The sequence below is a fragment of the Amphiprion ocellaris genome, chromosome 4 (genome assembly GCF_022539595.1).
Source record: "Amphiprion ocellaris isolate individual 3 ecotype Okinawa chromosome 4, ASM2253959v1, whole genome shotgun sequence".
Lineage (NCBI taxonomy): Eukaryota > Metazoa > Chordata > Actinopteri > Pomacentridae > Amphiprion > Amphiprion ocellaris.
The window spans coordinates 32779922-33068279 of record NC_072769.1 but is presented as its reverse complement, the minus strand read 5'-3'; the positions used below and the strand labels follow the sequence as shown (position 1 = coordinate 33068279).

At 39.5% G+C, this 288358-nt stretch overlaps 6 protein-coding genes and 3 long non-coding RNA genes across 17 annotated transcripts; 8 read left to right on the top strand and 1 right to left on the bottom strand.

Annotated features, from left to right (window-relative positions):
• The first annotated feature begins 8527 nt into the window (after positions 1-8527).
• Positions 8528-104438, top strand: LOC111577326 (axin-2-like). 4 transcript variants are annotated; one of them, XM_035954331.2, is made up of 15 exons: positions 8528-8645; positions 38099-38275; positions 38465-38519; positions 44868-44986; positions 66097-66149; positions 89121-90067; positions 92359-92499; positions 95257-95359; positions 97296-97436; positions 98005-98426; positions 98522-98671; positions 98770-98997; positions 99120-99224; positions 99816-99941; positions 102531-104438. In XM_035954331.2, exons 6-15 carry the CDS (start codon positions 89232-89234, stop codon positions 102655-102657), a joined length of 2379 nt encoding a protein of 792 aa, XP_035810224.1. In that variant the 5' UTR covers positions 8528-8645; positions 38099-38275; positions 38465-38519; positions 44868-44986; positions 66097-66149; positions 89121-89231; the 3' UTR covers positions 102658-104438. The 4 variants fall into 4 exon arrangements, with proteins under 4 accessions (XP_035810224.1, XP_023139320.1, XP_023139319.1 ...); XM_023283552.3 differs by lacking the exons at positions 8528-8645; positions 38099-38275; positions 38465-38519; positions 44868-44986; positions 66097-66149 and adding an exon at positions 87561-87779; XM_023283551.3 differs by lacking the exons at positions 8528-8645; positions 38099-38275; positions 38465-38519; positions 44868-44986; positions 66097-66149 and adding an exon at positions 88113-88339.
• Positions 104439-164984: 60546 nt separating this feature from the next.
• LOC129348712 (uncharacterized) lies at positions 164985-173803 on the top strand. Its single transcript, XR_008601367.1, has 3 exons — positions 164985-165321; positions 172891-173154; positions 173542-173803. It is a non-coding gene; the product is annotated as an uncharacterized LOC129348712 (long non-coding RNA).
• On the bottom strand, positions 172897-175399 carry LOC111577338 (perforin-1-like). The gene is made up of 2 exons (XM_055009675.1): positions 174742-175399; positions 172897-174073 (listed from the first exon to the last, which is right to left on the bottom strand). Exons 1-2 carry the CDS (start codon positions 175275-175277, stop codon positions 172897-172899), a joined length of 1713 nt encoding a protein of 570 aa, XP_054865650.1. The 5' UTR covers positions 175278-175399.
• Positions 175400-180953: 5554 nt separating this feature from the next.
• On the top strand, positions 180954-183159 carry LOC111577331 (myeloid-associated differentiation marker homolog). The gene has a single exon (XM_023283559.3). The coding sequence runs from the start codon at positions 181913-181915 to the stop codon at positions 182804-182806; it is 894 nt and encodes a 297-aa protein (XP_023139327.2). The 5' UTR covers positions 180954-181912; the 3' UTR covers positions 182807-183159.
• A 1019-nt stretch (positions 183160-184178) lies between these two features.
• On the top strand, positions 184179-226838 carry LOC111577321 (testis-expressed protein 2-like). 3 transcript variants are annotated; one of them, XM_023283541.3, is made up of 13 exons: positions 184179-184340; positions 184965-185056; positions 204980-206564; positions 208321-208521; positions 208750-209077; positions 209587-209825; positions 210117-210281; positions 212154-212253; positions 220409-220535; positions 221419-221526; positions 222634-222843; positions 223321-223441; positions 224812-226838. In XM_023283541.3, exons 3-13 carry the CDS (start codon positions 205005-205007, stop codon positions 224959-224961), a joined length of 3309 nt encoding a protein of 1102 aa, XP_023139309.2. In that variant the 5' UTR covers positions 184179-184340; positions 184965-185056; positions 204980-205004; the 3' UTR covers positions 224962-226838. The 3 variants fall into 3 exon arrangements, with proteins under 3 accessions (XP_023139309.2, XP_023139307.2, XP_023139308.2); XM_023283539.3 differs by having other exon boundaries at positions 221413-221526; XM_023283540.3 differs by having other exon boundaries at positions 184182-184340; positions 184968-185056; positions 221413-221526.
• Positions 226839-226949: 111 nt separating this feature from the next.
• On the top strand, positions 226950-240433 carry ccdc40 (coiled-coil domain containing 40). Of its 3 annotated transcripts, XM_023283544.3 has the most exons (19): positions 226950-227440; positions 227696-227840; positions 229105-229210; positions 230104-230216; positions 230553-230636; positions 231298-231517; positions 232124-232281; positions 232392-232514; positions 233642-233763; positions 234138-234381; positions 234528-234710; positions 235958-236203; positions 236329-236542; positions 236787-236956; positions 237042-237133; positions 237372-237492; positions 238210-238398; positions 238483-238641; positions 239615-240433. In XM_023283544.3, the coding sequence occupies exons 2-19, from the start codon at positions 227706-227708 to the stop codon at positions 239861-239863; spliced, it is 2928 nt and encodes a 975-aa protein (XP_023139312.2). In that variant the 5' UTR covers positions 226950-227440; positions 227696-227705; the 3' UTR covers positions 239864-240433. The 3 variants fall into 3 exon arrangements, with proteins under 3 accessions (XP_023139312.2, XP_023139315.2, XP_023139313.2); XM_023283547.2 differs by lacking the exons at positions 226950-227440; positions 227696-227840; positions 229105-229210; positions 230104-230216; positions 230553-230636 and adding an exon at positions 230843-230954; XM_023283545.2 differs by lacking the exons at positions 226950-227440; positions 227696-227840; positions 229105-229210; positions 230104-230216; positions 230553-230636 and adding an exon at positions 230948-231088.
• A 2797-nt stretch (positions 240434-243230) lies between these two features.
• On the top strand, positions 243231-247782 carry LOC129348716 (uncharacterized). Its single transcript, XR_008601371.1, has 3 exons — positions 243231-243695; positions 244327-244485; positions 245407-247782. It is a non-coding gene; the product is annotated as an uncharacterized LOC129348716 (long non-coding RNA).
• A 7941-nt stretch (positions 247783-255723) lies between these two features.
• On the top strand, positions 255724-271953 carry card14 (caspase recruitment domain family, member 14). Of its 2 annotated transcripts, none has more exons than XM_035954329.2 (20): positions 255724-256112; positions 256408-256545; positions 256632-256957; positions 258572-258733; positions 258857-258976; positions 259357-259482; positions 262592-262741; positions 262830-262952; positions 263321-263421; positions 264063-264118; positions 264323-264383; positions 265163-265379; positions 265456-265582; positions 266804-267044; positions 267807-267870; positions 267963-268083; positions 268199-268363; positions 268902-269017; positions 270028-270143; positions 271443-271953. In XM_035954329.2, the coding sequence occupies exons 1-20, from the start codon at positions 255899-255901 to the stop codon at positions 271648-271650; spliced, it is 2952 nt and encodes a 983-aa protein (XP_035810222.2). In that variant the 5' UTR covers positions 255724-255898; the 3' UTR covers positions 271651-271953. The 2 variants fall into 2 exon arrangements, with proteins under 2 accessions (XP_035810222.2, XP_023139328.2); XM_023283560.3 differs by having other exon boundaries at positions 255729-256112; positions 258575-258733.
• A 1326-nt stretch (positions 271954-273279) lies between these two features.
• On the top strand, positions 273280-277326 carry LOC129348701 (uncharacterized). Its single transcript, XR_008601348.1, has 3 exons — positions 273280-273484; positions 277107-277164; positions 277280-277326. It is a non-coding gene; the product is annotated as an uncharacterized LOC129348701 (long non-coding RNA).
• The last annotated feature ends 11032 nt before the right edge of the window (positions 277327-288358 follow it).

Here is a 288358-nt window from a genome sequence, read left to right as displayed (position 1 = left end):
GCCATGAATCTAAACCAGCCTTTTCCTCCACACTTGGCTTAATGAGGACTCCATGTAGGAATGCTGCTTCTCACCCCACACCTTTTCCCCTGTGGGCTTTTTCACACTGATAAGAAAGAACAGTGAGTTCTTTTGAATAATCTTGCATGGCCAAACAACTAAAAATCCATCGACAAATTAATCTCAATCATGAGCAAATTCAGAAAAAAATTCATTTCTGGAAACCCAGAGGCGGATCTTTTCTACAAATTAGTTCCTGATCATGTATCCTCCATGTTATTATTGCGGCGATAATACCAAAAGAAAATAAAGAAAAAGTGGGACAGTGAATTATTTTCCGTCGTTCAGCTTTTCTGAAATGATACGTTCCATCTGGTTGCAAAGACAGATTGTTTTGGTATGGCGAGATGAAATTGCAAACATCCCTGCATAATTATTTCAAAAAAGCATCCTGTTTTGAATAACATTGTGCTACGGAGGAAACTGAGCCGCTGGTAAACAACAACACGCTCTTCACATGGCCCTGCTTTTCCGTTAGAGGCCCCCTTTTATATCAAGTCCAGACCGATCTGTCTCTTTATGAGATCACGGAGGAGGCATCGCTCAGCTCTTAAAACAGAGATATCGTCGAGCGTTTTTGTGTATCGAATGTCCCTGGACCTCATTAGCTGGTGTCCTTATTAAGAGTCTCCTTGCTATACCCTGGAGAAGCTTCAGCAGAGTCTTCCCATGTCCTCCGCCTCCCCAGCGCTCTGTTTCTCTGACATGGCCTTTGAACTTCCCTCAGTCTCCACTCCCACATCAAAGCTTTGATAGAGGCTTCCTCTTTCCTCTTCTCAAGGTGAAGTGCTGGCTACATGTGCCAGCGTGTGACTTTTAAGACGGAGATGGTCAAAACATGCATTCGCGCTCATTATTAATCATTGGTCCTTGTTCACATGGACATCCTTTAAGTTGCCATTACATACATGCAGCAATGCCAGTCGTCATCTTCTGTTTGGAGCCTGCAGCCTCTATTACAGGGTTTTCACCTTGATACTTCAGAGCTTCTCCTCATTTTAATACAACTGCTCATAATCATGACTTTAAATGGATATTTAACAAGTCAGTGCTTACCTGTTTGGATTGCCTTGCAGGTTTTGGCTGTTTTTACTGAGCTTGAAAAATCTAGTTTTGATCACTGAGCAACTGAACAAGCAACAAATGAACACATTTCTGTTTTTACTTTTGTCTTTTTAACTCCCTGTTGCTCGTATTTCAGCTGATTGACTTTTCTTTTCAAGTCCAGTGTTTTGACCCTACTTTAGGGAAGCAAGAACTCTAACATAGCAAAGTGTTTTGCACTTTTGGTTCCTTTACTTGACTATTTAGTGGGAACATGAATCCATTTTGAAATCTTTGTGCCAATTCACAGTTCATCTTTTCATTAAGAATCTGCAGAGTTTTTGTCCTGTGTTCTTCTCAGACACCTCTTGTTTTTGTTTGTGTAAGTTCCTTTATTTTCCTTCTTTTTCAATTTTTTGAGATATTTCTCTTTCTGTGACTTGTGAAGTCTAAAAATTGCAGCGATCCCGTCTGATAACACATGGCAATTTCAGAAAACACAGACAAATGGTCTTATTTATCTTTGTTTGTATGCGGTTGTGTGTTCTGTATTTGCAGCCGATTTCAGCACGATTGGATTTTTCCCATTATGTTGCATTTTTCCCTAAATGCTGCATTCGTGTCGACACATTGGTGAAAATGTTTTATCATTTTGCTTGTATTTTTTCTATTTGCATATGTTTTGTTCAGAGAAAACAGCACATAAAATATGAAAAGGCAAAGTGTAAAAGGCAAATAATGCACTAATGTGTGACAGAAAGAAGCCATGCAAACTTAGAGGAAACGTTCTGACTAATGCTGCTGTTCTGCACATATTTTATGTTTTTGTATGAGCTGTATTACAGCATCTGTCTGCATTTATACTTGTGAGGCAGAAATGCCAACCTCATGTCAGTGCAGCAGAAATAGGTCAAGCACACACACACACACACACACACACACACACAGAGATAGATAGATGAATTACTCATTCTCTTTCATGGCCTTTGTAGATGGAGGAAGCGGATGCCAATGCAAAAAGATCAAAAAAGCCCTCTGTGTGAGAAACAAGTGTCCTCCTCCCAGCAGCCGAGCAGGAGGGAGGAAGAGTCGCTCAACAGGTCCGTGTCACTCCTTCGTGTCCTTGGTTGCTCCGTCCTGCCAGGTATCTGTTTTTGGATCCTTTTTCTCTCTTTTGTGGAAACGCCGGTGCTATCCGTGCATCAGTTTGAAGCTGCTTTTTCTTCTTTCTTGCGTCTGTGGAAAACACAATCAAAGAGAAAAATCAATGTATCCTCAAGCAATAGAAAAGTCAATAGCTTTCATACAATCTATATTTAGTGTGGAGTGATGTGGTGATTCTCTGTTCTGCCCGGTTGCAATTCGCTTTTCCACACTCATTTATTTATCATTCATTATTTCTCTAACCTTCTGCTTTATGTGTCATAACTCTGTAAATGCTTTACTCAATTTTTTCCCCCCATTTTTATGTATAGATCTGTTTAGATGTGGGTGGTGCTGCAGCTGATGCTAATGTGACAATATCAATTTCTTTCTCAATTATTCTCCTATAAATTTGCCCAGGTTCGTTCCTACCTTCATTATATGAGCTATATTACATCCTGGATTTATCTAGTATTAATATCAGCTAATCTTGGTTAATAATCTTTCCTCATTTCGCTCTGTGATTGAAATATATCATGCAGATGATTCGGTGTAATTTATGCAGAAAGCAGCACTATTGTTTGGGGGTAAATTGTGTCTTTTGAAGGTGGAACTCCTTATTAAAACCCAGTCCGAGGCTTTATCTCAGCGCCTGTGTGGTCAGATGTGTGTATACATTGCAGCAGCCCCCCACCCTCACTGGATAAAATGCATTAACCAATCACCACTGGATTGCTGCAGCGGGAGTGAGACCATAGCAACAACAATCGGATACCTGTTGGCCGAACAGTGCTGTTGGCTGCACATTCATTCCCCACCATCAAGTTCTGCATGTCTGATAGAATAATATGAATCCTCCTACAGCTGCAGGAGAGGAAAAAAGGAGGAAAATCATTTAGAAACTTTAAAATGAAGAAGTTTCTTTGATGGGAAGAGGTCCAGGGAGGGTAGACTCTCTCCAAATTATACCTCAGATCTGAAGCCAGTTTATAATTTCTTAGTAATAAGTGTGTCAAATTCTTGAATTTCAGCCAAGGAGAGTTCAAGACTGTGTAAATCTGTGCAGCTTTTTGGGTTATGTCCACACACACAGACACACATCATCGTACAATCTGGTTTTTAGCCTTTTAATCATATTTTTTGTTATTTTAAATGAATTAACAGACTGAAATGAGTAACAACCATGAAATTATGAAGGTGTATAATGTCTCTAACCTATTATGACCTGGTTTAACACATATTCTTCCATGTGTTTAGAGGGCGCCTCAGGTCTTAATGGCTTAACGGTTCAATATAGGATTTAGCTCATTTTAAACATATTTTATGCACCGTATGTTATAAAAAAAATCGACACTATTGCCAGACAACAGTGCAAGTTTAGAGAATTCTGCAAGATCTTGTCTTTCCTGGAATGTCTGTGAATATCAGCAATGATGGCATGATTTTGATTACAGAAGGATCTTGCTTAAAGGCATGTTATTTATTTATTTATGTATTTTTACTGGCCAAAATTATACCATTTTTCAGACCCAGAAACTGTGAAAAGATAACAAATCATTGGATTTTCAGCTTCCCTTCCCTGTATTAACCATCTGTAATGAGCTGTTCTGTTGAATTAACCAAATCTAAGCCTAAAATCATGATATTTCATTAAAATCACATTTTTTTTGTATTGGTAGCACTTGTGGGGACTTCGAACATTTTTGACATGTTGATTGCAGTTTTTTATAAGTTTTCTAAAACAAGTACTTGAGAAAATTCAACTTTTTGAGTTTTTTCCACTTTTAGCCATGGTTGTACATGGACTACACAGAGGTGCAGGACTTAACGTTGCAATGAAAAATGAGACCACAGTGTAACAGGAACAGAAAAATGCTCAAACAGTTCAGTGTTTGTTGTCAGCTCATGGTGAGCTGACTAGAAGGTGGAGAAGGTCCCTACTGGCCTATATGTATTTGAATAATGCATGAGTGATGATAACGTTTATTGAATGGTATAATACATCTAAAACTGATGGTTTCCTGTAACCTGAAAAATATAGATTTAATAATCAAACCACATTTTAGCTCAGATTACCAATTCCTGATCATAACAATGATAATAATCAAAGAAATTCAACAGTTGTGTTTTCATTTAAAATCATTCATGGCATTATAACTTTGTTTTAGTGCATAGAATACATGTGTTAAATTCACTCTCCTTCTTCGGGGTTGTGTTTGCACTGCATATTGCAAAGAAAAATGAAGTAAAAATGTGACAGAAGCAAAAATCACCCAGAAACTACTTGAGGTTCAAAGGGTTAAGCAACAGACAAAGGTGAAGTTTAGAAAAAAAATCACGTGTGTTTGTGATTAGATGTAAACTCTGATCTGTTGCATGAACCACCGTATAACTTCTACACAACCTTTACATTCTGCTTCTCTGCACTAAAGTCACTCTGCAGCATGCACAGTACCTGCACAGCTGGATACCACTGGATGTGAGGGGAAAAAAAATCTGTTTTTGTGAACTGACCCTTTAACCCGTGTTTTCAGTACAAACACGACTCCCCTGAACTTGGCAAGTTTTGTGGTCAAAACGTCAAGAATAACAGTTTTAACAGCTGAGTGTGCAGGCTGTCCCGCTCCTTGCTGCTTCGTCTTAATATAGTTCCAAGCTGCAGTCATTTGTGGTCCTTTGCTGCTAATAGCATCCCCCTTAAATGAGCTCCCATTTCCTCATCTCATCTGAGCCCAGCATGACCCACAGATAGGCCCTTGTAAATTCTCCCCCCATCTGGCTCCTTTTAAGTCGATGTCAGACTGTCCATAATCGCTCTGTCAAAATGGCATCCCGTCACCGCCGCTTGTTATGAGGCAGCGCAGAGCAGGAGGCTGAGACATACCAGAGTCAGAACAGTCTAGCGAGCCTGCCAGCCCCCTTCATGTAACATGAGGAAATGAGTTTGTGTCAGGACTATTTTGGAGTTGCTTTGAAGTCTTATTTTACCCCCTTTGCCTCCAGGGGGACAGCACAGAAAGCAAAAGGGTAGGGGGGGCTGGGTGGTACAATGTTGGGGGGAAATCTGCTGAAAATGCCCCGATAACCCAAAAGGCACTGCACCTCCTGATCTCGTGCCTGGGTGGTCAAAGAACGTAGACATGCATCAGCAGTCAAATCTGCTACGTATGCTATGTATGTCACCGTGTGTTGCAGAGGCATGTTTGCGCAGCAGGATTGCAGCTTTGTGGGCCAGCTGTGGTACTCGTGTTCATTTCTGCATGCATAAGCATGTCCTTAGGAGGGAGTTTCATTATCCTCAGGCCTTTATTACTCTGTTTAATTTATGCATTGTATACATTTAGTTATGTCTCATTCTTGTGCGGTTTGAATAGTGCAAGAAAAACTACACTTTAAACTCAATTTTCAGACCTAAGTTGCATCCTCTGTTGAATTTACCACATAAGGCATGGACAGAAATTAAACAGACACATCACAGCCTCAACACTAGAAAAGACATACTGTTATTATCATATTGTACAAATTCATAGATCAATAGGCAGCAGTGGGTCTGTCGATACGAAGCCGAGGGCGGTGGGCTCTTCAGTGGAGAGATGGGGGAAGGGAACGCTCCTCAGGCGGCCCGAACAACGATTTTTATTCACTCTCTGGCAAACACAAATATGTACACACGCTTGGGACCATCTTAAAATTGGTTTGCACGCTGAGGCATGTACATTAAAAAGTAATAAAGCCCAGAAGTGGCCATTCAGCAGCACCTTGACCTTCAACACAAGTTTTTAGGTCATTGGGGAGGCGGGAGGTTGGGGGGAACGGGTCATCTCAAAACTCCCATTTAAGCATCAGCAGAAGAAGAGCTGCAGAACAATAATACCAACTTCAACATACACATTTGCGCATGCACACACACACACACACACACTGCCACGCATGCACACACAGACCCCTCTAGTGAAGATGGTGGATGCTTCCCACCCCCTGTTGCGTCCGAAGCGATGTTCCTGCAGCGGGGACAGCGAGAAGGGCATCCCGCCGTGCTGTTTTGAGCGTCCTTGCCAGCACCAGACAACTTCACTATCGCTGCCCTAGCAGGGGGCGATAATCACATCAGCCTCCCCTGACAAGAGGCATTGAATTCAGCTCCGGTCCCCTTAAGAGTCTGGCATCCAGCAGTCTCTCCTGAAACATTCTGCTGACGTTACAATGAGAAAGGTTTGTGGTTTCTTTTTTTTCGCTCCGTGGCATTGCACTACTTTTTTTTTTTTTTTTCTTCTTGACACCGCCTCCGAAATGCACTTGGGAACGATTTTGGAATTCCATGTCACTGGGGCGAATATCTGAATTGGCAGAATCGAATGTTGCCGCCACTGCCCTGCATGAGAAGTGTTATTGTATTGGTGCCTTATGTTTTTCATGGTGAATTCCGTACAAAACCTTAGCCTGTGTCTCGAGGAATATTATTGAAAAGTTTTCGTGGGATAATTTTTTGTTATGTCACTAAGAATTTCTGTAAATTATGTCCTGCGTCATTCTCCGTAATGGTTGAAACGCACTGTCAGCAACTTAACACAGAATGAAAGCCCAAGAAGTGACACATTATCTCTACGTTGACACGGATTTGCATTGAAGCTCTAACCCATGCTGGGCGGTGGTCAGAATAAGAAGGATACTATCACTTTAAGAGGTCCATTGCGAACCATGCTTGATCAATGTATGCCGGCTCCTCTGGTTAGCAGCAGTGTTATGATTTTTTTTTTGTTGTCAGCTTTCATGTTTCCCCTCATGTGATTGTATTGTGAAAGTGACGTGTGTGAGATGTTTGTGAATGCTTGCTTTATTTGGCTATTTTTGGAGAATTCTGTCCGCTCATCAAGACTTTAAGGACTAAGCGGGGGCATCCTTTTTTTTCCTTCTTCCTCTTCTGAAATCTACAAAAACAGATGAGAACCACACTGCACTGTTTTTAAGCAGCTTTGTTGGGCCTGCACAGCTCCCCTGCTACCCAGGGAGCCTGGCTTCCTGCAGCTATGCTCCATTCATCACCTGCTTTCAATGGCCACCACCAAGCCGCCTCCGGCTGGAAGGCCAGGTAGGGTGCCGGGTGGTGTACAATGTTTGGGGGATTAGCAATCAAAGGAGTGCGGAGGCTAGGGCCCTCTGTCCTGGTCCGCCTTTCAGTCATAGCAGGGGAGGAGAGCTCCAACAGCGGCCAAGGTCATCATCTCCCGCTCGGCAGGAGGTATCTGGGAGAGAACCCTGGGAACCAGCCGCCTGCTCTGGGCTAATCGCGGGCTAGCAGGCTAGCAGCACAGCGGGTGTCTCACCCGCCAAACATTCATCTGTTTGTGCTGTGGATAGCATAGCTGACAACAAGATAATGCCGTGCTTTTGCTTTCCTCTCACTTTCCCCCTCTTTTCTCTCTTCTTTCTGTCTTTTGTTGATGTCTTTTGCTCTGTTCCAGCCCGATTCTGTGGGATTTGGTTTTCTTTCTTTGAAACTGAACTGTATGCTGAGTTAGCAGAACGATAAACTGCTACAATAGTCTTTTTAGTCCAGCATAAGTTGTCCTCAAATTTTCATGGGAAGGATGTGGCTGAGAAGTGTTGGGGTGCGATGACAAAGGCCATTTGAGAATAGAAAGTAAAATATCTTTCTCAAAAGTTCCTCTCAAGTTACCATGGTTTCAGACAAACCTGGCCCAAACTGCAGATCCTTTTGTAATTTTCTTTTTCATGAGTGTGTGTGTGGATGGAATATGATAATATGCAGCACTGGCTTAAGACTGAAAAGAAGAGCAAACTTTTTTTAATGGCTATTAGAGCCGCTTTGGATGTGCTATCGACATTCTGAATGTCATGTGACGGAGTAGTGATTATGGTCATCGTTTTTAAGCTGATTTGGCGTCCTGCGGTGCGACACATTGTACTGAGAAACCCTGACGGGACAGCTGGTTGTAAGACTCTCAGATTGTGTCAGAGTGGCCCATACATCCGCCGAGATCGCCGGCTGGACAGATTAGCTTAGCACCGCTAGCGGTGAGGTAATGATGATGTAAAGTGAATCATTGTCGTGTTCCAGTCGGAGGCAAGAAAGCAACCGTGCCCCGCCGCCCCACCCTTCCACAAACACACCCCTGTTGGGATATTGGCACGTTGTCATGACGACAGGGATGTTCTGCTGATGAAGTCTCGCTCAGCGCTGTCCAATCAGATCGTGGAGCTACAACCGCAGCGTGAACAGGGGAGGACGCACCTATTCCAGTTGCACAATGCTGAGAAAGGACAGGCGAAACCCAGGACCACCAACGGGAAATTTGCAATCCGGGCGAGGCTGTCAATGGGCCGCCATGGTTCTACAATACACAAACAGCGGGGGTCGTGGATACGGGGGCTGCCAGGTAGGGGGTCTCCATCATGTCTGATGCTGTAAGAGCTGTGATTCTTTGCTGCTATCAATACAAAGTATTAATGCATTATTTATTTTCGTTGTTGACACGCAGTTATTGAACACAGCTGTTAGCAAGGCTCGTTTAATGTTTCAGGATGTTAGCTATCGAAATGTTCCAGGTGCACTTTACCAAATTGGCAAATCACTCCTGCAGGTGGTTTTTTTTACAAATGTGTAACGGCCGCAAGGAGCAACAGCGAAAAGCAGTGAAAATTCTGTGAAAAGGGGGGAAATGTCATGTAGCATTAACTTTAATGCAATTTTGTATTCATTTCACTGCGGGACGTGGACTAAGAACAGGAGAGGCTAATATGCAGAAACTGCAGGTAGCAAAGTGAACGAAAAACTCTCCTGGTGTTAGTTTGATTCAGGCCTTTTTATTTCAAACCGCGGGGAGGATTTTTCTATTCATTTTGCTGCTTGCTGACCAAAGGAGAAGCAGGGGCTGTTTGTGGCTCTACGAAAGATGGAGGGCTCGGTGGGGGCGCACTCTGGGTTTTTTCCAAGCACTGCAGGTAGCCATTACGGTCATCATCCTCTTAAGCTTATTATTTCAACCTATCAGACTGCGGACATCCACAGCAGATACTCATTTTCTATTTAAATCCTGATCTGACCTGATCCTGAGATGGTTATGATTATTTCTTTTAGCAGTTCTTTTGAGTACCTCTGCCCTCTCTTTAGCCCTCCCTCGTTCAGCTCCAGCCCCTCCATCATGGGATCTCTGTGGGACGCCATTTGACAGACTGACCCCAGCAGTGGTTCTGTTTGACTCTTCAAACTTAAGAATCAAATGAAGGTTGTCAGCATGGTTAAAACCAGCTTTATTAGCTCCTGGTTGGACATCGGCGTGTTTGAAATGTTCACTTTTGTTGGACGTTTTTACAAATGACGACTCCACAGTGAAGTAATCTGCCCAGCATAATGGTTTTGGAGTTATTGTTTTGGCTAGAAAACTGGCAAACTACTACTTTTTTTAATTTTAAAGAACTGTTACATTTAGGGATGTAAAACGTAAAACTAATTTACTACTGAAGGACTGTGGTTCACTTACACTTGATTAGCTCATATGAGTATTTTAAAGGACAAGCTGTTGGTTTAGCTCAATGCAGTGAAATAGGAAATTGGAGCTCACTGGCAAAATATTTGATATAATGTCAGTTTTATTGCAATATATGGATATTTTAACCAGCTAAATTGGATAATGCATGCATGTTCATGGAATACTTGCAGAGTATGTTGCATAGTAAAAGTAAGCCTGCCTTGTTTTTGCCATATGCATTTCTGAACCCATGTTGAAGATAAAGCAGTACATTTTGTGTGAAAAGTAGGCTCTACTTGCCACGACACCACGATTGAAGTGACTTTTCCCTCCATGTTTACATTTTTAAACCAACCCAACCATGTACACATGCTCTTTAGATGAGGCCAAATCCATCTGATTGTTGACATGTTGAAGCAGAGACACTGCATCTTTCAGCTTTATATTAAGAAACTGGATTCAGGCAAAGATACAAGCTGTTTGCAGAACTATTATGTCATTTGTGATGACACTTGTCACTGTTCAAAGAGAATATGATTTACTAGTTTAACCTTCATGTGACCCCAAGTCAACTAGAATCCAAACACACTGCAGCTAAGATAGAAATATTGGACTTATCTGTTGTCTGTAACCTTGAGAATTAGTTTTTTATGAAGTTCTGTATACCAAATTTCAACAATGGTGTTTTTATTACTTTTATTACTTTTTATTTATTACTTACATTCATCCATGAATAACATCTCCCATTATGAGCCTTGCTTTCCGCACTGAAACATCTTAATGGCCGTGGATATTGTTTTTTTTCTCAAGAAAGGGTCATTTACATGTGAAACCAGCTAAACCCAGTGAAAACTTGCTTATTCACGGTCACTTCCGAGCTGGAAGGGAAGGGATTTTCCCATTGCCCTAAAATTACACACCACAAAAGTTGTGAGGAGTTTGCGGACAATGATGTCAGATTGTCGCAGGGTGAGAAGGTTTGTAGCTGGAAAACCACCGAAGTGAGATGATTGCTGTTCTTGTAATGCAGATTAGTAACATTTTGGTGACTGGGGTCAGATGTGGTGAGCTCAGCACCGTCCTGTTTACTTCTGACCTTGAGGTTTTGAGGGAATGTTAACAGGATTGTGTCAACTGTGAATGGCGAACACAATCCAAAGAATCAAAGGCATGTTGACATGTAGAATGGGTGCTTTATTGCAAATGCCATTAGTGTTTATTAGATTCTTGTCTTTACAAGCCTATTTTTCCAAAGATCTAAAGAGCCATAAAAGCTGGCTTGATTAAGATGTCAAAGAAGCCACAGAGGCCCTCAGGGAAACCCAAAGCAACCTGCTTGCAATTCGTTCATGGCATCTTATAATCAACTGCTGTCTTCCAGATAAATCACAAATTTGAAACATTGCCTGAAAAAGGGATAAGAAACTGATGTTTCAAGGAGTTGAAATCAATTGGCAGAGACACGTGTCAGTAAATGTCATCTCGAGGCTGATTGGACCACCCAGAGGTTGCCCGTTTAAAGCCATGCGGTTTCCATTGAAGAAGTTCCAGAGCTGCACCCCAAAGGTCGCTCCTCACCCTGCCCACCAGCCCCACACATCCAGAGCCTGTGATCTATGGCTGGGGTCCCCTTCCGCAAATTACTGTGTTTGAAAAGAACCCAAGCATGGACGAAAGAGAAACAAGGCCCCCAGACCGCTCTGGAGGAAAATGTCATTCCTAGCAGTTAGCCTTGCATTCCTCCCGAGAGAAGCAGAACAAACCATCTGATGACAGTCATGCAGCAGACACTTCACCGTTCACTCAGACCTCCGGCTGGAAACGTCTATTATGACCATGTGAAGATGCAGAGGAGGGAAGGGGGAGCAGCGATTTGCGCAAATTAATTGCCCATCACTTGTCAGTGCAGTGCAGAGAAACTAGAACTGTGCAACTGTCTCTGTGAGAAGCTGTCAGCCAAGGACAATAAATGCATCCCATCTCTTCCCCACCTTCCTACATGTGATTTAATAGTTGGAGACGTGGACCACAGACGGAGCTGTGAGGGAGCGAACAGCAGCGATGTGGTCAGGTTGTAAACACACAGACATGAAGAGGAAGAGAGGGATTACAAACAGGTTTGATCTCCTCGGGGCTGTCCAGACCGGCTGACAGGGGAGGAGGAGGAGGGAAAAAATGTTGATTTGGGCTCTTTTTATTCGCTCCTCGTCCGTCAACTTCTCTCTCTCGCCAGCAGCGTTGTCATTTGGGCTGTCCAGATACAACTGAAAGTCCAGCATTGAAAGAAGCACTACAATGAAGCAGGAGACAGGCAAACAAGCAGACAAATGTACCTGCGGGCTGAAGTCTTGGAAAACAGCTGAGACCCACCAATTTGTTAACAGCGCAATTTTCAATAGAGTCATAACATTACCCTCCTCCTCCCTCCCTCACTATCTCAATCTCCCCCTGCTTCTCTTTCTCCATTGTTCATTATTTTGAAGCATGGAAAGCAAAACTGCATTAACTTCTTCATGCAGAGAAGACCTCAAACTACCTTTAATGCCAAACAAATCAAATTGAATTCCTCATTATCAGTTCCTCTTTTTTTCAAATAAATCAAACACTAATTTTAATTCCAGTGAAATTGAGTTCCATTTATCTTTATCCAGTTGTAATATTACCCTCTTTGTTCACATCCTATTGGTGTAGGAAGGAGCAGGAATAGGCAGATCATGAGATAATGACGGTGAGCCTTTATTCCAGTGATGAGGCCCAATGTGAGGACGACACGGTCTGAAGATGAAGAAACCGTCCTCCGCAGCCAATTTAGACAGGAGAATTAAAGGTCTTGCATAGCTAGAAAGTGAATCACGTCCTTCAAGTTTAATGTGTGACATCGAATATCATTTGTGGCTAAAAGGCAGATGTCTCTTCTTAAAAAAAGAGTAATTGTACATCTGCAGCAGAAATGTGACCCATCGGTTAAATCTCCTTTAAAGAATTCGCAGAAAAGAAGGATTTAGCTGGTGTAGTGTGATTTCAATCCATTTTGATTATTGCCTGGTGAAACTGTGAATCAATTTTAGTGATTTACTTCTGTTCCCAGTTCTCTGCATGATATTAATCAGTGTAGAACAATCTTTTAACATTCTAAGTGTTTGAATATTTAATGATTACAGTTCAGAGTCCCAAAACACATGTTTGAATCATAAAAGATGGCATATATGTGCTTAGTATGTATAATAATTAGATCCCCAGACGCTGCACACTACTGTATAACGCTGCTTTAGGTGTACATAGAATATCTTCTTCTGATGCTGCATTATAGAGTTTTTCACTGTATGAGTGCATGTGTTGCACATGCAGCCACTGCAGCGAAGGCAAATGTGGTTCTTATAAAAATTTGAGCACTCTGATAGGTTTATGCTGGTAAGCGCCGCCGTGATGGATCTCTAAAGGCCAGAGCGGGAGGAAATGACAAACGATAATGTCCTGCCAGTCAGTGTAGACACACAAATGTGTAGAAAAAGCGCACACAAACACATGGGCACATCAAATGGAGCTGGAACATCTGTCAGACACCGGACCAGTGGTTTAGTTAAAAGATGAGGAGGGGGTCTGGTGAACGCTCTGCTGTTCATTTATCTCGCATTGCTGCCCATTGGTTTTAATTATGGTTGGCTCTTTCAAGTTAGAAATAGGCGTGCTTCAAAAACAGAGATGTCCTTTATTGTGTTTTTACCATTGTTTCTGTGGGGACTTTGTGCACAGGGGCAAAGAGGTGCATGTGTGTGTCTGCCTTCCTGTTTATCCATCTGGCCATTTGCATGTGCACACTTTTTTGTAATTGATGAGCATTTCTTTGTGTGTTAGCTTGCGCTCTGTCATGTATGTGCAGAATCGGGCTGCTGCCTTTTTTTTTTTTCCTTCGGCACAGCTGCAACAGGACCGGATTGATGTGTAACCCAAGCCGGCACTTTAAAGGGCGAGAGGCCTGGACAGACGTGGTCTTGCTAGTATACCAGATGGGGCTTTATGATGAAAAGAGCATAATCCCCATCCAGGCATCACTTCCATCACTTGTGCACTACAAAGCCATTTGCAGCATTTTATTGCAAGAAATAATCCTTATTTTCCTTTCTAACAGAGCAGTTTTTAAAAAACGTTTCTCTCCTCCTCCTCTTGGTTTCTCGCTGTTTCTATCTTTATCTTCCCCTTCTCTTACATCCCTCTGTTTCTCCATCCCCTCGTATCTCCCTCATCTCCCTCTTACTGCCCTCCCCCACCACCCCCACCCCGCTCTCTCCCTTTGCTCTTGAAGACTTGCAAATGTGGCATTAACTAATATTCAGAGAGCCAGGCAAGCGATCCCTTTTTATCCGCCAGGGTCCTACTGATTGAGCTACAGTGTGTGCATTGGAAATTAGAGCAGCGCTGGGCCTGGCGAGCCCCGATGCCTTCTGATTGGTATTCAATATACATGTCACTGCAGGACATGCTAGTTTGGGGTTTACTCTCTCTGTGTCTCTAAGTCTCTCCTCTCTCATCCTCTCCTAATACCAGCTATTGAAAATGCCTTTCTTTGCCACTGTCACTTACAACAGAAGACAGCAAATTGGGCACAGGGGCAATTAAAAGACCGAGCCTGGCTTGTACAGTAAATACAGTTGGCATACTTTTCCCTTTTCTCTTGTAATAAGTACCATTGCTTTCATACAGTCCACTAAATTTGGATGCATCCCCTCCTCCCCTCACTGCTCTGTAAAAGGGCTACAGTTTGTTTTATAGATGACTAAAGAAAACAGGCTTTCTCTCGCCTTCTTTCTGCACTGGAAGCTTTATTGTAACAGCCCAACACCAAATGTAGGCCTCTATCCTCCAGTGTATTAAATGCATATATCCCTCTCATTATTTCAGCAGCAAATATAATCATCAAATGTAAGAATTATTATTCACATGGCACACTTTTTACAGATTATCTCTCCATCATATAGTTCTTATTTAAATATATTTCTGTATTTCTTGCTTTTACACATTTTTTTAAATCACAAAGCACATAAAGCAGGCCCTCCCTCAGTCATCCAGCTGCACGTTTTTCCTCACTCTAATGGCTTCACTGTGAGCACCAGGGAACGGAGGATTCCTCGCTATCGTAGACTTACATCATGCTTGCAGAATATGTCAGAGATTTCACTTGCATTTACATGAGTGTGCATGAAAGACTGACATGGCAGAGGCAGCGTGGCTGAAGGACAAGTTAGCCGTGATATCCTCTCTGGGAGTCGGAAGGTGACATATGAGGGAGCACCTGTACGTCAGTGGTGGATTCATGGCTGTGATTTCAAGGAGCTACATTCAAAGAAGGAAGAGAAATAACCATCGTGCTTATACATACTGTTTGGAAACATGTAAAACTAGCAAGATTAAGTCACTGAACATGAGAAAATGATGAACAAACTTAACGAGAGGAGATATTTCTGTGATGAGAGCACTGCTCTCTCAGTTTTGTAGGCCAGCAGACTGTTGAATGCATGGATCTGTTTCGAGATCGAGTTTCCTCTGGTGCTCTCCCTTTAGAAGCGAGAAAAAGAAAAGAAGGGTGGTGTTGATGGTGCTGCTGGTGAGTCAATACTCCACTCCAGCCGAAGACACAATTGCTGTTCTCCTGCTGAAAGTCTGAGGGCCTATCTGTCGGTTCCTTCTCGTGGGCCTCGTTCCAGGTTTGCCTTGGCCCCATTCCAGGTGTGGGAAGTGAAGTGTAAACAGTTTACAGATCTGCTGTGGCTGGGGAAGGCCGAGGGCTTTAGCTGGGAGGAATGTAACCTGAACACCACTTCACAGGGAGGCAGCACTGCGAGATGGAGCATTCATGCATATTGTGTCGGGACCTAACAGGAAACTGACCCAGCGGTTCAAGGGGAGAGCCAGCTGGTGAGAACGGCCGCTGACGTCAGTGGTCATGTGGGGGGTTTCTGGCAGAGGCGAGGAGGCCGCTTGGCTTTTACTCTGTAAACTACTCCTACTGACACATTAAATGTTGATGATTGTAGCGGGTCCAATCATGTATGACTTCCTCAATGAAAACTTTTAATGGAAGCAGCTAATGATGCTACTGATTACACTGAAATGTCATCCCATTTTTTTTGATTCTGTGGCACATTTTTTGCCATGCTTGATGTATTTTGCTCAATAACGGGGGGCATTACATAATACCAGACATTCAAAAGACTCACACACATCAATAACTCGACCTTTCATCTTCATTGAAACTTTTATCCTAATAACTTTTACCTGCTAGCAAGGCTATTGGATGCCATAGAATGCAGCATACTTAGGCTCAGTGGTCAGTTTAGTTGAACTTTGCAAAGTGTTACATAAATCAAAGTGTAGTTTTGCAGTTAGTATTAGTGTTGCACTTGTATAAAGTTGGGCAATTCAGAAGAGACAAAGACAAAACAAACAATAATGACCAACACTAAAACAGCAGTAGTCGGTATATCTTGAATATGAGTCTCATTTGTGTTTTTTATTAAAATTTCACTGGTTACTTTTTTTTTTTACTTTTATGAATTCCTTATGGAGGCTCATACATTATGCAAGTGTTTTTCTAAGCTGATTATTAAGCTATGTGATTAATAAACTTGTCGAGCTTGTCTTGAATAGCCACATCCATTTCCACAGCAATGTAGAATGGTCTGACTACAACTAGCATCATTCTGTAATTGGGTAAAAGAAAAGTTTTAGCTCATTTGTGTTTTGATTTGTTTTGGGTGGTGCAGAATCTAGGATGCAGTTATGACGGAACATTCACACATGTAAAGGCGAGCGCTGCCATGAAAATTAATCATTTCCCTGAAAGAACTAAGTAGACCCGCCTGCATCATCAAAACTTGCCGTTTTCAGCATCTTGGTTGCTGCAAGGACGTTTTTGTTGTTGTTTCCTGTAGTGAAGATGATTTTTTTTTAATGGTTACATGAGAATAGCGGAAGGAGAAGAGATTTGCATGTGAATATGTAGTCAGTGGCAGACTTTACATCCAGTAAGTCAGACTATGAGTACAGTGAAGTGCATTGAATTGTTGAGGTGTTCCTTTACAAACAATGGTCTTGCTCCATGTAGGGTATTGTAGCACATGTTGTTTTGGGTGTGAAAGCAGGATTAGCCTGATAGTCACGCTGAATTCTGTCTGTCTTCATTTTTTTCAGTCTGACATTATGCTCATTTTGGACAACTTCTTGTTTGAAAGAGGATAGTTTTGTTCATGTTGTTCTAACCGGTAGTGAATGATCTGACCTTATTTCCAGTTGTTGAATGTTAAAGTCTGCAAGTCGATTTAAAAACAACTTTCACGGATGTGAGATTTATGTCTGCCACTTTTGATGGATGTTGCTAAAAAATATGCTAGCTGTTAAGAAAGATAATGTCACCATTCTTAATCCATCACAAGAAAAACTTGTGATGCTGCATACCACATTACAGAATGTCAACCTTTGATTGTGTCTAGGGAAGCGTTGTTGCATGTCAACCTCTCTGCTCTTGTTTCCTGTCGCTCTTCTTTCAGCTGTTAAATAAAGTCAAAATGCAAAAACAAAAACTTTCTGTATCAATCAAAAAATATGGATCGTGATTCAGAAAGTCAGCAATGTTAGTGGTGTTATCCATCCATCCATTTTCCTCCGTTTATATCTGGGTTTGGGTCGTGGATGCAACAGACCAAGGAAGTCATTCTAAAGTGTTCCCAGGTTAGATGAGATATGTAATCTCTCTAGCCAGCGCTTGGTCTATGTCAGGGTCTCCACTCAGTCTGGAAAACCTCAGGTGTCCAGGTAACATCATCCTTTCGATACAAAGCAGCAGCAACTCTCCGAATGTCCAAGCTCCTCACCATATTTCTAAAAGGCTGAGCCCAGCGACCCCATGGAGGAAACGTATTTCAGCCACTTGTTTCTGTGATCTAATTTTTTTCACTCACTACCCAGAGTTCGTGACCATAAGTGAACATTGGAGTGTAGAGCCACAGGTAAAGTGACACCCACATTATTGCCCCAACTCATCTATCCTACTCCATTTCCCCATATTTCAGGAATAAGATCCGGAGATACTTAAATTCCTCTCCAAGCAAAAGGGTTATTATTATTAGCAATTAGTGCTTACCTCAAAATAATAAAACTGCACTTTTATTTTTATTGTGGCTGCTTTATTATCAATCTGAATCTGTGTCACATCCAAAAATAAATACAGATAGCTGCTGGATGTCCAGTCCTTGGCTGGTCATACAGTATCGCTTGTATTCATGAGCTGCATACTCTTGCAGTGTGATCAGCACCATGCATGCTTAAAAATCACCTGGTGTCACATGGTGTGGATGTGCTGTGTCTGTTGTCTGAGAATGAATGCAGCAGAGCCTGCTGTTGCTGTAGCACTAAAACCTCAGCACAGGAAAATGAGGTGCTGGCAACAAAGAGCTTTGAGGAAGTAGACACATATCTCCAAGGACACATACCACCCAGCAGATCAAAGGACCTAGAGGACGCGTTTGATGGGGAAACCACACTGGTTTTCAAAGCATTGTAGTCCTGCATCTCACCAGCCCACCAAGGCCCATGATAGAAATTCTAATACGTCCGCCTGTCAGTTAATTGAAGCCCTATTCTGTCCCTTGGGGGACCGCAGGCTGGTCTTCAGAGAGCATCTTTGTCCTGCTGCATGGCCGTCATTAATTATTATTCCTCACTTCCTCAATGACACAATTTATTGTTTGAGTGTGTGCGTCTGTGCCTTGTCACCAATCTCTTGTCTTGTGAGAAGACACTGATGTCTGACAGAGAAAAAGATCACAGCTATCCACATATTCACTCATATCATATCAGCCTACCTTTGGGGAAGTTGTATGTTTGCAGAGGAGATGTTTGGTTGTCAGTGCTGTTGCATTTGATCATGGGAGGAAGGGATTCACAGTCTGTATTGTTAGTCCACATAACAGAATATATGGTTAGGGACATCCAGATCGATGTTTTAACATTGATTAAATGTGGCAAAGCAGGATCGTTGTCTATTTTCCTGTAGATGCAGGAATGCACACATGCGTCCTGTCAATCCTGAGATGTGTCCCTCCTCCCCAGAGACAGACAATCTTCCAGACAGACAGAAAGTCAACCCTGTCACTGTGTGAAGTTCTTACAGAGGAGGAAATGATGAGCAGCCGATCTAAGCTCAGTCATGTTTCCACACATGGCAGATGTGGCGCACGGTGTAAAGTATACACTTGATCTTTGCAAAAATACATGCAGCTCAGCATATCACAAGTGCATTAGACTTATCTTTTTGGGGAATCGCATTTGACACGCACAAACCTGTGTGTGTTTTTTAGCTTTAACGTGTCTGTTTAGCCAATCAGCAGGGATGACGGTGTATTCTGCTGACAGTCCTGACAAATTATTTCTTAAAACCCTGACAAATGGTATTAAGGTGCAGTGATATCATTGCATATCTGCAGCTGTGTCAGCCTGCAGCGCTCACTGAATGTATATGACACTCTGGTAATAGACACTTGCTCTTGTTTGGGGTCCAAAGAGTCTTTTTTGAAGCAGATCACTGTGGTTCATTGCAACGCTGCACAGCAAAGTTCTATAGTTTCCCTCTTTGTCTCTGTGACCTCCTATCTCCAGACCAAATGACCGGTTAGGGCATTGAAAGGGGAAATTGCGTGCATTCCTCCATAATCGTAAGAGGTATTTACATATGCTCTCTAAATAATTATGCGGTCCAGCCGGGGAGCATCCAATGATTTTTTTTCACAAGAGCACTTTCTGCTATTTACATTCCTAAAATGTAATGTGGTTTACTTATGCAGCTGGATGGCTCAAATCAAAGCATTCATTCGCAGGGACCAAGTGCAGGCAGAAGGAGAGGGAAAAAGAGGGAGAGACAGGAGGGGGGCTGAGGAGAAAAAGTTCAAAGCATTGGAGGTCAAGCTTGAGGGTCACTCTCGGTGCCTTTTCACAGCCTGCGTGAATTTATAACCTGCAATTGACTTTCTAATCGGGAGGGGCCTCATAAAATATGCAGTTTAATAATAACAGTTAGCATGGGTCCTTTTTTGTTTCCACCATGTATTTTAGCCTAGTAGCATCTAAAGTGAGCTATGTTTTAAACAGTGATGGGGCATCTATTGCTGCTGCTGTTTGCTTCCTTTTGGCTCAATGTTCAGCCCCCGAAATGCAAAATGACAGCCAATCATTTCCCTCTACCCCTCACTCATAAAAGCCCCTTCCTGCTGGATTTTGCTCTGATTGGATCAAAGCTTTGACCTGTGTTGCTAGGTGACCTTTCTTGATCCCGCCGGTGCCTCCAGAGTAGGGGCCTGAGCCGGGGCACCTGGGAATTACCTCGACGGTGGCGGTTGTTGGCGGCTGTCACTGAGCCCTTTGTCTGTTTGATGTCACCTCTGACACTGGCCTCTGTAGCAATCGCTGGGGAGATCTGACGCCCTTGCTGGGCCGTGAATAATAGAATATATCTACCTGTCTTCAACCGCCGTTGTCACCTGTGCTCCCCTATGATGAAATGGTCCCATGCTTACCTTTGGGGGTGATGTGTTCTTCCTGTCCGTTGCAGGGTACAAAGCGACCCTGCCATGGGAAAGAGCTGTCAACAAGGTGGCTCAGCTGGCAGGGCCGCTTGAAGAGGAGAGTCAAGGGTGCTGAAGGATGACAAGGAAGCACTGGAGAAAGCAGGAGGACTCTTCTGAGCAGACTTGAAGGACCATAAGTCAACAGTGAGAGACACCAAGTGATGCTCAATGTGCTTCCCTTTTCCCATTTGTTCAATCACCAAACCCCTATGGGACTCATTACAAGATTGTTTGCCTTTTTTCTTGTGTACCGTATATGAAGTGTATACTGTGTCTCCTTTGATCATGTGGCTTTTCATTTGTTCAGTGTTTTCTGTTCATTCAGACTCTTTCACATCATGCTGATTTGTAATATTGATTCCAATTCATTCCTGTTTGATTTCAATTACCACAACCAGTGTTATCAATGGCAGCTCTTCTGTCTTTTCCTCTTGCTGGTGGTTGATGACAGACCACTGGTCCATCAGTCTTACCTCAACAATTCACAGAAAAGGGTTCAATCGACAACTCACAGCTGTGAAAGAGGTCAACACTTTAGCGGTTGAGGTTTTGAGGGTTGGCAAGTGCTAATGCGTGGCGGATGGATGGATGGATGGATGATGTGGCGTTGGTAGAGGGTCTGTTGTCAGACAGCTGTGAGAAGGATAAATCTGTGGTTTTGGCCTGACGTGTTGCTGTTTCTGCTGTCGCTCTTCACATTAACCGACCAGAAGGAGCATCGCTGCCAGTTGGCCGACGATGTGACATCTTATTTTTCTGAATTCAAATCCAAACACCCTCTAGGTGCATTCACGCCACGAATGCACATTCTGAGGAAGGTTTCGCTCACAGTCCGTGATATCAGCGATTACAAACACATCACAGATGCATGTACGGTGAATCAGCGTGCACGAAATAATGATCGTGGCTGTGTGGCCCGCAATGGTTTTCATCAAAGCCACTGTCTTCATGGAACACACGTGTGTGTCAGGCATCATCTGCTGTGGATTACTGTGGTCTGGGAATGTCTGTGGCTTGATCCAGCCCCCACCATTTTGTCACCATATGTCACCCCTTATACCATTTTTGAATCGTGGTGATTTACTGTATGTTGTTTGATACCCACCAAGTATGCAAAAACTCTTTCTTTCTGTAGAGAATTTCTGTCAAAACAAAGGACTCTGCATCCTTATAGGAGATGCAGGGAATGCTTGGATTTGTTGGGTTTTCATGTATATTTATGTAGGGCCAATGCCTTAAACTATTAGTTTTAATGACATTTTTGTAGGATTTTAATCCCTAATATGCAAATTGTTTGGGTAAAATCATTATTATTAACAACATTTATAGGGTCTGAAACTCACAATCAAAACTTGTCAGTTAGGTTCTAGTGCCAAGTCTTGTCTTTTTCCACTAGAACGCACTTTGGCCCTTGCACAAACTCTTTCTGTAGAGAATTTGTGATGAAAAACTCTGCATCCTCATAATGGTTTGAGAGAATTCTTGGATTTGTTGGGTTTTCTTGCATATTTTTGTAGGATCAAAACTTATTTGCTTTAATTTTTGTCGAGTTTTAATCCCTAATGTGTACATTTCTGAGCTAAAATACCTATAAATAACACTATAGGGTCTTAACCTTTATATTTATAGTACATTGTACTTTGTGCTCGGGTCTTGGCCTTAATATCTAGTACAGGCAGATTAAATAGTATTTTATATAAATATTGTTGGGTTTCATTTCCTAATATGTGAATTTCCTAGGTGAAATACCTATAAGTAACACTATAGGGTCTTAACTAAATAAGCATAGATATTGGGGTTAAGTCATAACACCAGTTCTAATCTTTCTTTCTGCAAAGAATTCATGACAAAAAACAGGACACTCCATCCTCAAAGGGGATCCAGGGAAACCTTGAATTTGTTGGGTTTTCATGTAAATATTAGTAGAGCCAAGACTTTGAATTAGTGACATTAATCTACATTATTAATAAAGCTGTAGGGCCTTAGCCTCTGTATTTATTTTAGTTAGGTTAATGTATGAAATTGTAGAGTCTTAGCTGCATTTAAATAGGTTATTCTCCATAGTGGGTCTCCAACAAGTTATGTATTCTAGTCACATGAAGTAGTATCGACAGTATTTCATATACATTTTGTAGGGTTTTAATCCCTAACATGTAAATAATTTAGGTAAAATCCCCATAAATAACACTTTAGAGTCTTAGCCTCAATATTAAAGCTTGTTAGGTTAATTTATACGACTAACTCTAATCTCTTGTCGACAGGAAAGCAAGCTGGCACAGCAGGTGTTACAAAAAACAGTGACTTGACTTGACATTTGCCTCTGAAATCAACTTAAGTTGAACTAATGAACCACGTTTATGCTTTGCTAAACATTAGTGTCCAGAAACAGGAATCAGTATTTGCTGTTAGTATTTGCTATTAGGGCAGAGCTGCAGTGCATCAGTCATTAGAACTCCTACACCTCTTGTCTTTCGTTTCAACATTTTACCACCAACTATCCCCTTTAGTTTCTGTCTTTCTCTCAGTCATTCTAGCTACTTTATCTCTCCACTCCCTGCTTCTACCAGTCCTCTTTCTTTGCCTCTCTAAGCTGGTTGGATGCATTCCTCATTCCTTGAATGCACACAGAAATGCTCGGTAGTCTGGTGTCAGCACTTCTTAAAATGGGCTGCTGCCACCACTGCTCCAGCTGGAGCTTCACTCCCCTCCTCCTCCTCCTCCTAGAGAAAGAAGGCGAGATGAGAGTTGGAGGAAAATCTGCTAAATCCGCCAAACTCCGGAATGTATTTTCATTAAAACAAGTTTGTTTGAAGAGATTGGAAAGTGGAGGAGAGAGATGGAGTATCAGGGGTGATCAGACCCAATAGCTCGATGGCTGCAGAGCGCTGCAAGTATTAGAGAAGCAGAGTGAGGACAGATTTCATGAGGTGCAAGCTGGAGACTTTATTTGGCTGCAGGACTTGCTAACATAGGTTTATCTGAGGAGCTGAGGAGAAAGCTCCTGTCTCAAATCCTTATTTCTCTGCTTGTCACCAGGTACGCAGAGGAAATGTGTTTCTATCTCTCACCTCCATGGCTACCTAAAGCCATTATCCCCATAGATCTCCCATTATCCAGTCCACACACGTCTAGAGTTATTCCTCGCCCTGGTCAGTCTCCAGCAGAGGTAATTACTAACCAGGGAAACACAGGACTTCCTCGAAGAAGCTTATCGGGCTCCACACACGATCCACTGTCTTAAATGTGACTAGAAAGCTGGGACTGACAGCACAGAGCTACATTATCCCTCCCTACCCCTCCACAGTTTGGGACTCATTTTTGTGTCTTTACATGTGTCATGACCACAGTTTCTTCTTCTCACAATGTCTGGCCTTTCTCTTAAAGCTGCACTAATCATTAATTTCATATAAATTTTGTATTATGAGAAGCAGAGCAGAAACAAATCCCAACTTTTCAGTTTCCTTGAATTCTTGGAAGCATTTCAAATCAGTTTGTCACATTGTTGGACATAGTACAATACATAGTTAAATGTTTTGTGAACCTGATCTGGCTTGTACATACAGTAACAGCACACACAGGAAGGAATGGTCAAAAAAAGACAAGGGTACACAAAACAAAGAGCCTGCGTCGTTATAGAAACATATACAGAAAATATACAGAAAATGTGTAACACTATTTACAACCTGTCGTATAATCTAGCAGCATCTTTAAGTTGTTGTTTTGGATTTATGGTGCAGAAAAGGACTATTTGGGTTTTAACATGTTTGTGTGGTGTTGAGCAAAATGAGCATTTCCACCTTGAAACTGCCACATACCAGTGACAGTCTCAAAAACACAGAATCTTATGACTTCAATGCCTTTATATGTAATAAATATGTCAGGTTGCAGAATGGAGCTTTCTGTATCAGTATTCTTCTTCAGAGTAAGTGTTTGAACAGTTGTAGGTAAGCTGGTATGTTCAACAAAGCCATGGCCGTGTTACATCTAAGCATTTTAAGAGGGAAATGGAGTATTTTCGTGGTAAAAACTTCCAAATGTGCAAGTTTGATGCACAGAGATTAGAGAGGAAATCAACGACCAGGGAGGAAATTTATTATTGTTTCCAGAATAGACCCACTATTTGCTACCAAATGAAGAGCAAACGGCAAAATTAGCAACTATCTGATGAACATAGAGGTGCATATAGCAGCCAAAGGAATAGTCATGGTTTAATTGTTTTGTTTTTTTTTTTTACCATGTTTACCATCAGTCTCAAAGATTATGGTCACCCAATTAATCACTGAGCTCTGTCACATTATTTAAAAAAATGTAACAATGAAAGCAATACAAACTTAGATTTTTTTTAAAACTCCTATCTTTGCCAAACTTAATTTGAGGCAAACATGAAAACAAATGTGGGAATTGTCACTCATTTTGTCAAAGTGTTAATTAAAATGTTACATGTATCACCAGTTAACCTCCAAATACCTGTTCATGTTTTAATTGTTGGCTTGTTGAATCTGTTCATCTCACCACAGTTTTTCTTTGCTACGTTGTACGGCAGCAGTGTGTCCATGTTACTAGATCTTGGCAACTGCTTTGGTGAGCACATTGAATATGACAGCATATTAAGATCAAAAATATTGTTGGTCAAAAAAAAAGAAAGAAAATCAGTATTCAGAGGAAAATTCTCTAGTTAAAGTGACAAATTTGTGAGAAAAAACTAGGAAAGCTAGTGTGTAAGTTTTATTATATATTTATTCATTTATGTTTTGTTAAAACCACATGCTTCACTTTGCAAGGTTAGCTCAGTCTCATCACACCACAGATGCAGCCGCTAAACAAAGGAGGTGCGATTGTACGGCACATGACAGCATCAATTAATTTGTTGTTTTGTGCTTTCCTGTAACACAGACTCAAAACCTGAATTGAACCTGTGTATTTTGTTGTGGTTCCTGATGCACAAAAGCGACCACACCATTTAATCAATGTGTTGGTTTCATCTGAAAACTCCAAGTTCATGGCAATGTCTTTTTCAGGTCCAGAAACTCATTAGAATTTGATGATTGTGGACTAAAATCCAGAGTATTTCTTTACTGCTAAACCCCATTGCAAAGTATAATTTCACTAACTAATTCACAGCAGGAATGATACATGACAAGTGGCAGCATTTGTGGGGAGAGTTGATCTAAACTTCATAAAGTGAAGTGACCAAAAAATTGTCACCATAATCTCAGAGAAAATGGATTTTTTTTCCATGTAAAGTTATCAGTTCAATCTCAGAGAATATCAGAGTTGTTTTTCTTTACTACTTTAATCTTAGGAATTCTGAGGTTCTTCTTGGAATATTACCCTCCTACCCTGGCTCTATGATTTTTATAGTTTTTCTTTACCTGACATGATGTTATACAAGCAACCTTGTCACTGGAAGCTATAGCTAAAATGACAAAACAAGGCCCACTTCATAACAAACCAGACGTATCCTCTAGTACCAAAGCCAGGAGTCGATGTCGGCATTCCACCAGAGGCCACAAACATCCCATTCTGTATTTTGGCGCATGCTTCTCTTTCTGCGTCTGTTTCACCACTTTGCTATCTGTCTCAAATAACCCCCTGAGGCTACATATTATCACCTAACAGACTGAAACTAGGAAGAAATTTATCAATCAATATCATTCTGTGGTTTCAGTAATCCCTGCCTGTGTGTAATAGGTTGCTGAGATCCACTTCTTCTATGAGCTGACTCAGTCAGTTGAACAGACCCACCAGGGCTGTTTTTTCTGCTGCTCCTCCTTTGCTGCTCTGCCCTTGATCAGCCCAGGGTGGTGGATGCACATGGGGTGGGACCACCCCTGGATTAAAAGAGCCTATTTTACTCCCTTGATCAGTGGGAATAAACTCTTGCATGGCTTTAAACATACACAAACACATACAGGCAGAGCGACATATGTGCATGATTACATGTACACAAAACATGAGCCTAATTTGATGACACACGAGAATACACACAGATTGAAATCCACCCTCAAATGTGTGTAAAGAAAAATGCACATTTTCTGAGGAGAGATGTCTTGAATGCATAAATAAAAAAAACTATAAAAGACAGATGCAAACATGGAGGGGTATCCCTCATTAAAGTGTGGTGGATGCTGCAGATTTCTGGGTTGAAGCTGATTACTTGATGTTGTGACGACGCTGCCCTCAGAACACTGCAATGTTTTGGCCAGATGAGGTCCGCTACTCACTCTACATCACCAGTCCCACTCCCACGAAACTGTCTGAGAAGTCTCCAGTAGTATATCTGCAAGGAGGCAGCATTTTGAGGATCGCACTTCTAGGACCCGAGGTTTCCGCGTCACCTATTGAGCTGAATGAGTAACAAAGACCTGATTTCTGTGTGAAAATCGAATGTAAACCAAGTTTTGTTTATTAAAAGCAGTTCTGATGTCTTTAGTTGCACAGCACAGTTAGCGTTAACCTGCTAAAGAGCGGCTATGCTTTAATTCATCATTAGGCAACTATAATATTTTATTTTAAGTATTTATTCAATACAAAATATTACTTTATACCCAAATGCTTTTAATTTTAAAGGTTTATTTCACCCAACTTTCTGTAATTAAACTTGGTTGCTAAGAGTTGCATTTGAAAAAATTGTGTAATTGGCAAATTAAGTAATGAGCTGGTAAAATAACAATGGAATCATTGTTCATCAAACAAAACAATAATCAACAGAATGCCATTAAAGTAAATGAATCCTCTGACACCCACTACTGAAGATCACAACAACTCGACACATTAATATGCATTAAAAGAAACAGCATTGATATATCTGACACTATGGCTCCGGTAAATAAACTAAGAGTTGGTTTTGCAGCAGGCAGTCATAAGCTAAAACGAAGCAGTTTTGCGACGCCCTAATGCCAAGTTAAAACAGTTTCTTTTTCACACTTTGGCAGGTTATCATACAGTTAACTGTAAGTTTGACAACAAATACATCTTGAATTATATACGTCCATCTTGGTCAGAACTCAGGTCTTTGTCACTGATCCGACCCAGTAGGTAACACAAAAACCACAGGTCAGAGAAATGCAGCCCTGAAAAGGCAAGCGATGTTAAGCTTAAACATAGAATTGCAAATGGGCCAGAGGAAGAAGATAATGATGAAGAATGAGAAGCCACAGAAAAATAAGATGCAGAACAAGAAGGGTAAAAGGGGAGTAAAGGAGAACCAAAGAGAGGGGATAAAGTGGGTGTTTCTCCTTTTTTTTTTTACTGCTGTTTCTTTAGAAAACAGCTTTGGACTCTGCGCTTGGCTGATAGCGCTGCTACTGGCACACGAACACACATTATACATGTGTGCACAAACACACACGCCCCTCTCGCTTGTTTCTACATGGCAATCACCATGGTAACAAAATGTACAGAACACAATCGGGGTGGGATATTTTTAAGTTTCAAAGGAGTGGAAACAACAAGGGATGACAAAGGGAGGAAGAGACGAGGACGGGGAACGGAGAGAGAGAGAGAATGAGAGTTACGCCAATCTAAGTGCAAGCAGATGGACGTGAGAGCGTGTGTTTCGGTGTGTTTTGCATCTGAGTGTGTGTGTGTGTGTGTGTGCGTCCAAGGTCACAGCCCAGAAATTTGTGTATGAGGAAAAGAGCAATAGAGTATAAAAGGAAAAGGAGGAGGACGGGACCTAAAAGACATTAAATGGTCAGTGCGGTCACATTGCAAAAAAACCTCTCGTGGTGCTTAATGGAGCCGTGCTTCTACCTCCATCACGATACAACCAATGAATAGAACCTCAACACTGAAAGAAGTGAACAGAAACGTTCCTGTCCAACAATGACTCTGGATAATGCACAGATCCCACTGTTTTGTAGGGACATTATCTTGTGGAGAAAGTGGTTTCACTGAACGCCCTGATTACGTCTGTGGATTAACAGTAGTAACCAGGAAATGTGTTCCTGCATTACAAATTTCATTCATTTTGATTGTTTTCGGATAGAAGCAAAAACATGTCCGAAAACCTGCAAAAATGAAACCAAAACTACAATCGTGTTGCCATATAATCTAATTGTCAAGTAAATTGAAAAGTTACACAAAATGTAAAAGAAAATGTGAATCAGGCTTATTTCCATTAATTGCCTTATTGCCATATAGGCCGCCTCTTACCTTAACCCTAACCATCTCATGTGTTCTGTAAACACCACAGAAACTACACACGGAAAGCACAAAATGTGTAAAAAAAAATACACAAAATGTGCCAGAAGTGCTGTGCTATCTATTCATAATTCCATATGATCACAATACATTAATGCCACTGTATGAGTGAAATGACACAGGAGACATGGGGCCACTTTTCACATATTAATTGCTATTGAATAGGAGAAAATGTTCACAATATGACTAAAGCAGCATGTGCAGTGAAATAAAAATATCGTCAGTCAGCAAGTTTGATGAAAAGTTAACAAGTTTGACTGAAGCGAGGATAAAGTTCCGCTTTTAAAGCAGCAGAAACACCAGGAGGACCAGTTTAAACTGGGTTATATTTGCAGTGAAGTCATCGACATTTACCTTTTAAATTTCTCTAGGATTTTTTTTAGCGTACGCGGAAGCTACACATTGTTTATTTCCACCTTTCCAATACTAGAAAATGACTAAACCTGCTATAGTATGCTACAAAAATAAGACAATTTAACAATTTCATGTTGCATAGACTACTATTATATTAACATAATATAAAATTCATACTGTACACTGCATTTCTCATTAGTTTGTCATTGTCATTTTGAATACAGCATAGTTGTGTTGTGTCAAACACTGAAAACCTGAAAGAAGAAAAAACAAGTGTCTCCATCAAGAAAAAATGGAGAAAAATCCTTAGGAAATTATTTTAAATTTTCAGTTGGCATTTCTGCCTTTTACGTATGTATGCAGAAAAATTTAATATATCTCATATGAAAGCGTAAATTGACTGTCAAACAGCAACATTAGTCATAAGATTTCCTCTAAGTTAGCTTGCCACTATAGGAAGGCCTCTTTTTTATCACACATTAGTGCGTAAGTTGTGTTTTAAAGTTGTATTTATATCACATTTTAATATTTTAAATTCAGTTTTCTCTGAACAAAACATATGTAAATAGGCAAAATACAAGCAAAATGATAGAACATGTTCACCAATGTGTCAATACAGATGCAACATTTAGAAAAAAATGCTACAAAGTGAGAAAAACAGAACCAAATACTGAAAAACCTGCCTCCATCACCTGCTTGGGAGTAAATAAACTAGGCTGCATACTGTCATCAGAAGGTGGCGCTGTAGGTTACATGGCTGTAATAAACCGAGTAGAAGAAGCAGGAAACTAAACCAGCTAAGAAGGAGAAACAAATTTTTTGACCATGCTGTCCAGAGACAAAGACAAAGAAATAAATTTTTGCTACATTAGAACTGATTCAAGAAAGTTTCTTCCTTCTCCCATAAAGCAGGTAAGTCAGGTTTTTTTTTTTGTAAAAGTTAAAAACTACCTCAAGCAAACAAGGAAACTTCATGGCAAAATTGAGAAAGTTTTTTTTTCCCCCAAAACTTTGCTGTTTACTTGAACTTTTTCTAATGTGATGCTCCAAAAAACACATAAAACGACATTATGGAAACATGACCTCCATGAGCAGTTATACAGAGACTATTTCACAGAGTGAAAATAGTGGCTCCAGTGCAAACTACTGTGGATTACAAGTTTCCAGAAAGATAAGTTGCTGTTGATTTATTTTTAACAAACTAAACTCTGTTCACCTTCATTGTTTTGAGATGGAGAATAGAGACTGATGTCAAAACCGGCACAAATAAAACCAAAACGATTTGTGTAGAGAGAATAGAATTCCTTTACCGTCATTGCACAGAGTACAGTGAAACTAAGCTAAATTGTTGAGCAGACATAAGAAGGAAAACACATAAAAACACTGAAAAGGAAGAGCATGTGTGTGTGTCACTGTCTTGAAGGTGGCTTTTAAAACTTGCAGCAATTTCCTAAAACTCCTTTATTTCTACTTTCTTTTACATAATCTGAAGTCATGTGTTGCTTTCACTGGTGCAGCTTGTATATACACACACCTGTATGTGCGTCTGCAGTGCCCTAAATGCGAGCGCGTGTGTCTTTCGTGAGTGTTTGTTGGTTTGTTTGTGCGTCTTGTCCCCCAACAACGGCTCATCCCTCCTGTCTGGGTGTAGATTTAGCAAGGACAGCTGAGCTCATTTCAGAAGTTGCTGCGGGTCGGAGGTCAGACGCTGGTGTAGGTGGCCTCTTGTACTCAGACCACCATCCGGCAGTTGCCAAATAAATCAGAGTCTTGCTGAGTGGTTTGGCGAGCGCGACATACCTCCCTCCCTCATACTCTCTCTTTCTGTCTGCCTGCCTCTCCTTCATGCTCTCTCTCTCTCTCTCATGTATATCTGAAGCCAACAGCAACCCATAAAGCCACATCTGGCCCGGCTCTCCCCGCTCGACACGAACAACACTGCCACCTTGAAAATCCCTTCCTCTCATTTGAAGTCACATTTATTTCTGGGCATGAATCCAGCTCCAGATGTTTCTTCACTATTTTTTTTCTACGGTTGGATGAAATCTGGTTTATCATCAGTTTATTCATTTGTGTGTCTTAATACATGTCAGAATTAAATCCAGATGTTGCGACTTGTACAGGAGGCATTTGTGCAACAGACATATTTTGTATGCATGCATGCAAATATGTGCACACAAGCTCGTACACTCGCAGATTTAATGACTAACCAGACCATGAAGTGCAGATTTATTTCCTCGTCCTCATCTTACAGGTAAATCTGGAAGCTTGGTGATGCAATCCTTCTTCTCTTGACGCTTCTTAATTTTCCACTAAAGTTGGAACACTTTTGATTATTTCTCATAAGTGATTTCATTTCGGTATTTGTGATTTTTCTCATTTTGAAGTTGGCTCAGTTCAACTGGAAAAAGATGATGTCAGATGAGCATCAATCACGACTGAGAGAAATTGAAATCAAAATGTGACGACAGTTGTGGGCCGTTTGCTTCTGTTGCCAACACTGTCAATCACATGTAATCAGATCACACCCATACAGGCCTGATGAATCAGATGAGGGGAGTTTCTGGGTGGAGAATTCTCACAACTCAAGTAATAATGAAGGAATCTTTAACACTGGAGATTCAAGGCAGAGAATACGTCAGGTCAGAGGTTGAACTCTTGCTGGGGGTCCAGGGTAGCTCAGTTTATAAACCTGCACAACAGGAAATATGAAATTACCTAAAGCAGCACTGGATCTTGGAAATGTCAGGGACCAGTTTGGTTAAAAGTCCTCAGAACTCTGTGAAGATGGTTAGCAATTAGTTCACCTAACAAACTGCATTTAGTTTCCTCTGCATGAGTGGATCCACTGACTTCAGTGATTCTGTTATTGCAATAGTTTGCAGAATGTGACTGATGCATCTAAAATGCATAAAGTGATTTTGATGCTTAACAGAAGAAAACAGCTGTTTTGGGGGCAATCTTTGCAGATAAACATGGCTGAACATTTGGACTAAGACACATTTTATTTTTTTAAATACATATTTTCAGTAACTATTCATAAAAAAATGACAAGTTTTTAGATTGTTACTCATTATATATATTGCTATAGGGATACATAAGCTGTCAACCTGTTAAACAAAAATACAGAAATTCTGGTCCTGAGGCCAAATGTTGCAATATTACAATATTTCTCTACAAATGTACAAAGATTTATGTACACTATTATTTCTACATCTATCTATCTGTCTGTCTGTCTGTCTGTCTGTCTGTCTGTCTATCCATCTATCCATCTATCCATCTATCTTCTTTCAGACATGCACTCCTTTCTGTTAAACTGACAACGTCTGAACTTGTTGACGTCACATTAACAATCTTGGATGGGCCGATTAACATTAATGTATCACTTTCAACATGGACAAGTCTGAACCGCATGCTGTCACATTGAATCAGCTAATAAAGCAACCTTCTTTGAGTTATGGTAAGTGATTTGGAGAGGGTTTTGTCCACATTTTAACATCAATATTGGTCTGAAAACATCACAGAGAGTAAAATGTACGGTTTGCTGTCAAAATGAAAAAACACATTTCTCATTCATTTTGCTCTACAGTTTTGAAGCTAAGACGAACTGAAAATGAAGCTTAAACATCAATCTTAGTACGGCAAAGGCAGAATAGATCAGATTAATGAAACTCACCACTAATGAATTCAATCCTCTTTTTGACTAACAGGAGCTAAAGTTTAGTTTGTTGCTTCCAGTTATTTGTAAGACTTTCCTATGATTTTTTTTTAAATACCTGAAACATCAGACAGCAGCAGAATCCACATCAGCATTTCCAAAGCGAAAGAGTTGCACACATTTGTGCACATAGAACATAAGCTTTATTATTTACAAATTATCTCTATTGACAGCATGCTGTCACTGAAACAGATCACTGAATGTTATGCATCACACGTCTGAACTGGACAACTTCAGTGAACTGATGTCAGTCTGAACTGTTTTAGCAGTAAATTCTGATAGGACATAGACAGGCCCTGGCAGAGGACGTCAGCATGCTTCAAGTAAAGTGTTTGTTTGACTAGCTGGGGTGCATGAGCAGTGAGAGGCTGGTTCCATTACCAGCTTGTTAGACCTTTACTATATGTCATTTCTCTGCTCTTATTTCCCACATTTCCTGTCTCTCATCACTGTTTTTATAGGAATAAAGGCAAAAATACCAAAAAACAAAGTGCTAGTTGAATAGTCAAACAGCTTGGGAAAGAATCTCCACCAACACATTTCCCAGAATTGGAACACTAAGCATCCAACAATTTGCATCAGTCTTTGTAACTTTGCAACAAGCATTCCAGCTTTACTCAGCAGCTGATTAGCTTACAGAAGACTTTGAGCTCCTCAGTCTGTTTTCATTCTTCGCCACCTCTGTCAGTTTTCCTGTATATAGACTTGTGCAAACCCGCGGATGTCCTCATGTTGTACCAGCTAAAAAAGATGCCGGTGTGAAAGTGTCTCTAAATATCTTTGCATACATGCAGGTTCCATTTTAAGAGCTTATAACCAGCACACAGTGTCCAAACACAAATTCTCATTCGGTCATGCTGAGCTCTTCTTTCAGAATCAAGGTCCTCGCAGGTCTCCGGCTTGTTCGCAACATTACGATGATCCAAACTGGAGCCGACAGACCAGCGCAGTGTGCAGCTGCAGATATAGCAGGTTGAGCAACCGCACATGTGTGACTTTTACCATGACAATATGCCTTCAAAAGATAATTTGATCATCTGTGTGTTTGGCTGCCAGGTTATCCCTCCACCTCCACCTTCTCCTCCCAACCCCTCCTCCTCCGATTCCTTTTTACCGTCGCGGTAACTTATTAATTTCTGTCAGCTGGGTTTCCCTGCCATTTAGAGATACTACCAAATCACATTACGCCTGTCATGGATTATGTGTACAGGCAATACATCTCCTTGAAGAAGAAAGGAGGAAAAAAAAGATCAAAGATGTTCTTACAATCACCTCTAAGTGGATATGGGAGGTGGAAGGGTTTGTGTGTGTTTGCATCCCACATATGTTTTATGGGTGATGCAGATAGTCAACAAAAATGCCTTTTTACTTTGCTGACATCATAATCAGTTTCCTCCCCTTATTATACACTTATCTGCAATATTAATCGTTTTTTTGGATTCTGCTGCAGTCTGGAACATTTAAAGGTCTCACACAGTTGACAGAATGAAACAAGATGTAGATTTTACCTAAAGGAGACAAATAATAACACCAGAGAGCCATATTGCCATATTTGCTCATTTGTTTGTGTGTGTGTTTATGTGTGTGTGTGAGTGTGTGAGGATTTGAAGCTGTCACTTTGTAATTACCTCAGCAAATACAGGCTTGGAGAGAGTTGACTGAAGTCTTCCAGTTGGACAGCCCTGGGAGAAAATGAGAAGTGACAGGCCACATAACATAGCGTGGGACGTAAATAACTTTTACCCCCCTTTCTCTTCTCTCCTCTCTCTCTTCGTCATAGAAACATGGGTGATACCTCAAGGATTTTGAAAGAGAGAGGAGGGAGAGAGATGAGCTGAAACGAGAGAATATCCCTCGCTTTCATCTTTAGAAGAAATCTCTGACATCCTCTCTCACTTGCTTTGATGAAAGTCTTTGGTTTTTTGGTGTTTTATCCTCTTACACGAGGTGTATGTATTATAGCCTTACGTCGCACACGCGTGTTGTGATGAACGCTGCCATGCACTGATACCGTTTTCTCAGCAGAATGTGTGTAGGTGGCATGAGGAATCTTTGCTTTGTTTGTGTGTGTGAGGGACTTTTCTTCAGCGTTGGAGGGCCTGAATTTTTTTTTAAATTCTGCATAAAGTACAAAAAAAAAAAAAAGTCCAGTAGGTTTTTGTTGTAGCCTGCCAGCAGCCGCTTGCCCTCATTTTGTTGTCCGGGACTTCCTTCACTCTCCTTTGTTGCTTTGAGCTGCAGGCAGGTTGTTATAGAGACACTGTTGTTGCAGCTTGTTGGTCTGTCAGGCATTGATCACTGAAGAAACACTTCCACATCATGAGGACTAATGATGTCTTTAGCCAACCCATACATGCACACATATGCACATAAATATATATAATCTATACACTGCTTAATCCTCATTAGGGTTGCAGGGGGGCTGGAGTCTGTCCCAGGTGACTTAGAGCGAAGGCAGGCGACACCCTGGACAAATCACTAGTCTATCACAGGACTACACAACAAGTTCACATTCACAACTACAGACAATTTAGAGTTACCAATTAACTCAGCACCTGTTTTTGGATTGTAGGAGGAAGCTGGAGAAGCCGGAGAAAAGTCACGCTGCACAGATGGAACATGCAAAGATACATATATATATATATATATATATATATATATATATATATATATATATATATATATATATATATATATATATATATATATATATATATATATATATATATATATATATATATATATATATATATACACACACACACATGACATCCTTTAATGTTCCTGCCTCTGGCTCTATACCACCAGTGTCTTTCCTTTCTTCCGTCCTTCTTGCACCTCCACCACTGAGTCTGGCTTGAGTCCAGCTATAGATTGTTAATTACAGTTTGTACGTGATGCACGGTCTCGCCTCCAAATACTACAGCAGTGTTCTTTGGCAGACATCAAAGTGTCGGTGTTTCATTCCACGGGGATTAGTGATGGTAGTGTGAGATAATGCCCCTGCCTGCTTGCCGAATTAAACGCCCATGGCTGGGCGAAGGTACTGAGAATGTAATGAACACACAATGACATAGGAAGTCTCAAACAATGGAAAGAGACTGACCAATGCTACAAACACAGCGAGACTCACAGAAAAATATGTGAATCATGATTAAACATTCGAGCAAACTCTCATCCCTTTCATCTAAATCCTCCCAGAAAGAAAAAAAAAAACTATACATTGGTCAGTATGTCCACAGAGATCCACACTGTCCTTCACTCATCTCTCATCTTTCACCCCCGTGGCAAATTGGATTTTTAAACGGCTCGTTTTTTGATCATTCCCCCGGACTCATAATTGACTGTGGTTTTTTGCTCTCGCTGTCTGTTTTCCCTCTTTTTTTGTCTGTCTCACCAGCAAACTTAATGAAAAAAAGAATTGGTAAAAAACATTCAAAAAAAGAAAAAATAGATAAAAAGAGCAGTCTCTATAGCAACTCTCGCCATGATTTGTACAAAGGACAAATGACAAGTGTTTAAAGGGCTGCGGGGCGTTTTAATGTTCGGTTTGTGTTTTCTCTCGTCAACGGAGAAGGTCTCTGGAGACAGCAGGAAAAACAGCCATGAAAGGAAAATTACAGAGACAGACAGAGGGAGAGGCCGAGGGAGGGAGAGCGATAGAAGCTCGTCCTTGGTGATCAATGCTTGTGCTATTGTCTGTTCTGTTTCTTTGTCCACAAGGACGAAGGCAGAGGAGAGGAGGCAAGTGATGCATATAAACAGGGTTTAGGGCCCTTAAATCAAATGTCTGACCACAAGCTGGGTGCAGAAGTATCTGCACTGCTGCTGGTGTGTAGGTGTTTTCTGTGTGTCATGCATGTACAGGGCACACTGTATATGTACTTTAAGGCATCTCATAGCTTTAGTGGCTGTTTCCAGGCTATTAAAACCACAGACTGTATATAAAAGAGAGATGTAGCCACAGTAGCGTTACCCACTGGTTTGTGGACAACCATTTTGAAGCCTCAAATTTGGAGTTTTGTCATCGTGATCTTTTGAAACCAGATGTAAAGGGCAAGATCTGACTGACAGCGCAAGAACACTAAGCTCAGATAGTCTCCTCTTAAAACAAACCCTCTTTAATAACCAGTTTTACTCTAAATTGACACCTTTCTGTAGTGAAGGGGACCTGAAGCTACTGATTGAGACCATAAACAAACTAGCAAAAGGTTTACTGAGGTAATAAATCAAAAGAGTATTTCGGTCATTTACACATAGACTTCTATACAATCAGATTTCCTTTTGCAACCTGAACAGTTGCCCCCTGCTGGACATTAGAAAAAACTAATTAAAATGGAAACAACAGAAATGATTTAAGAAAATCTACAGTATGTGGAGCCACATTTTTTTCCAGTATTGGTGACTTGATAAAGTGTTGTACATGTTGAGTCCTGTTTTGTGTGCGTGTGTGTGTTCAATTCTTGTTCTGTCCTGTAAAAACTTTATATTGCTGTAAAAATACACACACAGTGAACCAAAATGCAATAGGAGCAAAAACAAAAAACACCAAGAAATTGCATGGAGTTATGAAGTTTAAAGGGTGCAACTAACATATGATGACCACAGAAAGAAAAGTCGAGTCAAACACTGTATAAGATTTTAATAAAATGAATAAAAAAAGGAGCCCTGTTAGGCCATGTTATAGTTGCTGAGAAAGTGTAACCTGCATCATTTATGTGATTATTTCTGCTTTTCACGGGCTTTAAAATGTGTCTTGCTTACTGACAACACTATAATCCTCTGCTGTGTTTGTTGTCATGACATCCTCATCATTTGTCTGACATGCTTCTTCAGTCTGCAGGCTGTCATTCACTACTGCTTCCTGCTTTTCTTTCTCCATAAATACGCCGTGTATATGCTGTATGTATGTGTATGTGTGTTTGTGGTTGGGGTTGAGGACAAGGGAAAAAGAGGCAGATGGACATATGGACAGAGACAGAGACGTGACCTTTATGTGTCCTTGTGAACTGGTTTAACAGCGTACATGGTGGTAACGGAAAGAAAGGTGCAGATAAGGATAGTGAGGGGAAGAGGGGGAGTCAGAGGGAGATAGTGAAAGAGGCAAAGATTTTTTTAAAAAGGGCATACGGGAGAAAAAGGAAAACACACCAAAAAAACTGAAAGAGAGCCACAGCAGCCAGACAAACGCCTCTCTCCACCTGTAATCACCTCCTGCAGGTCAGCCTCTGCCTCGCCTCACCACAATCCTCCAACTAACACCGAGCCAAGCCATCAAACGGCTATCTCCTCTTCTCCTACCCCCCCTCTCTCTTTTCTCTTCTTTCTCTTTACACAGACAGAAAAAGACCTTGATGTTTTTCCAATAATTGGCAGCAGAGGTTGACTTTTTTCTCCACTCCCCCCCCTCTCTTTTTCTGTTTATCTTTTTCTCCTCTTTTTTTTTTGCTCTTCCTCTTCCTTTTTAGAGATGAATAGTTGGCCCAGGATCAAAGGCAGACCCCAACCGGCCACTCTGACCACCACAAAGGGGCGTTGGGCGCTGGCCTGGGTCCAGGTGCTACACATGGCCACATAGCCGTGGACAAGCCATGCAGATGGGGCCTCCTCCGTTGCCTCCAACCCCCAACTGCTGCATCAGAGAGGTCAGTGGCTAAAGTATCAGAGCGTGTGCTTCCTGTAAGATGATCCAGTCTTGTGCAATTGATTCCCTTTTGTTCCCATCTGTCTTTTTTCTTCTGTTTCTCCCCAGTCACATTGTTTACTTCCTGTGTCTTTGTTTCTTTCCACACTTACCTTCTCCTGTGACCCGCTCTGTCTTTGCTGCTCCACAGAGCCGATCTCAGAGAGGTTTGGCGGCCTGTTGCGGCGAGAACAGAACCAGCCGAGGTAAACTTTTTGCCCCCACAGACAGAACCATGTGTAAATGTTGGAGAAGACCAGACTAGTCGAACACCCGCACACCCCCGCCCTCCTACCCCTTGTTTAAATATATAAGTGCTGCAGCCAAGTCCGATGTGGCGGAGGCCAGAACAAATAAATTTTTGCAGAGGATACCAAAAAGTGGGATAGATAAAACAAATGAACAAGCCCTCGTAGTCCAAATATATATGCAACACCCAGCTTGCTTTTCAACTCCTTCAGCTGACACGTTTGCAGAATTTCTCTGAGGATGACAATGTGACTGAGTCAGAGCAGGACAGTTGCACTTTTGATTTACAGGCCAACTGTGAGTCACTTTAGTATTTTAACAAGTGATGTGTCGGTGTGCACATCAAAAACATTATTCCTCATGGTCAGAACCTTGCTTAACAAATGAAAATACACTTTCCATCTGTATTACAGTTGGCAAAGTTGTAATATATTGATATATTATATGCCTCTACATCATTTGCAAGTTCTTGGATCCATATTTTCTTGATCAAATCTTGAAAAAAATCTAAACGGGAATCTACCAATTAACCTTTAGTTTGCAAAGTTTTCACTGTTTTGATACATGAAAGTCATAGTTTTTGCATTTTGCAGATACTCTCACTTTCCTGAGAAACTCACACATACTGTTAAGTTCAACAGCAAAATATATGAGCAAAAGTGAGATAAGTTGTAATTTTACTAAACATAACATGGCGCAATCTTTCATTTGGATAAGGATTTTGGGAATATACAATTGTCTGCAACCAGCATCCAAGATGTAAAAGGACAGACATAAATTTTTGGAGAGTGGGAAAAAAAAAAAAAAGACACTGGCAGTATTTTTCCATACTCTGCATGCTGTCATGCAGGAATCCCTGGCTTCAGCCATATGTTTAAGATTAGATGTACTCTTTTGTTAGACGAGAACACAGTCAACAAGGTCCTGCTGCTTTCCCGCTGGTCATGATTCAACCTGGCCCTGTCCACACCCTCTCCTTATGGTCTTAATTCTATTAAACACTATGATATCACAACATTTAGAGCATGAATGGAGGCATGAATCATATTCTTGCTAAGGTTAGCTGACATATGCATGTTCAGTTATGGACATGTATGTGTTTCGACTGTGGTTGAGGGAAGTAAAAGGTCAGGATGAGGTAAAAAGTTGCGTTTTATTCAAAGGCAAGGGTTTGTTTTAACTTTGTACCAATGAATGCACAACTACTTCCCAGCTGTTTTCATTTATTATGAAAGAGTAGTCCAACAAATAAAATCAAAAGTGACTGATTGAGCAATTAAAGTTTCATTATTTGAATTTTTGGCCACTTGGGGACAGCAGAACATGCTCAAAACAAAACAAAAAATGATATCATCAGCTTGTAAAGTTTATGACTAATGGGTTAAAAACAACAAACAAACAAACAAAAAACACTTGCTATTTACACATCCAGCTGCAAAGGTGCAACATTTCTGTTTTTCTATCCATCTAAAATATGCAAATGCTTCTGTTAACTTTTGTTTGGTCTGTAAAAGATACATTTTCGTTATTGAATTATATATTTGTTTATAATTGAGGAAATAAATAGAAAGTTTTTTATTTGTATAAATTATTAATATAAATTAATATACAGCAAACAGTAAAGTCCAAATATTGCACAAGCTTGTGGCAGGCTTCATAATTCTGCTTTTAATTGCATTTCTAGTAAAATATTATCTTTATTTTTCATTTAATTAGCTGCTAGTCTTGCATTGCCAGACCTGGCTCCATATGACTGTGTCAATAATGAAGAATGGTCTGACTGCACCTGATCAGATTGTTCCTATTTATTTAAACTAATCACAATGATGTTGGTGCATATATGAATGGAGGTGAGCACTGTCATCAGAATGACTAATTCACCAAAAGAACCACACAGGGCTACCTTATTGCATGATCTAAATCTTCATCAAAACGTGACATTTTCAGCATGCAGGCTGCTGTTCAGAAGTTGTTATTTTGAAGAAAGTAACATGCGTGAAAGAGGAGGAAAAGGCCATGGGAAATGTGCTGTGGAAAAGGCAGGTTTATACCCAAAGTCTACATTTAGACTAATTTGCTGACTACAGAAAAAAAACACAGCTGGTTGGTGTTACCTGTCGACAAGCTGCTAGCTGGTGTTTGCAGACTTCACTAAGTATTATTATGTCATGTCATACGAAGTACTTCTGTTGACTACACATATATGATTATTAGTTTTATTTCAGATTGAAAGTTGCAGTTAGCTTGTGTGAAACCTGTTGTGCTAGGTTACCTTTGCAACTGAGATGCTATTTGATTCACAAAACAACACTGTTCAGTTATCAGTTATCATTTTATTGTAATTTATGTTGCTTGCCCTGTAAAGCACTTTGACTTGAAAGTGCCATATAAATAAAAGTTATTATTATATTAGTTATCTACTGTAACTGAGGAATATAACCAATATTAGCATGCTAAAATGCTCACAGTGGCATTGCTGACATGCTAATTTTTACCAAGTTTACTATTTACCATCTTAGTTTCACATACTAACATTTGACAGTAAACACAGTGGAGCTAAAGCTGATGAGAATATGTAATTGACTACCAGGGCCATTGCGAGCTATATTGCTAACACTACTAACACTTTTTGAGGCAGATACTTACTGAAGACAAAAAAGCTGTCTTATAGAAGGTGAAATTGGCTGTGTAATATACTTAAAGGAAAATCACCCAAATTAAACAGGAATATTGGAGCTTTAATGCCCAAACAAGACCCACTCACAGGGTCATGCCAGAAGACTGAGGCTGTAGTATTAAGCCATATTCTGCTAATAAAATGACTAAATGTGAAATAATGACAAAACCTGCACACCATTCTCTACTGGACTCCACTGTAACTGACATAAATCATAGCAGACCACTGCCTCTATTCTCTCTGATGGACAGATAAAGACTTTTTATACGTCAAATCTTCAGAGACTGGGTGTTTGATACTGAAAAGACAGCATTACTTTAAAGCAGCACTAATAAATATTGATGCATTAAAAGATCAAGTGCATTTATAAAGAGGTCGGTCATCGTGACAAACCCACAGATAACTTCCACCATCTCTGCCATCCTCAGCTCTATAGGCTGAATCCTTTAGCTTTGGCTGTGCAGCCTGTTTTCTGCAGCCAGCTGTATTCAACAAAAAGGACTAGATAAGAATCTAGTGGAGCATTAAGCAGCTAAAGATCCAAATATATGTCCCTTTTTGTAAATAATGAGTCACTTTAATAAAATTAAGTGTTTTGCCATGTTGAAGTAGCTTAGCTTGCTCTATTCAAATCAATCAAAATCCAGAAGCAAATTAGGATGCTACCATCTGTCGAGTACAATACCTTTTCAGCCACGAACAGGGACATCTATTAACAATGTATTGACTCAACAACCAAAAAGAAGTGATTAAAGCAGATTTCTATCATATGAATTGGGAAGTGAGAGAACAGAGAATCTGTAAACACTATAAAATAGCGCAATCCGATACTGAGGTCCACTTTCTCTTCTTCTGTCTACTGTCAGGAAAAAAGCTTCTTAGGCCAGGTTACAGTAGCAGACCCAACATATGATAAAATTCCACCATATTAGTGTATTTTATTGATAGCAAACTTAGAGTTTCATCATGTACTTACGTCACCATATTTCATATGTTTATCAAACCTTTTAGATGTGGGTTAATTGCATGTGATAGTATTTGATTAAATAATGAGATTTCCTGTTTATTCAATGTTATTGCTTGTGTTTTGCTTTGGCAACATACAAATGAAACACATTGAATTGAAACTGAATATTAAATAGATTTGGAGCAAATGCAAACTTAGCCAACTTTTTCTCATTCCCAGAGTGGCCATTGCTGCCGTTTTGTCAAAGCGTCTGAGAGATACGCACGATTTAGCGTCAATGCTACCCACATCAATACTTGATGCCGACAGAGGAGTTTTTCCAGTTTACCCGCGTATTGAGGTGTGAAGGGTGGAGAGGACATAAGGCACAGGGATCAGACTCAGGAAACTAAGATTTGTGTCCTGTAATTATTTTTCACTAGGTTTGATTAACTTTTTGACTTTAGTGTCTTTTCACTCACTGTTTGGTAAAGTTTAGGCTCCAAAAGCACATAGCAGAATTTAGAGACCAAAACTGCTTGATAAAGGTTAATGGCCAGTTCTTGTGTTCCACATGTATGTTCGCAAACCGATAAGCAGACAGCCATGCATAAAAGAACAAACGGGGAAACTGCGGCTACCTACAGACTGGACTCTTGTGTGTAGAGCAAAGTATGTGAGCATAGCACAGGATATCTGGAGAAATTAGGACTTCTTACTTTGTTTGGGTTTCTTCAAGGGAAAACATGCACAAATGAAAGCTCATCCAAAGTCCGGCAGCAACTACTTAAATCAAAACTCTTTAATTAATGAAATATAAAGGTGTGGATAATGGTGAATCTCCGACCACAGTCTCTTCGCATACCAAACATTGTATAAAGCACCACTTGTTTTGCTGGCTTGTAGTCGATGAACTTGTAGTGTGTACAATGTGTGCAGATTTGGGTGGATGGCAAAATTTACATCACATGTACCCTTAAGAAAATATCGCGGTTTGGGTTAAAATACACTCTTTTACAATTATAATCACATGTTTCAAGGCAACATCTCACTTCCAATAAAGGAGCGAAAGTGACAACGTCAGCGAAGACAATTTGGCTATGGACCCATGGCAACTATTTCTGATGGTCAGGCATCATTGATGGGTCTACTGGACGACCCTACACATTGAAAAATGTCACTAAATGGTTACTAGTGCATTCAAATATGACACCATATCAGCTGTATATGACAAATGGTGCTTAGCTCACTACAATATCCAAGTGGTAGACCAACACTTTGTACATCTCAAGTCAAAGTAGGGTATAAACATTTTTCTAGGCTGTGCAGCCCCATAGACTGCACCCAATATTATGAAGTAAATGTGAAAAACCGTGGGAAAAAATAGCTAAAACTGATAATAGTATCAGGAGATCACACAGATTTGGAAAAATATCATGTTTCCCAATCTTTACATCTGACTGAAAGTAAGAACAAAAATTTCAATCATTGCTAGTTGCTTTGAATGGACTTGAAAGTATGAGGATATGTGAGCCGTCCACTGTATAGTGAAGGTAATGCTAACCCCTGCAGCGTGGAGGTAAATAAAGCCGACTAAATGAAACAACATGACAGACTTAATATGACCGCTGTGGAAAAAGCAGTTAGCTCCAACACAGATAATGGCCCACTTAACACAGAGAGCTTACTAATTAAAAGAGCAGAAAAAATGATAATGCACTAACCTAAATAGGGTCAACTGGTTGGTTGTTTAGCTTCAGTGGTAACTTCTTAGCTGTTAGAAAATTATGAGCAAAGAAGGCTGATGTTGTTTTTCTGTAATAATGGGCATTATTTTCACTTTTATGTGTTCCTCCTACAGAGAAAATAGGCCTGATCTCTCCCTTTGTGGTTGCTCCAACTGCTCACTTCCACCACCCACACAACACATTTTCCCAGGCAACAATGTTCCTCCAAAGTTTACACACAATAAATAACGATATGCCCAAAGCAGTTAGCAGTGGCCCCGCTCTCCGTTTCCTGGCTGGAGTTGAAATGAAATGGTAATTTTGACTTGAGGAGGATTTCAAAGGGATGGCCTCTACTTTTCATCTTGGTGCATACCACGAGCTCGCCGACACATTCACGCTGGGATTTGAGAAGAAAAAAAAAGGAGAAGAGAGAGAGAGGGAGAGAGAGAGAGAGAGAGAGAAAAGCTGAATTTTAAGTTTTTCTATGAACTTCCTTCTTTCTTTTTTCTGCCATCTCCCCACAGAAAAAGAGATGTAACGTTTGCTGAGATCTCTCCCCCAGATGGACAGCATTTATATAAACAACCACCCCCGGTTCAGGGAACGTTTGATTGATGTGTCATTGTCCAAAGATTGTTTCCAGGCATTTGAATAGATAATTCAGAGCATTTGATGTAGACATTTTTCTTCAGAGGGCCAAAGGTCAGTTGTGGGGGTAGAGCAAGGGTGTCCTCTATCTCCTGTTCTATTTTTGCATCCAAGGCTCCAACCAGCCTGTCTGCTTTTCACAGGGGAGATTGACTGACACTTGAATCACTCTTCTGCTCAAGATTACAACGTGGTTTTCCAAAACTCCATCTGAGATCTGCCTGAAAAACTCTGTTATGCAAAATACCTTTGTCTGGAAACAAAAGACCACAACACTGTATGAATGTGTCTATTTGTTTTCTAGGTCGGCCCTGCAGTCCGAGATTGGAGCGAGACCAAAGGTAGCAGCCGAAGCATTGGCCGGGAACTCCATTATCTCGGCGACAAGTGAATAAGAAATGGAATTAAAACACCCGAAACAAGGTCTGGCACACCTCGGCAGCACTGGCTCCCATGTACATAACACAAAACCCACTCTGAGAGTCAAAACAGCCTCCCACTCTGTTCACTGCCTTACTCACCCAGCAGCCACTTTCCCGGCCGATTCATTGGCCTGATCGCGTTCCATTGTCAGTCAGCCATGAGGGAAGATGGCGAAAGCAGGGTGTGAAAAAAACAAAACAACAAAAACTACAGTGGTGTCTTCATTATCTCGTAGCTCCACGGCCCGTGAAGAAGGCCAGGGTTAATTGCTGTTGATTAGACGTCAGTACGCATGGCTGAGCGAGCATACAGATCTCAGTGAGGAGGCCACAGAGGGAGAAGGAGGGAAGGATGAGGTCGCTCGCACACAATGATGTGAAATCAGTGTCAAGTGTTCCTCCTCGGTGGGTTTAGCTGCTCGGGAAGCAGATAAGGAATGCAGATGAGGCAACACATATTTTATCTGCCTTTGTTTGTGGTTACTGTAGCCCTGTCAAGTTGTTTTTTTGGTGCTCAGTTTGAACATTTTCATGCCATGAAGGAAAGAACTGCCTCTGAAGACTATTTTTATACCTGTTTGTCTTTTTGGGAGATTATTGGATTAATCTAAAGTTGACCACTTTGTTTGAGTTAATTTTTGAGTTTTGAGCTTCATAAGTATATTTAGCAGCTATAAGACATTAAAACATTTCACCAGTAAGGAACATACAGCACTTAAAGTGTTTTTTACAATTTCTGGTGGTGAATCTGTGTGTTTTCTCTTGCATCTCACTCAGTGTACAAACCACCTTTTTATTTTGTGATCATTTGAAGTACTCCCACACTTCTGAAGCCTTGGATCTTTGGAAACTTTTACACTGAACAAAGTCTAACTCCACTGCAGCTGCTGTTTTCTCAAACTGTAGCACCAAGTTTGCCTCACCAATGACCAAAAACAAAAAACAGGGCACAACAATTATGATGTGATGTTGAAGATAAACTTTTGTTACAATAAATTGCTGCCATGTTAGCAACAAATGTAAAAACAATATTGATGTTGATACATTTTCAGCATCTTCCATCATGCCAACTAATGGCGGCAGCTGATAGAGCTTATTTATTATTGTTTCTGCTGTATGTAATATCTTAGTTCATCATTAGTATAAAAACTGTAGTGATATCAGTGCTGGGCTAATCTGTCAGTCAGTTGACCACTTTGGTATGGACTGAAGTATCTCAGTAAGTTTAGGTTGGATCAGGGCTGCAGAACACATCATTTCAGCATTGCGTGCAATGTGAAGTCTAATTGACTGAAACGCATCATGTACAAATGTTTTTACTGCTTAATATAGAACTCATACAGCTCTCATTTTCACTGACTAATCTACAAGAGAAGTTTGTCATTTACTCTGACTTTATTGACAAGACACAGGGTGTCTTGACACACAGACTCCACATGTTCACAGCAAAATGAGCAAAGAACACTGAAAAGGGTTTGCAAAAAGAAACACTAAGATGAAGACAGTACAAAATTTATGCAGAGAAACTCAACAAAAACAAAGATTCAACCACATAGTCTTGCAGTTGTTGCCACTAAACAAGGCAACGCGATTAATGTGTTTGTTTGACCATTTAAATCTGCACCACAAAGCTCAAGTGCAAAGCCAGATCTGAATGAAATACAAAGAAAAACTAAGTATTTTGGATGTTTTGTCACTTTATGAGAAAAGTTTAAAAGTTATTTTTCAGATTATTTAAAATCATTTTGTATTTTCAATACAGATGTGCCCCACTGCAAAACCCCTGCTATCATTCTACACGGATTAATTCTTTCCAAAACAGAGTTGTTCGTCATCTCGTAAAAAATTGCTGTATTTTCTCAAAACAAAATATCACATTGTCAGTTTTTCCATAATTTCATGTGAACCTATGGATTGATTGCTATTTATATTTGTGGGGATTTCTGTGATGCTCAGAAGATTAATGTTGATGAGTTTGTTCATCTCTTGATTCTTCTTCTAGTGCCACCATCAGGTCATTTACACACTTAACACAACACGATTGGATCGATTCCTAGGGAATGAATCCTACTGACCAACAACATCTCTTGCCTTTCCTCTTAACATCATTGTGATCACATTTATGGTTTTAGTCACTTTTTACAAAAAAAAAATAGTGGCTGCATTGTGCTCTTCTATGACTTTTTGTGCCATTATCTGCCCATAATCCTGTAACACCAGTGAGATTCCTGTCAGTCTCAACTATATTTTGTGTTTAGTGCTAATTAGGAAATGTTAACCTGCTGAGATGGTAAACATGGTAAATCTTGAATGAGCTAAACATTAGCATGTTAGCATGAAGTCAGAATGTAGCCTAAAGCACTGCTGTGTCTAAAAACAGCCTCACAGAGCTGCCAGCATGGCTGTGCATACGTCTTGGTAAGTGGTTGGACTGCACACAAGTCCAATTATACCCACCCAGCAAACAACATGCAAGTTTTTAAGTCAGCTGAGATAAATGTTCCGGCTCCGGTGAAATGTTCTGTAAACCAGCATCATCAAGACATCAACGCTGCTGCTGGTATGTCGCCAAAACGACGTCTGTCTCCATTTGTGTGTACCAGATAAACAAGCCCTTAGGTCAACCAGGGGTTATATTTGTCTTCTATGTGTGATTTTTATTGCTCGGTTGCTTTTGTAGCCAAAATAATTGCGACAATAGAGGTGGTTTAGACAGAAGCAGGACTGACAGGCAGACAGAGGAGGGCAGGACATTGTAACCTTCACGCCATTCGCCGAGTGAGAGCTCGCTTTGTTTAAATTTCCCCAGATCAAAGGGTTGCAATGCAAATTCCTGCAGCTTCCACGCCGCCATTTGATGTTTCGCAGAGCCAAATTATTGTGGTGATTACAGTAGCTGTACACAAACTGGCGGAGCAGGCCGAACAAGGGTCCTTGTTGTGACTCTCAATTAGCGGTGTGACATCTCAGCACCCAACGTCTGAGAGGCATCCTACAATAAGAGAGGCTGTTTGGGCTGATAAAGTGATTTGGCTTGGTGGGGCCCTTTCATCTGCACCGACAGTGGGGTATTTGAGGCTTCTGGGTATTCTCTCTGCACATCCTCACACCTCCCCTTTATTGTGACAATAGCGCCACTGTGTTCAGCTTTCAAAGAGGCTACAGACCTACTGCACTGTGGAAAACTTAGAAGTGTTATCATGATGTCTCTGTGAAGACAAATTATCAAGGATATACTCCAATACAGCCCTGCGGGGGTGTTTTAAATTTAAAAATACAAACGCATTGTTCGATCAGCTTTTCTTACATTAGACACCACGTCATTAGCCTGAATATTCACACACACATCTCTAAAGTGAACAGCATTATTTTTTTTTTGTTTGTGTGTTACTGAAAGCCACAGCGAGTTGAAAGGATAACTTTGCCTGTGGGAAGGACGGCGCACCAGAGGATCAGGTTCAGCTGTATTTCTGATAACGCTTTGCATTCTGCAGGCACCAGTGACAGCTCTGATGCCTCGTGTTTGATTGTCTCTTTCATGTTCGCCTCCCACCTTCAGTGTGAGCAGCATCGCCGGGGTGGAGGTGAGGCGGCGGAGAGCAGGACGGAGGGAGATTGAGATGTGATGGACACAGATGCTGGAAGGATGTTGGTTTTCAGGGCCTGCTGATAAAACTACGCCAAATGCAATTAGCATCATGACCGGATGCGGGATTATGTGCTGTGAAAGACACGTATAGGCAGAAGTTTGTTCACTTTAGAGCATATAAACACAGAGGTTGAGGAAAAGCAGAAGCTCAAAAACAGCTCAAAAATCATCATGACAATTTTGTGTCTCTCTCTCTGCAATGTCCTTTTTCCTTCAGTCCTCTGTGCAGGGCCACTGAAATGCTGCCTCTCACTAGGAGAAACATGTAACAGTATTAGATCTAGCAAATCAGCTGTAGTGTAAGCAGCAGTGCCGAAGTGGAGGTGGCAGGACTTGTTTAAAGAGTTTTGGTTTTCATACTGGAGGCTTTATGCATTACACTCATCACTTGTAGGCTGTTGTGTTTGTCTAGCATCATAATAGCTGTTACTGGGATTAAAACATTTGGCGTAGGACGAAGCTTGATTCAGGGAGCTGCTGACCAAAACTAGCAGTTGCTCCCACATATGGAGAATAATTAGCATAATCTTGAAAATAATCACAAGTCTTTTTTCTGTTGCTATTTGTTTTGCAGGATTATATGAACAGACTCCATTGTCCATGCAGAGGACCTGATTGTTTGAGTGTAGCACTGAGGTGTCTTACTTGGGTAGGATGTTTTTTTTTGTGAGTTGATCTTGGATCACTGAAACCTGAGAATGAAGCTTTGCAAAAGGTGGAGGGAGATTGTGATGTGATGCCAAAATGATGGACAGAAGAACTGGAAGGATGTTGGTTTTCAGGCTCTGCTGATAAAACCAGACAGCAGTTTGTGATGTTTCAGACATCACTTTGGAGTGACACCTTCATTTCAACTGTGCAATAATACCCAATAATCCCGAATCCATCAAGACTCAAACACCACCCCTATATGCTTATTGTTTCTATTGTTATACTGTATTGCTTTTTCTTTATTGTAAAGTATCAGTACGTTTTTGCATCACATTTCTTCTAACAGCAGAATTTGCACATCACTTTTCACATTATTTTGCACCTTAGTGTCCTTAATTTTCTTAAATGTAATACCTTGAATTTCCCCAAGAGGATGAATAAAGTATCTGTCTGTCTGTCTGTCTGTCTGTCTGTCTGTCTGTCTGTCTGTCTGTCTGTCTGTCTGTCTGTCTGTCTGTCTGTCTGTCTGTCTGTCTGTCTGTCTGTCTGTCTGTCTGTCTGTCTGTCTGTCTGTCTGTCTGTCTGTCTATCTGTCTATCTATCTATCTATCTACGTTCAGTACAATTACCATTACAACGGGAATCTCGATGTGTGGCTCTGTGCTGGAAAAAGCTTCTGCAGGTGGCAGTTTGTGATGTTTCAGACGTTATTTTAGATCATGTTAGTATGAAAAACTCAAAGACAACTTAAAGTTTGATTTGAGATGTTAAATAAAGGTGGTGGTTTTAGCATCAAGAAATGCAGGATTACGTGCAGGTCGCAGTTTGTGACGTTTCGCCATTTTGAAGCACCTAAACACAATAACTGTGATGCAGCTGAAGCTCAAGGACAACTCAAAGGTCATCACGATAATTTTGTGTAATGGTTTGACCCTGCAGTGTCAATTCTGCAGTGACGTTTTTCCTTCAGTCCTCTGTGCAGGCCTTTTGTGCTGACTTGGAAACAACTATTCACTGCTGTGAGAATGAGGCCCCTGAAACGCTGCCTCTCACTAAGAGAAACATATAACAGTATTAGATCTAGTTTAATTACACAGGGGCTTGCGGATGGGCCCCTCTTTTCTCTCAGCGGTGAAAATGCTTAGCGTTTGTTGTTGGTTCAAGGCTCTCTAAAGGATGTGCTGGCATGTGTAGGGTTCTGGCAGAGAGGAAACATTGCGGTGGAGTTGGGTTGGTGGTGGTGGAGGGGGGGGGGAGAGCAAACTGTTATTGTTTGAAAAGCATGTAAGCGGCCTTCACAATACCGCATCCACGGAAATGAAGCAAAGACAGAGCAAGAGGGAGAGAAAGAGGCAGAGAGAGAGAGAACAAGAAAGGAAAAAAGTCTTGCGAAGCTTTGACTGACGACTTAACAGGCGAAACCGAATTTGTCTTTTGCCGGGAGATGTCAGATGCCTTGCCAGTGAGAGAGAGAGAGAGAGCACACCACAGAATCTCTCCTGCGCCTTCTTTTTTTTTTTTTCGCCCTCTCTCTTTTCTCCTCCGGTTTAAGACGGCTCGGTGAATGCAACAACATCAAAGGCCCGGCACTCAAAATGTACATTGTTGTTCCAGTAACCACATGAAACAGAAAGAGAGAGAGAGATGGAGGAAAAGGCTCAGAGAGATGGAGCAAGTTTTTCTTCTTCTTTTTGCTTTCCTTGTACATAAATAGGGAGCTATGGAAGGAATCAGTTTAGAAACGGTGCAAGATTAACTCTTTTCTCTCTTCATTTCAAACGTCCTCCGTATCCTCCGCACACTTAGGATCTTCATGCCTGACCACTACAAAAGCAGAGGAGGAAGGTTTATGCAGCTTCACTCCTCACTCATTGTCATTAAGATCCGTAATCGAAGCTAAACTTAGAAAACAGACATTCCACGTGTGAATAAAAGAGGAACAAACTTGCGACGTAGCCAGCTTTATTCCTGCCTGGCCTTATCTTTACACGGAGACCACCCAGGAGCAACAAGTCAGTTCGCACCTTTAGTCTGAGTGTGTGAGCTTTGTACTTTATAAGCACAAGTGTACAGCTGTGTCTGTATACAAGTCCTGTGTGTGTGTGCGTGTGTGTGTGTATATGCATGTGTGTGTGCTTCTACATCCCACCATCTGGGCCCTGTTTGGAGAGATTTTCTGTAAAAATCACAGTCACGCCGTGGCAGGATTACCACTGTGAAAAGCAGCACCTGGAAGAAACTCAGTACTCCTGCTCCTTTCCCTCAGATGCTCAAAGAAGTTTCTGGCTTCCCAGCTTGAGGCGCAGGATTTGTTTTTGACCTACATGGGCGTCCTAGGCCTCATGTTCCCTTCCAAAAAGCAAAAAAAAAAAAAAAAAAAAAGCAAAAGAACACATCTGAAATTCACACTCGGCTACATCCAGAGAGGTTACAGTATCACCGCATTACAGTAGATAAACAAGTGCATGTCTGTGTGTGTGCATGTGGGATGTGTGTTTACACCATACATATCATGTTTCCGTTAACGGCAAGCCAAGACACGGATGATTATCCACACTGAGATATAAGCCCATGAATGAAAGAGTTCAATAATCCCAGATGGAAAATGAGTCGGAGCATCTCCACTGAAGATTTCCCATTAGAAATAATCTTAGTCCAGGATTAGCCATAATTAAAACCATTTTGATGTTCCCACACATACACACAAGGAGTGTTTTTGTATTTTTGAGGTGCCCAACACTGCTGAAGCAATTGCTTGAACATAAGATGAAACATTCGACTTGCACATCAACTGAGCTGCATTTTTTTGCTTTTTATTTGTATGCAGCCGCCTCAGCTGGAAGTGGTTAAGCTAGAAAAGCTCTCTATAATCACTGCAATAATTGGAGTGAAACGTTCGACGTGTTAAATGGTTTCAGGTCAGTAGCACTTAGATGTTTTGTAAAAGGAGAAATGTGATGTATGGGTGACAAAGTAGGGAAATTACTATTTTGCTGGGGTTTCATACAGCTACAAAAACTGCCTTTTCATTTTTATTCTCATTCTGTACTTAACTGGAAATCTCCCCACTTTGCCTCTTTCATTATCTTGTACTATGTGTTTCATGGTTTCTTGTAAATGCATCACATATAAACATGGTAATCGTGTTGTGGTAGTTTTTTGGAACATGGATCTGTGCCAGTCTTCTACATGTCCTCCAAATTAAATGACTAAATGCACTGGCACTCTCCAGAATGACATGTTTTCTGATCCGACGCCTCCGATTGGCAGGATGATGTGATCTGTCAGGGCATTCCAAAACCATCTCACATCACCAATTAAAAAATAATGAGGGTTTGATGCCACTTTAACAGCAGCAGAAAGTAACGAAGTATATTTAAGCACAGTATTAAGAGGAATTTTGCAGTACGTTACGGGAGTTTATCCATTTTATGCTACTTCATACTTCCTGTCCGCTACATTTTAGAGTTAATTATTGCACTTTCTCCTCCGCTACCTTTAACTGACAGCTTTATTTACTTTAAAGATGAAGATTTTACACAGTGGATAATGTAACAAAGAGTGATTTAAAAACTTTTTGCCTTATTCCAAAAATCAGTGTATGAAGGTTTACACTTCACGTCTATGAGTTAAGAGCTCAGTCAAATAGTATTCTTTCCCTCTTACATAATTTAATTTCAATAAATGTTCCAATGACTCAATATCTCACCAAAAATCAAAGATTAGAGAACAGTTAAAAAAGGAATTGTGGATCAGATTACTCATGTTTTCCTATTGTTCCAGTATATAAAACTGTACATTAAGTAGTTGAAATCTGCAGCAGCTGCAACAATAATATGCTGCTTTAACCCTCGTGCACCCATGAGAGCATCTCTGTCTTTTAGGTCTGAGCCTTTTTAAACATCTGACAGTGCATAAAACAATTATAATGCATCAGAATCAGTGTTGACACATCCCAGACCGTAGTAATCCCCCCTAGCACTTATCTTGTAATTAATTCTTTTTTTTTTCAGTAAAAAAACAAACATCTGTGGCATCATGCAAACCAGGGATGCCCACACTTTTTTGCCTTGCGAGCTACTGTTCAAATGATGTCAAAATGATCTACCTACACTAAAAAGGCTAAATATACATTTATTTATGTATCTACCAAGTGTAATTAACACAATATATGTTTGTGCACCTTGCAAAACTGCATAAACTCTTATGGCACACTACAGCCGAATACATTTTTGGTCATTACTTTACTCTGATTACTTGCATTGCAGGGAATTAGACAGAGCTGCATAGTCCAGACAGTAGCTGCTGGTAGCCAGCCTCAAGCTGACTTCCAAATGATCATCAGTCATGGCTGAACAGTATTTGGACTTTTTGGAAATCTTCATGTGGAAACAGGCTGACTCGCATAAATAAGTCGAGCCAAATAATGCAGACAGGGAGGTGGCACTTTCCTCATGTTTGGGTACTTCTGCTCTGTGACTAAGTTCCAAAACTGTCCATGAGCCCTGGACTTCAGCTGGATGTCAGCCTGTAGTGTCAATATCTCATCCTCCACTCCAGATGAGTTCAGGTGAAACAGCATTGCAATTTTTGATGTGAGTCAACCTCAGTATCTTCCCTAAATGAGTAGCACATGAATGTAGCGACTGGCTCGAGTAAATCCAAGTCCTGAAAGTGTTTGTTAAACTCTGACCGACAGTTGTCAATCTACTCTGTGTAGGGTGCAATGTTAAGGTGGGAACATGCCTTCTGTTGCATCTCCAGCTCTGAAACAAGGTTTTGGAAGTTCCTCAAATCGTGGCACTGCAGCTTTGAGGACATATTTTACAGTTTTCGTTTGAAAGCATTAACTGAGCTGATCATATTAACCACGATTTTGTCTTTTCCTTAGAGCTCCAAATTTAGCTCATTCAACATGTTTGTCAGATCGGTTAAAATGTTAAGTCTAGCAGCAACTGATTGTCATTGAGTTGGTTGTGTTCTGCATGTTTTGCAACAAGAAGAAATTCCATTATTCCTGGAAAGGGGTCTTGAAATCTCTGCAGGAATTTCCATCTACTAGCCGTTTCACATTGGTGTGTAGCAAGAGCTCAGAGTGGTTGCAGTATCTGCAAACACCATCCAAATAAAAATACACGACTGGGCTGTATCACTTACGTCCGTTGACTCGTCCAATTGCAGTGAGAAACACTCACAGTGTGAGATATCCTTCCAAAGCTGCTGTGTCAAATCCTCGGCCATCACTTCACAGCGTCATGTAAATCAGCTCCTTGATAGTTGGACAGCTTTGATTGAAGATAATATTTCCGGTTTGTTTTTAAAGTCCCAAAACAACAAAGCTGCTGCTTCAACGAATGCCTCCTTTGTTGTTTCTTCATCTTGGAAAGACTTATTGTGCTTTACGATGGAGTGACTCACCCGGAATGAGGATTCGGTAGCTGCCTTTGCTTTTGAAGTCAGCCCTGAGAAAAATTACTGCTGTCCAGACAACTGTGATTTTAGTTCCTTCACCTTTAGCTTTCTCAGCTCGCTCTTCGGAGGGAAGTTTGTGTTGTAGCTTTTATGAACACTCCAAAAGTGCCACTCCACATTTCTTTTAGCAATGCTAGATTGACAGATCAAGCAAACGCACTTTGAATATGACACTGAGAAAAAAAAGTCTGCCTTCCATTCTGCATGGAAGTGGTAAATTTTCGGTTTCTTACTTGATTCAGCTTTTTTGATTTTTTGCCCTTTCTTTAGTAGAAATAATTTGAACTCGCAGCGTGCTAGAATTTTCAGTAGCTTGCATGGTTGACTGGATATGAGTAGTGACTCGTGTCAGAAAAAAACAAGATCTCAGACTGGCAGCCCCCTTTATCAGTCAACTGGCAAATGCCGTAGGGAGGATGGATGATAGACTAACTTACATAATTTTTTTTTTTTATTGGCCATCTACCAACACTACCTTCAGTATCAACCAGTCGATTGCAATCAAAGTATTGTGCACCCCTGGTGTAAACAAATTGGCATTTAAAGGGTTAAAATCCTGAAAATGAATGAATATTTGGTAATTACGCCCAGCACTGATGTACAATAAAAGAAACAAGTCATTGAAAGTGATAAATAATATTAATATATACCATTTTAGGATTCTTTTTAATGTGGACATTTTTGTCTTCAAAGAATCAGTGTAATTTTTTTCATGGACACTTAAGGGTGAACTACATTTTGCTGCTAATACTGATTTACTTTTACTTACAGAGGACTTTTAATGCATGCCTTTACTTGTAATGATGTATATTTACATTCCTGTATCCAACACTGACTGTTGTATATGTAGTTCAGGCTTGGTTAAATTTAGGCACAAATATGAAGAGGTAGGACTGTCAGTAGGAAACCAGAACTCTGTGTCTTCTATGTTCAAGTCCAATGTGTTGTCTACCTGCAGATTTTGCATCTGGTTTTTGTCAGCTGAACATAAGCAGATGTTGTTTTGGGGGATTTATTGGAAAGATTAGCGCTATAACAGATGACTTGTTCTCTTGTGTCACTGTTTCTCAATATCATTTGACAGATGAATTTACCTTAAAATGCAATGCTTTGTTCATGGAACCACGCTGCAGATGAAAATGCAGCCGCAGTTTTTCTTCTTGAGGACAATGGACTGTATTTAGCACTTATGCTAAGCTAAGCTAACTGTCGCTCATCTCCAGTTGTAGAATATGGTGAGCAGACACAAAAGAGCTTCTCATTAAGCTTTCAGTAAAACGGTGGAACAGTATATTTTCCAAAATATAGAACTATTCCTTTAAAGTGTTTTTACCCATAGATTGGTTTCTTAAGGATTAAAGGGTACCAGTTATTTTTTCCATTATTGTTAAATTAGATTCAACTTTATTTTGTCGTTGTACAGAATACAAGTGCTAAGACAATTAGCTGCAGTTTAGTATCTAACCAGAAATGCAACAGCATCAGGAAAGTGCATTTTTTAAGTATTTTATATACAGTATGTTACAGTATAAACAGAATCAGTAGTATAGAGTGCTATGAACACACTAACATATATATTATGGTAAAGACAGTGCTGTTTTTACTTTTATGTTCTCATGGTGCTCCTAAATTTTGGAAAAACTTTTAGAAGTGATTCTCAGCAATTTAGCAATAGTTCTAAACCGAATTTGGATCCATATTTTTTTCTTGTATGACAACACATATACAAGGATGATATGTTGACATAAAGTAAAGCCCATCCATCACACTCCTCCAATTACAAGAGCATTACTGCTGTACAACAAATAAAGCTGTGTTTCTAATTACTGAGACGACACACTGAAAGTGGGCATGAAGCAGAATGGAGGGACTGTGGTTCAGCGAGAGTGGGTGGTTGGATATGTCTTGTTTTTCCAGACCCAGTCCAACAAATGAGGGGAGTTAACCATGAAAACAAGCATCAGAGTGACAACTGATTGTTTCATCCCATACTGTGACTGTGGAGACAAGTCCCAGCATAAACGCAGGCTTTTACAAATGTTGTTTAGTTTTTAAAAAAAAAAAAAAAAAGTACTTCCTCAAATAACAACAACAACAACTCTGAAGGTATAAATTCTCCCCAGAAAACAAGTTGTGATTCCTTCCTCTGTCCTTTTACCTCTTTATTTCTTGCAATGATGGAGATTGAAACATGTTAAGAGCTGATCTTCTTTTTAAACTAATGACAAATTTAAATGACTGAAGCAGCACAGTCTGTTGATGGTTTTAGGCCTGAGGCACACGACTGTCCTCACCTGCTTATTTTTCCTTTTGGTGGCAATGTTAACAGGTTAAAGAGATTTGATCATTTACACTGTAAAAAAAAAAAAAAAAATCCCATAAAAAGTGAGCAAGCCAAAACAAATAAAGAAATAAAAACTGGTGACATTTTTTACCCAGTGGCTTTAAATACTGTAATGCCATAAAAGAATAAGAACAGTGTAATTTTACAGTCAAACATCGCATACTATATATATATATATATATATATATATATATATATATATATATATATATATATATATATATATATATATATATATATATATATATTATATACCATTTGTGAAAATAGTCGCTGGCAGCTGAAATACTTAATAAATTATTCAATCATTATTACACATTTTTTTTCTTTCAAGTAAAAACAAAAATCTGGAAAATAATTATATTTTTAGTGGCTTTAAATACATTTAAAATAGTGTAATTTAAAGGTTATGCTGCAAAAAATATTTGCAACAATACTAGGAATGGAAATTACAAAACAATGATATTGTTGATTTATTTAAATGCAGTAAAATATGTGTAATTTTACAGTCAAATTTCGCAAAAAAATGTCTTACCATTTGTAAAAATACAGCAGCTGGAACACTTAAGAAATTATTTACCATTTTTCAAACCTAAATATGCATAATTTTTCTTTCAAAAGATGACAAACTATCTGTAAAATAATTACATTTTTGCTGGTTTAAATTAAACGAATATTGTATAATGTCACAGTGAAATGTTGTAAAAAAAATGAATTACCATTTTTAAAAATATAGATTTTTTTTATGTAGACATTATTTACAGTCTTGGTCTGTTCTTTCTGGTAAACATGTACATTTCTACTTTTTCTGTGAATTTATTATTATCTGTAATTTAACAAAATAGGGAAAAATGTAAATTACCAGTAAATTGGTCAATAAATTACCCTAAAAAGTTGAGAAAATACATTTCTTTTTACAGTGTAGGATTTCCACGTGGAGTCTTTAGGTTTTTAGATATGAGGTGCACAGTTTAGTGAAAAAATCTGCTGATAGTCAATTGTATATTAAAGAAGAAAGATGAGGCTGTGTGTGTACAGTATAATCATAGGAGAAATCCATGGTCAACAGGTTAACTAATCAATAGGTGAAGACACAAATTTGTTCTAAATAAAGTTAAACCAATGAGCTACAACATTAAAATCACTGATAGCTGTGTGTAGAACCTGACCTTCTTGTTATAATGCAAAGCTCTGCTGGGAAGCCTTCAGTCTTGGCATCCAGGAGGATTTTTCTTTGAAATCCTCCTAAACATTGCTCTAGACCAAGTACATCAACCTCATAGCATCAGCACTCCTCAAACAGGTCAGTGTGTCCTTCCACACTGCAAATCCTGCTGACGCATCAGTCAAAAAAACATGACAAAAGAGCCGGAACCACAGGACCAGCTTTCAAACTTCCCAGATCCCAACCCGACTGAGCATTTGCAGGATCCACTGGGCCAAGTCTAATCAATGGAGGAACCACCTCGAAAGCCACAGCACCCAAAAAATCTACTGCCATCATCCCAGGTTAAGACATCACATGACATCCCTAGAAGTCTACACCTAATTTTAAGGTAGGAGGGGGACCTAAACAATATTTGGCAGGTGTTTTTTAATGTTTAATGTTAGTATTATTAAGGGTAAACTCAGTGTAGAATTATCAAACTACTAGTCACAGTGACTGTATGACATTGATTGGGTTGACGAAGCTCCTGCAGAACCAGGAATGACACAATACAACTGTTTCTACAGGTTGTTGTAAACGGATTTTTATGTGTAAAACCGGTAAAGCAGCTATGTTTGATTATTCTCAGAACAGAAATTACTGGAAAGAACAATGTTTTATGAGCTGTTCTGACAGATAATGTAATCTGATTGTTTGCAAGGTAGAGAACACAAATACAACTGGTACTTTTCCTTTGTTTTCTGCATATGAAAAACCAACACAATTTGTCTGCTCATACATGTTTTACATCAAAAATGCCAGATTCTCAGATGTGCCCTACTTTTGCAATACAGTAGAAGCATTCTCACTTTCAAAATCATTTAAAAAGTGCACAAGTATGTTTAATATGCCACTAGGGGGCCTGAATGTGAGGCAAGGCCCCTAATAGACTGATTGCTTTTAATGGTCCTCGGGAGCACCTGACACTTCGAATTTCACTTTGCTTTGCCTTTGATTTACCAAACTTCAAAATTTACTCTCAAAAATCATGGATAATCGTGTATATATATATGTTGCTTTTTTAATATGCTGTGCAGCTGCCCACGACTGTAACACAGTGACTATTGCCCATAATTCCTGGTTCTCTGCAGTAAGAGTTAAACAGCATGACACGCTGTTACTCTGCATTCAGGCTTGTGCACAGAGGAAAAATGCTGGATTATGTAGAGCTCACAAGCCGCACGATTCCGTTATCAGCTGGCATCAACTGCACCACGATGATTTAAAAGCTCCTCTTGTCTTTCTGGTCTGGATCTCCTTCATTCCTGCTGTTTATGTGCATGACAGCACGGCTTGCTTATCTGCAGAGTGTGTTTCTTTCTGCAGACACACAGAAACACGCTCTTTCCATTCAGCACCTCCTCGACCCCTCGGCCCTCGTGCCACTGTTTACCATTTTGCCGGCCGCCCTCGCTCTCGACCCCCTGACCCCAACTGCTCGGCGTCTGGCAGTGTCAGCGTCTGATGTCAGTGACTTCATCCCTCACAATGAGTCCACCAGCCACCTCCGGCTCTACTGTCCTTTGTCAGGCCAACAGCGAGCGGCCTTGTTCTGGTGCTGCAGCGACACGCTTCCTCTGTAAATGATGAAAGAGAGCGAAGAGGCTTGTGCTGAAAGGCCGTGTTTTTGGCCCGCTGGATGCCTGAGCTGATCGGAAGGCGCATTTTCTCCCCTGACAGTAACTTCTGTGATCTGTTGGATTTAAAAAAAAAAAAAAAAAAAAAAAAAAAAAAAAAGAGGGGAGGGAGAATGCGTTTGATGTCTAGATTTGAATAAATACCCTGATGTTAATCGTTTTACAACGCTAATCACATTTGGTGATAAACACAGCTCCTTGTGTGTGAGCAGCAACATGAGCACATCTATTCTGTGCACTGTAAAAAGGGGAAATGATGAATCAACTTCAGTGAGTTGATGCAATTGAATTAAATTCATCCGACTAAAATTTGAGTTACATGTGCTTGAATCCTTTGATTCAAATGAGCTTTTCTGCAACTTAAAGTTTGTAGTTTCTGCAACTTAAAATATCTGCTTTACCTAAATTCAAAATATAAAACATGATTTTGTTACATTGTTTTCGCTCTGTAATCGTATTTCAAGTTGAATTGCAGCAGAAAAATGTGAATAAACTTGATGCACAATGCTGGAGGAGCAGTAAACCTTCATTTTTGCATGCACATTCTCTGCAAATTCAAATATCAGTTTAAAGGGACAAAATATAATTTCAAGTTAATAGAATCCAAAAAAGGGAAATGCCATCACCAAAGGATAAAGATAAGCAATATCTATTTGAAACAGTGCTTTATTCAACTGCAGCTCAAATACAACTTTTACAGTGTGTATGTAAAAATGAGCCAGAGATTGTATGAGCATGGTTGTTAGCATTTTAGCACTTTGGCCTTGTAGTCCAACAGAAAGGACAGTATGCCTTCTATTTCACTTCTGCACATTTTAAATTTAATGGCACTTCCATATTTGTTAATGACTCTGGGAGGAAGAAGATTCACATGATAAAATGACGCACAGTTTTAAAAGTCCACATTTATGAGACGAAATGACAATCAGAAGCATTCGCTGGTGACTGAATTTGGCGCCTTCGTCATCTTGACCTGTTGGTTTTGACACGTGAACCAACAGATCAGTTTCCTGGAATTCCACAAGGATCCACATCTGGATTGGATATTTTTATGGCGTTATGAAAAACTGAAATGAACAGCAGCAGCTCAGATGTGTTTGTTTTTTTTGTTTTTTTTTACCCCAAACTCTCTGACTCAGGTAGCCTAGAGAGAAGCTTCAAGGTGGTAAACTTGTAAGCATCTGGCTGTGATATTACTGAGCCTCTACACAGCTCTGATAAACTATAGAGAAAGAATATTTTTAGCCCCGAATGAGTGTTTTTAAAGCAGATGCCTTGTCCATCTTTCACAATCTGTTCCATTAGATATTGATGTTTGATGTATTTGATGTGATGTGGCTGTTTGATCATGTGTTATACCTTAACTCACTGAGACAGTTCAGCATCTTTTGTAATGTAAATTCAACATCCTATGGCCCTTGTCCTTTGAAGGATGGAAGAGGCTCAGACAGACCTAGACAGAGAATTTTCTCAGGAATTCACTGTAGGTGTCACAGAGACAAAGCCTGCCCCCCTCCCTTGTCAAAAAAAAAAAGAATTCTGCTCGCTGCCACACCATATGGAGAATTGTCCCAATTTCTTTCCCTTTATATCAAATGCAACTCATTTCAAGTCGAGCCTTTTGTAGCATATACCACATGCGATTTGGGCTCTTGTGTGGCGACGCAAACTTTGTGACTTTTTGATATCTCGGTGAGTGCTGTCTGACAAGTTTCTGTCACTCACACTTTTTTTTTCTTTTTCTCTCTCTCCACCAGCAGCAAGGATATTTTCTACTCCATCGATTGATTAGCATACATCAAGCCCCTGTCGTCATGGCAAAACTTCATTTGAATCTTCAGTACTTTCCCGGTGTCTTTCAACCAGCAGCTGTCAGCAACATCAACGCTAGACATGCTCTGCGCCAGACAAAGTTAAATTGAAGCACACTCTAACACTATATATAGATAAAATGTCACTTCTTTCAAGAGACAAGGCACCTTCGAAGTTGTCAATATGCAGCGCTTTATCATGGGCAAAATAACTTTGAATTTGGAGAAGAGAGTAAAGATGAAACAATTATTCTCTCTTCCCACTTTGCGCTTGAAAGAGGGAAAAAAGCGAGATTATTCAAAAGTGGGTAGAAGCATTTAAGGGGCTTGCTTTTTGATCTGCCTGTCCGTCAGCGACAAGCGAAGAGCATCTCCTGATGCTTCTGATCGTTAGGTGTCCTCAAAGTGTCTCAAAGTCTCTTTGTTATCGCTGAGTGCGTCGATTAAAGGGAGGAACATCATTTATTCATTTTGCCATTGAGCGAAAGAAAAGAAAGGATTCGAGAGCTTAGCGTTCATTTTCGTCAAAAACTCTTGAGGTGCGGTGATGAAGTCAGCTTTCTTTTTGAGAGACGAGCAGCAGAGTTGAGGTAAAAAGATGTGGAGCGAAAGTTTTGTTTTTTTTTTGCTCGGCAAAAATTTTGAAAGGCCCCACAGATCTTTGAGATAAAGTAAATGGTGTTCAAACTTTATTAAACTTTTCTTTTAACGGCGTGCCGCAGGATGACAGTTCTGAGAGGAATTCTGTCTAACAAGGTGTAACTGAGGCTTGTAGCTAATACATAAACATATGGCCGCCACACAGATACACAGTGCATCTCTTTCTATTCCGTCTGTGTACATCTGTTTCATACACAACGCACATTCAGGCATATAGGATATAAAGGCAGCTTAAGCCTGTGTTTATTGGGGTCTGTCAGACTGATTTTAGCCTGCCAGAATCCGTCTGGTTCCTCTTTTAACCAGAAGACAATGCCACATTCATCTTCATTCCATTTTTCCAAATGTGGTATCTGATTCTTTAACGTCTCAGTCTGGAAGTCCCTTCCATTCCTACTGTTTCAGGTATTTCTTTCTTATTCCTCTTCTTCTTTCTTTTTTTTTTCAAATACTCAATCCTGTTGCGAGGTGTCTCTTAGAAGTTGAAAAGTTCTTTTCAAGCCCAAAGTTTTTGCCGTCTTCACTTTTCAACTGGCAAGATGAATATCGGTGGGACAAAGCACAGAAAGGAAAGGCTTTTGACAAGACTTCTGAAGGCCCAGGAGCTCGTCCCGTCTCTCCCTTTTGCAGTTTTCCCATAACTGGCTTTCTCGCATGGCTGCTAAAAAGACACCAAATCAAATGCAAACTGAGAAGTCGCAGTCTTTTAAGATACATCAGTTGAGGCCCTTGTGGAGATGCTGCTCTGCTTACGTTTTTCACAACTTTTGAAAAATGAGAAATTGCTGCATTCTCTCTTGTGTTATCAGAGCTGCTGACAGTAAGTTCATGTTCGGTATGTGCAGGGGAGACGATGCCGCGAATACATGACCCGCAGCAAAGTTGAGGTGCAACTTGTCAGACTTTGTCTTATACAGAATGTGCTTTATATGAAACAATATATCACTGCCATGAAATCACACAACCAGTGCTTACATTTATATATCAAGCAGAAATGTGTGGTACGAAAGGAGGGAATGCAGGCAGTTATCATGTAAAGCAACATAAACACCTGATAGACTTTATTTTTCTTTTCAGACAGCATGACTTGTAGCTGTCTGGTCAATCTGTGTTGGATATTTCAAGTCTAAACAGTCAGTGTTTTGTGTTTACCAGAGCTGGGGAGGTTTGTGGTTTAACACTTTCAAGAATCACTTTGTGTGGCGGCATTGCAGAGCAGTCTCGAGAAACCCTGAAATAGCTGAAACTAGACCTCTGTGCAAATAATCACAACGGGCCTCTATAAACCATCATGTTTATGCATTGTAAATTGTGAAAAGGAATGCTTTAACATTGTGTGGCATATGTATTTCAAGGCTTTGAACGTTGGATGGTATCCGAATTTCACCCACACAACCACAGGCTTTTTTGCTCGACTGAAATATCATTCAGATTCCAAAGAGACTAAAAAAAAAGCAACTTTTTTTTATCTTTTTTTTTTTTTTTTGAGGCCGCCTAAAGAATGTGTCTGAAACCTTTCCCAAGCTGCTTCCATGCATTTAGCTATCGGTGCTGCAGGGTCAAAAAAACCTTCCACCAGCTGAGTTTTACTTCAGTGACCATGCATTTTTTTAAATTGTACAACAGGCTTTGAAAGATTTGTCTATCTTCAAAAAACTGTCTAAATCCAAGGGAAGATGTATTATAACCCTTCAATCCTCCGCTTCCTATAAAACTGGACGTACAAGGTAACAACCAGCTGCTTATATAAACACACAATGGGACATATTTAGATGTTGCGTCAACCTCCCCTCCGTCTTTGAAGGAGTTTATAAGAAAAGGTTTTTGGCAGGGTTGCAGCCGTCACACCGGTTATCTCTTTCCTACACTGTAATTCATCTCATTTGTAACACACCTCCTCCTTTGATGTGCGCTTGTGAAACCTCGTCCTTCAACCTGTTTACCCGGCGAGCGTTCAGAAAGACTAAGAACAGACCGGGTGATGTCATGACACACGTACATCAAACAAACTGTCCGTTAACCCTCAACTTTGAAAGATTTGTTCTAACTTTGTAATTTCTACATTGTTGACTTTTCCGTCCTGCTAAAGCTTAGTCTGGTTATGTCGCCCATGTCATGACAAAACTAGCTAAGAAATAACTGAAGTGTTCTCCTTTTTTAACATGTTTTGGCGCAGGATCTTTGTCTATTTTACCTTAAAAACTAATGAGAATAGCAAGTCTTCTAATAAGATGTGCTTTCTACAGTATATACTTTAAAATGATGAAGGCATTTGCAAATGATAAGCTAATACAACACCTACCTCAAAATGATCAGCGTATTATATCAATTAGATATACATATATTAGAAACATCTGAATATGTATTCAGATGTTTTGCCGAAATTTGACAGATTTTTTGCAAATTTTCATTTGTTTTATTTTTTGTTTGTTTGTTTTTGTAATTATTCCACTGTTCTTAATATTTGATCCATTGTAGGTAAAAAAAAAAAACTTGACATAAATAATAAAGCGCTCAGGAAGGAATGTAATAATCCAAGAAAAGCTCTTTATTGCATTTTCTCTGAGATTTAAGTACTAAATTTACAAAGGGAAAAAAATAATAATTTACAAGAAACAAAACCAAAAAACTAAAACTCTTGAAAATTTGAAAAAAAAAAAAACAACAAAAAAACAATAATGTGTATGCAGTGGATATGTGACCTATTTGAATCACAGTTTTGCAGTCAGATTTAGGAATAAGTAAATAAGGAAAAGAAGAATTTGGACCTCGTATTTGGTGAATTTGAGAATTTAATCAGTGTTTTTTTTATATTTTCAGAGAACGTTCACATAAATTTACAAGTTTAATCTGAAATAATACGTGATGGATTTTTTGGGGGGGTTCTAAATTTCCAACTTGCTTCTTACAAATTTAGATTTTTTTCCGCAGAGTCCTCAGAGCTTTACCAGAAGGGAACTGAACTTTTCACTTTTTTGGAATTTTTGAAGATCTTTTACATATTATCCAAAACTCCTCTTCTGTTCTCAGAATATTCTCTACCTCTCTCATCTTTATATATATTTTTTAGACCTACATCTAATGCATTGTCCTAGAATACATATCATATTACTTTGTTTGCGTTGTGTTTTAACTAAATGTCACTATAAGTAAACAGTGGCAAGGGAAAGTCCTGGTCTTTTGTTTACATCACGTCTGCAGTCACGCCTCTCCTGCTGCCTTGATCTCGCCGCCTGATGTTTGTAGACACATTCATGCACTCCATGAACGTTCGTGCATACACTTAACACGCCCAGGTGAGATCCTGTCGGCTTTGTGAGGTAGAGCGGTGATTCGTATCAGGCAGAAAAGCACGTAGGGTGACATTTTGGAAGTTTGCAGCCCAGACGGCGCTCTTAAAGGAAATATGATAAGTTGTGTCTGTGGAATGTCTCGGCAAGAATGTCTCACCTCTCACCTCATCTGTGTGGCTGCTCAACTCTGTATTCTTGTTCATTTGACAACATGCAGCTAGTGTTTTTTACACAGGTCACAGATTGTTCTACAGCTTATAGGGTTACAAATTCAGCTAAAAATGAACCTCAGTGAGCTTGCATGAGGGAACGGGGAAAGTTGAGAGCATTTTAAAATTATTTATTGTTGGTTTACTTTGAAATAATTGAAGCTTTTGTTTGTTGCAGGTGTTGGGTAGCATTCAGGAGGAGACATAAGACCAGAGCTCATGCAGCAATGAGTGAGTACGTTTATGACTTTGAAATGCAATGTGGAGATAAAACTGAAAGCTTTGGCCTTTGAAATAAGTTGCAGACAATTAATCTGCATAACGACTTTCCTTAAAAGGTTTTTGTTGGTCATGTAGCATCCATCATGAGTTGAAATAGTAGCCAGTGCAGAATCACAGTACCACTGAGGGCCACTAGGGGCTGCCTCCAAAACATTCTCCTGTTCACAAATAATCAACTTCTTCCACAAAATACTCAGTCGGTAAATTTGTTCCACAAGTCATTATGATGTTATTAGCTCAGTTCAGTCCTTCTGATGAGTGTGCTTGTGGTCATTAATCATTAATTAGATTTCAGGCCTCAAAGACAGGTAGGTTTGAAGATGTTTGATAGTATGTTTAATGGACATGCTTGGTCTGGAGTAATTGACAGGCCTTGATTCCAGTTTGTGATTTCTGCATTCCTACATAGTGTGATATAGGCTTTGTAGCAGATATTGTTTTTCTCAGAGTTGATTTCAATGCCGATTATTGATAATTAAGAAAGACTAATAACCAATGTTTGGAATCAATTTATGTTACATGTTATTCTTTAACAGCATGTGATAACAAGAAACCTGCCGTTCATAAATAATCTTCTTAATTATTAACTATTACTATAACTGACAATGTGCAAAAGAAACAACAGTCATGACGTTAGAGCATCACGTGATGTTTACTGTGAGATTGATGGACTGAGATTGAATGGTTTGTCCCCTGCAGTTACGACTGCTGTTCTTCTCTGCGTTGTCAATCTTATCTTAAGCAATATTAGTTGTTGTTTTTGTCTTTTTCAAGGTAATCTCTGGCTACCTCCTATCTTAGCCACTAGCCATTAGCCTTAGCTACTGTGACAGTCCCTGATTTCCTGTCCTGTGGTGACAGTTCCAGTTCAGTTTTTGTGGGTTGTATCTATGATAGAAAGATAATTCTGGGACCACAGAGTGACTAGAGACAGAGATAAAGCTGAATCTGTGCATTTAATTTCTCAATAATGATACTGAAAATTAGAAAAATGCCAAATATTGGCCCCAATATTTGGTCTGTTCCATGGAGAACGTACATGTGTCTCTATTCAAACTACAATAGCAGATGGTCCCATAGTCTCTGATACTGAACACAGTAAAGCACATGGGGCTCTCATCAATGTTTCTGAAAGACTAGCTGAGACTTTCAGGATCTGGCAGCTTTATACTATGTGGACACAGCACAGGATTTCTGGAGAATCTGAACTTGACTCTGTCTGGGCACCACCTCAATCAAATCATGTCCAAATTCTAGCAGCAACTACTGCAATTATAATGTTTTTGAAACCTACAAATCTCCTTAAAATAAGCATTTGTTCTTGATTGTTTTCACGTGTGCATGGTGTAGAATTCACATGATCACTAATTAATTTCGGGCTGCATGCAGATGTCTGCAGAGGAGTCAGTGTGGACCGTTATGAACTTGGGCAGATGACTACATGAAAGCCTAGTTTACATGGAAATGCAAAAAAGCATAAATTGGTCTTCACTCATGAACTCCAATCAGGTTTCAAGTGTCACTCTTCCTGCTTCATGTCGCTTCCCATATCGCAAGGTCATGGGTCCAGTTGTTAAAGATTGCATCAACTCTAAAGCTATTCTCTAGACTCCAATTTGGCTCCAAATAAGTGACTTGCTACATCTGTTTTCATACACAGTCTATATGTTACAATCATACCTGGAGCTATATCGATTAATTCATCTGTTTTCTTTTCCACTTTTCTTTGAATTGTACTTAAACCCCTTGATTTTCAAGTTTGAAAATACTTATTCTTGTTTGTGCCAAGTGTTTTTTTGGCCATTTTTGTTTTATTACACAGCATTCATACAGACGTGACAGGAATTGAGGGAAGAGAAAGATGTGAGGTGACTCAGAACCTACAATTACATAGTCAGCTTTTTAGAGCCCCAGGCCACCAGGATGCATTCAAACTATTCTGCTGAAATACACATCAAACATGTCTCATACTGAAGACTGCAACATATACTTTTGTGAGGAATAATCCCCTATTGTTGTGTTGTGGCTCCGTGGTCAAACCACTATCTTTAAACATCAAAGAGAATAAGCTTTTAAAGGCTAAGTTATTATTAAAATATGCTATGACTCCACTTTATTTCGAATTTATTGTTCTCATACTTTTTTTAAAATCATTTTTATTGCTTGTAAAGACATTGTACTCAATAACTTAATGGCTGACATGTGGGGTTGTTGTGATGATTGCTAAAAGAGATGACTACTCATATTTCTTTCCGTCATGTAAATTTGGGGTTAATCTGTTGTCTCAAATTGAAATCCCTTTGGGTCCACTTTGTTTGTGTTTATTGTGCTATATAAATAAGGCTGATGTGACTGCAAGAAATTTGAGGAGGGAAAAAGGTTAATCAGATTTATTTATAAGACAAAAAACAAGATCAAGAAACAATATCTGTCCATTGTAGTCACAGAACAAGAACTTTTTGCCTGAATTTGCAAAAGTTAATCAATTAATCTATTATTTAAACAGAAAAAGCATTTAGATACTGGAGCTTTTCAAGAAAAAAGTGACAAAAAAATTAAAGCAATTTTGTAGAATTTCCAAAACAAAGCAGAGACTTTTCTTTGTTTCTTTTTTGTTAATTTTTTTGTTTTAACATTTAAGCAATTACTGGTTTTGGTGTTAGTGGTAAAAGTCAGACAAAATCCCAATTTGGCCAATGCAAAATTAGTCTGTAAAGCTTATATGTACTGGGAAACATCCCTAATACTGTTCAAAAGAGTTTCATATTTCATGCTAAAAAGGCTATAATTCTTTTTTTTTTTTTTAAAAGATGTATATTTGAATACAGTACAATACTTTAAGGCTTTGTAATTAACCTGATATCAACCATTATATTAGATTTATATACATATTTAAATATTGAAATGTACACAATTACAATAATCCTATGTTTTAATAGTACAATAAAATGAAAATTAACATGTAAAGTTTCTTTTAGGACAATACATATCTTTTGAAAATAATCCTCCAGGAACCCTTTTGGAGTTATAGAGGTTCCTCCAGTAACCTCTCCTCTGAGCTTTGAAAGGTTGCTCCAGGGCAGAAAATTTTGACTTGGGTGAAAAACTCTTGAAGAAGTCATTTCAGAAATATTTTGCAGATTTAAGGTGATGTCTCGTATTCCCAGATCTCAGCAATGGCTGTAGCAACTTGAAAGTGATTATACCAGTAAAAATAATGAATAAAAGAAACTATGGATAAAAGATCCAAGTTTCAGTAAACAGAACTAAAGTACATGCTTCTTGTTGCTATATATGATAGTAAACTTGGATTTTGGGCTAATAACTTTTAAAGAAGTCACTTCATAACGACGGAATGCCATCAATTTACCGGACTGGTGAACTTTCCAATGTGTCATTTCTCATGTCTGAAAGGGGTATAATTGGCAGATTTAATGTGGCAATGTCATGTAATGTATTCCCACATCTCATCTCAACTCAACTGCTGTTGTAACTTTTAAATGATAACCTGTTAAAATGATGGTAAAAAGAAAAAAATCTACAGACCTAAGATCCAAGTTGTAATAAACACAAGTTATCCCTTTAAGTATTGGATAAAGATAGAATTTTGAGATGGAAAATGTGCAGGGACCCTGATTAAAAGGGTTCAGAGCACGCGCACACACACACATACATACACACACACACACACACACACACACACACACACACACACACACACACACACACACACACACACACACACACACCATTAGTCCCCAGAGCTCCAGCTGCCCAGGGCTCTAAAGTCACGTTGTCCCAGTGTGATTGAAGGTCCAGCTGGTAGACCAACCAGCCCTTTTGATCCCTTTCCCTTTTATGAGAAAGACAAACAGCTCCTCGTCGTCACCCACACTGCAGTGATTGATACACACACACGCATTGTGGTCACAGTTACACACACACACACACTCGTGCATTTTCTAAACGGATGCCCTCTCTCCACTGTAATCACTCTGCTAATGACCTGCTTGAACTCTGAATTAAACCCAGAGGGTGAGAACAAAAGGTGGAGAGCTGCAGCTGAAAACATGCAGCGTCTGAATGTGGTTGGCTGCAAACAATCAATTTGGTCTGTTGGTCCCCTAAAATATAGATTATAATACCATGAGGATGCTAGTAGTAGGTAACAGCTTGTAAATGATTTTAAATTGTATTTATGTTATTGTGTTGGAGAGCAAAACCTGCCCGTTTTCAATTAAAGAAACACATTTCACTGGAAGATAAAATAAGACAAGTCTTTATTAGTCTCAATGCAGTGGAATCTGTAGTGTTACGGCAGCAAAGAATGTGATGTAAAAATATAAGAACATTGGCAGAAAAATTAAAAATTAAGAAGAAAAATATGCAAGTGCTGTTGAGGTACAAATTCTTCCGTGAGTAGGAATTTTAATTTTACACAGATTACTTTGGATGTGAAAAATAAGTATATTGTTTGACATTATTCTATGTGTAGGAAAATACTGATATTTCACACATTCTTGTGCATGTAGAAAAAATATTGCACAGATACTTTTTAAATCTGCAAATATTCTCAACAAACAGGTTTGATTGCATTGTTGTTGCACCAGAGTGAATATGCCAGTGCTGAATTAATCATATAGAAAATTATCTCAATTTAAGCTAATAATTGTAACATTTCCTTAATTTCACTTAATTCTAAGCCTCACTTCAAAATTTGCCAAAGGTATATCGTTAAATCTACCGGGATTCAGTAAAAAATAATTTTAAAAAAACTCCTCACTAAGCGTTAAGTGTTTAAGCAGAGCAGATTGGAAACAAATATGGAAACTTTTTTAAAATCCAATATTGGTTACACCAGTATGGATTTGAAAAAAAAAAAAACATTGGACAAGTTGATACCAGTTTTTTATTTTTTTTTTGCAATTTTTGTACAATAATAATGAGGCAATTTCTGCTTTCATGTTTTCAAGATTTAGGGTAATAAGAAAAGTGGGGAAATTTGCAGTGTTACAGCAGCAACGAGGATGGTGCAAACATGTAGGGAACGTCAGTAGAAAAATAAAATGAACCAAAGAACACACATAAGTACTGTTTATATTGTGCAGATTGTTACTCTGCCATGGAACGCACGTTTGTCTGTCCGTCTGTTTGTTTGTCTGTCTGTTAGCAACATTACTCAAAAACGAATTAACAGATTGGGATGAAATTTTCAGGGAAAGTCAGAAATGACACAAGGACCAAGTGATTAGATTTTGGCAGTGATGCAGCTTATAGTCTGGATCCATGGATTTGTTAAAGATTTCTGTATCATTGCAAGATAGTGTCATGATGTCACTGTAACTATGACAACAAGTGAACGCTACGTCAGCTGCCCGTTGATGATCACATGATTTCAGTCTTACTACAAATTGATCGCTGCAGACTTATCAGAACTCATAGGTCAGAAATTATACAAGGAACAACTGAAAAATAGTGGGGGGGTTTCCGAGTCCCATCAGTTCCCGCCGCCCGCTACATATTTAAGTCACGCAATTTGAAATCGGTACATAATCTACACACACATATATATATATATATATATATATATATATATATATATATATATATGGTATTACAGCTTTATTATACTGCACAAAAGACATTTCTGTGTTCTCTCTCCTTCCAGTTATGGTTGTGCTGTTTCCATAGAGCTGCATTAGTTACTATTGCAGTGAAAAATAAGCCCACAATGAGTAAAAATGTGACAGAATACTGCCTGGTGTTCAGTGGATTAAGATAAATCTATCATGAGAGCTAAATGAATTGTTGGGATAATGTCAGGATGCTGTTACAAATTAAAGTGCATCTGCAGATGTTGGTCTTGATATAAACACAGATTAATCAAACTGTATGGACTGAATGAATCGGAGCCATGAGTAAGGCTGTTATTTGCAAGCTAATACTCAATCCTGATGGTTATAGTGGGGTTTCCAGTGACTACCTTTTTTTAAAGTTTTCCCCCTATTCGTCTTACCCTCCGTTGGCAAACTGAGGCAACAATAGAGGGGATAATAAAGTGAGAGGAAGGGAATGTGCAGCCAGATCTACACTTCCTGGGTCTCTGCTGCCCCAGAGGCCATTTCAGGGCCTCCTTACATGGAACCCAGCTATACATGGGATGTGAAACTGGAAATGACTTTGATGAATTTCCCTGCAGCTAACATGCATTCACGCTCCTGAGTGGGCACTGAGCTTCCACACAGTGTCATCTTTCTCATTTTTTGCACCACAGGGCGTCAGGATGTCTGGGTTTGGTTTTAGACGGGCAGTTTGTAATGATAATCTAAAAGAGAAGACACTCGTGTGAATAATGTGATGATATGTAGAAAGAGAACAAGAGGCAGAGCTGGACAGGATGAAGGACGAAAGCAGACTGAAACAGAATACAAATAAAGATGGAAAAAAAAGATAAAGAGTTCCACTAAGGCAGACAGACAAAGTAGCAAAGGAAAATCGACAAAGAGATATAGGGGAGAGCGGGGGAAGGACACATGAAATAAAAAGGACAGATAGAAACAAAAAGATGAAATGAATTAATCCAGATAGTGTGAGTCCTGAGAGGTCAGATTCCTTTCTCTCTCTTTCACCCCCTCTGCCTCTCTTTTTTTCTCTTACGGTAATCCCTCCAGTAGCAGCGAGTTGTTAGGCTCCTCCATAAATCAGCGTTTGTATGAAATACCAGTGGGAGCCAAAGGTCAAAGGAGAAAATTAGCAGCTGTCTTTTCCTCTCCTTTCATGTTAGCCGCGGGGCTAATCACCGAGCACGCCATCAGCCTCATTTCCACTTTAAAACAAACTCCCCGACAAGCTGGGGAGGAGCAGTTTGCCCGCTCTCTTACATTTTATGGCACCGGATTTTATTCTTGAGAGGGAGGAGGGAGGGTGAGGTGATACTCCCACCCTGCTTCAACTCACCCGTCTCCCTCTCTGCAGTCTTTTCTTCCACCTATCACATCATCTCAGGTGTGGGAGGGCAAACAGTGGAGCATGCTCCTTTCACACTGCTTTGTTGACACATTTCGATGACTGGCGGCCTTCTTTCCTGAGGTGGTGCTTCTCGTTAATACGAGACCCGCTGAACTTTGATGACCTTTACACTCCCACAGTCTCTGTTATTCTCCCGCCCCACTGTTAGGACTTCCCAGTAGTTGAAAAACTTGCATTTTTTTGGACCAGACGTGGCTCTATTGGCTGACAGCAACAGGATGAAGGTTTTCAGAAGTGTTTCCAAATGCTGAACAGTGAAATCTATGAATTTATTTTTGTTCCTCAAGAACTGGAGCTGATTGAAAATCTTTTTCCGATTGCTATTTTTCTCTTGCTGTGCTCTTTCCACTATTCTGTTCTATTTTTTTTTTCTTCATTTTTTGTTTTACTCTTGATTTGAGGTGGACAACATAATGGAAAGAGCAGTACAGTGTCTTTCATTCCTTTTCTTTGTGTTTGCAAATAGAGTTAGTTCTAAAGAATGACTCGATAAAGGACACTGCAATGTAATGGTCATAACTTTGTATGGAGGAAAGGTAACCATACTTTAAGCTTGATTTACATGAAAACTACACATTGCAGTGACAGTTGTTGTGGTCTTTTAACAACTGTGATTTATCCACATTGTAGTAATATTCCATGAACATGGCATATTGATTTGTGAAAAGATAATGCTTCTGTGCAATAAAATGTAATATGCAATAGGTTAAGTGTATATGAATAGCTAATAATACAAATGCAAAAGTAAGTATTCTGCCAGTGTGGCTATTTGCTGTTGTCGCAGCTCCCCCAACTGCAGAGTGACACTGACACACTGGTGCACAAGTATAAATACTCCCAACAGTTGCATAGGCTACAGTGTAGATTCAAAACTGGAGAATAAATCAAGCTTAAGTTTAAAGTTTGCACCTGTTTGCAATGAAATTGTAGCTTAAATAGCCTGCTCTGATTGGACAGTTTTAGTGAACAGTGTGTTTCAGAATCAGAAATACTGAGGGAAAATTGGACACATTAAAGTTTCTCCCATTCAAAGTTTTTGAAATACAAACAGTGCAAAAATATATAGATGAACATACGTGAAAAAATATGACCTACAAATATAAACATAAGTGGAAAAAATACTTGCACAAAATGTGAAATGTGCTTTGAAATCCAAGTCCTTGTAACTCATTTAAGTTATATTTTTAATAGTTATAAAATCCTGTACTACAACAATCTGTCTCTGGAAGGAAGAAGAAGAAGTAGGTGAACTAACTAGCCATTTGGTTGTTTTTCTCATTCTGTTGTTTTTATTTCCTAGTTGTGATGGATTACAAGTAATTATCATGACTGCTTTGAGTTCGAATAGTCTCGCGGTGGTGGAGATTGATTCTGGCAGCACCTCATTGTTATTCTGCTAGCGGAGAGAATAACGGTTTGGTATGTTTGTATTTCTTTAAACAGGTCATCTTGGGCAGAGCTAAGCCCAGGATGCAGTGATGGTGTCCCTGCAAAGTAGTGACGTCAGAATTGTTTTGGTGGAATATTTTGAGGCAGAGAGGCAAACGTTGTCATAAAAATGACTAATTCACTAGAAGAGCCAAGCAGACTTGTTTATTAGCACAATCTTAATTCATGGCAAAACTTTCCATTTTTAGCGTGTACATTGCTGCTTGGAGGTTGTTCCTGTAGCGAAAGGGGATTTTCAAAATGACAACACATAGATAGCAGGAGGGGAGGAGGAGAAATCTGTGTGAAATTTATGGAGGAAATGCCAGACTTACACCCTAAGTCCACATCTGAGGAGTCAGACTAAAGGACGGAAACTAAGTGGTGCTGCCTCATCGCTGCATTCTCTACATAATATTGGCTACAGCAGGTATGTGGGTCATCTAATGGTGAGTTAGTGGCTAACATTACGTTTGCTAATGTTACTTGTAGCTATTTCATTAGAAATGAATAGCATGCCATGAATATACATGATTAACATGGTATCGTCCGTGAGCATAATTTCTGCCTGAATCAAGTCAGACAGATTTGCATGGACAATAGTGGTGAAGACAGCAACTCCCATGATCCAATGCTGCTTCACGATGTCACCAACTTTGTTTGTTATTATTGTTTTGATTGACAGACTCTGTAATGGCAGAAATGACATACTGCGCCTTTAAATTATGACATCTTTATAGACCTGCTTGAGCTTATACATACTTTTGTATCTCAGCTGTATAAGTGAATTAACTGCACTGCAATCCAAATCAAAAGCACAAGCTACAGGGTCCAAGATGGTTAAATAGAGCAAAATCAACACCCCTGACACCTCTGTATCAAAAGCTGAATATCAAAGGCTTCACCAATGGAGTGTTTGTACATTAACAATACATGCTACAGACTTTTCCATCAGTGTTCTATATCTATGCTTTCGCTTGTATTCCTCCTCCCTGTTCTCTGCTGTTCTTCTCAAACCTTCAAATTTCACTTGTCTTGTTTTTTGACATGACATGTTCATTCTGATCCCAGATTCTGTGCAGCTAAAGCACATAAACAAGACATAATACATAGATAAAGGAGATATTTTTCCTCTTTTGTTCCTCATTTTTTTCTGTTTTCCTCTCTTCTTTGACCCTTTTTTCTCCCCTCTCCTCTTTCTGTGCTTTCTCTTTACATCTCCCTTCTCTTGCTCTGCACCCTTTCTCCATCTTTTCCCCTCTCTCTGTGGGAATGTTTTCCCTATCGGTTGTCAGAGCAGTCAGCGAGGTGCAGAGCAGCAGTGCTTTGTTGATGTTCCTCTTTGCCTATCTGCTGTGCAGTGTGTTTTGAAACTCACCCTCCCTCTGCACACCTGCTGAGTAGCTGCATGACACTGGGAAACATCCCACAATAGGGTCAAAACACTTTTATCTTAGTTTTAGTTATAGATTCAGAAACTCTCTCAGGAATAAACGAACAATATGCAGCTGGCCAGAGCTGAAGTCCAACACGATTGCTCTCTTTTGCTGCATCCGGAGCTTCCTTTAGTCACAGTAGGTGGGTTTAACTCTTGATTTAGTACAAATACAAAAACAAAGAAAAGATTCCACAACCTTAATCACACAGTGCCCATTTTGAACCCAAACACACAAGTCCTGAACATCCATGATGGGTAAAGAAGAGTAAAGAGAAGATTTCACTCTGCAGTGGTCTAATAAGACAATGTACTTAAATACTGTACCTTGGTACAATTCTAGGGTACTTGTGATTGATTATTTTAATATTATGCTACTTAATGCTTCAACTCTGCTACTTTTCTAGTGAAATTACTATACTTTTCACTCAACAACATCCAGCTGTTTCCAGCATTTTTTTAATGATAAATTAATGGATTACATGAAATACAGTGATTGTTTTTCAGTAAATTAAGCCATCTGACAGTCTATAATAGTTATTAGTAGAATCATTATTAGTAGAATAGTTATTAGTAAAAAAGCTATGCCTTATTCAGTCATTGTCAATATTTTATGCTGCTCACACAACAGTACACTGGTAATAATAATAATCCAGTAGTAGAACACACACCAAAATGAATACATTTTTGCTCAAAATACTTACAAACTTTTACTAAAGTAAGACTTGGAATGTCAGAGTTTTACTAGCAACAGAGTATTTTTACATTGTACAACCTCAGAACAGCAAACCTACAAACAAAACGTTTTGACAAAATAAGGCAGCCCTACTTGGTTATTTCATTGTATTTGCCTATTTAATGACAGATTGTGCCTGATTGCATGCAAATGCTCCACCAAAACACTCCGCTAGTCACTATTTTGTTGGGGCACCATCACTGCAACCTGGGCTGAGTACCAATAATGACTGACAGCATTACTGGCAACTTCATAACCTTCTGTTATAGAGCTTTAATGTGACATTTTGTGTTTGACTTCAACTGTAATATTTGCACAAGATGAATAGGAGAATTTTATTTTATGGCCAAAAATGTTGTTTTTCCCATAAACTTCTGTTTGTACACACATGCGTCATAGTGGCTTCTGACTAAAAATGATCGAATGCTACAAATTAGGCTTTTTGGGTTGCTTTGCTTTGTAGCTGCACTTTGTGATTTAAAACGAGACGCTTTTGGGGACTGTCAGAGTGTGAGGCACAGCCTCAAAAGACTATGACTCACAGCGAAACCATGAAAGTCTGCATAAGTACTAGTTAACTTCCTCGCAAAATGCAACCAATGTTGTTGTTGTGTTCCTTGATTTTAAATGCGCTGTTAGGGCCTGTGAGTTTACGCTAGATTTACTGTACAGGCTCCATATAAGTAAAACATGGGAAAAAAACTCACCATCCTTTAGACGTCCTGCTTTCATGCACCTATAAACTCTGAGCAAATGCAGATTGTGCAGAACACTTATTTTACCATTCAGGATAAGTGAACACAAAACATCACCACATGATTGGCAGATAATCAGCTCGGATTCCAAAATATCAGTTTCACAACTACAGTAATTGGATAAAAAAATAAAAATAATTGGATATTTCTGACAAGCATTCTCCTTGTTTCATTGAAGTAATTTGCATATGAATAAATGATAATCAGAGATTCGTGTTTCTACATTCCTGAGCTCTAATACTCAAATATCTTTTTTCAGATTTTCTTTTTTTATCCCAAAGAACTTTGCTGAACACTCAAACACAACAGGAAAATCTTTTGAACAGGAATAAACAAATTTCCTCAGAACAGGTACACAGAATAAGTAGTGTCCTCTTAATGTATGTGTGCAGGCAGTGTCCAAACTTAACACACCTTTCATGGTCAGTACAGCAGATACAATATTTTATAAAACATGTTTAGCTTTTATTTATAATTGTTCCTAATAATAGGGAATGCAGATAAGAAAACAAAAAAAGTAGTTTTTGGTTTGTTTTACAGTGTGTGACATACAGAAGGTTTGTCTTTCTTTTCTCATTTTTCAGTCAAAGTGAATAAAGTTTCTGATATTGCTCTGCCCCATTCATGCCGGTATCTTTATTAAAGTGAATTAATGATGACTCACCCTTGTGCATGAATAATACATCAGTAATAGCCTACTTACTTTTATGCACGATCCACATGATGAAGACAAAGAAAAACAGAAATGCATGGCAAAAATAGAATACTGTCAAAATTTTGGAGACCCAAGAAATTTTCCCCTGTACTTCACATCCTGTGTGCAGGTAAAGCTGATGAATATGCATGTGATTCCTTGTATTATGGTGTAAAACTGCAATAAATGTTTGGTTGTTTTAACCACAAACAAGATATTTTCCTTACCTTTAGTAGGCATGATTACAAATTAAAACCCACTTCAACTGCCATGTATTCACATCTAAAGTTGGTCAAAAATTCTTGCTCAACATCATCCAGGATTTGTGGAATCATCCAATATCATGTTAAATCTTTGTGTAACAAGACGGTTGTGCAATAACCAGAAAAGGAAACACATTAATTTTACAGTAAAACAAGATATATTCAAATTATAGTCAGATATTTTCACATAACACTAAGCATTTGTTGGTAAAACAATATACTATTAGAGATGATAAAACATAACACTTTCACATTATATTATGATATGGTATTGTAATAATGCAGACAATGGATAAATTGAAGAAAATGAATCACTTTTAGGATTTGATTAAATTCTGCTTCATGCTTGGGTCTCGACACGGTAACAGTCTGCTGTTACTGATCGGTGGATGATATTGTGATAATTCATGTATTCATGGAACCTTCAGTGATCCTCCAGCTGATCAACGAGAAATTCAAAAAATGTAAAATCTTACTTTGTATATGCAGACATCAAAATATCTCAACATAAACATATGTAAAATGATGTAAAACTTAATAAAATTCTGTACATGCGCCAAATTCCATTCTCTGCACACCATTTCCTCATTTAAACATGAGTTTAATGTTATAACAATACAGTTTGTCATGTTTAATTTGAATATTTTCTTTCTTCTCATGTACCGGCAAAGTTTTTGCATTCATAATCAACCAACCAAAGGGTTTTGCTTCTTTGAAACTGATAGGTGCTTTGAAAATCCACATACACTTACAGACAAGTGTCACTCATCAGCTCACCTTTAAAGCCGACGCACTCTACTAATCAGCTTAATTTGCCTGAGTAGCTGCTTTTGTAATTGCGGTCCACTTACTTCAGAGTTGAGCTCCTTTTTCATGTGACGTTTGCATTGTTTTGTTCACTTCTTTAGTATGTTTGCTCCCATTAACTTCAGCTCCTATGGTTGTGAGAGGAAAGACACAGTAAAATGACACAAGGCGAAATATTTGTCCAGTTATGCTAAACACACACCTGAATTATCTGGTTTGGTTTTTCATACATTATCCCACTTTGCTGTTGAAGTCAATCAATACTGGTAGCATGTAGACATCACAACAGCAAGCTGTAAAGGTGCTAAATTAAACAATAAACCGTTGTCACATCTGTCCATTGATTTTGTGGTGTCACCGCCATCTCCTGCTCAAGTCAACAGTGGATCATCGGATCAATAGGGACAATTAATTTGCCTTATCAGTGCATGGATTTGCTGTCCAACTGAGCCTCAGTCAGTTAGCTGCTGTCAGTTTAAACCAGCGCTGGTCTGTAACAAGTTTTGTTCAGCCTCTAACAGGCCTGACTGCTCCTCCATATCAAGCATTTTTCTGCATCATTTGTCTGTCGCTAATTAAGGACGGCTAGCTGAGCTCAAAGCGAACATTCTCACGTTTCTCTCGCCGTCATAATCATCAGGAGAATCACTTGATTCGTTGAGCATGATGAATTGACAAACGTAATTAATACACATGAAATTGTTTTAGTGGAATTACTGCAGGGACAATTGACAGTTTACACAGAATTCAGTGCACATTAGAGGACAATGCACATTAGAACATGTATATGGTGCTAATAGTTGTCATTACACCATATTTATAATATGGACTTTTTCAGATATAGGAGGCGTAACATTGACGCCTTCATTAATTGGCATTCTGTCATTTAGAGGACACTTTTACATGATATTAGTCACATGTGTAAATTGGAAAGTTAATAAAGTGATGTATAGTAGATAATAATGCACAAATATAGTGCACGAAAGCTGAACTATTATTGCAAGCTTATTAAAACATTCAAATAAGTGCTAGCTTAGATATCCATATTTTCCTAAAAACTGAAAATTCTGTCCATATGAGATGATAATCTGCTTTACTGACAGTAAAATAAAAATATCCCGAAAATACACAGTTTGACTTTCCATTATTTCCTGATCAATCCTGTCTCCATGTCGGGGATAATTGTAACTTTAAGTATGTAATAATGTCGCTGCTGTTGTTGCACCTGCATAAATGTGCACAACTTGCTTGATTTGGAGACACTATAGATCCTGTTGCTGCGGATAACTAATAAACCCTGAAAAAAACTTCTACAAACAGCTAGAGACAACAAACTGAACTTCAGCTGCATTCGTTATTTCCAAGTCTTGTTGATCTGACTTGTTGTTTTGGGTTTCTTTACAGTAAATTTGTATTTTAAGGACATTTCAGTTCATAACAGATGTGAAATTGTGGTGAAAAGTGAATGAGAAACAAGGCATTTTGTGATTTTGACACTAAAACTGTCTTTTTGTGATCATTGTGATAGTTTTTCACAAATATTAATTCTAAAATGTGAAAGAAAGTGTATCGCTTGGTCTGGAAGTGATACGGAAATATTACTAGCTGTCACAGCTTTCATGGAAGTTACCAGAAAGCAGGTTGTGATGCCATTAAATTATCAAAAAGGAGTTGTGAAAGGGTCTACAAAGTGTTACTATGGTTCTTTGGGTTCATGCACAATGATGCAGCATACAGATGGCATTTTTTTTAGCAGTACTTAAAGGTCTTCCACCTTAGAAAGACCAAAAGAAACAGAGACACAAACACTCTGTCTGTTTGTACCGACTGGCTCAGCCAACTTTTGCTCACATCAGATAGAGTTTCGGTTACCACAAAGGTTTGCCAAGCCAAAACGGATTAGGCCGAGCATCACAGGCATTGTTTCTATACATTATTAAACTTTTAAGCCACCGAAAAACAGGATTGTAAGAAAAAAAGAGGGAGAGTGGGAAGAGAAAGTAATTATTCATCCTCAGTGCTCACACACACCCCCACAGCTTCTTTAGCAAATCCCTCACTCAAGTTTCAAAAGATGACCATTAAGTTTAGTTTTTTACATTTTTTTACCTCAATAAAAATTTTATCTGATATTGTTGTCACTCTTGATGCATTTAGACTTTTTCCCCGAAGTTGAAATTAAAGTTTATTTTCCCAAATTGGGTCTTTTAAGAGGAATGGTCTTAACAAGCCATAACAAGCGGATGAATGGCTGGCTTCTCAAACTTTAAGGGTGTTATGCACCATGTCCGACTTCAAAGCCCGTCTTAACTCCACACTTTAATTGTATCTTCTTCAAGCCTGTCTGCCTGACCGCCATCTGATTCTGCTGACAACTGCACTCCTTCTCTCTTCTCCATGCTCATCCTTCTATCTCTCCATTCCTTCCATCTGTCATGGCTGATACAACCCTCCTCCTCCTCCTTCCTTCTTTTTCCTTTAGCTTTTCTAAAGTCACTCCGCTACAAGTGTCAACTCCGGCACGAGCCTTAAATTACTTTTTTTGTGTTGACATCTACCACTCACCCCTCAGCTCATGCAAACAGAATGATACTATTTCTTTCCCCCTCTCTCTCTTCACTCTTTTTATTTCTCTATTGCTGCTTCTGTTTTTTTTTTTTTTTTTTGCAATTTCTCTCTGAGCCTACAAACAGACATTCACGCTTCTCTCCATATGGGCTTTAATTTGCCATTGTCCCCCAAGATATTCCTCGCTCAGGCTTGAGATAAAGGGATAATCACTTCAAAGGGAAGCTGGGGGGGAGACTGCCCCCTCCCTCCCAGCTGAAAGGAGAAGTGGACAATACGCTAATTGAGAGGGGGAACTGATCACAGGGTCTGTTCAAAGGGACGCCTGGCCACGCCCCCTCCTCCCTCCAACGCACTTAATTTTATTAGTGTTTATGGTGATGCTCCAGCCAAAATTATCACTCAAACCCACCACAGCCTTTGAACTCCCAAATATTGGGTTATTTGCAATTATCCACCCTCTCCTCTTCTGTTTTCTCTTCCGTGCTATTTTAGCGCAAGTGTAGGATTTGTGCCGAGGAGAAAAAAAAAGGGGCGATAAAAACCGGGACGCATAGAATTTTATTGTTCACATTGTGGGAACATACAGTGTGGGCTGTGATGTGATGCAAATCCAAAGGTTCTTATGAAAAAAAGGGACAAAAAAAGGGAGAATACAGGGCCGACTGTTTGACTGATGCAACTAATGATACACCATCAAAGACTTTTGCAGTACAGTGCTAACATTGCAAGAAAGGAAGAAAGAACAAAAAGGAAGGAGGAAAAAAAAGATATTTTTTTCTAACAAACCATTCCTTCAATGCCACTGTCATAATTTAAATCTTCTATTTCCTGTTTCTGTGTATCCTGATGACACCTGTACTGATGGCGGTGAAATGCAAAGTCTCTCTAACTAAAGATGAGCTTCATTTCCAATCTGTGGAGATGCACCAGATGCCTTTAATTTCTTCCAAAACCACAAGCTCTCAATTAGCCTCCAGGTCACCCCGTTTTATGGGGGCTTCGTAGCACGTCAGTGGCAGCACTCTCATCCTGTATTGTGCTTTTAAAGCGTTTGGATCTTCTTGTGAAATGGTTAGGGCACCTAACAAAGGGGTCAGGGCAGGGTCAACATCAAAAAGGGGGCTTCTTGTGGCTACTTTACAGCACCCTTTCCCTCTTTTGTCACTGCTGAACACAAGAGTGCACATTCAAGGGTCAACAGGTGTGGTCTCGTGGGTTTGCCATCTTGTGACATTTCCCAAATAAATTTAAAAAAGGCTGCAGCTTGTATCTCGGCTGCATCTTTTGTGATCACAGTGGAAAACTGATTAAAAACAAACACATCCTGAATAACTGAGTAGCCTGAACTTTACATGTCATTATAAAAACAGACTGAGCAAAGCTTCCTGCCTGTCAGCAAAAATGAAACTGTCTGTGGACCCTTTTTTTTCATTTGCAGTGATATGTGCGGCCTAATTTAATTTGAGTGAAGATAACATCTTATCCCGAATGTGAAATATCCCACTTTTAAGATTGTCCTGCACTTCAAAAATTACATTTTATAACCCCTCTGTATCTCAATTCTCCTTTCAAAGCTGACTTTAAAGAAGTTAGTGTGCAGATAACACTGTGGCTACTTATTTCATGGCTTTAATTTGGGCCTTGCTGATCAGCCGAGTGCCCCTTGAACATCTCACTGCCAATGCTCCTGACCCATTTTGTGTCTCCATGTTCCATTTTGCAGACAGTGGGCAATTCCCATTTTGAAGTGTTGGAAGCTTTTTGTGCGTTTTGGATGTCAAATTCTTGTTACGTAGCAGCGAAGTTTGTTTCACATGCATAAACAACAGTTATGAATGACCTCTTCATATAAATTGACACTGTCATATGCACACATCTGCACACACACACAGATACAGAGAAAGACACTGTATGCCTGCTGTTGTACAGCTTCCTGATAGCACCTTGCAGTGATAAACTTCTTTAAAACACACAGCATTCAGGAGGTGGTTGGCAGGTCTGTCAGTGTGATCAGCTGGACTCCTCTACTGAACAAGGGCTTGCTATGGCACATGTATTTGTAAGAAAGTTTGACTATATTAAAATTACTCAACAGAACAGAAGTCAGTTGTCGACATTGGCAACTTTTGGAGCATCTAAATCACAGACTGTAAATAAATGGTGCGTGCAATGACGTCGCCCATTTGTTTTTTGGACTACCGTTTTGAAGCTTGGAGTCTGGGAACTGACTGTCGCCATCTTGCAGTGGATCTGACTGTAAACTCTCAAAAACATAACAGACTTACCATGTATTTTCCTCTATTTGGGACCATAATCTACATGATAAACAACATGCTGTATTCACAAAGTCTTAAAACAAGTGATTGAGACCATGAAGTCATTCGGAAAATGTACATTGAAGTCGCAATTCGAATAAGAAGTGGCATCATTTTCCCTAAAGCTGTTTATATCAGCTGCTTTGGTGGGAAAATTCTACGCTGCATAGTGTTGGCAGTAGGTGGTAGTATAGACAGGGCTACGCATAGCTGCAGTAAACAGAGTTGCTTGACTGTTGTGAAAAACCTTGAATAAGTAGAAGAAACACAGAAGATTTTGGCCATTTACGTAAGAAAAATGGAGAGAATTATTCAGGAATTGGGAATATTGTACTAATTCTTTCATGTCAGCTGGTATTAACCATGTTTCATGCTGTCTAGAGATGAAAACAGCAAAGCAAGTGGAAACATCTGATCAGTCATTCCAGCTAAATGTTCGCTAAGTTCTTGTTAAGTAACTTATTTGAAAAATATGTTTCCTGTAGCTCTTCTTGAAAAACCACTTCAAGCGAGCACAAAAAATTTTGAGGGTGAATTTGGGGGATTTTTATAGAATCATGACGTTTATGTTAACCTCTTCTAACGCAATACTTTAGATATATTATAGTTATAGACTTCTTAATAATCAGACATCTCTTTGAAACCACAAGAGTCGCCCCCTGCTGGCTGTTTGAAAGAATGCTGCTTTTTCACTTCAATGCTGGTTTCACTTTTCAAACCCATAAGATGTGTTCATCTGTTATGGACAGTCAATGATCTAAATCAAAAATAATAAAGGTCTAGGATCGTCAATGCCAAGCGGGATGAGACTGTCACCGTGAAATGTGTGGCCAAGATTTGGCCCTAAACGGACCAAGATGCTGAAACGACTGTAAACCCACATGGGAGCAGCTACACAGCATGCTTATTTCTCTATGTATAACTCGACATGAATTAATCACCACTTGGGGACCTCAGAGAAGTTGGATTTCATTAGTTCTCTTGTCCTGCACCATCATGAGAGTTTTGTGAATTTGAATCATCTGACTTATATAATTATATTCTCCTTTAAAGTTGATTTTCAACATCAAAGGGACAATATAGCCTTTGAAGTACCATGGGATTGGATCACTGTCTAACCCACTCTTTAAGATTCTGTCACAATGACATTAGGCAAGTCATGTGAATTAAAAGACTAGAGAACAGCTCTTGCCTTTGCTCTGTGTCCAATTTCAATCAAAATGTCATGCTGTGCCATTTTCCCTGAATGTGGAACTGGCAAATGTGTTAGGTTGACATCTTTGTGGCTAAAATCCTGTGACTAATATGTAAATTATTTGACAGTTACACTCTGTGGGATTGTCAAATCAGGGCTATAACTTAAAGAATAAGTTTTCATTATTGTGGGCATTGTTTAAAATGAAATTTAACCACAAATTCTTGCCTGTCACTCCCCTTACTGCAGTAAATCTGTAATTTAGGAGGAATATTATAAGAATTACAGAAGGATAATGGACCCAAACTGCCTATAAATGGTAAAGAAATGTAGAAATATGAATACAAAAAATGAATACATTTTACTGTATAAATGTATACATTGGGGAATACATTAAGCCTACGGTATAAAGCTGAACCTTCAAGGAACATTGAAGCTGAGCATTGAAACATCTAATTTCCTTAATTCTTGCAATTTTTATGCACCACTTTGTGCAGGTTTAGTTTATAGTAAATGTTCAGAAAATGTTCAGATAGTCACAAAACACTTTATTTCCTGCATTCTAGTCATTTTTGTATTTACAGATTTGTTCCCTAAAGGTTACTATTTGATGAACCATCAGGGAACATTCGAGGAATGTTCAGGGAATGTTCATAATGAGCTTCTAAACTCTTACATTTCCTAGATTTCTTCCTTGAAGCTTGCTGAATGTTTAGGAAATATTCCCTCATTGTTCCCTGAAGTTGACCGTTTGCTGAACATTCAATGAACGTCACAGTAGAGCATTATAAAACTTGAATTCCCTGCATTCTAGCATTTTTTTTAGACACTAATTTGTTCCCTGAAGTTTGCTGAGTGTTTAGGAAATATTCCCTCATTGTTCCCTGAAGTTGACCGTTTGCTGAACATTCAATGAACGTCACAGTAGAGCATTATAAAACTTGAATTCCCTGCATTCTAGCATTTTTTTTAGACACTAATTTGTTCCCTGAAGTTTGCTGAGTGTTTAGGAAATATTCCCTCATTGTTCTCTGAAGGTTACCGTTTGCTGAACATTCAATGAACGTCAAAGTAGAGCACTAAACCACTTCAATTTCCTGCATTCTAGTATCTTTTTAAAACCACTAATTCATTCCCCGAGGCTTGTTGAATGTTTAGGAAATGTTTCCTCGTTGTTCCCTGAAGTTTACTGTTTGCTCAACATTCAATGAATGTCCAGGTAGAGCATCAAAATGCTTGTATTTCCTGCTTTCTAGTGATTTTAACCACTAATTTCTTCCCTGAATCTCGCTGGATGTTTTGGAAATATTCCCTCAGTGTTCCCTGAAGTTTACTGTTTGCTGAATATTCAATGAACATCAAAGTAGTGCACTAAAACACTTGAATTTCCTGCCTTCTAGTATTTTTTTAGGCTCTACTTTGTTCCTTTAAGCTTGGTGTTTGCTGAATGTTTAGCAAATGTTCCCTGAAGTTTGGTGTTTTCTGAATATTCAATGAATGTCAAAGTAAAGCACTTAAATTACCTGCATTCTGGTAATATTCAATTTTCTTCTTTTTTTTCAAAAATCCTTTGGCTCTTTCATGTTTTAATGCACTGATGTAAATATTGAGGGGAACATCTGCCCTGAATTCCCCTCCTGAAATCTATGAATATCAGTGAAACAGTATTGCAAACCCTCTTTATAATGGCTTCTCCTGAGCTGCTAAACTCACCCCTGTCACTTCAAGAGGCCACAGGCAACCTTTGTTTGCTTTGTGTGTCTGTTGAAACTTTGTGTAGTGACAGACGGACTGTGAGAATAACACTATTGGCGCGGTAGATTACTTGTGACGCTCCAAAGCCTCGGGGAGTTGGCTTGAGATTGCCTGTCTTTGATAAGGTCCTGGCACACGACTAAACCCTGTCCCCGTCTGGAAAAGTTTATTAATAACCCCAGAAAGTTTGCCGATGAGGATGAAACGCGTGCTGTAATCTGCGGATGTTTCTAGACAGTTAAATGCATTTGGAGTGGATTAATGTAGTCGTTCTTCTGCGTTTTTTGCGCAGATGAGACGCTGCGTTTTTATGTATCTTCCGGGACCAGGCCAGTGGTTCTTCACTTTGAAGTCCACAGTTAAACCTTTAGCCCAGTTGGTGCAGAAACAGCCCGGAGGATTTCTGCCGCTTGAAACTCTACCTGCGGAGAGAAGTCGGGAGGAAAAAGGGGGCTCTTCTCTTTATTGAAATATTTTTGTTATTTTTATTAAACCTGTCCGGGGACGGGATAGAGGCGCAGCGGCTTTTACGCACAGCCGTGTTGTTGGACTTACTTTACTTTTCTAATCAGGCAGGCTGCTCGGCTACACGGATGGTAAGTTGTCGGGAAGCTGTTCCACAGGCCCCCTCTCTTGGCCGCTTTGATGTGCTGCTGCTGAGCTTTGAAGTTGAGAAATGCGGGCTATGTTTCTTGTTTGTGGGCGAGAAATACGGTGAGATAGATAAGAAGCTTATGTGTGTGTGCTTGTGTAGCCCAGATATATAAAGAAGAAGAAATAAAACGGAATATTTGTCGGGTGGTGCGTCTTCTGGCTGGGAAAAAAGTGGGATGTCAGAGCCCCCACCTCCTCCTCCACCTCCTCCTCCAGATTTTGACACCCCCAGTGATCTACATAGGGACTGAGCCTGCCTCCTCTGAGGTCAGTTGTTGAATGGGACAGGCTACATTAAACTACAGCGCCTTGTTTTGCAGCGAGATAACACCACATGTGGCACGGCGCAGGGTCTAAATAGTGCGTCGTTGGCGTTGTGTTTTCTCTCTGTGTGTTTGTGCTGGATTACTGGTCGGTTTTGGACTCTATTCGACCTGAAATGGAGTAACAGTTGGAACTTTTTTAACGGCTTTTCCTCCGGTTTTGGATCTGCTCTGCGATGGTATGTTGCTGGAGTTGCCACTGTGATTGTAGAAATGTTGCATTTTTCCCCAAACCAAGACGCGATTATTGTTAATTTCTGTGTCATTTTAGCTGCTTATCGTGCGTTGCAGTGTTGCAGGTCTTTACTCCAAAATGTGTCTCGGTTCGTGTTGGTAGTGGAGACACGTTGTCGGGGCTGTGGCTCGGATAATGTGCCGTAATAAACCTTCTTCCCAGGCGATTGATGTTTTTTTTGCATTTACGCATGAGCGACCGGCTTCTCCCGCGGGGCTTCTTACCCCCTTTTTCGTACATTACAGCGCTGTAAGGTCATTGAGGAGCAGATCAGATGCTGCTGCTACTCGTCTTGTGCATTTCTGGGATGGTGAGGACAAGTGTGAGTGGGAACGAGTAGTGATGCAGGCGAGGGGAAGGGTACGGTCGTCCGAAACAGATTGGGAATTAATTGGAGTTGAAGCCTGTGACATGGACTCGTTAGGAAAACACGTGTAAGCCACAGTTGTGAGAAATACGGTTTTGGTGAAGAGTGAGGCTGTGCGAGATGATTATTCTTGTAAAAATGCGTTTTGATGTGGCAGATCAATGCACGTAGAGAATGTAGGCTGCAGTTGATCTCTCATTTAGATTATAAATAGATAAATGAAACGGAAAGAAAGCCTTTCATATTTCCTTTCTCTGTGAACCCGGCGAGGGTTTTTTGAAAGGGACTGTTTACTTGATGTCTTTCTTTGAAGTTCAGCAGGATCTGGCTTTGATTAGATCAATACTTTGTGTTTCAGAGTGAAGAGGAGCTGAGAAGCTCCCCCGCTGCTTTTAGAGAGTGAGGAGGATTAGGCTGGAGCTCAGTGGAGGCACGACGGCACTCTCACACGGCAACCAGAGCTGGAGCCATGAGCAGGGCGCTTACGGAGCACATCAGCAGTAGCTTCCGAGAAGATGCTCCTCGTCCCCCGGTGCCGGGGGAGGAGGGAGAGGCGTCATGCTACAACCCCAGCAGATCTGCCAAAATGAGAGCCCAGAGCAAGGTTAAAGATTCCCCCGCCGTCGCCGCCGCGCCTCCCGGCTCCACACCGCGGAGGAACGAGGATGGACTCGGGGAGCCAGAGGGCAGCGCGTCTCCGGACTCGCCCTTAGTCCGGTGGACAAAGTCTCTGCATTTTCTGCTGGGCGACCAAGACGGCGCTCACCTCTTCAAGACCTTCCTGGAGCGGGAGAACTGCGTGGACACTTTGGACTTTTGGTTCGCCTGCAACGGCTTCAGACAGATGGACTTAAAGGATACCAAAACGCTGCGAGTTGCCAAAGTTATTTTCAAGCGGTACATCGAGAACAACAGCATTGTCGCCAAGCAGCTGAAACCGGCCACCAAGACCTTCATAAGGGATAGTATTAAGAAGCAACAAATAGACTCTGCTATGTTTGACCAGGCACAGACGGAAATTCAGTCTAACATGGAAGAGAACGCATACCAGATGTTTCTGACCTCTGACATATACCTCGAATACGTGCGCACCGGCTGCGAGAACGCAGCGTACATGAACCACGGCGGGCTGGGCAGCCTCAAGCTGATGTGCGGATACCTTCCTCCTCTCATTGAGGAAGAGGAATGGAGTTGTACCGACCTGAAGGCGAAAACTTTGGGCTCTGTGGTTGGACTGTCAGCGAAAAACCTGAGGGCTACTGCTACCATCCGGACAGCAGCAGAAGTGCTGGAGAACAGTTGCAGGTGAGTCTGTGTGTTGTGGTGATTTTTTTAATGCTCATGTGTTAGTCTTGATCCTGCATCAGTTAAACTGCACTGAATATGTGGTGGTGATTTCACAAAATGCCTTAAAGAGGGAGAGGGAGGTAAAAGGCACTTGATCAAAGGGTCTCAGAGGAACATGTCTGTATATTTGTGCCCTCCTGCCTTGCAGTTAGTCAGAGGGGTTGGAGGGGTGGAGGGGCGGGATGGCTACAAAACATCAATGCATCTGAGCCTTCCTTTTAAGTAAATGGTGTCTTGCAGGCAGCCCTCTGCTGGCTTGCTCAAGTTTCCTGTGCTTTGAAACCCTTCCTCCGGTTCAGGAATGAATTCAGACACCGAGCCTCACGACTGAAACAGTGTGATGCTATTGTAAAGTTGTGCTGCATTTTTTTCTCCCCCCTCCGCTTTATTCTACCCACTAAGCCATATAGTTATTGTATGCTGTCACAAAATCTCCTTAAAGCGGAGAAATGCTAATACACAGTTAAAAAGAACTTGTGCAGTCAGTCTTATGCCAAGCGGAGATATTGTTCTCTTGGTCAGAGATGAAAGCAGAAACTGTTTGTGGAAAGCGTTCGGGCTTTTATCATAAGAGCTCGTCCCACACATTGTCCAACAGCTGAAATCTTTTCAAGCCAGGAACATTTTCAAAAACTGGATTTTATGCATGAGCCTGCATCAAAGGCTGCTTAAAAAGTTTTTTTTCTTTCACTCAACTACTTTGTCCTCACATCTGGATGCAATTACGGCTTTGACTGTCTCAATAGTTTGGTTTGGTAGGAAAAGTGCAATTTATAGATGATCCATGCTTTTCCCGTCAACTTGTCTAACATTTAATGAGATTAAACTAGTGTCCAGCATTTTTTGTTTTATTCATAACGGTGCGTAAAAGTAATTGATTAAGTGTAATAACTTAAGCACTCCCCTGAGGATTATTTATCCTTCATGTGAGCAGATGTCAGATAACATCACAGCTCAGTTGCTCATTTGCTTGGAAGTGGCCATGTTGAGTTAGGAACCAATAAGCACAGGGTTTGTTGACATGTGGGCATATCCTGCTTTCCCCGGTGTGTGTGTGTGTGTGTGTGTGTGAGTTTCCCCCCTGCGTTCTCGTTTTTCAACTAAAAGAAAAGCAAGCCCCCTTCTTTCTCCCCCCTCTGTTTCCCCCTTTGCCCCTCACCATCTCTTTAGGTCAACCAATTTCCATCTCAAACATGTGGAACTAATTTTGCCACTGCGCAGATTCTTTTTTCCCCTCTTTTTTTGAGAAACCTCCAACTCCAAAGTGATTGAAAAACACAACAATAAAACATCCTCAGCTCAGTTCCGCAGCTTCAACCACCGACCCCACTTTCCTATAGATTGTGTGTCAGTGTTTTCCTTCCTCTTTTCTTTTCTGCCCAGCACTTTTATCTCTTTTTTTTTTTTTGAAAGAAAAATCTGTCTGACAGAGACTAAGCATGCTTTGGAGGGAGACAGGGAGAGACAAGAGGAGGGGAAGAAGGGGGGAAAGACAGGAAAGAGAGGGGGGAGATCATGAAAGAAAGAAAAGGGATGGAGAAAGCGAGCGGGGGGTGCAGAGAGCCCAGCTGTGCTAAATACCTGACTCTTTGCGTGGACCTTCCAAAGGTCAGGTTTGTGCTTGGGGCCTACGGCTTTAGTCATGCTGGGGTTCTCCTCAGCACTCCCGGCAGAAGGCATTCTCATAAAGAAAGGGGCCCTCCTTCCCCCTTTTCTCTCTCCCTCTCTCTAAAGCTCAAGTTCCCCCTTCCTCCTTCTTCTTCTTCCCTCCCTCTTCCTTGTCCACCCCCTTCACTACTGGAGCAGGAATGCAACACAGCAGGAGAGAGTAAAAGACTTTTTAGAAAGGAGAGTCGGGGAAGGAGGGGAGGGCCCCCAGACTGGATGATAGCAACAGGGGAGGAGGGGGGGTGTAGTAGAAAAAGTGGGAGAGTGTGGAGGGGAAAACACTCAAGGAAAGAGTGGAGTTTTTAGAGTATGGGCCCAAACAAAAGGGAGGAGAGAGAAGGAAGGGAAATTCTGTTGTTCATTCACACAAACTCTGCAAGGCTGCTCACTTTGTCCACCAACACAAATCTTGTATTTTAGGGACAATAGTGAACCCATAGCTCCATTTGTAACACTTCCCTGACCCCAAAGTCTCATGGAAGTGGCTCTAAATCACATGAATCTGCAGAAAATGACAACAAAACAAACTCAACACACCTCTCTCCACATCACATTAAAACTTTGGCAAACGTCTTCCACAGGTCCCACCGTCGAGGAGACCCCGCCAGCCCATACTTTGTCAACTCTGGCTACATTTTTGCCCCCGCCACCAGTGCCAATGACAGCGAGATCTCCAGCGACGCCACGACAGATGATTCCATGTCGATGACGGACAGTAGCGTGTAAGTTTTTCTGTTTTTATTGTTGTTGTTTCAATGGAAACCTAAAACAAAAAGAAGCCGGTAGATCAGTTTCATTACAACCCAGCTGGCTCCCACAGATAATGTAGCAACTTCAAAAGGCTCATTTCCATTCAGCTGACCGTGGCCAAAGCTCGGGTGAATTTTATTATTTTCACAGTATCTAAACGCACCTGGACCAGATTTGAGATTTCACCTTTCCAGGAAAAAAAAAAGTCTCAGGGTGTGAAGAAAAATATTTGGCCTTGTAGTTCAACAAACTCAGCTTTTTCTCTGGGCCAGGGGACTGCATGGTTGCGAAATAATGGCCTGTAATGTATTTTAATTATCCTCTATGATTGACTCCAGGTAATTCTATTAATGTGCAGTTGTTGCTGTGGCCTCCAGGGAGATAACTCTGGGAAAGTCATTATGTCTGAGGACCTTTTGAAGTTTATTCTGATGTGTTACAGGCTGGAGAGAAGGCAGAAAAAATGAGAACGTCTTGATGTGGGTGGGGGCGTTGCCTCATTTTCCTCAAAGTTGATATGTATCCATCCCACCCACCCTACTGCCACAACAGACTTGTTTTTTTCATATTATCTAATCGCTTTTTCCCTTTGAAGAGCTGAGAGAGGGGGGGTGGAGGGAAATGGCCATTCGGGCCTCAAGACAAACTCATTGAAAAATGTTGGCACTAAATGAAAGAAGGCTTACTCACATGGTGGGTCGGTTTCCTGCCACTGGCCTCAGCGGCGTGCTGAGATCATGTGTCTGCGAGGCTTTCACAGGGGTTACTCATTTCTAGACCTTGGGACAAGACACAAGGAACTCCCCCTGGCCAGACTAGGACACCCCCCTCCCCAGACCAAAAAAAATAAAATCACCTCCAAACACCCCTCCTCAACCTCTCTCCTCCACCCTCCAGAGCCAATAGCAGGAGTGGTGAGGCTCGAAGTGCAAGGGAGTGAGAAAATAAAGTGCATGGAGTATAAAGGGCTTAACTGAATCGCTTTCAGCCTATTGTTAGGTGAGGGGAGCTTAGCGGGATAAGAGGGTGGCTGGCTGCTTTGAAAATGACTTGCACAACTGAATAGGAGATCCCCATAAAGTAAGGGCCCATGAAACCATGAAAGGGTCCACGGCTGTTTTCTCTTCCCGGACCTGGACAAAGCGCCGAGCCGTCACATGGTTTTTAACCGGGGGTGGGGACAGTTGGGATTGATTAAAAAAAAAAAAAAAAAAACATAGTTAGTGAGAAGGAAGTCGGCAAGTTTTTTGTTTGGGAGTGATGCTTTTTTGCAGCTAAGTTTGGAGTTCTTGTTAGCGCACCAAATTCCTCTGGGCTGTTGAGTTTTTACTTTTGAAGAGTTTCCTGTCTTTCTTCCTGCGCCTTCAGGGATGATGGCTTGTAGTCTCAGGGGTACAGTTTGTGAAGCATTGATTTTTGGTAGTTGGCCGCTCTTACAAGAAGAAGCTCGCTGTAGCACAGGTGAAATCAGCAGCCTGACTCCCTACACTGTCTTCTTGGCAATGGCACACTAAAAATGGGACTCGCAGAAGGCAAAAAAGCAGGCTAATTGTTGATCATGTGTCAAAGTCATATTCTTTTGATAGCGCCCACTCTGAGGTCTTTGACACAGATCTTCTCCCGTCCTTGTCCTAAACTCTGCAGCTTCTCTTCATTCGAGGGAACAATTTGATTAGTGTGTCCTTTTCATAGTGTTTAAAAGACACACTGCAAATTTGAATCTCATTTCCCAGATAAAGAACAAGAAAAGAAGGATTTGGGAAGAGGGGTGGGTTGGAGGGGGGAGTGGAAAAAGGGGTGGGGGGGGGGATTTTTTTCTCTTTTGCTTATATCTTATTTATGGATTTACTTGGACGCTGGGGAATGCTGCTGCACCAACTTCAAACATTACCTTATCTTACAAACCAGCCTTTTGATGTTGCTGAGATCAGAGGCTCACAGCAGAGCGCTTGCCAAACGAAGATGGCAGTGGGTGCATATGTGCATGAGTGTGAGATTTCAAAGAGGCAGCAGAAAAAGTAGCGTTTGGGCTAGGTCAGACACTTCTGAGCAGCCAAAACGGCCAAGATAATTGGCCCAGCTTAAGTGACAACTGACTGGAAAAAGCTAACAGACAGAATGAAAAATGGAGAATGAGATTCCCAGAATAAATGCCTAATTGTCCTGAGACTGCTAGTATTCCTGTCTGTATCTCCATTTTCGTATTAATATAAGAACTACTACACTTGAGCAGCATTTGCTAGCTTGCTTCAGTCTGCTGTAGTTTCCGACTCCAACCAGCCACCAAGGTTAGCGCTAATTCTTCTGCTTTTTAAATAAGCGCTGTCAAAGTTGACGCGGACTGATGTAATCTTATCAGCGGGGCTCTTCTTTTGAAGCCCACAGTGGGATGTTTAGCATATCTCTGCCATTGTCCTGCCATGTTTTGTTATGTGTCTTTTTGTTGCCCTGGCTTCAAGGGCTCCCTGGTCCTTTTGATTTAGCAGTAATGTGCTTGGTGGGTGATGACGGGGCGGTGTTGTGTCGGTCACTTCAATGATGAACTGCCTCCTAAGGGTTCTTTCTGTGCAGAGATTGGCTAATGGTACTAATGCACTAACAGTTGGTGTGGAGGTAGTGTGACCTGCATGGATGAGCTGCACCAAAAACAACACCTACCAGGCAGTTTGTTCTAAATAAAGCGTCATTTTGAGTGATCTTTTGACTGAATGTTTATTCTTCTTCTGCAGAGATGGAATCCCTCCATACAAACTGGGCACTAAGAAGCAGCTCCAGCGAGAGATGCATCGCAGTGTCAAGATCAATGGCCAGGTTACGCTACCCCACTTTCCTGTGAGTCCTACTTCAAGTTCTACTACTCCCTGCCTCAGTGCTTTTTTCTTCTTCTTTTTTTTTTGTAATCTGATAAACTCAAACTTTTACGCACCGACACACAACTGGGTCCTGATTCCCTCAAGGAGCTTATGCTTTATTTTATTTATTTTCAGAGCTCATGTTGTGACAGAATACTGTATTTCATTCTTCCGCTCGTTTCATATGAAAGTCGGGGTAAATGAAAGGCAGGATTTGCATACCACTTCACTTCTTCTTCTGCTGTTTCATTCCCCCCTGCCCCCCTCCCTCCCCACCACCACCACTCTCTTCTTCTTCTTCTCCCCATCTCAGTCACTTCTGTAGGGCTGGTAATATAAACTCGTGCTGTCATCTTTGTTTTCCATCTGCATGTCACAAAGCATCATCTGTTGTGCTCGTATTAAGCATCACAACAATGCTAATAGTAATGATGGATTCTGCCTTAAGATTCCTCTTTGAACTGGCTGAATAATTAGTGAAACTAATGCTTATATGCCAGCAGTTGAATAGGAGACAAATCACTATTCAGTTCCACTTTCCTCTACACCAGTATCTGGTCCCATTAGTATTTTGGTCAGACAGTGTATGTTCTTTGAATTCAAGAATTTTATTTATTTATTTATTTATTTTTTGGACCGGCTAGAGTTGTTGTGAGGAGGTTTGAGGAACTGGGTCAGGATAGATTGACACAGGTTAGGAGGTAAAGAGGCAAGAAAATAAATATGACATTCTTTTGTCTTCATATCCAAACACCAGGTATGTGCATGTGGAAGAGCTTGTATGTGTGTGTGTGTGTGTGTGTGTGTGTGTGTGTGTTTGTGCATGCTTTTCACAGTGTTATTTGTTCCCTCAGTTTCCTCTCTTCCTCTCTGTCTTTTCTCTCTCTCTCTCAATCTCTCTCTTTTCCTTTCCCACTTGCACTCCTTTAATGTCTCCCTCCTGATTTGGAGATGGCTCTGTCTCCCATGATGCACCAGCCCCAGGCAGCGGGGGCCCCGTGCAGGGCTGGCGCTCCTTTGCCAGCAGCTCCGCTTGCCTTTCTTCTTCTTCCCTTCATCGTGTCTACAAAGAGATGAGAGGAACAACAAAAAAAGAGTCAAAATCAAGAAAGCCAGTGTGCCAAATAACAAAAAAGTAAGAAAGGGAGAGAGAGGAGCCGGCGCATATAGTTAAAGAAAAAGGATGATAATGTGACTAGAGTACCTCTGAGCTGCCCTGCATGCAGCCAGGAAATAAATTACTACTTCCCCTCAGATCTTCCCAGTATTTGACTCTCTATCCTCTCCCTCCCTTTTTCCCCTCCTTCTCCATCTTGCTCTCTCTCCGCCACCATTGCCACTTCATGAACGCACATCTCAATCCTCTTCCCTCTTTTTTCATGCTGTTAATTTTGTCCCCCTCTCCCTTTTTTTTTCTTCCCCTCTCCTTCCTCCTCTCCTCGCTCTCTCTTCTCTGTCGATATCTGGCTTTTATTCGGAGATTTAAAGCTGCGTGTCCCTCCCACCCCTAGTGTGCGTTTGATGTTTGACAAGGGCCCTTTGAAGTGTGCTGACTTCAGAGGCTGCCTAGCTGATGGCTTGGTCGGGCTACAGAGGGTGCAGGCAGGGGGCCTCCCCTCCGAGCGAGACCAACTGCTACCCCGCCATTGCTACCCCCTTCTCTTCCCCCTCGCCCAGCAGCCTGGCACTGCCAAGGGCACTGTGCATGAGAAGATCTGGGGAGGGATGGGCGGCATAGAAAAGGTTCAGGTTAGCTCGAGGGCAAGGGCATGTGGATTAGGCCTTTTTGGAATGGTAGCGGGCTTTTTGGAACAAGACAGGATTAGGGGCAAGGGCAGTGGATTAATGCACCATATTGCATCTGTCAGAAACACTAAGCAGTTACACTCACATTAAAGTGCCCTTCTACCCTGCAGAGGACACACCGGCTGCCTAAGGAGATGACCCCTGTCGAGCCCTCAGCTTTCGCCGCCCAGCTCATTGCCCGGCTGGAGAAGCTGAAGCGAGAGCAGGACACGATGAGCTCGTTGGAGGAGAGACTGCAGCAGATCCAGGAGGTACGAATGCACAGGCTGACACCTCCACTTATTTCAAGCATGGCTGCCACGTGGAAATTATATCGCAACTTAGCTCAGGACGATGGTTCTGTGCTGCACTACAAAAGCGTTTCTGGCAGCTTCAGCATTCGAAGAACTGGGTACAGACCGAGGGATTTTAAAGTGTGTCTTGGTTTAGCTGCTTCTTCCCTTTTCCTCTATGTCCTCCCTTATTTCATCTGGAGGAATTTTCATACTTATGTTTCTAGACACACTTGAAGTTCCTTCAAATAGTTAGCGCTTAGTTACTCTCCAGTGGCACGTTTGCTGAATATGTGTAGTGCCAGTCTCTTTGTGAAGAGCAGGCACACTCTGCATTATAGATGAAGCGCACCCAAAGCCTGTTAGTGAAGATAACAGTGCAGCAAAAAGGAAACTCAAATCAAGTTATCCAGGCGTTTGCTCTCGCTGACTTCAGTGGATGATAGATATAAGTTAGTGTAAGCTGAGACATAAATTCCACTGCTGGATGTTTTTTCCACATGTGAAGGTTTCGCCAATAACTTTTTTTTTTCCTTTATTTGTCCAGGAGGAGGAAAGAGAGGAGAGCAGCGACCTCACTGGCAGCAGCTCCCTCCATCATCCTCTGCTCCCGTCTGGTATCCAGTGTGAGGAAGACCCCCAGGCCATCCTAGACGAGCACCTATCACGTGTCCTGAAGACGCCCGGCTGCCAGTCGCCAGGTGTGGTTCGGCACTCACCTCGCTCACGTTCCCCAGATCGGACGGGCACAGTAGTGTCCGCCGGTCATGGGCCCTTCTTCGGTGCTTACCCTGGGGCCGCCAAGGTTCTGATGACAGGCAGGCAGTCCACAAAGCACATCCACCACCACTACATCCACCATCACCACGCTGGGCCAAAGACCAAGGAGCAGATTGAGGCCGAGGCGGCTCAGCGAGTGCAGTGCCTCTGCCCTCAAGGGGGCGCCAATTACTCCGACTTCACACCTGCGTGAGTATAACTTCTAAATACCTCACATGGTCAGCTTTCTCACCGATAAAGCTGCTCTGTCTCTGGTGCTAACTTGCATCTATTTTTACCTCCAGTCGCTGCAGCACTTTGTCCAGACGGCCCGTCAAGGCCTCCGATGAGGGCGTGTCTTCGCCACGCCTTCCCCTAGTTGCCACCGACCGTTCTCAGAATGTTTGGCAGTGGATCCTGGAAAGTGAGAGGCAGGGCAAGCACAAGCCACACAGGTAAGACTCAGTCAGGAGCTGCGACAACATCATCTGTACCACAAGGCTTATAAATTCCCAGCTCTTGTTTTATATTAACCCTTTTTTGGTCTTAACAGCACTCTAGGCCTAAAGAAGTCCAACCCGCTCGACTCCAAGACGCTGCCCGGTCGAACCTCTTGGGGTGGAGGGGGCATTGGCAACGGGGCTCACCTCCGTGGCCACCATCCAGGCCACCCTTTCATCCAGGACCCAGCCATGCCACCCCTTCCCCCACCCAACACCTTGGCACAGCTAGAGGAGGCCTGCCGCAGACTAGAAGAGGTTTCCAAGCCGCCAAAACAAAGGTAAGAAGCTTTATAACTGCTCATACATGTTGCTCATTTTGATTGGTCACAACGGAATGCACATAAAGGATGTCCAGTATCGATGTCAGTACTGATTAGTCATCGATCTCTGATTTTTACAGGCACTCAACAGCAGGCAGCTGCCTTCAGAGAGACAGGAGCCATCCAGCAGCTGCCTTCCCCACTGGAGGCAGCTCTTTATCCAGCCCTGGACTCCAAACAGACGAGTACGGTTTCCCTTCTTTTACTGCAAGACAGTCCTGTGTTTGTGTCCGTAGCTCAGTTGTCCTTCCATCCTTCATTTACTTTCTAGTTCTCCAAATTTCATTCCCCACTTAGATGTTTTTTGGCGCATTACCTCGCTCTACAAGCTTGCGATTTCGCCCTCTTCCTCCCAGATTTACTTGCTCTTCTCTTCAAAGAGAGATGTTGTGAGTCAGCATAGCTATGTCTTTGAACTCCTCTTCTCTCACTTTCTAATCATTTAAGATTAAACATGCTTTAATATGGAATCCTAACTTCCCACCCATCTACCAACACACACATATCCACTCTCTATCCACTGGAACCAAACAAAGATGTGCTAAGTAGCTTCTGGTTATTTAGAGTTATCAGCCTCCTTCATGCAGTTGTTGTTGAATGAGGTGGATATTTAATGTGGTGCTGCAGCCGCTCGGCTGTGAGGCCTCTTTAAGTTTTTACATGGTTAACAGTCAGCGAGCCAGCTGTCTGTTTGGCATCCTTAATTAACAATACTTCAAAGATGTCTTCTCTTACAAGTGCAGCCATTTAAAAGCAGTTTTATTTTGCGTTTTCAGGTCCAAGGAGCTGGTGGTCACCTACTTTTTCTGTGGCGAGGAAATTCCTTATCGCAGCATGATGAAGACCCACTGCCTCACCTTGGGTCACTTCAAGGAACAGCTCAGCAAGAAAGGCAACTACCGGTAAATATGTGCGACTGCTAACAGATCACAGTAGCAAATACTTGGGTCACAGCTGTTTGAATGGTGCTGTAGCGGGGTTAGTTATTGATGTATGAATGTGCATTTTGTTTTCTGGTACTTGTATATGCTTGTCTGCTAAGTGAGAATGTGAAATACTGGAGCCTGATAGTTGAAAAGAAAGTGGGCTGATCCACTGTATTCAGAGCTTACAGAGAGAAGGGAGAGGAAGGGGGGGTTCTGGAGCGAATTTTTTCTCACATCTGGTACTGATTTCCATGCTAAGGCAGCCTTAATAAATATGGCTTTGAAGCCTGGGCCATTATATTTTGTGCACAAAGACCATTGCAAGGCCTTCAAATTCCTCCTCCACACTATTGCATCAGGCATTAAAATCAAATCCTGCAAGCACCTTCTTCTGTTAATGGCACAGCGAAAATATGCCTCCCGTCTGTGCCAAATGATGAAGGGAAATTCCTAACAAAGTAAGAACTTGTTGGGTAATTTCAAATATAATAGCCAGTCAGTTCAAAGAAATGTTTAAATCAGGAAGCCTACAGTCCGGGAAGTCCAGCCTCACTTTATCAAATAAATCTTCCAGTGCTGCGTAGGTTGTATACCACTGAAAACACATAAAGCCTGCTTGCCCATGACATCAACATCAGGTTTCAGCCACATCTGCTTGTTAGGCAAGAGAGAAGAAGGCCTGCAAACAAGTCATTGCACCCCTGCTATCCCATAACTCTTCAGCGAGCGAACGAGAAGGGGGAGGTGGGGATGAGGCGTCTGGCTTCAATGGCAGCAGAATGTGTGGAGTTGGTTAATTTGGACATGGCAGCGGTACAGCGGAGAACAGTACGCTGCGGCTCTGCCAGACGATATTGGTGCCAGATGTTGTGAAGAGAGAAAAATCCTGCCACATAAAACATGTTCCAATGGAAAGCCTCCTTCTGTCTCTCTGTTTCACTCGCTGCAACAAAGTGATGACTTTGAACTATTTGCAAGTTGAAAATGACGCGTTTTCCTTCTGAAAAAAATCCAGCCAATTAAACTGAGAAGGATAATGTGTTTATTTAGTTTGGGTTAGGCAAGAAATGAAACAAGTGAAAAATGAAAGGCTAAATCAGGCCCATCGTAGCTAGACAACAGAGGAAAAGTGTCCTGAAATGCCATATCGTCAAAGAAAACCGTCACTCGTCTGTCACGTTACCTCACAGTGGAGTAGAAAGTTTAGCAGCTGTGATAAAGGAACCTCCTCCTCCCTCATTTGTGTGCAATTACAATCAACTTGGAAAATAAGACTGTATGTGTACGTTCTTGTACGCCTCTCCGTACATGTGTTTGAATGACTCTGAGCTGAGCTCATAAAACACTAAGCTTTTTTTCACCCTTTTTTTCTTCTTTTTTATATTCTGAACGCAGGCACACATGGGCAAAATGAGGCATTTTTCCATTACAAAGCTTATCATTAAATCCCCTCCCGCTGATCTTTTGCTGGGTTTAAAGTAGAGAGGAGAAATCATTAGGAGCTCCAGGAGACTTCACAGTCACTGGGACCAAGCTAACCCTGGGAGTTATCTCTGCTTGAGAGAAGAAGAAGAGTGGGCTAGCTAGGTGACCCGTGACCTCCAGGAGACTGTCTGAGCAGTCGCCACCCTCCTCCTCCTCCACCCTGCCGGGGTAAAGCCCCTCAGACTCGGCCCACATCCAACCCATCACACCCACTCTGCCGAGCCAGGGAAGGCCTCCGCTCCTCTGCTTCCCCCTGCTTTCTTCCCTTTAACTTCCCTCTTTTCGCCTCTGTTCTCTGCTGGTGATCGGAAAGCTGCCCGAAGTGTGTGCACGTCTGCGACAGCTGGTGTGTGCGAGTGTGTGTGTTTATGTGCAGGAGGCTGCAGAGTTGTGGTCTTGCAGACTCTCAGGCACCTGAAATGTCAACCTGTGTGACAGAAAGGCCCTTCATTTGACAGTCAGCCCAATTAGAAGCCATGGAGACACTGAGGAGGGAGGGGACGCTGCAGAAAACAGAGAGAGGGGGGCCTTAAGACAGCCTCTAATTAACCCTTCAACTTTAATAAGACCTTGCAGGACAGATAGACATCTGTAGAATGGGCTGCAGTCAAGTTGAACAATCAGATGAGGAAAGGCGCACACTTGGACGTGCACACACACACACACTCACTCATACATCAACACAAACAGGCTGTTCCTAGCAGCCTGAATTATCACAGGGAGTGTTTAAACGGAGGGTTCAGTTCTGTTTGCGCAGCGGTGTGATGTGGAGTCAGGCTCTACCTTTGAAGTGTGCAGGGATGGCATTGAAGGCTATGACTAAGTTGTTTTGAGCAGGATCCATTTCTGGCTCTCAGAGAGTGTGTGTCTGTGTTTGATTTGGACTAAAGGGAGTTGTGCGCGAGCGTGTATATGTAAGTAGTCGTGTAGGTGCCTCAAAGCGGTTTTAAAAACACGATGAAATGTATCAGATGCACTCCTGCTGCCACTCTTGTTGGGTTTGAGGTTTTTTTTTCTCCCCTCACCTACGCTAAACGTTTTCTAATCACAACCTTCTCTCTTTTGTTTTTTCCTCCTTAGGTACTACTTCAAGAAGGCGAGCGATGAGTTTGAGTGTGGTGCGGTGTTTGAGGAGGTGTGGGAGGATGCCACTGTGTTGCCCATGTACGAGGGCAAAGTCCTGGGCAAAGTGGAGAGGATGGACTAAAAAGAAAAAAAAAAAAAAGTCCACATTGCTGCCAACCAACCAACCAAGTGATGCCCTTCCCTGCCCAACCAAAAGCTAAGAAACCTGAGCAAGAGACTCTGTAATTTACACGAAAAAGAAAAAAAAAACCACTCTGGACTCCTTTTTTTTATTTTTTATTTTCTATTTCTTAATGTTAAGCTAAACAGAGTTAATATATCCAGCACAAGAGGAGTGATTGAAGGAAGACGAGCCAATGAAGTATGCCGAAACCCAGAGGAGGCGCCGCCCCTCCCTGACTTTCTCAACCAATCAGCCTTAGAAACACAAGGGAATGACACGAGAGACTTTAAAAAAAGACCAATACGAGGGTGATGATGATGATGATGATGATGATGATGATGATGATCGGAGGCCAGTGGGGGGGGAGACCCTGCCTCTTCTTGAATATAACCACTGAAGATGTAGATGACTGTTGTGTTGTGATGTGACGACAGACTGACAGGCGCTGAAGACGCCACCAACCTGCTCTTAACATTACACTCCAACAAAAACGTCCATACGTGTGCATATACATACATGCATATATGTATATATACATGTATTATATATATAGATGCTTTTTGTCATGAGTTGAAAATTTTTATTAAGTATTTATTGAAAAAAAAGACAACCTTTTACCCCGTTCCCAATTCTTCTTAAACCTGTGTCCCTCCCCCATTTCCCTTATTTCCAGCCAATGGGCAAGCTGCTTTGAATGTTGGGAGAATACTGTGGTGATACTGTTTGTTTTTGTTTAGTTTTTAATGTTACACAAAAGGACGTGACACTAAGCCTAGCACCTCCCATAGCCTTGTAGCCACATCCGACCCAAACTAACAACCTTATCGGTGGTCTTGTCCGAGGCTCGCTCCCTCCACTATTCTAATGGTCAGTCCCAGTCTTATATGCTGCTGATAGTTTCTAATGTTGAGTTTGCCACACTAGCATTTCCTCTCCTCCCCTCCTTCTCCCCATTTCTTTTTTTCCTCTTTGTCTCAGTCCGGACAGAGCTCAATCTTTTTTTGTTGTGCCTTTGTTGGTAAAAACCAGGCATTGCACAGGGGTGGGGGGGTGGCAGTCGCAGATCCACACACACAGAGGAGACCGAGAGCACAAGTTGTACCATCTAATAATGGCAGTGTTTACAGCCCCAACACCAAAATAACTTGTGCTAACAAGAATCAGTTTGGGTCGCTGAGAAACGACTTCTTGAGGAAGTCAGCTAGCGTGTCAGAAAACACACACACAAAAAAGACAAAAATTGAAGAATAATGGCTCCAGTATCTTATGAATGTTGTTACAATAACACCGTATATAGCAGAGCTCCTGTATACATTGTAATTATGCATTCTGAAGTATGGATAGTGACACATGTGATGCACACATAGACTACACATACACACACAAACAACACAACACATACAAAATCGCTGGTGTTTAATGAGTACAGCACCTGTGCCTACATGGATGCCATACCATGTGCTACCCTGTTTCAGGGTTTTAATATATATCCCTTAGTTTTCAGAAGGGTTTTATGTTGAAAAGATATTTTTATGCTTTTAATAATATCCTGTAATCATGTTTTTTGTTTTGATTTGTTTTTACACCACAGCCTTTTTTTTTGTTTTTGGTTCATTCTATCTAAACTGTAAATTATACATTATATAAAGAGTTTCATTTAAAGATTTACATGGACCTATAATTATTGTAATTATTGAGAGATGTAGCCTTTATTAAAGTTTTATATTTTTCAAATGAAAGTTGATGTGACTCGAATTGCTTCTTTCACGATTCTTTAGAATGACTTTCCTTGGATTCTCATCACCACCACGTTTTTCATATGTTTCTGATTTAGGGTTGGTTCGCATATTTTGTCCGCTTAAGATGCTTGCAATGCTAAAATCGGTCTGGGACACCCGGTAAAGCAGAAACAAACGCCGCCTTATTAGATACAGATATAATATTTTCCCTCTCATGTATCTTAAAATACACATGTAAGGCAGTGAAGTACATGTACACAGAAGCAGAATTCTTACTTATTTGACAACAACTGGAAATGCAAAAGCTTCGTAAAAGCAGAATTTATGGCAAATCTGTTGCAATGGATTACATTAGATGTCACAGATGTACCTAATAAACTGGCCACTGAGTACATCTGTTAATGCATGCAAATTAAAGAAAGCACAAATCAAGAAATCCAACATTTAAGCATTTCCACCCTGCAGGTCTGTGGACCGCTACCAGATTGCATCTGCCTTTAAAATGCAACACATTTTTTGAAGGTTGCAGGGCGTGGCATGTCCCAGAAAAATGCACTTCTACTATTTATATGTTTAAAATATATGCAGGATTGTTGCACTTCATGTATGTTGCATCAAATTTTGGTGAAGCTGCAGTTGAGAATTCACAGAACAAGTCCAATAACATCAGTGTTGCTGACTGTTAACTTAGTGGCTGGTATTTACTCTATAATTTACAGTTTTGATAAACTTGAGTTTAAAATGTTTGCTGGAATTTTTCGAATCTCATTCTGGCTTAATTATACTTACTGTATTTCAAAACTTTCTCATATTTCCTTGATGCATTGTTCATTTTGGCTTCACAGTTGTACAGCTACCTGAATTTTTTTTTAAGACATTTTTAGGTAATAAAAGAGAACTGCACCGTTTACTTGGAATAAACCTTTTTGGAAATTAGATTAGTTTTTTTAGACTTTCATCTGGTCAAATTGAGAGACAAAGAACATGCCAGACAGATGGAGCCAATACTTCCTCATCTGAGGCCCATCAGGGACTAGAAGCTGTCAGGTCATCAGTTCTTTGGGCATTTAGCCAATTAGAAGGTGCAGCAAAAAATGGACATTCAGCAACCTGTAACAAACAGCAGTCATAAAATAATGCTGTCTGAAAATAATGACAATAATACAATTAGACTCACAGGTGTAGGTTTTGTGTGAATACGGCACCAGTCTGTACTTTGTCTGAATGGGTCTGCTTCTATTTAGCTGTTTGTCAACATGCATTTATTTATTAGGGGGACAATAGCACACATTGCAGACACTGAAAGGGACGTGTGTCCTTGCAACTTTCCCTTCTGTAGGATCAATAAAGGCTTGTCTTGTCCTGTTGCCTCAGAAACCTACGCCTATAAGTAGATCTCGACATAATGCAAAAATTTCCAGCTGATCCTAGAGCTTCAGGCTTTAACATAAACCCTCAGGGTGTCTGAGTCACCTTGTGGTTTTAGAAACTTACCACATAATCAGAGCATGTCCAGTACAATTCTGGCCAGAGACCTTCTTGTCAGGTCAGCGCTTGGTGATATTAACTCCATTTCCAGCTCTATAAATGATAAGAAACACTGGACAGTGCAGAATGGACTCCACATCACGCTGCAATATGATACATAACGAAAACAGCAGAATTCACAAAGTAGGCCAAGAGTGTGGAACCTGTTGTTAAACACATGCAAGAATTAGTCTTGACAGCTACCAGCCTTCTCTATAACCCGCATGTCTTCGTAATGAAGAACATAAAATGCTGTTACAGTCATCCCCATCAAAGAGGTACAGTACTGCAGCGCAGCGATCACAAAACAGCAGACTGAAGGTGGAGAGGTGATGGGAACTGAACCAAATCAGTAAAAAAAATTAATAAAAGTTGCTCTTGCAGTCGCTTCATTATCACCAGGAGTTTCAAAACCAGCTGGACCGAAAACCTGCAAAAGCTCGACCGTGTGCGAGGAGAGTAATTGAAGTTTAAATTCATGAATGCAAGCTGTTAATTCACAGCGTAAACAGAAATCACTAAAAGCCTGTAACCTTTTGATGCGCTGCAGCCCCTCAGTGGTTAAATGTGCTGGTTCTGTATTCAACGCTTAAATGGGAGACATTAAGCATGGAAATGAGGGCACGGGCTAATTGGTCCTATTAAAGAGCAATGAGGACCAGCGCTTACTCTCTGACAGTCAACACAAACATTAATGAAGCACCCTGCATCCCCTATCAGAGGGCCGAGCCATGTTTTCCCCCAATTATCTGGCTTTATTTCAGCAACGGGGGGAAAAAAATTTAATAGAAGGAAAGAATTCAGCAGTGGAGAGTGCGATGCTGTCTCACTCACTTGTACAATTCAATTCAAATTGTTGACATAAAAAGAGACTTGCAATTGGCAAAAAGCAGAGGTAGCCACGTAACAAAGATAACAACAGTCATTACTGACAAGCTTTCACTTCCCACAAAATGATTTTCTCATTTCTGTCTCCCCTGGTAGCTGTTTCTGGCAATATGGCAAAAGAAAAGAGAGGAAGAAAAACAGACAAGCCGCCAATGCTTGTCACATCTTTCAGATACTGTAGGTTCTTCCTCTTTCTTAAAGCCCGTACACACTCCTTTCTGCCCTGAAAAAAATCATTTCTGCAGCTGAACAGTTTGTATTTTTAACCCCACAAATAGCAGATTATTTTTCCCGACTCATCAAAGGCACAGACTTCAATACATAATCAATCCATTACATACTCCCCAAACCCTAAAATCAATTCCTGCATGGTTTTAACTGGACAATGAGGAGGCTTTAATCAGGCTGAACCAGCTAGTTTCTGTTGAACTGTCTGGAATGGGGCAGGTGTAACCCTCCACCCTTTTCCACCTCCCCAACCCCTCACCGACTCTTCCCAACTCTATTTTTACAGCCTCTTGGGGCTCCGGCTTTGAAGGGGAAACCTATCCAGGAAAATTGCTTGCATTTTTCCCCACTGAAGCGCTGATAGATGGACATTGACTGTCACATTCCCCTCTCTCGCCCATCAGGAGCTCTCGCCCCCCTGCTCTCCTCTCAGCCTTTCTATGACATTCCTGTACTAATAGGCGCTTTGTTGAAGTGCAATGCAGGTTACATGCAGGTTCTGAAGTTCCTGCTTTCACACAAAACTTGACTTTTCATTTGATGCTTCTTTCATAGTGTCTTTTCATCAGAAACGAACATTTCCATGATCTCGTTGGCGCCCTGTATGTCCCGGACGCCGCTACCTTCGTCTGCTCTGCAAACAGTGGCTTCTCCTTGCATTGTGGTAAATTGGCATAGCACGGTTGCAGCTATTGTAAACATGGCTGTGTGGTATAAAGAGGCACCAGTCGCTCCCCAGGCTAAGCTAGTGTGCGAAAGCAGGCAGGAGCTGGTGCCTATTGTGCTGCTGAAGCCTTTGTAGATTTGCAGTGGGCCCCTCTTTTTAATCGCCTTCTCATACACCGCCTGCCGACTCGCTTTGCATATTTAATTGCCAGGTAAAATCATTTTGTCGACAATCCGTTTAATTATTTGATTGTACAGTAACCGTAAAGAGTGAGCGAAAAGGGAAGTGGAAGGGATAAAGAGGGGGGGATAGAGGGAAGGAGGGAGACAGAGAGAGAGCAGCAGGCAGCGGAGAAAGAAAGGGGTCTGTTGCCAGAATAGACATCAAAGCTGTGCCTTGATGTTGATGTTGAATGGGCATTAATGGTTTCTGAAGGCAAGAGATTGCACAGGAAAAAAGAGAGAGAGAAGAAAAAAATAAACCCTCCTTTTTCTCTGACAATCCCGCCAGCCATCTCAGTAAATGCATAAACACTGGAACCCGGTGCCAGATAGAAAAGAGGGTTGAGCAGGGTGGGGGGGAGTGAGAGAAGCAAGTTGGATTTGTTCACTTTCGTTTCCGGTAATGACAGAAGGGCCAGTGGTGGAGGAGAGGTGGGTCACGTTGGGCTGATTGGAGGTGATTAGGAGGCTAAAGAAGCAGGAAATTCAGATCCATCCTTCACTCATTAGAAGGAACTCAGAGAACAATACATCAGGTTAGCTTTGTTAATCCAGGGAACCCTTTAAAGAAGCACTACAGGATTTAGACAGTTTGCTCCAAATACTGGAAGCTCTTTGAGGTTGCACTTCTTGGATGCAGCATTCAAAGCATGTCCAGTGCCATCTAATTAATATTTTTCATTAAATTGCTTCTCTGGGCATTGATTAAACCCTTAAAAGATCATTTCTATGCATCAAAGTTACTTATTTTTAAGTTTCCCCCATTAAACAATGTTTTCCACCTTAAAAAATGGATTACATGTAAATCTACACTGTTGCTGTGTGAAGAATGTGCAGATCTATGAAGTATCCACCTCTTTCTGCAAACACTTACTGCAGCTGAAGCACACCAGCTCATCTATGACACTGTAAAACTAGTCAATGTCAGTTATAATTAGGAGTAATTCTTAGAGAAACTGATCCTGAAGATGAACATCCATCCATTATCTATACACAGCTTTGTCCTCTGTATTGCTGGAGTCGATACCAGCTGACTCTGGGTGAAGGCAGGGTTCACTCTGGACAGGTCGCCAGTCTATCACCGAGTCTGAAGATGAATATTCATACGGAAAACTACATCCTGCAAGCTGAAAGGATTGGTTGCTGAGATTTGTTACATATCAATCTCTAGAAGTCTGAATCTGTATCAGTACGCTGCAGTTTCCGGATGGAAATGCTCAGCTATGGTGCTTATTCCCTTCACAATATGTCTTCTAGCATGTAAAAACCTCCATATAGACACTTTAGAACCAGGTTAAAAAAAAATACTGGAGCATGTCTCCAAGACAGTTTAATAGTTCTAGTAAACCTGAACCTACGTTGACAATTTTTTTTAGGCAACTTGAAGACTACATAAGAAGCTGCAAAGACGTGCTGAAGTTTCAGATGTATGAGCAGCTGTTTGTCCTGATGGGGTTTTGTTTTGTTTTGTTTTGTTTTGTTTTGTTTTGTTTTGTTTTGTTTTGTTTTGTTTTGTTTTGTTTTGTTTTGTTTTGTTTTGTTTTGTTTTGTTTTGTTTTGTTTTGTTTTGTTTTGTTTAGGAGTGGTGCCTCTATAAATGAAACAAGTTTTATTTTTGGTATGAGACTGTATAAATGTGAACAACACATAGTTGATTAAGTTGCATCAAAATGACCAGATCATGCAAATTCACTTCAATTCAGTTTTATTTATATAGCGCCAATTACAATTCAGATTGCTTTACAGAACCCATATACCTGAACAAATGTTTATTACTTTCTGTGACTCAGAGACCTAAATAAAATTCTTCCTTTTCTTAGGAAGAATTTTTAAAAAGTGGCTCAAAATGATGACATTTGACCCCTGTCATGTGACACAGCAACTTTTAAACTTCATTATTGACTGTGCAAGGCTCCAGGTGAGTACTTACGAGATGTGGAAATGGTAAAAAAGAAAACAAAAGAGGTCAGATATGCTTCCAAATAATGCACAGCTTGTCATGTTTGCATCGTGTCGTGTAATATTGCCTTGTATTCTGCTATCACATGAGCCACACTTAGATAGCTAGGTAGCTAACTGGCTAACATATGGGCAGCTAGCATCCCAACAGACTGAGAAAGGAGCTAAAAGTGAGGGGAGCTAAAAGAGGCAGCAGAGCTGGAATCAGACAAACAGCAGGTGAAGCATTGTTAGAGAAATGTCAACTGAACAATCCCACATAATTACTTTAATGTGAAGTAGGCCTGTTTTCTCAGCAGCATCTTTTCAAGCTGGATAGTAACTTAACAAATATTTCCATCAGTGATAAAACACAGCGTATGACATCTTGGCAGAGGATTGTGAAATAGTTTAATCTTAAAGTGTTTACAAGAAGCATTTCTGTTGGGTTTTAGTTCAGAGGACAGTGAGGATTCAGTAAAATACTTCTATTGTGAGCTATGGGACAGAAAGGCCAGAAAATATGTTCATAAAATCCATCCAAAATGACATTATTTAATTATGTTATTGTACTTGTTTTTACATACAAACCCAGACATAGACAACAAATGTTTAATTCTTTAGCAGGAGTCACTGAGTCACGACAATGAAGATTCAGCCACTGCATTAAAAGGTTCAGTTTTCTTTGTGTTTTTTATTTGTTTTATTTTTGCAGTGAGATGAGAGTTGACAATTCAGAGTTAAAATTATGAGAACTGTTGAACCAGTTAAGCAGATACATTAATTACATTAATTAATAACTATTGTGCCACATTGAAACAGTGCAGTTACCATACAGGTGCTTTTCTTTAACAGTCAAATTAATAGATGACAATGTTCAGCTTAAGACACAAAATCATGTTGAACCTTAAACTACTTTGTAAGAACATGCATCTGCAGTAATTTGTTGAGTTGCACTGACGGTGTGGTTTATTTAGGTACTTTCAATAAGCAATTTACAAATTTAACATTGATTTGTGGGTTAGTTATATAACCATGCTTTGGTTCATTCCAGTTGGAGGTGATTAACTTCTTTCAGGTTAGAGGAGCCTCTCAAAATATGTGCATGTCCCCAGCAAGCTGTAAACTGCTTCCAAAGTAGATATGCTGCACTTGTTAGCCAGTTGCCTATTTATACCTCCAGCAGACACACAGCAACATTAGCATTCATTTGGGGTCGTGGGTTGTATCAACTGTTGAATGTAAAACCAATATTCACTCTGTTTTTAGCTCTTTTAGAGCTCTTTAAATGCAAAATATTCCATTGTGCTGCCCAGCAAATTGCTAACAGTTTCTGTTTGTAGTTTGGTACATTTGGTTTAAGTGGAAGTGAGGTGGATTAGAGCAGTGACAGGGAACTAAAACAGTGAAGTTGTGGCCTGTAAGTGCAAAATAATGAGTGGGGTGATGTGTCTGTGGAGGCTTGTCACTAAAAGTGACGTATTTTACAGAACACATACTGACACAGACTATTTCTCCCTAATTTGTTATTGTTAAAATTTTAAGAATCACTGTTTTCAGTTTTGAAGATATTTTCACCAAAAAAGTCCAGATTTTTTAAAATAACAGATGAGGTTAAACTGATTTCACCTGGATTTTATTCTTCAGAAGATGTTCTCTGCTCAGGCACTTTGTCAGCAGTGTTGCTGTTGTTGCTACTATGGCATTGCAACATGTTTAATTTAAAATAACACCGTAAGACTCTGTATAACGAGTGCAAAGTCAGATTTTAAACAAAAACTACTCCGGATGCCTTTACCAGTGTTACACCACTTAAAAAAGATTCCAAATGTATTTTCTTGTTTGCCATTTTAAAAATAACTTCTGATTCTAATGCACTCTGCAACAAAATCACCTCAGTCATTCTAGAATGATTAACAATTTCCAAATTGAGAAAATCAAGTCAGCTGGTGAAAATCGCTGTATTTTGTTTGTATTGCAAAGAAATGAAAGATTGCTTATGTCGCTTTACGAATGTAAATATAAATGGATGAGTGGATTTTGCTATCAAGTCCACAGAAAACTACAAATATGAGAACATTTCCTCTGCAGAAGCTAGGAATACACCATTTGCATTCTTGAAGCACACCCTGAACGGTGTCTGCTGTCACCGAACACCTGAATGTTGTCTGGGGTTTCATGTGTGCAGTGGGACTCGGCTTTTGCGTGTGAATGGTCCGAGCTCAGAGCTTTAACTGCAGCTTACCTCTGAAATTCATCCAAAAGCACCTTGATCCTATTTGGGCTGGCTCTGTTGGAGATCTGCCTCTCTCTCCTCCAGTCTGGCTGTCTGTCTCACCCACTCATGTTGTCAGGTTTACTTTATCTTTCCAGCTTCCCTGAACTATCTTGTTTCTCTGTCATTCTGTTGTGAGGGCGATGTGAATGTGGGTGTGAGGGTGTATCTGCTATCTGGGGGGAATATCTACATTCAACATAACCTTGACTAGCGTGCATGATTGTTAAGCGAATGCACAACTCTGCTTTTTTACCCGAAAAGAAAAATCTGGCACTCTAAGATGATGTGCGTAAGATATGTGGTTAAAAAAAAAAAACAGAAAGGGGCTTTGTCTTCACTGCTGATAGAAATCTTATTTTGTTGTTGTTGTTGTTATGGGAAACTGCTGATTTTAATGATATGTGGTAAAATGACAGTCAAGTGACACCTGGATGTTGAGTGATTATCCATTATGCATCTGAGAAAACATGAAAACACACAGTTCCAGGGAAATGCAGGAGAAGACAAAGATCCGATACTGTAAAAAATGCAGATGGTCCCTGTTTTGTTGAATTAGATTATATCTTGTAAAATTCTAGAAAAATGCTAAATTTATATGTTAATCGTACAAGCAGATGTCAGTATTTACAATAATAAGATACAATAAAAGTGTTTTATGCAAGTACAGTTAGAAATAATGAATTAGGAGAATACACTAAGGAAAAAATGCAAGAGGAACTGATGTAAGGATAATCTAAACTACAGTCAGAATGTCACAATGACAGACAGGCAGATTACTCGAGGGAGTGCAGGGCAACAGAAGCTGACAATACAAGGGCAATAAATCTAATTCACCAACCTGCGATGAACCATACAGGTTTAGTCTGACTGGAATTACTGGCATCAGAAGCAGAGAACTTATCAGAACTACGTAATACCAGGCTAGAAAAGTTGACAGGACAGGAAGTGGGCCACAGAATTAAACGCACACAGCGGCAGTTATGGATCCATGGAGGGTAGTCAGCGATGACCCAGGTCCAGACGGGTAGGGGGCGAGAAGTGGCTTCAGTGGGAGGCAGGAGGCTCAGGCAGGAATGAAAAAGGGTAAATAATATTTTAACTCTATTTTACAGGTTTTGTTAAATTACCAATGACATCTATTTAAAAAAAAATTTTAAAAAAGGTAATAATTTACCTGTTAATTGTGGGAAAAAATGACCAAAATTGTAAATATTGTCCATATCAAAAATATGTATTGTTGCAAATAGTTATTTGACTCTAACATCATATTTTGCTGCATTTAAATCGGCAAAAAATGAAATATTGGTATTTTACAGATATTAGTTGATATTTCAAAGAAAAATGTATATTTAGGATTAAAAATGATAAATAATTGTAATAATTTTGACTGTTATTTTACAGTTATTTTACTGATTTTTTCCACATTAATTATCCAAGACATTACAATCACAGAAAAATGTACTTAATAATTTATGTCTGTAAAAAACAAAACAAAACAAACAAAAAAAAAAAACAGGTCCACATAAAAACTGCAAATGGTAAGTAATTATTTTACAATGTCAGGCTATTAAATTAGACGGTTTTCAGTGTATTTAGGTTACAGAATTCCATCATTTTAAAAATATATTTTTATCTGGCACTCTCTGAATTATTGGTTTGTGGTAAAACGGCAAAAAATTGCAGCTAGTGTTAGGATTTATTTTTTAAGGTTCTACTAACTGAACACTGAAATTGATATCACATATGAGTATTACCATATTGATATTAATAACCATTTGTTGTGTAATTATTGTATGAGTTGTGTTGACCTGAATAGAGAGAGAGCATTAACCCCAGGCTCTGAAGGGTTAAATACATGATGAACAGACAGGTCAGGATGGAAGTTACAGCTTCTGCTACACATGCACACACACACACTAACAAAGATAGAGTTATGGCCTTGATACACAGCACATTCTTATTATCTCATAATGTAAACATTTATTTTACTGAAACTGCTAACTCGAGGTTGTTTGAGGGAGAAAACCATAATAATCCTCCCTATGAAACACCACTAATGGCTGCATCACATCTCAGCTAACAAAGGAATGATACAAACTGGTAGAAAGCAGGAAAAAGTTTGCTGGAAGTTCTTTTTACAGGGTGCAGCTCCTGGAGATTGGATGAATCATGGGCCAAGAGATATGGACATATCTGTGCACCAACTAATGGGAGAACTAAGTCTAACATTCTTCAAGATTGTTTTGAGACACTGATATTAACAAAATAAACAGCTTAATTGGAGAGAAGTAGTTTGTCTTCTAGCTAAAAAAAAACGAACACGCTCAAAACTAGACAATACACTTGTGATCTAAGAAAAGAAAATGCTGTTTCAAAACAATCACAAGACAAATCCAGGGCTTTTATCTGCTTTGCTGAAGCTTTTAACCACATCTGATATTATTCGTCAGCAGGTGTCAGCCTCACTTGCCACCATGAGATATTAGTAAGAAAGCCTTGATTTTATTTTGTTTCTTCCGTCAAACTACTGTATCTTATGCCAGGAATAAACTTTGCTACCCAGTGTATAAGCAGATTTCTTGAGAAATTGTGGACAGCACTGATTATCTGACAAATAGCAGCTCTGTGCCTGCAGTAATCACAAACTTGAAGCAGCGTGTAGCAGCTTTCTGGCCCTCTGTGCTCTGATTTAGGAGCATTCTTTTTGGACAACATTTGTTCATTTATTTTGGGCGCATCCATCCGTCTCTTTCCCTTTCTCTCTACCTCTGCCAACTCTGTGTCAGCGGTGGATAGGCATTGTCTATTTTGTCTAACTACCCCCTGTCGGGTCTCAAACCACCCCCAAGGGAAGCCTGTGTTCTCTGGGCAAGATACAGCTTTGGGCCAAAACCACTGTCAACAAGGGGAACAATTTGGCTGGCAAGGGCCATATTTACAGATCGGTGAACCACAGCTCCATTTAGCAGTGTTCTTTCGTCAGTAAACACCACAGAACGGTATCTTCCTCAGATCTCAAAAGGAGCTGCAGAGATAGAATTATGCTATGTGGCCCAAAGTTGGTCTACGCCGACCACCGCTCAGACTGCCATTGTTTAGAAGTTCAGAGCGGCCGAATGAGCCGATAACACAAGTTTGTCATGGCACGAAACTTTGTCCACATTCCTCAGTGACCAACTGGAATGCAGTCCCTCGAAAGGCTTCGCCTGTGGCCTCAGTTTGGAGGGTGTGTGTTGTATTCTGAATCCATCCGACTCTTGTTTTTTCTTATACAATCCTGAATATTGGGAGAGGCATTTTCTAAAAATACAGTGATTAAGGCGTTGTGGTTTCTTACATGAATGCTTGAATCAGATTCCCTTTTGGGCCATCGTACATTAACTAAGTATGTTAATGTGTCAAGATATGGCAACCTTTAGTCTTGTTTACACGTTGGCCCACATTACATTGCAGGCAGCTTGGTATGCAAACAGAGAACTGGTTTGGAGTTTGGGGTCAGAAAAGGCTTTGAAGCTAAACATACTCCTGTCATAAAGTTATATCTGGGACAGATGAGACCAATAAACCAGCACCAGACTGAAGCTCTTGAAGTCCAGTTATGAATTGGTGGCACAGACAAGAGGGGAATCGAAATTCCTCCACAGACGACTTCTGCCATTCTGGTTGCCTTTGCAGTTACTAGCTGTAAAGTGACCCCCTTAAAAATACGACTTTACTGTCAGTAGTGCAGAAGCTGAATAGAAAAGAAACTGGGATATCTGTAACCTCATTTTCATTCACGTGTTAAAAAGAAACAATTATAATCTGGTTGCTAGAGTAAGATTTGTTATATTGTCCCAGCTGTGGTTGCTCTGGTGGATCAAAGCAGAGCAACATGGTAAAGAAAAATGTAATCATGACTTTTTTCAGTCTTGTGGAAGATTTGCACTTTCTTTGTATGCTATCTGTATAAACTAAATCTATAAAACTATATACCTTTCCTCCAGTAAGTTGATAGCTTAGTTAATTGAACAAGCTGGTGCTATTGCACACTGTGCATGCAACAGTAACAAAAGAAAACCACTAGCAAGACTTTTATCATTTTATTACATCAGGTGGAGCAACAATGACAATACAGTTGCATTAACAGGGGTGTCTCTGCATTTCGTGTATCACATAAATCAAATAAATTACCAATCATGGTGATGTCTATAGAAAAAAATCTCATACTCAGAATGGTACAGCAAATGAACAGCTTGCATTTTGTCTTTTTCAATGAAAATTCTTACACAGCACTGTTAAACTGCAGGATCTGGACACAAGGCAATAATTTTGGCTTATAATAACACGACTGCATGTTGAAAACATCAAATATCCCTTTTCTTTGGAGTAAGTACCAGTGTAGTTGAACTTATTAACACACCCACAGTCTTGTGTCCTCCTCAACCTCCGAGGATTGATGGCCTTGACATCTGGGTTCCAGTCCGATGATATCCTAGCCGGGTCAGCCGGTGCAAAAGCTTCGATTTGATCGCCCTCCATGCAGCTGCAGTTTCTTTATTTAATGCCATCAATGTGCAGACATGAACAAAAGTTTAGATACACTTGTAGAGACCACATATACCACAGCAGTTTTGAGTTTCCAATGACTCCTATGACTTAATTAGTTATGATAGAATTACTGAAACACATGAGTCTTAGTCACCAAAAAACAATCATGCATTTTGGTTCTTTCATAGATTTATCTTCGGTCTTCTGAAAATATGGCAATATCTGCTGTATATACATACAGCAACTTAAATGATGGCATAAATTAATGTGTTAATCAATTTTATTTAGTGGCATGACCTCTTAACTTCTCATGTAAGCCAATTTCAGTAAGGCCCATTTGAGTTACTCATGAGCCTTAGCCAAAAAATATGACAGTGAGAAAGTTTTAGGAGCTCAACAAACATCTGAAAAAGAAAATCACTAATTTGAACAAATCAGGAAAGTCACTCTGAACCATTTCAAAACAGCTAGAATCCCAGAATTTTATTTTATCCTCATTTATTTCTATTTTTGTGTGTGGATGTAAACATTTGTGTGTTTTTCGATGTTGTATTAGCGTGTGTGCCTTGATAAAAAGGCTTGAGTAGTAAAATTCAAGGTTGGGTGGCAAAACTCAGTTTAAAACTTTTGCTGCTGCTTATTAAGAGCAGGTCCTTAGTGATTTTATTTTGTAAATATATCATTCAGTCCAAACTCAAAAACTCAAAATGCAAAAACTGCATGATAAAATTGATCTTCCAGTTACTCTGGTTTTCTCTTGTATAGCAGTTTAACCTGGAAAACCTAAATGTACTGATTAGCTCCGACTTTATTGGTACTCAACCAATAAGGTCATATTTCTATGTCTACAAATCATCGTTTAAGTTCCAAGAACCTGCAGCAGCGACTAAAAACATTGTTGTCCCCACATGTTGTCTTGCTTGGGTGTGGCTGCCACAGACAATATTGAACTGAGCTTGTTTTTAGAAACTGGGGAATTTCTCTGTGCTTTTATCCTAAGACAGCCATAGTGCTTCAGTGTTGTGCCTCACACATACCTTCGGGTCTGCAGTCCATTCCCCAGACGGCTGTGGGAAATGTGGTGAGGCCACTTCGGGTTTGGATGCCTCCCAGTCACCACAGGGATAAAAACTGGCCTCCGTCATGTGACATGGTCATGTGACTCTCACGGAAATGGAGTCCTAAGAAGAGGTCGAGGCAATGATGCACAGTCTGAGTAGATTTTCAGTCATTAAAGTCACGGTAATTCTAGGAGCTTTTGAACACAAACCGAAAAAAGATGTTCAGCTGCTTTTGACTGAAGCTCCTTGGATAATGATACACAAGAAGTTTGCATGGCCTTGAGTTTGATTCACTTATTTCCTGTTTTATTTTGTAATGATCACTGTCTTTGTGTTCATCTTGAAGTTGAAGTTCTTCCTTTTGTCTCTGTTTCCCTCCTCATTAGTGTCACCTGTTTCTTGTCTCTCTAATTAGTTTTCTCTCTCTATATATATAGTCCTGCGTCTTTCCATGTCCTTTGTCAATTTGTCCTGTTTGCCTCCTTCATGTTAGACCTCCTGTTTTTCTGCCTTTGGGTTGCACATTTAGTTTCTGTGCCCCGTTTTCTGACCACTTATGTGAAGTAACTTTAGATTTAAATTTCCTCTTTGTCACAACCTGCCTGTCTGTTTATGTCCCTTCCTGATTATCCCATGAATTAAATGATTACATTTTACACATTATACATCTTCTGTCTTCTCATTTCTAAGCTGGCAACCGCAATATCATTATTTTTTGACTAATATTCACCATCCTAAACAAGCTAAACCGCACTAAGAGTTTACACATGCCTAAATGAACCCCTGAAAACCACCTGGTTTGTGAGCCTTCGAGCCTGACTGTTTCCCATCCTCGCTGCTCTGCTTGGCAAAGCTCAGGGCTTAGCCACCATTGTTTACTTTCTACCCACAGAGCCCAGCACCTGTTAGAGATTGAGCTGTACACAACCCAGCTGCAAGCCATTTTCATCCAACACCCAAGAAGATAACTACCTCTGAAGTACAAACAATTAGGCTAATCGGCCTCGATGATGGGAAGGGACTAAGTTGGATGAGAAGGTAGAAAGTTGCGGGCGCGAAATGGCAGAAACCGTCTCCAAACAAACGTGCATGAAGATCGTAATGGCGCAGTCTTTCCTTGTTTGAATTCATCATCGCCAACATGCCGTCTTGGTACGACAAAGTGAAGAAATGACTTTGCAGGAGCTCTGTCTGGTTTTTTTCTACTCCCTGTCGCCAGCTTGTCCCTCTTCTCCTTTTCTTTTCACACACAGGCAATTAAGTCCGTTTCCCAATGCTGTGATCCCCTCCAACATTCTTTGTTCTTGTTTTTTTTTGTGTTGTTTTCCTGTTCCTCAGGCTTTCTCCCTCTCTCCCCTCTTTCTTGCGGGTTTGTTCGTTGGGTGAGGAGGTCGAGGCTGGGGGTGGAAAAGAGAGAAGAGGGTTGGGGGGTGCATTTCCAAGCTTTATGACTAACCACATGTGTTTCTGGGTCTTAGTATTTACATGTTTCTCATGGAAAAGAGGGTGGTGGAAGAGGATGACGGTTAGAAGAAAGACAGACATATGGTTCTTGTTTGTCAAATGAAATTCAGAGCCGGACTGTTTGTTTCCTGTGATGAGCAGAAGGGAAATACATTCTCCTAATCGTCTTTAAATTGGACTCCTGCTCCAGGCTGCGGTTTGGTTTTTATCTTGAAATCAGATATTTACATAAATATATACACAATACATAATAATAGGTTTAATCTAGACAAAATACATGTGAACACCTTAGCAAAGGTTGCAGGTTTGCACCCCTGAAGGACATTTACTTAATTTTTTATTGTGTTTGCTTATTAAAAAGCAATATAAACTCTCCCTGTTTCTTTCTCTGGATGAAGTTTGGTGTTTCCCACTCCCCTGCTGTAATTCTTTTGTTCGCCTTGGGCATCTCAGCTGCTGGCACCGATCTCAGTATTTTAGAGCCTTCATGAGAACCAGAACCAGGTACTTCGCCCCCTTCTTCTTCCTCTGCTGTCTCTGAGGTGGACCCACATGAGTTGGTGGTGATCCAGTTGCCTTGTAGGGGTGGTAGTAGTGGGAATAGGGAGGCATTCCAATCTGCTTTGCACAACTTTGGCTTGTAATCTGCTCAGGACCTAGTCTGACTTGCCGGATGTTGACTGCAGATAGGATTTTGCATGGCTTTCTCCTCTACTTCCGCTGTTACTTTGTTACTGTTTTCAAAATTCACTTCACTGTGGAAACAACAACAACAACAACCCCTGGTCTAGCGATGTACACTGTAAGAAATTATCCTGGATTTCTGGAGGTTTACGGTTACATACTGCGACTAGATTTTCCAGTTATACACCGTATTTATGCTGTGTTGCCACTTTAATCAACATTAAATATAACTGTAGTTTTGTGTCTCATTTTTGTTGTTTTGTGTCTCACTTACCTTGTTTCTTTTCGTTGTGTTAGTTTGTCTCAGTTGTCCTCTGTGTCATTTTTGTCATTTTGTCTTATTTGCAACCTGTTGTGTCAAATTTTTTGTTCAGTTCACATCGTCATTTTACAGGAGCCTGCTGTTCATGGTCATTCTTGTTTTTGCCTCCAAAAAAGCATCTAATTTCACAATTTTTTAAGCGGTGAATTATCCATTTTAACAACAGAGCTCATCTTCCTGCATGCTGTTGTTTCACTGAAACATTTCCCTGTCACTAAAGAAATATAAACACGACAGACACCGTGCAGGATAATACCGGGGTGTAATCAGACCATTCTACACAGCTCTGTGTCAGCACTAGACTTCACATGCTGAGTGTAAGCAGCGAGAGCCTCCACAGGTTGTGGAAGGTAAAAGCTTCATACAGAACTCACCCTCAGATCAAATATCATCAATTAGTGGTTGCAGGTGCTACTTTGTGATGCAACAACACGTGATTTACTGTTTCCCTTTCAATAGACTGTACTTTATCTGTTTAGTTAATGATTTCACACTCAAGAAACTTAAACTAAACCATAGATCCTCGTTAAAATGTCACTACTCTACCTCTGTTTTCTATTATTGTTTATCAGAATCAATACTGCTGTCGCCTTGAATTGATTTCTTACTGTGTCAGTGTTAAACATCAAAGCAGAAATCACAGTCTACATAAAGCATTTGTTCTTGATTTTGAGGAACTGGCACCGAATAATTTCACAGGAGATGGTTTTGATGTCTGAATAGCTCTCAAGTTCTCCCTTTTTTAAATGAAGTGGAAATGTTGCAACCAGCGCTGTGTCATGTTTTTGGACTCACACAAAGGAAAGTGTTTATAATTAACAAATCATTATCCATCAGCGTGTTGGAGGAACTGAAAAACACACGATGTGGCACGTTATCTACATCTGAGTCTCTCACTTGAGCTCCAGAGAAGAGCTGATGAGCTTGTTCTGACTTGTCAGGCTGCACCTGTCCTTGATGACAGTGTCAGTAAAGACAGTTCAAAAGGGAGCTGCACACTTCCAAGTATGCATTTCACTGTATGTGTGTTTTCATATGCTGAAGTACAGCAGCAGAAGTATTCAGATCACTTACTTCAGCAAAAAATACCAACACAACAAAGTAAAAATACTCACAAGTGAAGGTTCTACATGAAAAATCCTTTATAAATAAAATTTATTAGCAACAAAATATAGTTACAATAATAAAGTAAAAGTCCTGGTTTGATCTCTCTGACTGATATTTTTTAATATATGGCATCAAAATATTAATAATATTTAAGCTTTAGTGGGTCAGCAGCATGTTATTTTTGTAGCTTCTACAGGTTTCCGCTATGTTATATCCAGTTCTATAAACGGACAGAAGATAAATCTGAGGGCTCCAAACAAGATTCATGGCAGAGAAAAGAAGAAAAAGGTTCTGATACACAAATCTGTTTTTGGTTTTTCTCTAATCTTTGATTTTTGGTGAGATGTTGGATCATTTGAACATTTACTGAATTGAAACCCTGTGTGAAAAAAAAAATCTGTTTGGTGGAGCTGTTAAATCATAGACGTCTGAAATGAGAGCCCCACTGTACACTGTTTTTTGCAAGAAGCCCAAATGTGGTGTACATTAAAAGCTTGGTTTGATAACTATTGTTGTGTAGGAAATATACTATTTGCCCTTGAAATGTCGTGAAATGTAGCTATGAAGTAGCAGAATACTTTAAAATAAATATTAAGTACAGTAATCAAGTAAAAATGCATTTGGTTAATTTCCACCACTGCTAAAGTGAAGTCGAAGCAGTTTGAAAGCTTTTTCTGTTATATCTTGTATCTTCTCAAATAAAGAAATACATGAAATGATTCTAAAACATTACTTGAAAGTAAGAAGAAAACATTTATGTCATAAATCAGCTGTTTCTGATAAAAATCAATGCTCTGGTTCTGCAGGTGTAGAATCAACAGATCAGTGCTGATGTGCAATACATTGTTTCCACGTGTGCAATAATTATCGTACTTCTTTATAATGATGTGCCCTTTGTATAATGTGCAATCATTTATTCTCAAAACATTTTAATATACAATCATTTCAAAAGGTTGATGACCCCTGTTCTACAGTGTAGAACATACAAAGCTAATTCTGTTTCATATTTTACATTTGTCACATACATTTGCCTTGATGGCAGCTTTGCTCACTATTGTCAGTATGACAGCTTCTTGAGGTCGTCACATTGAATCACTTTCAGGTGAGGTTTTCTTAATGAGCTCCTCAGCTCTGTTGTGTGGAGGCAGTGTTGCTGCACAGTCCTGTCTGGCTGCTGTTCTAATCCATACTAAAGCAACAACTGCTCAGCTAACTAAAGAGAAACAACAGCCTATCATTACTTTAAGACATGAAGGTCAGACATTCTGGGAAATTTCAACAAACTTTGAAAGTTTCTTCAAGTGCAGCCACAGAAACCATCAAACGCTGCGATGAAACCGGTTCTCATGAGGACCACCCTGGGAAAAGGAAGACCAGGAGCTCTGTCTGCTGCAAAGGAGAACTTCATTAGAGCCTCAGAAATCACCAATTAACAGCACCTCAGATGAGAGGCCACATCAATGCTGCCCTGAGTTCAAGCAGCAGACACATGTCAACATCAACTGTAGGGAGGAGACGCTGTCAATCAGGCCTTCGTGGTGGAAGTGCTGCAAAGAAACCACTACTGAGGGAGGCCAAGAAGAAGAAATGCTTGGACCTATAAGCACAAGAACATAGACTATTAACCTGTGGAAATCTGGACTTTTATCTGAGGCTTTGTGGTTGCAGCTGTCCGCCTTTGTGAGATACAGAGAAGGATGAGATCTATACATGTGATTCCAAGGCAACACCTGACCAACATGGACACCACAACGTCCAGCAGAGACACACCAACAGATCTGGTTTGAGTTCAGTTGGAGCATCATGTGGTTTTCCAGCAGGACAATGAGACAAAACACACCTCAAGACTTTGCATCACATGACCTGACGTCCACAGTCACCTGCCATAAACCCAACGGAGATTTTTCAGGGTGAGTTATAGCACAGAGTGAAAGAAAAACATCCAACAAGTAAGTGTTACTGTTTTACTGATGCATTAATGTTTAGGCAAGGTTTAAAAAAAAAAAGGGGGGGGGGGGAAAGCATTAGTGAGGTGGAGCTAATTTTTAAAAATTTGTAACAAATGATTATTTTCTTTATGGATTGGTCTTTGTTAAAAAAAAAAATACTGTCTCACTACAAAACCTGAATATTAAATATTTTAATGCCAGGGTATTTGTTTGTAATATTTTTGATCACTTACAGCTGTCTAATCTGATTTGAAAATTTAAAATGCATATCTAGGCAGTTATATATATTTTATTTTTCTGTCAGAAATTTGTGATTGTGTTTCTTTTATTTGACCTGATTTATTTTTTTTATTCTATGGCTAATGCAGTTACAGTGGGAGGTTTGCCATCTTACGTTGTACTCTTACACATAAATGAATGTTCGCTGTATTTAATGACTTCTTAAAATGCTGAATAAGCCAGTCAACTTCAAGTAAATCTCTTTGTATTTCGTAGTATACTGGAATTTTTAATCCTGTTGTCTCTAGCGGCATTCCTGCTCCTCATAAGCTACACCAACTATGATTATGGTCCACCTTATGGAGCAAAAACGTAAAAAGAGTCCAAGTAAAGTTTTAGATGATCCAGCTAATATATTTAGATAAGAAATTTGTCATTCAAAGGATTACAATCTTTAAAAAGGCATATGTCCTAAGCACAAATGTTTGTGTACGGTAATTACTTTCACTGCCAGCCAGAAGGGGGAGACAAAAATACACACTACAGATACTTTATTCATCACCTTGGAGAAATTCGAGGTATCCAGTAGTTCAGACATATAACGTATATTCAAAAAAACATGAAAACGTTGCTGTTAGAAGAACCAAGTTAAGGTGCAAGAAGACAATAAAAACACTTAAAAACAGCAAATCCCCAAATTTGAGCATCTGGAAACATTAAATATTTAGCCTGTTTGCATGAAAAATAATTGAAGTCCCTCTCTGGTGGTTGATTTAACCCCTAAAAACACCATCTTTATTTATTAGTTACATACAGTATATGCCTTTTCATTCCCCGCCTTAAAAAAATACTTAAATGTAACACTAGTTCATCTACAGCTATGACTTCCTTGATTCGCTCTCTGCTCAAACCTCCTGACTCAGTGCAGCTCGAGCACACCAGCTCAGCAACAACTCTGCTCAAACACTGGAAATCTATTCTCACAGGCTGGAATATTAGAGGAAGTATAATGACACAAAACTCCCATCCTGAAGGACCGGGTCCTTCAATTTGTTGCATGTGAAACTCTGGAAGTCTGAATAATGTTTTTTTGAGATTTGTACACTTCAGTTTCAAGGTGAAAATGCTCAGTCATGGTGCTGACTATTTATTTTTCCCCTGATGTGACTAAAGCTCAGAAGAGCTGTGAATCAATTTTCTATCAATTGACTCAGGTTGAAGTTATCCAGTAAAAGTAGTTCAGTCTAAGTTGAATATTTCTGTCTGAAGTGTGTTGGAGTTGAAGTAGAAAGTGTAAGAGTCAAGTACAAGAACCTCACATTTGTACTAAAGTAAAATACTTCACCAGCAGAGAAAGACTTAGTTGGAACAAGTTATGTTCACCACTGCAGTCTGAGTATTTGCCTTTGGATTTTCTGTATTTTATTATGTTTGCATTGTCAAAAACCATTTTTGGCAGCCGATGCTGCAGCCGTGTCTTTTGTGCATCTGAACAACTTCCACTCTGAGGACGATAATGTGCAAAAATCATTTCAATATTCAACAAGTTTGTTCAAGATGTTTGCTTGCCTGATTTATTTTTTTTATTGTTTAAGGGACTCTAATGAGTGGAAAATTACTGTATAAAATAATAGAAGTATAAAAGGCATGTCAGAACTGAGTCCGACATCAAAGAGACGTGTTCATTCAAAACAGTTCAGCAACCAAATGAGTCACAGACGTCTTTCAGGAGGGGACGGCCTGCGGTTTTGCTGAAATGGGACACTGAAAAGGCAAACAGATTATTTATTCATGTGTTGATTCGGTGGTTGTTTTTGTCCCTCTTGTCACACTTGCATTTTGAAATGTCAAAGGACCTCATTTGGGCTGTGTCAAGATGCACCACGTGGAGAGGAAGGAGTTGCTCTCGTGAATGGAGATTTTTCAGATGAGGTTGGCATTAGCTCCAAACTCTCCAGAAACAAGTCAAGGAAAAGGGATTCTGCTTCCTGATCCTGAGCATGTGCGGTGAACGGAGGTGGGAGGTCATGTGCGCTGGCGGACGAGTGCACGCCAGGAGAAGTGAAAGATGTGCGACATTGCTGTATTTGTCTGGGTGAAGGCTGATGTAAACAAACACAGAGCTTATGCAAGGCTTTTGATCTCGTGAACCGTGAAATCTTCCTCGGTGAAAACAGGAAAATTAGGCCTCACTGTAGAGGAGGGAGGGAGGGGCACGGCAGGCAAAGGCTCATGGGAGAAGATATTTAGTCTGAGATCTAAAGTTTGAAGCTATTAAATGAACCCCCTGCTTCCCCCTCGCCACCCTTCTGACTTAATTTGATACAGCTTAACACTGTTTTCCCCAAATGATTGACCCTGAGGAAATCATAAGGACTGGTATTGGTTGAATTATTGTTCCCTCATCAAAGCGGTGGAGTTGTAATCGAGCCCTTTGTAGTTTAATTGTCTTTATTCAATGGTGGGTCCTCATGGCAAAGACCATTCAGCAGGGGCACAGTGTGGATAACAAGGCACCAATAACCAGGCGATTAGCTCGGATTCACTATAGATGGAACTCGTAATGATAGATACGGGAATCTGTGCTGAGGCGCTGCTCTTTTTACATGAAGATCTCATTGAGCAAAGCTGATTTTCTTCAGACGGCCACGTTTCTCAGACTCAGATTTTGTTGACACTGCAATAGCGGCTCAAGGGGATGGCGGGGGAGGCGGCGAGGAGGAGGTGGCAGGGTGATAAAAGGGGACAGGAGGGCTACTTGAGAGACAGAAAAGAAGAAATCAGTGGCTTTGCCCAAGAGCTGCACTTTTTAATTTTTTTCCCCTCACGTAGCTTCCCTGGTAGGATGTGAGTTTGGTACAGAGGTGAGCAAGCTTCCCTCATCCCTCCCTTCCCTCTCTGCCTCTTCTCCCCCAGAAAGCTTGTGCCCAAGAGCTATCCATTTGAACTTCAGTGAGAGGCAGCCTTCTTGTGAGGACTTGAAACAGGCATCTTTGGGAGGCTGTTAGAAGTGCCCGGGCATGCCTTCTTTATCTGATGTGATGTGAAGCTCACTTTTGTTTGATGATTCCATACATAGATACAAACTGGTATCCTTGGCTGGAAAAGAGCAAGAAAAAGGAGCAGAGAGAGGGAAAGAGGAGATGGAAAAGGGGACAAGATTGACATTAAAGCAGCACCACACCTGTTACAGACTGTTGTGCAGCCAAGAGAAGAAGGCAAAGAAGATTTAAAGAATAATTTGTTTTGTTTTTCACGACGCACTGTATGTATTTTTGAAAGAATTACTGGTTTGTCGTCTTTACAGCAGCTTTGAAGCAATCCTCTGATGAATTTACATGAAAAGAGATTTAGTCCTTGTTCTACATAAAAATACTACCTACGGTTTTTCATCTATGAGAACACAAGGGTCCACTAAATGCCGTTAATTTTGTCATCCACCCAAGTCTAAAACTTCCGTGGACCTTTGTGCAGATGTGAAGTCCAAAGTTTGTAGCCACTATGCTACAAGAGTAGTGTCGTACATGAACAGAGCATGTAAATGCCAGTACCCTTCAGAATGTTCTCAGCCCCACCAGAAGGTGTCACAGGAGAAAGATTGTTCTTTCATTATTTTCCAACATAGTCTCCATAACTTCAATGCATTTTGTCCACCGATGTTCAAACTTCGCTATCACTTTGTGAAAGAAGATCACATCTAGAGCCTCCAGATACTTCTCAACATGCTTCACCACTCTGAAAATGGCGACCATGCAAGTGAGATTTCAGTCTGGGAAACAGAAGTCTGGCGGCAGAGGTCAGTTCATGGGGAAACAGTTCAAAGCCACATTTGGCTGCTTTTGCCACCTGCGCTGTGTAGATGGACAGAATCTTTTCTTTTTCATTTGATTACTTCAAACATTTGGTGATATAAGGCTTTACAGTATACAGTTATGTCCCAAATTGAGAGTTACACCCCTTGTTTCCAGGTGAGGCCGAGAACTTTTTGAAGTTCTCTTATACAGCACATGTATAGATCACACAGCCCAAGTAGACTAGAAAATAGTACTATAATAATAAATTTGTTTCCACAGATGTCTGTGCATACATCCAAAATTGATGTCTCGGCTTAAATCCGGCGGCCAGATTGAGTATAATTACATTGATATCTATTTATTCTCATATGTCATTTATGACAATAAAAACACATCCAACCACCATTAGTAAAAAGAGACTGATGGATTTCTACACTAAACTGGAAGACACAAAGTGTTATGAACTCACTAAAACAGTCCTGCATATTAAAACCATGCAGAAGGCTACATTACATACATACATACCACAAGACAATTTCTTTAATTGCTTGAGTGAGCCCGATGAGTTTTCAAGTTTACCAGGTGCTAAACAGTTATTTTTTTAATACTTTAAAGACAGAAGACAGGATTTTACAACCCTGAAAAATGATTACAGTAGCAAAGCTATCATCTTTTATTGTAGTGATTGTTGTAAACACACACAGTGACACAATCCACAGTCAGTCGGACCTTATAGATGTCATAGGTGGGTACATTCTTGTTTTTCTTTCAACCAATACTTAACTTTAGCTGTAAAAGCTTTTAAATCTGCTATCCTATTAATTTCGTTTGGCCATGTGTTCCAGATGTGACAGCCTTTGATTGAAAAGACTGTTTTTCCAAATGTAGTTCTGTGGTGAGATATTTTGCAGTTGTTGTTGGTGGAGATTCTGGTGACCATGCTGCCGTCCTGTCTTTAGATGAATCCACAGAGTGGCTGTGGCGCTGATTTATTGAGACATTTAAAGATTAATTTGATGAAGGAAAGATCTACTCTGTTGGCTTGTGGCTTGTTTAATCTACAGAACTGCATCTCCTATAAGATGAATGTATGTTTTGCAGCATCACTGTACTGTGAGAACCACATGTCAGCTTTTCATGAGCTCAGAAAAACAGTCCTGTTTTTAACTTTGTGTCATTTGTCCAGCTAATCCACTGGGGGTTTAAGTAGTTTATTTGGCTTAAGAAGTGAAACTTTCTCAACCCATTAAAGAACACTTAATCCTTCAGTTTATCACACACATTTAAAATCACCACATGTGGAGGTACAAGGTTTTCACCAAATAGGAAGGACATTAAAATTACAATCACAAGGTTGTCAGAAAGATGGAATAAAATTCCAATATTGGCCTCAGATGTGTAGTGTATAAGTATAAAGTTGTATACAATAAAAATACTCTAGTATAAAAGTACCTCAAATTTATATGCAGGTATACCACTTAAAGTAAGTAAAAGTACTTATTCCACCACTGTCTAATGCCCAAAGAAGCTGCCACTGTGACTACAATGATGAATTTTTATTCAAATAATTAAAAGAAGTGGAAAAGGCTGATCAAGTGTTGGAGCTAAATGTTTGCTACTTCACAGCTTACTGATAAAATTTGTTTCTATATGATCTCTTTGAAAATGGTCATTTTCTTTCCTGTGATAGAATCAAGGAAACATTTAACCTGGTAGGACAAGGTCACTTCTGGAAGTATTTACAGATTAGACATTGTATTGCAGTGAGATTCACTTTCACCAGGACAAAAATCAGAACCTTGTATGCAGTTATTACTGTTTCATAAGGCATCAAAATGGTACAACATGTGTCCCTGGACACATAGCAGTTTTTGTTGTAACCTTAAAGTATGTGAGAAAGATTTGTGTTGCACGCTGGATGATCAAACATGGGAGGGGATCATCTCCAACGCTGAAGAATTTGTTAGAGAGGCTGGAAGTAAATTTGTTCAGTATAAAATAACTCACAGATATGACACTCCAACAAGACTTAACAGAAAGGGCCTGATCAAAAGTGATTTATGTTGGACATGTAAGAAAGAATGTGGCACATATATTCATGTCAGTGTCTCTCTTCACACTTTCTATTCAGTTGTATGTCATCTAACTACATGCAAATTTCACTTCGTGTGAACACAACTTTACAGTGACGTGACTTTAGGAACAATCTCTTCACTGCCCATTTCTTTACACGCACCGATGACACTTTCAGCTTTAACGTAACACATCTAAAAAGCTGAATCTATCATTTGAGCATCCAGTCTTCACACTGAAATTTGATGGAGTCATGGAAACTTTACAATGAAAGTCTGATGTGTTTTCCCCTCTACATTCATATTTTCCTGAACTACTCAGATGATTTCTCCACCAAATGTGCAGCAGATGTTTCAACACTCAACGCCGAATATTCAGAATTTCATTTTTTATGGCCTTTGTCTGCACTGGTTGCTGTTCAACTTTGTATGATAATAAATCAAAGCATTTCCAAAATCTAAGTTTGTTTGCCTCTTGAAATGCAGCCTTTGTCTCTGTGCTTTGTAAGAAAAAAAAAGAGCAGTAAAAGTAGCCCTAGGATGACAGGCATCATGTTAAAATGGCCAAGTAGCAAAAATGTCACCAAAAAGCACATCCTGCATTACTTTTGATGGAGATCCGCCTTTTAACAAGTTCTCCTTTTAAGATCTTTTTCATATCATAAAGCGAGAGAAAGGGCAGAAGACAGCAGACAAAAGCACCCAAACGCAGAGACTTCACTTCTCCCTTGAAGATGTTAAAATTAGTGTCTTAAAAAAAAAATCAAAGGCTCAACATTAAACGCCGAAAGATGCTTGAAATGTCGACACTGCAGTGTTTTAGAAAAAAGGACATAAGATGAGAGATACTTGCAACAGACTTTGGTGTCACTTCAAAGCCTTGACTTTAAGAAAGTGGGCTAATATAATACTGATCGGAGAATCTTTACCTGGCTGCACTGACCTCGGCTCAGGCTTCTGACATTCCGGCCACAGATCTCGGGACAATGGCTTTGTGCCGTGAGGTGGAGGCTGCGAGGGTCAAAGGGAGGCCGAGGTTTGACGTGTAACCCTGGAGGTCGCCTTTGGTCTCCTGCTCTGTGATGGCCCCTCTCCCTTTTCTTGTTATGCCTAGAAAAAGATGGCCGCCTTTGAACTCCACAGTAGCTATAGAAACGGCTGGAGTTCCTCCACTTTAGTGCTCGGCTGTCAGCGTCTTACTGGGCTATCGTGATGGGCCGGCATCATTAGAAGCTGCCGCACACAGGACACACATTGACACATTTGCTGACACAGGGCATACAAACAAGGCCCCGTGGAAGTGTGTATGTGCGGCTGTGTTTGTTTTTAGGGGGGTCATTTTAATTGGCTTGGCCTCCGAACTTACGAGCATCAAAAGAACCTATGAGCAACAGAGGCCTGATGTGTTTGGACTACTGAAAAAGTCGCTTTTTTCATGTCAGAGATTCTTTGCCAACTAAATAAAACTTTCGCATCTCTTGTTAGCGTTGAATCACGCTGAATCAGGGACAAAACCTCAAGTTCTGCTGCACAATGTTCGCCAGAGAGCAACAGGTATGAAATCAAGGTCACAATTACAGCTAAATTCAGCCATCTGTTTCCCTCGCGTCTCAATTATTTACATTTTTACATGATTAAATTTAATACTGTAAATATATTTCTAAAGTTAGATTCAAAAAGTAACAACAGAAAATTATTGGTTTGAAATTTTTAAACATATTTGCTTCTTAATCAAAAACCATAGAATCTTTCTTCTTTTTCATTTTTTTGCACGCTAAATCAGGGACAAAAGTTTGAGTTCTGCTGCACAAAGTGGTCTTTGAATAACTTAGTTTATTCTAGTTTATCATACATTTTGAAGTAGAGCATTTGAAAAGTTAACAGAAATGGCAAAATGCCAAAGGAAACTTCCCAATTTTGCAATAAAATTCCAAACACTTTAAAAATTTAATCCTTACAAAAAATTTGAGGAAGCGAGAAGATCTTATGATTCGGCAGGGCTTGCGAAGGGAGACACAAAGCTAAAGATGTCAAGCGCTTGCAGTTGTATTAAATGAATTCATGAATCTTGTTTGCCGTATTCGCGACCTTTAATCTTGTACCTGTGACTTTCTGAAGACAAAGATTCGTTGCCAGCAAAATGAAACTTTCACGTCTGGGTCAGAGTTCACCAGAAAGTCACAGGTACAAGATCAACGGTCACAAGACTCATAAATTCATACAACAGGACAAGCACTTCACAACTTCAGCCTTGTGTTCCCCCTCATAAGCCTCACCGAATCATAAAACCTTTTCTCCTCCTCTAATTTTTTGTAAAGACTTTAATTTTCCAGTCTGTGGAACTTCAAAGAACTGACGATTCGCGAGTCCACATCCCTTGGAGCGCTCGTCGGATCTCCATTCTTTCATTTCGACGGCCCCTTCAGTAAATATGTGCAATCGCCCCGCTTTTCAAACAGATTCGTTTCTCATGTATTTATTTTAAATGAATATTATTAGCTGGCCTGGCAAGAAAAGGTTCTTATGCTAATCCGCAGGAATCGCAGGCATTTCCATTTAATGCCTACTTACGGGCCATTCTTTAACGACTATTTGCCTCACAGTCTTAGCAAATGAGCTCTGCACCCCAGACTCCTCAGCGCTCCTAATTTCATTGGAAAGACGAAGAAGAAGAAGAACCCCCCCACCACCACTACCGCCGCCGCCCGCCTCCCGAGCCCCCACTTTTTACTTTGATCCCAGAATGTGTTTTTGAATCTGCTGGTTGTGTATTCGAACATCAATGGAGCCACGGTTGCAAGTGCTTGCTTTCATTATTTTTCACAGAGATAAAACGAAACAACAGAGGGATGGGAGGGGATGTAGGAGAGAGAAAGAGGCTGGTGTGGTGGTGGGGAGATGATGGGAGGAAATGAGGGAGGGAAGGTGACGGTTCAGGACGAGCTTCGCAAGGCCGGAGAGACAATGTGTGTCAATGTGGAGTCACGTCTGCTTATTAACAGCGATGATTTCTCCTGTCTCCCCTTGCAGTGTTTCTGTGCAGCTTTTTCTTTATTTCTGGGCAACAAGAAGGAAGTATTTATGTCTCAGCTCTTTTATAGGAGGCAAAGTTGCTGCTTCAGCCACCTGTTTCCATTCTACAATACTTTGACCATTTCCATTCTCGGTACATTAACCTGAAATGGCAAAACATTTCAGACGCTTCATGCTCGAAACATTGCAATAAGTTTTGGCCTTCACCTCGAATCCTCCGTCCACCTCATGAACCATGACTGCGGTGAACGTGGACTGAAGCATCCCACCAAGAAGGTATAATGAGTGATGGGGCTTCTTTGATTCCTCGAAAGCTTTCATCTTCAGTCAAGGCCTCCACTGGAAGACGGCACTTTCTCCCTTTTTCCTGTTCTTCTTTGTCTCTCGCCTTGATGTTTGATGGCGAAGACGGAAGGAAGGAAAAAGATCTTTTAATACGGTCCCCATTCGATTACCACTCTCCTCTCTGTAAGGCTCGCATCCCCTTTCCCCGTGTTTCGCGAGGTTTCGTAATTGGGAGACCATCATTGAACCGCGGGAACCAATTTTTGACTGCTGTCAGTGTGTGCTAGAAAGTTAGCAACCTTTAGCGTATGCAACAAAAAAATCATTACTGCCTGGGTTCATAACAACCCTCTGAAAGAGGCTTTTTGGGGGGGCTTTAAGAGCACAGCGAGTCACTCGAAGGCGAAAAAAACTAAAAGATTTGCAAGATTTGTGGTGGAAAAAGAAGCAAACTTGAAAAGGGAAAACAACAAAGTGAGCATTTGTTCTTTCTCAGCGCTTGCACCCTCAGTCTAGGGTTCTAATCTCTTATTGTTTCAGACCCAAAGAGAGACAAAGGAGTCGCAGATCAAAACAAATGACTATCAAGCTATCAAACAAGCACCACCCTGCTATGATTCCAAACGCTGACTGCGGGAGAGCGAGAAGAGAGTCGGAGTCAGACGGGTCGCGTATTGTTTCCAGTCACTTTGATGCAGAAACTTAAAACGGCTGGCAAAAAAAAGAAAAAAAAATCAAACGTCTACCCATGAAAGACGGAAAGAGGGAAAGGAGAAGAGGGAAGAGGGGGCGATGCGGAACATGCTAACACCGTTTGCATACGTGCACTCGCCTTTGTTTCATTAGTGGTCCAGCTGATAACCTTTATTAAGCCTGATCTGGAATTAAACTCGCAGACCAGCGGTGCTTTGAAGCTGCAACTGGCTCTTTTCCTGTTTGTGCTGTAAATGCAGGTTGTGGTGTGAAGATAAAGCACTTCTGAAGGATATTAAGACTTGAAAGTCCCTTGGCTATTCACTGGTACATATTTGATGTTGTTCTTTTGCTCCTTGGCTAAATTAGCATATCTCTTTCAAAGCCACCACCACCACCACCCCCCCCCCTACTGACAAATGTAATCCTCTGCCATCATGTGTTCACTGAAAGTCATAAATGATAGAAGTACATTGTGTACGCCGCTGACACATCAAAGTATGATAACACGATTAGCGATGATGACTCGAGTTTGTTTTCTCTCCTCCCCACTTCTCTTTCTTCCTCATCATTGTAATCAGCACCCGTTTGCTCCCTCCTGTATTTTTGTCTCTTTCATTTCGGTGAACATCACAGCCGCTGTTTCAAAGTCGTCGTACCAGTTGCGGCTCGGGTGAGACAACCTTTGCCTCAGTTTGTTCACTTTCATTCAGGCTCTCCAGAAAAATGTTATCTCCGTCTAATTTTAGTGCAGATCCTGTCGTCTCTTTCAGTGTGACAGCTCTTTCTTATCCCCGGCTTCCTTCCTCTTTCCCAAATCGAGTCATGTGCGGCGGGTGAGAGGGCAAATGTGCTGCTACTACTGTAGATGAGCAGCAGTCTGTAAGTTAAACTGCAAGGCAGATTCTGTGGCTCATCACAGTGCACACATCAAAACAAAAGACAGTGACAGCCCCATTGTGATCTATTATTTAGCCCCCTCAGTATTTGATCACGAGCGCGTGCCATAGTGATGATCATGCAGATTAGGCCTGTTTCTTCCAGCCGTCCCGCTAAACTCCTTCTGCTTTTATTGTTTTGGGATTTTCATTTTTGCCTCTCTTGCAAGTGTCGTTAGGAGCCAAAGTGGTGATTTTTACAGAATATGTTCACAAAGAAACCAAGAAGTACGAAAGACACTGTAGTCCATCAGGTAGTCAATGAGTGAAACGGCACTTAAACAGCAGAAAAACAGTGTACTGTAAATACAACCTGTAAAAAAAACAAAAATAGAGCATGAAATTGCATATCTAATGTAAAATAACATTTGAAAACTGTAGTTGTGAATTATCTTTAAATTACACTACATTACGACATAAAAACATTTATCGTAAAAAATATTTTTAAATTATCACAAGTATTTCCATTCATTGAATGGCTACTAAATTTAAGTTTAATATGTGAATATATTTCTAAAAACATATGTAGTAGTTCTGTAATATTAGATAAATTTGATGATATTTTGTATATTTCACAATTTTTAAAATTAATTTCAAATTCTGTATTGTAATCAGCTCGTGTGTGTGTGTGTGTGTGTGTGTGTGTGTGTGTGTGTGTGTGTGTGTGTGTGTGTGTGTGTGTGTGTGTGTGTGTGTGTGTGTGTGTGTGTGTGTGTGTGTTTTGCAATTCTATTTTAATTTTTTTACCGTTAAGTCGGGCATCTTGTGAATGTGAGCTCATTTGTCGTTACACATATACATTTAAGTGCTGGCTTGTCCTAATTATCATTTCCTTATGCTGTACTCACTGATAATGACTTTTTTTTATACCTTCTCCCTGTCAGTCATAGATTTTTTTTGAGGTAAAAAAGAAAATGACAGGCATTTGAAACTCAATTTACAATGAGCTCGTTGTTTTTTAACATACCAGATAATCTAGATGGATAATCTTTTCTGTCCCCAGAGTCTATTTAGAACTTAACAAACCTGTCTTTTTTCTATATTAGTCACGCTGGGAATAATCTACAAGGTAAATTTCATTTGGAAACGCTGCCTTTGTATCAATCAAACACCACATTCACAAAATGTTTCATGGGGAATTGTTTCAAATAGACAAGGATATTTCTGTTATTCCTTTCAGGTCCCGTTTTATTATGATGAAAGTAAACGCTAGAAGTTGACTGCGTGTCTGGACCTACTTTTTGTTGTTTGTTTGGACCGGTCTCTCTTGTCGGGCTAAATCCTGAAAGTAAATGCTTTGAGCCATCAGTCAGAGATTTGATTCAACCCAGACTTGTTGAGTTGTGAATTTGCTTAATAATGAATATTAGTAAGGTGATGTCATAAACTGAAACCTGAGGTTTCAGAAGTGAAGTGATATTCGTGTTGTCAAACTGACATTTTTCTTTGAGGAACATGGCCTTATGGATACCCTTTGTGTGATTTATTTCCAGTATTGTGGGAAGTGGGCGCCTGTAGTGTGTGCATGCAAGTTGGATTAATAGTTACCAAAATCAGGTGCGGCCAACTGAGAAAGCTGGAAGCACCAGTGGATAAGTTAGTCTGGAGTCCTGTTCTATGAGGGTCTGAGTGGATGTAAAGTTTGTCATCAGAAGGTTTATGCAAGTTTGTGAACCAACACAGCATGCACTAGAACGCAAAATGGACCGTTTTAATTTGATTAATAGCACTGAACTACTGTACGTGCATGTCACATGTTCTCCAAGTAGTATGACAACAACTACTATGCATCTATAGCATCCACAGCTGTCCATGTGCACATTCACTAGGGAGTCTAACTGGGTCATTGATGCTTTCAAAGATTCCACAGTCACACAAAAGCCTTTAGAAAGCACTAAAAGGTCAAATTCTACCAACACTTTCAACACCGTCCATTTCTGTCCACTGTCTTTAGAGACTTATACCAACAGACTCACAGTTCTTGAATGTCGTAGCATCCTTGAATGCATCACCAAGAAGAGTTGGTGACAAATGTTATGTTGGCAGTCAGAACACAACAGAGTGTGACGTATTACTTATTAGAGGCAAGCTGTTTTTGCAAATACATTTTCACACTCTCGTAAAATTATTGGATTGATTCCATGCAACATTGTAGAAAACCAGTCTGGAAACCAGTGAGCATTAATGCACAGTGTAGATGATTTGTGGTTAATGTGTTAATCATGTAAAAACACAACTGGGACAGAAAAGAGCTGTTTAAACTGCCTGACAGCATTTCTCTTCTCCCTCTCTCTTTTGTCTCCCATCTCTCTTTTGCTCTCTTTTCTTCTCCCAACTCCTGATGTCACTCAGTCACTCATTATTTAGGCCCAAACACTGACAAAAGAGACTCTGAGCCATTTAATTTGCACCAAATTAAAAATAAAATCCTTCGCTTTGTGCTATTTTGCTTAAATCGAGGTCTGCCTGAGCATCTAAATTTGAGTTTTTCTTTGTTTTTTTTTTTTTTCCTCCCTGACTCCAAAAAAAGAGAAAGCTGTAGTTCAGGTACTTTATTAGGTAAATTATTCCTGAGAGGGCCGAAGGAACACACCAATCAGAGCTAATCTCGTTTGATTCCAAACATGAACGCTGCTCCTTTAACCTTAACCACTCAGCTGTGCAATTGTTCACTCAGCAGAGAGAGCAACTCTGTGTGTAATTAGCGGAAGACCCCTTCATGAATGGAATTAGCATCATCTTTGTCCTCTCACCAGGAGAGTAGCCCTAATTATCCATCTGCATGTTCCAGGGGAGGCCATACACAAGGCAGACGAGGACAATTGCATTCTGGCCCTTCTGGTGGCCCTCGTTTAAAAAAAAAAAAAAAAAAAAGATTGGGGAAAAAAGTGCAGACTTTTGTCCAGCGAAACGAGGGCAAAACTCTCAAGTGCTAATTGAAGTCTGACTGCAGATGGGTCTCGTTAATTTTCCACCACTGGGTCACGCTGTAACCCCACCAGCGAAGATGTGTGTTTGTCTAAATGTGTGTGCAGCCAGTGTGTTTTTGGGTGAGATCATTTTAAAGGGGAGAAGTGGGGGCGCCCGGAGATTAAAGGAAGAATCCAGTGCTGGGTGCCTGCACAGCGTCCAGCCTCGCCTCTGATTAAAAATGCTAATGCGCCTCCTTTGTGCTTTGATGTGGGACGAACAATGGCGGCGGCGCTGGCGGGGGGTGACGTTACCGTGAGACGATGTAATCCTTTATTTGTCGCCGTGCAGTGACGCCCAGCTGAGCGCCGTGACAGTCCGAATCAATCATGTCACAGGGAGCCGCCATGAGTCCGCCAGCTAACTATCCCCCCTACTCCTCAACTTTCAAGGCTGCGCAACTCTAATTAGCTTCCCTCTCTCAACATAGTTCAGAAGGGAGGGAACCAAGAAAGGCATGAAGAGAGAAAGTTCTACAGCAACGGCATCAAGTGCAGACACTGAATCTACTCCAAGACACCAGACACATGAAACACGCTAACAAGTAGCACATCACACCATCGCAATCAGGCATTTCACAATAAAAGCGGACCATCAGTGACGATCTTTTGTTGAGTGTGGACATTTCAGGTTGGGCGGGAGGCGGCTAAACTCTGCCAAAAGATTAGAAATCTGTCATTTTAACCCTTTTAAAACCACAGGGATCACGGTGACACCGGCGCATGTGTATTTCAAATTACTGTAACTCCTCGCTACTTCGTGCAATTTTAATCATTGAAACAGCCCCTGAAAGCTGTGAAACGGGACTTTCTGGTGCTATTACATGCATTGCGGTAATGACTGAGTGCCGTGTGGGGAGAGGGAGGAAATGAGTGGAAATGAGGAAATGAGTATTATAGTGCTAAAAAGGTTAAGTCATTTTAACTCACATTCTGACTCACTAAGTGTCCAGTGAGTCACAAATAAGCCCACAATCAGGATTTTAACAAGTTGTTCAAACATAATTTTACATTTTCGATTTACATGTGTCAATGCAGGCGCTAAAACATAAAATACTGCGCGTTATGTTTAAAAATGGCTATTATCACACAAGTGATTTGATTGGTTTCAGTTAAAATCAATTTCCAACATCCTGCAGATCACAAGTCTAAAGTGATGCAATATCAGATGTAAAGATGCATTTCTCTGCAGATGACTGCACACACTGTGCTGACCACACCACTTCGTCTTCGTTTTTAAGTTTAACTAAGTCCCCTCAAGCTAATGCAGAAAAACAAGTAAAAGCATTTGTGCTATGAAGTGAACCCAGTCAGAAACAAATCTGCACACTGAACACATCTTTTAATTAGGTGTGTTAATTAACATTTACATGCTTATTAGACATGAGATAACATGAGTAGACTATTTACGAATAGTTTATGAGACACTTCTTAATGCTTAATTTATGCAAAACATGCTAGAACTTGATTCACCGTGAACCCTGTGATGTGGTCATGTGCAACAGTTACATCACAGGATGTGTAATGTGAAAAAAGGCAAATTTAAAGAAGCAGCAAGTGAGATCTGTCTGATATAATGTAATTTACTTCAATTTAAGAGTTCTTGGAGTTTGTTTAGAGTTTATTGACAGGTAGGCTCCACATGCGCACAACAAAATGAATATGGCACAGGAGAGACACACTGAAAAGTAAGATTTGACTGCAAAAAGAAACATCAATTGAATTGAAATATTCTGACTACAGACAGAAAAATAAATGCATTTTTTTCTGTTTCTTAAAGATCATTCAAAAAAAAAATTGATGCCAATGTACTCTTCTAAAAAAAAATACTCCAAGTGTGTGTGTTTAACCACATAATACACTGTGAAAGACATAAAAAATTAACCTTTCTTTGTTACTTTTACACACGTTGCCATATGTGCAACTTTCCCTCTTGTCCATAATCACCAGAACACAATTTTACAATCAACCTCCTGTGATGTTTCGTGTTGGAACTAAAGTATATGTAGGAGACTTTATGAAAAAACTTGATTTCCTCAGTTTTTTTTTTTTTTTTTTGCAAAAGAAAAGAACAGCTTTTGTTTGCCTCCCACTATCTGCCTCCTCTCTAATTACAGGTAGTTTTTTTTCTTTCACTGTACATTGAAGATTCACACTTTCATTCACCCACAAACTGCTCCTCAGAGATGGAGTCACCGACACTGTCAGCCCAACTCTGGATAGACACCGCTTCACTTTTCACTTTACGTCCTCCCGTTGTAACGCTCACTCTCCGAGTTTTGACCAAAATTTCCTGGCATGTTTACCATGTTTACTCTGCTTTCATCACGCCGCGATCAGGATGTGACACCGTCGTGACTCCGTTTCAAGACGTCTCCTCAGCTTGAAACCGTCATCGTTGTCACACCCTGGCGATCTGTCGCTCAGCTGCACGCGCACAAAGCTTCAAGATATTCTCTTCAGAGAGATGCAGCGTGTGTGTGTGTGTGTGTGTGTGTGTGTGTGTGTGAGTCTGAGACAGAAAAGGGGGTGCTGGGATATGAAGTAGAAGAGCTTTTATCAGCCTCTGAGTTGGAAGTCTTTGAGGGCCTTCTCAGAAGCTCAGCATTTCTTCCATTGTTCTATTTCCATCCCTCGCTTCACTCCTGTCACATGTAAAATTACAAAAGGCTTCCTATACCCTCCTCCCCTCCGCCGTATCCCACCCTCTTTCCCCCATGTTCCAACGTCAGAGAGGCGCATAACCCACTTAGATTATTCTCAAAATACTTCACAACTTTACAGTGTTCCCACCGCAAATTGGAGTTCAGGCAAAAAGAGCTGCAACTGGAAAGCTGAGGTTGTGAACTTGTTTTTTTGGTTTGAAGCATGAATCAGATCTCTTAATTTAATGCGAGCCCTTCACTGCTCTGTACCGTAGTTACACTGTGTGCACTTACTAGCAATGTTGTGGGATATTTTCTCATCCTGACGTCTTAAATCAGTTCCTTTGTCAGTTTTTGAAATGGTAGTCTGGCTGGTGTCATCATCAAACACGAAAAAAAAATTACATGTACACATATACAAAATTTATGTGTATACATATATATGTGTGTGTGTGTGTGTGTGTGTGTGTGTGTGTGTGTGTGTGTGTGTGTGTGTGTGTGTGTGTGTGTGTGTGTGTGTGTGTGTGTGTGTGTGTGTGTGTGTGTGTGTGTGTGTGTGTGAAATAAGTGAAAAACATGTTTTATATTTTAGATTCTTCAAAATAGCCACCCTTTGCTTTGATTACTGCTTTGCACACTCTTGGTATTCTCTGGATGAGCTTCATGAGATGGTCATCTGAAATGGTTTTCCAACAGTCATGAAGGAGTTCCCCGAGATGCTGAGCAATGTTGGCCCTTTTGCCTTCACTCTGTGGTCCATCTCATCCCAAACCATCTGGACTGGGTTTAGGTCAGGTGACTGTGGAGGTCAGGTCATCTGACACAGCACTCCATCACTCTCCTTCTTGGTCAACTAGCCCTGACACAGCCTGGAGGTGTGTTTGGGATCATTGTCCTGTTGAAAAATAAATGATGGTCCAACTAAATGCAAACCAGATGGAATGGCATGTCGCTGCAGCATGCTGTGGTAGACATGCTGGTTCAGTGTTCCTTCAATTTTGAATAAATCCCCAACAGTGTCACCAGCAAAGCATAACCACACCATCACACCTTCACCGTCAATGGTCTCTACATGTATGGTTCCCACCGGTGGGAACCATACATGTCGAGACCATCCACTCACCACTCCTTTCTTGGTCCAGACTCAGCAGCAGAGGTGACTCTTGGTCTTCCTTTCCTGGGGCGGTCCTTGTTAGCCAGTTTCGTCATAGCGCTTGATGGTTTTTGTGACTGCACTTCAAACTTTTTGCAATTTTCCAGACTGACTGAGTGTGTGTGTGTGTGTGTGTGTGTGTGTGTGTGTGTGTGTGTGTGTGTGTGTGTGTGTGTGTGTGTGTGTGTGTGTGTGTGTGTGTGTGTGTGTGTGTGTGTGTGTGTGTGTGTGTGTGTGTGTGTGTGTGTGTGTGTGTGTGTGTGTGTGTGTGTGTGTAGTTATTATTATACAAATAATGGCAAATATATGTAAAATAATTCGATTTTTAAGTGATTTAACTATAATACAACAGTGCCATTTTATGAAAAAAAAAAACAAACCCAAAAAAGCATTACTATTTGCAAAAATACAGATTTTGGATGTAAAAATATTTTAAGTTTTGCCCTGTTTTAGTTAAAAGTAAATAAATATTTTTTCTATATTACTAGATATTATCTGTAATTTAACAAAATATCAGTAAAATCTCAGTGAAATGATGATGTATGTATTTTCTCTGTTTTTTAAAAACTGTTTTTACTTTTTTCTAGAGACATCATGTAAATTATTTGTAGGTTATTTTACTAGATATTACTGTAATTAAAGTAATTTTACTGTAAAAATTGTGTGATTTACTTTTTTTGGTCAAAGATTGAAAAAAATTAATACATTTGCAAAAAAATACTGTTTTGGTCAGTTTAAAAGTCAACATGTAAATTAATACTATTTTCAGTGATTTTACTAGATATTATCTGTAATTAACAACACAGGGAACATGTGCAAAATGAGAGAAACTTGTTCAAAAAATTATTTCTAAAAGCTGTTGTTTAAAAAAAAAAAAAAAAAAATAGAAATCTTTACAGAGCAGCACTTGGTCAAATGTGAGAGCTGCTTTCATGCACTTTGTCCATGACCTTATCTGTTGAGATCTGCACACAGGGAACACGGGGCAACTCTCTTCTTGAACGTAAAGGGAAGTAAAATGCTCGCTTTGTGAATTTACACCTGCTCTGTTGCCACTATAACCTTGACTCATTTGTTTTCATTCAACATTCAGCTCATTTCAAACTCCTTTTCCACTTTATCCTCATCTGTCTCTCCCTGCAACGTTCCTCCACCTTTTTATCTTCCCCTCTCCTCCCTCTCTCTCCTCTATCCCTTCATTTTTAATGAAGTCTGCTTGTGTAATCTCTCTGCTATCGGCCCTCTCACCTCCCTCCTCTGACTCAGGTGTGTTCTCCAAACAGAGATCCATTGTTCTCCGGGATCCTCGGCTGAAGCCTGCCTGGCACAAGCACACACCTGCAGCCAACAATGATACCTTTATTCACCTGATACACACATATGATCTCAAACACAACGCATGCAGAGGAGCTACGAGCTCTCTGGCAGCATCTGAATGGGTCTGAAATCGCTTCTCGTTATCTCCGGTGGAGGAATGAGGCAGGAAAAGTAGCCGAGGAGGTAAGAGGGAGGGAGATTACACAGTCAAGTTGTTGTTTGCACAAAGCTGGTGTCGTATTTGAACACATCGGATGGAGGATCAGCTGAGTTGGTGCACTCTGGAGATATTCCACCTCTGGCGACGGGCAGTTTAATGTTTAGCACACAGTGACAGACACACAACTCTATTTGTATTCACGTGCTCTCGGGCGATGCTTCTCAAAAATCAAAGGTAAACTCTGCTGCACAAAGACGCACGACTGGGGGATTTCCAATACACCTGCCGCAGTTTGTGTTTAGGGAAATGGATGACTAATCTTTTTTTTTCCTACTTCTGCCGCTGAAACCCGAAGTCACTGCGTCTCCTCGGGGCAAAAAGTAAAGAAAGGAAAGGACAGAAAAGGAAAAGAATATGGTTGGGATAAGACAAAAAAGAGGGGAAAAGGCAAAGGAAGGGGTTCTTGTAGTTGAGATGTCACACTGGCATCACCTGTTAGCGGGTGCAGGCCTGCAGGCAGGATTTTCACGGTCTCAGATGTCAGTTTGTGTCTGCACATTTGTGAAGAAAAGACGGAGTCAGGTCTCGTCCTGATAGGATTTCACCTCCAGTGTACAGTAAATACAGCGTCCTGCCGCAGGACGACATGCTGACACCAGCTAGACTCAACCCAATCCACACCTCAGGTCAGACGGAGTGTCTCAGGTGCACGTTTACAAAAACCAACGCGAAGGAGTGATTTTAAGAAGACAGGAGGATAAAATATCACAACCTCAATTTTCTACTTTCAGCTCTTTTTGCCTGAACTCCAATGAACACCGTAAAGTTGTGAAGTATTTTATAGGTTAGTAGGTGACCTCAGCAATATTCCTTCAGATTGAATGTGTGTAAAATTATTGTCAAACATCAATTTCAGTCAAAACCTTGGATGCACCTTTGTCTTATCACTAATCCATAATAAATTAGTGAAAATCTGGTAGCAAGGGTGCCACAAAACACATTAAACAGTGGCAGAAGAGCATAAAAACTGTGAAAAATTCTTTTAAAAAATAGTGGCAAACACCTGTAAAACAAAATGCACATACATTTTTGATGATTTAAATATAAAGGTATATTATGTTCAACTATATTTACTCAAAATACTTTTTTCTTTCAAATAACAAATATCTTTGAAAATGACAAGAGTTTTGCTAATTTAAATGCAATAAATTAAACAGATTTTACAATCAAGTGTTGTAAAAGAACTAGTGGTGGGATGCAATAAAAAATCAATCTAATTAATTAGAGGATTGTAATTAATTAATCACGATTAATCACTTTTTTTGTCAAATAGCAATATTTGACACGATAAGTAAAGTTTTTCCATTCAAATACATTTTGGTGGACAGCTGAATCAATGAATAGACATATACGTGTTTATAATTTAAAACATTTTAAAACAGGACATGTATATAAAAGTGATTTTGATGATTTAAAGCCTGGATTTAGTTGTTTTTCCCATTGTATGGCACAAAACATCAGCATAAGTAGTTCAAGGACCTTCAAAACGTTTCAAAATCCATAGATTTGATCTGTTTTCATAGTTTCTGGGTCTGATAAATGGTGTCATTGTGATGGTTTAGCAGGGATGTAAGCAGGACGCTGAGCTCCATATGGAGGATGTAGAGCAGCAGCTCGTAAACGACAGATTTTACAACAACACCAAAGCCAGCGAGGAGCAGTAAAGAGAGCAAATCACAAGAGACCAAACATCTCTGGCTGTAAGATGAATCTGATCAGAATGAATCCTAGAAAATGCTTCATGAACAGCCAAACTAGGTGACATCAATGAATCACAGACATAAACAGCAACCATGTATCCCAAAAAAATAAGTTCCTGTTAACTAAACTGCAATTTCTTTTGAAAGAAATACTTTCCTTCAAGAAATATATTTTCTCACCTCAAGCTAATAGAGTGATGAAGAAAGCAAGACTTCCAGTATGAAGGAGGTACGACGACGGAAAAAGAGGCATTAGAGAAGGATGGAGGCATCAGTCAGCATCAAGACTTTGGTCTTAGTTTTGTTTTTGCTTGTTTACTTCCAATTTTCACTTGCTGTTTCATTAAGTTTATGAAAACGTTCTTTGACATTTTCACAGCAAGATGTTTGGGTAATTTTAGACACCATACTTACTTGGTTAGATTTCAGAAAGTTGCACAGTTTGGGTAAAAATACAGAATGTTCACAAAATGTTGGAAGTCTCTCAACCATTTTTCTGGGCTGCCAGAGTGAAGTGTCTCATCGTATCCAACATATGATTGTAAAGCAGAATAAATGCCAGAATTATGCTGTAAAACATCAACGTTTTTTAACTGTAGTTTGTTTTTTTTGAACAATTAACTGTTATTTCACAGATTTTTCCAGTTTTGCTAATGTATTTATTTAATTTATTCTTTACTGTATTTTACTGGAAAAACATAATTATTTTACAGATATCTGTTATTTGAAAGAAAAATGGTACACCAGTTCTTTAAACTCTGTTATTTTACAGGTTTTCTCAGCTTTGTTAAATTATAGATATTATCAAGTAAAATCACAGAAAAAATGCAATAACTTAAATGTTGACTGTGAATAACAAAGACAGGACAAAACTGTAAATGACATCCACAACCAAAATCTGTATTTTTAGAAATCATTCTTTTATGTTTAACTGTAAAATTACATTTTTTTCACTGTATATAAAAATTTTACTATTTTACAGATACTTGTTATTCCGCATGTCAGTTTTTTTTAAAATTATATATGTCAAAGACAGAAAAAAGGTATAGGTTTTTCACTGATATTTTACAGATTGTTTTGTTAAAGTAGAAATAATATCTAATAAATCAATTGTTTTGTGATGATGTTTATTTTAAATAAAATTGTAAAGTCCACATCAAAAATCTGTGTTTTTACAAAATATAATTCATTCTTTTGCAGCATTTGACCATAAAACTAGACAAATCTTAGCATATTTAAATCAGTTAAAAAAAAAATCATTATTTTACAGCTGTTTACTTGAAAGAAAATTATGTATTGTTTGGACTGGAAATTTAATAATAAATATAATTTAATAATTTTTTTTATCGGTTACTTCAGACTTTATGAACAAATGATATCTGGTAAGATCACAGAAAAAAGTTCAAATATTTTTTTTATATATATATATATATATATATATATATATATATATATATACATACATACATACATACATACATACATACATACATACATACATACATTGTGTGTTGTTTTGAAACACATTAGTGACACATAACATACACAGTCAGGCAAAAACTATGTTTTCCACAGAACATAACTGACAATGCAGTTCAGTTCAACAGGAACATAAACTGTAGAAGACAAGGCTGTTTCCAGAGACGTCCCTAAAATTACAGTATTTACCTTCTGCATGTTGGTCTCATTTCACAGCAGCCCTGTTCTATTTAATATCATCTTGTACATTAGTCAGATAAAGACAACTGCTGATGTGTCTTGTGGCACGTCAAGTTTATTATAAAGTCGGTGACATGAGTGTTGAGCTCAGACAGCGATTAGAGACAAAGACGGAATTTCATTCAAGTGCTTTTGTCACTAATTTATGACATGTTCACTCTAAAGTTGGATGAGAAGGAAGAGAAGCAGTGACAAGACGACAAAAGACAAACTGAATTGAGAAACTTTGAGAGTAATTTCGTCTCCCTCCTTCTCCTCCTCCATCCTTCAATCATCCCTCCTCCTGCATCTTTCTCTGCAAAAGTTCAGAAAGTCAAAACATTCTTACTTTCACACAGGATGAACAGAGTTTCTGTCTCAGCTCCTCAAACATGAAACACAAATGGTATGTAAATGCCGTCTTTGATTCTGTTTAATGTATCCGGGGTACAAGGTGAGGAGAATAAAAGAGTCTTCTCCTCCCTGTCTATAAAGCGCTATGCTACACCTTTACAGGACAGTGGACCCCCCGCTGTGAGGATAATAGGAAGAAATTGTTTTGCTATGAGATGAAGTGATAACGGGAAAAAGTATGATTTTTCAAAGACTTTGCCGCTCCTCTCCATCACCCTCCACACGTTCCTTCTGGAGCGCATGAGAGGGAGAATTGTGGAGCGCTAATTGAGTGATGAGTTATTGTTGAAGTGTTCATCTTTGATGTTTTTGTTTCTGCCCATGTAAATGAAACATCAAGAAAGTGGATGTTTTTGCGAGGAATTATGATGAAGTTGGGAGTTTGAAGGGGGATAGTTTGCATTTGTGTGCGCAAAAGTGTTTTCATGGATGTGTGTGTAGAGATAAAGACTGGAGTGTCAGACAGGAAGCATGAAACAGCTGATTCATGTCGTAAAGTGTAAAGCCTCATATGACTGTCCACAAAAAGCTAAATGTTAGAAGCCATCAAAGAAAAAAACGGAGAGAAAAGTTTATAGCTGGGTTGCTGTTGCTCCAGGACAATGTGTCTGTCCACACGGCATCAGGTGGCAGAAGCAGCCAAATGTGGCTTTGGACTGCTGCACCTTCCTAAAAATATCACTGTCCAGCCATGTCTGGTGGTTTTTGCACCTTTTCAATATATCAGCTCCAAGACGAACCATGTCTTCAATATGAGATGCAGCTGAAGCTTCTGACGTCTTTGTCTGCTGGGAAGAGGTTGGTGCCCCCATTAGAGCCAGTTTGTGGTTCACCTTTTTCATCACCTCACCTCCAAACAGCTCCACCAGTTCCTCTGACCCGTGGGTTCTCTCCTGTTCTAATCCCAGCGCTTCACCAAAGCAGCGATGGAGGGAATCTCCAAGGCTGCATCGGGCTTCTTCTGTTACTCTGTAAATACGATGCTGCCTCGTTGGTTGAGTTTCAGTCCTTAAAAAGATCCAAAAAGTCACAAATGAGCACCTGAGCTGATTATGTCTGGGTGGATTTTCCGTTTTCATTGCATTTTAAAGATCAACAGTCCCCAAAGTTACCATCCAGTATAGATGTTTTGGAAAAAACATGGATGTGATGGAGGTGCTACTGGCGCCACCTTTAGTGACTTATGGTTCCAGTGCTTCCAGGATGGAGACGCTGATTGCATCCACGATCTCCTTACACGTCTGACAGCAGGATGAAGGTGTCTAAATCCACCCGTCCAGCCACCAGCTGCCTCCACTGCCTGCAGCCGAAGAAGATGAGGAATGGTTAGCCCCAGTGTACATGTGTGCTGGTTAGTTTTATGTTTTGAATGTGCTAAAAAAGTGCTAAAAATCCTAAAAAATATATAAAGTGATTCCATGTATATCAATAAAAGTTCTAATATTTTCTTCAAGAACATTCAGAGAAAAATCAACCAAAATTCAGCGAAATTCACTGGATTTTGGTTGATTTCTTTCCAAATGTTCTTTAAGAAACTTTTTTTTTTTAAGCATTTGTTTTGTTGCACCAAAAAATGTTAAAAAAATTCCCAAAGATGTTGAAAATGTGGAAGTTTTCGCTGTGAAAATATATTTTTTTTTTCTCCACATTTTCAAACTTTAAAACAGGCCAATTTGACCCACAGGACGACAGCAGGGTTAACAAAATATCTCTGCACACAGATGCAAAAGTAATTACAAATGCCGCAAAAGCATATTGGGCCAGTTTACACCAAAAACAATCAAATATCAGAGAAGATCATTCTCATTTCGTCCCTTCTGCAAATTTTAAACCGTGAATGCAGATGAAGAGGCTTTTACAGTGAAGTGGTGCCGCAATGCCACATTAAGTACAGAAACCATTATATACAGTAGATCCACCATTGTTGTTGTTGCTTCATGCTCATCACAAGGCAGCAACTGGAACGCACGAATTGAGATCATCACTTTCCAAACTCTACATGGACACACATAAACCGGAGTTTTTAAAAACTTGCATTTTAGAAAACATTTAAATCAAAGAAAGATTCCAATCTTTCCAATTAGTGGTCCAAATATAGATTAAAACATTTGCTTACAAATGATCTGTTTCAGTGTAGACAAGGCCTCACTCTGTTGTCATGTCTGACCTCCCACTGCCATCTGCTCTGTTTCCCTGCAGCAGCATCACCTGATCCTCCTCACCTGCATCCTCTCTCCTCATTAGTCCCCCAGAATAGATCTTCTTCCTCTTTGGACAGGGGTCACTACATATTTTTTCATCTCTGCCTTTCCTCTGCCTCTTCCTGTCACACCTGTTCTGAGGGCTATGCTTTTCTGGACAGAGACCTCAGATGTTGTTTCTGGTATCTACTGGAGCCACTCCAGTTCCTCTGACAACATGCCATAGCTGCCATAGATGCTTTATTCCTGCCTGGTTTGTGACTTAAGCCTGTTAACCTGCAGCTATATTTGCCTGATGCATTTTGTCTGTCTGTCTACATGATGTTGCATCTTATGCTGAGTTTAGTTAAACTGGAAGCTTGATCTGATCTGTTTTGTTAGGTGTTGGAGTACCAATACCTCTGTATCTTAACCCCCCTGTCATCTTCATTTACGGGCACCAAAAAAAGTTGTCTGAAAAAAAATCAAAAAAACTCAGCCAAAAATTCCCCAAATTTATAAAAAATTTGCAAAATCCTCAGAATTTTTTTCTCCCCAAAATTCCTTAAAGGTTTCCCTTAAAAGTTTTATTTAAAAAAAAATAAATAAAAAATCCCCAAATTTGGCAAAAAAATTAAAATTTTAAAAATAAAAAATGAAAACATTTTCAATAAAATCGAATAAAAATCTTCAAAAAAAATCCTAAAAATATCTAAAGTGATTCCATATGTGTTAGTAAAAATCCAGCAAAATTCGCTGGATTTTGGTTGATTTTTTTCTGAATGTTCTTCAAGAAACTTTTTTTTTTTTGCATTTCTTCTTTTGCACCAAAAAATGCTCAAAAAATTTCCTGAAAATGTAGAAGTTTTCACTGTGAAAATACATATTTTTTTCCACATTTTCATACTTTAAAACGGGTCAATTTGACCTGCAGGACGACAGGAGGGTTATAGAGGGTATAAACATCCAGCGTAGAATGAGTTCTAATCTTGATAAAATTGCACAAACAGTCAAATAAGTAGAAGAATCCAGTGCAGAATAGGTATCAAAAGTAATCAGATACACAGAACAGATGAGCTGTTTTCAGCTTGAGTGCACATCCAATGTAATCTAGCCAGTTCATTTAGGAACTAGCATGATAGAAACTAAAACTGATTAACTTGAGATTTAACCTGTTACATTTTTCACTGCAATATAAAGTCCTGCTCCTCTATGGAAACACCACAACCACGAAGGAGATAAAGCTCAAAAAGTCTTTTGTTTAGTAAAACAAAGTATATTGCCATTAATCGCTGGAGCAAATAATTGAAACATAAAAATTATGTATGTATTTATTTTAGTAGAATTGAAAAAAATAACACCATAACTGTGGCTGCACCCTTTCTCCATCGTTTTACCATAAATGCTAATATCTTCCACAGACATAAAAGGCCTTGCAGAAAACATGAGTTTTTTTGCAGGTTTACCATCAGTGGTTTTTAGCGCTGCCTGGTTCAACTCCAACAAAGGCTGCATGTGACCAGACTGGCAGGCCTGATCCAGCTGGGCTTGACAGCAGAGCACACATGAAAGAAAGGGATGGAGTGGTGAGCGCAGGGAGGGAAAAAAGCGAAGGATGAACAGAATCACACACTGGGATCCTGCTGTTCACAGCAGCAGGTGCAAGAGGGGAGTCGAGAGGGGGGTAGGAGTGATGGGGAGGTGTTGGAGGGGGGGTACAAGTGGTTTTGTGGGAAGGAGAAAAAGAGCATGTGATGGGTTTGGGTTGGGGGGGGCAACATATGGGTAGCATTCATTGAATCACTGCTAATAAGCCAATGAGATGGATGTCCCTGCATGAGCTCCAATAAATAGAATCCCTGTTTGATTTTTTGCGCTAGCGTGAGGCTTTTTCATCATGCTCTGTTGAACTCGTGATGACGCTCCGGACTGTGGAGCCGACAACAGCAGGAAGGCGAACACTTTACTGTCTGCTGCCCGCTGTGTGAAGGTAAACAGCGCAGATACCAGCGAGTGGCTGTCAGCAGCAAAGACACAGAAAGAAAATACCTTCTGACCGAACTGCGAGGGTCGGATTTGCTATAATTCTTTCATGTTACTAGAAATATGTGAACCATGTAGCTGCAGAAGTCCCATTTACTTTCTGCTGTCTCCCAATTCTGCAAGCATCAAGCCCAAAATGTGGACATGAGTGCTTTAAATTGTGCAGAAAAACACTGCACATTTCACCTTTAACCAGGAGTGTATTTTTAGGTAACCAAGGGCCATGTTGTGTTTCATCGTGTCACAAAATATAAGTAACTGACTGAACCAGCGCTAAGATCTACGCCTGCACTCCCCTGAGCGAGCTTGTGCCCTAACAAAGATTTTTTCAAAAATATACCCAAAATCGGGGAAGATGGAGCAGGAGGCGGAGGAGGGGGTATTTCACATTACAGTACATCAGTCTGGAGGAGAGGCATCTTTCTTGAAGACTGGGCGTTGACAGACAACAAGAGAACAGGCAAGGGAGGTAGCTGAAGATCTCTGCCTTTGATGAGACATAACAATATCCAAATCCCCAACCGCCTCTTATTTAAGTTACTGAGGACTCTAAAAAAAACGAAAAAAAGAAGGGAAGTTCCTCCAAAGTCGCTCAAAAGCTTGTGCGCTTTAGGTGAAGGGAGGGAATGGAGGGAGCAAGAAGTAGAAGGGTGGGGGAAAGAAGATAATGTTTATGCATTAGATTTTCAAAGCGCTTTTTTCTGCAAGGAAATTCAGATTCAAAGGTGTACTTCTTGCAGGAAGATCTAAAGGATTCTTTCTCCCTCTCCCTGTTATTGCTTGAGTGACAAAGTCTCTCTGTAGCTTAGCCAGGACTTTGTATGCACATGGTAAGTGAGCGTGAGGAGGCCCTACATAGCTACAGTACATCCACCAAGGGGACCGAGTGATGTCTAACTGTATACTTTATATATATAATATTCTCTACGCTCAAACTACACATTTGACATCAAAGAGAATAGTAACGCTAAAGTAACACCTCGGCTAGGCAATCAAATGCTTCTGTTAAAGTCAAGTCAAGCGCCCCTGCCGCCCACAAGCAATGCTGCCGCGCTCACAATGGAGTCTGAACTGTGTGCTCACACTTATCGCTGTAAATTCCAAACTCATCGGAGCAATACTACTTTTTTTCCTAAGTGGAAGTTTTGAACTCCGCAAAAACTTCAAGAGGCTGGAGCACTTTGAAAGAGCTGAAGGAGCCGAGATGAGGGTGTGTGTGTGTGTGTGTGTGTGTGTGTGTGTGTGTGTGTGTGTGTGTGTGTGTGTGTGTGTGTGTGTGTGTGTGTGTGTGTGTGTGTGTGTGTGTGTGTGTGTGTGTGTGTGTGTGTGTGTGTGTGTGTGTGTGTGTGTGTGTGTGTGTGTGTGTCTGTCGGATAGTTGCTGAGCGCAGCACTCGTACATACGTGTGATTAAAAATTCAAATGAGCGCCTTTAGAATCGATAGAAAGGCTTTGAGGCTCTGTAATGAGGCTGATATATGAAGTTTAAACATTGGAGGGCTGCTGGAAGTGCCACCGTGGAAAAAGAGACAAGGAGGGAAAAGGAAAAATAGGGGGAAGATGTGTGGCTTTGATGAAAGGATATCACCGTGGGGCATGGCTGGTTGGCTGGCTGGGTGCTGCTGCTGCACGGGATCCGGAGTGTTTTGCAACGTTCCCTAAGATACCATTTCGAGCAATCTTTCACAAACCAACCAGGGAAGGAAAAAAAGAAGGGAAATTACCAAAAGAAGAGTGGAGAAAGCTGCACAGATGGGGGGTTCAAAGAGGATCACGGAGGTGGAGGGCAGGGACAATAAGAAGTGGGCGCTATCAGCTATACACTTGTCAATCACATACATACTCACTTTCATGCACACACACACACATACACACACAATAGGAAAAGTTCATAAGTGTGTGCGACCACGTGCAATGACACACACTTCTATCTGTGGAAGCAGTGGGAGTCTAGTGCCACTTTGAACTTGCCTACCATTAAAAGCCTGACAGAGTTTTGAAGAGGCCTATTGAAAGGGAACCTGTGCATTTATGATGTAAATGTATTTTTTTTCCAACCCTTTCTTCTTCTTCTCTCTCTCGCCCCCCCTCCCTCCGTTTTTTTTTTTTTTTTTATTTTTTTTTATTTTGACAGCCTTTGAAATTTGTCATATGCACATCCAATTTAACAGCCAGAAAAAGACTTCTTTGGCCCCCCCCTTTTTTCTCTTTTCGCAACAATCCATTTTCATATCAACTTGAAAGGAATTGGCTGAATATTTTCGCTTGATTTTTCTTTAATGTGATCATTGCTGTTGCGGTCGCTCAACGTGTTGCGAGTTATATTGTTTTAGTCAGATAATTTTCTGACAGATTTACTCTCAAAACTGCTTCTTCAAAGGGAGAAAACAAGTGATTGTTTTCAAAAGGACAACAGCTTCTTCAGTAGTTGCGTTTCGCCTTTTCTTTTACTTTAAACCGGCTGCTGGAACCTTTTCTTTCATTTGTGACACTAAACCTCTTCAACTGCTCTGAAAATAAGTCTCTGGGCTTCTTTAAACCCTATTTTTACTGGATCAAACAGCAGATATTGTGTTCATTAAATTGTCAATCAGGCGAGGTGTATAATGTGAAGATCAGTCATGTCTGTGTTGTTGTTAACCTAGATTACTGACCAGCAGAGTCTATAGGAATACTACATATGATACATATCATTGTTGTGCAGGGAAATAAAGGATATGGAGAGGTGCTAGATTGGTATGTGGTGCAGAGTGTTGTGTTTATATATTCTGAGTACTGCATCAAAAAGTTAATGGAAACAACAAAATTTGATGAAATAAAATTTTCACAGAATTTTTTTATCCCTGCCTGAGGTGGGACTTTCTCTCCAATTTTCTCTCATAGATGGCCAAAGATTTTTCATTATACTTCTGTGAGGTTGTTTAGTGACTGACTAACAAGTGGTTTTGTTTCTGGCTTCTTCTACCCTGTTTATTTTAGCTATGTAGCCTGTAGCGCCACCTTCTGATGACACTACCCAGCTTAGTTTATTCACTTTAAAGCATTAGCATAAAAAAACTCTGATTCACATTTTCTTTTGTTGTGATATTAAAAACAATTAGCTTTAAATTAAGTAGACATTTATACAGAAACACTTTTAGTACTACTGCTGAGCCTGCTGTTAAACCTATCTTGTATTTATATGCACATTTTGAAGTGTGCTATCAGAAGAAGATAATGGAAGAAAAAAATTTTTAGCTAAAATTTAGCTTAAAAAGTTTTTACACTTGCTTGAGGTGGGTTTTGACTTCATTGGAAAAAGAGTTAATGTCTCTGATGGGAAACGGAATCACCTTTTTTGAAAAATTATAGCTTTACCAACTGAGAACAAGTCTTATAGACTTTTCTGCGTTTTCTCTCGAAGATGGACACATTTTTGTTTGTTTCTTCATCTTTGAGGTTTTTTCGAACAGGTAATGTTGTTTTCGGCTTCTTCTGGCCATTGTGACGATATACCCTAATTCACATTTTCTTCTCTTATCTTGCAAGATTTCAAATAATTAGCTTCAAATGAATGGGATGGTGATATGAAAATGCTTTTAGTGTCGCTGCTCAGCTGTTGTCAAAGGTTCTGGAGAGTTGCTCGATGGGTATGTGGCAGATATTTATGTGCTCATTTTGAAGTATCTCATCAGAAAAAGTTAATGGAAATGACAAAAATCAGTAATTTTTGTTACTTTATTGTGTTCATGGGAAACCAAAACACCTTGTTGGAATTTTGCAAACATTGAACTCACATGACTGATCAGCTTTTCTTTCATTGTATTTGCCTTCAAACTAGCATGAAACATGGCTGACATCAGCTGACATGAAAGAATAAGTGGAATTTTCTCTATTGGATACAGTTCTTGAAGATTTCTCTTCCTTTTTTTCCTCATAGATTTTCCTTCTATGATGTCTTTCTGCTGTTGGCAAACAACTGGTTTTATTTCTGGCTTCTTCTACTTTGTTTATTACAGCTATGTAGCCTATAGCGCCACCTTCTGATGACACTATGCAGCTTAGTTTATTCACTCCAAGCCATCAATAGAAATATGCCAAATTTTCAGTTTTATCTTTCTGTTTTTATTTATATTTACATTTATTTTTGATAAATTACGAACAATTGCTACACATTCATTTAACAGTTATGTGGAAACACAGTTAGTGATATGGACAAAAGTAGTCTGGCTTTAATTTAGTAGAAAAGTTCTTTTTTTTCAGAAACAAAGGACGTGGAGAGGTGCTCCATGGACATGTGGCACATAGCTGCAAAGTTACAAAAACAATGAAGCTGCTTGGCAGTGATGCATGTGTGTAACGTCACAGACTGCGGTTAATTTGTGCCACAGTGTTAAAAGGTTGCACTTGATTCCAGAATGACAGAATGTATAACCACAAATCCTTTTAATCTTCTGGACGTTGTGTTTCATCAGCTGTGAGTTCATGGGAAGAAATTTCCTCCTAGTTTCTGTTTTGACCCATTAATATGAAATGATCTCTTCTTGCTCAACTCCCTCCAGTTCTCTGGTTCAAAGCCTCCAGCTGGACACAGCGGCGGCTGGATGAGAGATGATAGTTAAGGCATGAGGGTGAATGGGGGGGTGAACTTGACATGGGTGTGTTAGAGAGTGTTTGGGAGGAGTTTCACGACAGCTGGAGGCCGGCGGTGCTTCGCTTGCTTTCCCACCTGTCAGTAACCAACCATGTCCACCCACACACAAGAACAAAGTTTAATATGAAGATATATGCAGTGCTGGCTCAGTCACAAATGCATATTGATTACATGGGGCAAAGGGCAACCACACAGTCTACAGATAGATAGGTAGATAGGTAGGTAGGTAGGTAGGTAGATAGATAGATAGATAGATAGATAGATAATCTTTCCAGTAAAGCACTAAAAAAGTATGTACAGTTTTAAAGCAGAACTAATAATAAGCATAATGTTTTGCTTTTACATTGTACTTACACCTTTTAGAAATATGCTGCATTAATGTCTTGGGGAGTTATTAGGAATCTCTGACCACGAGTGTCACTATAAGCAGCAGTGCTACTACTTTAACTACACTTTTCAGTAATGTAGCAATAACAGTCCAGATTTCTTAATAAAATAGCTTTTTAGTGGCAAAGCTATAGGGTAGGTAGTTTCCTCACAAGCTACATTTTCAGGAGCATTTTTGAAGCAATAAGCACAGTAAAGCTTTCAATGAGGTCACTCCAGCCTCCGCAGTCCAACCTTGGATAAGTGGAATAAAATTGATGGATGGAACTTGTCCGGTAAATATATTTCTCGATTTAAAAGCACTTTAGCTCAGAGTCTGTTCTTTTAAATTTCCCATAGAAATGATGAAAATTTGGCTTGAAATAAAACTAAGGATCACTGCATGACGGGACTGCCATCCATGAACATAGAGCAATCAGTCACAACATTAAAACCACCTGCCTAATATTCTGTAGGTCCCCTTGTACTGCCAGCACAGTCCTGACATGGTAGTTCTGGTGGTGTCCTGTTGTAGCTGCTGCCAGGATGCTGGTATTGGATCATTTGGGTCCTGTGAGTTGCAGGTTAGGGCCTCAGTCAGTCTGGTGCATCACATTCATGCTCAGTCAGGTTAGGATCGTTGGAGTCTGGACACTGGACCAACACTTTGGGTTCTTTGGAGGCTTAAAGTTCTTCATAATTAAGGGTATGGCTGCTTTGAGCAGTGGGTGGATGCTATTCCACGACAGTCTGCCACTTCAGCTCCACTCGTGTGCCACCTTTTTGCTCTTTTTTAGGTGAGAGTTTAGTGGAATCTTGCAATGCCAAGATAGCGACGATCAGAGTGACCACATGGGCTTCAAAACTGCCCTGAAGGAAACCCTCGAGATGGAGGTTTCCTCTATCTTTATATACAGTCTGTGATATGGAATAGCTGGTAGCTTAACTGGATCGCTCAAACCTTGTGTTCACATGTATATCCAAGTCATAGTTAACTAGGAGACTCAATACCGTGGACTCAGTGAAAGTCATGTTTTTGGCTTGAATTAGAGATCTAAACAGAAATAAGAGAACTATACATATGCAAATAACATTCTGATCTATTCATAAATTATATCTAATAGCATACAAATGGTAGATTGACCTTTAGCTGTACTGTAACTTACTTTAATTTTGTCTAACTTTTTACATAAATGAAAATTAAAGTCCTCCTACTACCCCAGCCTTCAATCCTATTATTCCAAGTTTAACAACCATCATAAGGTAAAGCTGAAATATGTAGGAAAATCATATTTTAGTTCATTTCCATCTCTTATAGTCTTTGTTTTGACAGAAAACATCTATTTATGTACATTTTTTTGTGGTGTTGTCAATCTGCTTTAATGTGAATAATAAGGTTTTGGTAACATTTTCAAGTTTTATCCTGTTCCACTGATGGCAGTCCAAGAATATAAGACACATTGCATCAAAGTTTTAAACAACATTGAGTGTGACTTAGAAATTACTCACAAATAATAAAAATCCTATAAAAATGACACAGTCATGTCAGATATCTTTCTATATAGTGTCTCTGAGCATCAGTGCTGTATAGAAGTAATTGAACGGTGCGGCAACATTCTCTAAACAAGTGCAGCAACACTTTTAGACATGAGAAACCTATTAGAGCTGATGTGTATCTTACTTCACTGTTGGACCACCTATAGATTGAGAGAGATGCTTTTGTGTCCTGTCTTTCACTTATTCGCTCACACACACCTTGCATGTTGTGTTGTTGTTGCCCAATGCCTGGTGGCTGAGTCTTAATAAAGCCTAAATCCCCGCCGAGCATCCTCTCTCTGTTTCCACGACGTCCTGCTGCTCGTCTGTCTCAAGAGTGCCGTAATTTACTGTCACAGAACTCCTCAAACCGGCCGCCATACCGAGCACCGAGGGGGACGGGAGACTGGGTAACACAGATCACCGTCAAAAAGGAAGAAAAACAAGAAAAAACCATCTGTACTTCCTAAGAATAAAGTCTTAAAAAATAATGGAGGAGAGGAAAGAAACTGTTTTTCACAGACTCAAACACACACAGCAGTTCGCCCAGCTTTGTTTAGGTTTTTTGTTGGTTTTTTTTGGGCGGTGAAGAGAAAAAGGAAAAGGGGGAAAAACTGCTAGGTGGTTGTCAACAGTTGAAGCTACAGCTGCACCTGGCATCGTGCTACCGGTCTTTGATCACTTGTCGAGTGAAATTCCGCCACTGGATTAAAGTGAAGGAGGAGGGCAACCGAGGCTGGGAGGACCTGAAAGAGCGACAAAGGAGGGAAATACAGGGAGGACGACTCGTTTTAAAAGTAGAACTGTGTGATTTAGGTCTTTAATGTTGCCCTGTTGGCTGTAATTAAAATCAGCGTGAATTGTTGAATTTGTCTAAAGCCGGCCTGCTCTATGCACGCCCGACACACCGTGCAAAGCTCTGTGTTTGGATTTGCATGTAAATGAAGGAATGTTGTCTTTAAAAATGCAGAATCCAGACTCATTTCTAATTGCAACATTTGAGTTTAGTAGTTAGTTAATGCAAAAGTAAAGGAAAATTATGAAGATTTTGAAAGAAAGTGGGATGGAAAAGAGATGAAAACCAGAGAAAAGAGGCCATGCGTCTCTACAAATGTGATTCTGTTTGTATTTTAGAATTGTATTCTCTTGTATATAGATGGATAAATAAAGGGTCCAGAAGAATTTGCTTAAAAAACAGTGAGATACTGTAATATTCAAAAACTGTACAAACTGTAAAATAACTTAAAATATCAGTAAAATAAGGATATTTTTAGCTGATTTAAATACAGTAAAATGGTGTTATTGTATGATGACACCTTGTAAAAGAATTAATTACTATAGATTTTTCTTGTAGAGATTATTTACAATTTTGAAATTTAAAAAAAGGTTAACATGTAAATAAGCACATTTTAAATAAACTCCATTTTTACCGTCTTTTAACAAAATGGGGAACATGTACAATAAATTGTTGCAAAAATATATATTTTTTAATCTAATTCAATATAGTATAACTGTAATTTTACTATCATACTTTGTAAAAAAAAAAAAAAAAACAAAACAAAGAACTATTTTTAAAAATACCAGTTTTCTGATTTTTTATTTTTATTTTTGTTTCAGTTTTGGCCTTTTTCATTGTCATTGTTTTCACAATCAATATTTAAATTACTACTCTTTACTACAACTAACACCAAGTGATTTACATACAGTAAAAAAGTGCAAATAACCTTTTTAAAAATACAAGTTTTTAATGTGGACATTCTTTACAGTTTTAGCCTGTTTTGTTTTAATGCAGTCAACATATTTTACTGTAATTTAACAGAACAAGAAATATCTGTTTAAAAACCCAGAAAACATAAACTATAATTTCTTTTTAAAACTACAGTTAGAAATGTTTTTTTTTTTTTAATGATTTTTTTTGGTTGTCAAAATAATTGCAAAATAATGATATTTTTAGTTAATTTAAATACAGTAAAATTGTGATTTTATGGTTGCACGCTGTAAAAGAATAAATTACTATTTGTAAAAATACCTATATTTGATGTGGACATTAGTTTTTTTATTGTTTTTTTAATTGTTTTTGTTTACCATCAACATGCAAATTGATGCAGCTTTCGCATATCTTCAGTCCCAAATGTGAAATCTTAAACCCATAACATGCAGTTTTGGGGGTGAAATCCCTGCAAACAAAACTTTCTGTTGCGGTTTTTCCCTACAAGCTGTATTTTTGTATCCTAATAATATTCCCGGATCACACCAGGCTTTTATTTATACCATCTACTACGACTGTCAGCATCACCTTCAGTCCATCTGCGTTTCAGACTGTCTGAAATCAGCCTTTGCTTACATTCTTGCAGTTGGCTCCCCTGCGGCCTCCTCATAGACCCACGGTGTTGTGTGACAGGTGATGCTCGCCCACTGCAGCCCTGCTGTGTGAATGTAAAGCAGCAGTTAACTCCCCCTCAAACATGCCGGGACGTCCAAACTAAACTGTTAGCGGTGCCGAGTTAACACCTAGCGTGGGAGACCCGTTGCTCTGGATGGTGGGAGCGACCTTCAGTGAAGCACCAGGAATTCCCACCACTTGACAGCTGACTCTCACGTACGCCCTTGACTTAGCATGTGCTAATGCTGTCAGAGATGTTTGGGAAGAGGGTTGCCGGCACGCTAATCTGTTCTATGTTTGCCACAAGGCTAAGCCGAGCTGTCCGTGGCATGCACAGGGGAGGTGTTGACAGTAGCGCTAGCAGTTGCCCGATCCTCCTCGCTGGGGTGGCACCGGGAGATGAAAGGGGACCAGAGATTTCCCAGGTTGCCGTGTACGGCTACAGCAACTGGGTGAGGCGACGGTGGGAGGGGCGGTAGTCATGGCAGCTGCTTCCACGGTGATCTCACCATGGGGGTCCTCCGGCATAGGACACGCAAGCTGCACTAATTCCATCATATGCCCACATCTACTATAGCTTGTATCAGAGCATGAGGGCTTGTGTGCAACATAAACGTCATTCTCGTCTTAAGAACCCTTTAATAAAGTTCCCTCATACATGTGCTGTCACTGAGATGAATAGGTTTCTGCAACAAATGACAAGTTTTATCGTAATCACTAAACCGCAAGTAGAAAGAAATGATTACATTACTGAATGACAAGCACCCCTGTATAGAGGAAGTTCTTTCAAAATACTATATATCAGCAATTATGAATGCATGTTGTTTCATTGTGGTCCTTTAAATTTCAAAGTAAATTGAGGAGCAGTTTTAATGTGCAGTTTCAAAGCCACTTTTTCGACTTGAAAAGAGCAACTTTGTAGCTTTAAACATGGCCAAACCAATATCTAACATCTTCTGGTGAAGATGTTTTCTTGAAGTTTGAATTTACAGACTTTTAATTGTCTAGAGGGTGAAATATTCAGATACTAGGTGGATTTTTCCTGGATTTCTGTCATGGTGATTCGCACAATATGAAGGTTTTTAGATGCACCACTCCGTCCTGCAGATCCCTGTCGTTCGGTCAGGCTTAAAACAAAACTGTGCAATTTTTAAATGTACATAAAGTAATTCAAGACTCAAGAGTTTTTATTTGTCACATTCTCACACAGTATGTGCATTGAAATGCAAAGCGACTGTTCCTCAAGACTGTGCAATAACATAAGACATTATATTTATTTATTAGCCTTTATTACAGAGGACAGTGGAGAGAGACGGGTAATATGGAACCCATGGTTGTATAGAATATTAGGAAAAGTTCAGTGATAAAAAGCTACGAGGCTCATTGTAAGCCTTATTGTCAGCCTTTCTATGCCTACAAGTCTTTTTTTCCCATGAAAAGAAAAGCTAGATTTAGAATGTACAGAAAAGCTTTAAAACTGTAAAATCCAACTAGATGTAGTAAGACATCGTGGTATTTTTAGAATATTGCATTTGACAGAGGGACATAGCAAACCTTTTTTTTTTTCCATACTATATAGTCAGATAGTATGGACACTGGAACAACACTCAAAGGGCTCTTCTTATTTCTCTGTTTTGTGCCATCGCTTCTCCTCTGTTCTCCATCCAACCAAGAAATCGATCATTTTGAAGGATGTCTCAATTCCTAAAAAGCAACAAGGAAGAAGGAGGCTTCTGGAGGAGTTATGAGGAGGAGGAACAGGTGTCTTTTCAGCATCTGAACATGACTCACAGCTGGAATATAAAAATCCAGCAGGAATAGAACACTTATAAACCTTAATATTCCTTTTGTAGATTCTTCATGTGTATATATATTCATGTATTAGCTATTTAAGATGATCAAATGCAATCAAACCTTCTGTTGTGTCGCCAAATCTATATACTACTTTGCCTACATTTGTATCACTTCACACAACAAAAGCAAATTCAATACAGCAGCTACACTGCAAAAAATGATTAAAAATATTTCTAGTTGTAAGCTTTTTAAAAATTCAATCATTTTACAGATTGTCCTTGTTTTGTTAAATTACAGATAAGACGTCATAAAATCACAGGAAAACCGTGATGCTTCACATGTTGACTGTTAAAACGTGGCCAAAACTGTAAATCATGTTCACAATAATGCATTTTTACAGATAGTAATTTGTTGTTTTACAATATTTAACTGTAAAATTATGGTTTTATATAATTTAAATCAATGAAAGAATTCCTTATTTTATTAGATATATGCTGTTATTTGAAAAAAAAATATTTTTCTAAATTTTCTAATAAAAAATATACAGTGTTCTATCATTTTTTATTTATTTTTATTTATTCATTTATTTCCATATTTTTAACATCTTTGCTGCTAGATTTCCACTTTTTTGTCATGATTTTTTTTTGCAGTGTGCACAATAATGGACAGATGATGCAGCAGCACCGCTTGTACAATTTAACTAACATCGGTTTAAAAAGACTGAAAGCTTCAAAACTAGAATGTCTCATTTTGTTAAATATCTCCTCATGTCCCTTCCTCCACTTGATTTAAGGCAAAGAATCGAGGATGTACAAACTGAGAAATGAGAAGAGGGTAAACAGGACAAAAATGAAGGTGACCACAGTAGCAAAGAAACTGATGGAGCCACCAGTGGGAGCTCTGAGCATTACAAGTAAGAAGAAAAGAGTGAAATCAGCAGAGATTCAAACAGTTCAGCAGTATGGGATTGTGGACAGACAGTTGACCAATAACTTCCAACACTGCCTTCTACTCTACATTGGTTACTGTGTTGAAGTGGTAATTTGCTGTGGAAATGACAGTTTTCTGTGCTGCAGTGTAAAGTTAGCTCCTAGAGGCTATTTTAGTGCACCGATGCTGTGTTTTGATGTTTATGGTCATCAGATCAGCTGTATGCTGACTTAACAAGGCTGGACAGCATGATTGCTGGTTTGTACTGAGATGGAAACTTTGACTTTATTGCATGAGTGATTGATAGGCAGAGTTCCAGAAACCTCGTCTGCTCCGACTTGGAGCCCAACAGAATTTAATACGCCAGCATCCTGTAATTACCACTTTGGGCAGCGGAGGCCATTGTTGCTGCTGCTCAGCAAACGCTGCATAATCTTTGTTTAACGCTCTGAATCCCCAAGTAGGCATCACTCCTGTCACATTTTTATTCACTGCAGGCTCATGTTTCACTGCAATTTAAAATCCTGCACCTCAGTGGAAACAGAACAACCAGGAAGAAGTAAAGAAAGACTCAGAAATGTCTTTTGTGCAAAAGGACACAGTTATAATGCCAGAAATTATGTAAAAAGACATAAAGAAAAGCTGAATTTCTTTGATTGTTTGATTTACAAAAATAGGAAAAAACTTGAATCAATATGTAGAAATTTTGTGACCAATGACTTTAAAATGTTGGCTCCACATACTATAGATATATCACTACTTACATTTTTTCAACCTTTTTCACACGACTTTGCACATGAACTCCAGAAAGATGTTTCACTATGCAGAATGTATCTTCCAACAAACTTGCTGACAAGTTGCTCCTCTGTATACCATTCCTGAGCAATGTTGCATTTATTTTTTATTTTGCCCTCAGTGTCTGTAGTTTTGCTGTCATTTTTGCCTCCTACCTGTTCTTTGCCAACACAGCCTGCAGTTCAATCAACGTTGTAGCTGGGGCACTGATGGCTTTAGGGGTTTATTTTGGTGCACTTTTGACATGTACAATACTCATTTCAATGAAATATCACAATTTTAATCATTTGTTTTTTTTTCTAATGGAATCATACAGCATACATGATACATTCGTGGACACATGGAAAGTTAAAACTGTTTATTTTTTCTTCTTTTTATAGTTTCCTGCTCTGATGAATGTTAGAGTTTTAGTGATTAAGAAACAGACATGTTTTTCACACTGGGCTGCACAGTGTCTCAGTGGTTAGCACTCGCGGTTGGAAGATTCGGATCCTGGTCTGGGCCTGAGATCTTTCTGTGTGGAGTTTGTATGTTCTCCCTGTGCATGTGTGGGTTTTCTCTGGGTACTGTGGCTCCCTCTCAGTCCAAAACCATGCTGAGGTTAATTGGCGTTTTGAAATTGTCTGTAGGTGTGAATGTGAGTGTGCTTGTTTGTCTCTCTATGTAGCGCTGTGATAGACTGATGACCTGTCCAGGGTGTCCCATACCTTCACCTTTAACTCAGCTGGGATATCCTCCAGCCCCCACAGCTGTAATGAGGATTAAGCGGTCTAAAGATAATTGATTGATGGATGGAATGTTTTTCACACCTGTTGGTATGCTTGGGGGTTCAACAATGATGTCCAGAAAATGTCTTTGTTGTCTTCTGAGGATTGTGTGCAGGTTTGTGGTTTAGAAGATGAGACACTGTAAACTTCATCTGACAGTGAATGCTTCACTTTGGATCTCACTCATCAAAATACACATTTTTAGTATGACCAGCAGATGGCAGCAGCCACAGTTCATGAACCATCAGTATCCTCATCCTTTGACTGTGAATATGTCTATCTGTCAGATATTAGACAGGACCCATAATGCTTGTAGACACCACCTGTTCAGATGTGTCACCACAAAGTTTTACATTTATAGTCCAATTCAAGCTTCCATCTGTGCAGACTTAGGTGTTTTTTGAGTCTGAGTGCTTGTTGGAAGTACTTGTTTGCAACTTGTTTATGTTTCTTCTGCTCTCTGTCACTCTTTCCCTGTTTTTCATGCAGGTCCCTTTACTCTTGTCACTCCCATGTATGCCCAGGACTGGTGGTTGCCCTGTACCGACCTCCACCTGCATCTCCACTGAATCAACTCACTCCGGGTGGCCTACTCTAGAGGCTGATAGTTGGTGTGGGATCCCTGTACAATGACACCAGGTCCATACCAGCCTTTGGGAACCTTTACCTTAGTGCAGTGCAGCAGCTTTGCCCTTGTTAGAGTGGTTTATTATAGTGCTAATAGTTGTTAAATCCTCCACTGGGACATAAGAAGGACAAAATAGGCTTTTAATCTTTAATTCTTCCAAATCAAAATTGACTTTCCTGTCATATCATGCCAATTTATCGTGATTTAGATTTTTAAAACACTCCATATTTTAGCTCCTTTAAATGTTTATTTTGCCTCATTTTTTTTAAAAATAAATCAGCATATTGTGGGAACCACTGCTGGTTAAATGAAGTACACAGTAAACAGCCAACACTCAGCCCACCTACTGTCGCCTTGTTGTTTCCGTGCCGATGGGAATGCACTTGGAGGACAGGTGCAAATTCTCGCATGTCGTTCATGTGTGTTTTCGTGCATGTGTGTCTAGATACATGCACAGTCATGTGGGGATGTGGCAGCCTCTAAAAGGCCTCTCCACCTCGCCTCGGTTCCATGGGAACCTGTGGGCAGCTAATCCCTCCTTTGGTTGGAGAGGGCTTCTCCAAACAAATCATCCAGCTCTAAGACTCACTGCTCCTCAAGTGGGCTCCTGGCTCTCTTTGCCAAGCCTAGCCAAAAAAACTCTCTTTTCTCATATGCTACACATAAAACAGCTACCTACCGTGAGGCAAATCCCCTCGTCTCTGTCTCTTTTCTTTTAAGAGCAAGGGAAGGAGAAAGGAATGGGGTGTGGATAAGCCGAACCAGCAGGAGACTGTCAAGTTAAAGAACCAAGATGACCTGTTTTGGAAGTGGGGGTGAGTCTGAATAATGGGCGCTAGTAAAGGGGTCACTGTTTGATAGCAGGCTCAGGGAAAGTGAGGATAAAGGCATGGATCTTAATACTTTGATGTGGCTCTTTGTGCTTCCCTTTATTATGCACCACACTGTTTGTATAGTATAATGTCTGTTTACTGTATCGATCTGTACTCAGACTCATTTCCTCTGCTCTTGTCTTCTCCATTTTTTTTATATATCAGGACACCTTGGAAGGAATTAGTGGACTTAAAGTTGTAAAGATGAGCAGTGATCACATCAGCATCCATTTATAGTCAGTTTAACACAAGTTTAATTCAATTTCACCAGTAATTTACAAAGATGTAGCGTTAAAACCACCTGTCTAATGTTGTACAGGTCATCCCTGTGTCACCAAAACAGCTTAGACTCCTGAACATGGAACCTCCCTGGATGTTCTGTGGTGTTTGGAACCAGGATGTTGAGTGAGGCCTCTAAAGATTGGATTTGGATGAGATCTGAGGAGTATGGAGGCCAGGTCAATGGCCTGGGCTCTTGGTCGGGCTCCTCTAGCTATTTATGAGCAGTTTCTATGATGTTGCAGGATGCATTGTTTAACTGGGGGGAGTCTGTTGGCTTTGTGCTGTTGCTATGAGGAAGTTTGCTTGGTCTGCAGCAATGTTAAAACACCCAGTTTGGATGTTATTAGACTAATAAGTTGGTGTTGCTGACCAGTAGGGGCCTCTTCCACCCTCTAATAGGCCAGAAGATGCAATGTCATCCATTCTGGTTATTGATAAATAGTAACTAACCTCGATAATGTAGGTGAAACTCCTGCAATGGTGTGAATTAGTAAGTGTAAAATCTTCAGTTGGGTCATCACACTAGAAAAACAAACAACACTGAGCTTTTTCAGGTTCTAGTTTTGCTGTCATTTTTGCCTCCTATCTGTTCTTTGCCAACACAGCCTGCAGTTCAGTCAAATTTTGACATGTGACCGATGCACGTTGTCGCTGGGGCACTCCTGGTCTCTCAAGTTGTGCTGAGGAATGCAGAATTTTTAGTTTTTTGCAGGCTCTCATTAAATTTAGGGGTTTATTTTGGTGCACTTTTGACATGTAGAATACTCATTTCAATGAAATATCACAATTACACAAGTCACAAGTATTTTAACGCAATCTATGATCGATTTTTAAACCTGGCCAAGTAGTTTGGGCACCTAAACTTAACCAAACACTGACTAACATTAGAAGTGTTCGTGTGTTGATGTCTTTACCAAAAATACCAGAAACTTTTAGTTTCAGAGAGAACTTTCCAGCAAAGATTAGGCAAATAAGTAAGCTGAAATTTTAAAATAAAAATGACAGTGATTTTGTTATATTTAATAAAAGTCCATTCTTTGTGAGCAAACTACAATGAGCAAAATTTTATTTAATTAGTTTACAGTTTTTTGAATGGTACTAGACCATTCAGTCATGTACAAGTCTTATTTTAAAACTTTCTCATCTTTAAAGAAGTACTACCCTAGAGTAGGGACTTTCTTGAGGTTAAACCAATTTCCCTGGAGGTTCATTTAAACCCCAGTTTCTCTGGTGGAAACACAGGTGTAAGATCTCAGTTCCTCAAAAGTTCTTCTTGGTCCTCTGAGAAAGTTTTTACAGTTAATAGTCCCTTGTGGCACTGTACAGTTTTATACTTGACAGTTTTTATATTTTGCCTTTATTGTCAACCCAAAAACAACACGGTGTGGACAGGCTTTAAACATGCTGCTCCTCTATACAGTGACAAAACTTTGATGACGAGTGTTCAAAGTTGTTCAAAGCCAGCTGGACAGAGGTTACTACTGGCTTTTTCATATCATCAGCCTGGTATATTGGAGCACAACTAAAATACCAAAAGTTAATTTCGTCATATCACACATGGATTTGATGTGTGTTGTGGCGGAAAATGCACATTTCAAGACTTGATATTAACTGAGTGAACAACTGACTGTATTGTGAATGCTTTGCTTGCTAGAGTGAAAATATATTCCTTGTTAATTTCTTCACAACTAGCAGATATTCATCCTTACATACTAATAATGCCTAAATGGTATTTTGCTTCAACTGCTGTAAGTGGTGAAAGAAGTAGTAAAAGTACCAATAGCACAATTTAAAAATACTCCCCGAACAAGTTAAATGCTCAGATCTCAAATGCATTTACAGAAAGGTATCAACAGGAAAATGTACTTAAAGTATAAAAGTTATCATTATATTGCAATCTGGGCTTTCAGCTTTTAAATACAATAGCCTACTGAGGCAGAGTTGCTTTTATTCAGTTTAAATAGTGTCAGGTGGCTTAATGTACTCTATAGAAATTCATTCTATTTTATACTATCCATTATGGAATGAAAGGTTTTTAAATCCCAATCTGCTCTAACGTAACTATAGCTGGACGATCTATGCAATGAAGCCCAATTTTTCTCTCAGAAATTTAGTGAAATTAAATAGAAAGTTGTATAAAACTAAAACACTCAGAGTAAATTAGAAAAACCTTGATAGAGTTAAATAGTTTTACCACTGGCTGCCAATATGTGGAGTATGAAGTCTTGCCTGCTCATGTGTTTCACACATTTTTACATATTTCCCCTGACAAGAAAATGAGAGGGTTTTTTTAGAGCATAAGACTCTAAAAAGGGCTTTTCAGTCTTTTTTTTTACAAAAGACTTAAAAGGGTCTTTGAAGCAACATATTAAACCAAAGAAATGAAAGGTGGTTGAAAATATCTGAAGCATAAATGTGAAAGAATATATCACAATATCTGTGTTTTTTCTACATTTTTGCATTCTTTTACCTCCTGTGTCAACCTCCTTTTTCTCTTTAGTGGTCTTTGAAACAAACTAGTTTCTCAAATTTGCTTCTCAAAGCTGCCTGAGATCAGGTTTAGTCAGTTCCTTCAAAGCAGCTGGTGAGAGAATGAAAATTCATGGAACAGATGATATTGAGAAATTCTTTTTTGGATAAATGTATCTTGCATGTTATGAATAAAAGGCAGCTCATTGGAAAACAATGACTACATTTTCAGCAAACACAGAATTCCTCAAACTTGTTTCCCACTGTTGACCAGGATCGGTTTAAGTCAATTCCAGCAGCACTGACTTTTAATAGTTAATGCAAGTGCTGTCGCAGAGATATTCAGTTCACACCGGGGCAATGTGTGCATACTTGTGCAATTATGAGTATATTCAAGATTATGGTTTTAAAGCATAAGATCACACAGAGACCAGGGTGCTGCTTTTGTCTGTGTTTTGCTGGCTGATTTTGTAACATGCATGTAAGGAGAAAGAAAACGACATTAAAAAAATGAAACAACAGTGTTTCTTACAAATGATTTTGTGAATTAATCTGAGTCATTTCAAAGATGTGAAATTATTTTTGCATACAGATGTCAAACTAACAGCTACTGCAATATATATATTTTAATCTTTCATCATTCCATCTTATAATGTACATCTTCCCTGACTTTTCTTTGAACACTTCTGCTTTACATTTGTACTTGCAGGACTTTGTGATGCAGTATTGTTACTGTTCACTTGTATAAAATATCCATGCATTAACATATGAGGAGTCAGGTTTCTATGGGGAGTGTTATTGTGCATATACATTAACTATAGATGGGGTTTCCTTCGATTACATCTCTTTTGATTACTTAAAGATGTTCACCCTCTGCTGCTGCTCATCCTGTACTACAGCAGAACCCCCTCTCATCTTTTTCCAGTGTTCTGGGACCTCTGGGAAGTTGCAGTTCATATCATTACCACACGGTGGCACTAGTTTCATGTAAAACTGACTAGAAATGTGAGATATTCGGAACAGCTGCTACAAATCAGCACTGTCCTGTGACAGAAGACACATTCTCAGACTCACTGTAAACACCTTTAATCTTTCTCTATGCAGAATTAACTAAGTGATGTTAATTATTCAATGTGAGATGACATTTTAACATTCTAAAAGCAGCTAACAAATAAACACAAATCATGCACATGTTACAGATAGGACTCTGTAATGGCAGGCTACCACTGTTTATCAGCTATTGTCTGTCTTTGTGGAGTATGTCTTCTCCCTTCTGTCAAAACAGACAGTTGAAGTTTTTGAACTTGAGCTGTTTGACACGAGGGAATTGATGTATTCATCGTCTATTTATAACACAGACAGCAGGTGTGTTGTTACACAGAGGCAAAGTGATTGGTCGGGATCCTCAGAGGACGCTTTGTGCTTGTGTAAATACGCAGCACACACACACAGGGAACATACTTGCATCTGCCCTACGAAAACATGCATGCACACAAACACGCACACACACAGAGAATGTAGGTGTGTTCATGCCAGTATGCATATACAAGAAGGCAGATGTATTTATATGCATGTTTGTGAATGCCTATACATTTAGACAGTGAGAGATTTGCAGCTCTCTACTGGCACCTACTCAGAGACGCAAACACTCTTTTTCATTCAAACAACTCAAAAACATTTCCAAGATGCTGTTCACAAATTTAGCGTCTTCCCCCTGGAGGGCAAAGCAGATTCACACCCACTTCCACATCCACTGAGCAACACTTCACTCCAATCAGCTGCACTATTGAACAAATGATTCAAACACAAATGATCCACAACAGCCCTTCAAACACCATGCGATCAGCTACCTGTGTCCATGTTTTATGCTTTTACCCTCGTGTCATCCTGCGGGTCAAAATTGACCCATTTTAAAGTTTGAAAATGTGGGGGAAAAAAATATTTTCACAGTGAAACTTCTGATGTCCACATTGTTAGCATTTTTTGGAAATCTTTGAACATTTTTTGGTGGAAAAAAAGAAATGTTAAAAATGTTTCTTAAGAACATTCAGAAAAAAAATCAACCAAAGTCCAGCAAAATTCGCTGGATTTTGGTTGATTTTTTTTCTGAATGTTCTTAAAGAAAACAGAAGTTTTACAGATATATATGTAATCACTAGATATTTTTAGGATTTTTTTGGAAGATTTTTACTCATTTTTTGAAAATATTTACAAGAATATTCTTGCCAAATTTGTTTTTTTTTTTTTTTAAATAAAACTTTTAAGGGAAACTTTTAAGGAATTATTGAAATTTTCTTCCTGAAAGTTTTTGCAAATTTTTAGAAATTTGGGGAATTTTTTTGCTGAATTTTTGGATTTTTTTCAGACAAGGAAACACTATTTTTTGGTGCCCATAAATGAAGACAACAGGAGGGTTAAGCAGTGAGGTCAAAGGAGTGACAGGCAGATGGCACCAAAATTAATCCATATTGAGTCAGAAGCACCGCTACCTACAGAGGTTTAATGCTTTTAGAGTTCCCATATTGTGCCACCAGTCTTACATGTCCCCAGAATGTATCTTTCTGCTCAAAATACTGCAGAAACGGTTTATTTCACCATGACTGTATAACCACAGGTTCTGTTTTAGTGTCTGTAGCTTTAAATGCAGCAAAACTACTGTTGGTCCCGCTCCCTTCAGGAAGAAGACTCTTTCTGCATCTGGGACTTGCAGCAAAACGCTTGACCACACTGCAGCCAACACAGATGTGAATGACTGTGAGACCAGAACTTTCTACTGTTTAAATTTTCTCTCCAAGCCAACATGTGACATGGAAATATTATAATTTCATTGCACAGCTGTTGCTTTTAACTCGTGTTTGGCGAGTTTGTCGGACAATGTTGCAGTTGTACAATCAGTATTTAACATGTAGTCTTAAGGCGCTGTGTTTCAATCTCTGTTTCATAATTGCTCAGTTTTCTGACAACATAAGCAGAAAAATATGTAAATGAAAACAGATCAGTTAAAATGCAATGTATGCGAGCACAGAGAACAGGAGCACCTGAATTGACGAAATTGTGGCAGGATATCATGACGGAGCATAACTGTCACCTCTGTGTATCATAACAAAGCATCTCTCACACTACCCAGTCTTTTTTAATTTAACATCAACCGGTATCTGTTATCTATTCCCAGATCAGTCACTCGGAGAGAATCATATATCTTGTAAAGAAATGCTGTTTTGACATATGAATTTATGACAGATATTAAGAAATCTAGATAGACGAGCAGATTTTTCAAAGAAACAAGACTAAGCTTTTGTAATGCAGTAAAATATCTGTGATATGCATGATTTCAAAGAGGCCTTCGGCTAGTCTTTAGTGGTAAAAGGTGTCCCCAATCTTTGAGAAAATCCATTGGGAGGACCCATCTTTTGTTGGGTATGTAGACGTGGGAGTGGTGCCTGATTTGAGAACCTGCTCTGTTTTTAGAAACAATTTTATGCTTCACACACTCAACAGTACAGTTTTTGCTAGGTGGGCTTGAAAGTTGTTGTTAGTTCTGCGTAAAGTGTGGATATGACTGAGAGATGTTATAAAAAAGATCATGTTCTGATGAGTAAATTCAGACTGACCTGAAGTACTGCAGACAGGGTTGGCATCGACTCTGGAGGAGTAGGGAAAAAGTTATAAGGCCTTTTTACTGGCCTAAACTTCAACATGATATGGGAATGCAGCATTTTGTTAATCAAAATAGCGTTACAGTACAGTGTTTGTGGTGGAAAACTCCCAAAAAAACAGCATATTGTTTTCTTGTTGAGACTGTGGTAAGCTTCTTTTCTTTATTTGGGTTTTCAGTCTAGTTTGACGCTATTGTTTTTAACTCTTCACTGTGTATCTTACAATGCTTTAGGGGTCTAGTGCTCAGTTAGTGGAGTACTTTAAACATTACATATGGACAAAATGAATAGAACAATATGGAACTTTGGAAGCCAGAAATACACTTTCAATCTTCCCGAACCTCTTTTCTTCTTGACCATTCATAGCAACATTACTGCTGTGCTCTGAGGTACTATAACGTCACATTTTACCCAACTTTGCTTCTCAGCAACAAAAACATATAGACTGTTGGAGGTGTTTGAATAAACTTCACCTTAGACTTTCAGTGTTGAGTCTGACCTGTCTAAGTTATAGTGCTTTTATTAAGGGACAACATGTGGCTCCACAGCACTCAACCCAAGATGTAAGCACCTAACATACATATGCAAGCAGAGCAGTCTACTTTGTGGATGTCCAGTGGATGGTGTTTTTGACTTGTACAAGAATTTGCACTCCTGCAGTGCATGTTTTCTTAGATAAAGTATACACATTGCAGTGCCCTGCATGGAAATTTAATATAAGGCCCCCATTTGCTCAACAATTTAAAGAAAACAACAAATATCCAGTTCAGTTTTAATGTATGAAAATCCCTGTAGAGCACCTAATATAAGAGGTAGACAGGATAAAAGTTACAAAATAGTTTCAGTTCCTTCATACACTAGACAGTTAAACCACAAACATACACAAAAATCTCACTGACACATTTATTGTCTTTGTGGATGCTTTATTGCTAGATATTGGAGTAAAGAGGAAAGAAACAAAGTGGATTATTGGTTCTTATGAACACATAAATGGATTCATTTTGAGAATTTATGAAAGTATATGTGACTATTCAAAGAAAGAATTCTACAAACTACAAGCAAAAACCTCTTATTCTCTTCTCGTCTCATCTCAAATCAACACCAGCTCTCCTCAACCTGCCTGACTGACTGACGCAGTGGAATTCATCCCTGACTTTCCAGCAAGGATCCCGTTTCTGGTGTGGAAGATCTCAGCCAAAGATGGACTCATGGGTGAGGGAGTGTACTCTTGACACTGGTGTCCACTAAGGCTTGGTGCACACTGGACTATGTAGGAAAAGAAGAAGGTGCCATGATTAAACATGCAGCTGTCTGTCACCACCCCACTGCGGAGATCGAATGAACAGCTACCAAGCAGCTCGCTGTTCCAGTAAGTGTCCTCATCATACACGCTGAATGTGAGTTTGTTCATCATGTTAATTTTGATCTGTCCAAACTGAAACGTTTCTGGCCATTCAGGGTTGTCGTTGTTGCTAATGATGACCGTGTGCTTTGTCTGATCTTCATATTTAACCAACACTGAACCGTCTGTCTTAGTCCACCTGTCACCATGCAGATCCCGAGCATAAAGCTTGAATACTTTAAGTGTTGCAAGACCTTTCCCAGCAGGACAGCAGTTAGACTTGACATTCTGGTTACTGTTGCAGACACAAGCACAAGGATCCCTCTTGTCAGATCTGTGCCCAATCAAACAGGACTCAGAACATTTTTTCACCACCGCGTTCTTATTGATGTACTGCTCCACCTCTCGTTTCAGTCCAGCTCTGGCAGGATGACCGCTTGGCAGGATGGTGTGCAGAGGCTTTAGGTTGTATTGGACGATATCGGGTGTGGTTTTCAGTGAGTTCAGCCAGCTGTTATAGACAGAGGGGTTGGATTGGCCTTGAAAGAGGACATCGACTCCATCAACGTTTCCTCCGCTCACCTCTGTCTCACGCTCATTAAATACGCTGCTGAAACTGTGACCTGAACCCAGCTTCTTCTTCTCTGCCTCACAGTGTTTTGTCATGGCTTTAATACTCGCAGTTTGTGCAAAGGTCGCAGAGGCCTCGACTGACAAACAGTCGCTGACTTCTGTCGCCGTCATTCCGTTCATGGTTGCCTCACAGGTCCTGACAGAAGTGATTGCTTTGATTTCTCCTCCTAGCAGCACTTGTGTAATGTAATGTGTACCATAAGTGTCAATCAGGTTACGATAGAAGACACCAGTTTTAACAGTGTAGGGGGGAAGAGAGTTCACAGCTGATTGAAATTCATGACTCAAAGGAGGATTTGTTGCCAGTCTATAGCTGTGGAGCACACAAGGCATATAAAAAAGTTAGTGTTTGCTGCAGTCCCACGAAACATCATTGTTGATTGTTGGTTTCTGAAATTAATGCCAACTTATCAGAGCACTATAAAGCAAAGCTTCCCAGTGGAAGAACTACATAAAGTGAGACAAAACGACAGAAATGAGACAAAATGATGCAAAAGAAAGACAAAATGACAAAAAATGTGACAAAATGCCAAAAACAAGATACAAAAGGAGACACAAAGGAGACAGAAAATGATGGAACACAAAAGAGACAAAACAAAAATAAGACACGAAACAAAAGAGAGGAGACAAAACTGTTTCAAACAGACATGAAACAACATTAATGAGATAAAAAATGACAAAGACCAGACATTGAACAAACAAAAAGCAGACTCAAAACGACTAAAAGCAGACAAATAATGACCAAAATATGGTGTATTAATGCAAAATCTAGTTACAATATTAAACAGTAAACCTCATATTCTACTACAGAGTACTACAATCAGTTATACAGTAATTAACTGTTAAGGTAACTTCTAATTGTAACAATGTAAAAATACAGTTAAATGTTGCCAATCCTGGCTGCCAGTATTATACTGTAGTTTTACAGGACAATGTATTATGATGAATAAAAATAAGACAATTATGTGTCCACATACTCACCCATAGAAGTTGCAGTAGATGGAATGGCGAGAAAAGGTGTAGCGGTCTTTTTTTGACTTTTTCATGGCAAATTCTGCTGCTCTGGAGTGGGAACCTCCAAAACCAACCCCAATGGTGACTGAAGGATCTACAGGGATGTCGAGGCCGATCTTCCAGTCATTGGACACAGACGATGTGGAATCATTAACGAGGGTTTCAGCAGAATCGTAGAGTATGCTCGAGACTTTCAGGTTGCACTTGGAGAAGCTTCTCCAGTCCACAACAGCAACCGGGACTTTCTGGATCTTCCTGTTCATGTAGCTGTTTGGGTACAGCCTGCAGGTGTCATTGCCGAGGTTCCAGGTTTCGGTGTCGATGACATAGGCACCTTTCCTCTTCATGGTGACGATGTCAAGACCTTCTCCCCCAAGGTTGTAACCAGGGACAAAGTCAGCCTGTCTACACTGCTGTGGCATCCCAATGAAGCTTGAACTCGATGTAAGACAGAGAGGACTGAAGGTCCAGCACAGGAGCAGGAGATGCCACAGCCTTGCCATCTGTATGAAAGGGTCAAACAGTGGACAAAACACAACGTCAGCCAACACAAACAGTAAGGACTACGAAGGATTTTATATGAACTGTGCTGCACACACGGGAGGACTGAGAGGCCTAACCTTGACTGTCGACAGCCAGCTCTGGTCAGTAGCTTCCAATACCTGACCAGTGTTATGGTATTAATTTGTGGGTGGAGCTTTGACTGAGAATGTGATTCTCACAGATCTGATGCTCAACATTTCCATTCAACCACTTTTCTAACACCTGCCAAAATGACACGATGCCTCATTTTTCCCCCACCTTCACACTATTAAACGACCACATGAGAAACTGTTGTTTTGTGATAACACCTTAACACATTACAGCAGCTAAAAAAATTAATAAGCTTGAATTCCTAAGAATTTTCCTTTCTGAATAATGTAAATGTAAAAAAGGATCAGGTTTGCATGAAGCAACTGTTTTAGCTTAAAACTTGTTTCATATAAGATTAACCTTTCAGCAGCATAAGAGGATAGAATACAAAGTTTTACTGGTTGAACAGCAAATTGGCCTGTTATTACACTATACAAACCAAAATGTCACACATTTGGCCTTTTTTCTATTGTGTTCATCTCACATATTCACATATTTCACACTGTTTCTCATGCGTTTGTCAGTGTTACGTTGTCATAGTTTAAGTGCAGGTTTTCCTGGAAGCTCTCTCACAAAATTGCAGTCTGAGTATGGACTCAAATACACGACTCCAGAGACACACAATCAAGCTTATTGTAGAAAAGCACAATAATCAGGCATAAAGCAGACCCCGTAGTCAAAAACAGGTTGGGTCTCAAAATGAAAGAGTCCAAAACAGGCTATCAAGGCAAAACAGGCAGATGGGAAGACTCCTGTAGGCTAAGAGGACTGGCGGTACCACTTCAGGACAGGTAGACGAGCAACAGCGAAGGAGAACTCCCCCCCTGTCAATTTGTCAGTTGTCTTTTTCTGTTGTTCAAGAAGTTTACATTTTGTCCTTTCAAGTTGAGTGTAAGTGTGGGGAGAAACATTGCAGTGCTAACAGATGATGAATTAACAAATTCCACTATTATAATGTTAATATTATTAACAACTCTTTTTGTATGGCGCTTTTCGAAAATAAAGTCGCAAAGTGGTTTAAATGAAACAAATGCCAACTGAGATAAATCATGAAAACAAATTCAAAGAAACTACTAAGGAAGTAATGCCATTTAAAGTAAAAATTGTAGTGACAGTCATCTCAGGAGAGGCATGCAGAGCTTCCTGTATCACATGACGAAACTGCACTCTGCAAGTTTGCAGATGCACCACACTGAGACAGCTGGCTCTAAAAGTGTGATGTGACATGATCACACATTTTGCTTTGCAGAGTTTGCGATATGTATATTAGCTTCATGTTGGATTAATCATTGCATTTCAGCAGAATAACAACACACGATTCTTTTCTTTACTAGAATAATTGTAGCAACTCTGCAACACTGAATAACAAAAAAATGTTTTGCTTTTCATTCATTTGTGCTCACCTGACACGATTCACACTTTGTCTCATGTGGTTGAACTCTTTTCTTGGAATAAGAAAACTTCATTTTTTCAGGGTTCTTGTATATTGTTTGTGGCATATCAGTAATTCTACTCAAGACCGTCTTGAATCTTACATGTGGAGTCAGAGTCTTCATAGGAACTCACAAGTTTACACAAGTGCTTCTCAAGAAGATGAAATCCTGTAAAGTTTCATGTGCACCATAATTTTGTTCCAAAACTCCATACAACATGAGCTTTCTTTTTACTTCTGCCTGATGTCTATTACTGTTGCATTAGTTTTTTAGTTAATCACTTATTTTCCTTGTTAAGTTGCCCTACTGATCAAGAAACAAACACTATTTGCTTCTGTTTGAATCAGTTAAAATGGTGAAATGTTAGTGTCAGTGAATGTAAAACCCCACTACTGCTGTGTAACCCTCAACTGCAATGATAGGTTTAGTGTGACAAAACACAGAACTCATTGTGAAAACAAAAGTATGTGTACACATTTTAAGCTGTATATTTTTTTGTCTTATTTCATATCCAAGAACATCACCCAGAGACTGCTGTTTGGTGCATAAGCACAAACAACAGAGTTTTCCCCTCTGCAACATGAAGTTGTAGAGAGGTGACCCTTTCATTGTCAGAGGAAAACTACAACAAAGTGCAGGTAACGCAAGGGCTTGTGAGTATCCCTACACCCGCCTGATGCCGTTCATCTTGAGCAGTTCCAGAAAAGAAGAGTCCAACCCCCGTCCCGGAGTTCAGTTCCAGAACCTTTGCTGTGTTTGGAGGTGAGCCCAACTATATCTAGTCAGTACTGCTCTACTTCCAACACCAGCTCAGGTTCCTTTCCTGCAAGGAAGGTGATGTTCCATTTTCCCACAAGTCCCCATGCCTAGGTGCCCACTCCTGTCCACTGTCCGGTTGGCATAGCACATGACCCCAATGTCTAGTCCTGCAGGTGGTCCATTCTGCATTTGCTTCATTTTTGTTTAAGAAACTTTGGCTGGAACTACAAAGAGAGATTGTACTCCATATTGAATATTGAATAGGCCATGTAAGCATTTTTTTGTTGAACATACAGACACACTGGATTCCAAGAAAGTAAATTCAAAATCTGCACTTTTTTTTTGGTCAATTGACACTATCATACTTTAGGTTCACGTTTGTCCTGATGCTCTGCACAAATAAATCCCACATTCTCCAACTTCCTTCAGTACTGAACAATTAAATACAACCTTTAGTTGATTAAAACACAAACCAGCAAAAGGTGAAATCACCTGGAAGTTTCCAGATAAAGATTATAAGATATTATTATGTCAAACACTCTGATTAGGTGCATTTCTTTTTTTGTTCATCATGAACTTTAAATTTTAGGCTTTTTGTCTGAGTGTAAGTGGGGAAAGGCATTTGCACAGCTAACACATAATGGATGAACAAATGTCTTCCCCAATTATAGTGTTAATACTACTACTTCTACCAGTATTACTACTACTACTAACAATAATAATAATAGCTTTTTGTGTATTGTGTCTTTACAAAAACAACGTTGCCAAGTGCTTCACAATAAAACAAATGTCAAATGAGACAAATAATAAAAGCAAGCTTAAAGACACTAAGAAGCAAATTATGGCATTTACAGTAAAAATCATAGTGACAGTCAACTCAGGGGAGGCTTACAGAGCTTCCTGTGTCATGCAATGAAACTGTGCTCTGCAGGTTTGCAGATGCATCACACTGAGACAGTTTTGCAGAGTTTGTGATGTGTAAATTTCCTTCATGTTGGACTAATCGTTGCATTTCAGCAGAATAGAAACACACAATTCTGCTCTTCACTAGAAGAACAGTAATCGATCATAGGAGCTCAGAAAACCAAAAATGTCACAAGTCTGCTGTTTCTTTGGTGTTGCTTCTGTGATCTGTTTCACGCTTTGTCTCATGTGGTCGACTCTTTCCCCCCAGCATTCTTTCTGTATTATATGTGGCGCTTTAATACGTCTACTTCAGGCCTTCTTAAATCTTACATGTCGAATCAGGCTCTTTGTAGCAACACGCAAGTTTAAACAAGTGCTGCTTAAGAAGATGGAGTCCTGCAAAGTTTCATGTGGTATAATTTTGTCCCAACACTCCTTACAAACATGAGTTTTATTTATTTCTGTCTGATGTCCATTATTGTTGCATTAGTTTTTTAGTTAATCACTTATTTTCCTTGTTACGTTATCTTACTGATCAAGAAACAAACCCTATTTGTTTCACTTAGGGCAAAGGGGGGTACAAAATCTATTTTTACAGTTTCTTCCACTGACCCTCTGGACAATGAAAACCACTGCTGGGTTTGTAAGAAATGTCTTTGTTTTTTTTAAATTCTACAACATTACAGCATTTTTAGAGCAAGAAACTGTAAAGATCAGATTTTCAACTTTAAAACAGTCATTGTTATGTGCAGTTCAGTCAGGAAAAATAACCAACCTAAGATTAAAATAATACATTTTTCGGAGCGCCCAGATAACTCAACTGGTTGGGCAGGCGATCCGTGAACTGGGGCTATAGTTCCCAACACAGCAGCCTGGGTATGATTCCCGCTCACGGCCCTTTACTGCATGTCTTCTCCCCACTTTCCTGTCTACCTCTTCACTGACCTATCAAATAAAGCCAAAAAAAAACTTTAAAAAAACAACATTTGTACATTTTTTATCCAAGTCACTTTACACTACATGCCTCCTTCAAAAACTGCCAAAAATATACGATTTTCTCTAACAAAATCGTGCAAAGAACAAAAATTCTGGGGCTCTCCAGTGCAACCAGCAAGCCAGGGGTGACTTACCTTTGACCAAGTACAAGGCAAAATTTCAGGGACCTTTCAGCTAAACAGCTGTGTTTACAGAGAGTAGGAAGGAGACAAGTATAGAAACAAATCAGAACAAATGAGAGAAAAATAAAACATGCTTGATAAATAAAATATATGAAGCATGAGTAAAAAATGGTAAAAGGAGCAACTTCTAAGTAAGTTGTTAGAGGATATATTCAGCATGGTGTAATGTCTTTCTGGAATTGAAATGCGGTACAATGTGGACAACACAGAGTTTGTAGAGGTTGTAAAAATGCAATAAATAATTAAATATCTATATTATGTAGAGCCAGAATTTTTCCAGTATTGATAACACCCTGGGGCACTTGGAAAGATGTTGTACATGTAGATTCAGATTTTTTAAAAAATGTTGTAAAATGGATTTAATTTTTGCATCATTTTTTGCTTTTATGATTTCTGTAATTATATCTGTGTCATACTGTGCTAAAGATATTTTTCAGTTCTCTCTACTTTCAGCCATTGTGTGCTGTTTCCATAGAGGTGCAGGACTTCAAATTGCAATAAACAAATATTCCACAGTACGAATAACTGTAAAAGGAGAGTTAAAACTGCCTTCTCAATCATAACATTACTGCACTGGATGAATATCTTCTCCAAAATACAGCTTAAACAACTCAAATACAGTTATAGGTATGGAGTACGCACATCACACAAAACAGAAGTCATTGTATGGTATTAATTCCACTATATAAGTTCACCATCTGCTGCTGTTTATGCAGTACTACAGGCTGCATTTCATCTCCTCTCCTGCACATATTACATCTCAAAAGGTGCAGTTTGTATTTTTACCACAGGAGGGCACAAACAGTGACACCCTTCTGTGTTTGTTTTATAGCACGTATCCAGGTTGTTTTCTCCTGACTAGATCCTTGCTTGTGTTGTATCTTCTCTCAGATATACAAACTAAAATTGATGTCACTGAACCAAAATCTGGAAACACTGTTTCTACACTGCAGTGTTAGACTTGGTAGTTTTTTAGTACAGTTGGTGCAAAGAAGCAATGAAAATGTAAGTCAGTGTATTTCACTGTAAGCAGGATGAGATCATTTGCTAACTAAGACAGCAGTAAACTGATCAGGTTACATCTGAGCATTTAATAAGCAGTGAACAGATGAAAACAAATTCCTGATACACACATCACAGCCATTACTTCCACTGTTTATCAGTTGTTTCTGTCTTTGTGGAGCGTGTCTTCTCTCTTCTGTCAAAACAGAAGTTTTTGAACTTGTGCTGTGTGACACAAGGGAATTGATGTATCCACCGTCTATTTATAACACAGAGAGCAGGTGTGCCGATACACAGAGGCAAAGTGATTGGTCGGGATCCTCTGAGGACACTTTGTGCTTGTGTAAATACACACACACACACACACACACACACACACACACATGGGGAACACATTTACATAGACCTTATGAAAGCATGCCATTCTTCCTCCACTGTAAACCTCTTTGCAGTGCATACATTCACAAGACAAAGACATTCCCATGCATGAATACAATCAGGCAATAAAAGATTTACAGCTTGCTGCTGGCACCCACACTCAGTTCTATTCACACAACTCAAACATGTTTCCAAGTGTTGTCATTTGAAAAAGGAAACCAGATGCTCTTCACAATATCAGATTCTTCTCCCTTGAGGGTAGAGCAGGTTTACACCCACAAACAGATCTGCTGAAATGATCTACAGCTCTCAACAAATCAACAAATCTTGTCCTAACACAACTGCACCGCATACAGGACAACTTCTAAACAACGCCTCGGTTTATCACCGGTGCCACAGAAAAAAGGAACAAAATTTCATGAGAACTAAAGGTGGGAGGAAGGTACCTTTGTTTGCATTTGCTTTCTATTGTGGTCATTTGCACGCACATCTAGTGAGACTGAAAGTGCGCTGCTGCAGCCTCAAAAAGGAAGTAGGCGAGGTCTGTTTTGACACCAACGGTGCAAAAATAAAAAAAAACATTCCAAGAGTTACTATTTTGAAGTGTGACTCTTTATGTTAAATGATGAAACACTCGGGGACAGAAGATAGGAAAAGGACTTGATGGTTCAAGAGATTTTTTTATGTTTTTAAGATTTGTTTCAGCTGTTTGTTTCCATGGACTCTACTGGATTATTTTTTAAAACCAAAGATTGGGCAGACATTTTGTTAAAACATCTGAAGATTTCAATCTTGAGGAAAGAGTGAGATATTCTGTCTTCCGGATTACACAGATTAAACACTGTGGCAATGCCTGTGATTGTACTAGAGGCCAGAGACTTCACCAGTCCTCTTTTCCTGGTGCGGACATTGGAAGTGTTATTCTGCTGTACAGCCTTGAGTCTGGTGGCCTCACTGGAACATGAGGAGTTAAACCATCTTGCTGACCACAACACGTTCAAGATCTTCTGCATGTTTACCTGGTGCTTCTTTTTCACCCTGACCCTCCTTATCCACATTCTCAGCATCATCCAGTTTCACAGCCTCATCCCAATTTCGTGGAAGAACCTGACGATGACGGTGGCTGTGTTGGGAGCGCTGATGAGTCTCAGCACTTCTGTGGTTTTCCCTTGGATCATTATGGATCATAAAAACATATCGCCGCGCCCTGTGGCGGCAGCAGCAGCCTCCTGTCTCACCACCTTGGCCTACATCGCCGAGTCCTTCGTGCTCAGTACCCAAGCCCAGGAGCAGAGAGGCTACATGGGCAGCATGCCAGGTGTCCTGAAGATACTCCAGCTGTGGGGAGGCTGTCAGATGATACCTCTGCTTGTGGAAGTTTTTATACTGGCCGACAGAGTTCATTGGTGGCAGCTATGGGCGTCTGGCGTGTCGTGCGGCTTCTGTGTCTTCCTGTCTGCAGTCACACTGGTGGTAATATTGGGAGACTTTGCCAGACGATGCCTCCTTCCTTTTGACAGATTTTTGGCAGGCTTCAGTCTGATCGGGGTCTTGCTCTACATGTTGGCCACAGTGATTTGTTTCACCAAGATACTGCAGCTGAGAGGCCACGGACCAAGTGCCCCCACCAAAAACATGGAGCTGGTAATTATGGAAACGGTGGTTTCCAGTATCACACTGTTAGCTTACACAGTGGACCTTGCCTTCTCTATTAAACAATTGTGTGACAGGAGCCATGTGTGAAGTTCAACATGTGAAGTCTGTAAAGGTTTATGAGAAAACCATGACTATTGCAAGTATGTAACAGTCAAACTGAATGTTTTTGCTCTCATCAAATTCTCTTTGTGGATATAAACTTAAAATCAAGAAACTGTATAAAGCTGACATCCATAATGAAATTGTAGTGTTCCACGGAGTTTTATATGTGGGAATGATTTGACTAAAGTGAAAGAGGTATATGTCTTTTATCTTTCAGTTCCTTATAACACACATACTGTACAACCGCTAAAGGTGGGTTATGTGACAGGTCCATTGTTTATGGACATATTGTGGGTTGTGTGTACTGGTGTGTGTTAAAAGTAAAAAATATAATTCTGTTCTTTTGTTTTGTTTTTGTTGGTTTGTTTTTTTACTAGTTGTGCATCAAAATTTGACTATTCAACTACTGATAAATTCTCAGCCACTGAGTTAAACATTAATTAAACATTTTTGTGTGGCTTTTGAGGTAAATGATTAGATAGCATGACCACTGAACAGACTCTCCTTTGTCCAGTGACTGTAAAATACAGTTATCGTTTCTGACAGCATGATACAATGGACAGAGAAGAAATTTGCAGCCAAAAGGGTCAGACCAATATCAAAAGGTTTCTCTTATCAATGAAAATTAATGAAAATTTTAAGTCTAATGTTTTCTTTCAGATCATGCCCTCAAATATTTGCAAGCCTCACTCAATTTAAGGAGGCCAGTTGCCATTCACCGACACTAGATGGCAACACTACATTTGCATGGACCCCTTTTTAAATCACAGGGCTGAACCTTGTACGTAGAATATACAAAATGTTTTCATATTCCACAAATGCACTTGTATCAACCGTGTTTCATAGTTAATATTTTCTATATAAATAAAATCATGCAATCAATCAAGCTTTAAAATTTGTAAACACTAAATACTAGTGGTTGTTATTCACACAAACAAGCTATGCATTGCATTAACAAGTCTATGTGCTATTTAAGTAACAACGCAACCTTAAAAAATTGGGAAAGCATCGTTTAGTCTTGTTTACTGAATGTTTTGTAGCTAAGGCTGTATATTTAAAAATGGTTAGTGACGTTGCTTAATTTTTATATTCTATAAATTTTTGTAATATTACTAGACTTTTTGTATTTTTATTGTTTTTCACATTGATAAACCGGAAAACGCTGTCCAACACTGTAATAATAATAACTTATTTACATTTTGCACTGTTTACTTCTCACATCTGGCTCATTCACTCCAGGCCTGTTAAGCAGCTCTATCGAAAAATCGATCGTCGAGTAACAAGGCAGTTGTCCGGCAGCTCGGCCTCGATTACTCTGGCCTGGACAGCCTCCAGTGTTTTTCTTCTTTAAGGAACTGAGTCCAGTTAGTCGATGTCAACAGGCTGAGCGAGAAAACGAGCCGCTCAGAAAACTCGGTACGTGGAACCGAGAGCACAAACGTTACCCTACGTAAACATTTGAACTGCTTTTGGAAGTTTGTTCGGTGTATCCACACGGAAATGAAGCCCCACACTCACGGTAAGCGATCTTTGACTTCTTTTTTTTGACACACTGCGAGTTTAGAGAGGTGATCTCGGCCAAAAACGGACTTTAAAACAAAGTCGTGATTCCGTTTTTAAACGAGCCTATGGTTGTTTTCCCTCATTCCTTCTATGTAGTTTGACATGAAGTCATATTTAGGGTAATGATAGGAACAAAAAATGTGTCAGTTCACGTTGTTGTTGTTAGCTTGTGGTCTTACCTGCACCACAAGACAAGCTGGTTTCACTGGTGGACGTTTGGCTTGCTGTGAAAGCTCAGCTATGTATTTAGACCATGCTAGTGCACATATTAGCCAAAAAATCTTTCTAACAACACATATGCTAACTACTTCTGAAAAAGCTTTTTATTTTGCCACATTGTTTTGGTCACAGCTTTAAAACATTGCACACAAAGTCTCCCATCACTAAAAACGCACTCTCTCTATATTGTCAATTTTCATATATATATATATATATATATATATATATATATATATATATATATATATATATTTTTTTTTTTTTTTTTTTTTTTTTTTTTTTTTTTTTAATTTTTTTTTTTTTTTTTTTTTACATTTGTAATGATTTTTGTCTTTTCTCTTGCTGATAATGTGTTTCTCAGAAGGCCCCTGAGCACCATGGACATGTGAAACTTGAGTCTGCAGTAGGCAGATGTAAGCCCCAGGCTGGATTGAATGGCACTGAGGATACAAGGTAAGCACTTAACCAGTGAATCTGAACTCATTATTGATCCGTTTCCTGAGCCACAAATGACCTTAGTGAGGGCAAAGTCTAGATAGATGGAGAGAGAGAGAAGGAGGAGGACAGGAAGGACAAACATAGCTCTGAACAATAAAGGGAAAAGTAGTAAGGCAGAAAAATCAACATTATAAATGCTTTTAGGAATCATAGAAAACCTCTCTGTCTACATCAGGTTTTATTTCTTATCTGAACAAACACTACGAGTCATAGGGGAAGATAAAACATTAGGTCTGCAACTAAGAATTGTTTTCAGAGACCATTAATTCGTTATTATTCTGTTAATTGATCAATCAGTGGTGTGGTGTGTAAAACATTGTCCATCAGTGTTTCCAAAGCCCAAGATGACAAATACCTTGTTTTGTCCACTTCCTAAATATACTCAGTTTAATGTCATGGTGGAGTAAAGAAACTATAAAATATTCAAATATGAGAAGCTAGATTTTTTTTCCTTAATAATTTCAGTAACCAAAAAAATTGATTATCTAGAGTATTGTTGATTCATTTAACAGTTGACAGCTGATCAATTACTAGTTGCAGCTTTACAAAACATGGCTGTCTTGTCACATGTAGGTTATAACTACAGAGAACAGGTTTGCTGTCTTTGGTCCTTGCCAAGTGATGTTGGGAGATGAAACTAATCTTGTAATAGGTTGATTAGTTTTCATAAACACTGGCTTCGACATGAGACTCTGTCTAGTGTTTTTTTTTTTTTTGAAATGTCACAGCATTCGAGGCCTTGAGTGCAAGGAGAGACTTGTTTTTTATTCAAACATAGAAATATTTCAAGTGTAGCCGAAAGCTTTTTTCAGAATTGCACAAGCCCAGAAGTGTGGATAGTTAAAGTCAGCAGCAACAAGGTGTTGTACAGGTTCCTGTGCACATATTGACCTCAAGGTATATGTAAAATGTTGAGCAACTTGCTCTGAATAAGGACTTTCTTTCATTTCATTGGTTGTGTCTGTAGTTTCTTCATCAATAGTTTCATTTCTGGCCTGTAGCTGTTGCTCTTATTCAGAGAAACATCTATGTCGTGTTTGTGACACAGAATAAGGCTGGACCTGCTTGACCCCCAAAATGTTTACATTGAACTTACTGTTTTGAGGCTGTAAAGAAGCTTTGAAATCTCAGGTTCAAGTCATGTAATGATGACTTACTGATGATGAAAGCTGTTGCTATGTGATGGGATATAGACAGCTCTACCCCCTGGCCATTGCCTATCCACCAGAACATGTATTTTTGATGCTAATGAGTTTCTAAAATTGCTCTTGTCTTTCTTCTTACTCTCATTACAATTCATGTGCAATCATGTTATCATTTTCAAGTCTTTGAATGCTATGACACTATAATGTTCCTGATCTTTGCCCTCCTGCAGAATACTCTATAACGGCATTGCAGAGTCCTTCTTAGTTACCTTGTGGAGTCTTCTGTTGCATTGGTGTGTCTATAATCCGCAGTAAATTTGACTTTCAGATACTCATAAAGGATGCGCTAATAGATCTTGTATAATGTGACTAGACTTCTCCTTAGACTACTTTTTTTCCAACAGTGAAAACCTAAAGCCTGTTTCAGTGTGGTTAGGCCCAAGAAGCCGTGAAAATCAAAGTCTCTTCATGACATTTAGGCTTTAAAATTGTTTGAGCAACCATGAAAGTCCAGTAATGCTGTAGTCAAACTTTGATGTTTGCACTCAACACATATGCTGCATTGTAATGCATTGAGGTCTGAATGAATGATTCAATGCTAGACCCAATTAAACAATAAGAAAAATAGATGCTGACTTTTTTGTCTTGCATATGTGAAAAGTTTCGTCTGATGTAGTAACTAAAAATGAGAGAATGTGCCATATTTGCCACATGATGCAAAATGCTAATGTGAAATGTGTTTTTGTGGTTCTCAAAAATGCAAATGTAAATCCATGAAAACATTGTTGTTGTTTTTTTCAATGTTGGATATATGTCGCTGACATGGAAAAACTTAAACAATTCAATGTGTATGTGACAGAAACAGCAGTTGACATGAAATATGAGAATTTACTAGTTTCCAGAAATCCACAAAACTGTACAATTTTGGAAGCCGATATGGACATAACAGATGGGGATAATCAAATACATAGGGTCACTTTTTGTTCAGGATAACCTAAAAGATAAGACACTAGTGTGCTATTCTTTTATGATCATCAAATCTCTAATAAAGATTATCTGTCTACCCAAAGCCTGACATAGCATATAAAGACATAAAAAGCCATACAGTACTACCCCTGTTGATGCTGTACATGTTTGTCCATGTTAAATGAATGTTTTTTGTTGAAAATAAATGCGGGTCATTTGCAAAAAAACAGGTTTGTAACACCTGTGAGAGACAAAAGTAGGTTTAGTGTTGGAGCAGCAGGTGCAGTGAAAGGAAATATGACACTTTGACGTGTCTCGGCAGCACAGCCGGCAGCATTTCTAAATGATTTGTGGAGGATTGGGTCTTCATTTCCTGTCTCTGAAATTGCGTTAAAAATAAACGTTTGCTTGAGTGGATGTCACCTCTTGCCTTAATACAAATGCCTAAAGGTTTAGTGTGGAAACTGGTCACACACTGACTGGTTTTACTTGGAGATGTTTTGCTTTGCAAGTGTTTCTGTAATGTGGTAGAACAGGTAGTGATGGTTTTCTTCAGGCTTTTCGCCAGTGTTATTTTTTCCTCAAATGAGTGTGTCATATTCATCTGTCAATGTGAGACATAGAACATGTGCTGCTTATCATACTCGCTGTAGGAACAGGCATACACCCCTGTTGACTGTACACCTGTCCATAGCTTTGACTCATTTTATGGCCTTCCAAGTTCTCACTGGGTTTATCCTATTTTTATACGACTGAAATGTTGGGTTTTGATTACACTTGAGATGAAGATTGTGACTGTGAAGTCTTCTAGAGGACAGATGATGTGGAAATAGCATTACAACTACATTATATTTACTGAAATTGTTGTCCTTTGAGAATTACAACACTGTTCAGCATCATATTAGTAGAATTTAAGGAGCACATTTATCTACTTGGAAATAATACTCAGAAACATTGCTCCACTGTGATCTGTTTTATCTCTGATCCAGATTTACAAGATAGCAGACTATTAGGTAATTAAGACTCAGTTTGTTTTCTGTCATTTGCTAACCCACTTTGGCTTTTGACTCTTAGCATGTCATGGTTTTAAGACTCCTGACTTGAGGCTCATTTAGATTAAAAATAATAAAGTCAAACCCCCTCTTCTAATAACAGTAACTTTTGATTTAATTAACAAGTGCTGCTTAGTGACTCACTTTAGGGATACTTGCTGGCTGCTCATTTAACCATCCAGTCACGATCCCCGTGAGACTTAGGTTCCTACTTTTTATTTATTTTTTTTACTGGGCCAAATCAGTTAGCAATCTTTACAACAATACGAAGGCATGAAGTTCAGTCTATTGTCACATGAGTGTGTGCTTGTGGAGGCAACTTTGTTTTTTATTGGAGCAACGTCCAGTGCTTTGTCGGCCATGTGATCTTTCAAGCATTCAAAAAGGGTGTGTCTTTGTTGGTTTCTACACAGCTCTTTGTAGACCTTGATAGATAATTGTGATGTTGGTCAGCAAGATACTCATTGTTTATTCACAGTGCAACATGAACAAAATTATAACCTGATATGTACATATGCAGATGGTGACAAATTAAAATAAAATCCAACATAAAGTTTTAGCAAGGTGTTCTGCGGTGGCAGCTTCAGTGGCCCTTTGTATTGATTGAAGTCTCTAGAACTCTACTAAAGGGACAGAACATTCTTCTTCCAAAATTTATTCCCTCTTTTAATGTTTTGAAATTAATGGTGGAGAGCACTGTCTGACAGTTTAGTCCAAAATCCCCCGGAGATGTCAAATTGGATTTAGATTGGACAACTGGGAACGCAATAGCATATGATTCTGATCATTTTCATAGTTATCAAACCATTAGGTGACCTGTCGTGAACTATGGGTGGGGACACTGTCATCCTGGAAAAGGTCACTCCTATCTGGACTGAAATGTTTTACCGTTGGATATCATCAGAGATCATCAGAAGAACTTCATATTAATTTGAAGTGACCCTTGTTTCTAATGCCAAGCTCAGACTACAGGAATGTTAAAATCCTAACGGATTTTGAAATCTGATTGCATCACATGCTTACAGAGAAACTTCACAGATATTATTCTCTCTAATATCAGACATGCACACAGAGAAGGATTTGAATGTATGTTGCATCACATTACAGGATATTATTGAGATTTTTGTGCCAGAGGGAACAGCACCCCTCCTTATGTGATCTCAAGGGGAGGCAGATGGGAACAAAACGGAGACTGTGGGGCAACACTTTTCTATGATAATACTTTGCAGTGATAAACAACAAGCAAGTCTGGATGAGAAAATTAGATGCGAGAGGGATGTGGTCAGCACAAGTTGTTTATTAATCAGCGAGAATATTTGAATTGTCTTTATACTAGCTAACGTTAGCCTTAAGACTTAGAACATTTAGTGTTATTTAGCCACATCATCTGCTGCTCCAGGCATTAGCATAGTATTAATGTTATAGACAGGTGTGGCTCCATCTCTTGTCCAGCCACTGAAATAATGACCATTACTGAGACATCAGGAGAATGTGTCTGACTGACAGACAGTGGTGATTTCCGGCCCAGTTCAGGTGCTGTCTCCACATTCATCACACCAAGACCGTCATAATAATCACCTTACCAGAGGAAGACGACACAGGCAAGGTGGGGGGGTTGGGAGATGTGCAAAAATAGAATGTCTATAAATATTGCTTCCGCGTTTCTCGCATGAAACTGAGACGTAATTCACAAAGGTACTGTGTTTTCACTTGCAGGCAGCATTTTTGCTTGGGAGCCATAAAATGCTGGAAAAACAGAGACATGTCACAGTATCAGCGAATTCATTTACAGTTTTAATTTGTGCCCTGTGGAATAGTGCAGCCATCTTTCACAAGATTAGAGCCACTCCTTTACAGTTTCCAGCAGTCGTTCACCATTTCAGTCCACAACAAGCTGTTCTCACACCTGATAACAATGTGGTCTTTTGTCATTTTTGTTTGGCAAAGAAATGCTTTGCCTAATTCCTTTCACTTCGTCCAACCCTGATAACAATAAATGCATGATTATAGCATTCCAGGGCTTAAGTTTCCTTTTGGCTCATTGTTGGCCAACAGTGTACAACTGTTGCTAAATGAAAATGAGATTATTTTCACAGATATCTAATGAGAGAGATAAACTGATTTATATGCTTAAAATAAACCTTTTAATATGCAACTTTAAAAACAAATTACATTAGATATCAGAAATGAAGTCTTTCAGTGCCATTATGCTTTATTGATTGAATGTGCCGACCTGCATTCTGTAATCCTTTTTTTGTAACATTATGTAAGATTTTGTTTAATCTTTTATTCACTTGTAAACTAGCTGCTCGTCAGTGTTTTGTGTCTCATGTGCACTTCAGAAGCCTGCTGTTGTGGAACTGTATTGAGTAGCACAAAATGTAATTACTCCAGACAGATTAGCAGCCTTTCACGGGGGTGGTGAATGTAATCACAAACAGCCAACAGAGAAAAAAAGCTCCTCGAGGTTCATTCTGCTCTGAAACAATGTCATAAACTGTGGTGGTTTATGTGATTGTCTGTCTTTCATTCTGTATTTGGGTAAACTAATGGAAGTAGTAGGTTGATATTTGCCAAGGGCTGGAATCATTTTGGGGAAACAGCAGAGTCTTTGTGGAAGCAAAGCAGGAAGTTGGTTGTCTTGGGTTTGACCAGATGTGGGTAACTGGGCAGACGGTTTCCTCTAAGGCCTAGAAGCAGACTGCAGTTTGGTTTACAGCACCATTCCCATGTTCTCTTGTTGGCTCGAAGTTAAACTGTGACTTGTTTGAAAGCTTTCAGCAGATATGACCTCAGAATAATGCCACATCTGAAAGAGCCAGATGAGGTAGTTTGGGTATCTCTCTTGGATAGGATGTTAACGATTAATCACTTAATTGCCGCTAATAATTTAGCCATTTTAAAACATTAACCAATAAGGCAAAAAATGGAGGAAATTCATGGCAAAAAATGTATTGTACATCAGGTACAGTACCTGGTTGTGGCTACCGGCTAGAATAAGTACCTCTTACTGTTTGATGAGATGGAAAACTGCAGCTCGTTTGCAGTGTCCAACACTGTAGTGACCTCAGGAGGCGGTTGCTATTACTACAAGCAGCTCTGTGTTTGCAAATGCTAGGAAACATGGGAATATTAATATTTAGTTCTAAATTGTTAAATGAGTAGCTTTAGTGAATGTTGTGCCATTGTTTTATTTTGATTGTTGAATCATTGTTAAATGGACGACATGATTTATGTGTGTTTATGTGGTCAAGAGGATTTTAGGAATTTAGCTAACAACAAGCCACCATGACAGAGACCTCTGTAGCAGTTAATGCTTTCCAACCAGCACCCATGTGCACGGAGGGAGCTTAGTTTGACCTGAGTAGCAGTATGTGTCTGTGGTGGCTTTATCAGCATATTAGTGGTGTGCGATACTGCAAGATTTGGTGTCGATCCGATACCAAGTAAATACAGGGCCAGTATCGCCAATATCGATACCGATACTACAGACTAACTTTTGCAGTAGTAGATTTTTAAGAATTTATTTTTTTTGCAGTTACTTTTGTAATGTTAAATGTGATCTTTTAATCCCCCCCAGTTATTGTCTTTGATAATGAAGTGTGTAAGACATTGTCAGGTCGTCGCTCCCACCTGGTTACAGGTGAAACACCTCACGAGCTAAACATTTGCTTATTGAGGGACATATAGCGATGTTCCCTGAACATCTCACAGCGCCGACTGTGGTAGATGCTGCTCAGTGGCTGCGTGATCAGACAGGTGTGAGAGCAAAATTTACGTTAAAAAGAGTGAGATAAAGTGTCTTCATTTCAGATTTGTCCCAGATGAAAGTGATTGATTTTATCCACGTGTTGTTCTCTATGAGCGGAGAAAACAGCGCATGTAAGTGCACTGTGTCTTTTAAGAGCGGAGCTCATTTTTAAATTTTAAAGGCTGCAGTCAGTTGTTTTCTTATAGTGGTTAGAAGCTAAAAATCATGATTGTGATTAATGGTTATTTAATATTGTGGCCGTGCTACAGCACTAGTCTTTGTAATCGTCTCTGGTTCAGTATCTTCCTGCCTGCAGTCTGATCATCAGCTGTGTCTCAGTCGGACTTCTCCCTCTCTGCCTCCTCTTTCCTCAGTGTTGGTTGAGGAATGTACAACAGCTAAACAGCTCATTTTACAAATCAGGCAGGAACAGACTGATAGAGCCATGGAAGAAATTAAAGTTATACTTTCCGCCACTATGATTTATGATGTTGCTGAGCCTGCTTGTTTGTTTGTCTGGTGCCGCTGAGTCACGTGACAGTACAACATCCAATCACAAGAGGAGGATTAACTGCTGCTCCTCAGATAGAGGACCTCTGACAGCCAATCAGGTCGCCTGTTTGTTGAAGCCGCATCAATTCAGACATACAGGATAGAAACTGAAACTTAAGTATCAATATTGTTGCACTGGTATCATTCAATATCAATACCAATGCTGGTATCGATATTATCGATATTTGGATCAATCCGCCCACCTCTACAGCATATAGGAAAACTTTACTGCAAGCTTGTTATACTGATAGCTACCTGTTGTTTTCAGTCCTGAGGAGATTTACCCCATTATTGCTCCATCATTCTTCTCAGAAATATAAACCATAACTAAATCAATGTCAAGGTCATACAGCAGTCATCTTAACTCTTGTTTTTGATAGTAAGAAATGCGCATGTGATTCGGTGCTTCGGGGTTATTGCTTCATAACTAAAATCCTACTTTTAAAAAATATATCAAAGAGTTACACAAGCTAAAAAGTCTGCTTTGAGAAGTAATTCATGTTCAGTTAAAAATAACCTTCACATTGTTTTAGTTTAAAATAAAAAAGAGCTGTGTCTCCTGTGGAAGCTTATGTTGAGACTGATTGAGTCTCTGTGACTGCAGGTGAAGGACAGATCACTGATCTGTGTTACAGTTTTGTCACTGCTGTAACCAAGTAGTTCACTGAAAAATAGAGAATGCATTATTTAAATCAAACAACGTCTGGGTCACCCAACTGACATGACTTTAAAACAGGCCGTAGCCAACAGACTATTAACTGCATTTGGAGTGCTTTGTTTTCTTTCTAAGTGAAAGCAAGTAATAGCAGATTTTTCGTGGTACTTGTGATTGTGTAAAGCCGGGGTCACTGTGTTATGAAAACCTACTGTCACAGTCTGTCTTTGTTCCTTTCTGTCTGTTGCTTAAAATCCAATTCGTTTTTATTTCCTAGTCTCAGTGGACACTGAACCATGGCAGGCAATGATTGAGCAATCCAGCTAACCTGATGACCATTTGAAACAAAGTGTTAACTCCTAAACATCTGTCATAGCAGCTTTGTCACAAAAATGAGTGGGGAAAAAAAGCCACTTGGCAGCAGTACTATTTGTAATGTATAATTTCCGGTATCTGTAGTTTCAAAGTTTGACTAGTCTCTGAATTAGCTGTTAAAACCTACTCAGCTATGTTTTCTACATTTAAACCTTGTGTTGAATATTAGAGGAAAATCTGTCAGTTGAAGATTTTTTGGATGCACTAAACACGTCTGACTTAATAATCAGTTAGTGGTGATACAACCATTATTTATCATATCTGTGCAACTGCATAAAGAAATCTGATATGATACAAGTAGAATTTGGTCCACAATGCCAAGAATATGTATGACAGCAGCACACTTTGTCTCAGAAACCTGTGGTTTAAAGAGGTCAAATGTACAGTCGAGCCAACATGTCGTTTCAGTGTCTGTGGTTCAAGTGGTAGAGTCCCTCTACATGCTGAAATTTCCGTGAACCAACACAAAACCCAAACTCGGCCTACATTACAGAGGAGGACCTGAGTATGTGTGTGTACGTGTGTGTGTGTGCGTGCGTGTGCGTGCATGCGTGTGTGTGTTAAAGGACAATGACAAATACTGCAGTGGTTTGAGTACCACTCGGGTAGGAGAGTTGTTGCAATTCATTCGTCATTTCACTTTGCAGAGCAGAGCATACAAACATTTACACAGTGTGAAGATTTAAAAAATAGATTTGCCACTCCAAACTTCAAACATTTTTTGTGTGTTTTTTGTTCGTTTTACTTTTACTCACTGTCAGGTAATATTTTCTGTCACACATTTTCAGTCTTTTTACACCATCGATATTGAACTGTAGATTCCTTTTTTGCAACAACAAAAAAAAATCTATTCTATGTCAGTTGTTATGCAAGCAATGTTTGGGAAGAATAGTGATATCTGCTTGGTAGTTCTAACTTTCCAACAGCATTTCCTTGTCAAATCCTGCTTTGTGTGGGTGACCCAAAAGAGTTTATTGTCCAACATTGCCATTGTTTGTTTCTTGAGACTACTGATTTTTTCTGATGAAGTTCCATCATGGGACAGAAATCTTGTAGGGAATTGAAAAAAGGCTGGAGTATTTTTTGTTGTTGTTAATACTTTTCATTTTTATGAATGTTATATTGACTGCACAGTGGCTTGGTGGTTACCACTTTGGCCTTGCAGCTAGAGGATCCCTGGTTCGTGTCCCCACCTTCCCGGGATCTTTCTGCATGGAGTTTTCTCCGGGTACTCCGGCTTCCTCCCACAGTCCAAAAACATTAATTAATTGGTGATTGTAAATTGTCTGTAGGTGTGAATGCGAGTATGATTGTTTGTCTGTATATGTAGCCCTGCGATGGACTAGTGACCTGTCCAGGGTGTCCCCTGCATTCGTCCTCAGTCAGCTGGGATAGACTCCAGCATCCCCACGACCCTAATGAAGATTAAGCGGTGTATAGGGTTGAATTAATTTCATTCTTAGTCCTTCAAAGTTTGCTGTACTGGGGTGTTTATTGGTATTCCAGCATATGGGTTTACCAACACAGAACATGAGTCTGTGAAGGTAAGCCAACTCAGAGTCCATATTTTATAGGGATGGCCACAGAGTGGGTCAGAGGCTGTATGTAAATAGAAGGGTGAATAGTGGTTAATTTGTGTATGGTTGCTAATCAGTGACAGAGGATAAGACAACAAAGAGCATAAGGTAACTGAATCAAGGGGTCTGGGTAGGCACCAAAAGGTAAGCGATGAGAGATCTGGCAAACAGTTGAAAGTAGTAAAGGTGTGACAACAAAAGGTAAGAGAGGGGGTCTGACAGACAATAACAGATGACAAAAGATAAAAGAACTGTGGATAACAGTGGTAAATGGAACGAAGGAATGACATGCGACACTAGAAGGTATCTGTAGCCAAAGGTATGTTTTTTTTTCTTCATCAAGGATGGATGGATGGATGGATGGATGGATGGATGGATGGATGGATGGACGGATGTCATGTTTTTGAAATTACACGCTGCACTTTAGTTTCCCAGTTTTAATGAGTCAAAATGTCTTGAGATTCATTCACACATTTGCAACTGTAACATTTCAGTTGTAGGAATAAGCAGCATGACAGCAGCCGTGTGGTTTTTACAATAGTGATAATGAGTAAGGTCTAAGCAAAGTAGAATACTGGCAGTTTGTGTTTTAACTCAGGCTGCGCAGGATCAAAGTGGTACAGCGACCTTTCCAAACGCAAAGGCATAATTATATTTTGTCAGCACATTATGCTGTTTATGTTGTTTCAGAGGCTCTAGTTGGCAGAGGAATGCTGGCGGACAGTTGATAGCTGTAATGATCTCATCGCCTAACATTTCAATCCCTGTCTGTCTCACCCGTTGGTCAGCATTCTTCAGAATAGTTTTGGTTCTGCTGGGCTCTTGTTGTTTGTTTTTCCCTAGAACATGAAATCTGAAAGGACTTTGTGAAATGCCTTTACCAGTTTAATCTCGCACATCGTGATCTGCACTGATTCAATAAGCCATATTAGGCATTATACTGCTCTTTCACCTTGCATGTTGCTATTATGTGAGTAAGCTAAAACACACCATGGAGCTATTCTCCAGAAATGTGTTGAGTCATATCTCAATCCTCCACATTTACTCTTTAACCCTCTGAATCCCAAGTAGTTTCTGGACATTTTTTGTTCCTGTCACATTCTTTCTCAGTGTTGGCTCATTTTTGCTGCACGATGAAGTCCTGCTGCTCCATGGAAACAGCACAGCCATGGTTAGAACTAGAGAGAACGTGCAGTTTAACAAAGTTATAGTGGCATAAATCATAAAAAAAATAAAAACTAAAGTTTAATTCTTTTGATTATTAAATCACAAAAAATGTACATCAGCAATCAACATGTACAACATTTTCCATGTGCCCATAGGTGTTACCAATACTGGAGTAAAATTAGTGACTCCAGATACTAATAATATTTCACTTTTTATATTCTGAATTTGTTTCCATGCTTGACTCCTGTCTGTTCTGTGTAAGCACAGCCTGTAGCCGAAAAGTTCCTGAATTTTTGTTACATGACTGTTGGTTGCTGAGTCACTAATGGCTTCCCAATTGTGCAGAGGACTTCTGAATTTTTGTTTTTTGACAGAATCCTCTTTGTGCAATGCCCAAAGACCATTGGAAAGTTGAAAACCTGATGATTCTCTCTGTTGTTACATTTTCTAGTTTTGACAAATGATGTAATTTTAGCAGGTTTTATGTTACGATGTCTTCCATACTCTCCTGCAAAGATTTAAACAAAACACTAATAATCACACATCTAATGTCAGACTGCACAATTTAGCGATTTCTAAATTGCAATTTAAAACAATGCATTTAGCAAATCACAAAAGCTACTATACAGAACATATGATATCTGTAAACACAGCCTGCATTTCATCAAAAATTCATCCGAACAGTTCCTGAATTTTTGTCACATAATATCTGATTGCAACTGAGTCACTAATGGCTTCAGAAGCTCAGAATTTTTTGGTCTTTATGGAACTTTTTTAGAGGAAGCAGTTTTGTTGTTTGTTGGGTTTTTTTTTTTTGTTTGTTTCGTTGTCGTCTTGGGGGAAAAAAGGGATTTTTGTGAAATAACACAATTTTAAGGTATGGTTAGGTTTCCTGACTGAAGAGTACACCACAGATGATTAGCTCCAAAACTGTTGCAGAGATCAGGTGATTCTTTGTTTTTACAGATCAATCTTTTTAAACATAACATGCTTTTCAAACCCGCCAATGGTTTATGGGTTAATATCAACCCCAAACAACGCTACAGATAGTTCTCGTGCAGCTATTAGATATCTGTAACTTTAACCCACAGTAGCTGCAATGCTGGCAGTCGTGTTAATGCGAGCTTTGTGTTGTGAGACACTTTGCTCGGCTAAACTGTCAGTGTAAGCACAGGGAAAACCATTATTACTGCAAATAAATAGCAGGATTTAAAGTGGGACTTCTTCTAATCCCCTCCTAGGCAACATGAACGGTGCTCTGGGATTCCACCATGTCTTCTGCTGGGATGTTTTTCTCTTGTAGATTAATCTCCATTCCTGAGCAAGCATCCTTTTAATGCCACTTATGTCATCTGACACAGTGGTGTATGACATTTGAGATTCTCTGAAGGGACTAGCATGTGGTGTTGCACTGGCAGACAGCAACAGGCATGGTGACTTGCAAAAAATACCCCCACAGAGAGGTTACTGAGCTGCAAACAGTGGAGACGCTGTCGGCCAGCTCTACTGTTATTTTAGGTCCACATTTTTAAGAGTTTGACGCTCTGATGTGGGGATATTTACGTGTTAATTCTGCCTTGTATTTGTTTATGTAAACCAATAAAACAAGGAATTGAAATGCCGTCTGTTATCTTCTGGAAAGCAGACACAACATGCATGAGCTTTGTGTTTTGTAATGCAAAGGCTAGAGATGTTTCCTAGATGGCATCTCTTTTCCATAGTCACATAGCAGCAACTTCTCTGACAGTTTTGCTAACTATGATTATGCCTCACTCCTGAGTGAACTGCACAGAGTTGCTGATTGGTATTTGCTTCAAGGCTGTAGCAAAAATGTAAATCTTTCCGACTACACTTAAATATAATTAATGGGTACAGGCAAAGTGACAAATGGTTTTTCTTGGCCAGATCACCATATGAAGAATAGGTCTGTCACAATTATTACATAGTCACCTGATTACAATTATTTAAGCTCACTGTGATTCTTTATATAACTGAGAATTTCTAGTCACGTGAATAAAAACTGTGTGAAAGAAACAAACAGACATGTCATATTTCAGTCCCTATTTTCACATTGTTTTCCCAAATTTCCCCCAACTTCTTCTGCTAAAGCTTAGTGGCACCAGTAGTTTATCTTGAGGCTTTTCAACATCCAATACTGAACCAACTGCATTTTGATGAGCATCTGACATTATCTTAATGGATTTAGTTTCTACCTCAAACAGCATAGCTCTGCCAAGTTAGATGTATGGTAATTAGTCCTTAGCTAACATTTTATAATCGTGACAGCCTTAATGAGGAAGCTTGACATGAAGCAGTTTATGTCCCACTGAAGTGTCAGTGCTGTGGTTTTGGACTGAAGCTGTAAAGGCTACAGCAAGTCATCCGGTCATGTCTACACTCAATGGTAAGGTGAAAAGCATAGGAAAGTTTCTGCAAAGGCATCCTGAGGGTTAATTTCAGTGTACATACAAAAGTAGCAGCGCTAACGGTCAAAAATGCAAAAAGAGAGTTTAAAACCTGTCAAGTCCTCTGCACACTTGGCCTGGATATGCTTGTTGCTTTGTTGTTGTCACGAAGAATTGAAGAATGCAGCCTCCTTTAATTTCCACATTGGATAGAAGTGCAAGGAAGAAGTTTCAGATGCCATTTGAGCTTCTTTTGTGAAGGACTTGAGGACATTTATCACACTTCACCCAACACAATTGAACCACAGAAAGATTTAAATTTTATATTTACATTTTCACATGTGCAGCAGAACTCTGTAAACAGAATTTGATGTATAAAATTAGTGAGGTTCCCCTTTGAGTGACTACTGTATACTATGAGCTATATGTACTTTAACCTAGTGGCCATATCCCTACATGCCCTCTGTTTCTATTTGGCTCCATTTGCAGTAATCGCACCACAGAGGTTGGTCCTCACCTGTACTTTTCCCAGGTTTTATTGGTTCAAATTTAAGAAGAAACGCTACTGACAAAAGGTTAGCTTTTCATACACTTATTAATAAGTGTTGAGGTTTTGGGATACGTTGCTTCTAAAATGTGTCGTCTTTTACATAAATGTAAAGGAAACATCAAAAATGTGCTTTCAGCTGTTTGTTTTACTGTAATTTGTCCATTTGTGCCTGTAGATTTCAATTGTAATACATATTTTTAAAGGATATTTTCTCAAAATAATTTTTCTTCTCATGTTATGAGTCAGAGAACTCTACCCCTGTAATTCCTATATACATAATACTTTTCCAGTTTTATTCCTGTTTATATTCTCAAGGTTTTTACTGGGGGAGATTTTGTTCATATATTGCTTACAGCCCCATTTACATACCATTTTACTCCTAAAAATGTTTCAAAATTTTATATTTTTCTTAGGCTTTTGATACTGTTTTTTGATTTATTGATTGCTAAAAACAGATGCAAAATCCACTCTGTTAAAACATTGCCTCTCTTATTGCAAGTACACAGCAGGGGAAGCTTCATTGTGATCTTGATTAGTTCAAAATTCGACCCAATTCACCTGTAGAGTCTCGTCAAACCTCCCCTTTGGTTCCCTTTGTGCCTAGTGTGAGCTTTCTTATATAATGCTTTATATAGGACAGGCAATCTACCAGACACGCCTGTCTGGTAATCCAGGAGTCGGTATACTCAGCTGTCAGACACGCAGTAAATACAATGAACCACAATAAACCACAACCCTGTGAGAAGCATGAGTTAATGTTTCACCAGATGACTCTCGTTGCTCATGTGTTGCAAGAAAGAGCTGAAGTGCTTGGATGACACATGATGAGGGAGAGTTTCTTTCCTTCCCTATAGTCGCTTTCATGCTTCCAGACTGACTGGCAAAGTGTGATTTAGGACATCTGGTGAGGTCGAGCAGGAGGAGGTTACGCAGTGTCATTCTGAGTCACTCTGCTGTAAGAGCTTTGGTTGCTACTGAGCACAAGAGTTCTCAAACATTAGCGTTAATTTCCAAAATATACTTGATGTCAGAAATTCTTGGTTCTTCTTTTTTTGAGTGTCTTTTCCTCATCTGGCTAGTTTAGATAGTGCTGCTTCAGTTAGGAACTTCCTGCATCACGTATTATGACATTGTGGAATCCTTGTAGGCTGGATGTGAACTTAGACTGAACTCAGTAGTTACTGGTGAAGCAAACAGTGGAGGTACAGCAGCAAGGGGTCATCTGTTCTTACAAAACTGAGTTTCCCTCAGTGTTCAAACTGCACCATGGCTTTTGGGGGAATCCACGCTGGTAATCTTAGCATGACAATGGAATAATGGAAACTGAGGGAGGCAAGATTCAGATCCAAATGTTGATGATAAAGAACTTAATTTTGGGTCTACACTCTGCAATAAATAGTTTTAGGTTTTATAGACAGTGTTGAATATAGACAGATTACTTATCAGCATGCTTGTTAGCTTGATTTGTTACTTTGTGTATTTTTTGTTTTGTTGTTTTTTTCTTATTTTCACATCCTCCACTGTCATGCATCACCATTAGCAAAATACTTCCTTTTTTGTTCCATGTTCTCCCATCTCTTATTACATTACGTTTCCCAGTGTTTTAGGTTTTTGTTGTGGTAACGGTTCAGTTTCCCTATAATTGGACAGGTATTGTTTCAAAGTCAAATTTTAGTGTCATACGATCACATGTCGCTGGTTAGACGTGAACTGAAACGCACTAAAATTAAATGTCTTTACCTGAGAATAACTAACATTAATTAAGGTTGATGCATAATGAATAATGTTGGGTTGCTGGGATTTTTGTGGCAATGCATGTATATTAAGAAAAAAGTACAGCATTTGACTGGTTATTTAAACATCGGTTTCCCCAGTAAAGGTTGAAGATTTAAATAATTCAGGTTAGCCTTTATGCAAATAGATTTTATATAAGAAGTTTTTTTATTACAACTATATCTTCTTACATCTCCAGTTCATCGTTGTCCTTTAACAGTACACTGAATAAAAGAGCAAAGCCACGAATAGCCACTGTGTTCATGTAATAGCACTCTGATCTTTTTGCCAGTAGATGCTGCTCTGTGAAGAAGTGAGGTGTGAACATGTCCCTAATGAAGGAAAAACATGAGGGTTAATGAGGCTGGCTTGCTTCTGTAATTGGCTTCATCAGCATCAATGGCAAGATTGCATTCTGCAGAGTCCTCTTAGGCAGTTCTTTGGCTCAGAGAAAAGCTCTGGGGACTCAAGGCGAACAGGGACCTTCATTGTCAGTGTTCAGAACCATCCTTGGATGGACGGCCAGATACTTAAATATGTAGAAATACATGCCCACTGTTCTGATCTGTTTGTTTGTTCTATTTCCATAGAGCTTAATTGGGAGATCCGTCTTTATAACCACACACATGAACATACTTAACCACCTCATGACTAATCCTAATGTGCTGTTAGCAAATATTGCTCAGCCCTTTGAATCTTGTATGTTAAAATGAAATCCATGCAATTCAACTGACTCTCCACCAGAATGGCCTCATTGTGTAGCTGCTGACCGAAGGCCGGCTAGCTAGGGACAGAGGTGGCTGGCAGACTGCCTGGCTGGGTAACAAGCTCACTCGTGACCCATGTGACAATGAGTGGTTAAGTGGAGTCTGTAAATGAGTGAGCCAGCACGACCTCATGCCACCTCTGTTGTCCAGACAAAGCACATGGACATCAGTGCCAGATGCCAACAAGCCGTTACCATAATTCTATTTTCGCTACCAGAAGATGTCACGTAGATGTAAAAAGATCCAGCAAATTCTTCGCACTGTGTTACCAGAAAAGTCAGGCCATTCTTTTGCCCTGAGATGACACATGTTGGAAACGAGTGCTATATAAATAACACTGAATTGAAGTGAATCATTTCAACACAGTAATATTGATTACCTTAAGTTTTAATGCTAATTACTGTGACACAGAGTATTCATTGTCTGTTATGCCAGAGGAGAAAGAAGTTGCCAACATTATAAAAACCTATGTGTGCAGTAAGAATTCAGTTACTTTTTCCTATAGAGACAACAAACTTGGATCTTTTTATAATAAACAAAAGGTCTTGATACTGTTTATTCTCTGATTTTTTTTTTTAACCCGAGTTTTATTGACAGTATCTTTTACCTTTTACCAACGGGCCACAGACCAAGTATTTAATCGGGATGAGGATAAGAACAGTTAAGGAAAAATGTCTGTTATAAGCGCATTGTTCTGCAGACTTTAGTTGTGCTCTAAATTCCTATTTATTCATATCTTGCATTGTAATTCGGAGATCTGAGACTTGGAAAGCTGATGCATGATCACAGTTGTTGCATTTTTATATATACCAAATAAAAGATGGTGCACTTACTTCCTTGTGTATTTCCTTCAAGGCTTTTCTCTTTATCTACACCATCAATTTTGGTAAAATTTTGTTACTTGGGCTGAACAGATGTTTTTCAGGCCACTGTATGGCGTGTTCAAAGGAATCAATTGTAGCAGCATTAGGCTGTATGGCTGTTACACTAGTAAAACAAATGAGGATTCAGAACAAAGTATATGACTGTTTTTGTGTTGAATCTTAATATGTGTCTGACTAATTTATTAAACTGTGGCATTTCAGATCTTTAGTAGTTCTATGAAGCAGTTTTTTTTTCCATGTAAACAGTCTTATCAGTGGCGTTACACTATTCCACTGAAAGCCACCTCCGGGTAATGTAGTACTGCACTGCCATTTGCCAGAAAGACAGGAATGAGAAGAGGTTGCAAGCTAGGGAACTGAGATCTAAACAAATAGAGATATAAAATGCTTTAAAATCATCACTGTAAAAGTTTTGTGAGAAAAAAATCAGCTTCTTGCATTTCATGGACTTCAAAGTTGGTGAGTAACACTGCAAACATATCTTGTACTTATTTACATAGCGCCTTCATAATACCCACATTTTTTTGTTGAGCTCTTCCTTTGTCTATTGTAAATGCAGCCAAAATTGTAGTCAGTTGACCAGTGTGGCTACTTAAAATATCTTGTTGTCTCTCACAATAATCTGCAGCGTTAGGCAGTGTTATATCAGCTTCATTTCATTATGTGGACTTTAGTTGACATTTGTTGTCTCTGGACATGTGTCCTCATTGTCAGTTTTTAGTAGGTGCCACACAGTGTAATTATGCAATTAACCCTTGTTAACAGTGAGAGTTTTGTGAATGTTGTTGAATGCTTACAAAGATAAACATGAAGTCACAGTCTGTTTTATGTGATTTTTATTATGCCAATGCAAAATGAAAAACCTTGAGCCTGCAAAAGAGGTGCAATATTCTCATTGCTACTGCAAAGTCCTTCTTATAAAGTATGTGGTTTGTTTGTTGCAGCATTCGTGTTTTTCTGGGTCTTGATTCTTGTTTTAGCTGTGCCATCTCTGGTTTTGAGTTCTCCTGATTAGGCTTCTTGATTTTGCTGAATATTTCAGTGTGGCTTGTTGAAGGTATTTGCAGGAGTGTCAGCAGGTGGTGAGTGGGATTTGGGGTTCTAATCATGAGGCGTGTGTGTGGTGATTTAACATGCCTGATTGCTGTTGAACTGAAATCTGATGCTGTTCAGAAGCTGCTTGAGCACCCACACAGGCACATAAATGTATGGTAATACACATTTTCATCAAGAAACAAGAAACAAAAAGAACATAATAAACACTATTTGGAATCTCTAAATAGATGTATAGCGATTGAGTAATGTATTGACATTAATGGCATGAGGATATAATGTCTCATTCCCTCCTAGATGTAATGTTGGATATTTTTACCCTTTTATCCCCCCAAGCCGGAATGGAAAATTCTCTGTAGTGTTTTTCTTTTGGTGAATGGTGAAAATAGTGTTTTGTTTTTTCTAATGCACACTGAGCAAACATAAAAAGGCAGCAGACAAATGGATTTCTATTCTGACTTGTAGAAAAAATTAAAAACCTCATTTCTATTGTTCAGCTGGTGACAAATTCTTAACCAATGAATAAATCCACATTCTAATCAGGGGTTAGAAGACAATGCTAAAATAGTGTGATCAATAAACAGAAATTCCTTTGACCAGTGACAATAAAAGATCTCCTTAAAATGCAGCTTTATTGAAATGACACAATACCCCAGCAGACAAGAGAAAAATGAGACTACGGTAGTCTGTTGGAATCCTGGATGCTGACACATCAGTTCGGGACGTAGTCATGTACTTGAAAGTGCACAAGTCCACCATTTGTCATCAGATGGGTTTATATTTTTGCTCAGTGTACATACTGTCCGCATTCATTTCTCTAACTGTCTAGCAAAGAGACTCGCAACATTTCCCAGATCCCAGTCAGCCTCTTTGCTAGTGTTCATACTAACTGCTGAGATCTGCTCGTGCAGTGATGTGCTGCATTACTGGCCTCCTGCAGCAATACCACCTTTATTTGTGTCTGCTCCTGAATTGTTTTGCTCTTTATGATAGCTTTAGAGATGGTAATTTAAAAAGAATGTGCGTTCATCATCATTGGTAGTGGACTATGATGAAGAACAATAATAGGAACCAGAGCACCTTTGCTGCTTTTGTTGCAAACTTGACTGAAACAATTTGCTGATTATTTTCCAGTTGATTAACTAATGATTAGCAGACTGATTGTTTTCACCCTCAGTTAATGCAATCTGTTTTCCCTCTTTGCAGACTACGACTCAGTGGGAGTACTGAAATGACCAGCCGGCATCCCAGCCATGCAGAGAGCACTCACTCCACAGATAAACAGCCACCTACCGTGGCCCCCAAGCTCCATGTCCACCGATCACTGTCAAAGGAGACCATCACCATCCACTTCTCAGCTCTTGGGAAGGAGGAAGAGGAGGAGGAAGAGGAGCTGTACACTACAACTGTCTCCACTACCTCACACGACACAAATGTTGTGACAGCCTTAGAGGCAAGCGAGGAGATGTTTGAAGGGGTGCCAGTGGACTCTGTTGTTGGGGTCGGTGTCATCCCTGAATCATCCAGACTTTCTCCCATTTCTAAACATCACACTAACAGTTCTCCCACATGGACTCCGTCTTCAAACGTTTCTGAGCAAAAAGCTTCAATTTCTAACTCCTCGCCAACAAAATCTTTGAGCTTTCCTTCCAGCGACAAACCTCTCCGAAGCATGGTTAAATCTCTCTCCTCTGATGTTGAGTCTCGTGATGGGGTTTCCTCTATTCCTACTCCGTCAGTGAGACACAGGCATCTCATGAAGACTCTCGTCAAATCATTATCTTCAGATACATCCCAGGACTCATCCTCCTCCTCCTCCTCCTCCTCCTCCTCCACACCCTACCGTCTTCCAGAGTCGCGCCTCAACCTGCAACTCTTTAAGCAATTCACACAGTCTCGGATACCATCTGCTGCCGTGTCATCAGTTACCGATTCTAAAACTGCCCCCTCCTCGCCACTAACCTCACCAGATAACCGCAGCTTCTTCAAAGTCTCAGAAGTCGAGGCGCGAATCGAAGACACCAAGCGCCGTCTCTCTGAAGTAATTTCTGAGCCGCTGCAGCTGCTGAGTAAAATCATGGATGAAAAGAGTGGCAGCTTAGTTAGCAGCAGCATTTACCGGCCCAAGGCACTCTCTGCCAGTGCCTCAGAACTCTCAAACATTGCTTCTATTAATGGTCACCTGGAGAGCAACAACAATTACTGCATCAAGGAGGAAGAAGGAGGCGACTGGGAGGCTGAAGGTCCCAACAGTGGAGTGTCTGGTACAGCCGAATCACCTGTTAACCCCTCTGTCGACACAAAGAGCCCCGTCAAATCATCTTCGCTTACCATGTCATTGGACAAGTGCTCCATGTCCGCTCTTGCAAAACAGGAGGATGAGGACTTTTGCATCCTGTACAGCGAGGACTTTGATACTTGTACTGATACAGATGGTGATGGTGCTGACAGAACTGACAATACTGGAAGTGGTAGCCAAACTAAAGTGCCACTAAGTGGTAGTACTGAACCATGCAGTGATGATGAATCTGAAAGTAGTGGCCCGGCGCCAAGTGTTCCACACTATACTCTCAGCATCCTTACTGTGTTGGTCTATGGGTATTTTGTATTACCTCTGCCAAGTTATGTTGGAGGATTGCTGCTCGGGATTGGGCTGGGATTCCTTTTAGCCATCGGTGTTGTGTGGCTAACGGGACCAAAACTTTCTGGAAGTGACTTTAGACATTCCAGACACCGTGAGGAGATGTGGAATCTGACCAAGTTGGACATCAAGGAACCAGAAATTTATAAGGTCAGTGAATCTTTTCCTATTTTGATGACTTTTATTTTTTTTTATTTCATTCTATGATGTGATAGAATATTCTAACAATGTTTTTGATAATTTGCTAATAATGACATGATGAATGACATTTCAGAAAATAAGAGAAGTTTTTTCAGATTAGATTTGGATTGAAGAAATGTGACTGGGTTCTTCCAACATTAACAAAAGGGCTTTCCTTGTTAATACCACTTGTTAATTCTACTCTCCACTTGTTATGCTGAAACAGTTCAAGTGACAATTAAGAAAATTAAGACATTAAAGTACCAAAGGAAAGCTTCACCTTCCACTGACTTCATCTAGTTATACTGCAGGTCCTATGGATTCTGTTTTATAGACAATAACTCATATTGTCACCTAGGACTGAACAATGAATTAAATATTAATCATATTCCGGATGTTGAGTTCCTGAAATTCACAGAAAATGCAAAACTACGAAATTGACTTTTAAACTGCATGCTCTTAGGAAACAGCTTGTGCTGACAAACTTGATTTCAGCAGGGTTATATCTGACATTACAATGCCTTTTTTCACTCTTTTTAGCATAATTTTTGGTCACCTACTTGCTCCATACTGCTGCTCTGCGGTAGCTGAGTGAAGACTAGAGGCTTCTCTGCACACAGCTACTTTGCTAGCATTTATGGTAGCCTGCATGGGATGTATTGAGAAAACATCAGTAAATAGTCTTGTCTTTTATAAACATTCGTTCAGCAAAGAGTTCCTCTAGGAGATGCGCTGAATGTATTTGCAGAAAAACCTTATTTTAATTCTTACTTTGTGCATTAGCAGGCATGTAGCACAGCATGAAGTGAGAGCAGCGTTGTTTTTTTAAAGTGTGATTAAAAAATATTTTGTTGTGATTTCAATATTGATCAACATGATTATCGTTTTGGCCATAATCATGCATCTCTATTGTCACCTACCCTCTGATGGAGCAGCAGAATTTATTTTGCTGTTAAAATTAGAAATATAAACCTCTCAAGCTTCAATTAGTACATATTTAGTACAGTTCATGATATATCACAGAAAATAATCTGTAATATTTGCACATTAAAGCAAAGAATAATACAGAATCCTACACAGAAAATATAATTTAAATACATTTTTTGGATTTTTTTTGTTCTGAAAGCAGTATTCTTGATAGTGACACTGTGTTTAGCTGTGTCTTTGAACAAAGGCAAACTTGCCATTTAAGAGGCATCTTTACTCTGCAGTTTTCACACTGAAATGACAAAGCAGCAAATAAACTTGTGATGTATCCTGAGCTGAATATAGCCAGATGAACTTCAAAGCCCACCACGCAGAGCAGATGACAACAAGCTGTTTAAGTCTTCACTTGAAAAGACAGCGGTTATGAGATGCTCTGTTATCAGTGGGAAGTTCACAGACAGAGTCGTGTAACCTTTTCTGTCACTGTTGGAGTATGTTACATGGGTGACAACATGCTGTGAGGAGATATTTACAATGTCCTCATTTTCCATGCACAGTGTTGGATTGATGTCTTCTCTTTGTGTTTTTGGATGCTCAAAAGCATTTTTTTCTCATGTGTAAATCCTGGTAATCATACATGTATACAGTCCAGAAGACCTATGTTAATTATAAAATAAACTCATCTGATCGGGAATGCCTATTTATCTGAATTTTACATTCAATTGTTTTTCTAGTATTTCGCTACTCAGACCGTGAAATGTAACCTACTTTATATGAAATCAGTATGTCTTCCTTCCAGGGCTGGATGAATGAGATATTAAACTATGACCCAGAGACATACCACGCCACACTGACGCACTCTGTGTATGTCCGGTTGGAGGGCTCCATCATTCGTCTGTCCAAACCCAACCACAACATTGCCCGCCGTGCCACACATAATGAAACAAAACCTGACGTTACTTACATCAGTCAGAAGATCTATGACCTCACCAACTGCAAGGTATGGGGTAATTGTTTTGACACACAGATGTAAAAATCGCATTATATACATCCATTTTAAAGCTTTCATTGGAAAATTATTTCTTGATTTTTATGATTCAGAGTTCAAATCTTCAGAGAACAGCACATTTAAGTCCATTAAAAGTAGACCATAGCTGTGAAAAAAAATCAAAGAAATGTAAAGGAATTAAAATGTGTGTTTTTGATTTTTCCCCAAATCTTCCCTCAGGTGTACCTGGTGCCTCAGAGCCTGGCCAGGAAGCGAATATGGAACAAAAAATACCCCATCTGCATTGAACTCGGTAAACAAGACGACTTCATGTCAAAGGCAGAGGGTGACAGGTGGGAGGCCGGTGAAGGCATGAGCACAAGGGACAGAGGAGAGGGAATGGGAGGAGTCCAGGATCGAGGATTTTCATCCTCCTCCAGAGACCTGACCCTCTACCTGTTTGGAAGAACTGGGAGGGAGAAGGAGGAATGGTTCCAGAGGTTTCTTTCAGCCTCTAAGCTCAAGGCAGAGTTGAAGAAAAGTTCCTCTGTTGTGGGGAGTAAGAAGAGTGAGTAAAAGTGACGCTTCCATAAAATGTTTGTTGAGTACAAAGAGTTTTTTCTTTATTACTCCTTGCGTCTTTTTATTCAGGGCTAAAATTTAGTAAATTTAAAGGCCCATATTATGCATGTTCACTGGTTTATAATTTTTATTTTTGGGCTCACCTAGAGTATGTTCACATGCAATTTTCTTGTCAACCACTGATGGAAATGTTCCATTTTAGCTGCTGTTTTTTTAAGACCTCATTGCTAATAAGAAAAACTCCCTCTGCTCTGATTTGGAAGTATCATTTTGTTATGTACTGTAAATCTAGATCTCTGAGTGTAGTGATGTACCCCGAGCAGAAGTTCGTTGTTTGAGGTCAACCATAGGGCAGGTTTTAGGTAAACCTGTTAATCTAAAAATCTAAACTACTTAAGATAAACAAAAAGCACAATAGGAATAGAATAGGTTTTTTAAATTATTGAAGGGTTGTTTTAATTCCCTTTACTCCCATGCATTTCATGCCTCCCACAGCCTCAAGTTCTCACAGTCGTAGCAGCAGCCGCAGCAGTCTGGATGAGGCATTGGCATCTCAGCCCCGGCCGAAGGACTCTTCAGCCTCCTCCTCAATGGCAGCTAGTGCCAAAACCAAGCCTCTGCTGGACTACAGTGTCTACATGGGCTCCTTACTGCCAAAGCAGTTGGCAGTCAGCCCTACAGCAGCCAGCCCTGTTCTCCAGAGTCCACAGAGCAGCCCAGGGGCTGATAAGAAGGTAGCGCATTCTCACCTTCCATTTACACTTCTAGCACATTTTTCTTTTTAATTTCCTTCCTTAGGTGCCAAACTTGTCATGTTTTTTACAATTTTCCCTTACAGAGTTACAAGCACTGTCATACTCAACAAATAATAGCTAATATTGTGATTTATCCTTACAAAGGTCTAGTCAGAGGAGTAGAATCTGCTGTATTGGTAGGGGGTTAAATATTTTAGGATCTTGTACAGAGATTTAGGGTTCATGTTCTTTAGTTCTCACTTTATAATAACTCATCTGCTCTGTCTGTAGCTACCAAACACCACTTCAGCTCAGGTAAAGCCCATGGGAGAGGAGGAGGATACTGTTGCCTGGGTGAATGCGGCTCTTGGTCGGGTCTTCTGGGACTTCCTGACTGAGCCCTACTGGGCTGAACTGGTCTCCAAGAAGATTCAGATGAAGCTCAGCAAGATACGGGTGAGTGGAGCAAGGCCCATGACAACCTTCTCCCTTTAGAAAAGAAATTGAAACAGGCAAATGAGTTGAGATGATGTAAACAGTTAATAGTTACGCCCACTTTCCTTTTCACATCATGAGTCCAGCTACACACAGAGAATAATTATATAGATAAGCTGTCCAAATGTCAGCGTCTATATCTGTGCAGCTCTTTAAATGCCTCTGCAGCTCTATACTGAGTTTACAAGCAGAGGGACAGAGACAGAAACACTGTCTCATTTCTATCTATTTGTCCTGCAAGGTCTTTCTGATCCTGTCCCCTGGGCAAACTTCTTTTGCTTCATCATATAATGTGTTTTGATCTGTGCAGCCATCCACGATATCCTGTGTAGAAATATTGCAATCTTAATCGTGAAAAGACCTGTTCTGTCCTTGGGGGTCTCACACACACACAGGGACAGTTGATTGAAGGCAGTGTTGTCAGTCTGTGAATATGTACAAGTGTGTCTTTGTTTCTTTTTGCATCAAACCATATAATTTTTCATGAGTTTTCATTTCATTTTGTACTCTTCACAAATTATAGTATCTTCAAATTTAAAACTAAAGATATATACAGTGACTTCTATAGTCCTTGTCAGACATGCATTTCTTTCCGTTATTCTGACCACATCTAAATGTGTCAGCTCCATGTCTGAGGTGTGGTCCACACTTGCACAGGTATTTTATTAAACAGGTTTTCCTTCTTTCTTTTCAAAATAAGTATGTAAGTACACATGAAAATGCAAAGACAAAATTGAAGATCTGTCACCAAAATGCCAAACCACAAGGATGAGATATATCCGTAACCATAAAGCCATGTTAGCCAATCAGAAGCCAGATAAAAGCACTTAAAGTTTACTGTAGGCTACCAACAATAGTGCATTAAGGAAGAGTGGAAGAACATGCATGGACTGATTGTAACGCCTCTGTTTCGCAACATATTGGAAGAGTAGTTGTACATTTCTGTGCAGCACCAGCACTATTTTGGCAACATCTACCAATGCACAAAATCCCCTCCTATAAACAAAGAAGGTAAAAGTATGCTCTCTGACTTCTTCACAAGTAAAATCTGAGTTTCTACCTGTCTACATGTCAACACTGAAAATTGAGTTTCGGATTATCTTTAGCATGAAAGGAGTTTTCCAGTCACCTAAAACTGCATTTTTATGTGGATGAAAGGCCAAACTGGACAGACATAATATTTTTGCACATGTGGACAGAGCCTTAATTAGCACTCTGATAACTTTTCAGTAGAAGTTGCAGTCTTTCAAGGTAGGACCACATAATATTTATGAATCACTTCCCACATGGTAGAATTCTAAACTGTGTGAAGTCGCTTTAACAGATAGGCACACACAAGAATTACAATGTACTGTAATGGGTGACATGGCAGTCTATGAAGTGGGGCTGTTAAAACTGCAACAGAATACCATCTATTGTTTTGGGGAATGCCCAAAACATGTCATAAAATTCCCCCTGAAACATGCATAAATTCATCTTTGATGTTGTGACATCAGAAAGGAAAACTGTGACCATCATGCATTATGTGTCATTCGATGTACTGTATGATAAATGTCACATGTCTACTCCCACTCTCCATCACTGTGGTGTGTGTCTGAATGAATCTGTGAGGACAATTAACATAAAAATGATCTTTGTCACTTTAGCTGATTTATGATGGCAGCAATATTACGGTATATTTCTAAAAAGGATGTAAATCTGCTTTAAACAAGGACATTTTGTTTGTTTTAAATCGTTTTCTCTATTTTTTTCAAATGTGCTGTATTATTCTCCTGAAATTAATGATTCATGCACAGTGTCATCAGCCCAGTATTTTGCTTCTGTATCTTTCAGTTGCCTTACTTCATGAACGAACTAACCCTGACAGAACTGGACATGGGCTCGGCCACTCCCAGAATCCTTGGAGCTTCGAAACCGAGCATTGATTATCGAGGCAAGAGAGAAATCGAATCATAATACACTTGCACACACACACACACACACACACACACACACACACACACACACACACACACACACACACACACACACACACACACACACACACACACACACACACACACACACACACACAGACACATTGTGGATTTGATGACAATATCTGGATTATCTCATCAGTAGCACCAGCCAGTTATCTGTCAGGATACATATTCTGTGTGATTCTTCTCATAAAGTTGTCACAATTTGGTGTTTCTGCATGCAATGGAATCTGAAAGAAATGGATCTTAATAAGCATCACAATTTAATGAACATTTATTGTGCCCATGCTCAACATCTCCAAGTTTCATGAAATGTATCCTAGTAGTTTTTGAATAGTCCTGTTGGCAGTCAATCAAACAGACAGCACTGAAAACATACCTCGGCGGAGTAACATATCTGGCTGTGACACCATTTTCACTTAGCCACCACACTACGGTCTGAACTGTGACATTACAGAGAAGAAGAAGTGAAAGTGGCTAACCACAACCTGACCAGAGTGCAATGTTATAGATTCACATAAGAGGCTTAAGACCAGATTTTACAGTCAAAGTTACTCATCGCTTAAATGTCTCATTTAGAGAGCTGATGTTTGTGTAACCATGAAGCCCATTCTTAAAATTGTCTTGGCTCTTGCTGTGTCATACTAGTGTCACTTTATGTATTTTACGGTGGTGGAAAAAGTTTTCGAACACGCTTCATATTTTTACACAATCTCACAAATTATCATGAAATATTTGTGGAAAAATATTTTTTTGTGTTTCAAAAATTGAAAAAAATATACAGAATATATCCCCTTTGCGCCCCGCAAGCCGTGTCCTTTTCCACAGAAATACAAATGATGTTTTTTTTGTTTACTGTTTACAAGAAAAACTAACAAAATAAATTCTTGGCAGTTTCAATATGTTAGTTCTTAACATTGTTGGCATCAAAGTCAACAAATAACAGAGAATGTGTTCAAAACTGAACAAAAATAAATAAATCATCACATCATCAACTTAATATTTAGTATTCCTGCCATTAGCACGCAGTAGAGCTCTACTCTTGGCTGGCATGTTCCCCACGAGCCTTTCACACTATTGAGGGATAATCTTGTCCCATTCTTCTTGAATTACTGCTAATCCACCACAGATATTCAATAGGGCTCATGGCCGGGGACTGAGCTGGCCACTCTAACACCTGGATACTGAGCTCCTGCAGCCAAGTTCTACTGGCCCTGGATGTGTTCAAGGGGCATTATCTGGTAGAAACATCCATCATCGGTTTTGACCTCGACGGAACAGTGCAGAAGGAAGCATGTGGGTTTGGAGAATGGCACAATACTTGGCAGAGTTCAATGTGCCATCACAGACAGTGAGATGACCAACACTAGCAGCACTCATGCATTCCCAAACCATGATACTGCCTCCTCCATGTTTGACAGTAGGTACTGTACATGCTGGAGACAACGCTTCTCCTGGCCTTCTGCATACCCTCACATTAGCAGGAGGAAAATAAAGCTGAATCTTCTTCCAGTTCCTGGCTGTCCAGTTCTTGTGTGCTTGAACCCAACGATGCCAGGCTAACCTCTGTCTCTCATTGATCAGGGGCTTCTTGACAGCCTTGTAGGACCTTAAGCCATGATCTGAAAGTCGACCTTGTACAGTGCGGGTGAAACATTGGACACCAGTTTGGTTTGACCACTGCTGCTGAAGCTCCTGTGATGTCATTCGGCGCTTTTCCCTGCACATGCAGATCAGGATGCGGCCATTTCCTGCTGAAGAAACCCTTGCACTCCCAGATCTTGGTTTGTCTTCCAATCTTTGGTTCGTCTGTATTTCTGCAGAGTGTATACAACTGTTGAAGGACTGCATCTGCACTTCCTGCTTATCAGGCAGCAGCTGTTTCTTGTTTTAGCCATTTTTGTCTCTGAAGAACTTTCAAATGTGCTGCTTTATATAGACCGGCAACAAAAATTGTCTTTTTATGAAAAGCACGACCTTCATTAGTAGATCACTGGTACCAAAATGACCCAATATTCAGAATTTCTCTTGTATTTTTATGAAACCAATCCATTTTAAGTTTTTTATGACTTTTTTAGGATTTGTTTAGTATTTTGGCTGTGACTGTACTAAAAGAAATTGCACTTCAAGACCGAATGCAGTATTTCACAAATGCATGGGGTGTCCGAAAACTTTTTTCCACCACTGTATCTTTTGCCTCAGCAATCCAAACCCGTCAGTCAAATTGCTCAAACTTAAAATAATATAATTTTAAAAACCTTGTTTGACAAATTGAGTGAAATGTCAGATTGAGTGAACACTTTTGCAATCCATTGCGCGTACACAAACACGTGGGCAGAAGGGATTTTTTTGTCTCATGACTGACTGTTGCTCCCATTCTTTCTCTCGTGTTCTTGCTGTGACTAATAAGGTCACAATACTGAGGCTGTGCTCTCCATCCAAAAGAACAGCAGCACTGATGACAGCTGTCCTAACTCTCCATTGAAAGTAACACTGTCCAGACTGAAATGCTCACAATGCTACCCCTTTAAATTACTAACAGTCGATTAGAATGCTTGTTTTGATTTTAATCTGCAGTGAAAATGGCAACAAATTCAGATCAACACTAAAAAATGTAATCAAACCAATAGCTAGTCAATATCTTGTATTCATTCTCTATTTGTGGTGAGATGGGTTATCAACTTCCAGCTGCCAGGAACGCAGTAACTAAATATATTTCTTAAAATACAGCAATGAGCATGTCAACACATTTGCCATTTTACATGCTTGCCATGTTCTCAATGGACTTTGAGTGCTCTTAGTGGCCTGCTTTGTCCTTTTTTGCTATATTTTTCTTATTTTATTTTGTAAGTTGTCATGCTGCTTGTTTGTCTCTATGTGTAGTCCTGTGATAGACTGGTGACCTGTCCAGGGTGTCCCCTGTCTTCACCCTAAGTCAGCTGGGATAGACTCCATCCCCGCCACAACCCTAATAAGCAGTGTACAGATAACGGATGGATAGATGGAAGTTGTCATGCTGGTTTTTTTTTTGTCTCCCTGGCTTATGTGCACATATTTTTGTTGTTGTACAGACAGCACTTTGGTCGACTTGGGTTGTTATAAACTGCAGACAATGACAACAGCTGCTGTACTCATTGCATTTGAGGTCAAAGAGAGACACTTCTTACTTTTAGACTCTCAGCCGGGTAAATAAAGTGCAAAGCTTTCCCTTCCTCTACAGCTGCTGACCAGCAGTAACAATGCTCAGAGCTCGGTAGGGTACCGTTGTTTTTCAAGCTTTGGATATATGGAATTGGAACGTTTACAGAAAAATGTTTGTGATTACTTAATGTGAAGAAAATCTCCTTTTGCAAAGATGTTACATAGTGCAGATCCCGGAAAATTGCGGAAATCTAATGGAATTTGATTGGTTATTGAACGCTTAGTTGATTAAAATACAGCCAGGCTTTAAGCACTTTAGCAGGTATTTTCTTTGGAGCAGATAAATCGAAGCTTAGCTGTGTGAGCTCTTAGCTCTGCACAGCTATGCTGGCTCAAGTGGTGCTAAAGTTTCAGCAAACTGTGTTCTAGGTTTGATCACAAGAAGCTTTCGTACGTCATTTTTAGAGGAACTCTTCTATGATCTTTCAGACATGCAGCCTTGAGCTTCCCATCTCTCTGTATCACATTACTTTTGTCGTCCCCCACACATTCTGTGGCAGATCTGTCTTTTCATCTGTTTCACATGAACAGTCTCCTGCTCTATTCCTAGTTTTCTCTTCCCCTTGCATTCCCTTTCATTTCATCTTCCTCTTTGTGTCCTTACTCGCTTTTTAGTCTCTGTCTCTCTTCCTCTCTCCTGTGCTATGACTCACTGCCTCGTTTTTATCACTGCAGCACTCACATAACCCTATAATGAGAGCAGGAAATGATTGCATCTCCAACTGAGATGGCACCGGCATTTCTTGGATCAGTTCCAGGTAGAACACACCTCAAAAGCCTCTTCAAGCACAATCGGAAGGCACTGAACCCAATTTCATTGACTGTGCTGATGGGTTGTCAGCTTTATTTGCACTTACGTTCAGAAACGGCTATATGTTGCCAAATGTTTTGATTTCTTTTTAACAAATTGTTAGTGAAATAATTCAGATCACCCACAGTGAGTCTTTAATAACAAACTGCTACATTTTTAGACACATTTCTTGGAAGTGAGAGAAAGTAGGAAGGAGGCAGGCAGTGTGTGCTTCAAACAAAAGACCTTTTATCCATATAGCTAAAGATTACTGAAGACATTTAGCTTGACTGAACCCTGTGCATATTTCTCTTTAGAGGGTCTACCTCAGCAGGGAAAGGTCATTTTAAAATCTGTTTCCGTGCTGATGCGTTTCCATGATTAATTGCCTTTGGCTTTAAAGTTTTGTTGCAAAACCTCCAGAGGAAATGGTCAGTGTAGTTTTCCTTTTCAAGTTTCCACTGCTGTTACAGTGGCTGTATCTTCCAGGCATCTCAAGTTCTGACTTCACCTCGTGTCACCCTTCTGCTTCCAGGAACAAGCATGCTGAGTGCAGTGGATCGATTCACTTCTCCAGCTGTGTATGTGTGCATATCCTCAGAGGCAACTGTCTCTGTGCCCTTGTACCTTTGTAGTTCTGCACATTTGTTTTTAAATACATATGATCATAACATTCTGTATTGTATATCTCTGAAGGCATATAAGCTTTCACCCTGCAAATGTGAGGGCATTTCTCTATAGTGTTCATGATGCACTGCTGACTCCTCACCATGTGGCTTCGTGACTTCACCCCAATTAAAGAAGCACTGTACTGCCATGATCCAGCAGTTTGCACTGAGGCTCTTCTCTCCTTTCTCCATCTAGCAAAGCTCAGTGCCCTGCATAAAAACCCAGCCCAACTAGAGTCACGCTACGCTTCTCAAGACTGGTGGGTCAAGCAAGACCCACTGGGCTCATCATATCCACCTTGTTAACTCTGCTTCACTGTATTTCTGATTGCTTGTCTTCTTTCACTTGGTGCTCTTTCTTATGCTCCAAATCCTTTCTTTTTTTCCTGCTTTCACTTCTTCTCTGCCTGTTCTTTTTAACAGTTTTTTCTTTGATTGTTTTTCACTCTAAAATACTAGACTTATTGCGTTATCAAGTCATTTAGCACAGCCAACTGGTTTTTAGACAGAGTACTGAGGAGAAGACAGTCAGTTTCTACATTTTCTGCCTGCTCACATATCACCTGATAGTATCTGAACAAAGTAGACAAGTAGAGTATTTCCACTTCCGAACAATCAAATCTAAACACTTTAGAAAGACTATATTGAGAATACTGGCCCCCAAGTAGAAACAGAATAAGCCTAAGCAGAATAAGCTTGTCATCACTGACAGGTTAGAAAACCTGTAATCACAGAAACACAAATTGAGTGCACTTATGACTTCCAATTTATAGAATTGCAAGAACATACACTAGGTATAAAATCATCTGTCAACACAAGAACTCTCTCAGCTTTGAACCTTTGAGCTATTTCGATCTCCATGTTTGCATCATGGCTCCATGTGGACAAGAATTGTCAGAAGAAAATAAAGATTAGATTGTGTTGCTTAACAAAGACAGAAAAGGGTATGGAAAGATCAATGACTAACTAAAACTCAGTTAAAACACAGCTGCAGCAATAACCATGTGGTACTAAATGAACCATACTACCACTAATCAGTGCTGCAGTGGTCGTCCTCCCAAAATGACGCCACGGACAGTGCACTGTTTTCACAATAGTGAATGGATGGGCAAGTCATCCAGAATTGGCAAGGGAGTTATCAGTGGAAACAAGTTTCTGTGACAGCTCAGGCAGTGTGTAAAGACATTACATAATGTCAACCCTTTTGGACAGCATCCAAGAAAAAACTTTACTTGCGCTTTGGCACACAACTGAAAGATTAATCTTTGCTAAAGAACATTTAAAGTTGTCTGATGAATAATTTGAGGACATTCTTTGGTCAAATGAGACCAAGATAAATTTGTTGGACTTAGATGGTTGGTGTGAACATGATGAGGACTGGCTATAGTGAATGCATACTCCTGACAGCGAATAACAGAAGTAAGAGTGTGATGATATGGGAGTGTACTTCCAGGTCAGAATGGCAAAATTGGTATCCTTCATGCTGAGGAGGACTGATTCTGTCATCAAAAACAAAGGTGGGCATATATAAAATAATATTAAAAGTTTAATAGTGAAAAAAAATGCAAATAATATTTGAGTCTCAGTCATTAAAAGCTTTTAGACTGTTGTTGCATTGAGTTCTTTCTGTGGGGCCTGTATTTATAATATAGTAAATAGTAAAGTGTTGGTTTTCAGTTTCACATAAAAACAAATGCTCAGAAGCAAAGCAGTTACTGTAAGATGACAGTTTAGAATCATTTGACATTTATTTGATATTGCACAGGATATACATCCTGTTTATGTACACTTTAGCCAAAATAAAAATCTTATCCCAGGGTTACTGTCAGGAAAGCTATCGAAATCTGATTATAGGGATTCTGTTATCTGTGCAGAATGTTGCACCATGTATGTGTGCACTAATTTTGGACTTCATCATCGTGTATGTGCACACATGCAAAGTTCATTGTTTTTTGGATCAGATTATCTTAATGGCCTTTACCCTTACCTCAATTCATCTTTCCTGCATCATCTGTCAACCTTTGCTGCCCTCCAGTGGGGTGTAGGGAACCCTCACCCAAGTTTATGGTGAGATGTGGCTCTTTGTACACAAGAACATGTGACCCTGTGTTGTGAAAGAGGAGAAAAAATAAAAAAACAGAGCACACAAAGGCTGCCCCATGCAAGCCAAGCTTTGGATGGAGGCTTTTGAGGAGTTTATATAATCCAGATTACAGCAGATTTGGTAGTGCGGAGGTAAAAGGAGCAGAGGGAGACTGGGAGAGCCCTGTTTCTGCCGCCGGTCCCCCCTGCTGATATCAAACAAGGGCTGGGGGGGAAGATTGCCTGCTCTCCAGCTGTTTTTCTCTTCGGTTTAAAGGACCTTTGATCGCTTCCTCTTTCTTTTCCCTTCCTTCCCTAGGTCTTTCACTATGTCATTCTCATCTAAGCAGAAGGATCAAGAAAATAAAATCAGTTGGAGTCCCCACTTCAGTAATGCTTGAGGAGAAAGAGAGAGATGCCACAGAAAGGGCAACACAGTGATAGAAGAGCATGAGCAGGGAGGAAACAAAGCAGCGAGAGAATGGCAGAGAGGAGAGGCAGCTAGAGCTAGGACAACTGTGGCCCGAAGAGCTTTCAGTATGTAGGCCTAAAAAAATCACAGCCACGTAGATTCAAATCCTCCTTTTTTTCAAGCGTCATTAATAGGAGTTGTGCAGGTAATTCAGACTTGGCACAGGGAACATCATTGGAAATCAAGGTTTTTGTGATAGGTCAGACAGTGTGATGGACATTGCATGATATCAACCTGTTCTGTTTGGACAGCATCCAAGAGAAGAATCTGGCTTGGTTTTTATTTTAAACCTGCAATATTAAACCTCGCTGAAGAACATTAAAAGAAGCCTATATAAAATTTGTTTGGCTTAGATGGTCTCCAGCATGTCTGTAGTGAACCTGACCAGGACTGCCACAGTCAATGCATCGTCCTAACAGTGAAGCATGTCGATGGGAGTGTGATGATATAGTCCTGCATGAGTGCAAAAGGTATTGGGGAGATGGCATTTAAAGATGGCACCATGAATGCCTGTGGATATATCAAAATTAATCATAGCCTGCAGAAGAGGAATTTTCCAGCATGATAATGATGAGAATCATACTGCCGAAATCACACAAGAGATGTTCCGGATGAAAAAAGTGAAACCATGACATAGCAACAGCAAGAGTTGCAAAATATCTTTCCAGAAATTTGGGATTCTCCATGCGAGTTATGTACTAATAAATAGGAGTGTAATAATGAGGAAGATGAAATAGCAGTCATTTGTCAGCAAGTAGTTTGTTTTTTTCCATAAAACTACTATCTTTCATGGATGGTGGCGGATCTGTTGCTTATGTGTCTTTATCCCTAAATTTTACTCTTTACAGTTTCACTTGTCAGATCAACGTGTCTAATAATTACTGTATATCTATCAGGTCTGTGGTTCGACCTGGAGGTCTCCTACAGTGGCTCCTTCCTGATGACCCTGGAAACCAAGATGAACCTCATTCGCCTGGGCAAAGAGGGAGAAAACCTCCGCTTAGGGGAATTTGGCAAAGATGGGTAGGAAGGATGATCAACATACATCGTACTACATTTACATTTTAGAACAGCCATGATTGGGCTTTATGCTGTTTCCTCCTCTACTCAGGAAAACTGTGCTATTCTGCCACTTTGGCACCTTACCTGTTTCACTCACTGTTCTGTATCTTTTCTGTCTTTTATACCCCCCCCCACTCTCCCTTTTTCTGTTCCCTCTGTGTCCTTTGGATTCTGCCTTTATGCGGCTCTTAATCGGATGTATTTCTGCTGTCGGTGAGTGCTGCTTGACTTTCAACAGTAATCTCTTCTGTTCACTTTCCAGTTACAACATCTTGTTTGTCTCAATTCCTAATTCCATCTAATGCTTCATCTAATTAATTATTCATTGCTTAGCGTGTTCAGTGCTTTCATCCATGTATTTCCTTGTTTTCACGCCAGATATTGACTCTTAGCAATAAAGAGGAGTCTAATATGTTCATATATGCCCATGTAAATACATTACAGATGGTGCTTTTTCTCTTTTGATACCTCAGCACAGAAACTGTAATGATTAGTATCAGTGTTAATAACACGCTTAAGTTCTAGATTGGTGCTTTTATAAACTGCAGTGTGCATTTACAGTAAGTAAATGGGGTTAGACTGTGTTGCCAGTAAATAAGAAGTGAGAGGAATTTTGCCGGGCCACATAAGGGAACATGTTTAGATTCGGTTTCACATCAAATTACATGTGAAAAGTTGAAATACTGTTAAAAACAAAGTGGTTCACGTTTTTTTAAGTTAAATTACAAAATGATTTCTTTAAATAATTATGCACATGTTAAATAAGTATTATGTGCATGAGGTAGTGCATCCATATGTCTGTGCTCACATTCATTTGTATTTGCTCACGCATTTTCAGATACAGACCACGCACTTACTGTCTGGCTGACAGTGATGAAGAGTCGTCCAGCGCCGGCTCATCAGATGAGGAAGACTCCTCAGACTTCTCAAATGATTCTGCTGGAGCAGAAGGGTGAGAGCAAGTTCATATGCATTCTTTGTGCTTATTTAATCTACTCACAATCACAAGATTAAATATTTCAATACTGGCTTTAATACAATAAGAATTTTACTAGATTACATTATATTACTAGATTTTAGATAAATGTGTTTTGAAGTCATTGTTTTAATTAGTCATTTAGTAAAAATGCAGACAAAAGTCCCTTTTCATGTGATATAGCTACATAACCAGTGTTGCCTCGCTTTCATTTGGCCATCTGACCAATTAGAACAGACTGGAATTTTTGTTAAAAGGACCTTTGAAAATGTCTACACTAAACACATAATGTATGCAGACCACTGGCAGAGTTGATGTGCCTCTAATCATATCTATTTAGCATAGGGTTGTGTCAAAGCAAGGCCGTGAGCTTTTGATTGGGGAATGTTGTATCTTCGGTTTCTGGACCCAGCACAGAGCTTTTAAACTCTTTTTTAAAAAAATTTTGTTCTAGTTCTGACTCTGTCAGACTAAGCAACTGCTTCTGGCTCGTACATGCTGACAAAGGAATCGAGACTCCAAAGTGGATGCCTTGTTTGATACAAATTAGTAATTTCCTGTGTACTGGTAGTTTAACTGAAAACAATTCTGAACAGTTCATGACCCATTTCTGTGTCAAAGGTCCACGTGCTCTTCATGTAAAAGATGTAAATGGAAGGACTGGTCGTTTGCAGCATTGATATCAGTGTGCGTGTGCACCACTTTTGCGCTGCTCATGTGATGGTGTAGCTGTTTTCATTTATTTTAGTGGAAGCGTAGTGTTGTAGCAGCTGCTCTGCAAATGGTCCTCATAAGTTATGTGTAGTCATGTGGTTTAAAGGACACAAGGTAAAGCGGAGTGTTTCAGACAGAAGATGGGGTGTACAGCATGAGAGTCATGTAATATTAAACCATACTTGTAGACATATTCTACCTGATCCAAAAATACAATTAGAAACCTGTAAATGTGTACAATGTGTGTCGCTTGTGTCAGTTTCCTCTTCACAAAATTGAAAATATATATTTAAGGTTTCCTGGATGTATAGCTGCTCTAAATTTAGTCTGCTTTAACCCTGAACCTCTTTTTATTTACTATGAATACAGTTTGGTTGGAGGACATAAACCGAGCAAGATCATGCGCTTTGTGGACAAGATTACCAAGTCCAAATACTTCCAGAAGGCCACAGAGACAGAGTTCATCAAAAAGAAGATGGAGGAAGTGTCCAACACACCCCTCCTGCTCACAGTGGAGGTGCAGCAGCTCCAAGGAACGCTGGCCGTCAACATACCGCCTCCTCCCACTGACAGGATATGGTATGTGAAGGAAGTGTTGTTTTCCTTCAACCTAATCAGTGGAATGCTGTGCAAAGTGAATGTCCTTGTTTGTCAGAGTGACAAATAATCGCGTTTTCCTTAGAGATGGACCTTTGCCACAGATAGAAGGACACAGTCCAGTCTGTTGCAAACAAAGGCCTTTAAGATGACACTGAATTAGTCAATTTTCCTCTTGCATGTCAACAGTTACTGAGTCACAATCCACATATCTTTATGTCTGAGTGATAGATAATTACATTGAAACACACTGTAAGGACATCTGTACTCAGAACTAGTAAAATTCATTCTTCTATAAAACTGCATGTTTTATTAACAACAAATAAATGTAGCACCCAATATATTGTATGTCTTTCTGCTATACATCACTGTCCTCTGGTGGTAGTAGCTGTACTTGCAAGAAGTTGTTCTTTTGTCATCAGTGTTTGTGAGAAAATGGTTGGTTATTTTCTGTTACAGGTATGGCTTTAGGACACCGCCTCGCTTGGAACTGAAGGCCCGACCCAAACTGGGAGAAAGAGAAGTCACTTTGGCTCATGTTACGGACTGGATAGAGAAAAAACTGGATCAGGAATTCCAGGTGGCGATAAACCTTTAATGTTCCTGTAATTCTGTGACGCAGTCCCCGGTCACTCGACGAACTAGTAGAAAATTGGAAGTTGTCAGGGGAACTGCAGAGGCTACCTGTGCCTGTCGCAACATGGATACAAAAATAAAAGTGGCATTTGTGCTGCATCACAGTAAGCACAGCAGTCATACAAAGCTTAAAACGTAGATTGGCAAACTGTTTAACACATTCAGCATCTTATATGGGGGTTCATCAAAAGGTTCTGGGATTGTTGGTTATACACAGTCACATGCCTGCAACATATGCGATCAATAGCTATAACAAGTCAGGATAACACATGATACTGGGCTAAGCTTTAGTGACCACTGGTACGTTTGCAATTTCTCCTTGGACGGCAAACTGCAGCAGGGAGCAAACATTTTGTCAGTCAGTAGATGCAATGATAAAACCCTAATATTGAGAATCATTGCTTGTGATGAGAGGTGGTGTCTGTAGCTACCACTGAGAGAAGAAACAATAGTATACACAGTAATTGGAATTTGTTGACCAGGGTTTGACTGTCAATGGGGAGCTCTACAGGTAATGTCCTGAGGCATCTGAGAGAGATCCTTCGGCACAAACCTGAACTGTGGCATGCTGGTGTTCAAATGCGCACACAGGTTGTTTTTTTTTTTTTTTTTTAACCACAACAACACAGTCATCGCTCTGCACCCGCCTTAAGGCCAGTTCGTGCTTTTTGTGTCCACAAGGGTACACAAAACGTAACTTTTGTCATCCACCCAAGTCCAGCATGGTAGCCCAAAATGTGTGCAATGTGATTCTCCACCATTCTCATCATTAAAAGAGTTATAACTGACATGTTGCTGTTAGATTTTGGAGGAACTTTGATTTGTATATGCTTTCCATTGATGAAGCCTAATCACAGTAGGAAGTCTTACATTTCTCCAAAACTCTGACGCATACCTTTTCTAGTATAAATAGAGTTGTCTATGGCCTGCTCACATGGATGCAGAAAGAATGAATTGATCATTACTTGCTACATTTGACTCCCTTTGAATCCTTCTTCTTCCACAAAATAAAATTCAAGCTGAGGGATCACCGTGTTGACACACTTCAAGAGCTTTTCAGAAATATTACTTGATATGTTAACATAACAGGACTTTCAGGGAACATTACAAGCATTGCAGAAGCACTGGGAGCATTTTTATAAGCATTTTTATAAAGTCCGTCTTTGAACTTCACCTCTTCTAAAAGACAGTTCCACACTTTCTGTGATGTGCCAACTACTTAAGGTCTATTTAAGAAGTGCCAAAAATGTGTCAAGAACCCCAAAAAATGATAGACCACTGACTGTGTATCCATTTTTCTCTTCTTTCTTTTAGAAAATACTTGTGATGCCAAACATGGATGATGTGTGGCTGACTATTATGCATTCTGCCATGGACCCTCGCACAGCTGGTGGACCCTTAGTCGGTCTCTCAATGGACCCAGAGCCTTCGCAGCCGGAGAGGGACAGCAACGGCCAGCCATGAAGATTGTTTACAGTATTCCTTACAGGTTATGAAGTCTCAAAATGGGAACCGGAGCCAAAGTCGATAGGTCTGGCGCTACTGTAACACAAACACATTCCCGTCGTGAGTTGCTTTCTCACTTAAAGTAGAGGAGACCTTATGAATTTTACAGGAACAAGACAGAGTCAACACTAAAGACAAACTGTTGCTTGCTGCTCTGTTAAGTAGTATTTATCATGCCAGGGGAAAAGGCGATTTGTCTTATGTAATGATGAGAACCTATTGAATAGGGCCGATATGTGAAGGGAGTCATGTTTGGCTCATAACTGGGGGTGGGTTAAGTTGATAAGCAGGAATTTATTGGTATATGTTTTATGTCTTATGAACACATTAATGTGGAAGCATTCACCAGATACCTTACAGCCTGCAGATGACAGGAGATGGAGCATTTAGTGTAGAGATGCAGCAAGTGTGATTGTATGTTGAAATTAGAGGTGTTTTATAGTGAATGATTAGTGTGTGAAGGAGTGTCATCGTTTGCTTTGTTGAGAATTAACTGTAAGCAGGTGACAGCATACTTTGGAGAAGCTCAGATACTTGATGTTATATTTCTTTACCATAAAACATTAAACCTTTAAGTTGATTTACGCAATTTTTTATAATTTTTTTTGATCAGGTGTTGGCGAACAGTATTCATTTGTGCTGTGACCAGATCTTCAATTGCCAAACTCCCTTTTTTTTCAAATGCCACTGATGCCGTTATCCATGTCTGTATGGAACTAATGCTCAAGAGCAAACGTACATAATGTAGGAGCAGCGTCATTCACTGCTAATGACAAATACACAAACACAATAAGTGCAATGATAGAAATTCTAAATAGGCTTTAGTATGATCTTGTATAGAGACTATATATATATATATATATACATAAAAGTGTATGTCTGATGAGAAGTACGAGGCCTCTAACGCATCTATTGAATGTATGTTTGGGTATTTTTGGTTTCAGTTATTGTATGAAAACAGTTTTTACCCAGAATAACTGGGGTATGCAAATTATTGCACAAATACAGGTGAAAGTTTTCTATTTGTTTTCTTATGATAAACACTATCACATGTTAAATATCATTTTCCAGATGCATTATCAGAATCATTATGGACTAGTGGGTGGTGCATTTATCGATGTATCACTTATGGTGATATTGTTGCTGATGATGTTGGAATTGAAATGACCAATTTTGATGAATAACAGTGCTTTAAAAAGACTCTACCCATCATATTGTATGTAGAAAGACACTTCAATGTAACATTCGAGTGAAGTTAAGGTACAAATGATATCATAAAGCATCTATTGTCAAGAATGTTGCAGCCTTATCTACGTGTTCCTTCTCTGAAATTGCATTTGTAACCATTATTTCTAATCTTAACCAAAGTCCTTTGATTAGGCCTTTAGTGCTGGATCGCTCCCTCTGCTTAAAGGTACACATCTTGTATTGATCAAGCATTAGAGGTAATATTTACAAATGTGCTAAAATACTTGCATTAATGTTGTTTACAGAAGTTCTTGTCTTGTTTTCATTTCTTGCTCTCTTTGGATACTAAAGCACTGTAACATGAAATGAATCTTTGTTCTGTTTGATTGTCTTTTCTTTTTCACCTTGGTTCCCTTTTGCTAAGTATTTTTGAAAGACTACATGAAGTGGGTTGTGGTTTCAGTTTTTTGTCTACTTCTTTGGTATAAACAGAATGAAATACGAATTTTGAGGATATATGAAGATCATGATTTGTATCTGTGAAATATTAATGATTTTTTAAAATTTACATGTAATTTTGAGGCCAAATTCAGTGATTACGTGTATCTGCCTTATTTATAGAGCAAAATAAATGTCAGTTAAAGCCTTTTGGGTTTTTTGCTTCAGATATTGTGTTCTCAACATTATGTGCAAATCTTGCTTGCTTTGTGTTTATTTGCTTTGGAGTGAAATAAAATTGTTTTTTAGTGATGTCTGATAAAAAAAAAAAAATCCACACTCAAACCTATGTACAGTGTAAAGGAAAACATGCATTTAGTATTTATAAAGACTGGCTAACATTCAGATTTTTCACAACAAAATGAAAATTAGTGTTGGGTGTCAGAATGGATTCTATCAGTGTTTAATTATATACATTACCAAATTATGTTTACCAATGTGTTAATGTTGTGTTGATTAGTTTCATCCACAACAGACTAATTCAGGTTTGTCTACAAAGTTAAAAAAAAAGATGATTTTTAGCATTTTAGATGATTAAAAAAAAAAAAAAAAACTAGCAGTCATCTATTTGTCAAATACAAATAAAATTTGGCAGGAATGTGAGCAGTTTTGGCTTGTAGAAGGTGACCTTTGTTTACCACAGCTGCTGGTCTGAGATGATGAGCAGTGCGCATGCTCCTCTTCCGCCACTGGAGTTTACGGTTGCCAAGTAACCGTGGAGCTCCGGTTTGTCAGTGACAGTGAAACAGTGGTAAGAAGAGCTTTGATTCTAAATGGTGTCGAAAATGAATTATAATATTAATTTGTTACTTAGAAAAGATGCATTTTCTTTGAATTGTGCAGTAGTAAACGTTACATGTCCAGTATTTTACCGTGTGTTTTTTTTCTGCCATCCACATACAGAAAGTGAGCAAAACTAAAGCAAGGACACGCTAATATAAGTGCGGTATGTTTATTTACTTGTCGCTAACGGCTAACTAGATGGGAATATGCTGCCTGTCTCCAGACCACTTGTCATGTCAGGTCCAATGCAGAGCGCAGGCGATGAGGAGGGGAGGGAGGAAGGCTCCAGCCGAAATGAGAGCGACACCAACCCGCAGGATGAAGGCGACAACGCAGCAGAGGGTGCCACTGAACCGTCACCTCCAGAGGTACACAATCCTGTCTGAGGAGTCAGGAGGAATAGAGCAACTTTTATTCTGAAGTGTTACCTCACGTTGCTACTCCTTTAGCAACTGCTTATCAACTTCGCTACATGGTGTGGCTCTGCTATACCCCTCGGAACCCTTAACCGTTTTGTTCTGCACCTCGACGTTGCTCGGGTTGCTCAGTTGCTGTTAACCCTCGTGTTGTCCTGCGGGTCAAAATTGACCCGTTTTAAAGTTTGAAAATGTGGAAAAAATATAAATGCATTTTCACAGTGAAACTTCTGATGTCCACATTTTCAACATTTTTGGGAAATCTTTGAACATTTTTTTGGTGGAATAAAAGAAATGTTAAAAATGTTTCTTAAGAACATTCACAAAAAAATCAACCAAAATCCAGCGAATTTTGCTGGATTTTGGTTGATTTTTTGTGAATGTTCTTAAAGAAAATATTAGAGGATTTACTGATACATATGTAATCACTTTAGATATTTTTAGGATTTTTTTGGACGATTTTTACTAATTTTTTGAAAATATTTAAAAGAATTTTCTTGCCAAATTTGGGGGATTTTTTGAAAAATAAAACTTTTAAGGGAAACTTTTAAGGAATTATTGGAGTTTTCTTCCTGAAGGTTTTGCAAATTTTCAGAAATTTGGGGAATTGTTTTGCAGATTTTTTTGGATGTTTTTTCAGACAAGGAAACAATATTTTTTGGTGGCCGTGAATGAGGACAGCAGGAGGGTTAAACAAATTCTACACTTCAGGCGTAAAACAAACAAATAAGAACAGTGAGTTTACTGTTTTAGCTCCATTGCAGTGGAACAAACTCCCCCTTACTGTCAGAACAGCTAAGTCAGAGCTAGTTTAAAAAAGCTTTCAAAAACCTACCTCACCATTGGTGTTTGTGTAATATTCTGTAATGTCTTTTTTAACCTTCTATTGCTGCCCTTTTTATATGATTAATTGTTTTTTCTAATGTTTTACTGTCGGTTTTTAATCTTTTATTGCTGGTCTTGAGTTTTGAAAGCTGCAGTAGTCATTACTATTATTTTAGAGACATGTTTGATATTTTCCTGGGTGCTGTGATTTTGCACCTAAATTGTAGTCTGTACTGTTGGATGCACTAAATATTAATCAGAACTTAAGCTTATTGCATACATTGTGGGTCATGTAAAGTCAAAAATGTGGAAATGCAATGTGTGTCTGACAATGCACATTGTCTAAATGTTAACTCAAGAAGTTTATACATGCTCTCTGTTTGTGTTTCAGTGTGACTCACAGGATCAGTCAGCACCTCAGTCTGATGACACCGTCCCTCAGCCTCATCCTGCTCTCATCACAGCGGATGAATACAACCCAGCAGCCAGAAATTCAGGTGAGTCACACATTAATCAGTAGAAAGCAACACAGCATGACACAGCATGATGCAGTTCAATACAGTATTAGTGATCATCATGTGGGAAATAAAACTGGCAAGTGTAACAGAGACGTAAGTGCAAATTGTATCCATCAGGTGAGGTTAAATGCCTAATTTCAGCTGGCTTGCTTTGGCTTGTTTATTTTAAAGGTCTGTTACTATCTAATATTAATTTAGACTGAATACAGGAAACTTTATTGCCCAAGAATTCTGTGCCATAAGATTACAGCACCTTTGTTAACTTCAAGTACTTTTCCGATCATTGATTTTACCTTTAAAACTCATCTCTGTCAAAGTTGCACATTTAGAATTTTTTTCCTTGAAAATAATCCCTGCCTGCCTTAAAATGTCTAAAATGTATATTTACACCATTGCTTCCTCTAGAATGTGTGGATCTCGTACATTGTAAAACTACTGTATTCTGCACAATGGCAAGTAGAAAATCCCACCCTGCAGCTTGACAGGACTGACAGAATTGCCCAGGCTTTTTACTTAAAAAACCACGGAAGTATGAGTCCTTGTTTTTGAGACAGTTACTTTCAAGGTGAAAACGCTCAGCCATTGCTGATGTGCTTATTTCACTCAGGACGTGTTTTCCAGCATATAAAAAATACCACACTGACATGTTGATAAGCTAAAAATTTGATTTTCATCAGAGGGGGAACGTTACAATTCTTCGTGATATATCTCATGAAGAAATGTTTCTTCATGAGATATATGCAAAAATGGAGGTTTGTGTGTGGAAAAAAGAAACAAACAAATTCTACAAAGTCCATGTTTACAAGTCCTTGTCATTTGTCACATCTTGACTAGTTAAAGTGTCAAAATGTGTTTCGTTTTGTGTGTTTTAGTGCAAGAAAATGATGCCCATCTTTTACACCTAAATACATCAGAGGGCATGGAGGAGCCGCCACTGGAAGATGAGGAGGAGGACGACGAGTTGATTGTTCTTGATCCTGAACATGTGTGTAGATTCTACCTCAATACCTGTAACACTGATGCAATCAGTATTTGCTAAATAAATAGATTTTGTCTTACTGCTTCTCAAAGAGAAAATGGTATCAATGTCTCATCTATGTGTCTAGTATAACAGTGTGTTAGGTACATTGGTAGCAGTGAAAAATTAGCTCATGCATTTCATTAAATGTGAACTTAGGTCCCAAAAACATGTTAATGCTGCACAGACATGAATGTGCTTCCATTCACAGACATAAGGTGCACAGTTAGTTCATAACCATTATAAAACATGTTTTGTACTTTCACTGTCATCTCATTAATGCTACTTTTGATCTGTTGGCAGCCACTAGTCAGAAGGCAACAAGCTGCTCTGAATATCCAGCTCAATAAACAGCTGGAGAGGATCAATCTGGAACTGAAGGAAAAGGTTGGCTTCTTTCCTATGAACAACAAATATATATTGGCTTTTATCTGCTCTTTTTCCCATATTTGCTCTATTAGTAAACACATTTACACTTTCAAAAACATTTATATTTAGTTCAGTTACACCAGTCAGCCACAACATTAAAACCACTGACAGATGAAGTGAACAACACTGATTATCTCATTACATTCTCACCTGTTAAGGGGAGGGTTTTATCAGGCAGCAAGTCAACAGTCAGTTTCTTGAAGTTGATGTGTTGGAAGCAGGAAAAATGGGCAATGTGAAGATCTGAGTGACACCAACAGGGACCAAATCGTGAATGTAAGATGGCTGGGTCAGAGTATATTCAGAATGTCCATTATGCAGTGGTGAACACCTACTAAAAGTGGCTGGAAAGAGGAATCCACTTTAATTTCACTTTATATGTCCAGAAGATGGTGCTGTTGGTTTGTATGGTATTAAATCGGTAACATTTTATTTTGTCCTTTGTCCTATGTGCAGCAAATACATTTTAATAGCCAGCACAAAATTCTAAAATTGTGAAAATATTCACAACAAAGAATGTTTGGATGTCAAAAGGAAAGTGTTTGTAAATCAGATATAATGATAGCCTGCTTGATTTGTTGTCTGATTCCTCTCTCTGCTTTCTCTCTGGTTGTCCCAGCTGGCAGTAGAGAAGGCCGTTACCAGCCACATGCAGGAAGCAAATGTTGAGATGTTCAGGGTCCAGGAGCAGCTGGCCAGAATGCAGAACAAGCTGGAGGATGGTCATCAGACCAAGGCACAGGCTGAAGCCAAACATCGGCAGACACAGGATCAGCTGGAGACGATGAAGAGCCAGTATTCCTATACCATCAGCCAGGACAGAGAAGCTAAAGCCAGTGGTGAGACTAGTTGGTTATTTGGTGGTTGTGTCTTGGCATAGATCCAGGATTATATTTCATTTTGCATTACGAAGTTGCTTTAAACTCATATTTACAAATCTAAGATAACCGCTTAGATACAGGATGTACAGGATGATCCTCATGTTTGAGGATATATATATATTTCCATCCATTTCCAATAGCCTTAAATATTAGCATTATCAGAATTTAAAGCTAATTTCCTCTTAGTTCTATTACAAACTCACTTCACTTCTACTAAGAGTGGTAACTAAGTCCTCAAAAAAGTGACACAGCTGTAGACATTATTTTTGCTAAAGCTAATTTGGATTTAAACACATAGGTCTAAATATCAATGCATCACAATTTTTACTTCATGTCAGTTTAAATCACAATATACAGTAAATAATGACTGAATCCTATCCTAAATTAGACTATTATTTCAGATTGTTGTGCAAAAGATTCTGCACAGCATGGTTTGTATTAAAAATGGCTTGTATATATACAGTACTATTTGAGCAGAAGCAAGACAGCATCGCTGTCAGTTCATGTTTCTAAATGACAGATCTGTGGTATAATGTTCATGCTGACTCCTGTATCTTCTCTCAGTGTCCCAGCTACAAGCAGAGTTAGACAACATCATGCAACACCTCCTCTTCACACAAGGAATCAGTGAGGATCTGCACTCTAAAGTCAAAATCATGAACAATGCCAGACGCAAAGCAGGAGCTGAGAAAACTCAGGCAGAAGAACAGAAAATGCAGCAGGTGGACAGACTGAAGTCAGACACATTAAAGCATGAGCTCTTTTACATTTTGATTATATTATGTCATAATCAAGTAACTGTTACTGAGTGAAAATTCTCCTGTATAATTAGGATTTATATGTTGAGCGTCTAACAAAGGACATGGAGAGACTGAAGCAGCAGATAGAAATGTTTGAGGCCCAGACCAGTGCTCAAGCGGAACAGACTCTGGCAACTAAAGAGGCCCTTTCTGAGGTAACTGCTGTATGGCATAACTTATACCTGTAAGTTGAAAGAAGTGCTTTTAATTAGTCAGCAAATACTTAGAATTACTGCACCTATTAACACTATAAACATATACATAAACTTATAGGAAGATCAAGAATGCATGAATATATTTATTTTTTACTGATTCTTGCTGTAAAGAAAACTGACAAAGTTGCTGTGGCTGGAAAGTTAACAAACATAAATGACTATACATTCAGTATGTACAGAGTATGCTCTTTTGTATTTCTGGGGACATAACAAATCTAAGTCCAATGTTCACTCCATTTTTTGCTCTGCTTTGATCTCCACCAACTCCTCAGATAAACATCTGACTCCTGAGATGATAAGGTCTCGCTGTCTTTTTTTTTAACCAGGTCGTCATTGGAGCGGGAACAGTTAATGGATTAGTTGTCAACTATTTTGATGATTCTTTAATTGTTAAGAGAAGCTTTTTAAGAAAAACAAGTGTTCATTTATTTCTTTTTTTAAATTTATTTATTTTAACACGTCTTCTGTCAGTAAAGTGAATATCTCTGTGGTATGGACAAAACAAGACATTTGGACACATCATCTTGGTCCTTCAGAAACACTGATCGACAATTTTCGCCATTTTTTTATCTAATTATACAGACCAAACAACTAATTTAATTCACGGGTTATTTGACAATTGAAATAATTGCTAGTTTCAATCTCAGTTGTCACTGACTTCGTTTTGCTGTTTAATGCTGGGCCAGTAACGTACCTGAACAATTTTTTGTCCATGAAACCAAAATAGTAAGCTAAATGATACAAACTGGTTTTGTAGAACTGCAGCATCAACTTTCACTTTATACCCACAGTCATTTGTTATTGTAATGATATTGATTAGTAAAAGCTTTAAAACATCGACAATAGACCACTGACAACAACTGAAAATAGTCATTGCAGCATCTGCAATAACCAAATTTAATCCAAAACACCAACATGGTCATCTATTGTCCCTTTCATTTATTGTTTTCAGAACTGATGAACCAAATGTAAGCATTTCTTCATGTTCTAGTGCTGACCCAGTATGATGGTTGGTATTTAAACTTCAGTCTCGACACCTACCCATTCATGTTTGTGTTTTTGTACAGGCTGAGATGGAAATGGAGTCATTGTTGGTGGCACGTAAACAGCTGCTGCAGCAGTGGAACAGCAGCCTGACGGGCATGAGGAGGCGAGATGAGGCGTTCAGTGCAATGCAAGATGCCATGCGGTGAGAATGAGGGGAATGGAATGCTGAATATTCAGATGTTACAAATTCACTTTAAATGTACAAATGCATTCCAGGTGTAAATGTAGCAAGGGATGTTCCTGCTGGAGACATGCATCATGAGCAGTATCGTAGGGATATTCTTCTATAGTGATAGATAGTGAAAGTGAAAACATTAATCTAAATTACCTGCCTTCTTATTTTTTAAATATGCAGATATGTGTAGAACATGGTAAGTATAAAATGTGCACTATATTTTCAGAAGACATAATCCATAACATCAGATTTAGTAGGAAAGGTTAAAAAAAAAAAAAAAAAAAAAAGTAAAAATCCAGGTTCATTCATTCATTTTCCACCCCTGGGCTTGTTTCCCACAGTGAGGTCGAACACCAGGTGATCTTGCTGGATGGAGAGATTGAAGGCTACAAGAAATCCATCACTGCAGAACAGGACCAAAATGAGACACTGACTATCCAGCTGAACTGGTCTCAGATGGATTGCGCCACGTCCAAGAAGCTGATCAGTCAGAAACAGGCTCAGCAGGAGGCTCTGCAGGCCCACTACAGCACCTGCCTCCGAACACTGCGCCAGACAGAGCGAACCCTCAGCACACTCACAAAGGTAGATGGAGTGTAAAGGCTCCTGTGTTTGTCCAGAGAATAGCCCTGCTGCAAGGCCTTACTGCCTGCTCTTTTCCCCTCTAGCTGTTCCACTCTTTTATACTTAATCCATTCTTCTTCCTTTACTCCCTTTCCTCATTTTTCTAGGAAGCCAGTGCACATCAGGCTGAACTGAACGATCAGAGGAGGCAGCTGGAGAAAGAGAGTTCTGTGCGTCTGGACCTGGAGGAGAAGATTGTGACCAACATGCAGCAGAAGCTCACACACAACAAGGCTGCCAAGTACTCCCAAAGACTCACCAGCAAGATGGCCTCTCACAAGAAGGAGAAGGTAAAGATGAAATTTATAAAGGTGAAAAAAGGATTCAGGATTTTAGTTATTGATTGTCCATGAGTTCAAACATCTGTTTCATCGAAGTCCTTTTCCCTCGAGATCCTCCACATAAATAGTATGGCTGCTATTGCTGTTGCTATATTATGTAATAAATACTGTTTAATCACAGACCTTCAGTTTCAAACTGGGCCTGTCTTACTTAAAGGCCTAGGACAGCAATTAGCATTTATTATTTTACTTGTAGTAATTTAGGGAACTCAAAAGAGATGGATAAAAAAAAAAAAGAAACTAAAACAGAACAGTAAGAATCAAAGTAGCAGGAACTGAGTTTTAGTGCCTCAGGCCCCAAAAAACGGATTCTACAGGGCTTCACAACATATTCATTAATGTAAAAGTGTATGAATTTCTTTGCATTAGTGAACAAAATGTCAAAGCAAATGTGATTCATTTTAAACACATATAGCAGAAAGCACGCTTGTCAGGCAGTATATTTTAAAAAGAAGTTCATTAGGTTTTAAAAAAACAAGAAAAAAAATTTGGACACCCCATTGTGCCTTTGCTGTTGCAGTTTTTTTTTTTTCTGCTGTTTAATTTACAAAATGCTGCTTTCAGATCCTGTATCAGCTGTGATGAAAAGTTTTAGAATTGTTTCAGCCAGAAAAGCTCTTTCTTCAGTTCTTTCCCACTGGAGCCTTGGTGAGCTAACAGAGTAATCACAGTTGTGGCTCACATACTTCTGTTGCTAGCTAAGCATGTGTTCTATCTTAAGTGGCGCCTTGTTTTTTTTTAATGTCAGTAGAAAACATTTATGTTGAGCCCTCTATGGATTAAATAACCATTATCATGGTAAGATTTTATGAAATAGCCATAGGCAGTTTGACAATTAATACTTTTTGGGACCACTGTATGTTTCTCATATTGCAACTCAGTGGCGTTTTTTGTGAGACTAACCTGCTCCTCCAGTCACTTAGCCTTTGTTTTTAAAATTTGTCTCAAGTCCAAGTTGAGAGAACATCACAAGGGTTGTTTTCTCAAACTTAGAAGGGCCTCTTTCATTGACCAGTATGTTCAACATAATAGAACCTGAGCAGCAAAAGTGTAGAGGCGAAAAGGATAAATTACTAAAGTTATAACAAATCTAAATTATTACAATAACACAAAAAAGATGCAGCACATGCAAAGAATAAATAAAATGTTCAGATTTTCTATTTTGTTGTTGCTCATCATCTCTTTTGTCCTTTTAGATGTGTCAGCTGCAGCAGTTGGAGAATGAGATATTGACAGTTAGACTACAGAACCAACAGGTCGACCAACATGTGAACAGTTTAGCCGTCACCCAGCAGGCCCTGGATGAGGAGATTGCAAAGTACAACAAGTTGCTGACTTTAAATCAGAATAAAATTTCCTCATTTGTTACACTCATCGACCAGAAGCAAACAACAATCGCCACCTGCAAGACCAAGATCTGTCAAATCACATCCAGCACTGGGGTGAGAGATCACAGGGAAGCAGTAAATCCTGCTTGTCTGTTGTTAATGTGGATAAATCAAAGATCTTTACAATCAGATATATAAATTACAGGCTGCCTTTGTGATTTTTGTGTCTCCATTCTCAGCATGATGACCTGAGCCCTCTGCAAATTAAGATACAGGCAGTCATGGGTCAGATTGAGGATCTTGTGGCGAATATCAAGAGCGACCAGCAGCTCTGGATGAGACAGCAAGAAACACTGGTGGGACTGACCCAGGAGATAGAGTCCAACAGCAGGCAGATGCTCAAACTGCAGACAGGCTACACTGCAATGCACCAGAAGAAAATCCGTTTGCAGAGTATGTAATATACACAAGCACGCACATACACTAATATACAGGTACACAGATCCAAGTTAGTAAGTTGTCAGTAATTTATAGTAGTAGGCTATTACTGAGCTTTAGTTTGTAAAGTTGTAAGTATTAAATAGTAAAATAAAAACAGCTTTTATTGTCAAAGTATTCACATGTACTGTACACCACATCCACACTGCCATCTGCACTTATACTTAAACTCCTTAAACAACAACTCCAACCCTACTAGGTCAGATTGAATCCGAGCACCGAGAGGAGAAGGAGTTGGAGAAAAACTTGAAGGCATTGAAGAGAGATTTGGTGAAACTCAACACCCTGCTGAGTAAAAACGGACAGCTCAGCCAGGCTCTGGAGCAGGAAAACGCACTCACGAAGACAGACTTTGTTCACAGACTTAAGGCACGCTTTAATTATGTTTGATGGTGACTTTTTTTCTGCAATTTTATAATGAAACATTAACTTCAGTGTGAAATAATGGTTTTAGGAGGCTGAGCGGGGATGTATTGAGGTGCAGATGAAGCACGAGAAGACGCATGAAGAAAAAGAGAGGCTGCTCAACAGTCTGCTGGAGGCTGAGTCAGTCACATATGACAGATTTTGTTCTTCTCTCAAACTGAGTTCATGTCTTTAAGATATTTTGCAAAATTAGTAACAATAGCTTAATTTAGAAAATGCTAACAGTAACTTATATCACTCTGGTTTTGTCATTCTGTCCCTAAAGCTCACTCCCCATATATTGGGTGACTTTTTTTTTTTTTTTTTTAAAACAAGTGTCCTTTTGTCGTGTGCATATTTTTGCATGCGTTTCCTGCAGGCGACAAATCATGCTGTGGGAGAAGAAGATCCAGCTTTTAAAAGAGACTCGCTCAGTTGTGGACACAGAGGTGCGACAGGGAGAGATCCAGGTGATGAAAGCCGAAATCCACCGTATGGAGGTAAATATAGTGAACACAATATATAGATATTGTATAATAGAATAAAGTATGGGGGGAAAAACTGCAGATATGTTTTCATGATAACATCTGTGCTGTAGTAAGATTCAACAAAATTGCTAAACACAATTTCTTCTGACTAATCTGTCAGACTTGCAGACAGAGAAAGACATCCTGTCTGAAAATAGGCTCAAGGTCAGACATTTGAATGTTGTAACAAACACGTTTGTCCTATTGTTTCCCCTACTCCCACTGTAAAAACTCTCAAGCTCTTTCAAACTCTCAATAAGACAACACACATATAAGGTAGCGAAGTAGTGAAAAGATTCCTATGCATACCAATGACCTACTTTACATGAAAATCAGTATCTTGTTGTTGGAGGCAATGATGAGGAGTGAGCAAAGATGCAGCAGAGATAGATTGTGTCAAGGTCAATCTCTTAGCCACAAAATATAGCCTCCAGAGTTATGAATTATTATTCACGTCTTTATCGGAATTGTATGGTGTCCTTGTGGCCCTCATGGGGAAGCATTGATTTGCTCCATGTTGAGCAACTGTGCATATTTAAAATTAATGTGTACAATAGCAAAGTGCTTTAGGTGAAAATGGACTGCTGGTTTAGGTAAACATAAATAAAACAATAGTGATTTGTATGCCTTAATTCATGGTTCGTGTGTAGTTTTTGCATGAAAGTTTTTGGATTGCGTGTGTCTCTGCAGGTGCGACTCAACCAGCTGATGAAGCAGCGGGAGCGGCTGCTGAGGGAGAGCGAAGCAACCGTAGCAAGGAGGGAAACCATCGTCCTGCGCAGAGAGGCCTTGGTCCACAACTCCCACAAACAGACCACTAAGGGCGACCTGAGCCGCCTCATACAGGGCCTGCAGCGCAAGACCCAGGAAACACACAAGGTGGGTGCAGTGTATTTTCCATATCTGCAAAAATGCCCAGAGGATGTTGCACAAGTATCTTGAATGTAGTATGTGTGTGTTCAGCATGCAGCAGAGTGTGAGCAGGTGATCAGGGAGCTGAGCCAGAGCCAGGTGAGTTTGAGCGACAACCTCAAGAAGCAGAAGCAGCAGCTGATTGAACTGTGCAGCAATGGACACATGCTGGACTCTGACTTTGAAAATCTCCAGGACACTAAAGACAGAGTAAGGAGCACATACCCTCATTACATGAATATATTCCACTGTGTCACCATATTGTAAATCTGCCTTCAAATGTTTTCTTGCTTTTCTGAAATACCCTGGATTGTGTGTGTGTGACTGACACTTCTCTGGCTTGAAATCTAATACAGTACAGCAACTTCATTCTTCAATTATTGAACAATACCTGGTATGTGTCAATCAAATGTCTTTTCACAACTGAAATATGCGCTTTGTCCTTCTCGGTAAGTGTTGTCTCAGTCTAATGAAGGTGTGGTGAGAATGTTTCTTCAAGTATTTTTACTGGGTCATGCTGACTTGAGCATCACAATTTCCATTCATGGAAGCCACTCCTGCAAGCCAAGAAAAACAGAAATAGCTTTTCATTGTTCCTTCACTTTCTGTGATCATTGTAAATTACCTAACCGGGAAAAGCTTAAAATATATATCACACATAACATTTACAGCAGCCTGCCTGGACCTGAGTGTCTACCAGCAGCTTAACTCAATTTTGTTTAATCTACTCACTGTTAATTTATTCACTGTTACATTTACAGAATCAGAAAAATAGACACCTTTGCACCTACTACCTTAAGCACCTGTTATTTATTTGCTGAAACTACACACATTTACATATGTTCACATACACCTTGCATGTCATTTTTGCACTACTTCTTCATATATGTTCAGCAATGTGCAGTATGCAGGAGTCCAAACACTTACACTACTGTTTATACATTTCTTAATACACCAAATAAGCCATCTTTAAGTTTTCACAGATACACTTGTACGTGTTTTTTCTTCTACATTTTATATTATTATTATTTTTACATTTGCACATCTCCTACTGCACTTTAAACATGTACTTTGATTTTGTGAGTGTACTGACAGGATTGCTGCTTTATTTTGTTGTACACTGTGGTATGCAAATAAATCTATTCTATTCTTCTTCTTTTTTTTAATCTTTCCCTGCTTCCAGAAACTGGCCCACCTAGTGGCTCTGCAAAGTCGGACCAAGAGGCTGCAGGGAGTGTGTGAAGGCAGCTACAAGGCCTCTTCCAGCAGCGAGTCAGTGGGAGCAGCTCTGCAGAGCCAGCTGGAGCGAATACATGCTGCCAGCACCATCCTGCACCGTGTTTGTGAGGAATTCCCCCAACACCAGGGGGCACTGCGCAAGACATTAAAGACACTGGCAGCACTAACACAGCCAGAGCAGAAGACAACTTGAGAGTCAGGGTAAGATGTAGACAAGAGTCCAGGAGAGGAAGTGCACAGCGATTGAATGTGAGTAAAACTGAAGTGAAGATAAGAGGGAAAGATGAGATAAATACCGTATACTTCTTTTGTGTTTTAAATGAAATACTGTTTGTAAAGCGATATAATCAACTAAAGGCTAATTAAACAGTAATAAAACAACTAAATCCTCCATAATGTTTGGCTTGACAGTATTGGAATGATACATAAGTGGTTGCTAGTGACATTCTTCCAAAAACTATTTTTGCTGATTATCACTAGTGGATAAGATGAACCATTCAGTATAATCTGTAATTTAATCTGTCAGTCTGCTGCCTTGTTTTAGACAATTGAAAGCTGTACTTGCATGCAGTTCAATTCCAGCTGTTAATATGCTCAGCTATTGTGTGCTTCATGGAATTGTTTGCCCTAATTCATGGGCATGGTTGAATCAATGTGCATAATAAATCTGAGTATTTGATGTGAGAAACTGGTTTGAAAGTGCACATTCTAAAAATAGCCTTAGTGAGATCTTATTTTTAAAAACTACATTTTTGGAAATACACTTTTCTTTCTCTTGTGATGTTTATTAAGTTACATTCGTTTCTACCAGAGAACACAGTGCATCTCTTGTGGGAAACACAAACAACATACTATGGCAATTAGTATATAGTTAATCATCCATCCATTATCTATACACCGCTTATTCCTCACTAGGGTCGCGGGGGGGGTGGGGGGTGGAGCCTATCCCAGCTGACTCGGGCGAAGGCAGGGGACACCCTGGACAGGTCACCAGTCTGTCGCAGGGCTACATACAAAGACAAACAAGCACTCACACATTCACACCTACGGGCAATTTAGAGTAATCAGTTAACCTCAGCATATTTTTGGACTGTGGGAGGAAGCCAGAGTACCCGGAGAGAACCCACGCATGCACAGGGAGAACATGCAAACTCCATGCAGAAAGATCCCGGGAAAGCCGGGACGCGAACCAGGGATCTTCTCGCTGCAAGGCGAAAGTGCTAACCACTACGCCACTGTGCAGCCCTCTATAGTTAATCAATTAAAATTAATTTATTGTATAATATCAGTGCTTGCTCAACAGTGTTGATGCTACTGATGTCCACCATTAGAGTTTTGCTAGTACCTGTGTCATCTGGAGTTTGTCTCACTGTTAAAACACTTAAAATTCATTTTATTCATATAGTGCTTTGCTCACAAATATAACCATACAAGATAAAATGAGAATAAAACTAAAGGACATGAGCACAGAGGAAGTAAAGACAATAAAGTGGAATAATAAATGGAAGAAAGGACAGATGCAACCATCTAGCAAACGGTTCCAAAAGCTTTCAATAAGAGATTTTTTTTTACAAAACTGCATTCTTAGTGTTTTTGAGTTCAGTAGGCAGAGAGGTCCATAGTGTGAAGGCTCTAATGGCAAAAACAGAACTGAAAAAGCCTCTAGGATGAAAGAGGAAGCATCTTCAAGAACTTAAAAAAGGACATCCAGATGCGTTTGCGGAAGCTATTCTAAAAGCCTTTTACACCTTTTACCAAAAACTGCGGTCTGAGAGTAACCAGCAGAGCTCATGTGCAATATCTCAGTGGTCCAGAGGGTCATACCAGATATGTACTTAGGAAAGAGGCCATTTAAGGCCACAAAAGTGAGCAATAATGGGCAAGTGTAGTCATTTTAGTACAATAGTGAGTCGAACATCTGTTTTGTACCAACTGGAGATGATGGAGGAAGCACTGGTGCAGCTCATCTGTACTCATTTATAGTTCTTATTGTCTCGCTAGTGGCTTCTGCATTGATTTTGGCACACATTTGTGATAACTTCCCATACGTATTTAATAAGTTCAACATGACGTTCTCAAAATCCTCAAGAGGAAAGCAAACTTCTGTCCTATAAGTAGCTAGATGGGCATGGTGAAAATCAATTTATTTAATGATTGTGAAGCAGTCAAACCTGTAATCTGGAAAAGCTGGAACCTGGAATGTACAATGGTTTAATTACTGCAGTGTTATCCATCTCTGTAATAGTGTGTCATAAACTACATACGCGTTTACTGTAAGTCTAGATGCTATTCAATATTCTGCCACTCTTGTAAACAGATCTCACCTGCGGTGCCTGACAGTCGTGGTGAAGTGTTATAAATAGAGCAGCTATGGTGAGATTTCACACCACAAAGTCAAACTGCAGGCTTTCTCACACTCTGTTGTCTACAACAATCTTTCTGCCATCATTTCCGTGGTTCATCTCAGTTACTGTTGCACCTTAGAGAGTTACAACATGCATAAAAGTAAAAATTTCAGCTTTATAGTGAATACTCAACAGTAGCTATAGCAAATGAAAAAGAAAATCTGGCAGCAAGGGTGACAGAAATAACATTTAAAAAACAGTGGACTACTGTACCATTCAAAAACTGTTAAAACTGTAAAAATAGCAGCAAATATCTGTAAACTAATGACATTTTTAACTGATTTAAATACAGTAAAGCAGAATAATTGTAAAAGAACCAACTATTATTTGTTCAATTATAGATTTTTGATGTAGACATTATTTAATTTTCTCCTGTTTTTTCTAGTCAATATGCAAATGTCTATGTTTTGGTGATTTTACTAGATATTATATGTATTTTACCTATTGTAAGACAAAGACAAAAAATAAACAACAGTAAAAAAAAAGATTTAGCATTTTTCAATCCTATTTACAGTCATGATTTGCTATTTGTAAAAATATAGAGTTTTGATGTGGACATTATTTTCTGATTTCACGTGTTTCTTTTATATTCAGCAGTCAAATATATACCTCTGTCTTTGATTTTAGGAGACGTTATTTGCAATTTAAGAAAATTAAGAAACTCTGTAAAAGAACAGTTAAAAAATACTTACCATTCTTCAGTCCTGAATATATATAAACTTTCAAGTAGCAGCAAGCATCTGTAAAATAATGTTTTTTTTCATCTGATTTAGACTAAAATGCTGTAATTTTATGGTCACACTGTAAAAGAATGAAGTACTATTTGTAAAAATGCACAATTGTATGCAGACTATTTAAAGCTTTGGCCTGTTTTTTTTCTTTTTTTTAAAGTCAACAAAAAGAAAATTGTTATTTGTCATCTGTATTTTCACAAAATGGGGAAACACAATAATAGAAATTCTACTAAAATTGTTTCATTTGTTTAAAAATTGTTAAAAATTGTCAAAAAAACACCTTTTTTTTTTTTTTACAGTGTATACTAATTTATTGTTACCCAAAAAGTGAAGTGCATGCAGCATCTAGACAAAGTAATGTACTACTCATTAAAGGATAGTATTATTTAGGTTTTCCTCTGGGATAAAACAGATTTATGAGTGTTGCTTGCAATTGCAATCTGTAGCATAAAGGGATCAATTCTCATTTCAGGGTTGTGACCACTACCAACCTAAATTGTAAATAAAAGTAAACACATAATTCATTCTGTGCTATTTTTCAGTGTGAGTCAGTGAGTGACCGGTGACTGGCTGCTGCAGCCAATGATGCGATTCACATACGTATTTACCATAGACTGTATATAATGGTATTTACGCAGCTAATCAACGTCAGGCGTCCTTATGTGCAGCCACCTTTGTTGTCATAGATATGAATCAGTAGATAGGACACGCCCCCTTTGAGCTGCGTGCTACTGCGAGGCTAAGCCACTGGGGGCAAAGTTTCAGTGCATTCGGTTGATGTAGACGTGAAAACGGAAACAAGAAGTATGCCGGCTCACTGTGCTGCATACATTTACACACTGCGTCGTACGATTGAGATAAGGAAACTTGGAATGACTTTTCATAGGTAAGAATAGTTTTTGGCTCTTTTTTCATTATGAAATCTTGTTGAGAGCTTCCAGTCTATGAGAGCTAACTAGTTAGCCACTAGCAAAACGCTAAGGCGAGCTAGCAGCTTGACAACCAAATACCAGACGATTAATAGTAGCTGTAGTATAGTTGTACAAGCAGTAGTAGTAATACTAAAAGTACAAGCAGCAGTAGTAGTATAAACAGCTGTTAGAGTCGTAGAAGTAGTATCAGCATTTGTAATAGTATTACAAGTTGTAGTAGCAGTGCCAGTATCAGCAGCAGTAGTTAATGTACTACCACTACTACTAGTAGTAGTCACATTGCTATTACTACCACCAACACTACCAATAGTAGTTATAAAGCCTAACTCATGTATATCCAGATTACCATCTAGGTTCTTCCTCCAAACCCATTTTATGATTGGGATTACAGGCAGTTCTTTAGGATTGCTCTCAAATAATTGAAATGTTACTAAACAAGGTTATACTTATCAAATTAAATAGCTCTGGTCTCCAGTATATTGGCTAATTCGGTTCTTTGTACTTAATTTATTAGCATGATTTCTTTTTTAATATGTTGTGTACAGACTTAATTACTTCTCTGTCTACTTTTCTTACTCCATGTAGGTTTCCCAGAGACTATGGGTTGAGGAGGAATTGGAAGTTTGTCGGCTTAGACCTGGTGTCATTCCATCAGTGTTAAACTTCCCGGCTCATCTTGGAAGAGTACGTGCCAGAAAGACCACGACCAAGCAGCCTTGAGATCTTAGGCAGCGTCTCCCTGAGGTGGGTGTCAACGGTGTTCACAATCAGGTCTGTGGTAATCCTGTCAAAAAACAAAACAGAAAAAAATCTAGATTATAAATCAACATGTAACCAAAGCACTCTGTGTATAACGCCATAGTATAGGATGTAGTTCAGAAAATGTCAAAGTATAGTATGCTTTACTCAAGAATAACATAGTATGGCCTGTAGTTCATAGTACAGCATGTTGGCAAGAAAAAAAAACAAAACATAGATTATTATGTGGTTCAAAATGATAGGATGTTGCCTAAAATTGTCATGTATGATATGTGGTTCAAAAAATGTCATAGTGCAGTATATTGTCAAAATAGTATGTAATTCAAGAAAACAGAGTATAATATGTCATCTAAAAAATGCCATAGAATAATAATTTCATTGCACAAGTAAAAGTATAGTAACTTTTAAAACTGTTCAAATTCTTATATGTTGCTAAAAAAACAAAAACTAAAGCAAAATAAAGTCACAGTAATATGTCAATTAAAAAAGCCTATAGTATAGCGTGTCGCCCAACAAACATCATAGTATAGCATGTCGCTCTAAAAACGTCACAGTATAGCCTTTAGTCCACAGCTGTCAGTAGGTGAGGAGCAACACAAAAACTTTCCAAACACTGGTTTCCAGAGGGTTAGATGAGAATTTATTTGAAAGAGTAAGTTTACAACAACACATGTGAGGGGGTTACAAAACAAATGGGTGTTAGTAAAATAAAAATAAATAAACAGAACTAAAAGTGAACCTAATGTTGACATTGATGGGCATTCCAACCAGGAACAAAGTAAAAGATAATCAATACGAAAAAAAACTCTTCCTGTTCACCTCTTAAAACCCAAAAACACACCGCAGTAGCAGCCTAAACTAAAACTACCAATGGGTTCCCTGTTTTCCTTTGTGAACAATTCAAAGGTCCCTCTCTATCTCCCCACACATCCACCAACCACTGGAACACATCTCCAAAGTTCTGCCGGGCCAGCTCAGCTTCCCCTCAGAAGAAGTTCCGCCACCTGCCAGATGAAGGAGCCTTTTGAGAGGCAGCTGGCATCGTGATTGGACTGTACTTTGGTCTGTTCCAATCCAGCTTCAGCTCCAGAGACGGCAGGCAGGACGAGTCAACGGAGGCCGGGTGGACGAAGGCATGCAGCTGAGTACAATACAGAAAACAACAGAGGAGGAGTGCAGCAGCCCAGGGCCAGAACAAACAGAGTAGCATCGTATGTCTCTTAGAAAACATCATAGTATAGCCTTTGGTATGAAAAAACACCATCATATACATCGTATATTGTACAAATAACAAGTCAAAGGAAAGAGACATACATTGTAGAATTGTAGTAATTGTGGGCTGACTGATTTACTGATTATCAGTATTTTAGTTTTTACTGATTTACGGTAATAAATACATTTAAAAATGGTGCTACTTTGGCTCTGAACTTTTATCTACCTGTGGTCGCTCTGTCTTCTGGAGTGATTTGATTGGTTATACGTAACGAATAAAACTCCTTTAACTTAACATCTGTAAACAAAAACGTATCAACAGAGTTTTCTGTTAGAGTTTGTGTTCTTCTAAGTTTAACTCAAGATTTTAAATACTTTCATTTACTGCAAATGAATATCTACTCCAAATGTCTCACTAATAATCATTATCAGCCTTAAAAACCCACAAAACACCCCTCTATACTCGACCACACTTAGTACAGTCCAGTTCCCCCTTCTATAAATCGGCTTGGAATCTTCCACTTCCTGTTTGTCAAAGTGGCCTTCTACCTGGACAGGTTTTGTTGGAGCTCATGCAACAAACATTTTGGGTAACTGCACTTTAATATGGATGGATGACACTGAATTAGAGTCTGTTTTCATGAGACTGAGTTAAGATGTGTAGCTCTGTCATTAAATAGGAAATTATTTCTCAGAATTCACAGAGAAAAGTCTGAAATGTTTGCTAGGTTAGCGTCCCACATGTTCTTTGGCTCAGCTAAAGCTAACTCTCTCCAACTTCTGGATCGCTTGAGTTACTTGTTAAAATATCTTGCTATAGGTGCTGAAGCTCAGAAAGTCTGAGATGTTTGTTCAAAATAAGCTCATTCTCAAGTCTTAACTGAACTGTCCTCTTTTGTTTTAACTTTCCCTAAACTTAGGAGGTAATGAAAGAGCAGCACATCCAGACTCAGTCTCATTTATGTAGAGATTAAACTTCAGTGTCATTCATTGATGTTAAAGTGCAGTTTTTCAAATGTTTGTTGCACATGCTCCCGACCAAAGCAGTCCAGGTGGAAGACGATGTGAAGAGAAAGCTCCAGAGGATGAATATCACACATTTACATTGGAAATTAATGTCCTTTAATTAGACATTGTCACGCAAAAGTTGGATTTCCCTTTGTTGAGTGCTTTGTTGATGTTGGTTTCTAAATGTTTTCTGACACTCGGCCCCAAAGATTAAAACCTTCTACGGCTCACAAGCTGCAACAATTCACACATTATCAACTATCTTTCTGACTAAACTAAGATAAAAAAGTGAAAAACTGCCTGATTCCTGCATCATGAATGTAAATCTTTTTGGTTTTTATGACAGTAAACTGAATATATTTGGGTTTGATATTTTATAAACCAAAACAAGAAATGAATTACTGGAGAAAACGACAGATTAATGGACAAAGAAAATGTGTTTTCCAACATATATGGCTGAATTACTCCAACATTACAAGATACATACAATTTTAATTCAATTTTATTCATATAATGCCAATTACACGTCAAATTGTCTCAAGATGCTTTATTTTTATATTTTTTTTGTCATATTTAAAATATGACAAAGTAAGAAATTTAAGCCTCTTGACTAATCCAATTTATTATTTAGTTTTCAAGAGACTAATTGACAATTCAAACTTTCTCCACTACAACTAATAAACATGAGGTCAAATAGAAGGAACAGTTTTAAATACTGCAGTCCCACGACAACAAGAATAAAATGTCTCAACAAAAACTAAATCTGCTGGTGGATTCCATGAAAGTCCTAATAAAGGATAATAAAGTGTGATACTCAAGGTTTGTGGTGCTAAAAATCTCCAAGTAAAGATATGAAGTTGAACATCTGGATGGAGGTTGATAAAAGTTGACCTCCCTTCATTTCTCTGGAGCGACTCCATGGATTTTATGGATGGTGGTTAAAGACCTGCTCTTCTAGTCGTCGTCCTTCTAGTCACTGTAAAAAGTCAGTCCATCCTGACCGACTTCAACACCTCTTCATGACAACTTGTTCTGCCTCCGACCTCGTGGAAACTCCAGAAACTCGGGAAAACCTGTCGAGACTCGAGGAAGTCATCGAGACTCGAAGAACTTGTCGGGCGGGGGAAGGTGTGGTGGGCGGTGGGGGGAGGTGGGGGAGTAGAGGGGGGAGGCCGCCACCCACCTCCCCGCCTACTCTCCGCCCTGACTCCACCCAGACTCCGCCTTGGTTCTGCCCATGAGGTCACTTCAGGAACTACGATGCCAAAGGGACGACGAAATTATTTCTTTTTATCTGATCTGTAGCTCAGTGAGTTAAGGATTTGCCTATGGAGCTGCAGGTCGCTGGTTCAAGACCAGACCCTTCTTAAGTTTTATCAAAATCCTGACAAAGACAAAGAAAGAAGAGTGCCGGTGGTGGGTCTTGAACCTGCGACCCTCCACTCTGTAGTCTCTCTTCTTATCCTCCTGAGCTATTCGCTCAGATACTAATTCTTCTTTTTTTTGCGCATTTATCATCTATTTTTTGTCATTTCCGAGTTTTTTTTTTAACTTGAGTCTCGACTCCACCGTTTTTCTGAGGAGGCTGGACTTCGGCCTTTGTGCTGGAGGGTGGAACCCTCAGTTCCAAGACTTTCCAAGCCTCCACACCTCCCGAGTCCTCAGGACCTGAGCTTTCACACAGTCTGAGGGCTGAAATTTTCTAAGTCCCACAGTAGTTCTCTGTTGGATTGAACTTTCACACAGTCCAAGGACTGATATCTTCGACGTTCCTCAGTAGTTCTCTGTTAGTTTGAACCTTCAGACAGTCTGAGGACTGAAATCTTAAAAGTTTCTCAGTACTTCTCTGTTAGTTTGAACCTTTCCACAGTCTGAGAGCTGAAATTTTAAAAGTTCCTCAGTAGTTCTCTGTTAGTTTGAACCTTTCGACAGTCTGAGGACTGAAAACCTAAAGGTTCTTGAGTACTTCTCTGTTAGTTTGAACCTTCAGACAGTCTGAGGACTGAAATCTTAAAAGTTTCTCAGTACTTCTCTGTTAGTTTGAACTTTATGGTTAACAGAAGCCTTAAAACTTGTGACCATGAGTCTTGATTTCACATTTAGATCATCCATCTGAGTTCTTCTCAGACTTTTACCTGTGGGTTTTTTAGAAATCCTGAACAAACTTTGATTCTCTTCACTGAACAGCACAGTTTGTGGAGATCAGAAGGTAACATTAGTTTGACCGATGCCTTCAACCTCTAGTAGACTTTATCTGGAAATCAGTTTTCTGAAATGAGTTCTTAGTAAATCTGTCCACAATCAAACCAAGAACATAGAAAGAGGAAATGTTTGAAGAAACAACTTGATGTTTTCATTTCAGACTAGAAAACGCTTTAAGACCTTTATCTGTTGTTGCTCTTTTGATCATTTTATTGTCTCTTCTGTTTAATTTGATCTTCTAAAGTTTAACTGGTGCCCTTTCAAAGGTTTTATCTTTAGTTTGATTTGTCTTAAATGTTTAGTTTTGCTCTTTTCTCAGATTTTATTCTGTTCTAATGTCTGATCTGATTTCGAAATGTTTTGTCTTTTTAATGTTTAATTGTTGTTTTTTCAAATGTTTTATCGGCTTGTTTCAAAAATTTCCTTTTCTTTCCCAATGTTTAATTTTTCGATTAAATCTTTGTTAAGGTTTTTCTTTTTAAATGTTTTACCACCTTTTAATGTTTAATTTTCTTTTTTAATGCTTCATTGTATTTTCTGTGTAATTCCTATTTAGAGTTTTATTGTCTTTAAGATTTAATTTTCTAATTAAACATTTAATTTTTTAATTAAATGTTTTGACTTTTAAAGGTTTAATAATCTAATTAAATGTTTTGTATTTTTCTAAATGTGTAATATTCTTGTTTAATTGTATTTTTTAAATGTTTAATTATCTAAAATATTTCATCTTTAATGTTTAATATTTTTGTTTAAAATTTTTTGTTTAATTTCATAATTACATGCTTTGTATCTTCCATTTAATTATCTAATTAAATATTTTGTCTAATATAATTTAATTGTATTTAATGTTTAATTTTCTTTTTAAAAGTTTTATTATATTAAATGTTTTTTTCCTTTGATTTAATTGCTTTTTTACTGTAGTTTATTTCTTTAATCTTTTTTTTCTGTCAAGATTTTAACCCCAACCTTAAAAATGAAACAAACCCTTAAATCACAATGAAAATACTTCTGTTGTCACAATCATGAGTTAGTCAATTATTCAGTTTATCAATTCAACTTTATTTGTTTAGCACCTTTCACACAGATGACAAAACTAAACAAGCAAAGAGAAAAAACTATGCTAAAACTATGATTAAAACTCAAAAACAGGCAAAAAAATTGATTTAACATGGTAATAAAATATGTTGTGTCCAGGGGATGGAGGGAGTTTATTGAAGTCTTCTTGGGCTCACATGGTACATCATTTAAAATATAAACTTAATATTCAGCCTAAGGAAATTGCAGAGTGACAGAAGAACCAACAATATCTTCTGTTTTCTCCTTTAATGAGTCGACTCTTCTTGTGCTTTCAGACCAAAGAACTACACTCTTCACAACTTGCTCAAACTCTTGGTACAGGACCTCACCACACGGGTCAAGAAGGTTTCCATCTCATTTCTACTCTGAAGCTCACCTTCTCCTGCTCAAACTGCTGACAAATGTTTCTGCTGCTCTAAAGTTTGGTCTCCAGAACTTCCTAAAAACTCTCAAAGTCTCTTCTGCTGCAGGTTGCTTTGTAGAACTGTTGCAGAAAACCTCACTAAACCACATGGAGGAGCCTCAAGATAGTCATCCAAATGAAACCGTACAAAAACCAAACTAACACAACCCAAAGGCTAAAGTCTCCTGCAGCCTACCAGAGAACCTCTGAGAACAGAGAATCAGGACAGGAACTCTTACCTTCTGGACAACCAACGTTGGTTCACAAACAAGAATACAGAATGTGTCTGACCAAAAACCTCTGAAGACTCACTACAGCCAAGATAAAGACACAACTCAGCTGCACCAAATCCACTAATCACTGCACACATTAGCACCATGTGCTAACTGTGGCTAAAGAACCACATTTACCAAGACAGCTATCCAGTACAAAGCCCTAAAACACACCAAGAAACACATTAAAGACGATTTTACTGCTGGAAGCTGCAAGCCAACGTCTAAAGATCAAACTAAAGCAATGGAGCCAAACCCGGTTCAGTGGTGGAGAGAAGCAGAGGAAATGTTTGAATGCAGCTAAACAAAGCAGGAAGACACTGAGCTGCTCAGGTGTTCCTGATAACACCAAGCTGCTCAGGTGTTCCTGATAACACCAAGCAGCCACCTGGACAGCCAATAGGAACACAGCTTACTGGAAATCCAGAGGGCTGGGTTAGTGAAGGAAATTTAATTTAAAGTTGAAGCAGAAAGTTAACAAAGAAAGTTGAAAACCACCTTCTGATACCTGAAATCTCTGAGTTTTCACACAAAGAACACCTGAACATGTCAAACTGGTTTCATAGTAGAACCATCATTGTAAAAACATCATAGTATGGTGTGTTGCTCAAAAAACATTAAGACCTGGCTGTCAGGGGACAAACATGTAAGAAACATGAGAACAGAGAGAACCCAACCAGTAGGTCACAGTTTATCATCCCCCAGTCATCTCCTGAAGTCCATATGGTGAGAGACATCAGTATCTGGTTGTTCATTTACCAGAGGATGCTTATAATCATGCTGATGTGGTCTGTACTCTACAGTATTTCAGTGACTCAATAAATGCCTAAGTTGTTTTTTTAAAAATGCTTTTTAGTTTTTAAATAAACATTTAATAGCCTATATGTAATCAATAAATGGCCTTTGCCTATCTTAAGAAAAAATCACTCAGAACTCTGATATGTTAACAGTACTAAATAAATCAATAAATACATGCATACACACATAAATAAGTTAATACATTAACTGTGTTAAGATAAGATTTAGATTTTTTTTAAAAAGTTGTTTATGTTTTTGCAGAATCCAGTATTGCTCATTGGTTGGTCATTACATTTTGTTAGTTTGATTTCACTGTTTAAAATGACGCCACCTCTTTTCAGACAGAACCTGTGATAATAAAACAATACAAAATTTTTAGTTCCGTGTTAATAAAGCACTTAAAGCTTTAAGTATGGCTAAATGCTTTTTTTCTAAATTAAATATATCACTCCTTAGGTGGTAGTGGCCCCAAGTTCAGTAAAGTTGGAAAGATATTCACAGATTCGGACTTCCAGCATCAATAACTCGTTAGATATAGGTTGTCAAAACATAAACGGTGCCTCTTTCCCATTGTTACAAGGCAGACAATGTGCTACAAGCCCAGTTTTATCAAAAGTAGCTGTCTTTCAAGCTACAGGAATAACACTGGTGTCTATGGAGTGAACAGGGTCCGTCTGCAATTTGCAAAACCGCTGCAACAGTAAAGAGAGACAAATATTCAATAACTTCACTCTTATACATTGTAGTGTCACTAAAATCACTGCAGCCTTCAACTGGCTCCTGTTGACAAAGTGTTTTAACAGAAATGTAAATGCTGTAATTTGATTCTTTTAATGAACCATGTAACTTGAATGGATGTGATGCTGGTGTGACCACAGTGCACACGTCTGATGTTGTTCACAGTGGTCCAAGGAACACTCAGGGAGTTTGTGTGTTTGCTCACACTCATGAAAAATTAGAGGGAACATTGGTTGTGACTGTAATTTACATATAGTAATCACTAATAAAGGTTCTGACTGTGGCTTTTAACAGCTGGACCAAGCAGCTGCAGGCTGTTCTAGATGGTGGCATATTTACTGAGTGATTTCAACACCTCTAAATGCGACATAAGTTTCAGACATGCAATGCCGTGGAACCGGCTCCTTAGAATGTGTCCATTAGGACTTTCCACAACACGGAGAGGCACCTGACAGACTGCCTCTGTCGTAATGCATGTGCAGGCCCTGATGCATGGCAAAACGTGCTGCTGGTACTGTACAAAGGACTCTGTTCACCTTGTTCAACTTACTCCTTTTTTACAAATTATCATATTAAACAGGCACCTCCTTTTGTGGTTTTACTCATCTTTTTCCAAATGCAAATATAGCAAATACTGTGTAAATGTAAATACGGGTTGTTTTGTGTTGTTTGCCTGTGGTGTCCCGACCTTAAACTTGTCTGTGTCATCATTTTATAGATGAGACTTGTTTTGTGATAAAAATAATAATCTGTTTAGTAGGAATAATGACAGAAAACCACCTTCCTATTACTTAACCTGTTTCTTTGTTCCAGATCAGGTTTAATCAAGCGCATTGTTCAATTTGTTGTGACTGGGTAAATACCATAATTTGAAGGTTCTCTGTCATCTGTATGGCTTTGACATATTAGAAGAACATGTGTGCTCCTAAAGCAGAGACACTATAAGGTATATTTAAAGAATCCTAAATAGAAATCTATATTCTCTGCGTGCAGTTTTTATGTCCTGGTGACCAGTGAAATTCTAGTTATGAGTCTCTTTTCATTCACCAAGATAGGGACCTTTTCAACCCACATTTCTTACCCTTGGTCATTACCAACACTGTAAAAAAAACAAAAAAAATAGATTAAAAAAATTTATAAAATTAAATCTTAAAAATAATGATAATAATAATAATTTAAAAAATGTAAATAATGTTTTTTGTGGCTTTAAATAGTGGTCACACAATGCAAATCTTATTTGTAAAAGCACAGATTTTTGTAAAATTTTTGGAAAATTGAATTTTTAATGAGATTTTCCCAGAAAATGTACAAGTACAACCCTTACAATAACAGATAAAGATTTTTCAGTCCTACATATACACCATTTTTCTCTCAACAGTGATTTTTTTGCTGATTTAAAAACATTAAAATGAGTAATATTACAGTGAAAATTTTAAAAGAAAGAAGAAGAGGAACATTTAGTAAAAATAATTTTTTTTATATCTGTCATTTACAGTTTTGACCTTTTTTTTAGATTTGACATGCAAATAATTTTTTTCCTTGTGATGTTACTAGTTATTCGTAATTTATGAACAGAATAGGGAATATCTGTCACAACAGCAATCTGTTGATAAAATAAAATAAAAAACTGATTTAAAAATTTAGATTTTTTACAATGAAGACATTGCTTAAAGTGAGATTAACTTCTGATGAAAGAAATGTATCATTGTTTCTCTTACAAACATAAAAGTTAAGTTTTTTAAGCAATGAATCACATGATTTTCAAAATGTAATTTTGGAAGTTGTCTTGTACAGCCTCACTGGTTTTAGTTTGCCATTAGCTTAAGGTGATGCTAATGTTAGCTACAGTTAGCCAACCTTTGACTTACATTGATGCTGCATAGCGTCATTTTGAAGAGCAAATTCCACTTTGTTACTATGCAAACTGCAACTTCTTTCTGAGCTTTTATTGTTTAGCTTTTTATCTTACAACCATAACTCTGGTTGTCGTGTCTGTTAATGTGTTGTCGCCCTATCAAAGACTTATCAATGCCAAATTCCTTTGCTGGGTTGTTCTCTCTTCCATTCTTCCCTTTCACACTCTGAGGCCAAAGTGAACTAAGCTCCAGGAGGCTTGGATGGTCAAGAAATATATATTAAATACAATGTATGTTATATATTCCCCCTGAAAGTGTCTTAAGTCATTGGTGGACAACGGAATAGTGAAATTTTCCACTTCCCACTTGTAGAGATAAAAAAATGGAAAGGAAAGATATCTTTTTGTCTAGATAGTGGTTTCATCACTTTCATCATTACTCTTCTATCTCCCTGGTATATTATCATGCATGTTGTATGGGGAAATTCCTAGTAGTATTCGGTTGTCCTCACTGTGTCAAGTGATATGAGGGAGATAAGCAAGCTGTGTATTGTTGACAGAAGCCAGTTAGGTTACAGAGTACTGCATCAGTTTGGAGTTTTGTAGATACAAAGCAGGGTGATAGGATCGTATTTTGGTAATTGTCTCATGGCCTTGCAGTCAGTCATCTTTAAAGTTACACTGAGTTTGTGTATCGAACAAATGCCACATCATTTCCTGAGTTTACACCATTTGAAAGTTGCAATTTACTGACCTCAGTCCCCTTATTAGCAACATCTTCCTATCTTAAACCACACTGTTCAGGGGAAGTTTGAAAATAGCTCTGTGTTTGAGAAGTGGTTTCTGCCCTTTGATTGTTCAAGCAGCACACAAATGTTTTAGTTTGAAATCTCTATTTTTTTAGGCATATTCTTACAAGCCATTTCTTTAACTTTCCCTATTTCTCATAGCTGCTGAGCTTGTTTGTTTCCAACATCCTCCAGTGTCTGTCTCCCTGCTTATCATTTACAGTAAGTTGCTTTCACAGCTTCCATTTGTGTGCATAAAACCCTTTACAAACAGTTCACAGTAAGTTCACACACATCGGAGCTGTAAGTTAGCAAACAGCATGAGAAACACTCTGACCTTGTGCTGACAATGCAGACACCAGCTACTCCCCCCAACCTTATTTCATTCTGAGACGGACTTTGCACTTGAGTGCTCAGTGTTTGCTCCTGTCAGCAGCCTGGTATGTGTGTTTGCCTTTGTGTGGTTAGGAATTATTAAGGTTATTAAGGTTGAACTCACACATCATCTAATGTTTCTGTGTCTGTGTCTGTGTCTTTGTTTATTGACGCCACAGGCTGCTGCTGTATTCCACTACACAAACAAATCTGCTTCACCCATTAATAAAGCCAGGCAGAGGTTTATGACGTGATTAGATATTGAATTAGCTGTTTAAAGCAAACACCAACTGCAAAGCCACCCAGAGTGTAAATGAAAAGGACCCACAGTAAGTGTCCTGCTTTACTAATGGTTTTAGAGTGTCTGATTTGTGATTGTGTGAGAACCAGCTCTGTTTGCAGCATGTGGTTGTGCCAACCCTCAGCCCATCGTCACACTGCATCACAGAGGTCTGGTCTTTCAGGTTTTCCTACACGCCCACGCACAAACACATGCTTTGACACAAACACCCACAGGGCGTGGAAAAAGTCTAGCCCTTTTTACTGCACTTTCTTTGCCTCTTCCCATCAGTCTGCTGTTCTGTGTGCTGAGGTGTTGACTCCATCTGCTTCAGCTGTGTCTCAGCAGCAGGCAAACAGCAACTTTTTTAACACACTCGGGACACAAGAGATGGCGGGGGAGGTTGTTCCTGAGGGTCCAGACCTGAAGGAGATGGGCGAGGAGGAACTGTGGGAGCTGATTAACGACAATCGCCACCGGATCTCCTTGGGTGTGCGGCCATGCATCGTGATCCCATACCTGAGGCAGGCCAGGGTCCTCACCGAGATGGACGAGGACGAGATCCTGTCCTGCCACAACCTCACCAACCGATGCATGAGAACCAGTGAGATTCCTGAATTGATTTGTTGTTTTATGGATTTTAAAGAAAGCCCTGTCTGGGTGGGTTAAGCAGTGCTGTATTCTGCCTCAGTTTTCTGTTTTATCATCTTTTACTGCACCTGGTATGTTTGCAATGACTGCTGAGTGCATTGTTCTGCTTGACAGAGTTTCAGATAACATTTTTCCACAACACAGTTCCTTAAATCTCTGATTGTAATTTCCGTGTTATTATTGACTTGATGAAGTTGATTCAAATGTTAGTGTTGATGTTAAGGATAATATTAAATTGCTGTTTTTAGGCTACATGCTAGATCTGCTGAGGACCCAGGGGAGGAATGGTGCTGTGGCATTGCTGGAGAGCCTGATGATTCATTACCCAACCCTCTACACCCAAGTCACTGGACGCAAACCCAGTACTGAGCCCTCCAGATTCAGTGGTTGGTGGCTTAAAGTTTCCTACATTTTAAGGGAGTGCTAGCCATTTTGCCTGCTGTTTGTCTGAAGTGCGTTGCTCTCCTCACAGGCCTGATAAAGTACTCAGAGCTGACTGAGTACCTGGTCCGAGCAGTGACGGGGATGCAGAAGGAACTGCAGGAGGCCCGTTGTGAAGCCGGCAGGATGAGTGCACGCTGTGCCTCCCTGGAGTTGGAAATTGGACAGATAATGGAACAGGAGGAGAAGTCAAGGTGCCTCCAGTCCGAAAACGAGCGAATGCAGAGATACTTGTGTTCTCTGCAGCGTGACGTGACCAAGCTGAAGGATGAGAAGTGTGATTTGTACATACGCTACACAGCAGCCATCGAAGAGCAATCAGCTGTGAACGAGCGGCTCCACAACCTGAACCTGCAGGTCAGTGATTTTCACTCAAGTCTGTTTTGCACTTTGGGAAACTCAGAAATGCACAGAAAGATCTTCTTTTTCCTGTTGGTGACACAAAGCTGTCATCCCCAGGGAAGGTCCTCAGAAGGTCAGTGTTAAAGAGCCGAAATCTGAGCGCTGAAGAGTGATGTCTGTTTAGAAGATTCTGCAGTGTCCAGGGAGGCAAGATAATCACAGCCTGAGAAAGCTGTTGTATAAAGCCTTTTGTGGAGAGACACGTGACAAAATATAATACTATAAGGAAATTTTCAGCAGAAAGCTGGTTTTACAAAAAGTGAGAAGGGAGTTTCAAAGAACGGGCAGATAAGATCGAATGAAAGATGCTGCAGAGAATAATGGGAGGTGTACCTGATCCTTCTTTCTGCAACAATTCCACACCCTCTTTTTTTAAGGTAGACTGTGATTTTTACTTAATTTTCAACTTGTAGTCTTCAGACCTAACACATTGTGACTCAAGTGATATTTATCAGTAGTAGCAGTAATAGAGATAATAATCTGTGCAATATTTAATACTGCTCTCATTATTTCTGTTCATGAAAGAATCTGTACCACTGGCACGTGCAATACTGCTATTTCCATAATTAGTACTACCATTCCTAAATCTTTACATTTGCACTATATTTGCTGCAGCAAATTTCCCCACTGTGGGATTAATAAAGGCTTATGTTATCTGATTTCTTCTGAAACCATAAAAAGACCTATTACAACTTTTTTCTCCTATGCAGAAGTATTGATGTGCGATACAAAATTGCTGCTGTGCTTTCTAAACATGTTCCTCTGTATGTGAGGATTAGTATCAGAGGTGAAATTGAATATTGTAGTGAAAGTTTTATTGTAGAAGAATTATCGCATTTTGATTTTGTTCCCCAGAAACACTCTATCTTAGTTTTAATGAATATAATCGGACCATTGCATGCTGAAACAATTAGTTTTTAAAGAGTATTTTTCTATAACAGTAAATAGTCAAGACTGGTAATGTAACAAGGAAACTATTTTTTGTGGAAAAACATTATTAGCACTTATTTCTTAGGAGTTTAACTAAGATTAAGCTAGCCTGCTTAATATATACACTGTGGGTGTGGTTTGGTCAGATCTGATTAGTAACATCTTTGTAAATGGCTTCAGATTCTGATGCAAATATTGCTGAACCCTTATTGCTGACCTCTCCCTTTTCAAAGAGGCCCTATCTGCATCAAACCGGTAATAAGAGTAGAGGAAAAAAATCTCATATGAAATTAACCAAACTGTGACAGAAAAGTCTGTGTTTTTGTAAGATCACAATTGTCACAAACAGTAAGAAGCTGATTAACCCCTTTTAAAGTCATCTACAAAGCAAAATGCAAAAACTTCTCAGATATGAAGGTTTGCTCTTGTTTTTTTTCTTTACTGTAAATTTAAAATCTTTTGAATTTTTAGGGTTCTTGCTCAGAGACAGCCATACAGCCACCACCTTGGATTCTGATAAAATAGGCACTTTTTGGCCATTTTATAGACATTAACTTTAATTTATTCTTCACCTAATGGAAAACAGTTGACAGAGGACATAGTTGCAGCCCTTTCAGTGTTGTTTGTCTTTTGTGGTAGCAGGTATATCAGCTGCAGACTGAGCTGCAGAATGTCCAAACTGAGACTGACGTCCAGAAGAAACTCTCGCTCAGGTGTGTTTCTACTCCAGAAACGCCACAACTGCAAGAAGAAGTCAGGAGCCTGCGCTGCCAGCTGGCCAAGGCAGAGAAACTGGACCCAGTGAGAATAAGCACTTAAGTTTTCTGTGGTGTGAGCTGATCTATGTGGAATATTGACTGACGATAGCTACTTATATGTTTGCTTTTTGTAATTCATTTGCTGTCACTGCTGTTTCCTTGCCAGGCTCGTCAGGACATCCTGGCCCAGGACCTGGCTGAGGCCATTGATAGTCAGGTGGAGCTAGCAGGACAACTCAGGTGTTACAGAGAGGAGAATGAGCAGCTGCTCAGAGACAAGCAAGGGGTATGTGCATGTGTGTTTTCTGTGCTGCTGTCATCATGAATTAGGAAATATCATGCAAATTCAGCCAAACAACTATAATGAAATGTGACCTTTTGTAGAAGCCTGTTCCTACACAGTTTCATGACGTACAGAAATCGGCAGCCAGAGTCTAATTTTAGCTCTTTCTTTGTTTATGTTGAGTATTTAAAATTTTGCATTATAAAAGAACACTTTTTAATTTAAGAGTTACTGTAAACCAGCAGTAATACATAAACAGTTATAAAAAATTGTTAAATTGTAATGCTACATACCACCACTAAAGTTTCTGCCGTACGTAATTTACCATTGCATCAACTTACTCATAAAATCCCGTGAATGTGTTTTTGTGTTTCTGTGTTCAGCTCCTGGATCAGAAGCAGTGTCTGAGCCTTCAGGTGGAGCAGCTGACACTGGACTGTAAAATGCATCAGCAAAAGAGCACTATGATCCAAAGCCAGATGAGAGAGCTCCAGGCAGAGAGAGACCAGGTAAGGAACTGCCAACAATCCCATCATTTGAACTTTCCTGTCTGTGTTTTACCTATTACTTTTAAGAATAGCTGGAACTGATCTGCCATCATGCTGTTTGTTTTCTTCTGTTGAAATGTCAAGCAGTCCCATGTCAGTCATTATCATTGTGAAGAGTATCAAATATCAACCCGCTGTTTTGGCTCTTACTGTCTGTCACTGCAACAGTTACATGTGTAGGTGTGTAATTATTTGATAAGGGACACTGGATGAACTCACTACTGCTGGAAATAATACTGTTTTTGAAAGTGAAATAATAGCTCACCTTTCCGTTTGCCTGAACAATGTGTTTTGCTGTTCATGTCTGTCATGCAGCAATGATTCATTTAAATGCCTTGTCCTGTATTCTCCATCAATTGCTATTAAATAAATTTTCAAAATGTCTTTGAGACTGTAATTAACAACACATCTACACCTTAGGCCTTGTCCACACGTAGCCGGGTATCTCACAAAACGAAGATAATTTTCTACGATTCGGCCTATCATCCACACAAAAACGCAGATTTACGTCATCAAAAATGATTCTTTTTAAAAACTCCAACCAAAGTCAAGATTTGCGAATTCTCCGTTTTATGCGTCTGCACGTGGACATCAGTAACCAGGGTTTTGCGTTTCGAAACGTCACCGCCTGCGACAAAATATGTTCTTACGTCACATATGCGACCTGTGTTTACATTCGGTAACAGTATGGATGCTCTCACAAGGTTTTGGGCGCCGTTTCTTGTACAGGCGCTTTTTACTTGCTTGTTTTTACAAGCCCAGATACTGCTCCACATTCAACAACACAGGCGAAGGACGACGTTAAGGACGGTTATTCTCCACCACCTTGCTAGGATTTGAGGAACTACTGCCACCTAAAGGTCCGGCATGCTTACGAATGTGCTGAAAAACGCACTTATGCGGTTAGGTGTGGATGAAGTTTTTTCCTAAAAACGAGGTGGTGTCTACGTAAGTTTTTTTTCTAGAGAGGGCAGGATATTCGGTTTTACAAAAACCCTGCTACATGTGGACAAGGACTTAGAAACTGTCAGATGGAATTGAGCTGCCACCAGCTCCACTGGAGCTGTGCAGCAAACAAAGGCACAGGATTTGTTTGACAGCTTCTGGGTGTAATTACTGGTTGGTACTGGCTGTATGATATGTGATGCACATAGGATCTGCACAAACAATGCTACCTTGTGTTTAGAAAGCCATCCATCCATTATCTGTACACCGCTTATGTCACGGCGTGGGGGTGAACCCGAGCAGAGAGCACACAGACGAGGGACTGAGGCAAGAACGAAGGTGGATTCTATTTAACAAAAAGAAAAGGGGAGTGCTGGACAGGGTGGGGAACCTGGTGACTGGAGTAACTGAACTAAAGGGGAGGTTGGGGGGGTGACTGTACCAGGAACTGGCGGCCCGGTTGGCGTTCTCCGTGGGGTGGGTCGGCGGTGGAGAGCGGGCAGGAGGGCCTCGTTCCAGGGAGGGTGACAGGCGTGGTGTTTTCCAGAGCCGAGGGGGGCACACAGCAGGCAGAGACCCTCCACGACACGCAGGGGTTCCAGGAGCAGGTAGCAGGTCCAAGGTGAGGGAGGCAGGGGGGGAGGTCTGGTCAGGGCTGGATCCAGAGTGCAGGAGATGGGAGGACAGAGCAGGTGGAACCGGGCAGCTGGGTCAGCGGAGCTAGACAAGAGAAACAGGGTTAGTCAAGGTAAAGCTTTTCAATGGAAAAAAATCTCAGCAAAGGTGCAAGACTAGATGACTGACTGCGTGAGCAGAGTTTACTATCTGGCAGAGCGTGGAGTGTGCAGCCGGCTTTTACGGTGGAGATGATCATCAGGTGTGCTGCACCGCAGCTGTCCAGAGTTCTGTTGATGAGTGATTAGTGATGAGCAGCAGCTGGACAGAGCAGCTCTGCTGAGCTGCAGCAGGAAGGTGGAGAGAGGAATAGGAGTGAGGAGGGGGAGAGGGAGGACGAGGGAGGTCAGGTGGAGGCTGAAGCTGGGACAGAGGAGGGAGCCCTGACAGCTTAATCCTCATTAGGGTCACCGAGGGCTGGAGCCTATCCCTGCTGACTTAGAGTGAAGGCAGGGGACACCCTGGACAGGTCACCAGTCTATCACAGGGCTACGCAGAGAGACAGACAATCACACTGACATTCACACCTATGGACAATTTAGAATTACCAATTAACCTCCGCATATTTTTGGACTGTGGGAGAAAGCCGGAGTACCCGGAGAAAACCCACGCATGAACAGGGAGAACATGCAAACTCCATGCAGAAAGATCCCAGGCCCAGGCCGGACGCAAACCAGGGATCTTCTAGCTGCAAGGCAACAGTGCAAGGCTGACCTATCCACACAATCTTGATGCTGTAATTGAGGTCAAAGGTGCATCTACTAAATACTGACTCAAAAGGGGTGAATTCTTATGCAGTCACTTATTTTACATTTTATATTTTTAATTAATTGACATGACTTTGTAGAAATCTGTTTTCACTTTAACACAAAACTCTTTTGGTAAATTCTAGTAAACAAAAAAAAAGTCAAATTATTCTGATTATGATTCAGTGTCGAAAAGTAATGAAAAGTGAAAACTTTTAATTTGGCACTGTATGTGCTGCTTTTTGGCTTCAAAGTCTAATCAGTTTATTAATTTGTGATTTTTTGTACATATTAAATTCACTATTATGCAATATATACAAAGACAGATACAAAACTCATGGCTCAAAATCATTTTTATTCTCAAGTTTCCATCATCTATTGTTCCACAGTTGTGTTCACAAGAATGTGTCAAAACACAGAAAGCTGTCGCCTTCTGACGCCTCTTTGACAACATCCTGCATACCACACACCTTGCCAGTACACACACAAGTACTACTTCAGTCAAACAATCCCTGACTGAAATGTGCATATTTATGTTTTAAGTTTCAAGTGGCGCATGACAAATTTCACCATTGTCGAGACATTATGTTTTCTACATGAGGCACAAACTTTGGCATGTGTCTGTCTGCACGAATAAGGTGTGTGTATGTGTCAGTTCTGTGTGAACTAAGAATGATAAATTCAAACGGTTCCTTTTCTTTTAGGCGTACTTGTCCAGAGATGAGGCCCAGGCCATGATCGCCCGCATTCTGGCTGAGAAGGACACCCTGAGGTGCCAGCTGGTGGAGCTGCAGGAAAGGGTCTTCAGCCTGCAGGCGACGCACAACTCCAGACAACAACGGCAGAGCTCTGATGTAATTTTTCATACATGTCAGCATGCACAGAAGCACGACGCATACAGAAAGATTTTTGTCAATTGTTTGCTCTGTGTTTGTGACAAAGGAGGTGGAGGTTGCCTGGGAGAGCATGAAGTCCAGCTGTGAAGAATTCAGAGCTCCAGCTAGACGCCGGCTCTGCCGCAGTAATGCAGTTAATCCCATGTCATTGAGTTCCAGCAATTCAGAGGTGTGTGAGATCAGCAGCACAGGCTGGGCAATGAGCAATCACCTTAACCCTGAATGCTTGGTTGCATATTTCAAGATCTAAATCATGCCTTTAATTTACTGTTTTTCCTTATTTAAAGCTCTTGTATGGGATGTGGCTTGAATAACGTGTTCTTATTGTCATAAATACCATGAGAAAACCTCCTAATTTTACCTAAAACTGCCATCTGTGTAGCCAAAGCCTGATATAGCTCATTCCTCTGAATGTGAAAAACATATTACTAACACATCCAGGAATCACAGTTTTGCCACAATTAACTTTCTTCTTGATTATTTCAATTTCTTTTTTTCCAGTAATGATTTTAAATTTGTATTTGCACATATGTGTAGTATGAAGATGCTGCAGCAAGTAGTGTCCGATCCCGAAACGCTGAGCCACCCAGTCCAGAGTCTATTCGTCGAAGGCAGAAAGCTCTAAATGCAGAAAGCAGGTGTGTCTGTGTTCCTGTATTTATATACAGTATATGTCATTTTGTGTGTGAAGTTTGTTTAGAATTTTTTTTTTTTTAATTTAAAGTACATTATCAGTTCCAATTGCAGCATTTTACCCAGAAGGTATGAAGTTAAGGTGTTACTGACCTCTGCATTCCTCTCTGTTGTTGTAAGCAAGTTTCAGGTGGACTATTGATTTACAGGATTAAGAGGAACTTAACTATACGTCACTTAATTCCAACAAAAAAGACACAAATGAGTGTGTACAAGTGTAAAATATACAAAGCCGAAATCTGCAAGCAGAAGGAGCCTGACAAATCCTATTTAAAGCACACTGTGAATACACTGTACAAGTGTTTGTACAGACTCAAATCCCTCAATTGTTGTATTAAAGCTTTGAGCAACTTCTGTGCTTCCATGTTCAAAGTGCTGTCAGAAGATGCTGCTTTGTCATTATAAGGCTGTAACCAGCAAACCAATCTGTGTTGTAGCATGACATGATAGTTGTCTCACATTCTCATGAAAGTAAACTCTTTGCCAAATGCTAGTATTATGTGTGAATATATCTGCATGTGCAGGAAAGACAAAGACAGAGATCTGTAAGTGGTGCTCATGTAAATGTTCCTGTGTTCTCTTGTAGCTGCGAAACAGCAGAGTCTGATTATCTACTAGACGACTTTGTGTTCCTCCCCAGCGGTATGTATAGAAAACATGAGCTTTCTTTGAGTGTTTGTGTTTCAGAGCGAGTGGTGCTTTGCTGATGTATGGCTGGATTCTCATTAGCTTTTACACAGTGTTGGATGTTTTTCAAGCCTGTAAAGTGACACATTAACCCTGGCATATTATTTCCTGAGAAACAACCCTGATGCCAAACCATTAAACAGCTTCTCTTTTGTTTAGTTGGCAGTGAAGACAAACAGACTCCCAGGTTTTCCTCTTCTAGTGGCTCCAGCTCTTGCGGGTGAGACAATCCACTGGACGAACGTCATTCTTAATAAATAGCTTTTTATGACAATGCATTTTTGAGATCTGGAACAGATGCCAGTTTACATGAGTTTGCACATTCTGTACACTAAAGGACATTAATATTCTTAAGGTCAGTCATGCAGTAAGTGTAATACAGGTTAACACAGAGGAGAGGAGGAGATACAGGAAGCTGGTAATCAATAATCAGCAGCTGGTAAATTGAACACAGCACTCTCATGTTTTGACCATATAATAACTTAAATTTAATAATTATTAATGACATAATACGTACTGTAAAAGCACATGGGGTGGAGGCAGAAAGTGTGAGCCCTTAATATTACAGCATGCAGCCTAATCTAAACATCTGCCGTTCTAGCAAATGTAAACGTGGCTGCAGTATCGTTCTGGATAAGCATCGCCAGGGAAGATACCAAATGTCAGCTGCTACTGTGGGTCGCTGACTTCAGAAAATTATTGACTGTGTAGGATTTGTGTCTAAATGTTCAATATGGCTTTATTTAGGGTGATGTGAATTTCTACTTACATTTTGGCAGCTCTGTGGCGTGTAATTAGACACAGCTGTGCTTTCCACTAAGTGCTGACATAAGAATGGCAACATGTCCATGGTGAAAATGCTAACATGAAGACATTTACTGTCATCTACTATTTTTACATTTTCCTTCTTACAAAAGCTAAAAACCTATGGTCTTAGATGTAACCTGAGTGTTTACTGAAGCATTTTAATGCATCCCTCTTTGCCTCTCATCTCACCAGCCTGCCCAGAACCTTAGCCCCTCCCTTCCTGGTGCGATCTCGTCCAAAAGCAATCCGTGTCAACGGTCGAATCCTGAGCATCTCCTTCCAAGGCGAAGAACTACTCAGGCAGCTCACAGTGGTGGGTGGCAATAAGACCGGAGTGTTTGTGCACCAGGTGACTGAGGGGAGCGCCGCCCATACTGTGGGTATCAGCAATGGGGCACAGATAGTGGAGGTAGGTCCGAGAAAACAGTTCTCCTAATTGATTTGTCTGTTGTGAAGGTGTTTCTCAACATACTGTCATTCTACAGGTGAAATACGAGCAGAACCATAAGGCTCTGAAGATGGTGCTGGAGGATTCCACGTTAGAGGAAGCTATGTGGGCTCTCGGCCAGGTCACAGGCCTCTGTCACCTCTCCCTCCGGCCCAGACAAGATGGTATGTCCCACAGCATGTACATGAAGAACTCTGAGCTCTATATAGGCAAGATGTTAGTGCCATCATGAATCATTTCTACACCATTTTAGAGAAGATACTCTGCAACGTTTCTCCCATTTTGAAGCCAAAATGATCCCCCAGCTTAGAAATCTTTGTTCCTCTTTAAAACATATTCCCTACAGAGTCAAATAAATTTACTACTGTAAATATGCACATAAACACAGGAAACGTCATATGTCAGTGCTCTATTATGCATTGTGTTTGTCACAGAGACTGTATCTGGGTATTAGCTGGAAATAAGATTTTATGGTTCCAGCTAATATCAAACCTCCAGGAAGCAGATAGTCTGGAGATTAAAGGGATGACCAGCTGCAACATGAGGAAACTCCCCGTTTGTCATATTGTGACATGAGGAAATAACAGTAAGATATAATGTTGATCAGCCTTCTGTGTTTGTGAGGCAGTCTTTGTTTTACAGAATGCAAAGAATGTAGCTTCACGATTAAACTGTCAAACTAAACGTAATAGAACAGGTCCGTTTCAAGAAGCAGGTTCAACAAACTCTGAGGCCTTGTCCACACGTAGCCGGGTATCTCACAAAACGAAGATATTTTTCTACGATTCGGCCTATCATCCACACGAAAACGCAGATTTACGTCATCAAAAATGATTCTTTTTAAAAACTCCGACCAAAGTGAAGATTTGCGAATTCTCCGTTTTATGCGTCTGCATGTGGACATCAGTAACCGGGGTTTTGCGTTTCGAAACGTCACCGCCTGCGACAAAATATGTTCTTACGTCACATATGCGACCTGTGTTTACATTCGGTAACAGTATGGATGCTCTCACAAGGTTTTGGGCGCTGTTTCTTGTACAGGCGGACATTTGAAATAATAAATAGCAGCTATTTTTAAAAATTCAGTCCCTTCCTCCTTTCTGCCCTGAAGTCAGCTGTTAAGAGCTGTTTTTTTTTTTTTTTTTTTTACTTGTGAACTGAGAAGCAGAGAAGTTGGTATTATGGTTGAATCACCACTTTGTCAGAGGTAGGTGAGGGTGTCAAGGTTAAATGAAATGAAATGAAATAAAATGTTGACCTAGTATGACTGCAACCACCAAAGTCACAATGTACAGCAACTAACAACAATTTTGAATATGATCAACATTGCGTATTTGCAGTGTTTCAGTCACAGTGGTTTTTAACATCCTCTTCTGCCTGTTCAGACTATGAGGCGCTGCTGCAGCAGCTGCGGAGCTGTGAAACATCTTCTGGAGACTCCTTCTACGTACGAGTCAACATGTCCCTCCCTGCTGGTCCTGGAGGAACGCTGGCCGTGTCCTGCAACGACATCCTGCACGTGACGAACACCCAACCTGCAGGCACGGAGGATATGTGGTACGCCAGCCAAGTTCACCCCTGTCAGCTGCTGGACCTCCAGAGTGGAACTGTACCCAATTATTACAGGTTGGTGGTGCCCTGATGAGGAATGTCGGAGTTGTTTCTTGTTATACGTGGACCACGTGTGCAGGTCCTATTATTCCTTGAATCTAAATTGGTATGTTTAGTATTTACAGGCCTCAAGACTGTCAGAGTGATTTACAGTTGTCTGCTCTGTGTGTGGTTTCAGAACAGTGGTCTGTTGGCTCGTCTGATTCTTGCACAGCTCTATTATTTTTGAGGTTGTAGGTTTGGTCCCCCATTTGTATTTTTTATTGTTTTTCCCACATTTCCACTGTTTCAATTATTTCTTGTCCCATTAGTCCCCCTTTTCACAGCATTTGCCATGTTGTTGTGTAAATATTCAGACAGGACTTGGTGCAGGGAGAGCGCATATGTTGATGGAGTCTACAAAATATTGAAAATGTTTTTAAATGTAATGCAGTTTAGTACAGCACCGCCACCCACTAACACCCCAGTAATACACATAAAGTAGAATTATAAAATTTCTGTTGTCAACGTTAACAAATACTAAAAACATTTTTTTTTGTAAAAATAGAATTTATTGCAGAGATAATGGATTGGATTCCATTAAATTTCACAGATAAACTTGATAAAGTGGTAGGTGATTGTATACCAAATATGATGCAGATTTGGTGTTTATTGATGAGTGTTTGAAATACGAGTTCAGGTTAATGTCAGCCAATTCAGGAAAGCTGTTCCCTAACCTTATGCAAAATTTAATTGAAACGTTCTCTCACAGTACTAACAGATTTTGTGAATTCACAGAGCACAGCGACTCCTGATTCGAGCCATTGAAGATATGAGCTTTCAAACAAAGAAATCTCCAAAGGTGAGAATAATCTACAATACCAGTGAGATGATCCAAAGTTCCAGTGTGTCAGCTCATTCCTCATTCCTGGGAATATTCCTCTGGCTTTTCAGATTTGTCGTGTGGTGGCCCAGAATAAACAGAAGGCAGTGAGGATTGTGAGCACCGGGCGTCTGGGCAGGAACCCACTGTGGGTCAGTGTGGAGGGTGAAAAGACCAAGAGCGTGGATTCAGGTACAAAAACCTGCAGCAGCACAAACATTCAGCTTTATTGAATCTGCTGTAACATTTGTTTGACGCATTTAGCAGTGTTTTTAAAGACTAACTGTGTATATTCCTCTCCATGTAGGTGCCACATCTGCACCCAAAGGTTGTGTAACCCTCATGCCCTACACCCTGGTCACCCCCCACTATCCACCCATCTGCAGGCCTGTCTTGCTGCTGCCCACCGTCCTGGGGCGCATCCTCGACAAGAAGCTGGCAGGCTGGCAGGGCTTTCAGCTCTGTGAACCAGGTAAGAAACACTGCGTTGTTATATGCTGACAGTAAACCATTTCATCTTCTTATCTATCTCAGCTGCAGCACACGCTAGAGTAGACACATTTTTAGATAGAAAGAAGGGACACACTTTCCTGAGTAGACAGATAAGTCTGTTAGATTTGACCTGTCACGTGTTTTATTGGTGAGATTGCTTATGTGTCTCTTCCTCTGTTTCCGGTGTCATGCCGTAATGGACGCGTGTTTTGCCAGCTTGGTAAACAACCAGTTCCGTACTCTGCGATGTTAAATATTTTATGGCTTTGTCTGTTGCTGTAAACCAGAAAGGAAATAAACTTTGTAAATAAATAGCGATAAAAGTGATGGAGGCTAAGAAGAGTAAATGTGTTCCCTTGTGTGATAAGGTGAAATAAAAGTTTAATGATCTCTGTGGGAAAGTTTATTCATTACAGCAACAAATACTATTTAGGGAAAAAAAACACAGGATGCAGAAGAAAATCAAATAATGCACAGCACACCATCATGTGGAACCTAATCTTTTTGTTGCTCCTCAGAGGTGCTGAGCTCCAGTGAACACACCACCCGCCTGCAGAGGTCTGAGATCCTGGAGGAGTGTGAACAGGGACGCTGCTGCTACACCCTGCAGAGTGTCGAGAAAGTCATGAAGAAGGTCAGAACATTCAACAAAATATTAGGTCTAATGTTTGATTGTCATATGTATGGGTTTAATATGTCAGCAACTAAAGGAGGGTGAGCCCAGCTTTTCCTTAAATGCCACTGTTTGGTGTGAAATGTATTGAGTTCTAATCCAATTTGCTTGACACATACATAGCACTCATGTACAGAGATTAACTTTGTAGCAACAATCATCTCTAGCACCATCATTAGGTCAAACCTTTATTTATTATTCCAGTATTTTGCTTTATGACAGTACTATGACCACAAATTATGCTTTAACCATCTGAATCCCAAGCAGTGTCTGATAATTTTCTACTCCTGTCACATTTTTATGCTCCTGCTCCTGGATGGAAAAAGAACAACCATGAATAAGAGCATGAACTTTGAAATAGCTTCTGTAGAGTATGAGGAATGCCATAAGTCATGAATAAGCTGAATTTCTTCTGGAATCAACATATAAAACATTTTTCAACTGCCAACAGGCGTTACCAAAAATGGTGGCTCTGCATACTATGGATATTTAACTACTTCCTCTTTTAAAGAATTTCTCAAAGCTGCCTCCTTTCTGTTCTGAGTAAACACAGCCTGCAGTTCAGCCAAATGCCTTGAATTTTTGTCACGTGACTGTCATTCGTGGCTGAGTCGTTCATGGTAGCCCAGTTGTGCCAAAGCGTGCAAAATTTATTGTTTTTTACAGAAATTTTTTAATTGAAATGTGTGGAATGTTTTTAATAAAAGAATTTTAAACATAGATTCGCCACACATGGCTACTTTAACAAACATTGTAAAGTTTAAAATCTGACGACCCTTTCTGTTTTCACAATTTCTAGTGCTGATAACTGATATTTTGATGGCAAGTTTACAAAGATAACATACTTTTTAAAATCTGCTGTGAATCAGTAGGTTCAAATTAATTTTACTGAATAGTACAGCTGTTAAAGCTCATGCTCAAGTAGAAATTTTTTAAACTCGTCTTCCTTTTCCTTCCTCTACACTCTACAGGGAATCCACTGTGTGCTGCCTTTAGGCCTCGACTGTGTGCGGCGGCTGCACCGCTCTGAGATCTTCCCCATAATCATTTATGTTGGCCAGACTGCACGTAGTGCACGCAAACTGAGGTGAATTTTTTATCTTCTCACAAAATACAGACAGAGCTGCACCTCGTCACTCATGACTCTGATAACAGTATTATATAAACATCAGTACAAATCTTGTAATGGTTTTATTCTGGTGTGTTGACATTCTCCTCCCACCAAAACCAGACTTTAGGTTAATCAGTATTATGAGACTGTTGTTCCACTGAAGAATAAAAGAGAGCATGTTCCTGCATTATGTTGTCTCTTGCTTGTACCATATTCTGGACTATTCTGCTGGTATTTCAGCTTCTTGTTTGAAGGGTATTCTGGTGTGATTGATGAGAGTTCAGTTATGACTTGAGGAAAACCTGTCGCCTCTGATTCAAAACCTGTTCAAGAGTAATTTCAGTTCCTTCAAACTCCCCACATTACCAACCAAAGGACTCAATACAATCTTGCACTAGAGTATATATTTTGCACATACTGACCTTTGCACCACAAAACAGTGCACTCTTTCTTCTGTACAGGCAATGTACTTGGTATATTTAACATGACCTGTCACAGTTTGCATGAGCAGATCTTACCTTTCTGCAACATGAATTTTGCTCATGCTTCTTTGATGCAGTTCTTTTCTGTACAAAAACTTTTTCACTGTTTTACATTCATGTATATTACCTCAGTATGTGCTAGTAGACGGGAGTGATGAGGGTGTCTGAATGAGTGTATTCTGTGAGTAGGTTTGTCACGACACCGAGGGGGAATTCTTAAATCTTAAATCATTAAAAGATATCTGTGAAATTTTAGACCGATATATCAAATACTTTCTGAGATAATTTTTTTTTTTTTTTTTAAGAAAGTGGCCTTTCATCCACATTTTATTGCACATTGAAATTTGAGGCTGTTTGAACAACAATATTTCAGGAAATATTAAAGATAAAATTCTGAGATGTTCAATGTTATTGAGCATCAAGTCATTGATTCAGAATCTGCAATATTCGACAAGTGGATCGAATAATCTTGCATTATCGGTGAGCTAAAATTTGAAAAAAAGAGCTGCCAAACTGTTTCTTCATTCTTGTTCCATTGGGAATAAATTTGGCACATACCATTTTAAATATTCATAATTTAATCAGAGATTGCAGATGAAATAATGTAAGGCAGGAACACAGAGAACCTGGCATTGCTGCATATGACAATATAGCCTTTGAATCCTTTGACTGAAACTCAGCTGTAGTTGTAGGGAAACATACTAGCAATCTAAAACCAAAACACCAGCAAAGAAACAATGTAGTGCACAGTGTATGTTGTAGTTTATTCATAATATTTCTCCAAACATTCCAGGTCAAAGCTGCAGCGTCACGGTCAGTCGGAGGATCAGCTGCTGGCGTGTTCAAGGAGCGAAGAGCCGCTGCTGGACAAACTGCCATGTTTATATCACACCGTGGCTCCAGACTCCTGGTGTGATCAGACGTCCCTGCTGACCAGCCTTCGTACCATCATCTGGGAGGAGCAGAAGAAGATCGTCTGGGTGGAGCCCGACCTGTGGTGAAGCAGAGCACGGAGCAGAACACAATCCAACAAACAATAGCAGGAATTATAATTCCTCAGAGGGCTTTTTTGTATATTAGAATATATTAACAGGATAAATGAGCTTTACAAGAAGTAGATTTGTCAACATGAGTATGTATCTATGATACTTTATAGTGTGTATGCAGACATATGATTATTTACTGTACCTAGAAACATTTTCTACACTCTGTGTTGCCTCCCTGTTTGAGGTGTTTGTTTAAAATATTTGTATAGTGTCCTCTGAAGACACCTACATATATCATTAAAACATACTGTACTGGGTTGTTTGCACCATATCTCTACAATATGTTGTAGATCATTTCCCACTATGAGGGATTCTCTTTTATTACCTGACCGCTGTAATGACCAGTTCAAGACCTTTCTACTGTTGTAGATTGTCACTTCTCAAATTTATGTTTCTAATTAGTTCTGATATATATATATATATATATATATATATATATATATATATATATATATATATATATATATATATATATATATATATATTTGTATATTTGTATATTCTTTCAGTCTTATGTATTCTTCTGCCTCTTGTTGGACTGCAAAGCTTCCAAAAACCTTCAGTCTGTCTGGTCAAACACCTCACATCTCTCTGAGTTTCTGTGAAATTCCTAAAGGAGTTAACATATCTCACTTCCCACAGTAATGAATATGTAGCAATACTGGTCGATTTACGTTCATTTAAGTTTGAAAAGCATTAACTCATTTTTACTCGATTGCTATTTTCAAGCTGATTCAAACCACGTTTGGTGATGCTTACTATAACTGTTAGCCTCATTAAATGTATTTTATACTATTCATGAATTCAATAAAAAAAATTCCCTGTCATAATAAATAATGTTGGATACATCATGTAGGATATTCATCCTTAATTTCCAGGTATTTTCAGAAAAATGCATATTTAAGTTTGAAGATGCTATAAATACATAACCTTCATTTGCCAAACTACACCAGAGGACAGCAAGAGCATGTTGTTTTCAGGAAAGACCACAGTTTTAAAACCTTTGAAACCTCCAGTTGATCCACACATGGAACAACTGTACGTCTACCTGCTGCTGGATGTCTAGGAAGCAGAATAATAAGAGACGCCCAACACTGGTCCTTCTCACAGAGCAGACATTAAGACTGGATGATCAGAAAGTGAGGGATGGGCTGAAACACTCCAAGAGAATCAGAGTTAGAAACCACGAGAGGCTGTGCAGAGAATGAAATCTTGGTGAAGATGCTGGATGTATGTTATATGTATGATGTATGTATATTGATATATTGAATGCTCAAATATTGTTTTTGAAAAAAAGAGACTAGATGAACATCTGAATTTAAAAATGTGAAGAATTTGTGCAGATACTGTATTTATTTCTGCAGATAATCGCATAAATTTAAGCATAAAGGCTACTAAACATAACGAACTACTTCTTCTTTTTAACTCTCTAACTTTCTGCCTTTTACTTTCCTTCTTTCATTCCATCTAACATTCATCATAGCTGAAACCGTCTCATCTCCAGGTGGAACCAATTTAGTCTTGAAATTAGGTCAGTCAGCTCCGGCACATGCGCAGTTGCGACAGGCCTCGTCTAATTAACAGCTGCGTCACCGCAAAATTGAGGAAAGGAATATGTTTGACATTTTTTCGGAAGAAAACTACGAAAAACTATTTATAGTATGTTTTAAACCAGTTGTTGCTGTTGATATATAATTTATTCAGACACCGTGTCACCTGTCAGGAGTTGCAGCTAAAGTAAAAACCACAAAAGAAGCGGAAGTGGGAAGTGGAAGTGGAAAAGTAACAGGTGAGTTTTCTGACAACGTTTTTAGACTTTACTCTGTAATGTGTAACTAGCAAGACAACAGTTCCTGTTTGATACGAACGTGAAACATATAGAGGTTAATTCTGGAGTTCTGGCTCTTCATTTGTGATAATGTTGTGTTTACACTGAGAAATAATAATCCGTAAAAACGGCAACAATAGCGGGATGGGTGCCAGGAAAGTATATTTACAAATGATGGAACACTGTAACATTCAAAAATTGTAAAAACACTGAAACTAACAGCAAATAGTAGTATTTTTAGCTGGTATAAATGCAACAAAACTGTAATTTCACAGCCATACAGTGTACAAGAAAAAATACTATTGGTGAAAATGCAAGTTTTTGATACACACATTAAATACAATTTTGGCCTTTTTGTTGTTGTTTTTCCCATTCAACTCGTAACTAAATTTTTTTCTGTAATTTTAGTAGATATCACCTTTAATTTGACAAAACAGGAAAAATCTGTAGAAGAAACAGTTTTTACAGCATCTTCAGTCCGTATTTATACATATTTTTTCTCTCAAATAACGACAAACATTAGCAAACAAAAACAAAATATTTTAGCCAACCTAAATACAGTTAAAATAGCACATTTTTTTTACAGTCAAATGCTGGAAAAGAACAAATGACCGTGAATTAAAAAACAGATTTTTAAAAGGTGACATTATTACAGTTTGGCCTGTTGTATGTAGGATTAACCTCTAAATGAATGTTTGTCTGCTATTATTTACTATTGATTATCAAAAACAGGAAATCTGTAAAATAACAGACAAATTAGACATGAGCTGTTAAAAAAAACACAGTGTACAGGTATAACCCAACCTGAAAGTATGTGTATATAATGTCTGTGTGTTCATATTGGACTGAGCTTATTCAACAGTTTTTGACACAAACTGCAGCATCTTTGCAGCTCCTGCTTTCCAGCTTAAAACTTTCTCGACTGTTGCCTGATGAAGGTGGAAACAGAATTCAGGAGCTTTTATTGTGATATACAGAAATAAACAAAGTTATCAGTACAAGAACATTTTCAGCTCACTGTGTCTCTAAAGCACACAGATGTTCTAGTTCTGACCAACTTAATAAATAACGGACAAGACTTGCCATCACAAATATTTTTAAGTTGTTTTTTTTTTTTTGGCCTGACCAGTCCATTAATCATGTAGATCAGCCTAGCAATGTTAAATAATCTTCCATCTTATTTGTTTAAATCCTAGTTTTATTTCAGATTTATTTATTATCTGCATGTAAAAGTTGGATGCAGGAACCACAATGTCATTGGAATTTTATTGTGTCTCGCTCCATTGAATCTGGATGTAACATGCCAAATTTCAGCCATAATTTACACAATTAACATCCTGCTGCATTGAATGTAGAACTCACACTTGGGACCACACATGTTGCAGAGAGAGCTGTAAAGATGGTAGCGCATGTGGAGGACAAAACTAGGAAGCCTTTTATTGTGGTCTCCAAAAGAAAACACCTTCAGGGCTTCCCTCCAAATTCAAACCGACCAATCAGGTAACAGCTCTAAAAGTTTAACAGCACATTCACTTGATTTTCTGAAGATTCTATAAAATCACAGTGCTTTCATTTATAGTTACGCATTCACTCATCGATACTGAACCTCCAGAATGAACAAACATTAGTGCTTCCTTATGTATTTCCCCTAATTATTTCAAATTTCATCACCCATCTACTGTCCAATCAGAACTGAGACCACACCTACTCATCTTCCAATAAAATAGCCCAATTTGAGGTGTGTCTCCTCTTTAAACTCCAGAACAAGATGGCCACCACAACTCTGCAGGTGTTGTTTTTAAACTTAATGTCCATTTAATACACTGTCTGGTTTAATCAAACAAATGAGTGTAACTTTAGGGAGAAGTACAGTTCTGTCTTTAGCTGCTGGAAGTAAAATTAGGTAAACAGGAAAACAAGACAGCATATGATTTGTGTTCACCTTTACACACAAAACACCTGCATGTAGTCTCTGGTGAGAAGGTGTCATTTTGTCACAGACTTTTATACAGTCTGACTGAGGAGTCTGCTGGCTGTTAGTCAGGTTTAAGGCACTTTGTGTTGTCTTCACATCTTAGATCAACAGGATGCATCTTTTTACATGCAGACTAGCTGCTGTTTGTAAAGTTGTGTTAACATGGCAATAATACAAACTCTCCACAATTTCCTCTAATTCAATTTGGTTAGGTTTCTGTTTTTTATGAATACATGTGTGCTTTGCTTGATAAGCTAATATGACATCAGTACGTGCTGCTTCTCTGTGAATATTTAGTGCAATGTGAAAAAAATGCAGCAATTTTCACCAGATGGCATGAATAACTCAATTCATGGTAACCACAGTTGCAACAATTATTAAATTAATGAATTGTCAACTATTATCAGCTAGTATCTTGATGATTTGACTAATCAGTTTGAGTAATTTTTGAAGAAACAAAAGCTAAATTCTCTGATTTTTAGCCTCTTAAATGTGATTATTTTCTGGTTTCTTTACTCCTCTGTGACTGAATATCTTTAAGTTGATAGAAAACAAGACATTTGAAGATGCCATCTTAGGCTTTGGGAAGCATCGATTGACATTGTTCTTGTTTTCTGCCATTTTATGTACCAGCTAACCGGTTCTTTGTTGAAGTAACTGACAGATTAATTTATAGCGAATCATTTGTGGTGCAGATTTAAAAAGTAAACCAACCTGGCTGTTTCTTCGTGTCGTAGAAACAGTTGCAAGATACTGCTGACAAGGACAGACTGTTTTTGTTCAATTTCATTCATTCTGTAGCTTAAATATTTTCGTACATCAGATGTGTTTTATTTCCCCAAGCCAATCTGTTTTCTCAGTTCAAATGCTGTTCATTTGTGGAACCAGCATGTAAACAAACTTGTTTTCTTTTTTATACAGTTTAAAATAATAATATCTATCAGACTGACTGATAGTCTATCATGTGGATTAGTTGTGGAAAATTAGATCTGTGCAAGAAACAACATATTGTGGAGGGAGGCCAGTGGCTATTATCACACGGAGCACACAGGAGCTATTTTTTAGTTTGTTGCTTAATAATTTAAGTGTTTGGTTGCTTTTTTTTTTTTTTTTTTTTTTAAACAGTTTTCTCTGTTCCTTTGTTTAATTCTATTGGAAAAGTAATCCTTCAAAAGGCACAGATTTTGTTTGGACAATGAACTTCTTTTACATGTTACTTATCTGCGTTGCATCGGTGGCTCTGATTATTTGAATTTAAATACTTTTTTTGACAAATGGCTGCTAAACAAAGACATTTCCGAAACATTTCCGAGCAGTTAACACACATCAGTTCTGACTTTGTGCTAAAAGTATTTTTTTATTTTGCTCTGCTGTTGTCTTATTGTAGAAACATCATTATTTTGTTAAGCATTCTTCATCAACATTAACAGTGAATCAGCTGCAGCGTTTGTTTTGTTTATGTGTTTATTAGGATCTCGGGTAATTGGTGTCTTCTGCATGGAAGCCAATTCTTCTGTAGTTTTTGGCACATTGCTGCTTTTTATAAAAGATACTGATAATTTGGTCAATCATTTATCATGTCTGCTCTTCTCTTTCTCACGTATACAGGATGCATTCACTTGTTTATTGTTCAAGGATACATCCAAAGAGGCATCTTTTTGACTTGGTGAGTTTACAATTTAGTCAACACTCTTTGTTTGGAGAACACAGATCATGTCTACTTTATCTCCCTGTTTCTCCTTCACACTAACAGGATGCCATTGTTTGTTTGTTTGTTTTAGGATTCAACGCAGGATCCGATGCAGTTTGACAGAACAACCTTTTGAAGGTATTTATCATGTTTCCTCCTTGATTCTCTCTTATCCTTTGCACAGCTCTACTGTTTTAAAATTATTTGTCAGTATACCAAGGCTAACACAAAGATCAGTCATATGTAATTAGTCCTAAATGGTCAGTCTGGACCAATTTTTTATTTTTTTTTGTCTCAGGCTGAATGATTTGGGGAAAATATCTAATTTGCGATTTTTTTTCAGACAGTGCGGTTTGATTTTCGAAATATTCTTTTAAAGTCAAGCTATTCACACTGAATTAGATTGAAAACACATGAGATGCCATCAAATGCATGGGATGAATTTGTAAAACCTCTGATGAGACAATTTAGACTTTAGCTCAGATGTATTTAACATATTTCATAAACTGCAGCCTTTGTGATTTCCTAATGCCATTGTTTCAAATGATGATTTTGTTTGGAATTAATAAATTGTTCCAAAGCAGGAAATGTGCAGCTGGAATTAATGAGGGGTCAATAGATTTCATGTCCCAGTTGGCCAAGACAGTCAACCAGCACACACAAAAACAGAACCTCCCTTAATGCAGCTGTCATTAATACGCTGGTGCTGTTTTTGCTATGACATGTCAAAATTGAAAGATATGAGTCAGTAGGTTTTCCCAAACCAGGTATTTTCCAGAATGAGAACTGGGCCTTTTGGGGGTGACTGCACACTTCTATATGAAACTCTTTCCTTTATTTGACAGAAATCTATGTATTTTACTGGTACTTCTGACCTTTTTTTGTTGTTGTTAAAGTCTATTACAAGTAAATGAACCCCAAATTAAGAAAACGAGTTATTTAAATATGACTGGTTTTTTTTATTTTGATTTTTTGACAATTTAGCTCTGGTAAATTTCCTTTTAGGTTGCCAACCCTCAAAAAGCTGAACCAAATTTTATTCGTAAAAACAATTGGTCGTCATCTGAGATGCTTCAGCACTTATCTCCGCTTCTAGTAGTCAAGAAAAAGGTCATTTTTATGCAGAGAAAGCACTGAAAGGGGAAAAAAATAATGAGCATAACTTCATATTACCTTAGATTTTACCCTGTCATGTCCACAATCAGTGTGGGTAACTGAATATTTTAGATTCAACTTTATAGCCATTGCACAGAGCACAAGTACTAAGACATGAAAAGCAGTTTAGCATCTAACCAGAAATATAAAAGCAGCAGTAGAGTGCTTTATATGTATATACAGTATGCTATATTCAGTATTACTCACTTATTCTAAGGCATGAATGTATGAAGAATAGAAATAAGTGCATTGAGTACTATTGAGCATTTATGTGTCTTCTCCTCTGAGGTTTCTTTGAAGGATTTTTGCTAATTTATGGACTTTGTAATTGATGTGAAGTGAAATCACATGGTGGAAATAATTAGTCATCGGGTCTTTAAAAAGCAAAAATAATCCTCCTAATCAGTTACAGTTGAGTTGAACGTGATGCTGTGGCTGTTCGTGGCCACTCGGGGGAGGCAGAGAAGAATGAATGTGGTCTGGAGGGAGTGGTTGTGAGTGGAAAACATGGTTCCTGCTGGGAGAAGGAAGAGCAATGGGGGAGGCAAAGGAGGAGATGGGGGGGGGGACACTGTGGTTCCAGCACCACTGTCTTTCATCGGATTGTCATGCTGCTTCATTGGCTGTCTCCCACCTCTTGCTTTTTTAATGCCTGAATGTACCAGGCAGCAGAAAACGGGCATAATCAATGCCTCTTTTACCCTCTCCTTTACACTCTCCCCTTTCCCTCTCCCCTTACCCTCTCCCCTTACCCTCTCCCCTTACACTCTCCCCTTACACTCGCGTTTTTTTTTTTTTTTTTTTTTAAATCTGATGGTGATTATTGACTGGATCTGAAGGATTTTTTAAGACTTCCACTGAATCAATTTCCTCTCCTGGAAGATGTTTTTGGCTCCATCAGGGTGCAACCCCCCCCCCCCCCCCCAAACCCTCCCTCCTGTTGCCGGGAAACCACTCCAGTGATTTGTGTGTTGTCAGAGTGCATTATAGACAGTGACATGAGAGGGAGAAAGAGGGGAGAGAAAGGGGGAGAGGGAGAAAAACCTTGGCTGGAAAAAGTGGAAGAGGGAGATGGGAGTTGAGAAAGAGAAATTATTACATTCACATCCACTCTTGCTGCCTTTTTTTTCATTCTATGAGCCCAAACTGCACTGTAGGGTTTGATTAACATGCTCTGACTCCCCTGTCTCCCCCTTTCTCTCTCTCTCTCTCTTTTTCCCACTCTCTGCCTGCCTCGCTCACTCTCTCTCCCTCCGCTGGCATTTTAACTGGATTGAGTTTCAGCTTTTTGGGATTAAAGGAAAGAAGAATGTGTTTGGCAGCAAAACTGTTGAGGAGAATATTTGATGTTTAATTGATAGAGGTTGGATGCCGGAGCAAAGGGTTGTTATTTGCAATTACCCTAAATCACTCTGTGTGTGTGTGTGTGGATGTGTGTATAAGATTTGCTGCCAGGAGTTGTGAGTCTGCGAGCTACATTCAGAAACGCACTTCACTGCCAAATTCGTCCCTCGCTGATGTGAGAGTAAAAGTGTCACAGTAATTGGAAACAATGGGGCTCTGCTGCTCTGAGTACGGACACTCTGCATCTGTGTTTTCTATCACAGAAACCCCTCAGAAAAATACAGCACAGATCTGACTTTATAGTGTTAAAAGAAACCTGCAAATGGGATTAAATCAGGGCTGGGTTCAAAAATGTACCATGACAAAATGTTTAACTTAGATAGTTTTAATGATTATTTTTTTAAGAAGAACAATGACAAAAAGATGTAATTAGACTTTAACCACTTTATTACAGCAGAAAAGCCAATGCATAGCTTTTTAAATTGTAGTATTGTTGTCCTTCTGCACATTTTAAGCTGTTTACATGGCAATCTTAGTAACCTTTATTTACACATTTCTGCACACTGGTAATATTTCTGTAACATTTCATGCTAAATTTGCTGCTTATCTGACTTTCTGCTAATCTGCATATTAGTGTTTACTGTTAAACACTTAAACAGCAACTCAGATTCCTCGTATGTGAAAACCTACTAGTGAAACAGATCCTAATCACTTTTTTTAAACCACTTCTGCCTATTTATCAGTTAATGTTCATAGTAATTTTACTGTTAACATAACAATTAAAATACATACAATAAACATGTATACCCCCTTGATACACATTAAATATAGAAAGAAACAAGTAATAAACTTAGACCCTGACTTTCCCTGAGCAAAACTACAAAAAAAGTAAACTGAGACACTCAGTTGGCTTCGACCCCAAGATTGAACCATTAAGCAAACACAGGTGGTTCAAATTTTATTACCTGATAATTACAATTTAATGACTTTCTTTTCCCTTTCCCAATATTAAGCAGCAAACACCTTTTTAAAAACTTTGCCTACACTAATGTTGCTCTGCAGCTTTAGCTAATTAACAATATTACAGTGATTCAATTGGTGCATGAAGGAAAAGGTGGATTTCTTTTGTACACTGTGTAACTAGAGTTACAAATAACATTAATGCTGACTGTTTAGGTGTCCCAGTTTGAATTTTTTTTTCAGGATCCTGAAATAAGGTAGTAAAAGTACTATATAACTTAGCTGTCACTCACTTTATTATTTTTTTTTCTTACAGCGCCACAATGCAGCTTGTCATGTTTTATGACTGCAAAAAATGCAGTTGTGCAGATCTACAAAATGACTTAAAGATGTGAAATCTCATTTTGTTACTGTCAAGTGAAGTGCAGCAGGTTTATGGGAGGTGAAGGAGTGTAGCTGAGGCAGATTACACCATTATAATTTATACTGATAATATCACATCTTGTTATTCCCTGTATCACGCATAAAATAAATGTGTTATCAAAATAGCCACAGTGATTTGGCTGAAAAAGTAAAATTACAGTAAAAGCAAGTAAACATGGACATCACACATGACCCGGAATCTGTTGTTTATAGGTAATTGAATGCTAAAATCAGATGAAGTGCTGTATTGAACACTCGTCCGTCCAACTCTGCTGTAAAACAAATAAGTCAAGGTTGTTCAAATTACGCTCCTACATAGCAGCTGGTAATAGTTTTTTAGCAAACAGTTTATATTACAGTCAGGTTATATTCCATTTTATATTTTTGGTAATTTTATTAAAGAATTTCTAGCAATGAGTAGGAAAACATGGCAAAAAATGACTGAATGAATGAATCAATTTGAAGTTGTCAGATGACATGAATTCTAGTAACCTGAAAAAAATTAGAATTTTTACAGTATTTACTTTCCTTTCCACATGATTTGAATGCAGGACAACTCATCTCCATCTTTAACCTGAACAGAGGCCCAAACAAAGAGATTGAAAATGCTGACATTCCTTGTTGTGCTTGTGTTTTATATTTTTTTCCACAATTAAAATAAATAATTATCTTTCATTAGGAGTCCAGTATTCAGTTTCTGCTCTGTTTTGGTCTCCACCATCTGACAGATACGGTCCTTTGTTCAGCAGCGAGTCTCTGTTTTATTCATTTCCATCCAAGGTTTCTTGAATTTGTAGTCCCAGAAATTGTTTTTCATGTAAGTAAAAGGCTTTGTTGGTCTACATTTCTACCATAATTTGCAAAACTGCAAAGTTTAGACAAACAATGCACTGTCTAATATAAACATAACTGTATCTTGGAATTTTTGTTTGTCACCTTTATGTTGATATGTCAAAGCATAATGAACAAAGCTGTATTTAAAGCTACAAATATTTAATAATAGTGGCTGAAATTATATACTTCAAGTACTTGAGCCATCAGAAATGTTCCCTACTACTGTCCTCTCCCAAGGAGGGACTTTTTGAGGGATCAAAATAATTTTCCTTGAATTTAACTTGGACTCTGGTTCATGTGGTGTAAATGCAGCTGTGAGTAATGTGCATGGGGAGTACTATTGGGTTATCAGTGGTTTTTAAATGAAAACTGCTTCCTGCTACACAAAAACCATGTGATGTAGTGGATAACTGATAAAATTAGAGGCTCAAAAATCTAGCAGATCTGGGTTTAAGTAGTAATTCTCTGTAGTTTTGGCACTTTTCAGTTCATGCACAATAATCCGATCTGTTGCTCATGTTAAAAGGATAAAAATGTCTCAGATTTGATTCTTGCTTCAGATGATATTTAAACCTAAAACCGAAGTGTGTCTCTGTCTGCTCAGAGCTCTGACCTTCTGATGACCCTCCACAGTGTGAAACATAGGAGTGGCTGCAGACCCAAGTGTGAGTGTCTGCACTCTGTCTGCTGCACAAACAATCAGATTTCACCTTGAGCGCTTTCGTGTCTCTCTCTGTACCAGCATGGACGAAGCCCTCATGGGAACTCTGCTCAGTCAACACTTTCTTTGTGCACACGAGAAATATCAACAGCAAAACCCAGCATCTTTCATCTGTGGCTTCTTTTCAAAACCCTAAACACATGCATGTAGCCTCATGGAACAAACCAGAGTTTTGCAATGTCTCTCGTTACATGTTTGTCCCTGTGGCGTTAAAGTGACCAGAAATTAACACCAAACGTGAAGTATTCATGTCAAAAAGAGCCAAAATGAGGTGTTTTTTGAGTCACATTGGTGTTATACACAAAACTGCTGTCTTAGCTGACCTAGAATCATAGACTGTAGTCACAATTGTTTACATCTTAGACACGTTACTTGGAGATATCAGTAGACAGGCACTGAAATGAGATGAGAAAATACAATTTATCTATTAGCTGCAAGGCTCCAACAACCAACAGTCTGTCCAGTACTAGTAAACCTTTTCCGTGGTCATAGTGGGACAGTTGACATTTAGCTGGGCAGCCTAACCAGGCAGATAAAATCACTCATTTTCAATATTTTTTTCTGTGTTTCTGATCTTATTTTTTGTCCACACACCTCTCCGAGTTGCTGCATTTCAGGTAACTAAGTGGAGACTAGAAGCTTCCCTGTGCACAGGCGCCTAATGGTGTCTACAGATATGAGGCATTTAGGGAACATCGGCAAATCGTAGACTCTATCTTCAGTCTGCATGTGAGATGTTTAGGAGACACCTGTAAACTGTGGCTTCAGAAACTAGCCTGAGTTACATCTTTCCATAACTAACCTCAACCTAACCCTTTTACTAACAGATTCTAGATTGTTAAAGTATCAATTTATATGGAAACTAATACGAAGAGGTATCGCATAAAGTGCATTATTTCGTCCCAAAATTTATCTTGGTGCACCTAAATAAAAGATTTGGATACTCCAGAGAATTGGATTTAAGAAGTTCTTCTGGAGCTCTGAGTTGTAAACTAAAACCTTTTTCCCTGCTGATGTTTTGATTGTTTCGACTTGTTATAGTTGCACAGAGCTGGTAGCCTGACACAGTTCTCTCTCAGCCTTTATTAATGTTTCAATTACATCTGTGCTTTACCCGCTGTGACCTCATGAGATGTCTTCAGAGAAAAAGTCTCTTGGTGCTTGTGGCTGCTGTGCGAGCGAGTGAACATTATCATTACACAGCTAATATTATGGCCTTCATTACCACCTCACTGGCTGCATAACTCCAATTACAGTGATTGCTAGGAAGGAGCAACTGTGGTGTTCTGACAGTTGTAATATTTCCTCATTTAGAGCTCTGTTCTTGACTTTTATCCATTTCTGTCCATTTTAGAGGCTTTTCTATCATCTTTTACCACATCAGGAGAGTTCAGGATGAAAATATCCAATGTTTATTGGGTGTTTATGGTTATAATTTTATACAGTATTTCTGCAGTGCATTAAAAATCATTAATAGTCATTAAATAGATTTTGTGAAAATTAAGGCCTTAAATGGCTTTAAAAATCATTAAATTTGATTCTCAGTGGCATTAAAAATTCTTTCTGCAGTTTTCAAGAAAAATATTTCATGATAATAATCTAATAATATATAATTATAGGCTGCCATTCGTCAGATATGTGCATCTGCGTAAACATGCCGAAGCATTGCGATAGTTGTTCCGGCCAGTTGGGTACAATTGCCAAAAACTGCATGTTTGGAAAGTGGCCGGCAGGCTGGACCAGGTGGAGGAGAGCTGGGAAATGGGGAAATGTAAATTCCAGCAAAAATGGCTAGAAAACGTGGAATTGAGAGAATGACTACGGCCCGTGGGTGGTCAGGGGTGGTTTCCCTATTCAGAAATAGTGAAATGTAGGGACAGTTTTTATATAAAAATCATCTTTTACAAAAAAAACCCAAACCTGTGTAATTTGAGTTCACAGTCATGGCATTAAAAATTTTACAGTATAGCATTAAAATAGCACTAAAAAGCATTAAATTTGACTGGCTGATTTCTGCAGAAACCCTGTTATAGAAATGCATCCAGTATCATCTAAAACCCTCCGTGTATGCAAAATACACATTGTTTTTGACTGTAAGATCTTTGCAGTACAACTTACTAGTATATAAAATTGCTATGCTCTGGAGCAAATGTGGGTACAACTCTCCATCAATGAGGAATGTGTATTATAGCATTTAAAACGGAAATCTGTAGCTTTCAACATGTCACCATCAGCAGAGAGAAATTGACAGCAAAGATGACAGCTCTTTCATCAGTCACACACAAAAACAACTTGTAAAATACACCAGATGGAGGCGATGATGGATGCATGTTGTGAAATGATATTCAGATCATCACCTCTGATCTGCCTCAACAAGCCCTTCATCTTTTCAACAGTAAATGTCCTGATCTGTTTGCTATTTAACACTCCAGCAAATGGATGCGTTGCTCAATGGATTGTTTTACAGAGAAGTCTCTCTCCTAATATTTGTAAAAGAAATAGCATATGCATCATGCTGAATTAAATTGGACTGTTATTATGGGGCACAAAGCGTCTATTTTAATGTTGTTTTTTTCTATTCTCTATCTGTATGTCATTCTCTCAGTTTAGTATGCTTTATTAACAAGATGGACACGGACGGTATTATTCAAAAATGAAGAGAGAACGTTAAAAATATGTATTTCTTCAGTAGAATAAAAAATAATAAATGAGGACTAAAAGAAGATCAAAAGGAACAAAAACTGAATTTGTTTTGCATGTATCTTTGTGGGTCATGTATAAGAGAATAATAATTATCATTTTCATATTTATTGATGCCAAAATTATGCATCCCTTGGCTTGTGGCATTAAGTCGCATCCTAATACAATCTGTTGCTTTTCTTTGTCTTCTAACTGTTTAGGATTGGCAAGCCAAGTTTCTTGAAGTATTCCTCTCCTATTATTCCATATGTCAAATTTTAAGAGGATCATCTGTGTGAGAAATCTTGACATAACTGCACAAAGGATTGTGGGTCAGAACAACTCGAAATGAATGCTGGGTTGCAAACTGCAGCTGATGCGGTTGTGGAGTGTTTTTGACTGACTATATTTTACACAATGTGTAGACTGCACTGCGTTTTTAGTTATTTTATGTGCTTTACTTGTTTTTATTTATTGTACTGTGCTTTTAATGTGTGCGGGTGTTTTCAGTGTTTGAGTGTGGTTTTTAAATTTTGTCTTACAATTTCTGTTTTTACTTGGAACAGACAATAAAGTTGTCTGTTCTATTCTATTGTATGCAAATTGAGACACTAAATTTCTATTTTCATGGCGTACTATGTATCATGGAAGTGTTGCTATTGGATTGCAGCTCATATATCGCAGATGTGGGACTTGTGAGTCGTACTTAATTGTTTTGTGATATCCATTCTGTTGTAGAGATGCTGTGTGTTAGAACAACAAATACATTTTGCAGATAGCTCTTTTTTTTCTTAAATGTACATGCTACATTTTATATTTTTGTTCCACATGTCCCTTTATCCGTGGCTCTCAGATATTTTAGTATTCAGCAGTTGTAAGTGTGATGTAGCTTCAGTGGAGACCTGGAACAGCAAACTATATACACTAGCTGATATTTTTGTACTGCAAGGGAAAGCATTTATTGTCATTTTTGGAATATTGTGGCTCTGTTGATTTACATTTTACAATAGAAACAGTACAATAGCTGTCGCCACACCTTGACTTATGCACATACATACTTTAACTCCCCTCCTCCCTGTCGATCACCTGCTCTGCCTCCCGTCTGTTCTATTCTGTGCTGACAGTGATGGTGATTCAGGCTGCAGGACTCTGAGTGGAGCGTTTGTGACCAGAGGTCAAGATGAGTCGGATGCACAAAGCAATGCTGGGTTGGAGTCACTGTGGTGGTTTACTGCATACTTGACAGCAGCGTCTTAATGTGGCAGCTACACTAAAAAAAATAAAATAAAAAAAAAAAGTCAAGGGACCTGTTCCCTCCACTTATTAGGCTGCATGAATGCTGACCCAAAGAGTAAAAAAATGTTATTAAGCCAATTTCTTACCTCAATTTCTAGTTTTAAACCAACTGACACAGACATCTGAGTTTACATTTGCCCCAATATTAGCTGATGCAGTCACCAACAACTAAAAAGGTTATGCTAGATCATTTAATTAGCATTTGTACTTAGGATTTCAAGTTCTCTCCTCTATCTGCTTGACACTGAAGCAACTTCATTTTTTTTTTAGCTTGCCAAATTGTCTCAATCTGTTTTGGTAATCAAGTACATTACACTTAAAATTCCTTTTTAATAATGTTGAAATGCAGCTTGGAACCAGCTCATTCCTATAATTAATCAACTTCAACTTGTGTTTATGCTACCAGTCATTAAGTAAATGCTAATTAGCAATACCTGTGATTGGGGAAAACAAGCTGCTTCCCCAACTCAATAAATACAGTTTCAATAATTGTCTTCTAATCTAATTATCCAACCTATGTAATTTTTTTGTGTGTGTGTGAGTGAGCTACAGTTAGGAAATACAAAATTCAGAGTAAAATAGGAGGAGAAAATGAAAATAGAAAAGAAGGAGCTATCAGTGTAACTGTCTTTTATAATTTGCTGCAACAAGAGATGATGTTGATTCCAATTAATGAAACCATTGGATTGATGCTCTGTTCTTTTCTCTTGGTTATCCAAATCAAAGGAAATCCAAAGGACCACTTGATAAATTTGAACTATTTACTTTAATTCATGCACAACAAAATACTGTGACAAAAATAATTTTCCTTTTCCAAAATATTTCCTAAATAAGAGAAATGGAGGTCAAAAACCTTTGTGTCCATTAAAGGTGTACTGTAACTGGGAAGCAATGATCACATCTGTGTATTACCACATATGACAAAATTATGTAAATGAAATTGTTAAACATTTTGTATCATCAGCACAGTTTAAGTACAGTAAATTAAAATTACTGACTTGCTGTATCACTGTAAAAATGGGGTATTTATGTATCCATGTGGACATGTTGTAAATGTTTACTTCAGTTTCTCTTAAATCAATGTAAATTAATACTGATTTACCATGAACTTAAATTCCTGCCATCAAAACATTCAAACAACAGTTGAACTGCATTTAGGCTCCTACAAAAGATGTAAAAAACAATACTTAAGATGGGTTTATAAAGAAATATATGCAGCAGTAGTGGGTTATTGGAATATAGAGACACTTGAGAAGAATTAATGAAGATCGTTTCATGCAATACTTATTTAATTGGTCATGTAATGCTCGAAAAAATGTCTGTGTCCTTGATGAATGTTTCTAATCCTCATGGAGCAGCTATAATAAGACAAACTGGTAATTAGGACATTGGTGTTTTGGGTGTTTTGTCATTTATTCAGGTCAAGTTAAGTCTATAGTGGAGTCTTTCTTTGTATGAATATGTCCTAGCATGTACAGATGTGGATTATTGGTTATTACAGAAATATCTCAGCAGCACTTAGCACTGTGAGACAGCCAGAGGTGTTTTTGTGTATTCAGAACGTCTTTATATAAATATGAGACATAATGATAATGCTGCGTTCGATAATCACATTGCGTAGTTTACTGCCCATCTTCAGTGAAGCGCTAATGTGTTGGCCTGCAGCTCTCTGCAGTCTATAACTGTAGCCTTGGCTGGAATAAGCCCCATCTATTAGCTGACCTGCTGTCACCCCTCCACAAGACAATCGATACCTTC

What these genes read in the sequence shown, in the direction of transcription:
- LOC111577326 (XM_035954331.2), top strand. Translation starts at nt 89,232, where the DNA reads ATGAGCAGGGCGCTTACGGAGCACATCAGCAGTAGCTTCCGAGAAGAT. An exon ending in TCCAAGCCGCCAAAACAAAG is followed by an intron (nt 98,998 to 99,119) that starts GTAAGAAGCTTT and finishes TGATTTTTACAG; the next exon opens with GCACTCAACAGCAGGCAGCT. An exon ending in AGCAAGAAAGGCAACTACCG is followed by an intron (nt 99,942 to 102,530) that starts GTAAATATGTGC and finishes TTTCCTCCTTAG; the next exon opens with GTACTACTTCAAGAAGGCGA.
- LOC111577338 (XM_055009675.1), bottom strand. Translation starts at nt 175,277, where the DNA reads ATGGCAAGGCTGTGGCATCTCCTGCTCCTGTGCTGGACCTTCAGTCCT. An exon ending in ATCTACTGCAACTTCTATGG is followed by an intron (nt 174,074 to 174,741) that starts GTGAGTATGTGG and finishes TGTGCTCCACAG; the next exon opens with CTATAGACTGGCAACAAATC.
- LOC111577331 (XM_023283559.3), top strand. Translation starts at nt 181,913, where the DNA reads ATGCCTGTGATTGTACTAGAGGCCAGAGACTTCACCAGTCCTCTTTTC.
- LOC111577321 (XM_023283539.3), top strand. Translation starts at nt 205,005, where the DNA reads ATGACCAGCCGGCATCCCAGCCATGCAGAGAGCACTCACTCCACAGAT. An exon ending in ATGACCTCACCAACTGCAAG is followed by an intron (nt 208,522 to 208,749) that starts GTATGGGGTAAT and finishes ATCTTCCCTCAG; the next exon opens with GTGTACCTGGTGCCTCAGAG. An exon ending in GATTCTGCTGGAGCAGAAGG is followed by an intron (nt 221,527 to 222,633) that starts GTGAGAGCAAGT and finishes CTATGAATACAG; the next exon opens with TTTGGTTGGAGGACATAAAC.
- ccdc40 (XM_023283544.3), top strand. Translation starts at nt 227,706, where the DNA reads ATGTCAGGTCCAATGCAGAGCGCAGGCGATGAGGAGGGGAGGGAGGAA. An exon ending in AGACCCAGGAAACACACAAG is followed by an intron (nt 238,399 to 238,482) that starts GTGGGTGCAGTG and finishes GTGTGTGTTCAG; the next exon opens with CATGCAGCAGAGTGTGAGCA. An exon ending in TCCAGGACACTAAAGACAGA is followed by an intron (nt 238,642 to 239,614) that starts GTAAGGAGCACA and finishes CCCTGCTTCCAG; the next exon opens with AAACTGGCCCACCTAGTGGC.
- card14 (XM_035954329.2), top strand. Translation starts at nt 255,899, where the DNA reads ATGGCGGGGGAGGTTGTTCCTGAGGGTCCAGACCTGAAGGAGATGGGC. An exon ending in GACCAAGAGCGTGGATTCAG is followed by an intron (nt 268,084 to 268,198) that starts GTACAAAAACCT and finishes CTCTCCATGTAG; the next exon opens with GTGCCACATCTGCACCCAAA. An exon ending in TCGAGAAAGTCATGAAGAAG is followed by an intron (nt 269,018 to 270,027) that starts GTCAGAACATTC and finishes TACACTCTACAG; the next exon opens with GGAATCCACTGTGTGCTGCC.